At 49.2% G+C, this 277,747-nt stretch overlaps 3 protein-coding genes and 14 long non-coding RNA genes across 47 annotated transcripts; 12 read left to right on the top strand and 5 right to left on the bottom strand.

Annotated features, from left to right (window-relative positions):
- The first annotated feature begins 30,355 nt into the window (after window positions 1-30,355).
- LOC120384380 lies at window positions 30,356-34,392 on the top strand. 7 transcript variants are annotated; one of them, XR_005588797.1, is made up of 9 exons: window positions 30,359-30,373; window positions 31,289-31,379; window positions 31,589-31,653; window positions 31,754-32,394; window positions 32,663-32,752; window positions 32,962-33,035; window positions 33,271-33,386; window positions 33,675-33,817; window positions 34,041-34,392. It is a non-coding gene; the product is annotated as an uncharacterized LOC120384380 (long non-coding RNA). The 7 variants fall into 7 exon arrangements; XR_005588798.1 differs by lacking the exon at window positions 30,359-30,373 and adding an exon at window positions 30,433-30,922 and having other exon boundaries at window positions 31,289-31,653; window positions 31,754-31,833; window positions 32,222-32,394; XR_005588796.1 differs by lacking the exon at window positions 30,359-30,373 and adding an exon at window positions 30,437-30,922.
- A 4,998-nt stretch (window positions 34,393-39,390) lies between these two features.
- LOC120384406 lies at window positions 39,391-42,259 on the bottom strand. 2 transcript variants are annotated; one of them, XR_005588862.1, is made up of 2 exons: window positions 42,092-42,259; window positions 39,391-40,432 (listed from the first exon to the last, which is right to left on the bottom strand). It is a non-coding gene; the product is annotated as an uncharacterized LOC120384406 (long non-coding RNA). The 2 variants fall into 2 exon arrangements; XR_005588863.1 differs by lacking the exon at window positions 42,092-42,259 and adding an exon at window positions 41,742-42,031.
- Window positions 42,260-51,469: 9,210 nt separating this feature from the next.
- Window positions 51,470-53,043, top strand: LOC120384389. Its single transcript, XR_005588823.1, has 3 exons — window positions 51,470-51,808; window positions 52,173-52,537; window positions 52,638-53,043. It is a non-coding gene; the product is annotated as an uncharacterized LOC120384389 (long non-coding RNA).
- An 82-nt stretch (window positions 53,044-53,125) lies between these two features.
- On the top strand, window positions 53,126-55,276 carry LOC120384379. Of its 2 annotated transcripts, none has more exons than XR_005588790.1 (6): window positions 53,126-53,276; window positions 53,545-53,634; window positions 53,844-53,917; window positions 54,153-54,268; window positions 54,557-54,699; window positions 54,923-55,276. It is a non-coding gene; the product is annotated as an uncharacterized LOC120384379 (long non-coding RNA). The 2 variants fall into 2 exon arrangements; XR_005588791.1 differs by having other exon boundaries at window positions 54,557-54,713.
- Window positions 55,277-71,074: 15,798 nt separating this feature from the next.
- On the top strand, window positions 71,075-98,927 carry LOC120384660. The gene is made up of 5 exons (XM_039503642.1): window positions 71,075-71,267; window positions 72,736-72,826; window positions 80,475-80,807; window positions 89,542-89,665; window positions 98,747-98,927. Exons 1-5 carry the CDS (start codon window positions 71,265-71,267, stop codon window positions 98,925-98,927), a joined length of 732 nt encoding a protein of 243 aa, XP_039359576.1. The 5' UTR covers window positions 71,075-71,264.
- Window positions 98,928-107,374: 8,447 nt separating this feature from the next.
- On the top strand, window positions 107,375-188,637 carry LOC120384377. 9 transcript variants are annotated; one of them, XR_005588777.1, is made up of 9 exons: window positions 126,175-126,364; window positions 126,711-127,075; window positions 127,176-127,255; window positions 127,644-127,816; window positions 128,089-128,178; window positions 128,387-128,460; window positions 128,696-128,811; window positions 129,100-129,242; window positions 129,466-129,821. It is a non-coding gene; the product is annotated as an uncharacterized LOC120384377 (long non-coding RNA). The 9 variants fall into 9 exon arrangements; XR_005588778.1 differs by lacking the exons at window positions 126,175-126,364; window positions 126,711-127,075 and adding exons at window positions 107,375-107,575; window positions 107,934-108,297 and having other exon boundaries at window positions 127,176-127,816; XR_005588776.1 differs by lacking the exon at window positions 126,175-126,364 and adding an exon at window positions 125,940-125,954 and having other exon boundaries at window positions 126,759-127,075; window positions 127,176-127,816.
- Window positions 108,483-109,950, top strand: LOC120384388. Its single transcript, XR_005588822.1, has 4 exons — window positions 108,483-109,035; window positions 109,307-109,396; window positions 109,607-109,680; window positions 109,914-109,950. It is a non-coding gene; the product is annotated as an uncharacterized LOC120384388 (long non-coding RNA).
- LOC120384393 lies at window positions 109,967-110,974 on the top strand. The gene is made up of 3 exons (XR_005588835.1): window positions 109,967-110,028; window positions 110,316-110,458; window positions 110,682-110,974. It is a non-coding gene; the product is annotated as an uncharacterized LOC120384393 (long non-coding RNA).
- Window positions 116,000-118,436, bottom strand: LOC120384396. 2 transcript variants are annotated; one of them, XR_005588843.1, is made up of 2 exons: window positions 118,312-118,436; window positions 116,000-117,049 (listed from the first exon to the last, which is right to left on the bottom strand). It is a non-coding gene; the product is annotated as an uncharacterized LOC120384396 (long non-coding RNA). The 2 variants fall into 2 exon arrangements; XR_005588842.1 differs by having other exon boundaries at window positions 116,000-117,124; window positions 118,312-118,406.
- LOC120384409 lies at window positions 138,183-140,578 on the bottom strand. The gene is made up of 5 exons (XR_005588867.1): window positions 140,094-140,578; window positions 139,278-139,344; window positions 138,683-139,032; window positions 138,488-138,574; window positions 138,183-138,209 (listed from the first exon to the last, which is right to left on the bottom strand). It is a non-coding gene; the product is annotated as an uncharacterized LOC120384409 (long non-coding RNA).
- LOC120384369 lies at window positions 145,873-174,311 on the top strand. 2 transcript variants are annotated; one of them, XM_039503039.1, is made up of 7 exons: window positions 145,873-145,989; window positions 147,334-147,424; window positions 153,459-153,791; window positions 162,537-162,660; window positions 164,895-165,115; window positions 165,392-165,721; window positions 174,234-174,311. In XM_039503039.1, the coding sequence occupies exons 1-7, from the start codon at window positions 145,987-145,989 to the stop codon at window positions 174,254-174,256; spliced, it is 1,125 nt and encodes a 374-aa protein (XP_039358973.1). In that variant the 5' UTR covers window positions 145,873-145,986; the 3' UTR covers window positions 174,257-174,311. The 2 variants fall into 2 exon arrangements, with proteins under 2 accessions (XP_039358973.1, XP_039358974.1); XM_039503040.1 differs by lacking the exon at window positions 147,334-147,424.
- A 6,990-nt stretch (window positions 188,638-195,627) lies between the features above and the next one.
- LOC120384384 lies at window positions 195,628-197,498 on the top strand. The gene is made up of 5 exons (XR_005588817.1): window positions 195,628-195,869; window positions 196,057-196,130; window positions 196,365-196,480; window positions 196,781-196,923; window positions 197,147-197,498. It is a non-coding gene; the product is annotated as an uncharacterized LOC120384384 (long non-coding RNA).
- A 5,047-nt stretch (window positions 197,499-202,545) lies between these two features.
- LOC120384400 lies at window positions 202,546-204,857 on the bottom strand. The gene is made up of 2 exons (XR_005588852.1): window positions 204,725-204,857; window positions 202,546-203,537 (listed from the first exon to the last, which is right to left on the bottom strand). It is a non-coding gene; the product is annotated as an uncharacterized LOC120384400 (long non-coding RNA).
- An 8,867-nt stretch (window positions 204,858-213,724) lies between these two features.
- Window positions 213,725-271,653, top strand: LOC120384378. 11 transcript variants are annotated; one of them, XR_005588789.1, is made up of 9 exons: window positions 214,129-214,287; window positions 214,646-215,010; window positions 215,111-215,190; window positions 215,579-215,751; window positions 216,020-216,109; window positions 216,319-216,392; window positions 216,625-216,740; window positions 217,029-217,171; window positions 217,395-217,746. It is a non-coding gene; the product is annotated as an uncharacterized LOC120384378 (long non-coding RNA). The 11 variants fall into 11 exon arrangements; XR_005588782.1 differs by lacking the exon at window positions 214,129-214,287 and adding an exon at window positions 213,725-213,739 and having other exon boundaries at window positions 215,111-215,751; XR_005588781.1 differs by lacking the exon at window positions 214,129-214,287 and adding an exon at window positions 213,862-213,876 and having other exon boundaries at window positions 215,111-215,751.
- Window positions 216,266-225,067, bottom strand: LOC120384401. Of its 2 annotated transcripts, none has more exons than XR_005588853.1 (3): window positions 224,948-225,067; window positions 223,205-223,638; window positions 216,266-216,697 (listed from the first exon to the last, which is right to left on the bottom strand). It is a non-coding gene; the product is annotated as an uncharacterized LOC120384401 (long non-coding RNA). The 2 variants fall into 2 exon arrangements; XR_005588854.1 differs by lacking the exon at window positions 216,266-216,697 and adding an exon at window positions 221,676-222,529.
- Window positions 233,716-262,221, top strand: LOC120384368 (polymeric immunoglobulin receptor-like). Of its 2 annotated transcripts, XM_039503037.1 has the most exons (7): window positions 233,716-233,803; window positions 235,342-235,432; window positions 247,258-247,587; window positions 253,932-254,261; window positions 259,125-259,436; window positions 260,630-260,743; window positions 261,172-262,221. In XM_039503037.1, exons 1-7 carry the CDS (start codon window positions 233,801-233,803, stop codon window positions 261,192-261,194), a joined length of 1,203 nt encoding a protein of 400 aa, XP_039358971.1. In that variant the 5' UTR covers window positions 233,716-233,800; the 3' UTR covers window positions 261,195-262,221. The 2 variants fall into 2 exon arrangements, with proteins under 2 accessions (XP_039358971.1, XP_039358972.1); XM_039503038.1 differs by lacking the exon at window positions 253,932-254,261.
- On the top strand, window positions 267,913-269,269 carry LOC120384392. Its single transcript, XR_005588834.1, has 3 exons — window positions 267,913-268,160; window positions 268,547-268,909; window positions 269,010-269,269. It is a non-coding gene; the product is annotated as an uncharacterized LOC120384392 (long non-coding RNA).
- Window positions 271,654-277,747: the final 6,094 nt, after the last annotated feature.

The raw sequence follows: 277,747 nt of genomic DNA, 5'->3' as shown, positions 1-277,747 counted from the left end.
GGATTTCCAAAAGCTCCAGTGCGAGTTTTAGATACAACTCTCAGTGAAAGCCAGGGGAGCTGGGCACCTCGCTAAATTATATCCCTTTGCCATCCTCAGTCTAAGGCCCAAGGTCTGTACATTGACTGTACATTGGGTCAGAGCCTTCATGGAGTCAGAACTGATGAGGATCTGGGTCCATAACATTTAAACAGGATTTTGTAAACAAGACACTTTCTAAATGCTCTCGGTCAGAGGTGCCTGTGACCATTGTCTTGGATCTACTGGTGTGGCAGGATTTTTTGGCTTCCAAGGTCTCACATGAGCTATGATCTGCCAACCTTTAGAAGTAACACAGAGTCAAATGAAAATGAACACGCTGCAAGTGTGTGGAGATCTTTCTGCATATCCAGGTGATTGTCTAAAACAGGGGTGGGCAAACTATGGCCACATCTGGCCTGTCAGAACTTTTAATCCGGCCCTCAATCCTGGCCTTCTGCACCCCAAACCCCTCATCCACAACTCTGCCACAGAGCCTGCACCGCCAGCCAGAGCCCTCAACCTCCCTGCACTCCGGCCATAGGCACCGACTCTATGGGTGCTCCGGGGCTGGAGCACCCATGGAAAAAAATGGCAGCTCCCCATGGCCCTGCCTCCCGTTCCAGCTCACCTCTGCCTCCTCCTTCTCCCCCCCTCGCAGTGCTTGCGCCATGAAACAGCTGATTTGCGGGGCAGGGAGGGAGGGGGGAAGAGGCACACTGGGGATGAGACGGGGCTGGGGCAGGGATTTGGGGAAGGGATCCAATAGGGGCAGGGAGGGGGCAGAGTTAGGGTGGGGCCAGGGGTGGGGATGGGGTTGGGGTTGGAATGGTGGCGGGGCCAGGGGCGGGGAAAGGGGTAGGGGGTTCAGGCACCCACCGGCACTGGAGAAAGTTGGCGCCTCTGACTCTGGCCCCAGCCCCGATCCCCCTCCCACCCTCCAAACCCCTCAGTCCCAGCCCAGAGCACGCCCCTGCAACCAAGCCCCAATTTCATGAGCATTCATGGCTCACCGTACAATTTCTATACCCACTGGGGCCCTCAGGCTAAAAAGTTTGCCCAACCCGCTCTAAAAGAAAGTCCCCTTTCCAGCATGAGCCCTCACCTTTAGCACCCGCCTTACGCTCACTCCAGTCCTGCTTTAAATCCTTCCTGGCATTATAATTCTAAGAGACCCCCAGCGCCCCTAGTCCCAGCACCCCTGCACATGGCCTCTCTTCACAGGGTATAAAAGGAGCAGGCTGTGGGCAGATAGTCACGTCTGAGAACATCCTCATTCCACAGCACGTTAATGAGGCAGAGACTGTTCAGAGCTGGGCTCAGCACTCATTGCCAGCGAAGAACAAACACCTTTACTGAAGTGTGTGTAGCATTGATCCTAAATGAGTGTGCCAGGAGGTGGTGCTCTTTGCACTGACTGTCTGCTTGGCCACGTACCGGTGGGCGAGGTCGTATCTGGACCAGCTTCTGCTGGTGAGAGAGACGAGCTTTCCAGCTGCACCGAGCTCTTCCTCAGGCCTGGGCAAGGTACTGCGAGTGCCACAGCGAAATACAGGATCAAACCGATAGTTTAGCAGGAGCAGTTAGCACAGATTCTAAGGGACCAGTCAGTTGTCTTATTGGACCAACTTCGACTGCTGAGAGAGCGGGACGGTTCCCCCGGAACACGCGCTGAAGCAGAGCTCTGTGTAGTTCTAACGCTTGTCTCTCACCAACAGAATTTAGTCCAATAAAAGATAAGACCTCACCCGCCTTGTCTCACTGATATCCTGGGACCCACGTGGCTACAGCAACGCTGCGTACGCGTGTGGGCAGAGACGTCACGTGTGTGTAGCACGCCGGTGAAAGGGGAGCACATTGCTGCTGCAGCTGGGTAGGAGGAACTCGGCGGCTGCAGAGCAGCTCTTGCAGTAAGGCAGGCTCAAGATCTCCTGTCCCGTTACACGTGCAGCGCCCTGCACTGGGAGGGCGTTAAGCACAGATCCTCAAAGGTATTTAGGCACCTAATGCCCAGAGAAATCAATGGGAGTTAGGCACCTACAACCTGTGAGGCTCTGGGCCTGAATGCTTGAGAGCAGGCTTTGTCCGTCTGGCACAGGTTCTGCTTTGCACTGACACCGGTGCAGTGATATTACCACTGTAATTAAGGCTGGTTGGCTATTCGCGTTCTCTCTCTTACCGACATAGCTTAGGCTGTGACCGTGGAGCCATTTTGTTCCTTATCCAGCAATTTTATGAAACTTGACTGACGTTATTTGTTCAATTGCACTTTTCTTTGTTAGAGAACAGACGTCAACGGGCTCTGAGTGCTAAATTGCTAATATTTCCTGTATGCAAATAAACATTAAAAAAACCCTATTGGGTTAGTGTTCTGATCAGCAGATACAGTAGTAGAAGTAAAAAGAAGAAATGTTTGTGATTTCCCCTAAAGGCTTCGTTCAAGCAGTAATCTATTGGGAGTAGGAGGATGAGGCTACAGGCCTCAGAGGGGACTTCAGCGGGATCCACCCCCCCAGGACCATGTTTTGCAAATGCCTAGGGCAAGTTGGCACCAGGGGCGGCAGGTTTGTGTGATTTTTGGTGGTGCCCAGAACGGATTCAAGTCCCACCCCCTCCACCCCCACCCCTGCCTTGTAAGCTGATATATATTAAACATTAAAATAATGTAAAAATGTGAGGGCTGTGGGGATGATGGGTTTGGGGTGTGGGAGGGGCTCAGGGGTAGGGCAGAGGGTTGGGTGCGTGGGTGAGGGCTGCGGGGTGGGGCTGAGGATGAGGGGTTCATGGTGCAGGAGGGGGGTCAGGGCTGAGGCAGAGGGTTGGGGTGTGTGGGGGGGTGAGAGCTCTGCGGGGGTGCGGGCTCTGGGATGGGGCAGCGCTAGGCATGAGGAGTTTGGGGTGCAGGCAGGCTGCCACCAGCTGGGGAAAGAGAGGAGGACACTCACCTCACACCACTGTCACTGCACGTGTTCCTAGGGCCCCTGTCAGGTCCAGGAAGCCCCCTCGAATCCTCTGTGGGGGTGTGGGCAGGGGTTTGCCATCATGTGTGTGCCTCTTCCCCTACTGCTGCCCCTCACTGTAGCCTCACTGGGGATGGGGGAGAACATAAGAACATAAGAAAGGCCGTACCGGGTCAGACCAAAGGTCCATCTAGCCCAGTATCTGTCTACCGACAGTGGCCAACGCCAGGTGCCCCTGAGGGAGTGAACCTAACAGGCAATGATCAAGTGATCTCTCTCCTGCCATCCATCTCCATCCTCTGACGAACAGAGGCTAGGGACACCATTCTTACCCATCCTGGCTAATAGCCATTTATGGACTTAGCCTCCATGAATTTATCCAGTCCCCTTTTAAACATTGTTATAGTCCTAGCCTTCACAACCTCCTCAGGTAACCTCCTCCTTCAGGGGGCTGTACCTTGCCCAGCGTGGGGCAGGAGCGGTGATTGCAGGTGGGGGCCCCCGGTGCTGGTGGAGGGTCCCGCCGGAAAAGGGAAGGGTCTGTCTGAGGCAGAAGGGCAGGGGCAGGGTCATCCTGGGTCAGCCTGCCCTAGCACTAGTGGTTGGGGGGCGCTAGGACCCTGCAGCGGCAGTTGATGCCGGGAGCTGGCAGAGTGGAGGGTGGGGGGCAGGAGCAGCTGCTAATGGAGGGACAAAACTGACTCAGAGGTGATGCTCAGCGTGAAGATGCAGCCAGGGCTGAAGCTTAGATATAGACTTTAGGGCGATGTCTAATTAGCCCTCTCTGAGCAGCCGCCGCTACTTGTCAGGCTCCTGTTCCTGTACCGACGACGGCCCAAAAGGAGATGGAACAAAAGCAGAGCTCAGGGGCAGGGGAAACCGACTCCTGGAGTTTTGGTAAATGGATTCAAATATCTGAGCAAACACCCTGGAATTATAGATCTTTCTCCTGATCCTCCAAGCCTCAGACCTGGATACACAACAGGTGAAATCCTGACCTCATTGAAGTCTGTTGGAATTTTTGCCTGGCACTGGCTCCACAACATTTGTGAGGGTAAAGTGGCTCCGGACAAGTCAGGTTTATAAACTCTGTACAGACAGCCGGATCCCACCCATGTGCACACTGGCCCTGGTTCCCAGCATGCAAGGGAAATCAGGGATGCCATATCTGGATGCATCTTGGCACAGCAGGGAGGCAAAGGATGACATCTGCCTGTGCCAAGGGGACATCGTCACACCCATCCAGCTGCTGGAAAAGCTCCCGAGGGAACATTGGCACATACCCAGGGGCTACAGAGCTTTGGGAGCGTGTTCATTCCTGTGACAATTCACACATTAAAGAGTTTTAACAGGGCAATTCCACTGGGTTAACACCTTTTTAGGCTGTGGAGGATGGTGGTTGAGTTGTAATACAGTCATTGTGCGATTCCTTTTTCTTATCTGTCCACACATCTCTTATCAGCAGTACTCCGTCACTCTTAGCTACATTTGGTTTGGGGAAGTGGTGGGTGCGGACATGCACCCATTTTTTTTAACTATTCTTTGTCGGCAGTGCTAAGTGCGCTTAGTGATTATTACAGAGCACTAGTCGCTACTAAGTCTGAAACTGGTCAAGGTTGGGAAGTGGGAGCTTGGAAGGGCCTTTTAATCACAGGGTGGTGGCAGCTGCCTGTATTGGTACTTGAATCGCGTTCATATTTTTGCACATCAACCAAGCCGCAAAGACATTTATCTGTGTTGTGAGTTCCGCTACATTTGGAGGTAGCTGGGGGTGGGTGGGGGGGGGGCTGTAAGCACATCACACTAGCTACACTTTCCCCATCCTTGGGACTTTGTATACTCCCTAACCCATGTGGGGAGGGGGTGCGTGTGGGACAGACAGAAAAGCATTTGCAGTAAGATACAGTATTGCCAACCCCAAATATTCAACAATCATGAGTCCATCAAAACTCATGAGATTGGCTTTAAAACTATGTGATTATGTAAAAGTTAGTACATTTTGTGTTGTTTTTATTTGCCTTCTTCTTTTTTGAGTCTTTAGGGTGCACTGGGGTCACATGAGGGCCAGAAACTTATTTTTTCTTTAAGAATGAAGGCTGAACTCAACACAGATCCTCTTGACTCCAGAAGCCGGGGCTGTAAGGAAAACATCATTCCAGTGCACGTGCTGTGAATTCTGGGCCCCAATCCTGAGCCTGAAAAAATCTTATATTCATCATGGCTAGGAAGGAGGGACCTCACACAGGTGAAGGAAATGATAATATTGAATAAAAGGACTAACTGGAATGTGTAAGGTTTTGGGTGCCAGTGGAGGGTGTGGTCCTGAGAGTCCTGCAGACCCTTCCCAGTCAGGGGCAGCAAGTTAGCAGATGGACCCCAAACTTGTTTGGCCGCCCGTTCTATCAGTCTCTCCATTAGGGAATGCCCCCTCCCCTATACCAGCACTCCCAGCTATCTTCGAGACACCACTGACTTCCTGAGGAAACGACAATCCTTTGGTGATCTTCCAGAAAACACCATTCTGGCCACTATAGATGTGGAAGCCTCTAAACGAACATTCCACACAAAGTTGGACTACAAGCCATCAGGAACAGCATCCCGGATACCATCATGGCAAACCTGGTGGCTGAACTTTGTGACTCTGTCCTACCCACAACTATTTCAGATTTGGGGACAATGTATACCTTCAAGTCAGCGGGACTGCTATGGGTACCCGCATGGCCCCACAGTATGCCAACATTTTTATGGCTGACTTAGAACAACGCTTCCTTAGCTCTCGTCCCCTAACGCCCCCTACTCTACTTGCACTACATTGATGACATCTTCATCATCTGGACCCATGGGAAGGAGGCCCTTAAGGAATACCAACAAGATTTCAATGATTTCCACCCTACCATCAACCTCAGCCTGGACCAGTCCACACAAGAGATCCACTTCCTAGACATTAGAGTGCTAAATAAGCGATGGTCACATAAACACCACCCTATACCGGAAACCTACTGACCGCTATTCTTACCTACATGCCTCCAGCTTTCATCCAGACCACATCACATGATCCATTGTCTACAGCCAAGCTCTAAGATACAACTGAATTTGCTCCAATCCCTCAGACAGAGACAAACACCTACAGAATCTCTATCAAGTGTTTTTAAAACTGCAATACCTACCTGGTGAAGTGAAGAAACAGATTGACAGAGCCAGAAGGGTACCAAGACGTCACCTACTACAAGACAGGCTCAACAAAGAAAGTAACAGAATGCCACTAGCCATCACCTTCAGCCAGCATCTCCAGCGCATCATCAAGGATCTACAACCCATCCTGAAGGATGATCCCTCACTCTCACAGACCTTGGGAGACAGGCCAGTAGTCACCTACAGACAGCCCCCCAACCTGAAGCAAATACTCATCAGCAACTACACACCACACAACAAAAACACTAACCCAAGAACCAAACCCTGCTACCAACCCCGGTGCCAACTCCGTCCACATACCTATTCAAGGGACACCATCACTGCTCCTGATTCCTTCTGTCCATGCCAATAACCAGGTGCTACAGAGTCCTGCTCCGTCTGCCTCTGCTGTCTCTGGGGTGCCACTCCTGCCCTTCTAGCAGAATGGTTTCCCTCCAGGAAGCCGAAGGTCCTGCCATTTCAAAGACAAGGGTAGCATTATATAGTTTTTTTCTGTGGAAAAAAACAAGAAATCTTCCCCCTTATCATAATTTGCTGAAGGAGGCCAGAATATTGATACATTCCAGGAATGTGACTGTTAGACCATCCTTGGTTCCCAGATACCTTTTGCAGCCCACGAGGAAGGAGCAGAGGCTACTGGTAGTAAGATACGTGTACTAAGGTTTTTAAAAATTTAGAATTTTCATAGACTCTCAGAAGGCCGGGGAGGGGCAGTTCATTCCAGGGGCAATGCTACCAGCTCACAATTTCTTCCTTAAAGGCCGGCCAACATTTGGAGAACATAGAGGTTGTCAAGGTACGAGCATGGAACAGGGACATGGCTTCCCAATCCGGTGGAGGAGATCCGGCACTCTGTGCCAGAGAGATGTTTCTGCAAATGGTCACCCCTCTACATGTCACTGAATGGAGGGGTTTGATCAGCTGTGAGGGTGATTAAGCAGATATGTACTGCCCTTGACCATCAAGACCCAGCTTCAGCTTCTGCTACACCACAAATTGGTTGAAATGTGCTCACAGGCCTGGGAGGCAATTCGACTGGAAATTGACTATATTCTCACCAAGCACATGGAGTTGCCCTGCAAAGGAAAATGTGAACTATGACCACCACCTGCCCCAGCATCACCAGAAAATCCTCTCTCTGTGCCTGCCTAACACCAGGGACAAGCACAGGGAAAGAAAGAGACACTGCTCCTTTATACGGTTCCCTGGAGATTCAGAGCAGCACCACAAGCCCCTCACCTCTCCCGAGCAAAGGGACATCGCACTGTGTTTATCCAACTGCCAGACTGGCTTCCCTACGCACCCTCATTTCCGAACTTGTGCAGCATGGCTCAGTGCGGGGAGAAGCCAGACCCCAGGGACAGGGGTAGGAGAATTTTGAAATCTTCCAGGGGAGAGCGGACTGCTGGGACTAACTTTTTCTCAGATAACTAGTGTCCCCTTCCCCTCCCTGGACTAACCCCCAGACTCCAACCCTGTTCTGTGCAGCCCCTCTTTGTAAGCGGGTAGTGAGATTGGAGTGAGGGGAAGAAGAGCAGCACTGAAACTGAAGGGACAAAGAAAACAGCTATTACACAAACAACTGTACGTTTTCTACAATGGTCCCACTCTCAACGGGAACTCTTCTAACCCCGCCCAGTCTGTGCAGCCCCAGGTCTGTCACTGCCAGCGTGCCGGCTGAGAAATGCCCAGACGGGGGGCACAAAGTCGGGGAGGATGGTGTGCTCCAGCCACACACCGATCAGCAGCACCCACGCGTGGTCGGTAGCCAGGTGGCTGCTCTTGGAGCAGGATCCAGGTTCACCGGTACTGATCAAAGAGCGCAGCGGAAAGCTGTTCTGATGTGGTCAGCGCAGTTCATGTCTACTGGTGAAAACGGGGGACACGACCCTTTACAGATTGGGGAAGGACCAGGCAGAAAAGGATTCAGAGCATTGTGGGCCTGGGAGCTGGAGGACAATTGAAACTTGAGACCTGGTATAGTCCCTTTTCCCCTGTCCATGCTGCCAGTTGGCATGGAAACGGGGCCAGGCCACCGCCGGAGGCATGTACACCGCACCCCTCAGGAGGCCTAGCTCCCTCGCTCTCTGTTTGCCTGAAGACACTTGGTTCTGGGGGGATAATGGGGGATGATTGCACAACCACTCGCCTAGACACAGAATACAGCCACTAGTGTAGATCTCGCCTTAGTCTGGCTGAAGGACCATGAGATTTCCTTTTGCCCAGTTGCATTGCCTTCCTCTTGGCAGGTGTGACGTACTTCCTTGCCTCCTCATGCCAGCTGAGACCTGTTGCATTGCTCACATCTAGACATGTATGGCCCACGGTGTTGCCTTCTTCCCAAACACGATCACCAGGGACATTCCTTATCACACCAGGTACAGCTGCTCTCCTCCTCCCTTCACAGGTGTGACCCCGTGCTCTGCTTACCCTCCACTGGGGCATTGCTTATTACCAATGGACGCTGCACTGCTCTTCTGGTTAAGTAAAACACACTCTTCTTTTTCAACTTAGATTGCCAGGTGTGGGTCATTTCCTGTGCAGAGTTAAGTGGCATCATTTTGTATGAAGGGACATCGCATCTGTGCACCTGGGTCTGCCATCTCCTGGATGTGGCAGCATGTATCAGGCATCGGGGATTTTCATTCTTAATCACAGATTTAATACTGCGGCTACCAAGGCCTTCCATATGCAGGCAGCATGTCAGTATGAGGGACTGATGGGCCAACAGCAGAACTGCCCAGCCAAACCCTTCCTGATCTGTGGGGGCTCAGATAAAACAGGACTCAGGTGTGACCCATGGCTGGGTTTGGGTTTAGTTTTGCAGAGGGGAATAGAACCTGATGAGATTTTCCAAAGCAAAGTTAAAACAGCCCCTCCATTTTGCTCACTCTTTGTACTACAACCCCACAGCACCACTCTTTGGGAATGACCCCTGTATTTTACATGGTATATTTGTTATTCTGGACCCCGATCCACGCCCCCTCTGAGAGGATACAACTGGAATAGAAATTACTCAAAGGCAGATTCAAGGCCATGGACGTTGCTGGTGTGATACTTTCAAACTCTGAGAAGGCCGGGTTAGTGTAGAGTTTGATAGAGAAGAGAGGAAGTTTTAAAAATTAATTCAACAGGAATATTTTTAAATTCACTGTGTGATCTGGGAACGTTCAATGTGACAGAATAGGGAAGTGGGCAGGGGATACTGGCAGGAAACTCACACGTGGAACAAAGAAACAGCAGATAAAAATACCATCGAGCAGAGGACCGTTCCCAAGAGACAGCGCGGAAAGGGGATGGGGAGAGAGAGTGCAGCAATGGATCTGGGGTTACCTCAGCCAATGAGCTGCAAGAACTAAGAGCACCGTCTATTTTAGCAGCAGATCTGACACCTCCTCAATTAGGGTCCCTGGCAGGGAAAGGTTCTCTAAGGAACATGAGAGCCCAGCTGGAAAGGCTCTCTCTGCTTTGGCCACTTCTCCTGTCTCCGTGGATGGGTGAGTTTGTGGGGTTTGACTCTTTCAGAGAAGCGAGTGTTTCGGGGGAAGGAGGGAGGAACTGTAACAAATCTTTCTGTGGAATTAAAGGGCGTAGAGAGGTAACAACTGTGTTATTGGTTTTGATCTGAGAATCATCATTGAAAATCAATTTACAGCATTTTCTTCTTATGCCAGGTGTGCACTAGAAACTCCTGCCGGCACAGCACTGTCATTGAGAGGTGTGATTTTTATAGACTCATAGACTTTAAGATCAGAAAGGACCATTATGATCTTCTAGTCTGACCTCCTGCACAACGCAGGCCACAGAATCTCACCCACCCACTCCTGTAACAAACCCCTAACCTATGTCTGAGTTATTGAAGTCCTCAAATTGTGGTTTGAAGACCTCAAGCTGCAGAGAATCCTCCAGCAAGTGACCCGTGCCCCATGCTGCAGAGGAAGGCGAAAAACCTCCAGGGCCTCTGCCAATCTGCCCTGGAGGAAAATTCCTTCCCGACCCCAAATATGGCGATCAGTTAAACCCTGAGCATGTGGGCAAGACTCACCAGCCAGCACCCAGGAAAGAATTCTCTGTAGTAACTCAGATCCCACCCCATCTTACATCCCATCACAGACCACTGGGCATACTTACTTGCTGACAATCAAAGATCAATTGCCAAATCAATTGCCAAAATTAGGCTATCCCATCATACCATCCCCTCCATTAACTTATCAAGCTTAGTCTTAAAGCCAGATATGTCTTTTGTCCCCACTACTCCCCTTGGAAGTCTGTTCCAGAACTTCACTCCACTTATGATGTTCTGCATCAGCAAAAGCCCCAGTGTAGATGCTCTACCAGCCGGAAAGTGCTGTGGCCAGGGTAGCTTATTGTGCTGAAGGAGCTGGTGGACGCGGTCCTAGCAAGAGCACCATTCCCCTGCTCTGAGCTGTGTGTCCTCGAGGAGGGTTTGCCGGTGTAGTTAGAGTAGCAAAGCTTTTCTAGCACAGACCAGGTCATAGTTTAGAAAACAATGGACTGATCTGAATTCACGGCTGGCAGAACTCCACTGCCGTCTATGGGAACAAATCAGTGGAGATGTTGGCCGCTGTGTCAGCAAAGCTGGTAAAGAAGCTGTTTTACGATTGCCCTAGATTCTGCCCCCCCTGCTCATGCTGAGTAGCCCCATTGTGAACGATTCCACCTTGCCCCAGCCCCCTTTTGCAGCTAACTGCAGGGTTCCCATCCCACTTCCCCTGCCAGCGCCCTAAGGCGGGTCTGTGACGTTATTGATATAAATTGGGACCATATAGAACATGGGTTGCAACCAAGGTCCTGTAGTGGCACCAAATCTTAGGTAAAGGGGGTCATATAAGGTGTCTAAGACCAGGTTATGGGTTGCTGATTATGATTATGCTGTCTGTGTGCATGTATCATTTGAGTTGAAGTTATGTATATTGGCTCTATACTGTCTGTATTTCAAGTTGGTGATGTGCTTCTGGGTAATATCCCAGACAAGTTGGTGTTAGCTCTGCTTAGCCTGCTTGATGGCCCATTAAGGACTATCAGCTACACAATTGACCCATGGAGAGGAGGCAAACATGCCTTGTGACTCAGCGAAGTATGCAGGGACTGGCCCATGTGACTCCAGACTCCATTTCGCTGTAATTTTCCACAGTAAGGACAAAGAGGTTCTTACACCTGGAAAAGCCTATATAAGGCTGATGCATCATCTCCATCTTGTCTTCAATCCTGCTTCTTACCTCTGGAGGGACTTTGCTACAACCTGAAGCTCTGCACAAAGGACTGAATGACCCATCCCAGCGGGGGATGTTCCAGAGACTTGATTTGAACCTGCAGTTTATGCCATCACTGCTGCAAGCCTGAATTAAGAACTTTGCCATTGCTGTATGTAATTGATTCCATTTAACCAATTCTAGCTCTCATCTCTACCTTTTTCCCTTTACGAATAAACCTTTAGATTTTAGATTCTAAAGGACTGGCAACAGCGTGATTTGTGGGTAAGATCTGATGTGTATATTGACCTGGGTCTGGGGCTTGGTCCTTTGGGATCAAGATAACCTTTTTCTTTTATTGGGGTGTTGGTTTTCATAACCATTCATCCCCAGGACGAGTGTACTGGTGGTGATACTGGGAGACTGGAATGTCTAAGGAAATTGCTTGTGTGACTTGCGGTTAGCCAGTGGGGTGAAACCGAAGTCCTTTTTGTCTGGCTGGTTTGGCTTGCCTTAGAGGTGGAAAAACCCCAGCCTTGGGCTGTGACTGCCCTGTTTGAGCAATTGGTCCTGATTTGGCACTCTCAGTTGGGTCCCGCCAGAACCGCATCGTCACAGGGTCCCAAAACTTTTCCCATCACACCCCCTTACCCATAATGGAACGTGTCTGGGCCCTCTCCAGGAACCTTGGTTGGGAGCTGCAGTTGGGAGTGGAGAGCCGAGCTGCAGTCGGGGCCGGGAGCTGAGGCCGGGGTCGGAGCTGCGTCTGGGAGTGGAGCTATGGCTGTGGCTGGGGCTGGGGCTGGGTGTGGAGCTATGGCTGTGGCTGGGGCTGCAGCCAGGAACAGGGCTGGGAGTTGGGGGCAGGAGTTGGGGGCTGAAACCGCGGCTGTGGCTGGGGATGAGGCTGCCCCATTTTTTGCAGTTCACCCTAATTGAGTGACCACAGCTGGCTCCCCACTGGGACCCCGGTCACAGTGGCGTAGTCCTGCCTGAATACACATTACCACAGGTTAATTGGGTTTTTGGATTAGAACCACACGCTTGTCAAAAAATTTTTTTTTGATATTGAAGAGTTTAAGGGTTAAAAATCAGTTTCGATTTGCAAATATCTAGAATATAGTATGGTGATAAATAACAGTCAGCATAGATTTGTCAAGAGCAAATCATGTCAAACCAACCCAATAGCTTTCTTTGACAGGTTAGCGAGCATTGTGAGTAGGGGAGAAACAGTAGATGTGGTATATCTGGACTTTAGTAAGGCTTTTGATATTGTCTCGCATGACCTTCTCATAAACAAACCAGGGAAATACAACCTAGATGAAGCTACTATAAGGCGGGTGCATCACTGATTGGAAATCCATTCCCAGAGAGTAGTTATTATCAGGTTTCAGTGTACCAGCCATGTTCGTCTGTATCCGCAAAAAGAACAGGAGTACTTGTGGCACCTTAGAGACTAACAAATTTATTTGAGCATAAGCTTTCACGGGCTACAGCCCACTTCATCAGATGCATAGAATGGAACATATAGTGAGGAGAGTATGAAAAGGTGGACGTTGTCCTACCAACTCTAAGAGACTAATTAAGAGAAAAAACTTTTGTAGTGATAATCAAGATGGCCCATTACAGACCGTTTGACAAGAGGTGTGAGGATACTTAACATGGGGAAATAGATTCAATGTGTGTAATGGCTCAGCCATTCCCAGTCTCTATTCAAGCCTAAGTTGATAGTGTCTAATTTGCATATTAATTCAAGTTTAGCAGTTTCTCGTTGGAGTCTGTTTTTGAAGCTTTTCTGTTGCAAAATTTCCACCTTTAAATCTGTTACTGAATGGCCAGAGAGGTTGAAGTGTTCTCCTACTGGTTTATGAATATTATGATTCCTGATGTCAGATTTATGTCCTTTTATTCTTTTGCATAGAGACTGTCCGGTTTGGCCAATGTACATGGCAGAGGGGCATTGCTGGCACATGATGGCATATATCACGTTGGTAGATGTGCAGGTGAACGAGCCCCTGATGCTGTGGCTGATGTGATTAGGTCCTATGATTGTGTCACTTGAATAGATATGTGGACAGAGTTGGCATCAGGCTTTGTCGCAAGGATAGGTTCCTGGGTTAGTGTTTTTGTTGTGTGGTGGGTGGTTGCTGGTGAGTATTTGCTTCAGGTTGGGGGGCTGTCTGTAAGCAAGTACAGGTCTGTCTCCCAAGATCTGGGAGAGTGAGGGATCATCCTTCAGGATGGGTTGTAGATCTTTGATGATGCGCTGGAGAGGTTTTAGTTGGGGGCTGAAGGTAACGGCTAGTGGCGTTCTGTTATTTTCTTTGTTGGGCCTGTCTTGTAGTAGGTGACTTCTGGGTACTCTTCTGGCTCAGTCAATCTGTTTTTTCACTTCAGCAGGTGGGTATTGTAGTTTTAAGAATGCTTGATAGTCTCTAAGGTGCCACACGAAGTCTAAGGGTTAGGCTACACCAGATGTTGCTGCACCAATGTAGCGTGTGTGGTGAAGATGCTCTATGCCACTGGGAGAGTGCTCTCCCATTGGCACAATAAATACACCTCCATTAGAGGCAGCAGCTGTGTCTGTGGGAGAAGCTCTTCCGCCGACATAGCGCTGTCCAAACTGGTGCTTAGGTCGGTAAGTGGTAGTGTGTACAAGCCCTAAGAGTTATGTCAACAGTTACCTTTATCAACCAAATTTGTCATCAAAAAACTATATCAAGTTTGTTTGTCTGGGATTAAAGTCAGACTAACCAGCTGATAGTTTTCCAGGTCACCCCATTTACCCTTTTAAAATACTGGCACAACATTAGCTTTTGTTCCTGTCCTCTGGAACATCCCCATTGTGCCAAGAGTTATTAAAAACAAAATGGTTCTGCAGGCTCCTCAGACAATTCTTTTAATGTTCTTGGGTGCAAGTTATCCAGTCCCGCGGAATTAAAAAAAAGTTTACCCGAAACATTGCTAGTTTACATCCTGCCTAGTTACTGATGGAATAGAAGGCATTTCATCAGCACTGTAAGGCAGAAATACATCGTCCTGCTCTTTGTTCTGTAGAGTGTTGTGCTGGTTAGCAGCACTGCTTAATTATAAATAATAATAATATTGGGGGCAGGCAGTGTGGTCTAGTGCACAGGCGGGGGCAGCACTTGCAGGGGCTATAACCACCCCAAAATTTGTCTTAGCCCTGTTATAGCAGCTGCCACTCTGCAGCTGCCCAGCTCTGAAGGCAGAGTGGAGAGAGCAGAGGCTGCTGGGAGGGCCCCCAGCTCCAGCAGCAGCGGAGAAATACACCTGGGCAGGGGACTGGGGTGCCCGAGAACAGCCCCTGATCCCTATCCCCACACGCCAGGGCGCAGCACCCAGGGCAGGTGGTAGATCCAGGGCTCCCCACAGCAGCCCAGACTGACCCACTCCAGCCCAGGCTCCTGGGCCCCACCCCTGTGGTTGCTGCTCCCTGAGGGATCTGCCGGCCCTGGAGCCAGGTTCCCCTGCCAGGGCAGCTCTTACTGGCTGTCAGCAGCCAACACCTTCACTGCCCAGTCCCGGCCTCCAACTTGGCCATGGAGAGGGGCTACGAAGAGGGGTGGGTCCTTGTGGCAATGGGGGGCTCAGCCCCCCAATTTTCTGTCTGGCCCATCTCAGCCCCCTACTGGGAAGAGACTGGTGGGGCCCCTGTGCCTAGACAATAAGGAAACTCCCCCTCTACAGCATCTCTTGTTCTTCTCCCACTCTGAGCCAGTGAGCTCCTCAGGGCAGGGACTGGCTCTGACAGTACGTACCGGGCCTGACACACGGGGCTGGACTAGTGGCTGAGGACTGGAGGTGCAATGGGAATAACTATAAATAACAACAATGAGGATCATTGTCTTCCTTTCATCTCAGACTTTCATCACATCATTTTCCTTTTTGTCTATTTTACTTCCCCTTTCCTTAGGCCCCTACCTCTTTCTATCCCTCTCCCCTGCTTTGCACACAGTCACTTTCTTTCTCTCCCATCCTCTCTTTTCCACTCCCAGCTCTCTCTTTCCCTCAGACTTCTGATTCTGCCACCTTCCTTTTGTCTCCTGTCTCCCATCTCTGTCTCCCTTCTTTGACACCCCCACCCCCAGTCTTTGGTTGGCACATTGTTGTTGAGATTTGCCTCCCTGGAGCAGACACTCCACCGTGGGACCTACAGGCCCAATTCCCTGCATCTGGGCTTCTCTCTAGACGCCTAGGAGCCACCCAGTGCTCTCAGGCTGGCACTTAGGGAGAGGCCCCTGGAGCCCGTACGGCAGGCTGGAGCCAGTGGGGCAGGCCGGCTAACAGTGCCAGCAGGGCCTGTGCAAACTGCCCAGTCTGAGCCCTCCCCACTCACCGCTCTGAACTTCATACTGTGACCTTCAGCTGGGAGTTCCTGCTCGTGCACTTTTAGAGAAATGGAAACATTCTGCAGCGGATCATTTGCAAACAATTTTGTTTGATTTAATTCTTCCTCTTGTTGCAATAACTTAAAGAGTGACACTGAACTTTGTGTTTCAGGAGCTGCAGAAAATACTGCTGCTGTCTTTGTGGTGAATCAGACACCCCCTTCTATCCGTGCAATGGAAGGGTCAGAGTTCACCATCAAGTGTACATTCAAGACAAGCAATAATTCAACCAAGTGGTTTGCTGAATGGTATAAAACCAGAAATTATGTCACAGAAAAGGTGTCCAATGGAACAGATCGAATCAGATTATCAGAAGATACAGAAAAGAGGTCTCTTTCGCTCACCGTGAAGAAACCCAATGTCACTGATTCTGGAACCTACGTATGTTGGGTTGGGAACAGGGATGGGATATCTCCTGGGAAGGGAACCCAAGTGACCATTGATGGTAAATACCAGCATTTCCTTCTCTGTTCTACAAAACCCTTCGGGGGAGCTCAGGACACTGGCCTGGTTCCAGGGAGCTGGGGCAGGTGGTGCTGGGGGAGATGGAGCAGCACAAAGTGTAAAGGGCAGAGCTATGGGCAAAACTGGGGACTTGAGAGACAAGGTGGGTGAGGGAATATCTTCTATTGGACCAACTTCTCTTGGTGAGAGCGAGAGAGACAAGCTTTCAAGCTTCCACAGAGCTCTTCTTCAGCTCCTGGAAACTTGGGTCTGGTCTACACTACAGACCTATGTCACCATAACTACATTGCTCAGGGGTGTGAAAAATCCACGTCTGAGCAACATAGTTAGTTACACCAACTGAACCTCCTGTGTAGACAGTGGTGCAGCTGGGCTGATGCAGTGTTTTAAGTAGAGACGTGCCCTTACTCCGACTGTTACAGGCAATGTAGTACAAGGTAGAATGGCTGGTTTAGCATAAGTAAACACCTATTTCAAGGGACCATTCAAGGCAGGGTGGCCCGTTAACACTTCTGCAGTCATAGGACAAAAAGACGGAGTTAGGGGGTTACAGATTGTTGTAATAAGCCATAAATCCAGTGTCTCTGTTCAGCCCATGATTTTTAGAGTCTAGCAGAGTTATGAATTTAAGCTCCCAGGCTCGTCTTTTGAAAGCGTTGTGCAGGCTTCCTTTGAGAACCGCTCTGTACTTGACCTGTGAGACGTGTTCCCCACAGGAGACAGGGCGGTTTTGTCTTTTATCATTTTCCTATGTGAGTTCATTCAAGAGCACAGTGATTGTCTGGTTTCACCCACATCATTGTTATTGGGGCATTTAGTGCGCTGGGTGAGGTACCCCACAGGTTGTGATAGGCTTGTGTAGGATCCATGGATTTTGAAAGGTGAATTGTGGGGGGTGTTGATCATTGTAGCAGTGGATCTATGTCTGCAGATTTTGCATCTGTTTTTCTGGCACGATCTGGTGCTGCTTTGAGTTGGTGTGTCCTGGTCTGTGGGGAGCTTGCATCTCATGATGCCCTTGGAGTGGCTGGGGGGTTGTTTGAAGGTCAGAAGTGGGGGTTCAGGAAAGACTTGTTTTAGGATGTGGTCCCCATCGAGTATGGGTCATAGCTGTTTGATGATACCCCGTAGGGGTTCCAGTGTAGTGTGGTAGGTAGCAATTGATGTGCGGTCAGAGGAGGTTTTATTTCTGTATTCAAGCATGTTTTCTCAGGGTATTTGGACAGGCCACTCCATGATGCAATCTACTTCTCTAGTAGAATGTCCTTGTTTGGTGCAGGTGGTTTTGACTGCATTAAGGTGTGTATCCCAGACTGCCTCCTAGGAGCGTATTCTGAGCTATCTGAATGCCTGGGTGCTGGCTGGTGAGTCTTGCCCACATGCTCAGGGTTTAACTGATTGCCATATTTGGGGTCGGGAAGGAATTTTCCTCCAGAGCAGATTGGCACAGGCCCTGGGGGTTTTTCGCCTTCCTCTGCAGCGTGGGGCATGGGTCACTTGCTGGAGGATTCTCTGCACCTTGAAGTCTTTAAACCACGATTTGAGGACTTCAATGGCTCAGACACAGGTTTGATACAGGAGTGAGTGGGTGAGATTCTGTAGCCTGCGTTGTGCAGAAGGTCAGACTAGATGATCATAATGGTCCCTTCTGACCTTGAAGTCTATGATTACAGCTATCTTAGTTGTTTGGGGTGGTTACTGAGTTTATGAAGAGAGGTGTGTGATCTGTGGGTTTTTTGTCAAGGGTAGTTTGTAGGGTTCCATTGTTGAAGCAGATGGTGGTGTCCAGGAAGTTGATGCTAGTGTGGGAGTGTTCCCCAGAGAGTTTAATGGATGGGTGGTGGTTGTTGAAGTTGTGGTGGAAATCTGTGTGGTAGTTTAAGCATTGTATTGTGCTGTGGTGCTGGGAGTACGTCTCACAGACCTGAGGAAGAGCTCTATGGAGCTCAAAAGCTCATCCCTCTTACCAACAGAAGTTGGTCCAATAATAGATATTATCTCACCCGCCTTGTCTCTCTAATATGCGGGAACTGACACAGCTACAGTGCACTCAATGTGATGGCGTTTCTCTTTGCCTGAGACACAATAATTTGGAACACCACAGCCCATCACTTCCAAAATTTCAGGGAGTATTGAAGGCATCACTGGGCAGAACTCTGTTGATATTGGGGAAATCAGAAAACCCAAAGGGGGAAAGTGGGGGAGACATGGAGTGCCTGCTCCCTGTTTAGCAGAGTAACAGCTTGGAGCAAAGCCAGCTCTGTAACTGTCTAAATCAAAGAACCAGTTTGTGGCACCAATTAACACTTTCCAGTAGAAAAACATTCCTCTCTCATCACTGCTCCTTCCCCCAGTAGAGTGTAACATGCTGACACTCTGGATGTCCCAGGCAGAAAGAGGAGAACTAATAACAGTGGGGAAGGGAGGAGGGGAAGGCACACAGAGCCCCTGGCATGGGGAGGATGGGGGACCTGGTCTGGGGACAATGCTGGAATGAGGGTACAGCCAAAGCCCTGAGCATGCAGGGAGAATGGGGGATCCTGGAATGGTGGAAAGGGAGAGAATTAGGGCACAGAGAGCTCCTGGCTTGGGGCAGAATTGGGGACTGTAGCATGGGGGGGGGGTTTGAAATGGGACACACACAGCGCTCCTGGCACAAGGGTGGGGGTTAGGGAGTCCCTGAAATGGAGGGGGATGGGAGGTGGCACCCAAGGACCTTGTGGGGACAGAGGGATGCAAAGAGTCCCTGGTGCATGCAATATGCTTGACCCACCGAATCAACAAGACGTGGGCATCCCTCTAGTTTAGCCCCCGAAGAGTCCAACCCAAACCCACAACGGGTTGAGCAGAGTCACGATGAAGTTGTTTGCTCAGTAATAGGTTATTATTAAGTTTTGCTTTGCAATAGTGCTCAGAGATTCAAACAACATTGGGCCCACTATGCTAGGCCCTGTACACTAGAGCTGGTGGTTTCAGTTTGTGAGACGTTTCGTTATTTCAGAATTGGCTTCATTCCAAACCCAGACGGACAAGGACTGCACCCGGGCCAGGGACCCGAGGGCTTCCAGAGTCCCAGAGGCCAGTTACCAGCTGCCTGCTCAGGAGCAGAGCAGCCTGGGGAGTCACTGGCCCAGGCCTCTAGGAGCCCTGGGATCTCCAGCCCGGGGCAGTCTGCATGGCGGAGCTACCCCAGAGCTGCACCCCTGGGAGCTGGTCCTGGAACTTCCAGGCTTTCAGCTCCATGGCAGGGACACTGGAAGCGCCGGGAGCCCTGGCTCGGACAGGGAGCCTAGGAGACAGCAAGAGCCCCTAGAGACCTGGCTCTGCTGCAGAGTGGGGAGCCCATCCGCCCTGAGACTTGACTCCCCGAGCTGGGGCTCACGGGACATAAAAATGGCCAGACTGGGTGAGACCACACAGGGTTTTAGGCGCTTCAATCCAACATCTGGGGGCCATGGAGATCCTCAAAACCCCTGCTCAGCTGCCGCCTGGCCCTGGAGCTGCTGAAGTTTCCAGCAGTAAAACCAGCGCTAAAGACTTGCTGACACTCTCTCGCTATGCTGTAAGCACAGCCCTGCCCAGAACAACGGTTGCACCTGATCCTCACTCCTCTGCCATTGCCAGCAGAAGTGCCTCATGTCTCAGAACTGCCCATTCCACGTCCTTCAGTGAATCCCATTTTTCTGTAACGAAGGAGAATTGGCCACCCTCTCTCTTGCCCTGCATTGGGCTGGTGGAGGGAAATAGGTCTCAAGAAGGTTTTGAATGTGAGGAATTTGGCAGGCGTGTCAGGTGTACACAAGGTTTGGGTAAGAAGTCACATTGTTGGAGGAGGTTTGTCTAGACTGCAGCTTCTGGGGTTACCTGCTCACTAAACAGAGCAGAAAAGTCTTGACATGCACGAAAGAGCTCTCTATGGGGCCAAACGAAAGAACATCAGATTAAACTCTTAACAAGCAGGGGAAACTAAACAGCAGAGCTGGAGAGATTCATTTTGTACATCTGCCCTTGTCTGCTGGCACATGGAACAATTTCTCAATGAAGGTGCCATCATCTGTGTTTCTTTTTCTGCAGAAATTACCGACCTGATGGTGAATCAAACCCCAACCAGTGTCAGTGATTTAGAAGGCTCAGAACTTACCATGAATTGTACATTCAAGACAGTCAATAACCATTGCACCATGTATGTGCGATGGTATAACTATGGGACCGAGGGACTAAAGCAAGAGCTGGTGAAGGAGAGTGAGGTGATCACAACGCTGCATTTGGCCAATGGGTTTGCCTCTCTCACTTTGAAGAATGTGAATTCATCTAATACAGGAACCTACGTGTGTGAGGTGGGGATCACAGCAAGGAACCTGTCTGTGACAGGAGCTGGAACCCAGGTGACCATCAGTAAGTGTCAGCAGCCTCATACGTGCTTCCTACTATGAGATCCAGATACTATCAGCTTCCTACAGAGCGATGGAGAAGGAGCAGGGAAAGCCATGCTGAGAGCAGTGCTTAGTCTGTGCCAGGCCTTGCCAGGCTTGGCAATCCATAGCCCTGGCACTCCTGGGCAGGGCATAAAGGCATCTGGAGCAACACTTGGTGCACCTGAGAATCTGTTCCTCCTTTCTACATATCATATATATTCAATCATAAATGAACTGGCTTATAAGGTGACCCCCACCCCCAAGATGGATAAGTAAAAATGGAAAAAAATTATAACCCGTTCATAAGCCGACCCTATAATTCAGGGGTCAGCAAACTTTGGCTCCCAGGCCATCAGGATGAGCCACTGGTGGTCCGAGATGGTTTGTTTACCTTGAGCATCCGCAGGCACGGAGGTAACCTAAGTAAACAGAGTGTCCCAGAGCGCCAGCTGCTTACCCTGATGGGCCGGGACAGCAACTTGTGAGGAAATTTTTTTTTGGGGGGGGAGCTAGAAGTTGGGGGAGTAACCCCTGTGACCACCACCCACATGACCCACCCCTAACCCAGGACCCCCACGCTCTCCCCATCCCATCCCTTCCCACCTTATCTGGGGAGGATGTCTCTGACCTGGCTGATGCTGCTCCGGCAGGCTGGGCAGCACGGCTGCAGCCTGCTCCGGTGGGCCAGACCGGGTGGTGCGGCCGCAGCATGTTCCAGCGGCTGGGCCAGGTGGCATGGCCGCAGCGTGCTCCAGGGGGACGGGGGGGGGGGGCACGGCTGCAGCCTGCTCTGGGGGGTGAGGCCAAGCAGCACGACTGCAGCCTGCCAGCCCCGGAGCTGCAGCTGCTTCGGAGGCTGGGGGGAGAGCAGCGTGGCCAGAAGCGGAGAGACTCTGGCCCCGTCTCTGCCCTTCTGGCTCTGCTACCTCTCCTTGCTCCCTCTGTTGGGGGGAGGGGCTGTGTCCCACTTCTCCCTCTCTATACCTGTTCCTAAGCTGACCCCCTTCTCTGGTGCTTCCCTTTTTACTAAAAAAATTCGGCTTATGAACGAGTATATACGCTAGGTTCTTTTACTGCCCTTATCAGCATAGTATCTGAGGCCCAGATTTGCAAAGGTATTTAAGCATTGCTCCACTCAGCACTGGAAGGCCTAAGTGACTTAGGAGCCTCTCTCACTGGCAGTCAATGGGGCACTAAATCACTTTTGAAAATGAAATGTAGGCTGCTAAGTCACGTAGACTTTGCTCCACTCAGCACTGCAATGTGGAAATACCTTTAAAAATCTGGGCTTGAGCAGCTTCCAGCCATGTATCAAGCCAGGTGACTAACACCTGCCAGGTGTGGTCCATTCTCTCTCTCATCCTCTCCCAAGAGGGGGAAGTGTGTGTGCAGTGGAGCATTTAGAGTAGGTTTTTAAAATGCATTTAACTGACACCCACAGCTGAATCTGACGCTTGTGTAAATACAACAAAGAATCCTGTGGCACCTTATAGACTAACAGACGTTTTGCAGCATGAGCTTTCGTGGGTGAATACCCACTTCTTCTTGCATCCGAAGAAGTGGGTATTCACCCACGAAAGCTCATGCTGCAAAACGTCTGTTAGTCTATAAGGTGCCACAGGATTCTTAATCTGGATCTGTAAAAGCAACAAACACGGCTACCCCTCTGTGTAAATACAGAAGTTCAGCAGTTGTCAACAGAATTACTGTTTTGTGGAGGAGGTGAAGGTTCTAGTTAGTGCTGCAATCTGGTGCCAGTTCCAAGCATTGGGAAGTAGTGCGGCACCTCAGCACTGCTGCCTGCTGACTGGGGTAAATGCTGATTTTGTAATGGCGACCACTGGCAAGGAGCTTTAGGTAATTTGTAGATTTGGAATCCCCCTGTTATTCTTGCTCTGGGTAAGGATTCTGTCCAGGTCTCTAGTGTCTTGCTCAGCTAGCGATTCCCTACTCCTGCGGCAGAGTCAGCGGGCTGGCTGGCCTCATGGGAAAGTTCCCCTAGGCAGAGGGCTGAACCCAGCCCGATGACCCCACAGGTCCCAGCAGCTGGCAGATGAAGAGGAACCTGATGGCAAAAAGGGAGGCCAAGGAAACTGCCTGTGACACAGAAGGGGATGGGAAATTAAGGGATGGGGAGAAACAGTTTTTCATCTTTAAACTGTCCCTGCCACCCCTTTATTTATCCATCAGCCTCTGTCCCTCCTTTAGAGGCAAATCTGCCCCTCTCTCTGTCCCTGCATCCCACACTGACAGGTTTTTCTTGATTTTAGATAAAAGGAGAAATGCCTCCCACGTTGTTTTCATCATCCGGATGGTTCTCGGGGCCCTTGTTATAATCTTGGCTGTGATTATTATTACAGAGTGTGTGATCTCAGAAAAGAGGGGTGAGTGAAATGTCTGCACTGCAGTCACTATGCAGAGTCAGCCACAGAGCTTGAGTTACACACAAGGTCCTTCTGCCTTTTCCTTCTGGGCAACTTCCCCGTCCCAGTGCGTTGAAATTGAAAAGCTGCTTCAGACCCGGCTGGGACTGTTTTCTTGGCCTGTCTGTTCTAGTTTGTGTCAAACATTAAATCCGGGCATCTCAGAATTAGAAGCACAGAGTTTCGGTTCCTGAAGGCCTTTACCTCTCAGGTCTCCCTTTCACAGCACCGATGATCATTTCCTATCGCTGTGTCTGTCCAACGTGCCCTGTTTATTTCTGGCTGGCTGGCATGCACGGAGCTAGTGCAGCACTTGGACAAGTGCGATGCACGTACTGCAGGAGTATTCTTTAGGTTCTAACTTACTGAGTCTGATTTTTCCCCACAGCTGCTGTCAATCGGACAATATGAGGATCAGCTGTTACAGCGTACACCTGGAGATGGAGCTCTCAGACACCTGGTACCCAGGCATTCCCCCAACACTGTGTTGAGCATCCTGCCTGCCAGATTCTGCACCTGCAAATAAACCTTGAGCTGAATGGAAGTTCACAGGTGTTCAGAATAAAGAAACTCTGACACCCCTCTTTGAGGCAGCAGAACCTGGTGACTGCTGATGGCTTAGGTAGTCTCAGTGGCATCTGAGCCATAGGAAAATATGAGATGAACATTTCTGTTACCTAAAGATTCCCCTTTGTGCTACCTAACAATCATTTTAGAGGCTCATGGAAACCTTGAAGTGAAGATGCTCAGAACAAGGGCCAAAAACTCGTCCCTATAATTGGTTCAGCTGTTTGTCGGTCAAAGAGGAAATGGAAACATCTGCTGGGAATTGCTGTCTGTGGGTTCAGACGGCCCCCTTGCTGAAGTCAACTGGTGTACAGTTAACCACATGCTTAAACGTTTGCAGGATTGAAGCCTCTATAAAGGACCATGTTTTTATAACTGGTTTTGTTAATTGTTTACACATGCTGCTCAATTAGTTAGATTGTCTTACACCCGAGGCTAAGGCTATGCACTTCCAAAGTGTTTTAATATAATTCTCATAACTCGGGCTATTCTTGATGTCCCTATAAATACACAGTCCTTTTTTGAATCTTTCTGTGCTCTTCCTCACACTGATTTCTTGTGGCAGTGAGTTCCACAGTTTAATCACACATTAGGTTAGAGTTTTCTTTTATCAGTTTGAATTTCCCACCTTCTAATTGAGTTGAATCTCCCCTTGTTCTCATGTTGCATGACAGAGAGAACAGAACTTTCCAATCTACCTTCTCTAGACCGGTTAGTATTTTACGTGTCCCCTCCTGTTCAATCACCTTTCTAAGGTAAACGATCCCAGTCTTCTCCATTTCTTTTCTTAGCAGAGTTTTTCAATGACCTTCATCTCCCTCATCGCTATTCTCTGAACCCCACAATATTCTTTTTCAGAGCAGGTGATCCAGACTGAAATTGATATTCCAGATGAGGCTGTAGCATGGATGTATATAGGAGCATTATAATTTTTTTTCTATTATTCACCATCCCATTGTTTCTGCATCCTAACCAGAAAGATTTCTGCTACTTCAGTGTTTGAGGATGGAACTCGGCTGTTCTCAGTGGTGGCAGATGACAGAACAAGGAGCAATGGTCTCAAGTTGCAGTGGGGGAGGTCTAGGTTGGATATTAGGAAACACTATTTCACTAGGAGGGTGGTGAAGCACTGGAATGGGTTCCCTAGGGAGGTGGGGGAATCTCCATAATTAGACTTTTGTAAGACCCAGCTTGACAAAGCCCTGGCTGGGATGATTTAGTTGGGGTTGGTCCTGCTTTGAGCAGGGGGTTGGACTAGACACCTCCTGAGGTCTCTTCCAACTCTTATATTCGATGATTCTAAGTGGCTTCACAGATGCCAGGTCCCATGGCACAAGGATTCTATTAACTTGTATTCTGTACAAATATTGGGCCAGATCCTGCTCCCATTAATCTCAACCCCTCCCCCACCCAGACAAAAAAATTCTCCAAGGTTACCACGGCTATGACCAGGTCCCTGTGTATCCCCTGCTTCTATAGTCACAGACTCCAGCCCCTGCCCGTGCCTTGCTGCAGAACTGTGCTCCAGCCTCTAAGTTTCCACTAAAAAAGCATCACCCCATTCCCCCCTTCATCCTGAATTCAGGAAAACATGACTGAAGCAGCTGAGGGATTTCCAACCTGCTACCCCTGAGCACTGCAGAATCCAGGGACCCTGTCACAGAGTTTAGATGCAACAGGCCATGGGGTAACAAGGGTGCTGGCTTAGCCCGAGGCTGCTTATCATTTGAGAATGTAACCAGTTATTTTCCTCCCTTCCCAAGTTTGACTCCTTGCATTCCGGGGCACTGCTCATCTACCCACGGGGTGCGGCACTGTGCTTGTTCAACAGAGCAACACTTTCCTTTATGGGTCAGTCAGCGAATATGCAAAACTTACTCTGTCTGAGGGGGACCAGCTTTGTCTGGGCACCTGTAACTTATCGCCTGGACGCGGCGGCAGGCAGCTCACTTCAGGGGATCTGTGATCATAACTGCAGATTTCATACTGCCGCGGCCAGCTCCTTCTGGAGAGTGCAGGCAGCACGTCAGCACTGGGTACAGAGAGGCCAAACCCAGAACCAGCACATCCAGCACCATCCCATCCCCCTCATGAGCTTTGGGTGGGCAGATAAAATGGGACGAAGAGCCCAGCCAATGCTGAGTTTACAAAACAGACATTAAACTAATGAGACTTTTGAAAACCTAAACTAGGGCTGTGCATCATTTTGATCTTCTTTAGCATTAAAATCTCCCCCCCCCCACTGTACCTGTGAGCAGTGTGCTTCATCTTTACCCACACGCCCTGGGACACAAGTTGCATGGGGGCTACTCATAACGTGGGGGAGAGAATCAGGACCCTGCGCAGGGATGGCCTGATCCCATGAAGCTTTGGGAAGGCTAGGTTCATGCAGGATCCCACCGAGAAGAAAGGAAGCTTTAGAAGTTGAGCAGCAAAAGTTTTTGCTCTGCCCCGTGATTTGGGTTCAACATTTCACAGTGTTCAGAGCCCTGCCGAGAGAAACTGGAAGTGGGCGCAGGATGCTGTAAAAGGCAACAGGAAACCGAGCTGCAGAAGACAGAATCAGCCTGTAGAAATCCCCAAAGAGAAGAATTAGCAAGACACAGCCCTGCTGGGGGAGTGCGGAGAGAGCGGGGCTCAGCCTGGGGTTACTTTACTCCTGAGAACAACCAACAACATCTGCTCAGTCACAGTTTGGGCAACTGCACCTAGACTTCAGTGGCCAGCAAGGGCACCTGTTCCCAGGCTGCCAGCTCCCCAGTGTCACCTCTTGGGCGGAGACTGCAGCCCTCTCCCCGCTGACCAGGGTAGTTCCAGGCTGTGCAATTTCCTGCCTTCGCTATATTTCCCACCACAGACAGGTTGGCCAAGGAGACCTGCTCGCCTCCTTTCAGGGCCGGCTCCAGGCCCCAGCTCAGCAAGCAGGTGCTTGGGGCGGCCAAGGGGAAGGGGCGGCATGTCGGGCTCTTTGGCAGCGGGTCCCTCGGTCCCTCTCCGAGGGAAGGACCTGCCGCCAAATTGCCGCCAAAGAAGAAAGTGGCGCAGCTGAGCTGCCCAAGTGCCACCGATTGTGATCGCGGCTTCCCCCGCCCCCCACCCCACACATCCCCTCCCCCGCCGCTTGGGGCGGCAAAAAGCCCTGCTCCTTTCAGAGGAAGTTAATAGGTGTAATTGCTACACTTATAAGGTACCATGCAGCACTGCCTGTGGGTGAGACCCTATACCCCATGTTCACCATTTCTATAGGGTTCTGATATATTTTGTACAAAGTATTCCTTGTGAGAGATCAGTTGAAAACTCAATCTGCTGAGCATAATTGTCCTGTTAAAATGTGTGCATCGGTATTGGCTATGGCATTGTACAACTTTGAGCCAGTTTAAAACCAGGCTATTTCTCCAAAACCCCTTTGTCTATTAGCCCCTAGAGAATCCAGTTTGAAGTAGTACATGTGCGCGTCTCTGAGGGGGGAGAGTTCAAAGGGCTGATGACAGAGGGATACATTAACATCCCCTGTCCCTACTGCAGAAGGTACGTGCAATGCCCCAGTAACACACAGAGGGAGAGGGGAGAGTGTGAGGGAGATTGTCACAGAAACAATGGTTTGTCTGCAAGTTTCTAGCACATACCCAGGCTCTCTGAGCCACTCGAGTTCCCGCTCTGGGTCCTGCACAGGGACTGGGTCACTTTTTCAAAATGCAGAGACTGTTTCAGTCTGAATGATCCATTTTAGTGTGAGGAAACCAACAAAGAACAAAGGTAAAGCATCCCGGCGGGAATCACAACGTGTGAATCAGTAACTACAGGCATTTGAACTCACGCCCAGGGAAGGCAGCGGCAGAGAGATTAAGGGGGCCACTGCTTTTCTTTTAAGGTGCAAAGGACGGATGACAGCCTTGCAGGTACGTACACCGCAGGCTGCAAGTGACACTGACTAAAACCATTGTTTGAGTTCATCCTGCAGCCAGCTGGGAAAGGGTGCAGCTCATGGGAGCTAGTGCTGGTCCTCCCCATGAATGGGAAGGAGCTCAAACAGGATGAAGTGAGAGGCCCAGTCCCTAGAGTCACGGGATTACATGCGAATCTCTGCTTTTGTTTACAAAAAACGGTTTCTAGCCCTCATGGTTGCAGAGGAAAGCTTGAAAATGTGACCCCCCCTCCCGCAAAGGGTCAAAAACATGAAGACAAATCTCATGATTTTGGGGAGGTGGATTCGTCATTTTTTTTTTAAACCAAGGGTTGGAAATAGTGTCCTTCCCTGTGATGCTCAGATTTCAACCTCTCCTCCTAGAATGGATAGCTCACCTGCCCCCACCCCCGCACCTTTGGAGAGGGTCTGGTACTTCCCCTCCATCCCAAGGAAGCCTGTTCACCCTTTCCTCTCCTTGCTGTCTCCATCAGGATTCAGACATTACAGACCTCATGTTAAATCAGAGCCCAGCCAAGATCAGGGATTCGGAAGGGTCAGATCTCACCAGGGAGTGGAGATTCAGGACCCTGGAAAACCCAAACCCCAGAGATGTGGAATGGCACAAACATAATGGAACTGGAGGAAAAGGAGCTGATGAGTGAAAGGGGCTTAGGTCACAGCTGCTCAGTATTTGGAAGAGGGTTTCACATCTCTGAAGAAAGCAAACAACTGACCCAGGAACCTATGTGTGTGAGGGGGGATCACAGCAAGGAACCTGTCTGGGACAGGAACTGGAACCCAAGGGACCATCCCTGGGCAATGCCAGCAATTTGCTACCTGCCCAGTGTTGTAAGCCCCAGGTAACAAGGGACTTAGAGGGCGAGTCCACTGAGCACCATGTCAGAGCTCAGCCTCTGCACCTTTCTAGTCTCCCTGAGCTCCAGCTGCCTCTGAGAACGGGAGAAGAGCTAAGTTGCTAAGAGCCGCAGGCTGCAGTTCAACCGTTACAGGCTAACACCTGTCACAAGTGCTAGAATCAGAATCTGTTACCGTTCTGAATGTGTTTTATTCTTTTCTTTGAGAGTTTAAATTGAGTTATTTTTATTTTTTCCTCCTTTAATCCACCCCTTCCTTTGACCAGTCTTCCCTCTTCCTTTCTGGAGTTTGTTCATGCAACAGTCATCAGGTCTTCCAGTGACTCATTGCTTTTCTGCATGAAGGATTTTGGTAATGATATAAATATGCCCCATGCATCACCCTCAGTGTCCAATATTTCCATACATTGGTCATAAGGAACACTGGGGCACATCCTGAACTAGTAGAAGTGGTGTTTTGCTAACTTCTGTCTTCTTTCCTGCTAATGTTTTATGGAATTATATTTCTGAGGGAGATAATCTGAGACCATTGAGAGATGTCTTTCCCTCTCCCTTCCCTGCAGTTCTAGCTCTCATTAATCTCCCCTCTACAACATGGCTAAACAACTATTTCATCTACACTTCCTGTGGACACGTCTCTACTTCTCACAGACATTGTCCTTACACCATCACAGACTGAACCCAAACCACCCAGTGAAGTACAAACTGTTGCAGTGGAATTAGTTTGCAGCTCTGACTCTTTGCTCACTGGCAAACTCTATAAGCCCAACCTCCTGAAAGCTTCAGGCCAGCAGGGTTGGGGCTTGATGCTGAGTGGAGGGTAAGAGTGTCTCCACATGGGAGTTGCTCCTGCCCTGGGGGTCAGAGTGAACAACAGATCAGGGAGTTCAAGGCAACTCAAGTTACAGGGGTGGGGTGGTCACTCACAAACAAGGCTGGAGAGGCCCTAACACTACAGCAGAACAGAAGGGGAGATCATTTGGGTCTTGGTTTTGCAAACTCATCTGCTGGGAAAACCGAGGCCAAACCTGGGGTGGTTTGGATATGGAGGTTGTAGCAGAAGGAGTCTGAAACACAGAGCCTGGTACTAGATGAGGCCTGAACCAAACATCAGCCAGAGTCAGGCCCTGCTTACAACGCCACTGTCCAGTACATGAACTTGGTAAGGATGGGGCAGGTGTTGCTAAAACAGACACTCCTAATAAATACTTGGCACTAGCTTATCACTAAACACAGGCCAGAAGGGTAGTACGAGAATACCCTGCTACAGCGTTATAGAATAAATACACTCCCCGGAGATGGTACAGGGACACACTGACCCCTCCTACGGTTCGAACCAACAGGTCCAGGGTGTAGGGTGGTAACTAAGCACGTGAGAGGGGCAATACACAACTTGTTTGTATCAGGGTATAAGAGGGGTCACAGAAGGTACATCTGGCCAAGGGGGCAGTGGAAAGTCCCGCTGCTGACTGAGCTGGTCCATTCTCATGGGCGTACATGTCCTAGTGTCCATGCAGAGTCTAGGGGGTGCTGGTACAAGTGCTTTGTCAACAACAAACCTGGCCAAGCGCCGAATGAGTCTGTTGTCTTTTGGGCAGTTTGACTGAGGGCTGCAGGGCCAGCTGCCATGAAATGCAGCCAACAGGGTTAGTCCTGAGAGAGGCTGGGCACCTGCAGCTAGGGTGACCAGACAGCAAGTGAGAAAAATCAGGACAGGGTGTGTGTGTGTGTGTGTGGGGGGGGGGGTAATAGGAGCCAATATAAGAAAAAGACCCAACAATCAGGCCATCTGGTCACCCCACCTGCAGCTCCCACTGGTTTCAGAGGGAGATGCAGGAGCTCAGCACTGCTCAGAATTGGCCCATTGTGATGGAAGTGGAACATTCCACCGTAGGCGTGGTGACCTAGACAGAGAGGTGGAGACAGGTGAGTAGGGTGACTAGACATCAAGTGTGAAGAATCGGACAGGGGGTGGCGGTGGGGGGTAAATAGGAGCCTATATAAGAAAAAGACCCAAAAATCAGGATTGTCCCAATTTTATAGGGATATCGGGTTACCCTATAGGTGAGGGCTGCATAAGAGAAAGGAGCCATTCATGACCCTGGAATTCACTGTCACAAACAGCCCCAGCTGGTGACTCCAGATCTGGAGTGTAATTTGACTCATTTGAGAGTTTAGAGGCAGCAAGAGCCTTCCCGCTACAGCTCCCTTGGAGGGGGAGGGGCATGAGACAGGTCACTTTGCCCAAATGACAAGGTGGTGATGACCCGCAACTCTGTTGTGATGCAGTGATTGTTGGGTCAGTCCCCAGGGGCTGCAGCATTTCACACCAGGCTGTCGCCCAGAGCACATGGCTGCTGCCTGTGGGTCTGAGTACAGAGACCAGGGTGATGGAGCAGGGCCTTCTGGGACCAACCTGCTTCCATTGCTAAAAAAGGGAACGTGAGACACAGAAGGATGAAGGAAAGTATTCTTGTAAGGAAGAAGGAAACAAGGCGGGGAGGGAGGGATGAAGTATTGATAAGGAGAGGGTGTGGGGGGGAGGGGGAGGAGAAAACCAAAGAACTTAGTGAGAAACACCAGGGAAGTAAGGGGAATGGGAGAAGAGAGGAAAAAAAAAGAGAGAAGAGAAAGGAGAAGCACAGAAATGGATGGGGGTAAAAACCCAGACGGATTTCTTTAGCATCAGGTAGGATCGCAATTGCCTTTGTCAGGATAAGCTCAAAGCAGCCAGTTGTAACTACCAGGGGTTAACAATGCAGGTATTTGTACAACTCAAAAAGGAAAGTTTACAACTGGCCTTAGCTGAGAGCTGGCATCAGCTTGGTTTTTACCTTTCAGGTCCAACTGCAACGTAATCTCTGCTTTCTGTTGATTTGATCACTGCAGCTTGTCTGTCAGAAGTAGTAAGACAACCTGTTCCTATCAAGAGGTAAGGAATGCACCTTCTCCTAGCAATGGAGTGGAAACTAACCAATCTCAGTGTACTTTCAGGTGAAGAAAGTGAACCTATCCTTTGCTGTCAAAGGCTACAAGCAGTTTCATAAGAATAAAGCAAGATACATAACCAAAGCTTCTGAGAGGTTACAGAAGTATTGACTTGCTCTAGCCAAAAATAAGGAAACCATTTATACCTACAAGATTAACAATACAGCTGATTGTATGGAGAGAAAGAGAAACTAATCCAGCAATTCATCACGCAGAAGGTGTGCATTTATATTCCCTATTACAAAATGAATCCAATGACAATTCATTTACATTTGTTGCCTGACAAAAATATGGTCTGTCAAACATTGATCTTTGCAGGAGGTCATATTTCGAGATGCAAGGATGACACATGGCTGTCGTTTACAGGAAGGAATTAGCTGATCCATCCTTTTAAGGAGGTAAGAAATATGGGAATGGTGTATTGTAATAGTCAATGGTTCTGGTCATCCATTCAGGTGGAAGGAAGGTAACTGATGAAATCTTCCTCTCTAAAGAGCACAAGAAGTTGCTGTACTGAATAAAGCAATAAAAATGGGAGCTACCTGTTCAGATGAAAGCAAAGTAGTTAGTAATTCTAACCAATGATGATGATCTCTGCTCCTTTTTCCTTCCCAGAGAAGGCCATTGGTTGTTCCTACAAGGATGTAACAGGGAAGTTATTTCAAAGAACAAGTGCAACTAACCAGAGTGTGAAGATGAGCATTGAGCCTGTTCTTGCATTTGCAGAGAGGAGTTGTCCAGCTGATTCTATTTGTGCCTAATTGATCATTGTTGCTTATTTTTCAGATGTCAAGAAATAAGCGGAACTGATCATTTCTATCAAGAGGTAAGGAACGCACCTCCTCACAGCATGGAGGCAGGAATGAAAGGCTCTGTTTCTATTTTCAGGTGAAAGGAAGGTCTTACGATTCAAGGGAGGATGAGAGGCTGCTGAATTTAAGAAAAAAGAAGTCAGACAGGTAACAATACTTGGCCAGAGGGAAGAGCATTTTACTTCTAGTTCAGAAAAAGGCAAGCAGCCATTTATAAGCTTCAGGTTTTAACCAGTGTAGCTAGCTGTACCGCTAAGAATCAAAGCCTTGCGGTGGAACATGACTGACAAGTAGGTGAGCACTGAAAGGTCTCTAGAAGCCTAATGATCTGGATGCTAAGGAACCTTCTCCACTGATGACTCTTCATAGCTGGTAATAAGTAGTAATAAATAATTCTGTCAAACACTGATTGCAGGTTTTGCTCTTCTGAGATATGAAGAGACCAGGTGGTCATTCCTACCAGGGAGAAGTGAGGCTTAGTGGCATGGCTGTCCTGGGCAAGGAGGTAAGAAATACCAGTCTCCAAACATCCATGTGTACATTAAGTGGTGTGGATTTTGCTTTCAGGGAGAAAAACTGTGGAAGACCTTACTTGTCATGGGGAGAGTGTCAAAAGCAGACACAAGATAAAGCAATATGGACTTGCCAACTGCTCAATCCATTGAGGACTCCAGTGACAAAATGCTTTTTTTTTATTCCCTTGAAATAACACAGACAAAAAAGCCACTTCAAATAGTTCAGCTAGTCGCAAATCTGAATCAAGTCAGCAGAACATCACAGACATGGAGGTAAGCATTTAAGTTTCCCTGGTTCTAAATGAATCTGGTGCTAAAGCAACACTTGCAGACCAAATAAATAGGCCACATTGCATCTCCAGATGCAAGGAGACCAGAGGGCTGTTGTGTTCTAGAAGGGACTAATACAAATCTGACTAGCTGAACCAGGCATATCAGTTGGTAAGAAAAAAAAAAAGCACCTTTCTTTAACATTCAAGTGGAAATTAATAGATCCTCATACTTTCAGATGAGAGAAATGCAGATGAGTTGAACGTTGAGGGTGTGAAATCTTCAGGAAGTTGCTAGAAGATCTGGGATATCTACAGAAAGGAAACAAGCAAAACTCGCCACTGTTACCAAGAGGTAAGGAACTCACCTCATAATGGAGAAATTGATGGATCTGGTTTCCCTTCAGGTGAAAGAAGTGCAGCTGATCTGATCTCCTGGGGATTGAGGATTATAAGCAGTCATATTACTGCAGAACAAACAAATGCATGTTGCCAGACCTGCAAAAAGCTGCCTTCCTTGACTAGAATGGGAAGAAAATCACTTATCACCTTCAACTTTCAAACCCACAATGCAGCAGACCATCACTGACAAGGAGGTGAGCATTTAGGATTCTCTTATTACCAATTGGATTTGTCTTTTCAGGAGGAGAGTTACAGATGCTCAGGATTTGAGTACAAAGGAATAGGAATGGAGCTGAACAGATCCAACACCTGAAAAGATGATTGGATCTCAAAATATGAAAGACCCTTCATTCAATAAAGCAACAGGATTGGCTCTGAGGAGAGGTAAGCAGCATTTGGTAAGTCTAAGAAATGAGCATAGCAATTTTGTAGTGCTGATTGTAACTTATGTTGTGCCAAAGGGTTTGTTACAGCTGATCAGACATCTCAGGAGCTAAGAGGATGTGAGGGGGATGGCAGATGTCAGGGGATTCATCTTTATTAGGAGGTGGTGAACCTGCTTGTCACTTCTGAGTGACATCAGTGGCTTTGGTTTTGCTTGATGAAGGAAAGAGCCAGCGTGGACAATATTCAAGACACAATGTTCAAAAGTTGCTGCTGGGATGGAAGTAAAGAAGAAAGCCCTGGAGACAGGTTAGTGCTGGGACACAGACACTATCCTGGAGGGGCCTGGGACAGGGTATGTAACCATAGCAACCAGCGGGTCCTTTCCCCACTGTGGTCCTGGCTCGCATGCACAGGGTGAAACCGATCGCCATGTTTGGGGTCAGGAAGGAATTTTCCTCCAGGGCAGATTGGCCAGAGACCCTGGAGGTTTTTCGCCTTCCTCTGGGGCATCGAGCAGGGACCAGCCCTTAGGACCATTTACGAACAGACATAATAAAATCCATCAAAGAGAACTTGTCTCCCTTTGTTTTTTGAATTTTCTATAAACCCGTCCTGTGCCCCTCGGCCATGCCCATGCTCCCAGCCCCGCAGCAGGGCAGAGTCCCTCCCAGGTGCACTGCTCCCCCATCTGTGCCAGCATGGCCCCCATGTCACTGTCCCACTCCAGCAGGGACCCAGCACAGGAGGGACCAGCCCACCGTCCCAGAGAGGGAAAAGCCGTGTGCACGGCCCCCAGGGATGGGGAGGGGACATGGCCAGGTGCTCCGGTCGAGGGGAAAGCAGGAAGCACAGCGGCACTGTTACCATGTTCCTCTCCCAGGATGCCCCGAGGGGCCAGGCCAAGGCTTTTGGTCGGCCACATCCAAGCGCTCTGCCCCGCTGCTCCGGACCTAAGATCCCCTCAAAGATGGCTCTGAAAGGGGCAGTCAGTGACCCCAGAGCAACTGTTCCACTGGCATGGTGGGGCCACCGCTCCCTGGGCACCTGAACTGGGCTCACAGGCTAGCAGCGAATAGTCCCCCAGGGTGGGTTCTGCTCTGGCTGCCCCTCGCTCCAGAGGGGCCATCAGGCATCCAGGAAGCTCTTGCCTTCAGCTGTCCTCTGCAGTCTGCTCCAGCTGTGCCCTCCTCTCTTCTAACCCGCCCTCCAAGTCTGGCACCTCTCAGGGCGGTGCCGGGTTGGCCTGCAAGAGCTCATTCCCCCTGTATTGCCCAGCATGGGGTCCATAGATCTCATTACAGACATTCTGGGAAATCAGGTCTCCATGATCTGCCTCAGGGGACTGGGAGCACGACCAGGGGACACAGGACAGGGTCAGTATTAGCAGCACAGGGCTGGAGGGGATGAGAAGAGGGAGAGGGGCCAGTAACATGTTACTTCTGCATCCACTTCCTGGCCCTCCCCAATCAGCTTCCCAGCCGCACGCTGAACCTAAACCACAGGGCAATGCCCAAAACGTTGTTGTGGGGTCTCAAACCTCTATAAACCCAGCCGCCTGAAAGCCACCGGGGCCCGATTCTCCCTGCAGGGAGACAGCATCTCCAAGGTGAAGACAATACAAGTGACTCGTACCTTGGAAAGGCAGTTCGGGAGAATGCGATATCCTGTGCAAAGATACCACGTGAACTGGTGTCACTCACAAACAGTGGTGCAGGAGGGGACCCAACACCAGAGAAGAACAAAATGGGGAAGGTCGTGGTCTTGGTTTTGCAACAATCTCCTCATATCAGCTTCTATTTGGCAAAACGAACACAAACCAAGGGTTGGGGGAGGAAGGTCAGATCAGGGGTTTATTTTCTTGTAACCCTTCCCCCCACAAGATCATGGAGAGGGGTGGAGGGATGGTTCCGGCCCATCCCAGCCTGGCCTGAACACTGCACCACGGTCTGTACACACCCTGCCTAGGAGGAGCAGGCTGCAGGGGTATAAAACCACCAGTTAAATCCCCAGATCCCAACATGTGACATATTCTGCAGTGCTGGTGATCACAGCCCCACCTACAACAAAGTCTGCTGTCTGCCTTCATGGAGAAGGGCAGAGCTTAACTGTGCATCCGGCTTCCACACACACTGCATCCCCAGGCGTCAGCCAGGGTCAAATACCAGACACCAGAGAGTGGGGCTGATGGCACCAAGGCACAGGACAGACAGAGGCTGGGCACCCGCAGCTCCCACTGGTTCCATGTGGCCAGTGACAGAGGGACAGAGACACATGGGTCGGGGGAGTGATGAAGAGACCACGGCAGGGGAGGGGAGATCAGACTGAAGGCAGCGTCTCTCACAGCCTAGGGATACATGAGACTCCTTCCAAAGAAGGAAGCAGGAACCGTTGCATGGCCAGGCTTCTCCCCAGCTTGCCAAGGGCTCACTGCCACACCCAGGCTCTGACACACTTTAGTCCCAAACTAGAACTAATCAAGCCAGTTTCTCAGCTCACTTTCTGCATCTCAGGGGACTCTGGCAGATGCTTCCTGCCATTTCCTACCCCATCCTCCTCACAGCCCCTCCCTCTCGGAAATTGCCCTCTGGCCCTGAGAGCCCCAGGTGCTGCCTGGCCCCCTTCATTCGTCCAACAGGGGTGCGGGACCTACTTCAATTCCTGGTGCCAGCCACCGAGTGACACACACCCCCCTTCAGAAAAACCTGCCTTTCCCTTATGTGAGGGGCCCTCTCTGGACTGCTCTCACTGCCAATCCAGAACAGACTCCATGGTCACATATAGTCATGTTCCCCAAGTGCCCCACACTCCTTAATGCCAGGCAGTCTATAGAATTTCATCTTCTCCAGGTTTTCCAGGTCTCCGCATAGTGTCTCTAACTCTCCCTAAAGCTCCTGACCATCAGGATCTGGCCACCCCTCTCCTCCCCAGTGGCCTGATGTTCTGCTGACAGCTGCTCCTTCTGTCACTGAACCATCAGTAACCCCATCCTGCAGCCTCCAGTCATTCTGGGGCATCTCCAGTCCTCAGGATGGGAACCATAAAACAGGTGTCCCATTTCCTGTTCTGCAGAGGATCACGGCTTTCACCGTGGCCCTGGAGGTTCCACCTGGGTCCCCATACACCCTCCTCCCTACAGAGCCCTGAGCTCTGCCTCGATCAGGGAGCCCCTTTTCATGAGACCTGAATAAACTTCACAAGTATTAAGCAGGGTCCTCTGGAGACAGGACAGAACTGGTTTTTCCAGAGACATTATTTTGGAAATTCAACTAATAGCCATTTTTATTGGGCAGTCACTGCTCCTTCCTGAATTTAGCACAGGGAAAGCCCATCACTTCTGCCTCTCCCCCCACAAGAGGTACCACCAGCAGCAGCTACAAATGCCATTTGCGCTGCAAAGTCCTCCAGGGTCTCTGCTCCACAGCCTGATTGTTGCTAAAACTCCCCTCCTGCATGGGCTGTGTCAGCCTCCCTTCAATAGCTTCTGGGGGGAGTCACATCACTCTGACTGGCCAACCTTAGAGCCCACGTCAGTTAACCCCTGGCCTGTGATTGCTGCTGGGATGTAACAGCCACACAGGAGGGGAGCAGTTTCCAGGTTCAAAGTGGTGACACTTCAGCCCATAACGTCACTGGGCATTTAATAGCCATTGTCTTTGACCACAGGCAGAATTGTTGCTGGCAGATCACTGCCTCCCATGACTGACACTGGAACCAGTCTCCTGCATCTTAAGATACTGATAAGTTACTGGAGATACAATGTCCTTTTCTCCCATCAGCCTTAACACTGTCCATTTCCCAGCCTGTTACCTAGGATTAACTGCACTTTCCTACATCACTGGGGCATTGTGAGCAGAACAGAATAGGGTTTGTGACCTGGGACAAGGTTTTTCTTGCTTGTATTTCACTCTTGAAATAGCAGATTTTTCCTACCCTGGTTTTGGCAGAGCACTTTGGAGGACTGAAGAATCAGAGTAGGACAGTCTGTAGCCTCAAGTGGTATTTAGGCCCTGAACTCCTGTTGAAATCACTGGGAATTAGGAGTCTAAATATCTTGGTGGATCTGGTCCAGTGACCTCACAATAGACCAAGCACCAAGCTGCAAGTGGTCCAGTGCTCAAATGAGGCAGGAGAGAACCCTGATCTCCAGTGGAGCTGGTCAAACTTTGCTCAAAAATTTCCTGATGAAAGTAATTTTGGAAACAATGTCAGTGAGGTGTTGCATTTTAAATGATTTGCAGGAGGGCCAAAAATTCAGTTTTTGAAAACTGAAAAAATTTAGGGGACTTTTTAAATAAAAACCCCAAAGAATTCACAGAAAATCATTTATTCCTTTAAAAGTTTGTGGAAAATATTTAATATTTTCTGACCAGGTCTAGCCCCAAAGTCCCTGTACAATTTTCTTTCAGCCTCTATGCACCAATCCAGCCATTGTAACAGAATCTAACTTGCCCAGTTCAGGTGTAGCTGTGTTGGTCCCAGGAGAAGACACAGACAAGATTCTGAGGTAATCTCTTTTACTGGACCAAGTTCCAATGGTGGAAGAGACAAGCTTTTGAGCTTCTTGTGACCTGAGGAGCTCTGTGGAGCTTGAAAGCCAGGAAACCTGGTTCAGTAAGAGATTACCTGCCTCACCCACCTTGTCTGTGTTTTACGAGTGTCAGTCACCATGGTACTGGTAGCAGAGCTCACAGCTCCCAGCCCAGGCATTGTGTGAGCCTGGCAGCCGGACACGCAGATGTTATGTGACTCATTGCCACCATCCATTGGTGAAGAGGGGAAAGAGCAGCCAACAGCTGCTCCACCAGCTGTTTACCCAGAACACCATAGACAGAAACTGCTCAGAGAAGGAACTCTGCCGCCCTCTGTCAGCAAACAGGGGACGTACAGCTTGAGAACTCATTGCCCAAGCTTTCTACCTGAAACCCTCCATGACATTTTGGGTCCTCACCAGGACTGTACACGAGCCCCAAGTTGGTCAGATAATGGACTGAACGGAGAGAACAAGACTGAGGGGAACAAGGCTCCTACCTGGTGGCAAGAACTCCGCTCAGGGGTCCTCTCACCCTCTCCACAGAGGGCTTTGCCAAGAGGGGGCACGGAGGAGACTTCCCAGCAAGAGGCGGCATTGAGGGGGATCTTGGCTGAAGCTGCAGTGGAGGGAAGTGAACTCTGATGAGGGGCCCCGACACAGCACCCGTACAGCTGAGATCACTGTAGTGGGGATAGGTGGGGGAGGGGCTCACAAGAATTGACAAGACCCTTCCCTGAGGGAATCCTGGAAGCTGGAAGTTTCTGCTTTGGTTCTCCCCAAAAACTGAACTTCCTTGAAATCGCTCTCCAGTCTCCAAGGTGCCACAAGTGCTTCTGTTCTCTCCAGGGAAGTTCTCACGTGCAAGGGCCATGCAGCCGAGATCACAGCTTGACCAGCCACTGAAGACTCCTTAAGGCAGCTTGGTGGGTCACTGCTCTTCCCAGCAGCGACTCCAGCTATTGTAAAGAAGCCCTTCTTACTGCAGAGCTGTCATCCTGAGCCTGCAGGCAGACACAGCTCAGAGATGTGAACTGCTCAGTGCATCTTAACAGAAGTTTTAATTCTGCACCAAATTGAGAATGTCTACATTAACTATTTCATTGCTGAGCATTTTAACAGCCAGTGTTTTTATCTTACAAGTGGGAACAAGTGAGAAAATTCCCCAATTTTCATTTGCATTTTTAGTACTCAACTGTGCTGGACAATCACAATTAAAAAATTGAGAAACAGCATAAAAACAGTAAAATGCAACAGCACAAGGGATACTGTACTGATCTTATTAATCATTAACATAATTAAAGCCATCCCCTGTTAAAACAGCCATAGCTACTGCAAGCTCCTCAGCTTGCAGCATTTCAAAGCTCACTCCCATTTCCCCATCAAGACATTTCACACAGAACATTGCTTGTTTGAAAAAGTTGCCTTTTTGTCAGAGTGTCCACTTAAAAATGTGTCAAACAGAAAGAACAAAAACAGTTTTCCGCAGAGTTTTTTGTGTGGAAAAATTCCCAGCATCACCAGTGACTGCCTGGTGGGCCAGGGTGACTTCGACCACCACAGGATTTATTTGGGGGGAGGGGGGTCAGGGGAAAGAGAGTGGCACGGAAGCCAGAGAACGGAGCAATTCTTTTAGACAGGACTGCAGTAGTATTTAATCATCATCACCCCTCCCCCCCACACTTATTGTCCCATTTTCCCATCAGGTCACCAAGCTTCCCCAAAGTCAGTATGTTCTTTTCCAAGGGGTGACTTGGCCAGACACTGATCTGATGCTGTCTTTAGTACAGCTCCTGCCACTCTGCTAATACCGTCTGTAGCCCTTCAGCACAGTTTTTGCTTCCAGCAGTGGTGTGAGCGGGGTCTGACATAGGACCCAGCACCAGCAGCCTCTGAGAACCATGCCCTACTTCTCATGTTCGGGGTAGTCTACTGTCTACAGCTGCTGGGGATGTTGGTGGGGTTTTTGCTGCCTTGCACTCATACGATGCTCACTAGGTCACATCCAGCCAACTCTCCACAGGGGTCCTGCTGCAATATTCCCTTGTTTATAGCTTTCCCATTGGCTGTAAGGAAAGAAAAATCTGGGCAGGAACACAATGGGGAATTGGTGACACAGCAACAACTAGGAGAAGAACGGGTAGAGGCTGCCTCTGAACCTTTATGGGAACAGGCAGAGAACATTACTGAGCAGGCAGGACAAATGGCAGTGGGATTTGGACATGATCTAACCTACCTCCCACCATGATACCCTGCCCCTAGATAAGTGCCTGACTCAACCTCCCTCTCCACCTCCATAGCACCTGCAGTCATGTGATCCTGGCTGACTGCCCCATCCAGTCCCCTAGTCAGACTTTGCCACCGTTCCCAGCTGCAGGTCATTCTGACAGCAGCTCATCCCTTGGTTAACACAAACACCCCCCATGTGCATTGGGCTGAGAGGAGTGTCCATGCTTCTGTCTGACCTGTGATCAGCGAGGCTGTGGGTGAAATCCCAGCACTATGGGAGTCAATGGCAACGTCCCACTGAGTTCAGTGGGGCTAGAACTTTACCCTGTGCTCCTTCCCCATCACAGCTGGGCACATTCACCCAGCTTTCCTCTGAGTGGGTCTGAGGGGCAGGGCTGGGTTTGACTGCAGTAGGGTCTGATGGGGGTGACAGAGACCCAGGGGAAATGCCACCCCTCTGCATTACAGTGCAGGGCACAACTCAGCTTGTGTGTGAACAGTGAGGAGCTAAACCCTGCTCTCAGGGGCGGCTCTACAAAGTAGGCTGCCCCAAGCAGCGCGGAGCGCTGCGCCGCCCTTCCCCAGTCCCGCGGCGGGTCCCCTCTTCCCGCGGCTCCGGCTTCCTGGGGAGGGCGGCATTTGCTCGATGGAGCTCCGCCGGCATGCCTGCGGTTCAGGTCCACCGAGCCCGGACGAGCGGACCTGCGCAGTCATGCCTGCGGGAGCTCAACCGAACCGCGGGAAGACGGGACCCGCCGCAGGCATGACCGCGGCAGGTCCGCTTGTCCGGGCTCCGTGGACCTGCCGCAGGCATGCCGGCATGCGGAGCTCCACCGAGCCAAATGACGCCTCCCAGGATGCCGCCCTGGCGGCGCGCCGCTGGTGCCTAGAGCCGCCCCTGCCTGCTCTGCAAGTTTACCTGGGGCACAGGGCTTGGCCCAGCTCTCTGCACCATGGGGCATTTGACCTGGTGGGGAGCTTGTCAATATCCCTTTACTACAGGTGTTTTTAGAAGACTCCTTCCTACAGTATCTGAATCAGACTTTGCTTCTTTGTTACCACCTGGAACTGATTAGAAACAGCCAGGGAGCAGGGCAGAAGGGGAGACAACCAGAGACCAGCAAGGGAAAGAGGGAAGGGAAAGTATAACAGGGGGGCACCCACCTCTCATGAGCACCCCCTGGTCAAGTGTGTCTGCAGGTTTCAAATAGCATCAGGCCAGACCCCAAGGAAGTCCTCCCTCCCTGGAGGGAATCATTTTAACCCACTGGGTCTCTTCTGGCCCCAGCTAGGCCTCTTAGCAGTTCTGTTCCTCTTCTGGGGGGGAAGGGGTGTCAATCACAGTTTAATTGCAAGCCTCATTCCCCAGTGGTCTATGGGAAGGGAGGGGACCCAGGCCCACCTACTACTCCAGGTCCCACCCCTGGGTTCCTAACAACAGCAGCCACACACCACAGAAACTTTCCTGGGCCACTTCTCCACAGCCCCAGCCTTCACCAGTACTTCACCCTTACCTCAGGGATCTTCTAGGTTCAGACCCAGTAGCTAGCCAGCAGCTCTTCCTCACTGCCAGCCAGCACTGAGTTGTCTATAGTGCAGCCATTCCCTTTGGCCAGTCAAGATCCCCTCTACACTCCTCTAACTGTAGCAAGAAACAGACTGACACTGCAGCTGAAACTCCTTTTATATGGCCCTCCTGAGCACTGATTGGCTGCTTACTGCAGCCATTCCCTGATTGGTCACACCCTGTATGGTCTCTCTAGGCTGCTCAGAAGACTTAGCTCCGCTGCTCCTTTCCTGGGATGGATGTGGCAGGACCCTGAGGCCTGCAGCAGGGGGCCTCTGGGCCCAGTCCGCCCCATTGCAGGAAGTAAATGGAGAGAAAAGATAGCAAAGACAGCAGAAAAAAGAAAAACACAAAAGACAAGAAAAGATCTGATGGAAATAGCCCCAAAAAAGGGGGTTGGAAGAGGAAATAGAATAAATACAGGGAGAGAAACCAAGGGAAACAAGTTGGGAGAGCTGTGATGATTGCAAGGGGTGGGTGAGGGTGACGCACTGCTCATGGAGGGAAGGTCCCATGTGCAGGGAGATGGGGAAGGGTCATGTGTATGGGGGAGGGGAGAACAGCTTTTTTTTAAGGAAGCACAGAGGCAATGATGAAAGGTGACAGATTTCACTTTCTATTGTTTTTTATTGTCTGTTTCTAAGTGGCTCTAAGGCCTGGTCCCTGCTCGATGCCCCAGAGGAAGGCGAAAAACATCCAGGCAGGGCTGGCTCTGGCTTTTTTGCCACCCCAAGCAAAAAAAAAAAAGAAGTGTGTGTGTGTGGGGGGGGGAGGAGCAGAGCAGCAAAGCAGGAGGGGAAAAAACCAACCAAACAAAAAAACCTGTGCCACGGCCGGAGCAGTGGAGGGGAGGGACCTGCAGCGCAGCTGGAGTGCCAAAGCAGGGAAAGAAAACAAAACAAAACAAAAAAACCTGGGGCATGGCCGGAGCGGCAAAGCAGGAGGGGGGAAAAAAAAACAAAACAAAAGAAAAACCTGTGGCGGGGCTGGAGCAGCAAAGCGGGGGTAGGGAGGAGGGACCTGCAGCACAGCCGGAGTGGCAAAGCAGGGAAAGAAAACAAAACAAAAAACCTGGGGCATGGCCGGAGCGGCAAATCAGGGGGGAAAAACAACAAAAAAAAACCCTGCCGGGCAGCCGGAGCCAAGGTGCAGGGGGACTCCCTGTGCTGCACCCAGTCTAGCGGGGAGGAAGGGGAGGGAGCCGGGGGGCAGCCAGGGCTTCAGCAGGGCGCTTGTCCCGCGGTCCCGATCACTGTGCCGCCTGCCGGGAGGGCTCCACTCCACTCCAGTCGGCGGAGAGGGAAGAACAGGGGCTGCCCTGCCCAGTTTGCTGCAGGGCGCTCCCCTCCTCCGCACTGCCTCCCCCTACAGGGCGGCCGGAGCGGCAAACCAAAAAAACCCAAAAACCAAAAAAAAATGGCCGTGCTGCCCTAGGATTGGGCGGAATGCTGCCCCATAGAATATTCCGCCCCAAGCACCAGCTTGCTCAGCTGGTGCCTGGAGCCGGCCCTGCCTCCAGGGTCTCTGGCCAATCTGCCCTGGAGGAAAATTCCTTCCTGACCCCAACCATGGTGATCAGTTTGGCCCTGTGCATGCGAGCAAGGACCAGGATGGGAAAGGACCCACTGGTCGCTATGGTTACACACCTGCCCCAGTCACACCCTGAGATACAGTCTGTGTCCCACTATTTGCCAGTCTCCAGTGCTTTCCTCTGAGAAGGTACAACTCACGTCCTTGCTTCCATCCTGGCAGACAGAACCAGCTGCTCTCCTTCCCCCAGCAGGTGAACAGATCCAAATTTGAATCCCCCAACAGCCCTGTCAAGGTGAATGCTATTTCTTCACCAGTTCTGCCAGCAGCAGCATCGTTTCCCTACTGGCTGCTCTGACCAGCTGCACTGCTTTATCCTTGGTGGGTCCAACAGGCTCTTTCTCCATAGACAGGTATCAATCAGCCCCTTCATTAACACACAGACACAACCAGATAGTGCTGACCTGTGACAGTCACAACCAGCTCCACTGATCAGTCTGGCCAGACACAACCTCTTACATAGGGTGACCAGGCAGCAAGTGTGAAAAATCGAGATGGGGGTGGAGGGCAATAGGAGCCTCTATAAGAAAAAGACCCCAAAATCGTGACTGTCCTTATAAAATCGGGACATCTGGTCACCCTAATAGCAGATGAAATTCAATGTTGGCAAATGCAAAGTAATGCACATTGGAAAATATAATCCCAACTCTAAATACAAAATGATGGGGTCTAAATTAGCTGTTACCACTCAAGAAAGAGATCGTGGAGTCATTGTGGATAGTTCTCTGAAAACATCCATTCAGTGTGCAGCAGCAATCCAAAAAGCTAACAGAATATTGGGAATTATTAAGAAAGGGATAGATAATAAGACAGAAAATATCATATTGCCTCACTCTAAATGTGGATGGTCTGTCCACATCTTGAATACTGTGTGCATTTGGTCACGCCAGCTCAAAAAAGACATATTAGATTTGGAAAGGGCAACAGAAATGATTAGGGGTATGGAACACCTTCCCCATGAGGAGAGATTAAAAAGACTGGGACTTTTCAGCTTGGGGGGTTGAAAATCATGAACATTGAATAAGGAAATGTTATTTATTTCTTCAGATAACATAGGAACTAGGGGCCATCCAATGAAATTAATAGGCAGCAGATTTAAAACAAACAAAACAAAGTATTGCTTCATAGTCAACCTGTGGAACTCTGTGCCAGAGGATGTTGTGAAGGCCAAAACTATACCAAGGTTCAAAAAAGAACTAGAGAAGTTCCTGGAGGACAGGTCCATCAATGGCTATTAGCCAGGGTGGGCAGGGATGCAACCCCATGTTCTGCATGGCCCCAGCCTCTGTTTGCCAGAAGCTGGGAGTGGGTGACAGGGGATGGATCACTGGGTCACCTGTTCTGTTCATTCCCTCTGGGGCACCTGGCATTGATCACTGTTGGAGGACAGGACACTGGGCTAGATGGAACCTTTGGTTTGACCCAGTGTGGCTGTTTTTATATAGAATCCAGGTGTAGCTGCCCCCACTAGATTCCACTCCCCTCCCAGAGCTGAGATAGAGCCCAGGAGTCCTGACGGGGTCGCTCACTCCACAGAGTTAATAACAAAGTACGAACATACATTAAAATTTTAAACCTAACCTGTCTCCCTTAAGTGACTTGCCACAAGATGTCATAACATGTTAGTATTAGAGCTGAGTGGGTCTAATATTTATTTCATTTCCTTTCTTTTATATAGGAATTAGAGTGCCTAAGTAGCCCCTGGAATCACAATTCAAGTTGCCCCCACCTACCAAAATCTGAAATGGTGCCCCTGCTGGCTAGGTGGAGAGAAGGGCCCTGCAGCATGCAAGGCAGGTTTCCTGGGATGACTAATTGAATCTATTTCCCCATGTTAAGTATCGTCACATCTTCTATGGGCCATCTTGATTATCACTTCAAAAGTTTTTTTAGTCCTGCTGATGATAGCTCATCTCAAGTGATTGGCCTCTCCCTGGTTAGCCAATGACGTAATGTCAGGCTCAGTTGTCTAGTCGCATCCCAAGACTTTCAATGGCAAACCCTCCGAGACAACTGCAAACCATCGAAACCAGTTGGCAGTAAAAAAGGAACCTTGCAACAGACAAGGGATCATCCTGCCTGGGAATAGAAACAAAAGACTTTTTCAGTGTAACACTGAAGGGGAGAGGCCCCCTGAATCAATTCATTGAGGAACATCTTCCTGAATGGGGGTGTTTCATGAACGTTTGGAGCCTGCTTCCTGTGACACTAGCAAATTCTGCAACAGACTGAACTTGGGGGTGGGGGTGGGGGTTATTTTGCCGGCTAGGAAAGGGAACTATTGATAAATGTGGCCCCAGCCTGGGGTTACTTTACTCCTGAGAACAACCAACAACATCTGCACAGTCACAGTTTGGGCAACTGCACCTAGACTTCAGTGGCCAGCAAGGGCACCTGTTCCCAGGCTGCCAGCTCCCCAGTGTCACCTCTTGGGCGGAGACTGCAGCCCTCTCCCCTCTGACCAGGGTAGTTCCAGGCTGTGCAATTTCCTGCCTTCACTATATTTCCCACCACAGACAGGTTGGCCAAGGAGACCTGCTCGCCTCCTTTCAGGGTAGGCTTCAGGCCCCAGCTCAGCAAGCAGGTGCTTGGGGCGGCCAAGGGGAAGGGGCGGGATGTCGGGCTCTTCGGCAGCGGGTCCTTCGGTCCCTCTCCGAGGGAAGGACCTGCCGCCAAATTGCCGCCAAAGAAGAAAGCGGCGCGGCTGAGCTGCCCAAGTGCCACCGATTGTGATCGCGGCTTCCCCCACCCCCGCCGCTTGGGGTGGCAAAAAGCCCTGCTCCTTTCAGAGGACGTTAATAGGTGTAATTGCTACACTTATAAGTTACTATGCACCACTGCCTGTGTGTGAAACCCTATACCCCATGTTCACCACGTTTATGGGGTTCTGATATTTTGTACAAAGTGTGCCTTGTGAGGGATCAGTTGAAAACTCCAATCTGCTGAGCATAATTGTCCTGTTAAAATGTGTGCGTCGGTATTGGCTACGGCATTGTACAACTTGTGCTTTATGTTTGTTACTGAAACATGTTGTAATTCTGGGGAACGCCCACAGACTAGCTCCCCAGTGTCAACAAAGGACTGACCACAGCTGTTAGAATACGATGAGCTATTGAAGCAACCATTTGCCAGCAGTAGGGACTGTAAACAAAAGATTTGCAGATCATCCCTCACGTACAAAGACAGTGTGAACAAAAGATTGACAGTTCACCTGGAAGATGCTTCAAATCTCCCATAAACCACAGGCTGATTGTCTCCTCCCCTTGCTGGGGTGCAGGTCATCCTCACAGAAAGGAGGAGGGTATAAAATAAGAGGCAATGGCTTCCCCACATCCTGGCCTCCCCATCTCAACACATGGTGGCAAGAGTGTGTGAAAGACAAAGAACCATCATTGAAGTGTGTGTGGGAGGAGGTGGGGGAGGAAGGAGTCTTGGCTGGAAAGCCTGCCAGTCAGTATGGCCTGTGGAAAGTTTCGGGGAGAGAGAGCTTATTCAGCTTGGTAACGTTTAGGAGTTAGGATACAACCACAATCTTTTCTTTTCTAACCAGTGCTGACTTTTATGCCTCTCTCACTTAAAATCTCTCGCTGGTTAATAAGCTTGTTTCATTGTTTTTCTAAGCCAGTTGGCTTTGGGCTGGAGTGTTCGGGGGATCTCTACACCCGTTAAAGGCTGGGGCATGTTCATCACCCCTTGGTGGAACGACGGATGTTTAATGAGTTGACACCCTTCGCAGGTGTTGGGGCCCTGAGCAGTACACGATGCACAGCTCTGGGGTGCAAGGCTGGGACAGGGATATGCGGGTGCCGCCCTGTGTCTATTTATGACTAGCTGGGTGTAGCATTTGTGGATTCAGCTGGGCCTCACTTTGGATGCTGGTGGGTGAGAGTGAACCGAGCCTGGAGGGGTTCACTGTTCACTAGCAAAGCGCTGTCAAAGGTCTCAAGGCTAGTGAGCAACGGGGACACCGCTTGTGGCCTAGGGGGTGTCATACTACGCAAGTCTATTTCTTCTTACATAAAAACACTCCAGGGAAAACCCCATTAAAAACAAAGAAAGAACCAACACAGGTGGTAATGAGCTTCCCAGCGATCCCCCAACCCTAACATGGGCTCTGGCCCCACCCCAGGGATTTCTTTGTTCATCACAGCTTCAGGTCTGGACAAGCCCCCTGTCCTTCCCACCCTTCCCCCGGGGCTGGGGCCCTCTGTGAATCCGGGGTCCTGCCCATTGCCTGGAAGAAGGCCCTGAGCCAGTTTAAAACCAGGCTATTTCTCCAAAAACTCTTTGTCTATTAGCCCCTGGAGAATCCAGTTTGAAGTAGTATCTGTGCAGCTCTCCGAGGGGGGAGAGTTCAAAGGGCTGATGACAGAGGGATACATTAACATCCTCTGTCCCTACTGCAGAAGGTACGTGCAATGCCCCAGTAACACACAGAGGGAGAGGGGAGAGTGTGAGGGAAATTGTTACAGAAACAATGTTTTGTCTGCAAGTTTCTAGCACATACCCAGGCTCTCTGAGCCACTCCAGTTCCCGCTCTGGGTCCTGCACACTGGACTGGGTCACTTTTTCAAAACCCAGAGAGTGTTTCACTCTGAATGATCCATTTTACTTTGAGGAAACCAACAGCGAACAAAGGTAAAGCATCCTGGCGGGAATCACAATGTGTGAATCAGTAACTACAGGCATTTGAACTGACGCCCAGGGAAGGCAGCGGCAGAGAGATTAAGGGGGGCACTGCTTTTCTTTTAAGGTGCAAAGGATGGATGACAGCCTTGCAGGTACGTACACCTCAGGCTGCAAGTGAAACTGACTAAAACCATTGTTTGAGTTCATCCTGCAGCCAGCTGGGACAGGGTGCAGCTCACGGGAGCTAGTGCTGGTCCTCCCCATGAATGGGAAGGAGCTCAAACAGGATGAAGTGAGAGGCCCAGTCCCTAGAGTCACAGGATTACATGCAAATCTCTGCTTTTGTTTACAAAAAACGGTTTCTAGCCCTCCTGGTTGCATGATTTTGGGGAGGTGGATTCATCATTTTTTTTAAATCAAGGGTTGGCAATAGTGTCCTTCCCTGTGATGCTCAGATTTCAACCTCTCTTCCTAGAATGGATAGCTCACCTGCCCCTACCCCCGCACCTTTGGAGAGGGTCTGGTACTTCCCCTCCATCCCAAGGAAGCCTGTTCACCCTTTCCTCTCCTTGCTGTCTCCGTCAGGATTCAGACATTACAGACCTCATGTTAAATCAGAGCCCAGCCAAGATCAGGGATTCGGAAGGGTCAGATCTCACCAGGGAGTGGAGATTCAGGACCCTGGAAAACCCAAACACCAGAGACGTGGAATGGCACAAACATAATGGAACTGGAGGAAAAGGAGCTGATGAGTGAAAGGGACTTAAGACACAGCTGTTCAGTATTTGGAAGAGGGTTTCACATCTCTGAAGAAAGCAAACAACTGACCCAGGAACCTACGTGTGTGAGGGGGGATCACAGCAAGGAACCTGTCTGGGACAGGAACTGGAACCCAAGGGACCATCCCTGGGCAATGCCAGCAATTTGCTACCTGCCCAGTGTTGTAAGCCCCAGGTAACAAGGGACTTAGAGGGCGAGTCCACTGAGCACCATGTCAGAGCTCAGCCTCTGCACCTTTCTCGTCTCCCTGAGCTCCAGCTGCCTCTGAGAACGGGAGAAGAGCTAAGATGCTAAGAGCTGCTGGCTGCAGTTCAACCGTTACAGGCTGACACCTGACACAAGTGCTAGAATCAGAATCTGTTACCGTTCTGAATGTGTTTTATTCTTTTCTTTATGAGTTTAAATTGAGTTATTTTTATTTTTTCCTCCTTTAATCCACCCCTTCCTTTGACCAGTCTTCCCTCTTCCTTTCTGGAGTTTGTTCATGCAACAGTCATCAGGTCTTCCAGTGACTCATTGCTTTTCTGCATGAAGGATTTTGGTAACGATATAAATATGCCCCATGCATCAACCTCAGTGTCCAATATTTCCATAAATTGGTCATAAGGAACATTGGGGCACATCCTGAACTAGTAGAAGTGGTGTTTTGCTAACTTCTGTCTTCTTTCCTGCTAATGTTTTATGGAATTATGTTTCTGAGGGAGATAATCTGAGACCATGGAGAGATCTGTCTTTCCCTCTCCCTTCCCTTCAGTTCTAGCTCTCATTAACCTCCCCTCTACAACATGGCTAAACAACTATTTCATCTACACTTCCTGTGGACACGTCTCTACTTCTCACAGACATTGTTCTTACACCATCACAGACTGAACCCAAACCACCCAGTGAAGTACAAATTGTTGCAGTGGAATTAGTTTGCAGCTCTGACTCTTTGCTCACTGGCAAACTCTATAAGCCCAACCTCCTGAAAGCTTCAGGCCAGCAGGGTTGGGGCTTGATGCTAACTGGAGGGCAAGAATGTCTCCACGTGGGAGTTGCTCCTGCCCTGGGGGTCAGGGTGAACAACAGATCAGGGAGTTCAAGGCAACTCAAGTTACAGGGGTGGGGTGGTGGGGGGGTGACTCACAAACAAGGCTGGAGAGGCCCTAACACTACAGCAGAACAGAAGGGGAGATGGTTCAGGTCTTGGTTTTACAAACTCATCTGCTGGGAAAACCAAGGCCAAACCTGGGGGGGGTTGGATATGGAGGTTGTAGCAGAAGGAGCCTGAAACACAGAGCCTGGTACTAGATGAGGCCTGAACCAAACATCAGCCAGAGTCAGGCCCTGCTTACAACTTCACTGTCCAGTACATGAACTTGGTAAGGATGGGGCAGGTGTTGCTAAAACAGAGACACTCCTAATAAATACTAGGCACTAGCTAGTCACTAAACACAGTCCAGAAGGGTAGTACGAGAATACCCTGCTACAGCGTTATAGAATAAATACACTCCCCGGAGATGGTACAGGGACACACTGACCCCTCCTACGGTTCGAACCAACAGGTCCAGGGTGTAGGGTGGTAACTAAGCACGTGAGAGGGGTGATACACAACTTGTTTGTATCAGGGTATAAAGAGGGGTCACAGAAGGTACATCTGGCCAAGGGGGCAGTGGAAAGTCCCGCTGCTGACTGAGCTGGTCCATTCTCATGGGCGAACATGTCCTAGTGTCCATGCAGAGTCTAGGGGGTGCTAGTACAAGTGCTTTGTCAACAACAAACCTGGCCAAGCGCCGAATGAGTCTGTTGTCTTTTGGGCAGTTTGACTGAGGGCTGCAGGGCCAGCTGCCATGAAATGCAGCCAACAGGGTTAGTCCTGAGAGAGGCTGGGCACCTGCAGCTAGGGTGACCAGACAGCAAGTGACAAAAATCAGGACAGGGTGTGTGTGGGGGGTGGGTAATAGGAGCCAATATAAGAAAAAGACCCAACAATCAGGACATCTGGTCACCCCACCTGCAGCTCCCACTGGTTTCAGAGGGAGATGCAGGAGCTCAGCACTGCTCAGAACTGGCCCATTGTGATGGAAGTGGAACATTCCACCGTAGGCGTGGTGACCTAGACAGAGAGGTGGAGACAGGTGAGTAGGGTGACCAGACAGCAAGTGTGAAGAATCGGACAGGGGGTGGCAGTGGGGGGTAAATAGGAGCCTATATAAGAAAAAGACCCAAAAATCAGGATTGTCCCAATTTTATAGGGATATTGGGTCACCCTATAGGTGAGGGCTGCATAAGAGAAAGGAGCTATTCATGACCCTGGAATTCACTGTCACAAACAGCCCCAGCTGGTGACTCCAGATCTGGAGTGTAATTTGACTCATTTGAGAGTTTAGAAGCAGCCAGAGCCTTCCCGCTACAGCTCCCTTGGAGGGGGAGGGGCATGAGACAGGTCACTTTGCTCAAATGACAAGGTGGTGATGACCCGCAACTCTGTTGTGATGCAGAGATTGTTGGGTCAGCCCCCAGGGGCTGCAGCATTTCACACCAGGCTGTCGCCCAGAGCACATGGCTGCTGCCTGTGGGTCTGAGTATAGGGACCAGGGTGATGGAGCAGGGCCTTTGGGACCAACCTGCTTCCATTGCTAAAGAAGGGAACGTGAGACACAGAAGGATGAAGGAAAGTATTCTTGTAAGGAAGAAGGAAACAAGGCGGGGAGGGAGGGATGAAGTATTGATAAGGAGAGGGTGTGTGTGGGTGCGGGGGGGGAGAAAACCAAAGAAGTTAGTGAGAAACACCAGGGAAGTAAGGGGAATGGGAGAAGAGAGGAAAAAGAGAGAAGAGAAAGGAGAAGCACAGAAATGGATGGGGGTAAAAACCTAGACGGATTTCTTTAGCATCAGGTAGGATCGCAATTGCCTTTGTCAGGATAAGCTCAAAGCAGCCAGTTGTAACTACCAGGGGTTAACAATGCAGGTATTTGTACAACTCAAAAAGGAAAGTTTACAACTGGCCTTAGCTGAGAGCTGGCATCAGCTTGGTTTTTACCTTTCAGGTCCAACTGCAACGTAATCTCTTCTTTCTGTTGATTTGATCACTGCAGCTTGTCTGTCAGAAGTAGTAAGAGAACCTGTTCCTATCAAGAGGTAAGGAATGCACCTTCTCCTAGCAATGGAGTGGAAACTAACCAATCTCAGTGTACTTTCAGGTGAAGAAAGTGAACCTATCCTTTGCTGTCAAAGGCTACAAGCAGTTTCATAAGATTAAAGCAAGATACATAACCAAAGCTTCTGAGAGGTTACAGAAGTATTGACTTGCTCTAGCCAAAAATAAGGAAACCACTTATACCTACCAGATTAACAATACAGCTGATTGTATGGAGAGAAAGAGAAACCAATCCAGCAATTCATCACGCAGAAGGTGTGCATTTATATTCCCTATTACAAAATGAATCCAATGACAATTCATTTACATTTGTTGCCTGACAAAAATATGGTCTGTCAAACATTGATCTTTGCAGGAGGTCATATTTCGAGATGCAAGGATGACACATGGCTGTCGTTTACAGGAAGGAATTAGCTGATCCATCCTTTTAAGGAGGTAAGAAATATGGGAATGGTGTATTGTAATAGTCAATGGTTCTGGTCATCCATTCAGGTGGAAGGAAGGTAACTGATGAAATCTTCCTCTCTAAAGAGCACAAGAAGTTGCTGTACTGAATAAAGCAATAAAAATGGGAGCTACCTGTTCAGATGAAAGCAAAGTAGTTAGTAATTCTAACCAATGATGATGATCTCTGCTCCTTTTTCCTTCCCAGAGAAGGCCATTGGTTGTTCCTACAAGGATGTAACAGGGAAGTTATTTCAAAGAACAAGTGCAACTAACCAGAGTGTGAAGATGAGCATTGAGCCTGTTCTTGCATTTGCAGAGAGGAGTTGTCCAGCTGATTCTATTTGTGCCTAATTGATCATTGTTGCTTATTTTTCAGATGTCAAGAAATAAGGAACTGATCATTTCTATCAAGAGGTAAGGAACGCACCTCCTCACAGCATGGAGGCAGGAATGAAAGGCTCTGTTTCTATTTTCAGGTGAAAGGAAGGTCTTACCATTCAAGGGAGGATGAGAGGCTGCTGAATTTAAGAAAAAAGAAGTCAGACAGGTAACAATACTTGGCCAGAGGGAAGAGCATTTTACTTCTAGTTCAGAAAAAGGCAAGCAGCCATTTATAAGCTTCAGGTTTTAACCAGTGTAGCTAGCTGTACCGCTAAGAATCAAAGCCTTGCGGTGGAACATGACTGACAAGTAGGTGAGCACTGAAAGGTCTCTAGAAGCCTAATGATCTGGATGCTAAGGAACCTTCTCCACTGATGACTCTTCATAGCTGGTAATAAGTAGTAATAAATAATTCTGTCAAACATTGATTGCAGGTTTTGCTCTTCTGAGATATGAAGAGACCAGGTGGTCATTCCTACCAGGGAGAAGTGAGGCTTAGTGGCATGGCTGTCCTGGGCAAGGAGGTAAGAAATACCAGTCTCCAAACATCCATGTGTACATTAAGTGGTGTGGATTTTGCTTTCAGGGAGAAAAACTGTGGAAGACCTTACTTGTCATGGGGAGAGTGTCAAAAGCAGACACAAGATAAAGCAATATGGACTTGCCAACTGCTCAATCCATTGAGGACTCCAGTGACAAAATGCTTTTTTTTTATTCCCTTGAAATAACACAGACAAAAAAGCCACTTCAAATAGTTCAGCTAGTCGCAAATCTGAATCAAGTCAGCAGAACATCACAGACATGGAGGTAAGCATTTAAGTTTCCCTGGTTCTAAATGAATCTGGTGCTAAAGCAACACTTGCAGACCAAATAAATAGGCCACATTGCATCTGGAGATGCAAGGAGACCAGAGGGCTGTTGTGTTCTAGAAGGGACTAATGCAAATCTGACTAGCTGAACCAGGCATATCAGTTGGTAAGAAAAAAAAAAAGCAACTTTCTTTAACATTCAAGTGGAAATTAATAGATCCTCATACTTTCAGATGAGAGAAATGCAGATGAGTTGAACGTTGAGGGTGTGAAATCTTCAGGACGTTGCTAGAAGATCTGGGATATCTACAGAAAGGAAACAAGCAAAACTCGTCACTGTTACCAAGAGGTAAGGAACTCACCTCATAATGGAGAAATTGATGGATCTGGTTTCCCTTCAGGTGAAAGAAATGCAGCTGATCTGATCTCCTGGGGATTGAGGATTATAAGCAGTCATATTACTGCAGAACAAACAAATGCATGTTGCCAGACCTGCAAAAAGCTGCCTTCCTTGACTAGAATGGGAAGACAATCACTTATCACCTTCAAGTTTCAAACCCACAATGCAGCAGACCATCACTGACAAGGAGGTGAGCATTTAGGATTCTCTTATTACCAAATGGATTTGTCTTTTCAGGAGGAGAGTTACAGATGCTCAGGATTTGAGTACAAAGGAATAGGAATGGAGCTGAACAGATCCAACACCTGAAAAGACGATTGGATCTCAAAATATGAAAGACCCTTCATTCAATAAAGCAACAGGATTGGCTCTGAGGAGAGGTAAGCAGCATTTGGTAAGTCTAAGAAATGAGCATAGCAATTTTGTAGTGCTGATTGTAACTTATGTTGTGCCAAAGGGTTTGTTACAGCTGATCAGACATCTCAGGAGCTAAGAGGATGTGAGGGGGATGGCATATGTCAGGTGATTCGTCTTTATTAGGAGGTGGTGAACCTGCTTGTCACTTCTGAGTGACATCAGTGGCTTTGGTTTTGCTTGATGAAGGAAAGAGCCAGCGTGGACAATATTCAAGACAGAATGTTCAAAAGTTGCTGCTGGGATGGAAGTAAAGAAGAAAGCCCTGGAGACGGGTTAGTGCTGGGACACAGACACTATCCTGGAGGGGCCTGGGACAGGGTATGTAACCATAGCGACCAGCGGGTCCTTTCCCCACTGTGGTCCTGGCTCGCATGCACAGGGTGAAACCGATCGCCATGTTTGGGGTCAGGAAGGAATTTTCCTCCAGGGCAGATTGGCCAGAGACCCTGGAGGTTTTTCGCCTTCCTCTGGGGCATCGAGCAGGGACCAGCCCTTAGGGCCATTTACGAACAGACATAATAAAATCAGAGAGAACTTGTCTCCCTTTGTTTTTTGAATTTTCTATAAACCCGTCCTGTGCCCCTCGGCCATGCCCATGCTCCCAGCCCCGCAGCTGGGCAGAGTCCCTCCCAGGTGCACTGCTCCCCCATCTGTGCCAGCATGGCCCCCATGTCACTGTCCCACTCCAGCAGGGACCCAGCACAGGAGGGACCAGCCCACCGTCCCAGAGAGGGAAAAGCCGTGTGCACGGCCCCCAGGGATGGGGAGGGGACATGGCCAGGTGCACCGGTCGAGGGGAAAGCAGGAAGCACAGCGGCACTGTTACCATGTTACTCTCCCAGGATGCCCCGAGGGGCCAGGCCAAGGCTTTTGGTCGGCCACATCCAAGCGCTCTGCCCCGCTGCTCCGGACCTAAGATCCCCTCAAAGATGGCTCTGAAAGGGGCAGTCAGTGACCCCAGAGCAACTGTTCCACTGGCATGGTGGGGCCACCGCTCCCTGGGCACCTGAACTGGACTCACAGGCTAGCAGCGAATAGTCCCCCAGGGTGGGTTCTGCTCTGGCTGCCCCTCGCTCCAGAGGGGCCATCAGGCATCCAGGAAGCTCTTGCCTTCAGCTGTCCTCTGCAGTCTGCTCCAGCTGTGCCCTCCTCTCTTCTAACCCACCCTCCAAGTCTGGGACCTCTCAGGGCGGTGCTGGGTTGGGCTGCAAGAGCTCATTCCCCCTGTATTGCCCAGCATGGGGTCCATAGATCTCATTACAGGCATTCTGGGAAATCAGATCTCCATGATCTGCCTCAGGGGACTGGGAGCACGACCAGGGGACACAGGACAGGGTCAGTATTAGCAGCACGTGGCTGGAGGGGATGAGAAGAGGGAGAGGGGCCAGTAACATGTTACTTCTGCATCCACTTCCTGCCCCTCCCCAATCAGCTTCCCAGCCGCACGCTGAACCTAAACCACAGGGCAATGCCCAAAACGTTGTTGTGGGTTCTCAAACCTCTATAAACCCAGCCGCCTGAAAGCCACCGGGGCCCGATTCTCCCTGCAGGGAGACAGCATCTCCAAGGTGAAGACAATATAAGTGACTCGTACCTTGGGAAGGCAGTTGGGGAGAATGCGATATCCTGTGCAAAGATACCACGTGAACTGGTGTCACTCACAAACAGTGGTGCAGGAAGGGACCTAACACCAGAGAAGAACAAAATGGGGAAGGTCGTGGTCTTGGTTTTGCAACAATCTCCTCATTTCAGCTTCTATTTGGCAAAACGAACACAAACCAAGGGTTGGGGGAGGAAGGTCAGATCAAGATTTTATTTTCTTGTAACCCTTCCCCCCACAAGATCATGGAGAGGGGTGGAGGGATGGTTCCGGCCCATCTCAGCCTGGCCTGAACACTGCACCATGGTCTGTACACACCCTGCCTAGGAGGAGCAGGCTGCAGGGGTATAAAACCACCAGTTAAATCCCCAGATCCCAACATGTGACATATTCTGCAGTGCTGGTGATCACAGCCCCACCTACAACAAAGTCTGCTGCCTCCCTTCATGGAGAAGGGCAGAGCTTAACTGTGCATCCGGCTTCCACACACACTGCATCCCCAGGCGTCAGCCAGGGTCAAATACCAGACACCAGAGAGTGGGGCTGATGGCACCAAGGCACAGGACAGACAGAGGCTGGGCACCCGCAGCTCCCACTGGTTCCATGTGGCCAGTGACAGAGGGACAGAGACACATGGGTCGGGGGAGTGATGAAGAGACCCCGGCAGGGGAGGGGAGATCAGACTGAAGGCAGCGTCTCTCACAGCCTAGGGATACATGAGACTCCTTCCAAAGAAGGAAGCAGGAACCGTTGCATGGCCGGGCTTCTCCCCAGCTTGCCAAGGGCTCACTGCCACACCCAGGCTCTGACACACTTTAGTCCCAAACTAGAACTAATCAAGCCAGTTTCTCAGCTCACTTTCTGCATCTCAGGGGACTCTGGCAGATGCTTCCTGCCATTTCCTACCCTATCCTCCTCACAGCCCCTCCCTCTCGGGAATTGCCCTCTGGCCCTGAGAGCCCCAGGTGCTGCCTGGCCCCCTTCATTCGTCCAACAGGGGTGTGGGACCTACTGGTGCCAGCCACCGAGTGACATACACCCCCCTTCAGAAAAACCTGCCTTTCCCTTATGTGAGGGGCCCTCTCTGGACTGCTCTCACTGCCAATCCAGAACAGACTCCATGGTCACATATAGCCATGTCCCCAAGTGCCCCACACTCCTTAATGCCAGGCAGTCTATAGAATTTCATCTTCTCCAGGGTTTCCAGGTCTCCGCACAGTGTCTCTAACTCCCTAAAGCTCCTGACCATCAGGATCTGGCCACCCTCTCCTCCCCAGTGGCCTGATGTTCTGCCGACAGCTGCTCCTTCTGTCACTGAACCATCAGTAACCCCATCCTGCAGCCTCCAGTCATTCTGGGGCATCTCCAGTCCTCAGGACGGGAACCATAAAACAGGTGTCCCATTTCCTGTTCTGCAGAGGATCACGGCTTTCACCGTGGCCCTGGAGGTTCTACCTGGGTCCCCATACACCCTCCTCCCTACAGAGCCCTGAGCTCTGCCTCGATCAGGGAGCCCCTTTTCATGAGCCCTGAATAAACTTCAGACGTATTAAGCAGGGTCCTCTGGAGACAGGACAGAACTGGTTTTTCAGAGACATTATTTTGGAAATTCAACTAATAGCCCTTTTTATTGGCCAGTCACTGCTGCTTCCTGAATTCAGCACAGGGAAAGCCCATCACTTCTGCCTCTCCCCCCACAAGAGGTACCACCAGCAGCAGCCACAAATGTCATTTGTGCTGCAAAGTCCTCCAGGGTCTCTGCTCCACAGCCTGCTTGTTGCTAAAACTCCCCTCCTGCATGGGCTGTGTCAGCCTCCCTTCAATAGCTTCTGGGGAGAGTCACATCACTCTCTGACTGGCCAACCTTAGAGCCCAAGTCAGTTAACCCCTGGCCTGTGATTGCTGCTGGGATGTAACAACCACAGGGGAGGGGAGCAGTTTCCAGGTTCAAAGTGGTGACACTTCAGCCCATAACATCACTGGGCATTTAATAGCCATTGTCTTTGACCACAGGCAGAATTGTTGCTGGCAGATCACTGCCTCCCATGACTGACACTGGAACCAGTCTCCTGCATTTTAAGATACTGATAAGTTACTGGAGATACAATGTCCTTTTCTCCCATCAGCCTTAACACTGTCCATTTCCCAGCCTGTTACCTAGGATTAACTGCACTGTCCTACATCGCTGGGGCATTGTGAGCTCACTTGAAAAGGGAACAGAATAGGGTTTGTGACCTGGGACAAGGTTTTCTTGCTTGTATTTCACTCTTGAAATAGCAGATTTTTCCTACCCTGGTTTTGGCAGAGCATTTTGGAGGACTGAAGAATCAGAGTGGGACAGTCTGTAGCCTCAAGAGGTATTTAGGCCCTGAACTCCTGTGGAAATTACTGGGAATTAGGAGTCTAAATATCTTGGTGGATCTGGTCCTGTGACCTCACAATAGACCAAGCACCAAGCTGCAAGTGGTCCAGTGCTCAAATGAGGCAGGAGAGAATCCTGATCTCCAGTGGAGCTGGTCAAACTTTTAGGGACTTTTTAAATAAAAACCCCCAAAGAATTCACAGAAAATCATTTATTCCTTTAAAAGTTTGTGGAAAATATTTAATATTTTCTGACCAGGTCTAGCCCCAAAGTCCCTGTACAATTTTCTTTCAGCCTCTATGTACCAATCCAGCCACTGTAACAGAATCTAACTTGCCCAGTTCAGGAGAGTTGTAGCTGTGTTGGTCCCAGGAGGAGGCACAGAAAATGCGTGAGGTAATCTCTTTTACTGAACCAAGTTCTGATGGTGGAAGAGACAAGCTTTTGAGCTTCTTGTGACCTGAGGAGCTCTGTGGCGCCTGAAAGCAGGAAACCTGGTTCAGTAAGAGATTACCTGCTTCACCCACCTTGTCTGTGTTTTACGAGTGTCAGTCACCATGGTACTGGAACTCTGGAGCTGGTAGCAGAGCTCACAGCTACCAGCCCAGGCAATGTGTGAGCCTGGCAGCCTGAACCACAGATGTTACATGGCTCATTGCCACCATCCATTGGTGAACAGGGGAAAGAGCAGCAGACAGGGGAAGTACAGCTGGAGAACTCATTGCCCAAGCTTTCTACCTGAAACCCTCCATGACCTTTTGGGTCCTCAGCAGGACTGTACACGAGCCCCAAGTTGGTCAGATAATGTCACTGAACGGAGAGAACAAGACTGAGGGGAACAAGGCTCCTACCTGGAGGCAAGAACTCCGCTCAGGGGTCCTGTCACCCTCTCCACAGAGGGCTTTGCAAAGAGGGGGCACGGAGGAGACTTCCCAACAAGAGGCAACATTGAGGGGGGTCTTGGCTGAAGCTGCAGTGGAGGGAAGTGAACTCTGGTGAGGGGCCCCGACACAGCACCCGTACAGCTGAGATCACTATAGTGGGGATAGGTGGGGGAAGGGCTCACAAGAATTGACAAGACCCTTCCCTGAGGGAAGCCTGGAAGCTGGAAGTTTCTGCTTTGGTTCTCCCCAAAATGATCTTCCTTGAAATCGCTCTCCAGTCTCCAAGGTGCCACAAGTGCTCCTGTTCTCTCCAGGGAAGTTCACGTGCAAGGGCCATGCAGCCGAGATCACAGCTTGACCAGCCACTGAAGACTCCTTAAGGCAGCTCAGTGGGTCACTTCTCTTCCCAGCAGGGTCTCCAGCTATTGTAAAGAAGCCCTTCTTACTGCAGAGCTGTCATCCTGAGCCTGCAGGCAGAAACAGCTCAGAGATGTGAACTGCTCAGTGCATCTTAACAGAAGTGTTAATTCTGTACCAAATTGAGAATGTCTACATTAACTATTTCATTGCTGAGCATTTTAACAGCCAACCAGTGTTTTTATCTCACAAGTGAGAAAATTCCCCAATTTTAGTTTGCATTTTTAGTACTAAACTGTGCTGGACAATCACAATTAAAAAATTGAGAAACAGCATAAAAAAAGTAAAATGCAACAGCACAAGGGATACTGTACTGATCTTATTAATCATTGACATAATTAAAGCCATCCCCTGTTAAAACATAGCCATAGCTACTGCAAGCTCCTCAGCTTGCAGCATTTCAAAGCTCACTCCCATTTCCCCATCAAGACATTTCATACAGAACATTGCTTGTTTGAAAAAGTTTCCTTTTTGTCAGAGTGTCCACTTAAAAAATGTGTCAAACAGAAAGAACAAAAACAGTTTTCCCGCAGAGTTTTTTGTGTGGAAAAATTCCCAGCATCACCAGTGACTGCCTGGTGGGCCAGGGTGACTTTGACCACCACAGGATTTATTTTTGGGGGGAGGGAGGGCAGGGGGAAGAGTGTGGCACGGAAACCAGAGAACAGAGCAATTCTTTTAGACAGGACCGCAATAGTATTTAATCATCATCATCATCACCACCCCACCCCAGTACTTATTGTCTATTTCCTCATGAGGTCACCAAGCTTCCCCAAATTCAGCATGTTCTTTTCCAAGGGGTGACTTGGCCAGACACTGATGTGATGCTGTCTTTAGTACAGCTCCTGCCACTCTGCTAGTACCATCTGTAGCTCTTTAGCACGGCTTTTGCTTCCAGCAGTGGTGTGAGTGGGGTCTGACATAGGCCCTAGACCTCTCCCTCCACCAGCAGCCTCTGAGAAGGTCGGTGGTTAACTGGAGCCACAGGACCATGCCCTACTTCTCATGTTTGGGGTAGTCTATTGTCTACAGCTGCTGGGGATGTTGGTGGGGTTTTTGCTGCCTTGCACTCATACGATGCTCACTCGGTCACATCCAGCCAACTCTCCACAGGGGTCCTGCTGCAATATTCCCTTGTTTATAACTTTCCCATTGGCTGTACGGAAAGGAAAATCTGGGCAGGAAGACAATGGCGAATTGGTGACACAGAAACAATTAGGAGAAGAATGGGTAGAGGCTGCCTGTGAACCTTTATGGGAACAGGCAGAGAACATTAGTGAGCAGGCAGGACAAATGGCAGTGGGATTTGGACATGATCTAACCTACCTCCCACCATGATACCTCGCCCCTAGATAAGCACCTTACTCAGCCTCCCTCTCCACCTCCATAGAGAGTCTCTCCAAGCACCTGCAGTCATGTGATCCTGGCTGACTCCCCCATCCAGTCCCCTAGTCAGACTTTGCCGGCGTTCCCAGCTGCAGGTCATAGCAGTTCATCTCTTGGTTAACACAAACACCCCCCATGTGCATTGAACTGAGAGGAGTGTCCATGCTTCTGTCTGATCTGTGAGCAACGAGGCTGTGGGTGAAATCCCAGCACTATGGGAGTCAATGGCAACGTCCCCACTGACTTCAGTGGGGCTAGAACTTTACCCTGTGCTCCTTCCCCATCACAGCTGGGAACATTCACCCAGCTTTCCTCTGAGTGGGTCTGAGGGGCAGGGTTGGTTTGACTGCAGTAGGGTCTGATGGGGGTGACAGAGACCCAGGGGAAATGCCACCCCTCTGCATTACAGTGCAGGGCACAACTCAGCCTGTGTGTGAGCAGTGGGGAGCTAAACCCTGGTCTGCAAGTTCACCTGGGGCACAGGGCTTGGGCCAGCTCTCTGCACCATGGGGCATTTCACTTGATGGGGAGCTTGTCAATATCCCTTTACTACAGGTGTTTTTAGAAGACTGCTTCCTACAGTATCTGAATCAGACTTTGCTTGTTTGTTAACACTTGGAGCTGATTAGAAACAGCCAGGGAGCAGGGCAGGAGATTGGGAAGCTTTGGGCCAAAAAGGTGGGGGCAACCAGAGACCAGCAAGGGAAAGAGGGAAGGGAAAGTATAACAGGGGGGCACCCACCTCTCATGAGCACCCCCTGGTCAAGTGTGTCTGCAGATTTCAAATAGTATCAGACCACACCCCCAGGAAGTCCTCCCTCCCTGGAGGGAATCATTTTAACCCACTGGGTCTCTTCTGGCCCCAGGTGGGACTCGTAGCCGTTCTGTTCCCCCTTGGGGGGGGGGGGTGTCTCAATCACAGTTCAACTGTAAGCCCAGTTCCCCAGTGGCCTATGGGAGGGGAGAGGACCCAGGACCACCCACTACTCCAGGTCCCACCCCAGGGATCCTAAGAACAGCAGCCACACACCACAGATACTTCTCTGGGCCACTTCCCCACAGCCCCAGCCTTCACCAGTACTTCACCCTTACCTCAGGGCTCTTCTACATTCAGACCCAGTAGCTAGCCAGGAGCTCTTCCTCAGTGACCAACAGCACTGAGTTGTCCATGGTGCAGCCATTCCCTTTGGCCAGCCAAGAGCCCCTCTACACTCCTCTAGCTTCAGCCAGGAACAGACTGACACTGCAGCTGAAACTCCTTTTATATGGCCATCCTGCACCCTGATTGGCTGCTTTCTGCAGCCTTTCCCTGATTGGTCGTGTCCTGTACAGTCTCTCTAGGCTGCTTGGAAGACTTAGCTCCACTGCTCCTTTCCTGGGACGGATGTGGCAGGACCCTGAGGCCTCCAGCAGGGGCCCTCTGGGCCTAGTCCACCCCATTGCAAAAAGTAAATGGAGAGAAAAGATAGAAAAGACAGCAAAAAAAAGAAAAACACAAAAACAAGAAAATATCTGATGGAAATAGCCCCAGGAAAGGGGGGATGGAAGAGGAAATAGAATAAATACAGGGAGAGAAAACAAGGGAGACAAGTGGGGAGAGCTGCAGGGATTGCAGGGGGTGGGGGAGGGTGACACACTGCCCATGGAGGGAAGGTCCCGTGTGCAGAGAGATGGGGAAGGGTCATGTGTACGGGGGAGGGGAGAACAGCTGTTTTTTAAAGAAGCACAGAGGCAATGATGAAAGGTGACAGATTTCACTTTCTATTATTTTGTATTGTCTGTTTCTAAATGGCCCTAAGGGCTGGTCCCTGCTCGATGCCCCAGAGGAAGGCGAAAAGCCTCCAGGGTCTCTGGCCAATCTGCCCTGGAGGAAAATTCCTTCCTGACGCAACCATGGTGATCAGTCTGACTCTGTGCGTGCGAGCAAGGACCAGGGTGGGAAAGGACCCACTGGTCGCTATGGTTACACATCCTGCCCCAGTCACACCCTGAGGTACAGTCTGTGTCCCACTATTTGCCAGTCTCCAGTGCTTTCCTCTGAGAAGGTACAACTCACTTCCTTGCTTCCATCCTGGCAGACGGAACCAGCTGCTCTCCTTCCCCCAGCAGGTGAACAGATCCGAATTTGAATCCCCCAACAGCCCTGTCAAGGTGAATGCTATTTCTTCACCAGTTCTGCCAGCAGCAGCATCGTTTCCCTACTGGCTGCTCTGACCAGCTGCACTGCTTTATCCTTGGTGGGTCCAACAGGCTCTTCCTCCATAGACAGGTATCAATCAGCCCCTTCATTAACACACAGACACAACCAGATAGTGCTGACCTGTGACAGTCACAACCAGCTCCACTGATCAGTCCGGACAGACACAACCTCTTACACTGCTTTCCTCTTCCCCTGCACTAACTTCTCCTTCCAGTTCCTCTCTCTCTATTCACAACCAGCTCCTTTGTGTCTCTCAAGCCTTCCTGTCTGGGAAGATCAGCTCAGCTGCATTTCTTCCACCTGAAAGACTGACCAGACCCATTATTGTCACTTGAACTCTCTGAGAATGTGTATTTCTCACCTCAAGAAAGGGGATGATCAGTGTCCATAACTGCTTCTTGAAAAGCACAGCCCCCTGCTCTCCTGACATCTGGAGAAGTGCGATGTGCTGTAACGATCAATATCTGACAGATTTGTTTGGTGTCTGGAGGGCTCTTCACTGAAATGATCATTTTTCATTTAATTTAGGTGGCAAAATGGAACCTTAGATGCTCACCTCCGTGCTGGGAACGGTCTGAGTGTGGCTGTGTTTCTAGAGATGCAACCAGCTGCATTGTTTAACACTTCCTGGGGATAAGTGGCTACTCTCCTTTTCCATGAATAGACTCACAGGATGCTTCTCTTACATCTCTGCATACATATTTTTTTTCTCTCTCAAGTTGGCAGCATTCCCTCTTGACATATAACATAGGCTCCGAAAGAAAAAACAAAGTCTTTGATTTGCACTGGGATGCTATACGCAGGTACTGTATATTCCTTACCTCCTGATAAAGAGGAATCCCTGTTGTCTGCTATGGTCCTCAACTCTTCACGTATCTTGGGATGTGTCATCAGCTGTAACAATCAGTTTTTGACACAGCATTACTTATAGTCAATCTTGGGGTGTCCTACAGTTTTATGGTGCTTTCCCCAACCTTATTCCCTTGGCAAATAACCAATATAGAAATATTCACTGAGGCTGTGGGGAGCTGACCAGAGATACAGTCACCTGCAATCTTCCAAACAGATTTCATAGGTTCCTGAACTATTCCTTATCTACAAGGAAAAATACTTTCTTCACTTCACAACAGGTCACTCACCTGGCCAGTCAGGTTGCTCGCACAGTATTCCTCTCCTGGCATGCAAGATGAATTTCATTTCTTCCATCTGAAAGAATAACCAGATCCCGGAACTTAACCTTGAAAGTCACGAGAAGGTGAGTTCTTTACCTCTTGGCAGCAGTGCTTAATTTCACTTTTTTCCTTTCAGTGAGAACCGTCACAGCTCTTCTAGGAGCTTCCTCAAGTTTTTTTATATCCTCAGTGTTCAGATGCGCCTCTCCCAGGGGCGGCTCTAGGCCCCAGCAGGCCAAGCGCGTGCTTGGGGCGGCAAGCCGTGGGGGGCGCTCTGCCGGCACCGCGAAGGCGGCAGGCAGGCTGCCCTCAGCGGCTTCCCTGTGGAGGGTCCGCTGGTCCCGCGGCTTCGGACCCTCCGCAAGCAAACCACCGGAGGCAGCCTGTCTGCCGTGCTTGGGGTGGCAAAATCCATAGAGCCGCCCCTGGCCTCTCCCATCGGAAGGTAGGAGAGGATCCATTCGTTTCCACTTGACTGGTACAGATCAGCTTCATTAATTCCTGCTAGAGCACCACAGCCTCTGCTCTCCTATCAGGAGAGGTACGATCTGCTGCTGGAATGATCAATACTTGGTATTTATTCCTGATAGGGTTTGCAACTGCTGCTTTGGCACAAGGTTTATTTGGTAAGAAGAGAAACTTGAAACTCACCTCCTTGGTCCATGATCTGCAGGGATGTTTACAGCTGGAAAGTGCAACTGGCTGCACTGTCTCAGGGGGCTGCTCTCCATTCCCAGGACTATAGCTGCAGAATGCTCTTCTGTCCCCTCTGTGTATTCAGCAGGTGGCCAGGCACATTGCGTTAGCAAAGTCTGCACCTGCTTCTCACATTCTTCCCTTGACAAGTGAAGCAGCAGCAGTTCTTCTACCTGCAAGTTAATAAGGTCCATTAATATCCACGTGGGTGCTCTGAGCCTGGGCATTTCTTACTTCCTTCCCAGGACAGTTGCTTTCACTTATTTCCTCCTGGCATGGGTGGTCCCCTGGTCCCCTCACATCTTGAATGATGATCACCTGTAAACATCAATGTTTCAGAGAATTTTTATTTGTTTTTCTAGCTATGCAGAGCCATCAGTCAAAATGTGCTTCATTTGGCTTCCAGAGGCTCTTCTCTGCTCACCTCCTTGTCAATGATTTTCCATTGCCTGGCTGTGATTTTCAGAGGTGCAACCAGCTACATTGTTTAATAAATGATGCAGAATTGGCTTTTTCCCAAACTGGAGTCATAAGATGCTTTTCTTGCATCTGCACTGGTATCATTTCCTGCCTGACTGCATTCTTAAGTTCAGCCATGTCTTGGAATCTTCCTTCCTTGAGAGGTAACAACCTCCCTCTCCCCTGACATCATTAAACCAGTAACACCCAGGGACACTCCCTCTGCATGCAAACCATTGGAAAACCAAGGAAAACACAAGAAAATCCCCCACTTCATCACAGTAAGCACTGCCTTTCTTTCACCTGAAGGTAGAAACAGATTCACTGATTTCCACTCCTGTGCCAGGAGAAGGTGCATCCATCGCCTCTCGGTGGATATGATCTGTTTCATTCATTTTTTTCTTGACTGGGTCAAATCTCTTTGTGAGCTTCAGATAAACAATACACTGCAATGGTCAAATCAGGAGAAAATAAAAATATGATCAGTTGCACAGTAATCCCTTGCAAGTAGAGAGCTCTCAGCTATGGCCAGTCACACCATTTCCTTTTGAAATGTACAAACATCAGCCTCCCGCAAGGATCAGTTTTATCTCCAACACTGTTCAACTTATATTCGAATGACCTACCATTGCTGGATCTCGCAAGTTTGTCTATGCGGACGACATATGCCTCGGCACTCAGTCACACGCCTTTGACATATCTGAGAGTGTTCGGAACACAAACATGGTGGCTACTCCAGGTAAAAGATAGGAAACAAACAGTAGGAATAGGATAGGAAACAAACAGATAGGAAACAATAAGATAAGATATAGGAATATATAGGATATAAGATAAGATAACAATAAGATAAGATAGGAAACAAACAGCAGGAATAAATGTAGTATCCCCCAGGGGTCTGTACTGGGACCAGTGCTGATTAACATATTCATAAATGATCTGGAAATGGGGGTAACATTTGCAGGCGATACAAAACTACTCAAGATAGTTAAGTCCAAAGCTGATTTCAAAGAGTTACAAAGGGCTCTCACAAAACTGGGTGACTGGGCTACACAATGGCAGATGAAATTCAATGTTGACAAATGCAAAGTAATGCACATTAGAAAACATAATCCCAACTCTAAATACAAAACGATGGGGTCTAAATTAGCTGTTACCACTCAAGAAAGAGATTGTGGAGTCATTGTGGATAGTTCTCTGAAAACATCCACTCAATGTGCAGCAGCAGGCAAAAAAGCTAACAAGATATTGGGAATTATTAAGAAAGGGATCGATAATAAGACAGAAAATACCATATTGCCTCAATCTCCATGGTCTGCCCATATCTTGAATACTGTGTGCATTTGGGTATGGAACACCTTCCCCATGAGGAGAGATTAAAAAACTAGGACTTTTCAGCTTTGAAAAGGGACAACTAGGGGGGTTGAAAATCATGAACATTGAATAAGGAAATGTTATTTATTTCTTCAGATAACATAGGAACTAGGGGCCACCCAATGAAATTAATGGGCAGCAGATTTAAAACAAAGTATTGCTTCATAGTCAACCTGTGGAACTCCTTGCCAGAGGATGTTGTGAAGGCCAAAACTATACCAAGGTTCAAAAAGGAACTAGAGAAGTTCCTGGAGGACAGGTCCATCAATGGCTATTAGTCAGAGTGGGAAGGATGCAACCCCATGTTCTTCATGGCCCTAGCCTCTGTTTGCCAGAAGCTGGGAGTGGGCAACAGGGGATGGATCACTTGATGATTCCCTGTTCTGTTCATTCCCTCTGAGGCACCTGGCACTGGCCACTGTCGGAAGACAGGGCACTGGGCTAGATGGACCCTTGGTCTGACCCAGTCTGGCCGTTCTTATACAGAACCCAGATGTAGACGCCCCCACTTGTAACCCACTAGACCCCACTCCCCTCCCAGAGCTGAGATAGAGCCCAGGAGTCCTGACGGGGTCGCTCGCTCCACGGAGTTAGTAACAAAGTAAGAACAAACATTAAAATTTTAACCCTAACCTGTCTCCCTTAAGTGACTTGCCACAAGATGTCATAACACGTAAGTATTAGAGCTGAGTGGGTCTAATATTTATTTCATTTCCTTTCTCTTATATAGGAATTAGAGTGCCTAAGTAGCCCTCACCTACCAAACCCGGAAATGGTGCCCCTGCTGGCTTGGTGGAGAGAAGAGCCCTGCAGCATGCAAGGCAGGTTTCCTGGGATGACTGTGGAGGCAGAGATGCTCTGGCCCCTGTAGAGATGCTGCACAGAGCAGCAGGAAGGCTGTCTTTGGGTTCAGGCCCTAGGTCCCAGGAGCTGTGGGTTCCGTTCCCAGCACTGTGACTGGACAGGTGCTGTGGCTAATGTTCCTGTGTGCTCCATAGGGCAGGGCCGTCCCTCGCTCTGCGGCTGTAGCTGTGGTGACAGAGGCGTTCAGTTATTGCAAAGGGAGGTCAGAGTGAGGTTGTGAAGCAGCCTTCTGTGTGGAGGTGGAACTTGGAAGGCAAAGCTGTGACCTCTACCTTCTTCTTCAGCAACAATTGTTAGGGACAGAACAGAGAGAAATTAGGTCTGGTTGATGCTTATTTTAATGTATAGAATCCCACACTCCATGTGCATTTGATGCCACCAAATTACTGGGCATTAACACAGCCTCTCAGGACAGCCCCGTTGGTGTATATTTACTCCACTCAAAGGTACAATTCTACCCCAAACTTTTTGCAAATGGAAGATGGTTAGAGTCTGGCACACAAATCTAGGTTTGAATTACATTGGCCAAGTGGCTCATAGTTTTTACTGGTCTTCACTGCAGGTTCCTCCTTCTGTCTGGTATTCATCCTTCTGGAGCCAAAGGCAATTCTTTGGAATCAGAACTGTGTGTAGCTAAGGGTGTTCTTATTTTGCTTTTGGTTGGAAGTGGGCAGAGTAATTCCTGGGGAAAAACATCCCTCCAGGACTATTTCACCTGGAAGCAGGACAGAACAAAAGACTCCAACAGAGCACAGAGCAATCCTAGATGAGACAGAGACAATGGGACCTACTTGTGAAGGTTTAATGACAGAGAAGAGAGGAAATTGGAAAACTTGGGGGAATGTATTCACTGTCCTACCATGAACCCTTCATTCTAATGGCTGTGGGAAGTGGGAGAAAAGGACACCCACGTATCCCATTCCTCACAAGTACAAGCCGATAGTTATCCAACCCATCCTTAAAATGAACACCCTGTAATTAGCCCAATATCAGACAGTGCGTTCCATTCTGGGAGAGTAAGACGTGCGTCTGACGAAGTGGGGATTCACCCACGAAAGCTCATGCTCCAATACGTCTGTTAGTCTATAAGGTGCCACAGGACTCTTTGCTGCTTTTACATATCCAGACTAACACGGCTACCCCTCTGGTACTTGACCCCATTCTGGGAGAGAGCTCTGTTAAGTCAGCGTCTGACTAGGCTCCAGTCTCCTAGAGTAATAACACCTGGTTCCTATACAGTGTTTTCCATCAGAAGATCTCCAGGTGCTGTGCAAAGGAGCTCAGTGTCCTTATTCCCATTTTACAGATTCAGCAACTGAAGCACAGGGAGAGGAAGAGGCTGTTGGAGGGCTCCCCCTTCCCCCTCTCCCCGGGTTCCAGCTGTTAGAGCACTTTCCCTTCCCCCTCTCCCCGGGTTCCAGCTGTTAGAGCACTTTCCCTTCACCCTCTCCCTGGGTTCTTGTCACGCAGACAGGAAGCTGAAGAGCAGAAAGCAGAAGAGCAGAAAGCAGAAGAGCTGGCAACATGATGTTTATTGGGGTTAGTTCCAAGCAAACATATCCAGAGCTCTACATGCCGGCAGAGTCTGTTCCCCAGTGCTCTGCTCCCAGCTCCGACGCCGCAGAGTGTATACCCCGCGTCCCCCTTCCCGGCTCCGACGCCGCAGAGTGTATACCCCGCGTCCCCCTTCCCGGCCCCGACGTCGCAGAGTGTTCACCCCGCGTCCCCCTTCCCGGCTCCGACGCCGCAGAGTGTTCACCCCGCGTTCCCCTTCCCGGCTCCAACGCCGCAGAGCCTTTATCCCGCGTCCCCCTTCCCGGCTCCAACGCCGCAGAGCGTTTACCCCGCGGCCCCCTTCCCGGCTCCAACGCCACAGAGCCTTTATCCCGATTCCCTTTCCCCGCTCCGACGCCGCAGAGCGTTTACCCCGCGTCCCCCTTCCCAGCTCCAAGACAACTGCAAACCATCAAAACCAGTTGGCAGTAAAAAAAAGAAACCTTGCAACAGACAAGGGATCATCCTGCCTGGGAATAGAAACAAAAGACTTTTTCAGTGTAACACTGAAGGGGAGAGGCCCCCTGAATCCATTCACTGAGGAAACATCTTGCTCAATGGGGGTGTTTCATGAACGTTTGGAGCTTGGTTCCTGTGACACTAGCGAATTCTGCAACAGACTGAACTTGGAGGGTGCGGGGGGGGGGGGGGTATTTTGCCAGCTAGGAAAGGGAACTATTGATAAGTGTGGCCCTAGTCTGCATTTTATGATTTTGTTTTGTACTGTAACCACTGGTTTCAACCGCTCTCTTGTTTCTAGTGGACTCTGTATTCTCTCTTAAATAAACCTTCTCTTGTTTCACTACAGGTGCTGTGTGGTTCACAGGAGCAATGATTTAAGGTGAAACTGGTAAAGTGGGATATGTTGCTCCTTTGGGGTCAGAGGCTCTGGGTTTTCTGGGAGTAGCAGCATCAGGGGCTGGATATCACAGGGGATTGCTTCAAGGGAACTGGGGTGCACCTGGGAGGCAGACAGGGCCGGCCTAACCCTAGGAGAGTGCTTGAGTGGCTGACGGGGTGGGGGGGTTAGGGAGCTGACCCCAGCCATCATGACAATGCTCCCTCTGGCTACAGGGTGACTCACAGTCCTGGGTACCCCAAGAAAATCACAGGCAGCTAAACCCCAGACTTAAGCGCCAGGTTCAATTCCTCCATTTGCTTGCGGGGGAGAAAGGATTTGCACAGGGGTCTCCCACCTCTCAGGACAGGTTTCCTAACCACTGGGCTAAGGGATAGTCTGATGGAGGAGCCCTCGGTTTCAGTTGTCATATGCTGGATCAATACCAAATCATTGGAGCAGGGGGACTGGGCCCTGGATTTCCCACCTCCCAGGCCAGTCTCTACCCACCAGGCTTCACTGTCACGCTCTGTCTGGCACAATGACTCCTCAAGCTTTGAACAGTCTGCGTGGGGGGAGGAATAGGGAAGGGATGCAGTGAGGTTCTGCACGCTGAGAAGGAAGTGGTGCTAGACACAGCCAAGCAGAGGGACGGATTAAGTCGTCTCCGGTCCAGAGATTGAGCGAGAGGGGAGGAGAGTGGAGGCTGGCAGGTCGCACTGGAGATGGTAGGTCTAGCACCTTCTTCTACCCGGGGACGTGGCTGGCTTCACCTGCGCAGTGTTTAGGGAGGAGTGAGGCAGGCAGAGGAGCTGCTGCTCACAAGGGAGAGCTACCAGCTGGCTCCTTAGCGACAGCCCCCACCCTCCGCCCCAGACACCTCTGAGTGTGGGGACAGGGGACAGTGCCAGGAACAGAGACCCCGAATGGCCCCCAGAGCAGGACCCTGCACGGGCAACAGGGACGATGTCCTGACAGTGCCCCACAGACCCCCACAGAAGGAAACTCCAGGTGGTGAGGGGGGTTGAGTTCTCTCCTGTGCTCAACTCTCCAAGATTAATTGAAATGAGACCACCCAGCTTCAACCAGCAGAGCCCCCTGCCCAGCCCTGAGCTGTCAGGGGAGCCCCCCCCACTGCCCAGCCCTGAGCTGTCAGGGGACCCCCCCCCCCACTGCCCAGCCCTGAGCTGTCAGGGGAGCCCCCTCCCCCGCACTGCCCAGCCCTGAGCTGTCAGGGGAGCCCCCACCCCACTACCCAGCCCTGAGCTGTCAGGGGAGCCCCCACCCCACTACCCAGCCCTGAGCTGAGGCGAGTCCCCTCATGCACCCACACCCAGCCCTGAGCTGCCCAGGGAGAACCCCCGACCACACTGCCCAGCACTGAATGGCCAAGGAGAACCCCCCGTTGCCCAGCCCCGAGTGGCCAGGGAGAGAAGCTCTCCCCACCCCCCAGCCCAGCCCTGAGCGGATAAGGGGAGCCCCCCCTCCCACTGCTGTGCAATTGGGCTTTCACCCAGTCACCTGGGCTGGGAGGATCTCTCTCCCCCAGGCACCCATGAATATCCCCTGCACATCAGTTCCAGAGCCTGACCTGGGAAGCAGAGCTAAAGGTTAAAAACTGCATGGGGGGGGGCTCTTCCCCGCTTTCCCCTTCCTTTCTGCCGTCCCTCCAGAGCTCCTACACTACAGGTGGCTGGGACAGCCGGGCTTTGTGGGGTCACTGGGAAGAGAATAGCAGCAACCCCAGCATGAGGATTGGTTGGGAAAGTGGAGATGGGCTACCAGAGATGGGCTCATTCAGAGCCTCCCTGCCAGCCAAAAAACAGCATGGAGCCTCTCCGGCCTGGGAGGCTGCCTGGGGAGCCAGCCAGCCACCCCCGGGAAGCTGAGACCCGGCTGAGAGGAGCAGCCAGCACTGCAGCCCTTGCCACACCACCACCCTAGTGTAACCGGTTCAGAGCCCCCCTCCGTTCCCCCAGATCTCTGGGCAAGGCTGGGCTCAGCCCCTGTTGGGAAGATGCCAGAGGGTTCTGCTCTGTGTTTTACACCCACGCGCTGCCACTCACAGCCCTGGTCTTGTCTGTGTCAGCCAGGTGTGTCCAACAGTGTCTGGTTCAGCTCAGTGTGTCCAATATGCCTGGACCTGCCTGCTGGGAAGCACAGAGGGGTTTATGGACATGTTTTTCTGACCCCCAGGGCAGCGCCGGAGGACTCTGCTCCAGTCCAAGGGCTTGGGGATGTGGCTGGAATGTCATCCGACTCCTGTGCTTTGCCTTCATTAACTGGGGTGAGCCTTCCTGCAGCTCTGGTGGCCTGCCGCTGACCCTGCCAGGGGTCACAGACGTATCCCTGAGAAAGCCTTGGGAGGGGAGTGGTGTTGTGGCACCATCAGTTACTCCTGCTCCGTCCAGGCCAGGGGCTGGTGAACTCCTCTGCACAGGCATGGTCCAGGCCAGGTCTCTCCTCTGCAAGTGCTTCCCTGGGCCTGCTGACTGCACTGGGAATGTCTGGATCTAGGGGTGAAAGTAACTTAAAGGACTTACCGGTACGCCAGAGTCCTCAGCTGTGGGTGTGGCCTCAATCAGAAGAGGTGGGGCCTTTAAATACCCGGGCCCTTTAAATCAAAATTTAAAGGCCCCGGGGCTCCAGCTGTGAGGCAGTTTATCTCAAAGTGTTTTGGCTTCAGGGGTTTTAAAGAAAACATTGCACTGAATTTTTGTTTTATCCTGGGAAAAGTGTGTTTCTTCACATTTCTCATCATCAAAACTTAGTTTTGGCTTAATCTTTCCCCAAAATTTCCCCTTTGCACAGATAAGCAATAGCCCAATAAGCAAAAATTTTGGAAAATTCTGAGCAACTGAAAAGCCAAGGGTTAGAATGGAAACCTTTAGGCATCCTTAACTGTAGGTGTCCCTGCTGTGACTATTATCAATTTGCCTCCCAGTCGGGCCTAAAGGTTCCAGCTGGGACTCTGTCTAAGGCCTGGTCTACACTGGGGGGGGGTTCGATCTAAGGTACGCAACTTCAGCTACATGAATAGCGTAGCTGAAGTCGAGGTACCTTAGTTCGAAGTACTTACCCGTCCTCATGGCACGGGACCGAAGTCCGTGGCTCCCCCGTCGACTCCGCCACCGCCGTTCGCAGTGGTGGAGTTCCGGAGTCGACGGGAGCGCGTTCGGAGTTCGATATATCGCATCTAGATGAGACGCGATATATCGAACTCCGAGAAATCGATGGCTACCCGCCGATATGGCGGGTAGTGAAGACATACCCTAACTGGACAGTCTGGGAAGGCCAGGTTAGTGGAATGTGAGTATCCCTACACCTTACCTGTTACCAGTGTGGAGAACTGTGACAGTGAAGGAAATGTTCCTGTGTATGTTAAGGATAATGACTTGCCTATGAAGGGAGCTATCCCAATCTCCAAGCAATGGTCCGTGAACAGCCATGTTTGCTGGGACAAGGGAAAGGATATCCCAAGCCGTTTGTCTGTTAAAGGGGACTGTTTCTCCAGCTCTTTTCTGTTTGTAGAGCAGACAGAAGAAGTCTTTGAAGTCTGTAAAAAGTCAGTAGTTCTGCCTAGTAGGGGCAAAAAGGAATTGTTTCCATGGACTCTTAATGGGCCATTGTTAATAGTAAACAGTCTCTCTTCTGAGGAAAGTGTGTTGGTGCCTAGTGGCCAAAGTGTTTCAAATGAAGATAATATCAGAGGGGTAGCCGTGTTAGTCTGGATCTGTAAAAGCAGCAAAGAATCCTGTGGCACCTTATAAACTAACAGACGTTTTGCAGCATGAGCTTTCGTGCGTGAATGCCCACTTTGTTGGATGCATCCGACGAAGTGGGTATTCACCCACGAAAGCTCATGCTGCAAAACGTCTGTTAGTCTATAAGGTGCCACAGGATTCTTTGCTGCTTTTACAAATGAAGATGAATCCACTGAATTTGCTTTGAAAAAATCCATGGTCGGGAGCTTTGAGGAGATTTCAGGTGGAATAAAAATTGTTAGAGAGTTTAAACAGCCCTATAAGCTTAACCAACTTGTCGGGGAGACAATGGTGTTGGGACAGGAGTGTCTCCAGGCTTGTCATCCAGGTTGATTCTTTGAGTAAACAGTCTGTATCTCTGGTTCAGAGGGAAGACTGGACAGCTGAATCTGCAGAGCAGGAGGACAATTGTGCAGTGAATCTCTCGAGAATATAGGGATGGCAGGCAAACTCTGAACTCTAGATATTTTGGATATGACTTATAGTCTCTTAGTGGACTTGATATCGATTCCCTGTAGAAGCAGAGGCTGGTAATGGAAGGAGAAAAGAACCTTGAGTCCACCTGTGCAAAGGAAACAAAGCAGAATTGCTGTATTTTACACACATTTTGCACAGTATAATTGACTGCACAAGGTACAGCAGAATAATGGCCTGTGTTCCTGGCTTTCATAGATTTTAAGGCCAGGCAGGGATCATTTGAACATCTACACTGACCTTCTGCATAACACAAGACACAGAGTCTCGCTTAGTAATTCCTGCATAAAGCCCAGAACTTCTTTGAGCTAAATAACATTAGAAGCAAGAAGATGACCAAGGACAGGGTAGGCCCGTTATTCAATGGGGCAGGGAGGGTGGGGAACAGTAACAGAAAGTGTGGAAATGGTAGATGTGCTAAATGGTTAGTAGTGATTGGACGTCTCACAAAGTGAATGCCAGTGAAAATGAGGAAGGATTTGAGGCTAAAATAGGGAAAGAACAAGTTAAAAATTACTTAGATAAGTTAGATGTCTTCAAGTCACCAGGGTCTGATGAAACACATCCTAGAATACTCAAGGACCTGACTGGGGAGGTACCTGAGCCATTGGTAATTATCTTCAAAAAGTCATGGAAGAGGGGAGGGATTCCAGAGGACTGGAAAAGGGCAAATCTAGTGCCCATCTATAAAAAGGGAAATAAGGACAACTTGGGGAATTACAGGCCAATCAGCTTAACTTCAGTTCCCAGAAAGATAATGGAGCAAATAATTAAGCAATCAATTTGCAAATACCTAGAAGATAATAAGGTGATAAGTAACAGTCTGCGTAGATTTGCCAAGAACAAATCATGTCAAACCCACCTAATAGCTTTCTTTGACAGGTTAGCGAGACTTGTGAATAGGGGAGAAGCAGTAGATGTGGTATATCTGGACTTTAGTAAGGCTTTTGATATTGTCTCGCATGACCTTCTCATAAACAAACTAGGGAAATACAACCTAGATGAAGCTACTAGAAGGCTGTCATAAACAGTTAGTAAAGGGTCTAGTGACCACAGATGCATCTGAACGTGGGGTAGGAGCAGTTCTCATGCAGGAAGGATCAGATCACAACTTCCATCCTGTCATGTTTCTCAGCAAGAAACTGTCTGAGAGGGAAAGCCACTGGTCAATCAGTCAAAAAAAAATGTTACGCCATTGTGTATGCCCTGAAAAAGCTACGCCCATACGTTTGGGGACAGCGGTTCCAGCTACAAACCGACCATGCTGCGCTAAAGTGGCTTCATACTAACAAGGAAAACAACAAGAAACTTCTCCGATGGAGTTTAGCTCTCCAAAATTTTGATTTTGAAAATTCACCACATTTCAGGAGCTTCCAACAAGGTTGCTGATGCACTCTCTCATGAAAGTTTCCCAGAATCAAATGGTTAACAACTGTTCTTGAAATGTAAAAAATCTCGTTGGTTACATACTTAGTAGTATCTGTAACAGTGCATGTGTTTTTAATATGTTTACTTTAAAGTTCTAGAAGGAAATCACCGCCAATGTGGGTTCCCCACTGTCTGCGATTTGGGGGGCGTGTCATACACAGTAAAGGGTTAAGGTCTCTTTTACCTGTACTGGGTTAACAAGCAGTACCTGATGACCACCTGACCAGAGGACCAATCAGGGACAAGATAATTTCAAATCTCTGTGGAGGGAAGTTTTTTTCTGTGTTCTTTGTTTTGAGAGAGTCTCTCTTGGGAGTTAAGGGAGTCCAGACATCTTAATCAAGTCCTCCCAGGTTTCTGCAGTATTTTTCATCTATTCAGTCTAGTGAGTATTAGAAAGGCGAACTAGTATTTTTTTAATTTTATTTCTGTATTGGCAATTGTGTGTTTTGCTAAAGGAATCTCTTTATTTCTATTGCTGTACTTTGCTTTTACTGAGAAAGAAAGGGGGAGGGGGAGTTCTCTCCAGGTTTATAATTTAGACTCTGTTGATTGTTCTATCCTGGTATTACAGAGATAGTGTACTTCCTTTTGTTCTTTCTAATAAATTCTTTCTTTTCTTTGGACTTGGTTAATTCCTTCTCTTGTGGAAATTCAAGGGAAGGGAAGGGGGGAAGAGTGAGTTCCTCCTGGGTTTGATTCACAAGTTGAATTGGTGTGTATCTCTCCCAAGTGGCTAGGGGAGAGGGAGGGGGGAAGTGGGCTGCTTCCCTTTGTGCTAAGATTCAAGGTGGTTGGATCTGTGTTTCCCAGGGAAAGTTCAGGGGAACAGGGAGTGTGCTAGACACTTAAAAACCTAGATGGTGGCAGCGTAGTAGATCTAAACTAGAATTTTAGTTTAGAGGAGTCCATGCAGGTCCCCATCTTGGAACCCAACAGCTCCAAGTGGGGGAGGAGACCTATGACAAAGGCGGTTGCATAACTGATTGGAAAACCATTCCCAGAGAGTAGTTATTATCAATGGTTCATAGTCAAGGTGCCAGGGCATTTCGAGTGGGCTTCCACAGGGATCAGTTCTGTTCAATATCTTCAACAATGATTTAAATAATGGCATAGAGAGTACACTTATACAGTTTGCAGATGATACCAAGCTCGGAGGGGTTGCACATGCTTTGGAGACTAGGATCAAAATTCAAACTGATGTGGACAAACTGGAGAAATAGGATGAAATTCAGTAGGGACACATAGGAAGGAACAATCAGTTTCACACTTACAAAATGGGACATGACTGCCTAGGAAGGAGCACTGCAGAAAGGGATCTGGGGGTCATAGTGGACCACAAGCTAAATATGAGTCAAGAGTGCAACACTGTTGCAAAAAAAAAAAAAAGCGCAAATATTCCAGGATGTATTTGCAGGTGTGTTGTAAGCAAGACACGAGAAGTCATTCTTCCGCTCTACTCTGCGCTGATTAGGCCTCAACTGGAGTATTGTGTCCAGTTCTGAGTGCCACATTTCAGGAAAGATGTGGACAAATTGGAGAAAGTCCAGAGAAGAGCAACAAAAAATGATTAAAGGTCTAGAAAACATGACCTATGAGGGAAGATTGAAAAATATTGGCTTTGTTTAGTTTGGACAAGAGAAGACTGAGAGGGGACATGATAACAGTTTTCAAGTACATACAAGATTGTTACAAGGAGGAGGAAGAAAAATTGTTCTCCTTAACCTCCAAGGATAGAACAAAAAGCAATGGGCTTAAATTGCAGCAAGGGCAGTTTAGGTTGGATATTGGAAAAAGTTCCTAACTGTCAGGGTGGTTGAGCACTGGGATAAATTGCCTGGGGAGGTTGTGGAATCTCCATCACTGGGGATTTTTAAGAGCAGGTTGGACAAGCACCTGCCAGGGCTGGTCTGGTTATTACTTAGTCCTGCCTTGAGGGCAGAGCACTGGAGTAGGTGACCTATTCTATTGAAGTCCCTTCCAGTCCTACACTTTGATGATTCTATACCATTCAATACAGATGTACTTACCCCTGCCATGAGAGCAGGGGACTGGACTAGGTCCTTTCCAGTCCTACAAGTCTATATTCTATGTTGATTAAAAACCAGCACCATACAAAATCAGAATATCAGAGGCCTTACAGAAGTCTAAGGGTTAGTCTACACTAGACGTTGCTGTGCCAGTGTCGCGTGTGTGGTGAAGATGCTCTATGCCGACAGGAGAGCACCCTCCCATTGGCACAATAAATACACCTCCATGAGAGGCAGCAGCTGTGTCTGTGGGAGAAGCTCTTCCCCCGACATAGCGCTGTCCACATTGGTGCTTAGGTCGGTGTAACTTGCATCGCTCCAGGGGGTGGCTTAGTCACCTCGAGCAACATAAGTTATACCAATATAAGTGGTAGTGTGTACAAGCCCTAAGTGTATCATGTCAGTTACCTTCATCAACCAAATTCATCATCAAAAAATATATCAGGTTTGTTTGCCTGGGATTAAAGTCAGATTTACCAGCTGATAGTTTTCCAGGTCACCGTTTACCCTTTTAAAATACTGGCACAACATTAGCTTTTGTTCCTGTTCTCTGGAACATCCCCATTGTGCCAAGAGTTATTAAAAACTAAATGGTTCATCAAGCTCCTCAGCCAATTCGTTTATATGCTTTTGGGTGCAAGTTATCCAGTCCCGCAGAATAAAAAAAGGTTACCTGTAACATTGCTACTTTACATCCTGCCTATACTGATGGAATAGAAAGTATTTCATCCCCTGCACTCATGGAATAAGATAGGAATACATCGTCCTGCTATTTCTTCTATAGAGTGTTGTGCTCGTTAGCAGCACTGCTTAATTATAAATAATAATAATATTGGGGGCAGGCAGTGTGGTCTAGTGCACAGGCGGGGGCAGCGCTTGCAGGGGCTCTAACCACCCCAAAATTTGCCTTAGCCCTGTTGTAGCAGCTGCCATTCTCCAGCTGCCCAGCTCTGAAGGCAGAGTGGAGAGAGCAGAGGCTGCTGGGAGGGCCCCCAGCTCCAGCAGTGGAGAAATACACCTGGGCAGAGGACTGGGGTGCCCGAGAACAGCCCCTGATCCCTATCCCCACGCGCCAGGGCGCAGCACCCAGGGCAGGTGGTAGATCCAGGGCTCCCCACAGCAGCCCAGACTGACCCACTCCAGCCCAGGCTCCTGGGCCCCACCCCTGTGGTTGCTGCTCCCTGAGGGATCTGCCGGCCCTGGAGCCAGGTTCCCCTGCCAGGGCAGCTCTTAGTGGCTGTCAGCAGCCAACACCTTCACTGCCCAGTCCCGGCGTACGACTTGGCCATGGAGAGGGGCTACAAAGAGGGGTGGAGCCTTGTGGCAATGGGGGGGCTCAGCCCCCCAATTTTCTGTCTGTCCCATCTCAGCCCCCCTACTGGGAAGAGACTGGTGGGGCCCCTGTGCCTAGGGAATAAGGAAACTCCCCCTCTACAGCATCTCTTGTTCTTCTCCCACTCTGAGCCAGTGAGCTCCTCAGGGCAGGGACGGGCTCTGACAGTACGTACCGGGCCTGACACACGGGGCTGGACTAGTGGCTGAGGAGTGGAGGTGCAATGGGAATAACTATAAATAACAACAACGAGGATCATTGTCTTCCTTTCATCTCAGACTTTCATCACATCTTTTTCACTGTCTATTTTACTTCCCCTTCCTTAGGCCCCTACATCTTTCTATCCCTCTCCCCTGCTCTGCACACAGTCACTTTCTCTCTCCCGTCCTCTCTTTTCCACTCCCAGCTCTCCCTTTCCCTCAGTCTTCTCCCCCTCCATCTTCCTTTTGTCTCCTGTCTCCCATCTTTGAAACCCCCGCCCAAGTCTCTGTTTGGCCCATTGCTGTTGAGATTTGCCTCCCTGGAGCAGACACTCCACCGTGGGGCCTGCAGGCCCAATTCCCTGCATCTGGGCTTCTCTCTAGCCCCCTAGGAGCCACCCAGTGCTCTCTGGCTGGCACTTAGGGAGAGGCCCCATGGAGCCCGTATGGCAGGCTGGAGCCAGTGGGGCAGGCTGGCTAACAGGGCCAGCAGGGTCTGTGCAAACCGCCTAGTCTGAGCCCTCCCCACTCATCACTCTGAACTTCATGCCGTGACCTTCAGCAGGGAGTTCCTGCTCGTGCACTTGGCTTCCTTGTAGAGAAATGGAAACATTCTGCAGTGGATCATTTGCAAACAATTTTGTTTGATTTAATTCTTCCTCTTTTGCAATAATGTCAAATACTGACACTGAACTTTGTGTTTCAGGAGCTGCAGAAAATACTGCTGCTGTCATTGTGGTGAATCAGACAACCCCTTCTATCTGTGCAATGGAAGGGTCAGAGTTCACCATCGAGTGTACATTCAACACAAGCAATAATTCAACCAAGTGGTTTGCTGAATGGTATAAAACCAAAAACAATGTAACAGCCAAGGTGAACAATGGAACAGATCGAATCATATTATCAGCAGATAAAGAAAAGAGGTCTCTTTCCCTCACTGTGAAGAAAGCCGACGTCACTGATTCTGGAACCTACGTATGTTGGGTTGGGAGCAAAGATGGGACATATCCTGGGACTGGAACCCAAGTGACCATTGATGGTAAATACCAGCATTTCCTTCTCTGTTCTACAAAACCCTCCGGGGGAGCTCAGGACACTGGCCTGGCTCCAGGGAGCTGGGGCAGGTGGTGCTGGGGGAGGTGGAGCAGCACAAAGCGTAAAGGGCAGAGCTGTGGGCAAAACTGGGGGACATTCTGGGGTTCGTACAATGGTCTTGATCCTGCATTGCACTGATTTCTGTGGGGGTTTGGCTGCACAAGGAATGCAGGGTCAAGCCCCAGATATTCAAAAACTGTTTTGAGATGGGGGGAGAGGAGAGGTTTCTAACTGGCTGATCCTGGGAGACCTTCACTCTAGTTGATGGCATCTCTCTTTGTCTGTAATGCAATAACTTTTGCACACGACTTGCAATCACTTCCAAAATTTCAGGAAATATCATAGTCATCAGTGGGCAGAACTCTACTGATATTGAGGAAATCTGAAAACCCAAAGGGAAGTAGTGGGGGACACATGGAACCCCTGCTCTCTGTTTAGCAGACCAACAGCTTCCAGCAAAGCCACCTCTGTAACTGTCTAGATCAAAGAACCACTTGCTGTAGAGTGACCAGATAGCAAGTGTGAAAAATCGGGATCGGAGGTAATAGGCGCCTGTATAAAAACAAAGACCAGAAAATTGTGACTGTCCCTATAAAGTCCAGACATCTGGTCACCCTAAATTGATGGCACCAATTAACTCTTTCCAGTAGAACAACATTCCTGTCTCATCTCTGTTCATCCCTCCCACCCCCATGGAGTGTCCTGAATGATTTATCTCCCAGTCAGAAAGAGAAGAAATAATAATGGTGGAGGAAGGTCCGAAGGGCAGTCACAGAGCCCCTGTCATCGGGGTTGGGAATGGGTGACTCTGGAATGGGGGTACGGATGGAATGGGGGTGCACACAAACTCCTGGCGTGGGGGGGGAGAAAGGGGGAACCTGGGAAGGAGGTAAGGGGGGGTGGGGGTGCACACAGAGCACAGTGAACATTTAGTTGAATTGGTAATAGATTCGGTGAAACCTTTTGCTTCAGAGCCTTGGCTTTTCCCAACTAATCTAAGTTTTCCCAGAAAATTTGCCAGCAGCTCCACTGTACGTAGTGAGAGTCCATGTGCCAAAGAATTTACCATCGAAATAGACAACAGACAAAGGGTGGGAGACATGGGCAGAGGTACTAACAGTAGATTGGGAAGTGAGAGAGATTAAAGGCTACATCCACAAAGGGATTTAGGCCCTAGTCCATCCGTTAGGTGCCACTGTGATCCTCAAAGCTCCTGCTCAGCTGCCAACTAGCCTGGGGGTACTTAGGTTTCCACTGGTAAAGTCTGTGCTAAAGAATTGTTGAAACACTCTCACTATCCCAGGGGTTCTCAAACTGGGGGATGGGACCCCTCAGGGGGTCATGAGGTCATTATATGGGGGGTCACAAGCTGTCAGCCTCCAACCCAAACCCTGCTTGCCTCCAGCATTTATAATGGTGTTTAATATATTAAACAGTGTGTTTAACTTATTGTGGGGGGTCCACACTCAGAGGCTTGTGATGTGAAAGGGGTCACCAGAAAAAAGTTTGAGACCCACTGAGCTATCCTATAAGCAGAGCCCTGCCCAAAACAGCCATTGCATCGTGATCCTCACCCAGTGTTTCCTACCTGATTTCCATGGACAGACCAGCAGGGTGGGGAAGGACAGAGACTTTGACCTTTAAAATATTAATACAATCAGTGCAGAAACACAGTAAAAACAGGAAAATAAATTACAGATTCATAACTAACTGCCTATCCCAGACAGTACAAAGTGCATTTCCAATAGCCCGCCAATTAATAAATTGGTCCAAATTGCTAAGAAGTGTATATTATCTAACCTCCCAATAAAGGCATAAAACCACTAAAAATCTAAAAACCCGAAGAATATTGGCAACCCCAGTATCATCATCTACTTTTTAAAATGGCCATCTTTGCTTGACCCAAAATAAAGTTTGCAAGGCATATCACCGATCTACTTGTGAACCTGAACTTAACAGTAAAAATAAATATCGTAGGAGAAAAAAAAATCAATGGCCGATAACTGAAAAATACCCTAATACAGATAATGGCTGCAACCTGGAACAAGAAAGATACATGAGAAACAGTTTCCTCCGTGATACAATAAGGACGTGACTCATCCTCTTTGCAATTGGAGGCTTGTGGCCAGTTCACCAGGCTGGATGGATACAGTATATGACTAGAAGTTGTCTTCTCCATACCATATTGGGATAAATCAACAAGCATTCGAAAATGACGAATCTTTACCATGGTCATATACGATGACTTATGTCCCGAGCTATTAAAACTAAATTCAGAAGACTTGCTGAAGGTAAGAAAACTCCCAGGCTTGTCAATCCCAACCCACAGCAGGAGCAACACACAAGAAAAGAGGAACATTAGTGTAATGAGGAACGGCTCACTCAAGGAGGCACCTAACAGATGGGCAGTCCCACCCCTAGGAAGGGCTGATTCCACCTCTGACAAAAACTGAGAAACCCAGTGAACTGAATGAAAACTGAATGAAAACTGAGCTCGGCAGCCAAGGTATCCATGAGACCCATCTCAAATTAGCTGCCTGATTGCGTACTTCCGGTTCCAAAGGAGGTATGTGGTTGATGGTTGATGGTCAGTTCATAACTCAGGTGTCCATAACCCTGAGGTTCTACTGTACCTGAATGCAGGAGACAAACATGGGCCCAAAACCAAAAGCACAAAGGATATGAAACAAATATATATGATCTACACGATCAAAAGCCTTCTCTCGATCAAGGGAAATCAACCCAATATGCAAATCATACATTTGAGGCTGAAATTACATCCGGCAATAGGAAAAGGCTATCAAAAATGGACTTGCTGGGGATGCAATAGGTCTGATAATGGTGCATGACCAAACCAATCATAGTTTTCATTTATTTGTCAAGGGCTTTGAAAAAAGTTTATGGTCTAAGCAAAGCAGGGTCACAGATCCACAATTATTCCACCTCCACAAGGTCCCCCATCCTAGGCAACAGGGTAAGAACCACGCGATGACAACTGAGTGGCAGTATCTTCTCTTTGATGCTCTCCTGAAACACCTGGAGTAAGTCAGGCCCAAGAAGGGTTCAAAAGGCCTTATAAAATTAAACAAGCAAACCATCAATACCAGGGGTCTTCCCTGGGGCAAAGCCATTTAGGGAAGAAGTCAATTGTGAGAGTGTCAGATTGTGCTCAAGTCTGTCCACATCCAAGATTGAGATCCTAGGAAGAGCCTTAAGGAACCATCAAGTCTCCGATGGACACTGGTTTTGCTGCATACAGGTCTGAGAAAAAATTCACAGCAAAGTCCCTAATCCCCACAGGATCTGAAAGCTCTCTGCCCGTTGATGTCTTGAGGCAGCCAATCATCTTCTGCGCCACATGTTCCTTTTCCAGACTGAAGAAAAACTGAGCAGGTGCATCCACTTGAGAAAGGCCCTGAAATCGGGCTCCTTACCAGTGCGCCCTGAACTTTGCTATCAAACAGGTCCCACAAGAGCTGATTTTTATGTTTCAAGCTCTCTTGTGACCCAGCATCATTACTGCCACAAAAGACTTTTTTCAATTCCATGGTCCCCAACTCAAACTCCTCCATACGCCGGCAAAGGCCCAGGGTTGTCTGCTGCATGTTTTGCTGACAAAAATATTTAAATATTAATTTTACCCACCTCCCGCCATTGTCACAAGGAGGGGAAACATTCTGAGAGGCAAGAGAGAGAGTTTATTGGCTGTGGTTGTTGAAGTTGGGGTGGAAATCTGTGCAGGAGTTTAAGCGTTGCAGTTTGCTGTGATGTTGGAAGTACCTCTCCCAGACCCGAGGACGAGCTCTATGGAGCTCAAAAGCTCATCTCTCTCACCAACAGAAGTTGGTCCAATAATAGATATTATCTCACCCCTCTTGTCTCTAATATCCTGGGACTGACACAGCTACAGTGCACTGAACTTGATGGCATGTCTCTTTGTCTGTGACACAATAATTTGGAACACCACAGCGCATCAATTCCAAAATTTCAGGGAGTATTGAAGGCATCACTGGGCAGAACTCTGTTGATATTGAGGAAATCAGAAAACCCAAATGGGAAAGTGGGGGAGACATGGAGTGCCTGCTCCCTGTTTAGCAGAGTAACAGCTTGGAACAAAGCCAGCTTTGCAACTGTCTAAATCAAAGAACCAGTTTGTGGCACCAATTAACACTTTCCAGTAGAAAAACATTCCTCTCTCATCACTGCTCCTTTCCCCAGTAGAGTGTAACATGCTGACACTCTGGATGTCCCGGCAGAAAGAGGAGAACTAATATCAGTGGGGAAGGGAGGAGGGGAAGGCTCACAGAGCCCCTGGCATGGGGAGGATGGGGGACCTGGTCTGGGGATAATGCTGGAATGAGGGTACAGCCAAAGCCCTGAGCATGCAGGGAGAATGGGGGGCCCTGGAATGGTGGAAAGGGAGAGAATTAGGGCACAGAGAGCTCCTGGCTTGTGGCAGAATTGGAGACTGTAGCATGGGGTGGGGAGAAATGGGACACACACAGCGCTCCTGGCACAAGGGTGGGGGCTAGAGAGTCCCTGAAATAGAGGGGGGTGGGAGGGTGGCACTCAGGGACCTTGTTGGTGACAGAGGGATGCAAAGAGTCCCTAGTGCATGCAATGTGCTTGGCCTACAGAAGCAAAATAACGCGGGCATCCCTCTAGTTTAGCCCCCGAAGAGTCCAACCCAAACTCACAATGGGTTGAGCAGAGTCAGGATGAAGTTGTTGGCTCAGTAATAGGTTATTATTTTAGTGTTTGCTTTGCAATGCTGCTCAGAGGCCTCAACCAACATGTCAGGCCCACTGCGCTAGGCCCTGTACACTAGAGCTGGTGGTTTCAGTTTGTGAGACGTTTCATTATTTCAGAACTGGCTTCATTCCAAGCCAAGACAGATAAGAACTGCACCAGGGCCAAGGACCCGAGGGCTTCCAGAGTCCCAGAGGCCAGTTACCAGCTGCCTGCTCAGGAGCAGAGCAGCCTGGGGAGTCACTGGCCCAGGCCTCTAGGAGCCATGGGATCTCCAGCCTGGGGCAGTCTGCATGGCGGAGCTACCCCAGAGCTGCACCCCTGGGAGCTGGTCCTGGAACTTCCAGGCTCTCAGCTCCATGGCAGGGACACTGGAAGCGCCGGGAGCCCTGGCTCAGACAGGGAGCCTAGCAGACAGCAAGAGCCCCTAGAGACCTGGCTCTGCCCGAGACTCGACTCCCGACTCCCCGAGCTGGGGCTCGCGGGACATAAGAACGGCTGCACTGGGTCAGACCAAGGGTCCAGCTAGCCCAGTATCCTGTCTTCTGACAGTGGCCAATGCCAGGTGCTCCAGAGGGAATGAACAGAACAGGCAATCATCCAGTGATCCATCCCAAGTCACCCATTCCCAGCTTCTGGCATCCCCATCCCCGCCCATCCTGGCTAATAGCCACTGATGGACCCATCCTCCAGGCACTTTAGTTCTTTTTTTAACCCTGTGGCTCTTGGAACACCAACAGAAACCTGTGTGTGTTTTGATGAAAGTGGAGTCAAATCTGTAGCAGATTTGGTGAATCAGTTCTCTTCAGCGCATTGGCATTTTCAGTCTAAGCTAAGTTTTGCCAGAACATTTGCAATCAGCTCTACTGTCAGGGCCGTAGCAACAAAGAACGTGGCCTCCTCCGAACATATGTCCGGGGCCCCTTACAATGCAGAAACTGGAATGCGGTATTTATTTTATACAATATACAGGGTTCATATTATGTATACATAGGCCTACAGTGTACATGTATTCCGTATTTACGCAAAGCGCTTCTTTCGAGCCTTGTTCTCCGCAAATTGGTTAATCAATGCGTCATAGTCCAGAGATCTGGCAATCCTGTTTTCAATTGAGATAACTGCAAGCGCAGAAAGCCTGTCATCTGTCATGGTTGAGCGCAGGATATTCTTGATCAGTTTCATTCTGCTGAAGCTCCTTTCAACACCGGCGACAGTAACTGGTGTGGTCAGAAGAATTCTGATGCAAATGCAAAGATTCGGATATATCTCCTGAAGGCTGTTCTTGTATATGTACATTAAAAAATTGTTTGCCGTGACAAGTCCTCTCTCTTTCTCGATGACATAAATAAAACGATTCAATTCCATTATGAGTTCGTTGGCATCAATGTCTCCCATTTTTCTTTCAAAATTTTTGCTGTGATTCTCCAGTTCATTTTCTCTGTGACACTGCTTCAGGCTGTTAGCGTTGTACAGAAATCCAAACAACTTATACCACTCCACAAGTTGGTCAAATCACGACGAAACAGAAGATATGGCCTGATCAGTGAGAACAAGAAAGAACTGCGATTTGAATTTTTCTTTGGCAGAAAGACGACTCGAATCATCAGCACATTCATAATCAAACATTCTCTTCTTACGTCGCACCCTGGTTTCTGGAAACACCTGCTCAATACCCATATGCTCTGCTATTTCACGTGCATTTGTGACCACAGAGTTATATCCTGTATTTCAATAGTCTTCCAAAAACTTCATTGTAGCACCGACTTCTGCCTGCAGTACGTCAATTGACACATCTGGTGACTGAATTAATTTGCTGGTTTTATTGACGTGAAATAGTATATCGTACCACGTGTACACAGTCAGAACAAAAGGCCACGTAGTAACATGGTCTAAAAGCGCACCGGCTTCTGTTGCTGTATTGCCATCTTTCTTTTCGAGCGCATATTCTCGCAAAGATGACAAAGCATTGCACAATTCTTCAAGGTGATCACGCAATGGCTTCACAGCATCAATTCTCGACTCCCAACGAGTGTCCGATAACCCTTTAACAGATATTGGCATATGTTCTTGAAGTATATCCCAAGGTGAAGGTGACGAAGAAAAGATAATGTATATTCTGTTAATCAGACCGAAAAAGTCAACGGCATATTTCGATGACTTTGCCGCGTCTGAGATCACAAGATTCCAAGTGTGAGCTCCACATGGTACATACAAGGCATGGTCATTTATTTCTAGCATGCGGGCTTGAACTCCTTTATTCTTTCCTCTCATATTTGCGCCGTTATCATAAGCTTGGCCTCTCATGTCAGCAATGTCTATTCCTAAGTTGTTTGCCTTTTCAAGAAACGCTTCCAATAAGCCCTCGCCAGTTGTATCATGAACATTAAGAAAACCAACAAACGCTTCACGAATATTGACACCATCTTCACCGTTGCATTCAACAAAGCGTAACACCACAGACATCTGTTCTTCATGTGACACGTCGGGAGTACAGTCCAAAATAACTGAATAATATTTTGCTTTTTTAAGCTGCGCTATGTTGGCCTCTTGAATGTTACTGGCAACAAGTTGAATCAGCTCGTTTTGGATCTGTGGACTGAGGTACTGAACATGTGTCTCTGCCTTCTTAATCCTCTGTAAAAGTTCGCTGAGGACAGTATCATACTTTGCAAGCAATTCAAACAGTCCCAAAAAGTTGCCATTCAAAGGATCGCCGAGCTTTTCATTACTTCCTCGAAATGCCAAGTTTCTTTAGGACAAGAAAATAACAACATCAACCATGTGTTTGACAACATTTCTCCAGAAATCTCTTTCTTTCAGAAAAGCCTGCAATTTGAGTTGGTCAATAGATGTACGGTTTACTATGCCTGACCGAAGGTCAAACCATTTCACCATACAGTCTTGATGACCTTTGCCTGTTTCATGCTGCTGAAGTCTTTTTGACAGTGCTTTCCAAGCAGATGTTCCACGACGTAGCGGTATGTCACCAGTGCCAAATAATTTACAACGAAAACAAAAAATGGTATCTTTCTGAACTGAGTACATTAACCATGAACATCTTATTTTCTCGCCATTTGCCATGATTCGATAGAAATGAGTACTTGTGAACCTCCGTCTTTCCTCGTTAAATGGAAATTCGTAACTTTCATTCTGCTGCGGTGGGCCACGTGCAACAATGTCACACACTTGCCTGTCCGATATTATAGACAGCCAATCTCCTGGATCATCAGTCAGTGGTTCAGATTCAGATACTTCTTTCCCAGCAGCAGTTGGAATATCTGTCACAGTTTGTTTGGTAGAACAACTGGCTTCACCTTCGACCTCACTTGAAGCACTTCTGGATACTTCTGGATACGATTCGTTGCTGCTAGTGCTGTCCATTTCATGTGCCTGTACCTGTACGTTGGATTGCAGCGCAAAATACGTTGACAACTTTGGAATTTTCTCAAGTTCCTTCTTGGCATCTTTTGCTGCCTTTCGTTTACTAGCTCCGCTCTTATACGTTCTCTTAGACATCACAAAGCACGCTTCTGCGTTGGAAACGATAAAAAATTAAACAACTAAATTAATAACATTTATCCGCCAACCGCCATTATGAACGCAAATACACATTCTTTGAATGGATCCAACTAAAATTCGAAACTGACCGACAGACAACTGATGTAGCCAATAGCATTATGATGTATCATAATGACTTCACGGTTTTGTCAGTAAAACCGACATGGATTGTGCAATAGCGTCAATAAATGTCACTTACCTAGTTATACCTTACATTTTTTTTGCCACTTTTAGGGGCCCCCTTCCTTGCGGGGCCCCCTCCAGTCGGAGGGTACGGAGGTCGCGCACTACATCTCTGCGTGTAGCTTTCATTGCATCCAGAGCACGAACTGATACTTACGTTTAATTTTTAATTGTTTTTTTTGCCTTAGGACAACCCAAAGCACCTGTGAAGTGCAAAAAATTATGCACTGAATTTTCACGAAAAGAAATACCCCAGAAACTGTTGAAGACCTATAGGAAGACAGAACCATCATGTCCCAAAGCCGCTATCATGTAAGTACTTTTCTACCATGTGGTCCTCTTTTCAGAATCGATTAATTTAATTTGCAACTCTGAGAATAAATGGGCCAAAATCCTGCACAGATCCTCGTTTTGGTGCAAAACACATTCTGGAACCTGCCCACAGGCCCCAGCTGAACTCAGGGCTCCATTGTTCTAGGTGATGTACACACACATAGTGAGCCAGGCCCTGCCCTGAAACAGTTCACAAGCTAAATACACAAGACAGACAATGGGCAGAAGAAAGGAAAGATTATGAGGACTGTTTTACAGATGGGGGACCAACGGAGATGAAGGCCTTGTCCACACGTACAGTGCTGCTGCAACACCACTGGAGCGCTTCGTGAAGATGCTACCTACGCTATGTCGACAGGAGAGCTTCTCCCCCTCCTGGAGAGGTGGTAGCTATGTCGGCGGGAGAAGCCCTCCCGTTGACAGTGCTGTCTACACCAGGAGTTAACGTCCGTATCACTGAGTCGCTCAGGGCTGTGGATTTTCCCTGAGCGATGTAGTTGTAGTGAGATGAATGGGTAGCACGTAGACCAAGCCTAAGTGTTTTGGCCAAGGTTCTACAGGAAGCCTGAGGCAGAATCAGGACCTGAAGAGTAGGCCTCTGCCGTAAGCACAAGTCCAGCCTTCCACTCTGGGAGCCCCTGGGAACTCATTAATTCATTTTAAACAAACCTGACAATTGCTACATGTGGTTTCAATTTATAAACACTTTACACAGTTACCAGAAATTCAGCCCCTGAGAAAAGTCTGGGGAAATATTTCAACCTTTTTAATAGTTTACTTAGCCTGGGCCAAATTCAGCCCTGGTTTTAAGTGGGTGCAACTCTCCAAATTTGTTACAGATTTGGGGCCAGATCCTCAGCTGATGTGAACTGGCATAGCTCTACTAACATGGGCCAGACCAGAGCATGATTGAGTGGCTCGGGTTCCAGGCTGGGAGTCATGAGTTGAGCTGCTTAGAAAGTATTTTTGCTCTCAGCCCTGCCCCCCAGGGAAAATATGCATTTTTGGATGAAAAATTGAAAATCAGAAATTTTTGGCAAAAGCTTTTCAGCTGAAAATATGAAATTCTTGATTTAAAAATGATACCTTAGTGCCTCATGGTAACTGTAGTTTGAGTGCTTCAAGCTCCCATTTTTCTCAATAGCCTGGGCTCCCTGGACGGACTACAGCTCCCATGTTGCACTATGGTCTCCCCCTCTTGATGCAACACATCATAGAAGTCCCTGGTTGTAGTGCCTCATGGGAGATGTAGTCTAGCTGGGGAACCCAGTCCCAAAGGGTGGAGAGAGGGGGAATGAGGCAGTCAGGATACAATTCCCATGAGGCACCATGGCAGAATTTCCAGATCACAGCTTTTCCATTTCGGTTTCCAGCTGAAAAATTTGGGCATTCTTTTTTGGGGGTTTTTTTTGTTTGTTTGTTTTGTTTTTTCTGGACAAAAAGTCAAACATTTCCCGGGAACGCAGACACTTTTTCTTAAAAATTGCATTGAGTCAAAAACCTACCAGCTCTAGTCAGGAAAGCTGAGTTCTGTTCCCCGTCTGGCAGTGACCTGCCTCTTTCCCCTCCCACTGTTGATCTGCTCTGTCTATTTAGACTGTAAACGTTTTGGGCCAGGGACTTGTCTCTAGTTATGTTCACGTTGCACAACAGAGCCCTGAGCTCAGTAGGGGCCCGAGGGTCTGTCTTCCTGCTTCCCAGCACCTCCTACCTGGTGTTTGTCCCCCTCCACAGGCCTTTCCCACTGGGCTTGGCCAGGGCCTCTCCCAGGCCTCCCTGCCTAGAGACATTTCCTCACTTTCTCCTGCTTCTTGAGCTTCTCCCCTGCTGGCTCAGAACCCTGCCGGACCCGTCTCACTCGCTGCAGTGTCCACACACATGGCCACAATTTCCCGGGCTTGCCCCCTTCTCAGCACCTTCCTGCTTCTTTTGTACTGGAAGCACCTGACTCCTCTCCGGTGAGACTTATCCTGTAATCAGGGCAGGAGCACCGCCAGCTTTTTTACTGCCCTAGGCGACGGAAGGTCCCACCCCTGAAATGCCGCCCCCGACAGAGGCAGCGGAAGGTCCGGCCACTGCGGTTGCCGCCCCCCAAATGTTAGCGGCCTAGGCGACCGCCTAGGTCACCTAATGGGTTGCGCCAGCCCTGAATCAGGGTTAGCTCAGCCCAGGCTCTCCAGCCCATGGGGCAGGCACCCTGTTGCAGATGGGTACAGCAAAGGCAGTATATGGTAGTGGCTAGAGCAGGAGACTAGGAATTAGGAGGTTTTCGTTTTATTTCTGTCTGTCACAGACTGCCTGTATGACCTGAGGCAAGTCATTTAGTCTCCCTGTGCCTCCATCTGTAAAATGGAGATAATTTTTCCTCTCCTAGCTTCTGTCTGTCTTATTAGACTTTAAACTCCTCGGGGCAGGGACTGACTCTCTACGTGTATGTACAGCACCTAGCACAAGATCAGGGTGTGCCTGGTGAATGCTATGATGCCCGGCATGCCAGTATTCACCCATGATAGTTCTGAGTCACAGCTGGAAATGCCAGCATAGGGCAGGTTTAATGCATGAACAGAAACGAGATGATTTGTTTCTACAGACGAATTTGAGTTTGTTTCCAGACACATCGGTCTGAGGACAATTTGTCTGTAACTCTAAAACAAGAGAAATGGAGTTGGGGTCTCAATGCGCAGTTCCTTTGTCTCCTCTGTTCTACTGGAGCAGCTGACAGAGTGCGCAAACCTCAAAGATCCAAGGACCCGAATCCCATCCCGCACTCCAGGCTCAGTAACTGTCCTCCAGCATCTTTCCAACATCAGCCAGTTTTGATTTCCTCATTGCCATCAGGGGCGGCTCTAGGATTTGCGCCGCCCCAAGCAGGGCGGCTCACCGCGGTGGGCGCTCTGCCGGTCACCAGTCCCGCGGCTCCAGTGGTCCTCCTGCAGGCACCGTGGGACCAGCGGACCCTCCGCAGGCACGCCTGCAGAGGGTCCACCGGAGCCGCCTGCCGCCCTCCCGCGGGACGCCGCCCCAAGCGCGCGCTTGGCGCGCTGGGGTCTGGAGCCGGCCCTGATTGCCATTCACCCCCTTGTTCTCTAATGCGCCTCTGTGACTATATTGAGCTCGAGTTTCCCTCTCACCCACATCTAAGTGTCTAATGCAGGAATCCACAAATTTATCTGAGCGTCACCATAACCATAGATAACACCATTAACATTATGGTAGGTTTTTCTCTTTTTGAGAGCACGTGAGATGCGAGCTCAGGAGAGAGGGACAAAGCTTGAAAGATTTGGTGTATCGCTTCACACTCTGGATGCTCATCTGAGTATTATCCAAACTGATCTGAACTTTTATGAGGTTGCCTTCAGTCTCTGCGGCTTATAGTTCCCCCTCACTGCCCCCGCACCCCTGCAGGCCCTAGAGCCTGGACCACAGCTCGAGCCCGAAACTCTACACAGCAGTGAAACCGCCCCGCAGCCGCAGCCCTGAGAGCCCGAGTCGGCTGGCATGGGCCAGCTGCGGGTTTTTCTTTGCCGTGTCAACATACCCTTAGTCCTCTTCCTTCTTCCCTTTCTCCAAGTACACTCAGCTCCCTTGGCTAATCTCTTGGGATGGGTTTGGTGACAGCCCCCCCTTTCTAAACCTCTCCTCCCATCTGGATCCTCACATACACACCTGTCTTTTCCCTCTCTTTCCTCCACATCCCTCCTTTCCCTGCCCTGCCCATGTTCTCATGCTCTGAGGGGCTTTGCCATATCAGTTTGCCATGGGGCACATTACACACCTCTAACTCCAGAAAAATCATGGCGATCGGGGGAGGTCCCGGATGACTGGAAAAAAGCTAATGTAGCTTTAAAAAAGGGAAGAAGGAAGATCCAGGGAACTACAGGCCAGTCAGTCTCACCTCAGTCCCTGGAAAAATCATGGAACAGGTCCTCAAGGAATCAATCCTGAACCACTTAAAGGAGGGGAAAGTGATCAGGAACAGTCAGCATGGATTCACCAAGGGCAAGTCATGCCTGACTAACCTAATTGCCTTCTATGATGAGATAACCGGCTCGGTGGATGAGGGGAAAGCAGTGGATGTGCTATTACTGGACTTTAGCAAAGCTTTTGACACAGTCTCCCACAGTATTCTTGCCAGCAAGTTAAAGAAGTCTGGGCTGGATGAATGGATGGTAAGGTGGATAGAAAACTGGCTAGATGGTCGGGCTCAACGGGTACTGATCAATGGTTCCATGTCTAGTTGGCAGCCGGTATCAAGTGGAGTGCCCCAAGGGTCGGTGCTGGGGCTGGTTTTGTTCAATATCTTCATTAACGATCTGGAGGATGGTGTGGACTGCACCCTTAGCAAGTTTGCAGATGACACTAAACTGGGAGGAGTGGTTGATACGCTGGAGGGTAGGGATAGGATACAGAGGGACCTAGACAAATTAGAGGATTGGGCCAAAATAAATATGATGAGGTTCAACAAGGACAAATGCAGAGTCCTGCATTTAGGACGGAAGAATCCCATGCACTGCTATAGACTAGGGACGGAATGGCTGGGCAGCAGTTCTGCAGAAAGGGACCTAGGGGTTACGGTGGACGAAAAGCTGGATATGAGTCAACAGTGTGCCCTTGTTGCCAAGAAGGCTAATGGCATTTTGGGTTGTATAAGTAGGGACATTTCCAGCAGATCGAGGGAGGTGATCATTCCCCTCTACTCAGCACTGGTGAGGCCTCATTTGGAGTACTGTGTCCAGTTTTGGGCCACACACTACAAGAAGGATGTGGATAAATTGGAGCGAGTCCAGCGGAGGGCCACAAAAATGATTAGGGGGCTGGAGCACATGACTTATGAGGAGAGGCTGAGGGAACTGGGATTGTTTTGTCTGCAGAAGAGAAGAATGAGGGGGGATTTGATAGCTGCTTTCAACTACCTGAAAGGGGGTTCCAAAGGGGATGGATCTAGACTGTTCTCTGTGGTAGAAGATGATAGAACGAGGAGTAATGGTCTCAAGTTGCAGAGGGGGAGGTTTAGGTTGGCTATTAGGAAACACTATTTCACTAGGAGGGTGGTGAAGCACTGGAATGGGTTACCTAGGGAGGTGGTGGAATCTCCTTCCTTAGAGGTTTTTAAGGTCAGGCTTGACAAAGCCCTGGCTGGGATGATTTAGTTGGGGATTGGTCCTGCTTTGAGCAGGGGGTTGGACTAGATGACCTCCTGAGGTCCCTTCCAACCCTGAGATTCTATGATTCTATGATTCAGAGAAACCCCAAGTCAGCAGCTGATCCCAAGACACCAGCAGAGACTGTCAAACTGAATGATGGATTTTGTTGGGTAGCAGGAAAAGTAGGAAGGGCTTCTCGGGAAGAACAGGCCTTAGATCAAGTGTGAAGGTTTCTTGTCTGAACTGATCCAATCCTCCCAAAGGTTCAGGGTAAGCAACTAGAACCAGTTTAGGTCAGGTCTGTTCAGTGCTATGAAGGAGAGACATCATCAAAAGGCTCATCCCAGCAGATGGCTGGAAGAATTCTACAGCCCATACAGAGCCTGCCATGGCACTTTGCCTCATCTTCTGTGGGGTCCTGCCTATGGCTTTGTATCAAAAGGCTTCATACGAAGAGATGTTTGAAGATGATGTTTAGGAAGCTGTAATGTTCCTGCTTTTAGTCAATGGCCAGAATTATTTCTGGGAAACACAGAAACCGGAGAGCATCAGTTAACTTCTTAATACCCACTTGGGGATATTTTAATGGCCAAGCTTTACAAAGGGGCCTGAAATGCTGGAAAAAAACCAACTGTTTCTTTAAATACTTCACCTTGCTGCAGAAACATGTCAATCAGCTGAAGTCACTTGTGTTTCTCTCTCTCTCCAGCTGTTGACCTGTTGGTGACTCAGAGCCCTGCCTTTGTCAATGAAGAGGAAGGGAAACCGCTGACCATAGAATGTAGATTCAGGGCCCTGGAGAAACTCAGCACCACATACTCTGTTAAATGGTATAAAAACGGGTCTGATGAACATGAGCAGGAGCTGAAAAATAAAGCAGGCTCAGTCACAACAATTCTAGATTTCTCAGTGGGCCTGGCTTCTCTGACCTTGACTAAAACCAGCATGAATGATTCTGGGTTCTACAGATGTGACTTTGGTAAAAATGGCCGCGGGAATGGAACGAGAGTGACGATCCATGATAAACAGCAGCATTATCTTCTCTGATCTGCATTGTCAGGATAAAAAGAACAGGAGCACTTGTGTCACCTTAGAGACTAACAAATTTATTTGAGCATAAGCTTTCGTGGGCTACAGCCCACTTCTTCGGATGCATGGAATGGAACATATATTGAGGAGATATATATATACACATACAGAGAGCACAAAAAGGTGGGAGTTGTCTTACCAATGCTGAGAGGCCAATTAAGTAAGGAAAAAAAACTTTTGAAGTGATAATCAAGATAGCCCAGTACAGACAGTTTGATAAGAAGTCTGACAATACTTACAAGGGGAGATAGATTCAATGTTTGTAATGGCTCAGCTATGCCCAGTCCCTATTTAAACCTAAGGTGATTGTATCTAGTTTGCATATCAATTCCAGCTCAGCAGTTTCTCCTTGGAGTCTGTTTTTGAAGCTTTTCTGTGGCAAAATTGCCACCCGCAGGTCTGTCATTGAATGACCAGAAAGGTTAAAGTTCTCCTACAGGTTTTTGAATGTTATGATTCCTGATGTCAGACTTGTGTCCATTCATTCTTTTGCGAAGAGACTGTCCAGTTTGGCCAATGTACATGGCAAAGGGGCATTGCTGGCACATGATGGCATATATCACATTGGTAGATGTGCAGGTGAATGAGCCCCTGATGGTATGGCCGATGTGATTAGGTCCTGTGATGATGTCACTTGAATAGATATGTGGACAGTGTTGGCATTGGGCTTTGTTGCAATGGTAGGTTCCTGGGTTAGTGTTTTTGTTCAGTGATGTGTGGTTGCTGGTGAGTATTTGCTTCAGGTTGGGGGGTTGTCTGTAAGCGAGGACAGGTCTGTCCCCCAAGATCTGTGAGACTGAGGGATCATCTTTCAGGATAGGTTGTAGATCTTTGAGGCTGCGCTGGAGAGGTTTTAGTTGGGGGCTGAAGGTGACAGCTAGTGGTGTTCTGTTATTTTCTTTGTTGGGCCTGTCTTGTAGTAGGTGACTTCTGGGTACCCTTCTGGCTCTGTCAATCTGTTTTTTCACTTCAGCAGGTGGGTACTGTAGTTTTAAGAATGCTTGATAGAGATCTTGTAGGTGCTTGTCTCTGTCTGAGGGATTGGAGCAAATGCGGTTGTATCTTAGAGCTTGGCTGTAGACAATGGATCGTGTGGTGTGTCCTGGACGGAAGTTGGAGGCATGTAGGTAAGTATAGCGGTCATGGTCACCACTGACTCACACTTCCCACATGGTAACTGAAACCCCACAGCTATTTCCTAGTCTAGGACAGGGAGATGCAGTGTTATCTCAGAGATAGGCTGTGTGTAAATTATGGAGTGTTGTTGTAGCCATGTGGGTCCCTGGATATTAGAGAAACAAGGTGGGTGAGTGTGTGTTCCAGGTCACATAAAAGGAGTGGTGAAGGTGGGTCCTCCAAGCTGCCTAGAAAGGCTGCAGGGAAGCAGCCAATCAGAGCCCAGCAGGCTCAGTGAAAAGGAACTGCTGGGCCTGAGCAGGTCTGTTCCTGGCAGGGACCAGAGGAGTAAGTAACTTCAGCCCGGAGATAAGCGTGAAGAGGAAGGGACTACCTGGGAAGCAGCCCAGGGAACAGCAGCAGTCAACAGAATTACTGTTTTGTGGAGGAGGTGAAGGTTCTAGTCAGTGCTGCAATCTGGTGCCAGTTCCAAGCATTGGGAAGCAGTGCGGCGTCTCAACACTGCCATGTGCTGACTGAGGTAAATGCTGATTTTATAATGGCGACCACTGGCAAGGAGCTTTAGATCATTTGTACATTCAGAATCCTCCTGTTATTCTATTGTTATGTTAAGAGATACAAACCTTGTAGGGGTTCTGGTTTCCTTCCTCCCCTACTGAGACAGTCCCTGCCCAGTGACAGATCCATCCCCCTAGGCTAAGTATAGAGTCACATTTATCCTTTTGGTTTGGCAGGTGCAGGAAACCATAGATAGGGTCAGTTAGGGGAGCGTTACTCTTGGTAAGGGCTCTATCCAGGTCTCTAGTGTCTTGCTCTGCTAGGGATTCCCTACTCCTGTGGCAGAGTCAGCGGGCTGGCTGGCCTCATGGGAAGGTTCCCCTAGGCAGAGGGCTGAACCCAGCCCGATGACCCCACAGGTCCCAGCAGCTGGCAGATGAAGAGGAACCTGCTGGCAAAAAGGGAGGCCAAGGAAACTGCCTGTGACACAGAAGGGGGTGGAATATTAAGGGGGGGAGAAACAGTTTTTCATCTTTAAACTGTCCCTGCCACCCCTTTATTTATCCATCAGTCTCTGTCCCTCCTTTAGAGGCAAATCTGTCCCTCTCGATCCCTGCATCCCACACTGACAGGTTTTTCTTGATTTCATATAAAAGGAGAAATGCCTCCCACGTTGTTTTCATCATCCGGATGGTTCTCGGGGCCCTTTTTATAATCTTGGCTGTGATTATTATTACAGAGTGCGTGGTTTCAGAAAAGAGGGGTGAGTGAAATGTCTGCAATGCAGTCACTGTGCAGAGTCAGCCACAGAGCTTGAGTTACACACGAGGTCCTTCTGCCTTTTCCTTCTGGGCAACTTCCCAGTCCCAGTGCATTGAAATTGAGAAGCTGCTTCAGACCCGGCTGGGACTGTTTTCTTGGCCTGTCTGTTCTAGTTTGTGTCTAACATTAAATCCGGGCATCTCAGAATTAGAAGCACAGAGTTTTGGTTCCTGAAGGCCTTTACCTCTCAGGTCTCCCTTTCACAGCACCGATGATCATTTCCTATCACTGCGTCTGTCCAACGTGCCCTGTTTATTTCTGGCTGGCTGGCATGCACGGAGCTAGTGCAGCACTTGGACAAGTGCGATGCACGTACTGCAGGAGTATTCTTTAGCTTCTAACTTACTGAGTCTGATTTTTTTCCCCACAGCTGCTGTCAGTCGGACAATATGAGGATCAGCTGTTACAGCATACACCTGGAGATGGAGCTCTCAGACACCTGTTACCCCGGCATTCCCCCCAAGCACCGTGCTGACCATCCTGCCTGCCAGATTCTGTACCTGCAAATAAACCTTGAACTGAATGGAAGGAGGAGGGAGGATGCTGGATAACTGGAAAGGAGTTCACGGGTGTTCATATTAAAAGACTCCTCCTGACACCCTCTTTGAGGCAGCAGAACCCGGTGATCGCTGATGGCTTAGGCAGTCTCAGTGGCATCTGAGCCATAGGAAAATATGAGATGAACATTTCTGTCACCTACAGATTCCCCATTGTGCTACCTAGCAATCACTTTAGAGCAGGAGTGGGCAAACTGGCCTGCGGGCCAGATCCGGCCCATCCGGGCTTTCAATCCAGCCTGCAGGATTGCCAGCCCCGTGGTGCAGCGGGGTTAAGGCAGGCTTCCTGCCTGCCCTGGCCCCGCACCACTCCCAGAAGCAGCCGGCACCATGACTCTGCAGTCTCTTGGGGAGTGGGAGGAGGGGGCAGAGGGCTCCATGCACTGCCCTCACCTGCAGGCACCACCCTCCCAGCTTCCATTGGCTGTGGTTCCCCCATTCCCAGCCAATGGGACCTTTGGGGGTGGTACCCACAGGAGAGCAGCGTGTGGCAGAGCTGCCTGCCCCACCCCACCCCAGGAGCCAGTGCTGGACATGTTGGCCACTACCACTTCTGGTAGCGTGGAGCCAGGGCAGGCAGGGAGCCTGCCTTAGCCCTGCTGTGCGCTGCTGCCACACCGGAGCCACTTGAAGTAAGCAGCCAGGCCAGAGCCTGCATCTTGGACCCCTCCTGCACCCCAAATCCCTGCTCTGAGCCCCCTGCTGCACCCTACACTCCTTCCTGCATCCCAACCCCATACCCCAATCCTACATTTATGGCCCTGCATACAATTTCCCCACCCAGATGTGGCCCTTGGGACAAAAAGTTTTCCTACCCCTGCTTTAGAGGCTCGTGGAACCCTTAAAGTGAAGATGCTCAGAAGACGAGCCAAAACCTCTTCCCTATCGTCATAAATAAACAGATCAGGGTTAAGATCTCTTTTACCTGGAAAGGGTTAACAAGCTCAGTAACCTGAGAAACACCTGACCAGAGGACCAATCAAGGGACAGGATAATTTCAAATATCTGTGGAGGGAAGCCTTTGTCTGTGTTCCTTGTTGGCTCTGCGTTCTCTTTTTGGATCTAAGAGAGGCCAGACATGTCTCCAAGTTCTCCTGGAGTAGTTCCTACTATCCAATAGTGAGTATTAATTAGAAAGGCGGATTAGTCTTATAATTTGATTTCTACATTTGCAATTGTGTGTTTTGCTATAGAATTTCTTTAATTCTGTACTGTTATTGCTTTTACTGAGAAAGAAAGGAGGGGGGATTCTCTCCAGAGATGGATAAGTTTAGACCCTGTATTTTTGCATCCTGGTAATACAGAGACAGTTACTTTCTTTTTGTTCTTTTAATAAAATCTTTTCTGTTAAGGACTTGGTTGATCTTTCCTTGGGTGAATTCTCAGGGAAAGGGGAGGAGGACGGCATCCCTCTGTAGTTGGATCCCAGTATCTCTCCTAGGAAAAGGGAGGGGGGAGGAAGCAGGGGGAAATGGTTTATTTCTCCTGGGTATAAGAACTCCATGGATTTGGGGCTCTTGGGATCCCCAAGGATTTTGGGGAAGGACTGTGTGCCACTACACGTACATTATTGGGTGGTGGCAGCTTTTACCAGATCTAAACTAGGATTTTTAGTTTAGAGGAGTCCATGCAGGTCCCCATTTTGGAACCCAACAGCTCTAAGTGGGGGTGAGACCTATGACACCTATAATTGGTTCAGCTGCTTGTCAGTCAAAGAGGCAATGGAAACATCTGCTGGAAATTGCTGTTCCGTGGGTTCAGATGGCCCCCTTGCTGAAGTCAACCAGCGCACAGTTAACCACATGCTTAAGCGTTTGCAGGATTGAAGCCTCTATAAAGGACCACCTTTTTATAACTGGTTTTGTTACTTGTTTTACACATGCTGCTCTAGTAGTTAGATTGTCTTATACCCGAGGCTAAGGCTATGCACTTCCAAAGTGTCTTAATACAGTTCTGATAACTCGGGTTATTTGTGATGTCCCTATAAATACACAGTCCTTTTTTAAATCTTTATGCTCTTGCCTGCACTGATTTCTTGTGGCAGTGAGTTCCACAGTTTAATCACACATTAGGTTCCACTGTTTAGAGTATCAGAGGGGTAGCCGTGTTAGTCTGGTTCTGTAGAAGCAGCAAAGAATCCTGTGGCACCTTATAGACTAACAGATGTTTTGCAGCATGAGCTTTCGTGGGTGAATACCCACTTCTTCGGATGCAAGCAGACTGCTTGCATCCGAAAAGTAATTCTTACAATCATGCTGCATACAAACATCTGTTATATAGATATGCCACAGGATTCTTTACTGTTTAGAGTGTTTCCTTTTATCAGTTTGAATTTCCCACCTTCTAATTTAGTTGAATCTCCTCTTGTTCTTGTTGCATGACAGGGAGAACAGAACTTTCCAATCTACTTTCTCTAGACCGGTTAGGATTTTACACATCCCCTCCTGTTCAATCACCTTTCTAAGGTGAACAATCCCAGTCTTCTCCATTTCTTTTCCTAGTAGAGTTTAATGACCTTGATCTCCCTCATCGCTATTCTCTGAACCCCACAATATCCTTTTTGAGAACAGATGATCCAGACTGAAAATGATATTCCAGATGAGACTGCACCATGGATGTACATAAAGGATATATATATATATATATAGGTATTATTCACCATCCCATTCTTTCTGCATCCTAACCAGAAAGATTTCTGCTGTGCTGGTTCAGTGTTTGAACAGTGTCTGCACAGATGTCAGGGTCCATGGCACAAGGATTGTATTAACTTGTACTCTGTACAAATATTGGGCTAGATCCTGCTCCCATTAATCTCAACCCCTCCTGCACCCAGACAAAAAAAAATCTCCAAGGTCACGGCTATGACCAGGTCCCTGTGTATTCCCTGCTTCTATAGTCACAGACTCCAGCTCCTACCCTCGTCTTGCTGCAGAACTGTGCTCCAGCCTCTACATTTCCACTAGAAAGCATCACCCCATTCTCCCTTCACCTGAATTCAGTAAAACATGACTGAAGCAGCTGAGGATTTCAACCTGCTACCCCTGAGCACTGCAGAATCCAGGGACCCTGTCACAGCGTTTAGATGCATCAGGCCATGGGGTAACAAGGGTCCCAGGTTAGCCTGAGGCTGCTTATCACTGAGAATATAACCAAATATTTTCTCCTTTCCCAAGTTTGACTCCTTGCATTCCAGGGCACTGCTCATCTACCCATGGGGATGCGGTGCTGTGCTTGTTAAATAGAGCAAACTCTTTCCTTTATGGGTCAGTCAGCGAATATGCAAAACTTACTCTGTCTGAGGGGGACCAGCTTTGTCTGGGCACCTGTAACTTATCGCCTGGACGCGGCGGCAGGCAGCTCACTTCAGGGGATCTGTGATCATAACTGCAGATTTCATACTGCGGCGGCCAGCTCCTTCTGGAGAGTGCAGGCAGCACGTCAGCACTGGGTACAGAGAGGCCAAACCCAGAACCAGCACATCCAGCACCATCCCATCCCCCTCATGAGCTTTGGGTGGGCAGATAAAATGGGACGAAGAGCCCAGCCAATGCTGAGTTTACAAAACAGACATTAAACTAATGAGACTTTTGAAAACCTAAACTAGGGCTGTGCATCATTTTGATCTTCTTTAGCATTAAAATCTCCCCCCCCCCACTGTACCTGTGAGCAGTGTGCTTCATCTTTACCCACACGCCCTGGGACACAAGTTGCATGGGGGCTACTCATAACGTGGGGGAGAGAATCAGGACCCTGCGCAGGGATGGCCTGATCCCATGAAGCTTTGGGAAGGCTAGGTTCATGCAGGATCCCACCGAGAAGAAAGGAAGCTTTAGAAGTTGAGCAGCAAAAGTTTTTGCTCTGCCCCGTGATTTGGGTTCAACATTTCACAGTGTTCAGAGCCCTGCCGAGAGAAACTGGAAGTGGGCGCAGGATGCTGTAAAAGGCAACAGGAAACCGAGCTGCAGAAGACAGAATCAGCCTGTAGAAATCCCCAAAGAGAAGAATTAGCAAGACACAGCCCTGCTGGGGGAGTGCGGAGAGAGCGGGGCTCAGCCTGGGGTTACTTTACTCCTGAGAACAACCAACAACATCTGCTCAGTCACAGTTTGGGCAACTGCACCTAGACTTCAGTGGCCAGCAAGGGCACCTGTTCCCAGGCTGCCAGCTCCCCAGTGTCACCTCTTGGGCGGAGACTGCAGCCCTCTCCCCGCTGACCAGGGTAGTTCCAGGCTGTGCAATTTCCTGCCTTCGCTATATTTCCCACCACAGACAGGTTGGCCAAGGAGACCTGCTCGCCTCCTTTCAGGGCCGGCTCCAGGCCCCAGCTCAGCAAGCAGGTGCTTGGGGCGGCCAAGGGGAAGGGGCGGCATGTCGGGCTCTTTGGCAGCGGGTCCCTCGGTCCCTCTCCGAGGGAAGGACCTGCCGCCAAATTGCCGCCAAAGAAGAAAGTGGCGCAGCTGAGCTGCCCAAGTGCCACCGATTGTGATCGCGGCTTCCCCCGCCCCCCGCCCCACACATCCCCTCCCCCGCCGCTTGGGGCGGCAAAAAGCCCTGCTCCTTTCAGAGGGTTAATAGGTGTAGTGCTACACTTATAGGTACCATGCAGCACTGCCTGTGGGTGAACCCCTATACCCCATGTTCACCATTTCTATGGGGTTCTGATATATTTTCAAAGTATTCCTTTGGCAGAGATCAGTTGAAAACTCAATCTGCTGAGCATAATTGTCCTGTTAAAATGTGTGCTGAAATGCTGGCTATGGCATTGTACAACTTTGAGCCAGTTTAAAACCAGGCTATTTCTCCAAAATCCCTTTGTCTATTAGCCCCTGGAGAATCCAGTTTGAAGTAGTATCTGTGCAGCTCTCCGAGAGGGAGAGTTCAAAGGGCTGATGAAGAGGAAATGAATTAACATCCCCTGTCCCTACTGCAGAAGGTACGTGCAATGCCCCAGTAACACACAGAGGGAGAGGAGAGGAGGTAGATTGTCACAGAAACAATGGTTTGTCTGCAAGTTTCTAGCACATGCCCAGGCTCTCTGAGCCACTCAGTTCCCGCTCTGGGTCCACAGGACTGCGTCACTTTTCAAAATGCAGAGAGTGGTTCAGTCTGAATGATCCATTTTAGTGTGAGGAAACCAACAACGAACAAAGGTAAAGCATCCGGAGAATCACAACGTGTGAATCAGTAACTACAGGCATTTGAACTAATCGCCCAGGAAGGCAGCGGCAGAGAGATTAAGGGGGCCACTGCTTTTCTTTTAAGGTGCAAAGGACGGATGACAGCCTTGCAGGTACGTACACCTCAGGCTGCAAGTGAAACTAACTAAAACCATTGTTTGAGTTCATCCTGCAGCCAGCTGGGACAGGGTGCAGCTCACGGGAGCTAGTGCGGGTCCTCCCCATGAGTGGGAAGGAGCTCAAACAGGATGAAGTGAGAGGCCCAGCCCCTAGAGTCATGGGATTACATGCGAATCTCTGCTTTTGTTTACAAAAAACAGTTTCTAGCCCTCATGGTTGCAGAGGAAAGCTTGAAAATGTGACCCCTCGCAAAGGGTCAAAAACATGAAGACAAATCTCATGATTTTGGGGAGGTGGATTCGTCATTTTTTTTTTTAAATCAAGGGTTGGCAATAGTGTGCTTCCCTGTGATGCTCAGATTTCAACCTCCCTTCCTAGAATGGATAGCTCACCTGCCCCCACCTCTGGAGAGGGTCTGGTACTTCCCCTCCATCCCAAGGAAGCCTGTTCCCCCTTTCCTCTCCTTGCTGTCTCAGTCAGGATTCAGACATTACAGACCTCATGTTAAATCAGAGCCCAGCCAAGATCAGGGATTCGGAAGGGTCAGATCTCACCAGGGAGTGGAGATTCAGGACCCTGGAAAACCCAAACACCAGAGACGTGGAATGGCACAAACATAATGGAACTGGAGGAAAAGGAGCTGATGAGTGAAAGGGACTTAGGTCACAGCTAGTCGGTAGTTGGAAGAGGGTTTCACATCTCTGAAGAAAGCAAACAACTGACCCAGAAACCTACGTGTGTGAGGGGGGAATCACAGCAAGGAACCTGTCTGGGACAGGAACTGGAACCCAAGGGACCATCCCTGGGCAATGCCAGCAATTTGCTACCTGCCCAGTGTTGTAAGCCCCAGGTAACAAGGGACTTAGAGGGTGAGTCCACTGAGCACCATGTCAGAGCTCAGCCTCTGCACCTTTCTAGTCTCCCTGAGCTCCAGCTGCCTCTGAGAACGGGAGAGGAGCTGGAGGTGCTAAGAGCTGCTGGCTGCAGTTCAACCGTTACAGGCTGACACCTGACAAGTGCGAGAAGCAAAATCTGGTACCGTTCTGAATGAGTTTTATTGTTTTCCTTGAGAGTTTAAATTGAGTTATTTTTATTTTTCCTCCTTTTATCCACCCCTTCCTTTGTCCAGTCTTTCCTCTTCCTTTCCGCAGTTCGTTCATGCAACAGTCATCAGGTCTTCCAGTGACTCATGGCTTTTCTGCATGAAGGATTTTGGTAACAATATAAATATGCCCCATGCATCAACCTCAGTGTCCAATATTTCCATAAATCGGTCATAAGGAACACTGGGGCACATCCTGAACTAGAAGAAGTGGTGTTCTGCTAACTTCTGTCTTCTTTCCTGCTTATGTTTTATGGAATTATGTTTCTGAGGGAGATAATCTGAGACCATTGAGAGATCTGTCTTTCGCTCTCCCTTCCCTGCAGTTCTAGCTCTCATTAACTTCCACTCTACAACATGGCTAAACAACTATTTCATCTCCACTTCCTGTGGACACGTCTCTACTTCTCACAGACATTGTCCTTACACCATCACAGACTGAACCCAAACCACCCAGTGAAGTACAAAAACTGTTGCAGTGGAATTAGTTTGCAGCTCTGACTCTTTGCTCACTGGCAAACTCTATGAACCCAACCTCCTGAAAACTTCAGGCCAGCAGGGTTGGGGCTTGATGCTAACTCGAGGGCAAGAATAACTCCACGTGGGAGTTGTTCCTGCCCTGGGGGTCAGGGTGAACAACAGATCAGGGAGTTCAAGGCAACTCAAGTTACAGGGGTGGTGAGGGGGTCACTCACAAACAAGGCTGGAGAGGCCCTAACACTACAGCAGAACAGAAGGGGAGATGGTTCAGGTCTTGGTTTTGCAAACTCATCTGCTGGGAAAAGCAAGGCCAAACCTGGGGTGGTTTGGATATGGGGGTTGTAGCAGAAAGAGCCTGAAACACAGAGCCTGGTACTAGATGAGGCCTGAACCAAACATCAGCCAGAGTCAGGCCCTGCTTACAATGCCACTGTCCAGTACATGAACTTGGTAAGGATGGGGCAGGTGTTGCTAAAACAGACACTCCTAATAACTACTAGGCACCAGCTAGTCACTAAACACAGTCCAGAAGGGTAGTACGAGAATATCTCGCTACAGAGTTATAGAATAAATACACTCCCCGGAGATGGTACAGGGACACACTGACCCCTCCTAGGGTCAGAACCAACAGGTCCAGGGTGTAGGGTGGTAACTAAGCACGTGAGAGGGGCAATACACAACTTGTTTGTATCAGGGTATAAAAGAGGGGTCACAGAAGGTACATCTGGCCAAGGGGGCAGTGGAAAGTCCCACTGCTGACTGAGCTGGTCCATTCTCATGGGCGTACATCTCCTAGTGTCCATGCAGAGTCTAGGGGGTGCTGGTACAAGTGCTTTGTCAACAACAAACCTGGCCAAGCGCCGAATGAGTCTGTTGTCTTTTGGGCAGTTTGACTGAGGGCTGCAGGGCCAGCTGCCATGAAATGCAGCCAACAGGGTTAGTCCTGAGAGAGGCTGGGCACCTGCAGCTAGGGTGACCAGACAGCAAGTGAGAAAAATCAGGACAGGGTGTGTGTGTGTGTGGGGAGGGGGTGGGTAATAGGAGCCAATATAAGGAAAAGACCCAACAATCAGGACATCTGGTCACCCCACCTGCAGCTCCCACTGGTTTCAGAGGGAGATGCAGGAGCTCAGCACTGCTCAGAATTGGCCCATTGTGATGGAAGTGGAACATTCCACCGTAGGCGTGGTGACCTAGACAGAGAGGTGGAGACAGGTGAGTAGGGTGACCAGACATCAAGAGTGAAGAATTGGACAGGGGGTGGCGGTGGGGGGTAAATAGGAGCCTATATAAGAAAAGACCCAAAAATCAGGATTGTCCCAATTTTATAGGGATATCGGGTCACCCTATAGGTGAGGGCTGCGTAAGAGAAAGGAGCTATTCATGACCCTGGAATTCACTGTCACAAACAGCCCCAGCTGGTGACTCCAGATCTGGAGTGTAATTTGACTCATTTGAGAGTTTAGAGGCAGCAAGAGCCTTCCCGCTACAGCTCCCTTGGAGGGGGAGGGGCATGAGACAGGTCACTTTGCCCAAATGACAAGGTGGTGATGACCCGCAACTCTGTTGTGATGCAGAGATTGTTGGGTCAGCCCCCAGGGGCTGCAGCATTTCACACCAGGCTGTCGCCCAGAGCACATGGCTGCTGCCTGTGGGTCTGAGTACAGGGACCAGGGTGATGGAGCAGGGTCTTCTGGGACCAACCTGCTTCCATTGCTAAAGAAGGGAACGTGAGACACAGAAGGATGAAGGAAAGTATTCTTGTAAGGAGGAAGGAAACAAGGCGGGGAGGGAGGGATGAAGTACTGATAAGGAGAGGGTGTGTGGGCAGGGAGAAAACCAAAGAAGTTAGTGAGAAACACCAGGGAAGTAAGGGGAATGGGAGAAGAGAGGAAAAAAAGAGAGAAGAGAAAGGAGAAGCACAGAAATGGATGGGGGTAAAAACCCAGACGGATTTCTTTAGCATCAGGTAGGATCGCAATTGCCTTTGTCAGGATAAGCTCAAAGCAGCCAGTTGTAACTACCAGGGGTTAACAATGCAGGTATTTGTACAACTCAAAAAGGAAAGTTTACAACTGGCCTTAGCTGAGAGCTGGCATCAGCTTGGTTTTTACCTTTCAGGTCCAACTGCAACGTAATCTCTTCTTTCTGTTGATTTGATCACTGCAGCTTGTCTGTCAGAAGTAGTAAGAGAACCTGTTCCTATCCAGAGGTAAGGAATGCACCTTCTCCTAGCAATGGAGTGGAAACTAACCAATCTCAGTGTACTTTCAGGTGAAGAAAGTGAATCTAGCCTTTGCTGTCAAGGCTACAAGCAGTTTCATAAGAATAAAGCAAGATACATAACCAAAGCTTCTGAGAGGTTACAGAAGTATTGACTTGCTCTAGCCAAGAATAAGGAAACCACTTATACCTACCAGATTAACAATACAGCTGATTGTGTGGAGAGAAAGAGAAACCAATCCAGCAATTCATCACGCAGAAGGTGTGCATTTATATTCCTATTACAAAATGAATCCAATGACAATTCATTTACATTTGTTGCCTGACAAAAATATGGTCTGTCAAACATTGATCTTTGCAGAAGGTCATATTTCAAGATGCAAGGATGACACATGGCTGTAGTTTACAGGAAGGAATTAGCTGATCCATCCTTTTAAGGAGGTAAGAAATATGGGAATGGTGTATTGTAATAGTCAATGGTTCTGGTCATCCATTCAGGTGGAAGGAAGGTAACTGATGAAATCTTCATCTCTAAAGAGCACAAGAAGTTGCTGTACTGAATAAAGCAATAAAAATGGGAGCTACCTGTTCAGATGAAAGCAAAGTAGTTAGTAATTCTAACCAATGATGATGATCTCTGCTCCTTTTTCCTTCCCAGAGAAGGCCATTGGTTATTCCTACAAGGATGTAACAGGGAAGTTATTTCAAAGAACAAGTGCAACTAACCAGAGTGTGAAGATGAGCATTAAGCCTGCTCTTCCATTTGCAGAGAGGAGTTGTCCAGCTGATTCTATTTGTGCCTAATTGATCATTGTTGCTTATTTTTCAGATGTCAAGAAATAAGCGGAACTGATCATTTCTATCAAGAGGTAAGGAACGCACCTCCTCACAGCATGGAGGCAGGAATGAAAGGCTCTGTTTCTATTTTCAGGTGAAAGGAAGGTCTTACCATTCAAGGGAGGATGAGATGCTGCTGAATTTAAGAAAAAAAGGCAGACAGGTAACAATACTTGGCCAGAGGGAAGAGCATTTTACTTCTAGTTCAGAAAAAGGCAAGCAAGCAGCCATTTATAAGCTTCAGGTTTTAACCAGTGTAGCTAGCTGTACCGCTAAGAATCAAAGCCTTATGTGGAACATGACTGACAAGTAGGTGAGCACTGAAAGGTCTCTAGAAGCCTAATGATCTGGATGCTAAGGAACCTTCTCCACTGATGACTCTTCATAGCTGGTAATAAGTAGTAATAAATAATTCTGTCAAACATTGGTTGCAGGTTTTGCTCTTCTGAGATATGAAGAGACCAGGTGGTCATTCCTACCAGGGAGAAGTGAGGCTTAGTGGCATGGCTGTCCTGGGCAAGGAGGTAAGAAATACCAGTCTCCAAACATCCATGTGTACATTAAGTGGTGTGGATTTTGCTTTCAGGGAGAAAAACTGTGGAAGACCTTACTTGTCATGGGGAGAGTGTCAAAAGCAGACACAGGATAAAGCAATATGGACTTGCCAACTGCTCAATCCATTGAGGACTCCAGTGACAAAATGCTTTTTTTTTTATTCCCTTGAAATAACACAGACAAAAAAGCCACTTCAAATAGTTCAGCTAGTCGCAAATCTGAATCAAGTCAGCAGAACATCACAGACATGGAGGTAAGCATTTAAATTTCCCTGGTTCTAAATGAATCTGGTGCTAAAGCAACACTTGCAGACCAAATAAATAGGCCACATTGCATCTCCAGATGCAAGGAGACCAGAGGGCTGTTGTGTTCTAGAAGGGATTAATGCAAATCTGACTAGCTGAACCAGGCATATCAGTTGGTAAGAAAAAAAAAGCACCTTTCTTTAACATTCAAGTGGAAATTAATAGATCCTCATACTTTCAGATCAGAGAAATGCAGATGATTTGAACGTTGAGGTGTGAAATCTTCAGGAAGTTGCTAGAAGATCTGGGATATCTACAGAAAGGAAACAAGCAAAACTCGTCACTGTTACCAAGAGGTAAGGAACTCACCTCATAATGGAGAAATTGATGGATCTGGTTTCCATTCAGGTGAAAGAAATGCAGCTGATCTGATCTCCTGGGGATTGAGGAATATAAGCAGTCATATTACTGCAGAACAAACAAATGCATGTTGCCAGACCTGCAAAAGTTGCCTTCCTTGACTAGAATGGGAAGACAATCACTTATCACCTTCAAGTTTCAAACCCACAATTCAGCAGACCATCACTGACAAGGAGGTGAGCATTTAGGATTCTCTTATTACCAAATGGATTTGTCTTTTCAGGAGGAGAGTTACAGATGCTCAGGATTTGAGTACAAAGGAATAGGAATGGAGCTGAACAGATCCAACACCTGAAAAGACGATTGGATCTCAAAATATGAAAGATCCTTCATTCAATAAAGCAACAGGATTGGCTCTGAGGAGAGGTAAGCAGCATTTGGTAAGTCTAAGAAATGAGCATAGCAATTTTGTAGCGCTGATTGTAACTTATGTTGTGCCAAAGGGTTTGTTACAGCTGATCACACATCTCAGGAGCTAAGAGGATGTGAGGGGGATGGCAGATGTCAGGGGATTCATCTTTATTAGGAGGTGGTGAACCTGCTTGTCACTTCTGAGTGACATCAGTGGCTTTGGTTTTGCTTGATGAAGGAAAGAGCCAGCGTGGACAATATTCAAGACACAATGTTCAAAGGTTGCTGCTGGGATGGAAGTAAAGAAGAAAGCCCTGGAGACAGGTTAGTGCTGGGACACAGACACTATCCTGGAGGGCCTGGGACAGGGTATGTAACCATAGCGACCAGCGGGTCCTTTCCCCACTGTGGTCCTGGCTCGCATGCACAGGGTGAAACCGATCGCCATGTTTGGGGTCAGGAAGGAATTTTCCTCCAGGGCAGATTGGCCAGAGACCCTGGAGGTTTTTCGCCTTCCTCTGGGGCATCGAGCAGGACCAGCCCTTAGGACCATTTACGAACAGACATAATAAAATCCATCAAAGAGAACTTGTCTCCCTTTGTTTTTTGAATTTTCTATAAACCCGTCCTGTTCCTCGGCCATGCCCATGCTCCCAGCCCCGCAGCAGGGCAGAGTCCCTCCCAGGTGCACTGCTCCCCATCTGTGCCAGCATGGCCCCCATGTCACTGTCCCACTCCAGCAGGGACCCAGCACAGGAGGGACCAGCCCACCGTCCCAGAGAGGGAAAAGCCGTGTGCACGGCCCCCCAGGGATGGGGAGGGGACATGGCCAGGTGCACCGGTCGAGGGGAAAGCAGGAAGCACAGCGGCACTGTTACCATGTTCCTCTCCCAGGATGCCCGAGGCCAGGCCAAGGCTTTTGGTCGGCCACATCCAAGCGCTCTGCCCGCTGCTCCGGACCTAAGATCCTCAAAGATGGCTCTGAAAGGGGCAGTCAGTGACCCCAGAGCAACTGTTCCACTGGCATGGTGGGGCCACCACTCCCTGGGCACCTGAACTGGGCTCACAGGCTAGCAGCGAATAGTTCCCCAGGGTGGGTTCTGCTCTGGCTGCCCCTCGCTCCAGAGGGGCCATCAGGCATCCAGGAAGCTCTTGCCTTCAGCTGTCCTCTGCAGTCTGCTCCAGAAGTGCCCTCCTCTCTTCTAACCCCCCCTCCAAGTCTGGCACCTCTCAGGGTGGTGCCGGGTTGGGCTGCAAGAGCTCATTCCGCTGTATTGCCCAGCATGGGGTCCATAGATCTCATTGCAGGCATTCTGGGAAATCAGATCTCCATGATCTGCCTCAGGGGACTGGGAGCACGACCAGGGGACACAGCACAGGGTCAGTATTAGCAGCACGTGGCTGGAGGGGATGAGAAGAGGGAGAGGGGCCAGCAACATGTTACTTCTGCATCCACTTCCTGGCCCTCCCCAATCAGCTTCCCAGCCGCACTCTGAACCTAAACCACAGGGCAATGCCCAAAACGTTGTTGTGGGGTCTCAAACCCCTATAAACCGAGCCGCCTGAAAGCCACCGGGGCCCGATTCTCCCTGCAGGGAGACAGCATCTCCAAGGTGAAGACAATACAAGTGGCTCGTACCTTGGGAAGACGGTTGGGGGAGAATGATATCCTGTGCAAAGATACCACGTGAACTGGTGTCACTCACAAACAGTGGTGCAGGAGGGGACCTAACCAGAGAAGAACAAAATGGGGAAGGTCGTGGTCTTGGTTTTGCAACAATCTCCTCATTTCAGCTTCTATTTGGCAAAACGAACACAAACCAAGGGTTGGGGGAGGAAGGTCAGATCAAGATTTTATTTTCTTGTAACCCTTCCCCCCACAAGATCATGGAGAGGGGTGGAGGAATGGTTCCGGCCCATCCCAGCCTGGCCTGAACACTGCACCATGGTCTGTACACACCCTGCCTAGGAGGAGCAGCCTGCAGGGGTATAAAACCACCAGTTAAATCCCCAGATCCCGACATGTGACATATTCTGCAGTGCTGGTGATCACAGCCCCACCTACAACAAAGTCTGCTGCCTCCCTTCATGGAGAAGGGCAGAGCTTAACTGTGCATCCGGCTTCCACACACACTGCATCCCCAGGCGTCAGCCAGGGTCAAATACCAGACACCAGAGAATGGGGCTGAAGGCACCAAGGCACAGGACAGACAGAGGCTGGGCACCCGCAGCTCCCACTGGTTCCATGTGGCCAGTGACAGAGGGACAGAGACACATGGGTCAGGGGAGTGATGAAGAGACCCGGCAGGAGGGAGATCAGACTGAAGGCAGCGTCTCTCACAGCCTAGGGATACATGAGACTCCTTCCAAAGAAGGAAGCAGGAACCGTTGCATGGCCGGGCTTCTCCCCAGCTTGCCAAGGGCTCACTGCCACACCCAGGCTCTGACACACTTTAGTCCCAAACTAGAACTAATCAAGCCAGTTTCTCAGCTCACTTTCTGCATCTCAGGGGACTCTGGCAGATGCTTTCTGCCATTTCCTACCCTATCCTCCTCACAGCCCCTCCCTCTCGGGAATTGCCCTCTGGCCCTGAGAGCACCAGGTGCTGCCTGGCCCCCTTCATTCGTCCAACAGGGGTGTGGGACCTACTGGTGCCAGCCACCAAGTGACATACACCCCCCTTCAGAAAAACCTGCCTTTCCCTCATGTGAGGGGCCCTCTCTGGACTGCTCTCACTGCCAATCCAGAACAGACTCCATGGTCACATATAGCCATGTTCCCCAAGTGCCCCACACTCCTTAATGCCAGGCAGTCTATAGAATTTCATCTTCTCCAGGGTTTCCAGGTCTCCGCACAGTGTCTCTAACTCTCCCTAAAGCTCCTGACCATCAGGATCTGGCCACCCCTCTCCTCCCCAGTGGCCTGATGTTCTGCTGACAGCTGCTCCTTCTGTCACTGAACCATCAGTAACCCCATCCTGCAGCCTCCAGTCATTCTGGGGCATCTCCAGTCCTCAGGACGGAACCATAAAACAGGTGTCCCATTTCCTGTTCTGCAGAGGATCACGGCTTTCACCGTGGCCCTGGAGGTTCCACCTGGGTCCCCATACACCTCCTCCCTACAGAGCCCTGAGCTCTGCCTCGATCAGGAGCCCCTTTTCATGAGACCTGAATAAACTTCACAAGTATTAAGCAGGGTCCTCTGGAGACAGGACAGAACTGTTTTTTCCAGAGACATTATTTTGGAAATTCAACTAATAGCCGTTTTTATTGGGCAGTCACTGCTCCTTCCTGAATTTAGCACAGGGAAAGCCCATCACTTCTGCCTCTCCCCCCACAAGAGGTACCACCAGCAGCAGCCACAAATGTCATTTGTGCTGCAAAGTCCTCCAGGGTCTCTGCTCCACAGCCTGATTGTTGCTAAAACTCCCCTCCTGCATGGGCTGTGTCAGCCTCCCTTCAATAGCTTCTGGGGGGAGTCACATCACTCTGACTGGCCAACCTTAGAGCCCAAGTCAGTTAACCCCTGGCCTGTGATTGCTGCTGGGATGTAACAGCCACACGGGAGGAGCAGTTTCAGGTTCAAAGTGGTGACACTTCAGCCCATAACGTCACTGGGCATTTAATAGCCATTGTCTTTGACCACAGGCAGAATTGTTGCTGGCAGATCACTGCCTCCCATGACTGACACTGGAACCAGTCTCCTGCATCTTAAGATACTGATAAGTTACTGGAGATACAATGTCCTTTTCTCCCATCAGCCTTAACACTGTCCATTTCCCAGCCTGTTACCTAGGATTAACTGCACTGTCCTACATCACTGGGGCATTGTGAGCAGAACAGAATAGGGTTTGTGACCTGGGACAAGGTTTTTCTTGCTTGTATTTCACTCTTGAAATAGCAGATTTTTCCTACCCTGGTTTTGGCAGAGCACTTTGGAGGACTGAAGAATCAGAGTAGGACAGTCTGTATCCTCAAGAAGTATTTAGGCCCTGGACTCCTGTGGAAAATCCTGGAATTAGGAATCTAAATATCTTGGTGGATCTGGTCCAGTGACCTCACAATAGACCAAGCACCAAGCTGCAAGTGGTCCAGTGCTCAAATGAGGCAGGAGAGAACCCTGATCTCCAGTGGAGCTGGTCAAACTTTGCTCAAAAATTTCCTGATGAAAGTAATTTTGGAAACAATGTCAGTGAGGTGTTGCATTTTAAATGATTTGCAGGAGGGCCAAAAATTCAGTTTTTGAAAACTGAAAAAGTTTAGGGGACTTTTTAAATAAAAACCCCAAAGAATTCACAGAAAATCATTTATTCCTTTAAAAGTTTGTGGAAAATATTTAATATTTTCTGACCAGGTCTAGCCCCAAAGTCCCTGTACAATTTTCTTTCAGCCTCTATGCACCAATCCAGCCATTGTAACAGAATCTAACTTGCCCAGTTCAGGAGAGGTGTAGCTGTGTTGGTCCCAGGAGAAGACACAGACAAGATTCTGAGGTAATCTCTTTTACTGGACCAAGTTCCAATGGCGGAAGAGACAAGCTTTTGAGCTTCTTGTGACCTGAGGAGCTCTGTGGAGCTTGAAAGCCAGGAAACCTGGTTCAGTAAGAGATTACCTGCTTCACCCACCTTGTCTGTGTTTTACGAGTGTCAGTCACCAGGGCACTGGTAGCAGAGCTCACAGCTCCCAGCCCAGGCAATGTGTGAGCCTGGTAGCCTGACACGCAGATGTTACGTGGCTCATCGCCACCATCCATTGGTGAAGAGGGGAAAGAGCAGCCAACAGCTGCTCCACCAGCTGTTTACCCAGAACTCCATAGACAGAAACTGCTCAGAGAAGGATCTCTGCCGCCCTCTGTCAGCAAACAGGGGACGTACAGCTGGAGAACTCATTGCCCAAGCTTTCTACCTGAAACCCTCCATGACATTTTGGGTCCTCACCAGGACTGTACACGAGCCCCAAGTTGGTCAGACAATGGACTGAACGGAGAGAACAAGACTGAGGGAAACAAGGCTCCTACCTGGTGGCAAGAACTCCGCTCAGGGGTCCTCTCACCCTCTCCACAGAGGGCTTTGCAAAGAGGGGGCACTGAGGAGACTTCCCAGCAAGAGGCGGCATTGAGGGGGATCTTGGCTGAAGCTGCAGTGGAGGGAAGTGAACTCTGATGAGGGGCCCCGACACAGCACCCGTACAGCTGAGATCACTATAGCGGGGATAGGTGGGGGAGGGGCTCACACGAATTGACAAGACCCTTCCCTGAGGGAAGCCTGGAAGCTGGAAGTTTCTGCTTTGGTTCTCCCCAAAAACTGAACTTCCTTGAAATCGCTCTCCAGTCTCCAAGGTGCCACAAGTGCTTCTGTTCTCCAGGAAGTTCTCACGTGCAAGGGCCATGCAGCCGAGATCACAGCTTGACCAGCCACTGAAGACTCCTTAAGGCAGCTTGGTGGGTCACTGCTCTTCCCAGCAGCGACTCCAGCTATTGTAAAGAAGCCCTTCTTACTGCAGAGCTGTCATCCTGAGCCTGCAGGCAGACACAGCTCAGAGATGTGAACTGCTCAGTGCATCTTAACAGAAGTTTTAATTCTGCACCAAATTGAGAATGTCTACATTAACTATTTCATTGCTGAGCATTTTAACAGCCAGTGTTTTTATCTTACAAGTGGGAACAAGTGAGAAAATTCCCCAATTTTCATTTGCATTTTTAGTACTCAACTGTGCTGGACAATCACAATTAAAAAATTGAGAAACAGCATAAAAACAGTAAAATGCAACAGCACAAGGGATACTGTACTGATCTTATTAATCATTGACATAATTAAAGCCATCCCCTGTTAAAACACAGCCATAGCTACTGCAAGCTCCTCAGCTTGCAGCATTTCAAAGCTCACTCACATTTCCCCATCAAGACATTTCACACAGAACATTGCTTGTTTGAAAAAGTTGCCTTTTTGTCAGAGTGTCCAGTTAAAAATGTATCAAACAGAAAGAACAAAAACAGTTTTCCGCAGAGTTTTTTGTGTGGAAAAATTCCCAGCATCACCAGTGACTGCCTGGTGGGCCAGGGTGACTTCGACCACCACAGGATTTATTTGGGGGGAGACGGGGGGGCAGGGGAAAGAGAGTGGCACGGAAGCCAGAGAACGGAGCAATTCTTTTAGACAGGACTGCAGTAGTATTTAATCATCATCACCCCTCCCACCCCCCACACTTATTGTCCCATTTTCCCATCAGATCACCAAGCTTCCCCAAAGTCAGTATGTTCTTTTCCAAGGGGTGACTTGGCCAGACACTGATCTGATGCTGTCTTTAGTACAGCTCCTGCCACTCTGCTAATACCGTCTGTAGCCCTTCAGCACAGTTTTTGCTTCCAGCAGTGGTGTGAGCGGGGTCTGACATAGGACCCAGCACCAGCAGCCTCTGAGAACCATGCCCTACTTCTCATGTTCGGGGTAGTCTATTGTCTACAGCTGCTGGGGATGTTGGTGGGGTTTTTGCTGCCTTGCACTCATACGATGCTCACTAGGTCACATCCAGCCAACTCTCCACAGGGGTCCTGCTGCAATATTCCCTTGTTTATAGCTTTCCCATTGGCTGTAAGGAAAGAAAAATCTGGGCAGGAAGACAATGGGGAATTGGTGACACAGCAACAACTAGGAGAAGAACGGGTAGAGGCTGCCTCTGAACCTTTATGGGAACAGGCAGAGAACATTACTGAGCAGGCAGGACAAATGGCAGTGGGATTTGGACATGATCTAACCTACCTCCCACCATGATACCCTGCCCCTAGATAAGTGCCTGACTCAACCTCCCTCTCCACCTCCATAGCACCTGCAGTCATGTGATCCTGGCTGACTGCCCCATCCAGTCCCCTAGTCAGACTTTGCCGGCGTTCCCAGCTGCAGGTCAGTCCGACAGCAGCTCATCCCTTGGTTAACACAAACACACCCCATGTGCATTGGGCTGAGAGGAGTGTCCATGCTTCTGTCTGACCTGTGATCAGCGAGGCTGTGGGTGAAATCCCAGCACTATGGGAGTCAATGGCAACGTCCCACTGAGTTCAGTGGGGCTAGAACTTTACCCTGTGCTCCTTCCCCATCACAGCTGGGCACAGTCACCCAGCTTTCCTCTGAGTGGGTCTGAGGGGCAGGGCTGGGTTTGACTGCAGTAGGGTCTGATGGGGGTGACAGAGACCCAGGGGAAATGCCACCTCTCTGCATTACAGTGCAGGGCACAACTCAGCTTGTGTGTGAACAGTGAGGAGCTAAACCCTGGTCTGCAAGTTTACCTGGGGCACAGGGCTTGGCCCAGCTCTCTGCACCATGGGGCATTTCACCTGTGGGGAGCTTGTCAATATCCCTTTACTACAGGGGTTTTTAGAAGACTCCTTCCTACAGTATCTGAATCAGACTTTGCTTCTTTGTTACCACCTGGAGCTGATTAGAAACAGCCAGGGAGCAGGGCAGAAGGGGAGACAACCAGAGACCAGCAAGGGAAAGAGGGAAGGGAAAGTATAACAGGGGGGCACCCACCTCTCATGAGCACCCCCTGGTCAAGTGTGTCTGCAGGTTTCAAATAGCATCAGGCCAGACCCCAAGGAAGTCCTCCCTCCTGAGGAATCATTTTAACCCACTGGGTCTCTTCTGGCCCCAGCTAGGCCTCTTAGCAGTTCTGTTCCTCTTCTGGGGAAGGGTGTCAATCACAGTTTAATTGCAAGCCTCATTCCCAGTGGCCTATGGGAAGGGAGGGGACCCAGGCCCACCTACTACTCCAGGTCCCACCCCTGGGTTCCTAACAACAGCAGCCACACACCACAGAAACTTTCCTGGGCCACTTCTCCACAGCCCCAGCCGTCACCAGTACTTCACCCTTACCTCAGGGGTCTTCTAGGTTCAGACCCAGTAGCTAGCCAGCAGCTCTTCCTCACTGCCAGCCAGCACTGAGTTGTCTATAGTGCAGCCATTCCCTTTAGCCAGTCAAGATCCCCTCTACACTTCTCTAACTGTAGCAAGAAACAGACTGACACTGCAGCTGAAACTCCTTTTATATGGCCCTCCTGAGCACTGATTGGCTGCTTACTGCAGCCATTCCTGATTGGTCACACCCTGTACGGTCTCTCTAGGCTGCTCGGAAGACTTAGCTCCGCTGCTCCTTTCCTGGGATGGATGTGGCAGGACCTGAGGCCTGCAGCAGAGGGCCTCTGGGCCCAGTCCGCCCCATTGCAGGAAGTAAATGGAGAGAAAAGATAGCAAAGACAGCAGAAAAAAGAAAAACACAAAAGACGAGAAAAGATCTGATGGAAATAGCCCCAAAAAAGGGGGTTGGAAGAGGAAATAGAATAAATACAGGAGAGAAACGAAGGGAAACAAGTGGGGAGAGCTGTGATGATTGCAAGGGGTGGGGGAGGGTGACGCACTGCTCATGGAGGGAAGGTCCCATGTGCAGGGAGATGGGGAAGGGTCATGTGTATGGGGGAGGGGAGAACAGCTTTTTTAAAGAAGCACAGAGGCAATGATGAAAGGTGACAGATTTCACTTTCTATTGTTTTTATTGTCTGTTTCTAAGTGGCTCTAAGAGCTGGTCCCTGCTCGATGCCCCAGAGGAAGGCGAAAAACCTCCAGGCAGGGCCAGCTCTGGCTTTTGCCACCCCAGCAAAAAAAAAAAAAAGTGTGTGTGTGGGGAGGAGCAGAGCAGCAAAGCAGGAGGGAAAACCAACCAAACAAAAAAACCTGTGCCACGGCCGGAGCAGTGGAGGGGAGGGACCTGCAGCGCAGCTGGAGTGCCAAAGCAGGGAAAGAAAACAAAACAAAACAAAAAAACCTGGGGCATGGCCGGAGCGGCAAAGCAGGAGGGGGAAAAAAAAACAAAACAAAAGAAAAACCTGTGGCGTGGCTGGAGCAGCAAAGCGGGGGTAGGGAGGAGGGACCTGCAGCACAGCCGGAGTGGCAAAGCAGGGAAAGAAAACAAAACAAAAAACCTGGGGCATGGCTGGAGCGGCAAATCAGGGGGGAAAAACAACAAAAAAAAAACCCTGCCGGGCAGCTGGAGCCAGGGTGCAGGGGGACTCCCTGTGCTGCACCCAGTCTAGCGGGGAGGAAGGGGAGGGAGTCGGGGGGCAGCCAGGGCTTCAGCAGGGCGCTTGTCCCGCGGTCCCGATCACTGTGCCGCCTGCCGGGAGGGCTCCACTCCACTCCAGTCGGCGGAGAGGGAAGAACAGGGGCTGCCCTGCCCAGTTTGCTGCAGGGCGCTCCTCCTCGCACTGCCACCCCTACAGGGCGCCGGAGCGGCAAACCAAAAACCCCAAAAAAAAATGGCCGTGCTGCCCTAGGATTGGGCGGAATGCTGCCCCATAAAATATTCCGCCCCAAGCACCAGCTTGCTCAGCTGGTGCCTGGAGCCGGCCCTGCCTCCAGGGTCTCTGGCCAATCTGCCCTGGAGGAAAATTCCTTCCTGACCCCAACCATGGCGATCAGTTTGGCCCTGTGCATGCGAGCAAGGACCAGGATGGGAAAGGACCCACTGGTCGCTATGGTTACACACCTGCCCCAGTCACACCCTGAGATACAGTCTGTGTCCCACTATTTGCCAGTCTCCAGTGCTTTCCTCTGAGAAGGTACAACTCACTTCCTTGCTTCCATCCTGGCAGACAGAACCAGCTGCTCTCCTTCCCCCAGCAGGTGAACAGATCCGAATTTGAATCCCCCAACAGCCCTGTCAAGGTGAATGCTATTTCTTCACCAGTTCTGCCAGCAGCAGCATCATTTCCCTACTGGCTGCTCTGACCAGCTGCACTGCTTTATCCTTGGTGGGTCCAACAGGCTCTTCCTCCATAGACAGGTATCAATCAGCCCCTTCATTAACACACAGACACAACCAGATAGTGCTGACCTGTGACAGTCACAACCAGCTCCACTGATCAGTCCGGCCAGACACAACCTCTTACATAGGGTGACCAGGCAGCAAGTGTGAAAAATCGAGATGGGGGTGGAGGGCAATAGGAGCCTCTATAAGAAAAAGACCCCAAAATCGTGACTGTCCTTATAAAATCGGGACATCTGGTCACCCTAATAGCAGATGAAATTCAATGTTGACAAATGCAAAGTAATGCACATTGGAAAATATAATCCCAACTCTAAATACAAAACGATGGGGTCTAAATTAGCTGTTACCACTCAAGAAAGAGATCGTGGAGTCATTGTGGATAGTTCTCTGAAAACATCCATTCAGTGTGCAGCAGCAATCCAAAAAGCTAACAGAATATTGGGAATTATTAAGAAAGGGATAGATAATAAGACAGAAAATATCATATTGCCTCACTCTAAATGTGGATGGTCTGTCCACATCTTGAATACTGTGTGCATTTGGTCACGCCAGCTCAAAAAAGACATATTAGATTTGGAAAGGGCAACAGAAATGATTAGGGGTATGGAACACCTTCCCCATGAGGAGAGATTAAAAAGACTGGGACTTTTCAGCTTGGGGGGTTGAAAATCATGAACATTGAATAAGGAAATGTTATTTATTTCTTCAGATAACATAGGAACTAGGGGCCACCCAATGAAATTAATAGGCAGCAGATTTAAAACAAACAAAACAAAGTATTGCTTCATAGTCAACCTGTGGAACTCTTTGCCAGAGGATGTTGTGAAGGCCAAAACTATACCAAGGTTCAAAAAAGAACTAGAGAAGTTCCTGGAGGACAGGTCCATCAATGGCTATTAGCCAGGGTGGGCAGGGATGCAACCCCATGTTCTGCATGGCCCCAGCCTCTGTTTGCCAGAAGCTGGGAGTGGGTGACAGGGGATGGATCACTGGGTCACCTGTTCTGTTCATTCCCTCTGGGGCACCTGGCATTGATCACTGTTGGAGGACAGGACACTGGGCTAGATGGAACCTTTGGTTTGACCCAGTGTGGCCGTTTTTATATAGAATCCAGGTGTAGCTGCCCCCACTAGATTCCACTCCCCTCCCAGAGCTGAGATAGAGCCCAGGAGTCCTGACGGGGTCGCTCACTCCACAGAGTTAATAACAAAGTACGAACATACATTAAAATTTTAAACCTAACCTGTCTCCCTTAAGTGACTTGCCACAATATGTCATAACATGTTAGTATTAGAGCTGAGTGGGTCTAATATTTATTTCATTTCCTTTCTTTTATATAGGAATTAGAGTGCCTAAGTTGCCTCTGGAATCAAAATCCAAGTGGCCCCCACCTACCAAACTCTGAAATGGTGCCCCTGCTGGCTAGGTGGAGAGAAGGGCCCTGCAGCATGCAAGGCAGGTTTCCTGGGATGACTAATTGAATCTATTTCCCCATGTTAAGTATCCTCACATCTTCTATGGGCCATCTTGATTATCACTTCAAAAGTTTTTTTAGTCCTGCTGATGATAGCTCATCTCAAGTGATTGGCCTCTCCCTGGTTAGCCAATGACGTAATGTCAGGCTCAGTTGTCTAGTCGCATCCCAAGACTTTCAATGGCAAACCCTCCGAGACAACTGCAAACCATCGAAACCAGTTGGCAGTAAAAAAGGAACCTTGCAACAGACAAGAGATCATCCTGCCTGGGAATAGAAACAAAAGACTTTTTCAGTGTAACACTGAAGGGGAGAGGCCCCCTGAATCAATTCATTGAGGAACATCTTCCTGAATGGGGGTGTTTCATGAACGTTTGGAGCCTGCTTCCTGTGACACTAGCAAATTCTGCAACAGACTGAACTTGGGGGTGGGGTGGGGTTATTTTGCCGGCTAGAAAGGGAACTATTGATAAATGTGGCCCCAGCCTGGGGTTACTTTACTCCTGAGAACAACCAACAACATCTGCACAGTCACAGTTTGGGCAACTGCACCTAGACTTCAGTGGCCAGCAAGGGCACCTGTTCCCAGGCTGCCAGCTCCCCAGTGTCACCTCTTGGGCGGAGACTGCAGCCCTCTCCCCGCTGACCAGGGTAGTTCCAGGCTGTGCAATTTCCTGCCTTCACTATATTTCCCACCACAGACAGGTTGGCCAAGGAGACCTGCTCGCCTCCTTTCAGGGCCGGCTTCAGGCCCCAGCTCAGCAAGCAGGTGCTTGGGGCGGCCAAGGGGAAGGGGCGGCACGTCGGGCTCTTCGGCAGCGGGTCCCTCGGTCCCTCTCCGAGGGAAGGACCTGCCGCCAAATTGCCGCCAAAGAAGAAAGCGGCGCGGCTGAGCTGCCCAAGTGCCACCGATTGTGATCGCGGCTTCCCCCACCCCCACCCCCGCCGCTTGGGGTGGCAAAAAGCCCTGCTCCTTTCAGAGGACGTTAATAGGTGTAATTGCTACACTTATAAGGTACTATGCACCACTGCCTGTGTGTGAGACCCTATACCCCATGTTCACCACTTTTATAGGGTTCTGATATTTTGTACAAAGTGTGCCTTGTGAGAGATCAGTTGAAAACTCCAATCTGCTGAGCATAATTGTACTGTTAAAATGTGTGCGTCGGTATTGGCTACGGCATTGTACAACTTGTGCTTTATGTTTGTTACTGAAACATGTTGTAATTCTGGGGAACACCCACAGACTAGCTCCCAGTGTCAACAAAGGACTGACCACAGCTGTTAGAAAACGATGAGCTATTTGCCAGCAATAGGGACTGTAAACAAAAGATTTGCAGATCATCCCTCACATACAAAGACAGTGTGAACAAAAGATTGACAGTTCACCTGGAAGATGCTTCAAATCTCCCATAAACCACAGGCTGATTGTCTCCTCCCCTTGCTGGGGTGCAGGTCATCCTCACAGAAAGGAGGAGGGTATAAAATAAGAGGCAATGGCTTCCCCACATCCTGGCCTCCCCATCTCAACACATGGTGGCAAGAGTGTGTGAAAGACAAAGAACCATCATTGAAGTGTGTGTGGGAGGAGGTGGGGGAGGAAGGAGTCTTGGCTGGAAAGCCTCCCAGTCAGTATGGCCTGTGGAAAGTTTCGGGGAGAGAGAGCTTATTCAGCTTGGTTACGTTTAGGAGTTAGGATACAACCACAATCTTTTCTTTTCTAACCAGTGCTGACTTTTATGCCTCTCTCACTTAAAATCTCTTGCTGGTTAATAAGCTTGTTTCATTGTTTTTCTAAGCCAGTTGGCTTTGGGCTGGAGTGTTCGGGGGATCTCTACGCCCGTTAAAGGCTGGGGCATGTTCATCACCCCTTGGTGGAACGACGGATGTTTAATGAGTTGACACCCTTCGCAGGTGTTGGGGCCCTGAGCAGTACACGATGCACAGCTCTGGGGTGCAAGGCTGGGACAGGGATATGCGGGTGCCGCCCTGTGTCTATTTATGACTAGCTGGGCGTAGCATTTGTGGATTCAGCTTGGCCTCACTTTGGATGCTGGTGGGTGAGAGTGAACCGAGCCTGGAGGGGTTCACTGTTCACTAGCAAAGCGCTGTCAAAGGTCTCAAGGCTAGTGAGCAACGGGGACACCGCTTGTGGCCTAGGGGGTGTCATACTACGCAAGTCTATTTCTTCTTACATAAAAACACTCCAGGGAAAACCCCATTAAAAACAAAGAAAGAACCAACACAGGTGGTAATGAGCTTCCCAGCGATCACCCAACCCTAACATGGGCTCTGGCCCCACCCCAGGGATTTCTTTGTTCATCACAGCTTCAGGTCTGGACAAGCCCTCTGTCCTTCCCACCCTTCCCCCGGGGCTGGGGCCCTCTGTGAATCCGGGGTCCTGCCCATTGCCTGGAAGAAGGCCCTGAGCCAGTTTAAAACCAGGCTATTTCTCCAAAACCCCTTTGTCTATTAGCCCCTGGAGAATCCAGTTTGAAGTAGTATGTGTGCAGCTCTCCGAGGGGGGAGAGTTCAAAGGGCTGATGACAGAGGGATACATTAACATCCTCTGTCCCTACTGCAGAAGGTACGTGCAATGCCCCAGTAACACACAGAGGGAGAGGGGAGAGTGTGAGGGAGATTGTTACAGAAACAATGTTTTGTCTGCAAGTTTCTAGCACATACCCAGGCTCTCTGAGCCACTCGAGTTCCCGCTCTGGGTCCTGCACAGGGACTGGGTCACTTTTTCAAAACCCAGAGAGTGTTTCACTCTGAATGATCCATTTTACTTTGAGGAAACCAACAGCGAACAAAGGTAAAGCATGCCGGCGGGAATCACAACGTGTGAATCAGTAACTACAGGCATTTGAACTGACGCCCAGGGAAGGCAGCGGCAGAGAGATTAAGGGGGCCACTGCTTTTCTTTTAAGGTGCAAAGGATGGATGACAGCCTTGCAGGTACGTACACCTCAGGCTGCAAGTGAAACTGACTAAAACCATTGTTTGAGTTCATCCTGCAGCCAGCTGGGACAGGGTGCAGCTCACGGGAGCTAGTGCTAGAGCTCAAACAGGATGAAGTGAGAGGCCCAGTCCCTAGAGTCACAGGATTACATGCAAATCTCTGCTTTTGTTTACAAAAAACGGTTTCTAGCCCTCCTGGTTGCATGATTTTGGGGAGGTGGATTCATCATTTTTTTTAAATCAAGGGTTGGCAATAGTGTCCTTCCCTGTGATGCTCAGATTTCAACCTCTCTTCCTAGAATGGATAGCTCACCTGCCCCTACCCCCGCACCTTTGGAGAGGGTCTGGTACTTCCCCTCCATCCCAAGGAAGCCTGTTCACCCTTTCCTCTCCTTGCTGTCTCCGTCAGGATTCAGACATTACAGACCTCATGTTAAATCAGAGCCCAGCCAAGATCAGGGATTCGGAAGGGTCAGATCTCACCAGGGAGTGGAGATTCAGGACCCTGGAAAACCCAAACACCAGAGACGTGGAATGGCACAAACATAATGGAACTGGAGGAAAAGGAGCTGATGAGTGAAAGGGACTTAAGACACAGCTGTTCAGTATTTGGAAGAGGGTTTCACATCTCTGAAGAAAACCAAGGCCAAACCTGGTGGGGGGTTGGATATGGAGGTTGTAGCAGAAGGAGCCTGAAACACAGAGCCTGGTACTAGATGAGGCCTGAACCAAACATCAGCCAGAGTCAGGCCCTGCTTACAATGCCACTGTCCAGTACATGAACTTGGTAAGGATGGGGCAGGTGTTGCTAAAACAGAGACACTCCTAATAAATACTAGGCACTAGCTAGTCACTAAACACAGTCCAGAAGGGTAGTACGAGAATACCCTGCTACAGCGTTATAGAATAAATACACTCCCCGGAGATGGTACAGGGACACACTGACCCCTCCTACGGTTCGAACCAACAGGTCCAGGGTGTAGGGTGGTAACTAAGCACGTGAGAGGGGTGATACACAACTTGTTTGTATCAGGGTATAAAGAGGGGTCACAGAAGGTACATCTGGCCAAGGGGGCAGTGGAAAGTCCCGCTGCTGACTGAGCTGGTCCATTCTCATGGGCATACATGTCCTAGTGTCCATGCAGAGTCTAGGGGGTGCTAGTACAAGTGCTTTGTCAACAACAAACCTGGCCAAGCGCCGAAAAAGACCCAAAAATCAGGATTGTCCCAATTTTATAGGGATATTGGGTCACCCTATAGGTGAGGGCTGCATAAGAGAAAGGAGCTATTCATGACCCTGGAATTCACTGTCACAAACAGCCCCAGCTGGTGACTCCAGATCTGGAGTGTAATTTGACTCATTTGAGAGTTTAGAAGCAGCCAGAGCCTTCCCGCTACAGCTCCCTTGGAGGGGGAGGGGCATGAGACAGGTCACTTTGCTCAAATGACAAGGTGGTGATGACCCGCAACTCTGTTGTGATGCAGAGATTGTTGGGTCAGCCCCCAGGGGCTGCAGCATTTCACACCAGGCTGTCGCCCAGAGCACATGGCTGCTGCCTGTGGGTCTGAGTATAGGGACCAGGGTGATGGAGCAGGGCCTTTGGGACCAACCTGCTTCCATTGCTAAAGAAGGGAACGTGAGACACAGAAGGATGAAGGAAAGTATTCTTGTAAGGAAGAAGGAAACAAGGCGGGGAGGGAGGGATGAAGTATTGATAAGGAGAGGGTGTGTGTGGGTGCGGGGGGGGAGAAAACCAAAGAAGTTAGTGAGAAACACCAGGGAAGTAAGGGGAATGGGAGAAGAGAAAGGAGAAGCACAGAAATGGATGGGGGTAAAAACCCAGACGGATTTCTTTAGCATCAGGTAGGATCGCAATTGCCTTTGTCAGGATAAGCTCAAAGCAGCCAGTTGTAACTACCAGGGGTTAACAATGCAGGTATTTGTACAACTCAAAAAGGAAAGTTTACAACTGGCCTTAGCTGAGAGCTGGCATCAGCTTGGTTTTTACCTTTCAGGTCCAACTGCAACGTAATCTCTTCTTTCTGTTGATTTGATCACTGCAGCTTGTCTGTCAGAAGTAGTAAGAGAACCTGTTCCTATCAAGAGGTAAGGAATGCACCTTCTCCTAGCAATGGAGTGGAAACTAACCAATCTCAGTGTACTTTCAGGTGAAGAAAGTGAACCTATCCTTTGCTGTCAAAGGCTACAAGCAGTTTCATAAGAATAAAGCAAGATACATAACCAAAGCTTCTGAGAGGTTACAGAAGTATTGACTTGCTCTAGCCAAAAATAAGGAAACCACTTATACCTACCAGATTAACAATACAGCTGATTGTATGGAGAGAAAGAGAAACCAATCCAGCAATTCATCACGCAGAAGGTGTGCATTTATATTCCCTATTACAAAATGAATCCAATGACAATTCATTTACATTTGTTGCCTGACAAAAATATGGTCTGTCAAACATTGATCTTTCCAGGAGGTCATATTTCAAGATGCAAGGATGACACATGGCTGTAGTTTACAGGAAGGAATTAGCGGATCCATCCTTTTAAGGAGGTAAGAAATATGGGAATGGTGTATTGTAATAGTCAATGGTTCTGGTCATCCATTCAGGTGGAAGGAAGGTAACTGATGAAATCTTCCTCTCTAAAGAGCACAAGAAGTTGCTGTACTGAATAAAGCAATAAAAATGGGAGCTACCTGTTCAGATGAAAGCAGAGTAGTTAGTAATTCTAACCAATGATGATGATCTCTGCTCCTTTTTCCTTCCCAGAGAAGGCCATTGGTTGTTCCTACAAGGATGTAACAGGGAAGTTATTTCAAAGAACAAGTGCAACTAACCAGAGTGTGAAGATGAGCATTGAGCCTGTTCTTGCATTTGCAGAGAGGAGTTGTCCAGCTGATTCTATTTGTGCCTAATTGATCATTGTTGCTTATTTTTCAGATGTCAAGAAATAAGCGGAACTGATCATTTCTATCAAGAGGTAAGGAACGCACCTCCTCACAGCATGGAGGCAGGAATGAAAGGCTCTGTTTCTATTTTCAGGTGAAAGGAAGGTCTTACCACTCAAGGGAGGATGAGAGGCTGCTGAATTTAAGAAAAAAGAAGTCAGACAGGTAACAATACTTGGCCAGAGGGAAGAGCATTTTACTTCTAGTTCAGAAAAAGGCAAGCAAGCAGCCATTTATAAGCTTCAGGTTTTAACCAGTGTAGCTAGCTGTACCGCTAAGAATCAAAGCCTTGTGGTGGAACATGACTGACAAGTAGGTGAGCACTGAAAGGTCTCTAGAAGCCTAATGATCTGGATGCTAAGGAACCTTCTGCACTGATGACTCTTCATAGCTGGTAATAAGTAGTAATAAATAATTCTGTCAAACATTGATTGCAGGTTTTGCTCTTCTGAGATATGAAGAGACCAGGTGGTCATTCCTACCAGGGAGAAGTGAGGCTTAGTGGCATGGCTGTCCTGGGCAAGGAGGTAAGAAATACCACTCTCCAAACATCCATGTGTACATTAAGTGGTGTGGATTTTGCTTTCAGGGAGAAAAACTGTGGAAGACCTTACTTGTCATGGGGAGAGTGTCAAAAGCAGACACAAGATAAAGCAATATGGACTTGCCAACTGCTCAATCCATTGAGGACTCCAGTGACAAAATGTTTTTTTTTATTCCCTTGAAATAACACAGACAAAAAAGCCACTTCAAATAGTTCAGCTAGTCGCAAATCTGAATCAAGTCAGCAGAACATCACAGACATGGAGGTAAGCATTTAAGTTTCCCTGATTCTAAATGAATCTGGTGCTAAAGCAACACTTGCAGACCAAATAAATAGGCCACATTGCATCTGGAGATGCAAGGAGACCAGAGGGCTGTTGTGTTCTAGAAGGGACTAATGCAAATCTGACTAGCTGAACCAGGCATATCAGTTGGTAAGAAAAAAAAAAAGCAACTTTCTTTAACATTCAAGTGGAAATTAATAGATCCTCATACTTTCAGATGAGAGAAATGCAGATGAGTTGAACGTTGAGGGTGTGAAATCTTCAGGACGTTGCTAGAAGATCTGGGATATCTACAGAAAGGAAACAAGCAAAACTCGTCACTGTTACCAAGAGGTAAGGAACTCACCTCATAATGGAGAAATTGATGGATCTGGTTTCCCTTCAGGTGAAAGAAATGCAGCTGATCTGATCTCCTGGGGATTGAGGATTATAAGCAGTCATATTACTGCAGAACAAACAAATGCATGTTGCCAGACCTGCAAAAAGCTGCCTTCCTTGACTAGAATGGGAAGACAATCACTTATCACCTTCAAGTTTCAAACCCACAATGCAGCAGACCATCACTGACAAGGAGGTGAGCATTTAGGATTCTCTTATTACCAAATGGATTTGTCTTTTCAGGAGGAGAGTTACAGATGCTCAGGATTTGAGTACAAAGGAATAGGAATGGAGCTGAACAGATCCAACACCTGAAAAGACGATTGGATCTCAAAATATGAAAGACCCTTCATTCAATAAAGCAACAGGATTGGCTCTGAGGAGAGGTAAGCAGCATTTGGTAAGTCTAAGAAATGAGCATAGCAATTTTGTAGTGCTGATTGTAACTTATGTTGTGCCAAAGGGTTTGTTACAGCTGATCAGACATCTCAGGAGCTAAGAGGATGTGAGGGGGATGGCAGATGTCAGGGGATTCGTCTTTATTAGGAGGTGGTGAACCTGCTTGTCACTTCTGAGTGACATCAGTGGCTTTGGTTTTGCTTGATGAAGGAAAGAGCCAGCGTGGACAATATTCAAGACAGAATGTTCAAAAGTTGCTGCTGGGATGGAAGTAAAGAAGTAAGCCCTGGAGACGGGTTAGTGCTGGGACACAGACACTATCCTGGAGGGGCCTGGGACAGGGTATGTAACCATAGCGACCAGCGGGTCCTTTCCCCACTGTGGTCCTGGCTCGCATGCACAGGGTGAAACCGATCGCCATGTTTGGGGTCAGGAAGGAATTTTCCTCCAGGGCAGATTGGCCAGAGACCCTGGAGGTTTTTCGCCTTCCTCTGGGGCATCGAGCAGGGACCAGCCCTTAGGGCCATTTACGAACAGACATAATAAAATCCATCAAAGAGAACTTGTCTCCCTTTGTTTTTTGAATTTTCTATAAACCCGTCCAGTGCCCCTCGGCCATGCCCATGCTCCCAGCCCCGCAGCAGGGCAGAGTCCCTCCCAGGTGCACTGCTCCCCCATCGGTGCCAGCATGGCCCCCATGTCACTGTCCCACTCCAGCAGGGACCCAGCACAAGAGGGACCAGCCCACCGTCCCAGAGAGGGAAAAGCCGTGTGCACGGCCCCCAGGGATGGGGAGGGGACATGGCCAGGTGCACCGGTCGAGGGGAAAGCAGGAAGCACAGCGACACTGTTACCATGTTCCTCTCCCAGGATGCCCCGAGGGGCCAGGCCAAGGCTTTTGGTCGGCCACATCCAAGCGCTCTGCCCCGCTGCTCCGGACCTAAGAGCCCCTCAAAGAGCGGCTCTGAAAGGGGCAGTCAATGACCCCAGAGCAACTGTTCCACTGGCATGGTGGGGCCACCGCTCCCTGGGCACCTGAACTGGGCTCACAGGCTAGCAGCGAATAGTCCCCCAGGGTGGGTTCTGCTCTGGCTGCTCCTCGCTCCAGAGGGGCCATCAGGCATCCAGGAAGCTCTTGCCTTCAGCTGTCCTCTGCAGTCTGCTCCAGCTGTGCCCTCTTCTCTTCTAACCCCCCCTCCAAGTCTGGCACCTCTCAGGGCGGTGCTGGGTTGGGCTGCAAGAGCTCATTCCCCCTGTATTGCCCAGCATGGGGTCCATAGATCTCATTACAGGCATTCTGGGAAATCAGGTCTCCATGATCTGCCTCAGGGGACTGGGAGCACGACCAGGGGACACAGGACAGGGTCAGTATTAGCAGCACAGGGCTGGAGGGGATGAGAAGAGGGAGAGGGGCCAGTAACATGTTACTTCTGCATCCACTTCCTGCCCCTCCCCAATCAGCTTCCCAGCCGCACGCTGAACCTAAACCACAGGGCAATGCCCAAAATGTTGTTGTGGGGTCTCACACCTCTATAAACCCAGCCGCCTGAAAGCCACCGGGGCCCGATTCTCCCTGCAGGGAGACAGCATCTCCAAGGTGAAGACAATATAAGTGACTCGTACCTTGGGAAGGCAGTTGGCGAGAATGCGATATCCTGTGCAAAGATACCACGTGAACTGGTGTCACTCACAAACAGTGGTGCAGGAAGGGACCTAACACCAGAGAAGAACAAAATGGGGAAGGTCGTGGTCTTGGTTTTGCAACAATCTCCTCATTTCAGCTTCTATTTGGCAAAACGAACACAAACCAAGGGTTGGGGGAGGAAGGTCAGATCAGGGGTTTATTTTCTTGTAACCCTTCCCCCCACAAGATCATGGAGAGGGGTGGAGGGATGGTTCCGGCCCATCCCAGCCTGGCCTGAACACTGCACCACGGTCTGTACACACCCTGCCTAGGAGGAGCAGGCTGCAGGGGTATAAAACCACCAGTTAAATCCCCAGATCCCAACATGTGACATATTCTGCAGTGCTGGTGATCACAGCCCCACCTACAACAAAGTCTGCTGCCTCCCTTCATGGAGAAGGGCAGAGCTTAACTGTGCATCCGGCTTCCACACACACTGCATCCCCAGGCGTCAGCCAGGGTCAAATACCAGACACCAGAGAGTGGGGCTGATGGCACCAAGGCACAGGACAGACAGAGGCTGGGCACCCGCAGCTCCCACTGGTTCCATGTGGCCAGTGACAGAGGGACAGAGACACATGGGTCGGGGGAGTGATGAAGAGACCCCGGCAGGGGAGGGGAGATCAGACTGAAAGCAGCGTCTCTCACAGCCTAGGGATACATGAGACTCCTTCCAAAGAAGGAAGCAGGAACCGTTGCATGGCCGGGCTTCTCCCCAGCTTGCCAAGGGCTCACTACCACACCCAGGCTCTGACACACTTTAGTCCCAAACTAGAACTAATCAAGCCAGTTTCTCAGCTCACTTTCTGCATCTCAGGGGACTCTGGCAGATGCTTCCTGCCATTTCCTACCCTATCCTCCTCACAGCCCCTCCCTCTCGGGAATTGCCCTCTGGCCCTGAGAGCCCCAGGTGCTGCCTGGCCCCCTTCATTCGTCCAACAGGGGTGTGGGACCTACTGGTGCCAGCCACCGAGTGACATACACCCCCCTTCAGAAAAACCTGCCTTTCCCTTATGTGAGGGGCCCTCTCTGGACTGCTCTCACTGCCAATCCAGAACAGACTCCATGGTCACATATAGTCATGTTCCCCAAGTGCCCCACACTCCTTAATGCCAGGCAGTCTATAGAATTTCATCTTCTCCAGGGTTTCCAGGTCTCCGCACAGTGTCTCTAACTCTCCCTAAAGCTCCTGACCATCAGGATCTGGCCACCCCTCTCCTCCCCAGTGGCCTGATGTTCTGCCGACAGCTGCTCCTTCTGTCACTGAACCATCAGTAACCCCATCCTGGAGCCTCCAGTCATTCTGGGGCATCTCCAGTCCTCAGGACGGGAACCATAAAACAGGTGTCCCATTTCCTGTTCTGCAGAGGATCACGGCTTTCACCGTGGCCCTGGAGGTTCTACCTGGGTCCCCATACACCCTCCTCCCTACAGAGCCCTGAGCTCTGCCTCGATCAGGGAGCCCCTTTTCATGAGCCCTGAATAAACTTCAGACGTATTAAGCAGGGTCCTCTGGAGACAGGACAGAACTGGTTTTTCAGAGACATTATTTTGGAAATTCAACTAATAGCCCTTTTTATTGGCCAGTCACTGCTGCTTCCTGAATTCAGCACAGGGAAAGCCCATCACTTCTGCCTCTCCCCCCACAAGAGGTACCACCAGCAGCAGCCACAAATGTCATTTGTGCTGCAAAGTCCTCCAGGGTCTCTGCTCCACAGCCTGCTTGTTGCTAAAACTCCCCTCCTGCATAGGCTGTGTCAGCCTCCCTTCAATAGCTTCTGGGGGGAGTCACATCACTCTCTGACTGGCCAACCTTAGAGCCCAAGTCAGTTAACCCCTGGCCTGTGATTGCTGCTGGGATGTAACAACCACAGGGGAGGGGAGCAGTTTCCAGGTTCAAAGTGGTGACACTTCAGCCCATAACATCACTGGGCATTTAATAGCCATTGTCTTTGACCACAGGCAGAATTGTTGCTGGCAGATCACTGCCTCCCATGACTGACACTGGAACCAGTCTCCTGCATTTTAAGATACTGATAAGTTACTGGAGCTACAATGTCCTTTTCTCCCATCAGCCTTAACACTGTCCATTTCCCAGCCTGTTAACTAGGATTAACTGCACTGTCCTACATCGCTGGGGCATTGTGAGCTCACTTGAAAAGGGAAGAATAGGGTTTGTGACCTGGGACAAGGTTTTCTTGCTTGTATTTCACTCTTGAAATAGCAGATTTTTCCTACCCTGGTTTTGGCAGAGCACTTTGGAGGACTGAAGAATCAGAGTGGGACAGTCTGTAGCCTCAAGAGGTATTTAGGCCCTGAACTCCTGTGGAAATTACTGGGAATTAGGAGTCTAAATATCTTGGTGGATCTGGTCCTGTGACCTCACAATAGACCAAGCACCAAGCTGCAAGTGGTCCAGTGCTCAAATGAGGCAGGAGAGAACCCTGATCTCCAGTGGAGCTGGTCAAACTTTTAGGGACTTTTTAAATAAAAACCCCCAAAGAATTCACAGAAAATCATTTATTCCTTTAAAAGTTTGTGGAAAATATTTAATATTTTCTGACCAGGTCTAGCCCCAAAGTCCCTGTACAATTTTCTTTCAGCCTCTATGTACCAATCCAGCCACTGTAACAGAATCTAACTTGCCCAGTTCAGGAGAGTTGTAGCTGTGTTGGTCCCAGGAGGAGGCACAGAAGATGCGTGAGGTAATCTCTTTTACTGAACCAAGTTCTGATGGTGGAAGAGACAAACTTTTGAGCTTCTTGTGACCTGAGGAGCTCTGTGGCGCCTGAAAGCAGGAAACCTGGTTCAGTAAGAGATTACCTGCTTCACCCACCTTGTCTGTGTTTTACGAGTGTCAGTCACCATGGTACTGGAACTGTGGAGCTGGTAGCAGAGCTCACAGCTACCAGCCCAGGCAATGTGTGAACCTGGCAGCCTGAACCACAGATGTTACATGGCTCATTGCCACCATCCATTGGTGAACAGGGGAAAGAGCAGCAGACAGGGGAAGTACAGCTGGAGAACTCACTGCCCAAGCTTTCTACCTGAAACCCTCCATGACCTTTTGGGTCCTCAGCAGGACTGTACACGAGCCCCAAGTTGGTCAGATAATGTCACTGAACGGAGAGAACAAGACTGAGGGGAACAAGGCTCCTACCTGGAGGCAAGAACTCCGCTCAGGGGTCCTGTCACCCTCTCCACAGAGGGCTTTGCAAAGAGGGGGCACGGAGGAGACTTCCCAGCAAGAGGCGGCATTGAGGGGGATCTTGGCTGAAGCTGCAGTGGAGGGAAGTGAACTCTGGTGAGGGGCCCCGACACAGCACCCGTACAGCTGAGATCACTATAGCGGGGATAGGTGGGGGAAGGGCTCACAAGAATTGACAAGACCCTTCCCTGAGGGAAGCCTGGAAGCTGTAAGTTTCTGCTTTGGTTCTCCCCAAAATGAACTTCCTTGAAATCGCTCTCCAGTCTCCAAGGTGCCACAAGTGCTTCTGTTCTCTCCAGGGAAGTTCACGTGCAAGGGCCACGCAGCCGAGATCACAGCTTGACCAGCCACTGAAGACTCCTTAAGGCAGCTCAGTGGGTCACTTCTCTTCCCAGCAGGGTCTCCAGCTATTGTAAAGAAGCCCTTCTTACTGCAGAGCTGTCATCCTGAGCCTGCAGGCAGAAACAGCTCAGAGATGTGAACTGCTCAGTGCATCTTAACAGAAGTGTTAATTCTGTACCAAATTGAGAATGTCTACATTAACTATTTCATTGCTGAGCATTTTAACAGCCAACCAGTGTTTTTATCTCACAAGTGAGAAAATTCCCCAATTTTAGTTTGCATTTTTAGTACTAAACTGTGCTGGACAATCACAATTAAAAAATTGAGAAACAGCATAAAAAAAGTAAAATGCAACAGCACAAGGGATACTGTACTGATCTTATTAATCATTGACATAATTAAAGCCATCCCCTGTTAAAACATAGACATAGCTACTGCAAGCTCCTCAGCTTGCAGCATTTCAAAGCTCACTCCCATTTCCCCATCAAGACATTTCATACAGAACATTGCTTGTTTGAAAAAGTTTCCTTTTTGTCAGAGTGTCCACTTAAAAAATGTGTCAAACAGAAAGAACAAAAACAGTTTTCCCGCAGAGTTTTTTGTGTGGAAAAATTCCCAGCATCACCAGTGACTGCCTGGTGGGCCAGGGTGACTTTGACCACCACAGGATTTATTTTTGGGGGGAGGGAGGGCAGGGGGAAGAGTGTGGCACGGAAACGAGAGAACAGAGCAATTCTTTTAGACAGGACTGCAGTAGTATTTAATCATCATCATCACCCCCCCCCCCCAGTACTTATTGTCCAATTTCCTCATGAGGTCACCAAGCTTCCCCAAAGTCAGCATGTTCTTTTCCAAGGGGTGACTTGGCCAGACACTGATGTGATGCTGTCTTTAGTACAGCTCCTGCCACTCTGCTAGTACCATCTGTAGCTCTTTAGCACGGCTTTTGCTTCCAGCAGTGGTGTGAGTGGGGTCTGACATAGGCCCTAGACCTCTCCCTCCACCAGCAGCCTCTGAGAAGGTCGGTGGTTAACTGGAGCCACAGGACCATGCCCTACTTCTCATGTTCGGGGTAGTCTATTGTCTACAGCTGCTGGGGATGTTGGTGGGGTTTTTGCTGCCTTGCACTCATACGATGCTCACTCGGTCACATCCAGCCAACTCTCCACAGGGGTCCTGCTGCAATATTCCCTTGTTTATAACTTTCCCATTGGCTGTACGGAAAGGAAAATCTGGGCAGGAAGACAATGGCGAATTGGTGACACAGAAACAATTAGGAGAAGAATGGGTAGAGGCTGCCTGTGAACCTTTATGGGAACAGGCAGAGAACATTAGTGAGCAGGCAGGACAAATGGCAGTGGGATTTGGACATGATCTAACCTACCTCCCACCATGATACCTCGCCCCTAGATAAGCACCTTACTCAGCCTCCCTCTCCACTTCCATAGAGAGTCTCTCCAAGCACCTGCAGTCATGTGATCCTGGCTGACTCACCCATCCAGTCCCCTAGTCAGACTTTGCCGGCATTCCCAGCTGCAGGTCATTCCGACAGCAGCTCATCTCTTGGTTAACACAAACACCCCCCATGTGCATTGAACTGAGAGGAGTGTCCATGCTTCTGTTTGACCTGTGATCAGCGAGGCTGTGGGTGAAATCCCAGCACTATGGGAGTCAATGGCAACGTCCCCACTGACTTCAGTGGGGCTAGAACTTTACCCTGTGCTCCTTCCCCATCACAGCTGGGCACATTCACCCAGCTTTCCTCTGAGTGGGTCTGAGGGGCAGGGCTGGGTTTGACTGCAGTAGGGTCTGATGGGGGTGACAGAGACCCAGGGGAAATGCCACCCCTCTGCATTACAGCGCAGGGCACAACTCAGCCTGTGTGTGAGCAGTGGGGAGCTAAACCCTGGTTTGCAAGTTCACCTGGGGCACAGGGCTTGGCCCAGCTCTCTGCACCATGGGGCATTTCACTTGATGGGGAGCTTGTCAATATCCCTTTATTACAGGGGTTTTTAGAAGACCCCTTCCTACAGTATCTGAATCAGACTTTGCTTGTTTGTTAACACTTGGAGCTGATTAGAAACAGCCAGGGAGCAGGGCAGGAGATTGGGAAGCTTTGGGCCAAAAGGGGGGGGCAACCAGAGACCAGCAAGGGAAAGAGGGAAGGGAAAGTATAACAGGGGGGGGCCACCCACCTCTCATGAGCACCCCCTGGTCAAGTGTGTCTGCAGATTTCAAATAGTATCAGACCACACCCCCAGGAAGTCCTCCCTCCCTGGAGGGAATCATTTTAACTCACTGGGTCTCTTCTGGCCCCAGGTGGGACTCTTAGCCATTCTGTTCCCCCTTGGGGGGGGGTGTCTCAATCACAGTTCAACTGTAAGCCCAGTTCCCCAGTGGCCTATGGGAGGGGAGAGGACCCAGGACCACCCACTACTCCAGGTCCCACCCCAGCGATCCTAAGAACAGCAGCCACACACCACAGATACTTCTCTGGGCCACTTCCCCACAGCCCCAGCCTTCACCAGTACTTCACCCTTACCTCAGGGCTCTTCTACATTCAGACCCAATAGCTAGCCAGGAGCTCTTCCTCGGTGACCACCAGCACTGAGTTGTCCATGGTGCAGCCATTCCCTTTGGCCAGCCAAGAGCCCCTCTACACTCCTCTAGCTTCAGCCAGGAACAGACTGACACTGCAGCTGAAACTCCTTTTATATGGCCCTCCTGTGCCCTGATTGGCTGCTTTCTGCAGCCTTTCCCTGATTGGTCGTGTCCTGTACAGTCTCTCTAGGCTGCTTGGAAGACTTAGCTCCACTGCTCCTTTCCTGGGACGGATGTGGCAGGACCCTGAGGCCTCCAGCAGGGGCCCTCTGGGCCTAGTCCACCCCATTGCAAAAAGTAAATGGAGAGAAAAGACAGCAAAAAAAAGAAAAACACAAAAACAAGAAAATATCTGATGGAAATAGCCCCAAAAAGTGGGGATGGAAGAGGAAATAGAATAAATAGAGGGAGAGAAACCAAGGGAGACAAGTGGGGAGAGCTGCAGTGATTGCAGGGGGTGGGGGAGGGTGACGCTGCCCATGGCGGGAAGGTCCCGTGTCCAGAGAGATGGGGAAGGGTTGTGCGTATGGGGGAGGGGGAGGGCAGATTTTTTTTAAAGAAGCACAGAGGCAGTGACGAAAGGGGACAGATTCACTTTCTATTATTTCTTATTGTCTGTTTCTAAATGACCCTAAGGGCTGGTCCCTGCTCGATGCCCCAGAGGAAGGTGAAAAACCTCCAGGGTCTCTGGCCAATCTGCCCTGGAGGAAAATTCCTTCCTGACGCAACCATGGTGATCAGTCTGACTCTGTGCGTGCGAGCAAGGACCAGGGTGGGAAAGGACCCACTGGTCGCTATGGTGACACATCCTGCCCCAGTCACACCCTGAGGTACAGTCTGTGTCCCACTATTTGCCAGTCTTCAGTGCTTTCCTCTGAGAAGGTACAACTCACTTCCTTGCTTCCATCCTGGCAGACGGAACCAGCTGCTCTCCTTCCCCAGCAGGTGAACAGATCCGAATTTGAATCCCCCAACAGCCCTGTCAAGGTGAATGCTATTTCTTCACCAGTTCTGCCAGCAGCAGCATCGTTTCCCTACTGGCTGCTCTGACCAGCTGCACTGCTTTATCCTTGGTGGGTCCAGCAGGCTCTTCCTCCATAGACAGGTATCAATCAGCCCCTTCATTAACACACAGACACAACCAGATAGTGCTGACCTGTGACAGTCACAACCAGCTCCACTGATCAGTCCAGACAGACACAACCTCTTACACTGCTTTCCTCTTCCCCTGCACTAACTTCTCCTTCCAGTTCCTCTCTCTCTATTCACAACCAGCTCCTTTGTGTCTCTCAAGCCTTCCTGTCTGGGAAGATCAGCTCAGCTGCATTTCTTCCACCTGAAAGGCTGACCAGACCCATTATTGTCACTTGAACTCTCTGAGAATGTGTATTTCTCACCTCACGAAAGGGGATGATCAGTGTCCATAACTGCTTCTTGAAAAGCACAGCCCCCTGCTCTCCTGACATCTGGACAAGTGCGATGTGCTGTAACGATCAATATGTGACAGATTTGTTTGGTGTCTGGAGGGCTCTTCACTGAAATGATCATTTTTCATTTAATTTAGGTGGCAAAATGGAACCTTAGATGCTCACCTCCGTGCCGGGAACGGTCTGAGTGTGGCTGTGTTTGTAGAGATGCAACCAGCTGCATTGTTTAACACTTCCTGGGGATAAGTGGCTACTCTCCTTTTCCATGAATAGATTCACAGGATGCTTCTCTTACATCTCAGCAGCTCTGGTTACATACATTGCTTTGTTCTCAATTAGTTGGCAGCATTCCCCTCTTGACATATAACATAGGCTCCGAAAGAAAAAACAAAGTCTTTGATTTGCACTGGGATGCTATAAACAGGTACTGTATATTCCTTACCTCCTGATAAAGAGGAATCCCTGTTGTCTGCTATGGTCCTCAACTCTTCACGTATCTTGGGATGTGTCATCAGCTGTAACAATCAGTTTTTGACACAGCATTACTTATAGTCAATCTTGGGGTGTCCTACAGTTTTATGGTGCTTTCCCCAACCTTATTCCCTTGGCAAATAACCAATATAGAAATATTCACTGAGGCTGTGGGGAGCTGACCAGAGATACAGTCACCTGCAATCTTCCAAACAGATTTCATAGGTTCCTGAACTATTCCTTATCTACAAGGAAAAATACTTTCTTCACTTCACAACGGGTCACTCACCTGGCCAGTCAGGTTGCTCGCACAGTATTCCTCTCCTGGCATGCAAGATGAATTTCATTTCTTGCATCTGAAAGAATAACCAGATCCAGGAACTTAACCTTGAAAGTCAAGAGAAGGTGAGTTCTTTACCTCTTGGCAGCAGTGCTTAATTTCACTTTTTTCCTTTCAGTAAGAACCATCACAGCTCTTCTAGGAGCTTCCTCAAGTTTTTTATATCCTCAGTGTTCAGATGCGCCTCTCCCAGGGGCGGCTCCAGGCCCCAGCAGGCCAAGCGCGTGCTTGGGGCGGCAAGCCGCGGGGGGTGCTCTGCTGGCGCCATGAAGGCGGCAGGCAGGCTGCCCTCGGCAGCTTGCCTGCGGAGGATCCACTGGTCCCGTGGCTTTGGAGGCAGCCTGCCTGCCATGCTTGGGGCAGCAAAATCCCTAGAGCTGCCCCTGGCCTCTCCCATCGGAAGGTAAGAGAGGATCCATTCATTTCCACTTGACTGGTACAGAAATGGACAGATCAGCTTCATTAATTCCTTCTAGAGCACCACAGCCTCTGCACTCCTATCAGGAGAGGTACGATCTGCTGGTGGAACGATCAATATTTGGTATATATTCCTGATTGGGTTTGCAACTGCTGCTTTGGCACAAGATTCATTTGGTAATAAGAGGTTTCAGAGTTGCAGCCGTGTTAGTCTGTATCCGCAAAAAAAACAGGAGTACTTGTGGCACCTTAAAGACCAACAAATTTATTTAAGCATGAGCTTTCGTGAGCTACAGCTCACTTCTTCGGATGCATAGAATGGAACACCAAGAGAAACTTGAAACTCACCTCCTTGGCCCATGATCTGCAGGGATGTTTACAGCTGGAAAGTGCAACTGGCTGCACTGTCTCAGGGGGCTGCTCTCCATTCCCAGGACTATAGCTGCAGAATGCTCTTCTGTCCCCTCTGTGGATTCAGCAGGTGGCCAGGCACATTGCGTTAGCAAAGTCTGCACCTGCTTCTCACATTCTTCCCTTGGCAAGTGAAGCAGCAGCAGTTCTTCTACCTGCAAGTTAATAAGGTCCATTAATATCCACGTGGGTGCTCTGAGCCTGGGCATTTCTTACCTCTTCCCCAGGACAGTCGCTTTCACTCATTTCCTCCTGGCATGGGTGGTCACCTGGTCCCCTCACATCTTGAATGATGATCACCTGCAAACATCAATGTTTCAGAGAATTTTTATTTGTTTTTCTAGCTATGCAGAGCCATCAGTCAAAATGTGCTTCATTTGGCTTCCAGAGGCTCTTCTCTGCTCACCTCCTTGTCAGTGATTTTCCATTGCCTGGCTGTGATTTTCAGAGGTGCAACCAGCTACATTGTTTAATAAATGATGCAGAATTGGCTTTTTCCCAAACTGGAGTCATAAGATGCTTTTCTTGCATCTGCACGGGTATCATTTCCTGCCTGACTGCATTCTTAAGTTCAGCCATGTCTTGGAATCTTCCTTCCTTGAGAGGTAACAACCTCCCTCTCCCCTGACATCATTAAACCAGTAACACCCAGGGACACTCCCTCTGCATGCAAACCATTGGAAAACCAAGGAAAACACAAGAAAATCCCCCACTTCATCACAGTAAGCACTGCCTTTCTTTCACCTGAAGGTAGAAACAGATTCACTGATTTCCACTCCTGTGCCAGGAGAAGGTGCATCCATCGCCTCTCGGTGGATATGATCTGTTTCATTCATTTTTTTCTTGACTGGGTCAAATCTCTTTGTGAGCTTCAGATAAACAATACACTGCAATGGTCAAATCAGGAGAAAATAAAAATATGATCAGTTGCACAGTAATCCCATGCAAGGAGAGAGCTCTCAGTTATGGCCAGTCACACCATTTCCTTTTGAAATGTACAAACATCAGCCTCCCGCAAGGATCAGTTTTATCTCCAACACTGTTCAACTTATATTCGAATGACCTACCATTGCTGGATCTCGCAAGTTTGTCTATGCGGACGACATATGCCTCGGCACGCCTTTGACATATCTGAGAGTGTTTGGAACATAAACATGGTGGCTACTCCAGGTGGCTACTCCAGGTAAAGGACAGGAAACAAACAGTAGGAATAGGATAGGAAACAAACAAATAGGAAACAATAAGATAAGATATAGGAATATATAGGATATATAAGATAAGATATAGGAATATATAGGATATAAGATAAGATAACAATAAGATAAGATAGGAAACAAACAGCAGGAATAAATGTAGTATCCCCCAGGGGTCTGTACTGGGACCAGTGCTGATTAACATATTCATAAATGATCTGGAAATGGGGGTAACATTTGCAGGCGATACAAAACTACTCAAGATAGTTAAGTCCAAAGCTGACTTCAAAGAGTTACAAAGGGCTCTCACAAAACTGGGTGACTGGGCTACACAATGGCAGATGAAATTCAATGTTGACAAATGCAAAGTAACGCACATTGGAAAACACAATCCCAACTCTAAATACAAAACGATGGGGTCTAAATTAGCTGTTACCACTCAAGAAAGAGATCGTGGAATCACTGTGGATAGTTCTCTGAAAACATCCACTCAATGTGCAGCAGCAATCAAAAAAGCTAACAGAATATTGGGAATTATTAAGAAAGGGATAGATAATAAAACAGAAAATATCATATTGCCTCAATCTAAATCCATGGTCTGCCCACATCTTGAATACTGTGTGCATTTGGTCACGCCAGCTCAAAAAAGACATATTAGATTTGGAAAGGGCAACAAAAATGATTAGGGGTATGGAACACCTTCCCCATGAGGAGAGATTAAAAAGACTGGGACTTTTCAGCTTGGAAAAGGGACAACTAGGGGGGTTGAAAATCATGAACATTGAATAAGGAAATGTTATTTATTTCTTCAGATAACATAGGAACTAGGGGCCACCCAATGAAATTAATAGGCAGCAGATTTAAAACAAAGTATTGCTTCATAGTCAACCTGTGGAACTCCTTACCAGAGGATGTTGTGAAGGCCAAAACTATAACAAGGTTCAAAAAGGAACTAGATGAGTTCCTGGAGGACAGGTCCATCAATGGCTATTAGCCAGGGTGGGCAGGGATGCAACCCCATGTTCTGCATGGCCCCAGCCTCTGTTTGCCAGAAGCTGGGAGTGGGCGACAGGAGATGGATCACTGGGTCACCTGTTCTGTTCATTCCCTCTGAGGCACCTGGCACTGGCCACTGTCGGAATACAGGACACTGGGCTAGATGGACCCTTGGTCTGACCCAGTCTGGCCGTTCTTATATAGAACCCAGATGTAGACGCCCCCACTTGTAACTCACTAGACCCCACTCCCCTACCAGAGCTGAGATAGAGCCCAGGAGTCCTGACGGGGTCACTCGCTCCACAGAGTTAATAACAAAGTAAGAAGAAACATTAAAATTTTAACCCTAACCTGTCTCCCTTAAGTGACTTGCCACAAGATGTCATAACACGTAAGTATTAGAGCTGAGTGGGTCTAATATTTATTTCATTTCCTTTCTTTTATATAGGAATTAGAGTGCCTAAGTAGTCCCTGGAATCACAATTCAAGTTGCCCTCACCTACCAAAACCGGAAATGGCGCCCCTGCTGGCTAGGTGGAGAGAAGGGCACTGCAGCAAGCAAGGCAGGTTTCCTGGGATGACTGTGGAGGCATGGATGGTCTGGCCCCTGTAGAGATGCTGCACAGAGCAGCAGGAAGGCTGTCTTTGGGTTCAGGCCCTAGGTCCCAGGAGCTGTGGGTTCCGTTCCCAGCACTGTGACTGGACAGGTGCTGTGGCTAATGCTCCTGTGTGTTCCATGGGACAGGGCCGTCCCTCGCTCTGCAGCTGTAGCTGCGGTGACAGAGGCCTTCAGTTATTGCAAAGGGAGGTCAGAGTGAGGTTGCGAAGCAGTTTTCTGTGTGGAGGTGGAACTTGGAAAGCAAAGCTGTGACCTCTACCTTCTTCTTCAGCAACAATTGTTAGGGACAGAACAGAGAGAAATTAGGTCTGGTTGATGCTTATTTTAATATATAGAATCCAACACTCCATGTACATTTGATGCCACCTAATTATTGGGCATTAACACAGCCTCTCAGGCCAGCCCCGTTGGTGTATATTTACTCCACTCAAAGGTACAATTCTACCCCAAACATTTTGCAAATGGAAGATGGTTAGAGTCTGGCACACAAATCTAGGTTTGATTTACATTGGCCAAGTGGCTCATAGTTTTTACTGGTCTGCACTGCAGGTTCCTCCTTCTGTCTGGTATTCATCCTTCTGGAGCCAAAGGCAATTCTTTGGAATCAGAACTGTGTGTAGCTAAGGGTGTTCTTATTTTGCTTTTGGTTGGAAGTGGGCAGAGTAATTCCTGGGGAAAAACATCCCTCCAGGACTATTTCACCTGGAAGCAGGACAGAACAAAAGATTCCAACAGAGCACAGAGCAATCCTAGATGAGACAGAGACAATGGGACCTACTTGTGAAGGTTTAATGAGAGAGAAGAGAGGAAAGTAGAAAACTTGGGGGAATGTACTCACTGTCCTGCCATGAACCCTTCATTCTAATGGCTGTGGGAAGGGGGAGAAAAGGACTCCCACGTATCCCATTCCTTACAAGTACAAGCCAATAGTTATCCAACCCATCCTTAAAATGAACACCCTGTAATTAGCCCAATATCAGACAGTGCGTTCCATTCTGGGAGAGTAAGACGTGCGTCTGACGAAGTGGGGATTCACCCACGAAAGCTCATGCTCCAATATGTCTGTTCGTCTATAAGGTGCCACAGGACTCTTTGCTGCTTTTACAGAACCAGACTAACACAGCTCCTGCTCTGGTACTTGACCCCATTCTGGGAGAGAGCTCTGTTAAGTCAGCGTCTGACTAGGCTCCAGTCTGCTAGAGTAATAACACCTGGTTCCTATACAGTGTTTTCCATCAGAAGATCTCCAGGTGCTGTGCAAAGGAGCTCAGTGTCCTTATTCCCATTTTACAGATTCAGCAACTGAAGCACAGGGAGAGGAAGAGGCTGTTAGAGCACTTTCCCTTCCCCCTCTCCCCGGGTTCCAGCTGTTAGAGCACTTTCCCTTCCCCCTCTCCCCGGGTTCCAGCTGTTAGAGCACTTTCCCTTCCCCCTCTCCCCGGGTTCCAGCTGTTAGAGCACTTTCCCTTCCCCATCTCCCCGGGTTCTTGTCACGCAGACAGGAAGCAGAAGTGCTGGCAACGTGATGTTTATTGGGGTTAGTTCCAAGCAAACATATCCAGAGCTCTACACGCCGGCAGAGTCTGTTCCCCAGTGCTCTGCTCCCAGCTCTGATGCCGCAGAGCGTTTACCCTGCATCCCCCTTCCCGGCCCCGACGTTGCAGAGCCTTTATCCCGCATCCCCCTTCCTGGCTCCGATGCCGCAGAGCGTTCACTCCATGCCCCCCTTCCCGGCTCCGACGTCGCAGAGCGTTCACCCCGTGTCCCCCTTCCCGGCTCCGACGTCGCAGAGCGTTCACACCACGTCCCCCTTCCCGGCTCCGACGCCACAGAGCCTTTACCCCGTGTCCCCCTTCCCAGCTCCAAGACAACTGCAAATCATGAAAACCAATTGGCAGTAAAAAAAAGGAACCTTCCAACAGACAAGGGATCATCCTGCCTAGGAATAGAAACTAAAGATGTTTTCAGTGTAACACTGAAGGGGAGAGGCCCCCTGAATCCATTCACTGAGGAAACATCTTGCTCAATGGGGGTGTTTTATGAACGTTTGGAGCCTGGTTCCTGCGACACTAGCGAATTCTGCAACAGACTGAACGTCGGGGGTGCTGGGGGTGTGTGTGTTATTTTGCCAGCTAGGAAAGGGAACTATTGTTAAGTGTGGCCCTAGTCTGCATTTTATGATTTTGTTTTGTATTGTAACCACTGGTTTCAACTGCTCTCTTGTTTCTTGTGGACTCTGTAGTCTCTCTTAAATAAACCTTCTCTTGTTTCACTGCAAGTGCTGTGTGGTTCACAGGAGCAATGATTTAAGGTGAAACTGGTAAAGTGGGATATGTTGCTCCTTTGGGGTCAGAGGCTGTGGGTTTTCTGGGAGTAGCAGCATCAGGGGCTGGATATCACAGGGGATTGCTTCAAGGGGACTGGGGTGCACCTGTGAGGCAGACAGGGCCAGCCTAACCCTAGGAGAGTGCTTGAGTGGCTGACGGGCTGGGGGGGTTAGGGAGCTGACCCCAGCCATAACGACAATGCTCCCTCTGGCTACAGGGGACTCACAGTCCTGGGTGTCCTAAGAAAATCACAGGCAGCTAAACCCCAGACTTAAGTTCAATTCCTCCATTTGCTTGCGGGGGAGAAAGGATTTGCACAGGGGTCTCCCACCTCCCAGGACAGGTTTCCTAACCACTGGGCTAAGGGATAGTCTGATGGAGGAGCCCTCAGTTTCATCTGTCGTATGCTGGATCAATACCAAATCACTGGAGCAGGGGGACTGGGCCCTGGATTTCCCACCTCCCAGGTCAGTCCCTACCCACCAGGCTTCACAGTCACGCTCTCTCTGGCCCAATGACTCCTCAAGCTGTGACTCGGTGTGGGGGGAGGAATACGGAAGGGATGCAGTGAGGTTCTGCACGCTGAGAAGGAAGTGCTGCAAGACACAACCAAGCAGAGGGACGGTTTAAGTCGTCTCTGGTCCAGAGATTGAGCGAGAGGGGAGGAGAGTGGAGGCTGGCAGGTCGCACTGGAGATGGTAGGTCTAGCACCTTCTTCTACCCGGGGACGTGGCTGGCTTCACCTGCGCAGTGTTTAGGGAGGAGTGAGGCAGGCAGAGGAGCTGCTGCTCACAAGGGAGAGCTACCTGCTGGCTCCTTAGCGACAGCCCCCACCCTCCGCCCCAGACACCTCTGAGTGTGGGGACAGGGAACAGTGCCAGGAATAGAGACCCCAAATGGCCCCCAGAGCAGGACCCTGCCTGGGAAACAGGGATGATGCCCTGACAGTGCCCCACAGACCCCTGCAGAAGGAAACTCCAGGTGGCGAGGGGCGTAGAGTTCTCTCCTGTGCTCAATTCTCCAAAATTAATTGATATGAGACCACCCAGCTTCAACCAGCAGAGCCCCCTGCCCAGCCCTGAGGAGTCAGGGGAGCCCCCCCACCCAGCCCTGAGCTGCCCAGGGAGAACCCCCCACCACACTGCCCAGCCCTGAATGGCCAAGGGGAGCCCCCCATTCCCCAGCCCCGAGTGGCCAGGGAGAGAACCCCTCCGCACCCCCCAGCCCAGCCCTGAGCGGATAAGGAGAGCCCCCACTCCCACTGCTGTGCAATTGGGCTTTCACCCAGTCACCTGGGCTGGGAAGCTCTCTCTCCCCCACCACACCATGAATATCCCCTGCACATCAGCTCCAGAGCCTGACCTGGGAAGCAGAGCTAAAGGTTAAAAACTGCATGGGGGGGGCTGTTCCCCGCTTTCCCCTTCCCTTCCTTTCTGCCGTCCCTCCAGAGCTCCTACACTAATGACTTTACTGAATGCTGCCAATGGCTCCCTGGGCCCCCCAATTCCAGCCAGGTGGCTGGGACAGCCAGGCTTTGTGGGGTCACTGGGAAGAGAATAGCATGAGGACTGGTCGGGAAAGTGGAAATGGTCTACCAGAGACGGCCTCATTCAAAGCCTCCCTGCCAGCCAAAAGACAGCATGGAGCCTCTCCAGCCTGGGAGGCTGCCTGGGGAGCCAGCCAGCCACCCCCGGGAAGCTGAGACCCGGCTGAGAGGAGCAGCCAGCACTGCAGCCCTTGTCACACCACCACCCTAGCGTAACCGGTTCAGAGCCCCCCTTCGTTCCCCCAGATCTCTGGGCAAGGCTGGGCTCAGCTCCTGTTGGGAAGATGCCAGAGGGTTCTGCACTGTGTTTTACACCCACGCGCTGCCTCTCACAGCCCCGGTCTATAGACTCAGGTTGAGGAACTAATCAGAGATAGTGTCTGTGTCAGCCGGGTGTGTCCAACAGGGTCTGGTTCAGCTCAGTGTGTGCAATATGCCTGGAGCTGCCTGCTGGGAAGCACAGAGGGGTTTATGGACATGTTTTTCTGACCCCCAGGGCAGCGCCGGAGGACTCTGCTCCAGTCCAAGGGCTTGGGGATGTGGCTGGAATGGCGCCCGACTCCTGTGCTTTGCCGCCATTAGCTGGGGTAAGACTTCCTGCAGCTCTGGTGGCCTGCCGCTGACCCTGCCAGGGGAGAATTCACAGACGTATCCCTGAGAAAGCCCTGGGAGGGGAGTGGTGTTGTGGCACCATCAGTTACTCCTGCTCCGCCCAGGCCAAGGGCCGATGAACTCCTCTGCACAGGCATGGTCCAGGCCAGGTCTCTCCTCTGCAAGTGCCTCCCTGGGCCTGCTGACTGCACTGGGAATGTCTGGATCTAGGGGTGAAAGTAACTTAAAGGACTTACCGGTACACCAGAGTCCTCAGCTGGGGGTGTGGCCTCAACCAGAAGAGGCGGGGACTTTAAATACCCAGGCCCTTTAAATCAAAATTTAAAGGCCCCGGAGCTCAAGCTGTGGCTGGGAGCCCTGAGTCCTTTATATCACCCCCGGAGCTACCAGCTGCAGAGGCAGTTTATCTCGAAGTGTTTTGGCTTCAGGGGTTTTAAAGAAAACATTGCACTGAATTTTTGTTTTATCCTGGGAAAAGTGTGTTTCTTCACATTTCTCATCATCAAAACTTAATCTTTCCCCAAAATTTCACCTTTGCACAGATAAGCAATAGCCCAATAAGCAAAAACGTTGGAAAATTCTGAGCAACTGAAAAACCAAGGTTTAGAATGGAAACCTTTAGGCATCCTTAATAGTCAGAGCAGGGACACCTACAGTTATCAATTTGCCTCCCAGTCGGGCCTAAAGGTTCCAGTTGGGACTCTGTCTAACTGGACAGTCTGGGAAGACCAGGTTAGTGGAATGTGAGTAACCCTGTACCTTACCTGTTACCAGTGTGGAGAATTGTGACATTGAAGGAAATGTTCCTGTGACTGTTAGAGGTAATGACTTGCCTGTGAAGGGAGCTACCCCAATCTCCAAGCAATGGTCCGTGAACAGCCATGTGTGCTGGGACAAGGGAAAGGATATCCCAAGCCGTTTGTCTGTTAAAGGGGACTGTTTCTCCAGCTCTTTTCTGTTTGTAGAGCAGACAGAAGAAGTCTTTGAAGTCTGTAAAAAGTCAGTAGTTTGCCTAGTAAGGGCAAAAAGGAATTGTTTCCATGGACTCTTAATGGGCCATTGTTAATAGTAAACAGTCTCTCTTCTGAGGAAAGTGTGTTGGTGCCTAGTGGCCAAAGTGTTTCAAATGAAGATAGTATCAGAGGGGTAGCCGTGTTAGTCTGGATCTGTAAAAGCAGCAAGGACGAAGTGGGTATTCACCCACGAAAGCTCATGCTGCAAAACGTCTGTTAGTCCATAAGGTGCCACAGGATTCTTTGCTGCTTTTACGAATGAAGATGAATCCACTGAATTTGCTTTGAAAAAATCCATGGTGGGGAGCTTTGAGGAGATTTCAGGTGGAATAAAAATTGTTAGGGAGTTTAAACAGCCCTATAAGCTTAACCAGCTTGTCGGGGAGACAATGGTGTTGGGACAGGAGTGTCTCCAGGTTGATTCTTTGAGTAAACAGTCTGTATCTCTGGTTCAGAGGGAAGACTGAACAGCTGAATCTGCAGAGCAGGAGGACAATTGTGCAGTGAATCTCTTGAGAATATAGGGATGGCAGGTAAACTCTGAACTCTAGATATTTTGCATATGACTTATAGTCTCTTAGTGGACTTGATATTGATTCCCTGTAGAAGCAGAGGCTGGTAATGGAAGGAGAAAAGAACCCTGAGTCTAACATGCTAGTGAAAATGGATGGTCTCTCGTTAAGACTGTGCACCTGACCGCCCCTTCCCTCCTCCACCTGCATCTTGTGTCATCACTTGCACCTGTGCAAAGGAAAGAAAGCAGAATTGCTGTATTTTACACATTTTGCACAGTATAATTGACTGCACAAGGTACAGCAGAATAATGGCCTGTGTTTCTGGCTTTCATAGATTTTAAGGCCAGGCAGAGATCATTATGAACATCTACACTGACCTTCTGCATAACACAGGACACAGAATCTCGCTTAGTAATTCCTGCATCAAGCCCAGAACTTCTTTGAGCTAAATCACATTAGAAGCAAGAAGATGACCAAGGACAGGGTAGGCCCATTATTCAATGAGGTGGGGGGAGGAGGGGGGAGGGAACAGTAACAGAAAGTGTGGAAATGGCAGAAGTGAAATGACTTTTTTGTTTCAGTTTTCACCAAAAAGGTTAGTGTTGATTGGAGATCTCACAAAAGTGAATGCCAGTGAAAATGAGGAAGGATCTGAGGCTAAAATAGGGAAAGAACAAGTTAAAAATTACTTAGATAAGTTGATGTCTTCAAGTCACCAGGGTCTGATGAAATACATCCTAGAATACTCAAGGACCTGACTGGGGAGGTACCTGAGCTATTGGTGATTATCTTCAAAAAGTCATGGAAGACGGGAGAGATTCCAGAGGACTGGAAAAGAGCAAATCTAGTGCCCATCTATAAAAAGAGAAATAAGGACAACTTGGGGAATTACAGGCCAGTCAGCTTAACTTCAGTTCCCAGAAAGATAATGGAGCAAATAATTAAGCAATCAATTTGCAAATACCTAGAAGATAATAAGGTGATAAGTAACAGTCAGTGTGGATTTGTCAAGAACAAATCATGTCAAACCAACCTAATAGCTTTCTTTGACAGGTTAGCAAGACTTGTGAATAGGGAGAAGCAGTAGATGTGGTATATCTGGACTTTAGTAAGGCTTTTGATATTGTCTCGCATGACCTTCTCGTAAACAAACTAGGGAAATACAACCTAGATGAAGCTACTAGAAGGCGGGTGCATAACTGATTGGAAATCCATTCCCAGAGAGTAGTTATTATCAGTGGTTCATAGTCAAGGTGCCAGGGCATATCGAGTGGGGTTCCACAGGGATCAGTTCTGTTCAATATCTTCAACAATGATTTAAATAGTGGCATAGAGAGTACACTTATACAGTTTGCAGATGATACCAAGCTCGGAAGGGTTGCACATGCTTTGGAGAATAGGATCAAAATTCAAACTGATGTGGACAAACTGGAGAAATAGGATGAAATTCAGTAGGGACATGTAGGAAGGAACAATCAGTTTCACACTTACAAAATGGGAAATGACTGCCTAGGAAGGAGCACTGCAGAAAGGGATCTGGGGGTCATAGTGGACCACAAGCTAAATATGAGTCAACAGTGCAACACTGTTGCAAAAAAAAAAAAAAGCGCAAATATTCCAGGATGTATTTGCAGGTGTCTTGTAAGCAAGACATAAGAAGGAATTCTTCCGCTCTACTCTGCGCTGATTAGGCCTCAACTGGAGTATTGTGTCCAGTTCTGAGTGCCACATTTCAGGAAAGATGTGGACAAATTGGAGAAAGTCCAGTGAAGAGCAACAAAAAATGATTAAAGGTTTAGAAAATATGACCTATGAGGGAAGATTGAAAAATATTGGGTTTGTTTAGTTTGGACAAGAGAAGACTGAGGGGGGATATGATAACAGTTTTCAAGTACATACAAGATTGTTACAAGGAGGAGGAAGAAAAATTGTTCTCCTTAACCTCCAAGGATAGAACAAGAAGCAATGGGCTTAAATTGCAGCAAGGGCAGTTTAGGTTGGATATTAGGAAAAAGTTCCTAACTGTCAGGGTGGTTAAGCACTGGGATAAATTGCCTAGGGAGGTTGTGGAATCTCCATCACTGAGGATTTTTAAGAGCAGGTTGGACAAGCACCTGTCAGGGCTGGTCTGGTTATTACTTAGTCCTGCCTTGAGGGCAGAGCACTGGAGTAGGTGACCTATTCTATTGAAGTCCCTTCCAGTCCTGTGCTTCGATGATTCTATACCATTCAATACAGATGTACTTAGCCCTGCCATGAGAGCAGGGGACTGGACTAGGTCCTTTCCAATCCTACAAGTCTATATTCTATGTTGATTAAAAACCAGCACCATACAAAATCAGAATATCAGAGGCCTTACAGAAGTCTAAGGGTTAGTCTACACTAGACGTTGCTGCACCAGTGTCGCATGTCTGGTGAAGATGCTCTATGCCGACGGGAGAGCGCTCTCCCATTGGCACAATAAATACACCTCCATGAGAGGCAGCAGCTGTGTCTGTGGGAGAAGCTGACATAGCGCTGTCCACATTGGTGCTTAGGTCGGTGTAACTTGCATCGCTCCAGGGGGTGGCTTAGTCACCTCGAGCAACATAAGTTATACCAATATAAGTGGTAGTGTGTACAAGCCCTAAGTGTATCATGTCAGTTACCTTCATCAACCAAATTCATCATCAAAAAATATATCAGGTTTGTTTGTCTGGGATTAAAGTCAGATTTACCAGCTGATAGTTTTCCAGGTCACCGTTTAGCCTTTTAAAATACTGGCACAACATTAGCTTTTGTTCCTGATCCCTGGAACATCCCCATTGTGCCAAGAGTTATTAAAAACTAAATGGTTCATCAAGCTCCTCAGTCAATTCGTTTATATGCTTTTGGGTGCAAGTTATCCAGTCCCGCAGAATAAAAAAAGTTTACCTGTAACATTGCTACTTTACATCCTGCCTATACTGCTGCAATAGAAAGTATTTCATCCCCTGCACTCATGGAATAAGATAGGAATACATCGTCCTGCTCTTTCTTCTGTAGAGTGTTGTGCTGGTTAGCAGCACTGCTTAATAATAAATAATAATAATATTGGGGGCAGGCAGTATGGTCTAGTGCACAGGCGGGGGCAGCACTTGCAGGGGCTCTAATCACCCCAAAATTTGCCTTACTCCTGTTGTAGCAGCTGCCACTCTCCAGCTGCCCAGCTCTAAAGGCAGAGTGGAGAGAGCAGAGGCTGCTGGGAGGGCCCCCAGCTCCAGCAGCAGCAGAGAAATACACCTGGGCAGGGGACTGGGGTGCCCGAGAACAGCCCCTGATCCCTATCCCCACACCCCAGGGCGCAGCACCCAGGGCAGGTGGTAGATCCAGGGCTCCCCACAGCAGCCCAGACTGACCCACTCCAGCCCAGGCTCCTGGGCCCCACCCCTGTGGTTGCTGCTCCCCGAGGGATCTGCCGGCCCTGGAGCCAGGTTCCCCTGCCAGGGCAGCTCTTACTGGCTGTCAGCAGCCAACACCTTCACTGCCCAGTCCCGGCCTCCAACTTGGCCATGGAGAGGGTCTACAAAGAGGGGTGGAGTCTTGTGGCAATGGGGGGCTCAGCCCCCCAATTTTCTGTCTGGCCCATCTCAGCCCCCCTACTGGGAAGAGACTGGTGGGGCCCCTGTGCCTAGGGAATAAGGAAACTCCCCCTCTACAGCATCTCTTGTTCTTCTCCCACTCTGAGCCAGTGAGCTCCTCAGGGCAGGGACTGGCTCTGACAGTACGTACCGGGCCTGACACACGGGGCTGGACTAGTGGCTGAGGAGTGGAGGTGCAATGGGAATAAGTATAAATAACAACAACGATGATCATTGTCTTCCTTTCATCTCAGACTTTCATCACATCTTTTTCATTGTCTATTTTACTTCCCCTTCCTTAGGCCCCTACATCTTTCTATCCCTCTCCCCTGCTCTGCACACAGTCACTTTCTCTCTCCCGTCCTCTCTTTTCCACTCCCAGCTCTCTCTTTCCCTCAGTCTTCTCCCCCTCCATCTTCCTTTTGTCTCCTGTCTCCCATCTTTGAAACCCCCGCCCAAGTCTTTGGTTGGCCCATTGTTGTTGAGATTTGCCTCCCTGGAGCAGACACTCCACCGTGGGGCCTGCAGGCCCAATTCCCTGCATCTGGGCTTCTCTCTATCCCCCTAGGAGCCACCCAGTGCTCTCAGGCTGGCACTTAGGGAGAGGCCCCATGGAGCCCGTATGGCAGGCTGGAGCCAGTGGGGCAGGCCGGCTAACAGGGCCAGCAGGGCCTGTGCAAACCGCCTAGTCTGAGCCCTCCCCACTCATCACTCTGAACTTCATGCCGTGACCTTCAGCAGGGAGTTCCTGCTCGTGCACTTGGCTTCCTTGTAGAGAAATGGAAACATTCTGCAGTGGATCATTTGCAAACAATTTTGTTTGATTTAATTCTTCCTCTTTTGCAATAATGTCAAATACTGACACTGAACTTTGTGTTTCAGGAGCTGCAGAAAATACTGCTGCTGTCATTGTGGTGAATCAGACAACCCCTTCTATCCATGCAATGGAAGGGTCAGAGTTCACCATCGAGTGTACATTCAACACAAGCAATAATTCAATCAAGTGGTTTGCTGAATGGTATAAAACCAAAAACAATGTAACAGCCAAGGTGAACAATGGAACAGATCGAATCATATTATCAGCAGATATAGAAAAGAGGTCTCTTTCCCTCACTGTGAAGAAAGCCGACGTCACTAATTCTGGAACCTACGTATGTTGGGTTGGGAGCAAAGATGGGACATATCCTGGGACTGGAACCCAAGTGACCATTGATGGTAAATACCAGCATTTCCTTCTCTGTTCTACAAAACCCTCCAGGGGAGCTCAGGACACTGGCCTGGCTCCAGGGAGCTGGGGCAGGTGGTGCTGGGGGAGGTGGAGCAGCACAAAGCGTAAAGGGCAGAGCTGTGGGCAAAACTGGGGGACATTCTGGGGTACGTACAATGGTCCTGATCCTGCATTGCACTGATTTCTGTGGGGGTTTGGCTGCACAAGGAATGCAGGGTCAAGCCCCAGATATTCAAAAACTGTTTTGAGATGGGGGGAGAGGAGAGGTTTCTAACTGGCTGATCCTGGGAGACCTTCACTCAAGTTGATGGCATCTCTCTTTGTCTGTAATGCAATAACTTTTGCACACGACTTGCAATCGCTTCCAAAATTTCAGGAAATATCATAGTCATCAGTGGGCAGAACTCTACTGATATTGAGGAAATCTGAAAACCCAAAGGGAAGTAGTGGGGGACACATGGAACCCCTGCTCTCTGTTTAGCAGACCAACAGCTTCCAGCAAAGCCACCTCTGTAACTGTCTAGATCAAAGAACCAGTTGATGTAGAGTGACCAGATAGCAAGTGTGAAAAATCGGGATGGGAGGTAATAGGCGCCTGTATAAAAACAAAGACCAGAAAATTGGGACTGTCCCTATAAAGTCCAGACATCTGGTCACCCTAAATTGATGATACCAATTAACTCTTTCCAGTAGAACAACATTCCTGTCTCATCTCTGTTCATCCCCACCACCCCCATGGAGTGTCCTGAATGATTTATCTCCCAGTCAGAAAGAGGAGAAATAATAATGGTGGAGGAAGGTCCGAAGGGCAGTCACAGAGCCCCTGTCATTGGGGTTGGGAATGGGTGACTCTGGAATGGGGGTACAGATGGAATGGGGGTGCACACAAAACTCCTGGCATGGGGGGGGGGAGAAAGGGGGAACGTGGGAAGGAGGTAAGGGGGGGTTGGGGTGCACACAGAGCACAGTGAACATTTAGTTGAATTGGTAATAGATTCGGTGAAACCTTTTGCTTCAGAGCCTTGGCTTTTCCCAACAAATCTAAGTTGTCCCAGAAAATTTGCCAGCAGCTCCACTGTACGTAGTGAGAGTCCATGTGCCAAAGAATTTACCATCGAAATAGACAACAGACAAAGGGTGGGAGACATGGGCAGAGGTACTAACAGTAGATTGGGAAGTGAGAGAGATTAAAGGCTACATCCACAAAGGGATTTAGGCCCTAGTCCATCCGTTAGGTGCCACTGTGATCCTCAAAGCTCCTGCTCAGCTGCCAACTAGCCTGGGGGTACTTAGGTTTCCACTGGTAAAATCTGTGCTAAAGAATTGTTGAAACACTCTCACTATCCCAGGGGTTCTCAAACTGGGGATGGGACCTCAGGGGGTCATGAGGTCATTATATGGGGGGTCACAAGCTGTCAGCCTCCAACCCAAACCCTGCTTGCCTCCAGCATTTATAATGGTGTTTAATATATTAAACAGTGTGTTTAACTTATTGTGGGGGGTCCACACTCAGAGGCTTGTGATGTGAAAGGGGTCACCAGAAAAAAGTTTGAGACCCACTGAGCTATCCTATAAGCAGAGCCCTGCCCAAAACAGCCATTGCATCGTGATCCTCACCCAGTGTTTCCTACCCGATTTCCATGGACAGACCAGCAGGGTGGGGAAGGACAGAGACTTTGACCTTTAAAATATTAATACAATCAGTGCAGAAACACAGTAAAAACAGGAAAATAAATTACAGATTCAAAACTAACTGCCTATCCCAGACAGTACAAAGTGCATTTCCAATAGCCCGCCAATTAATAAATTGGTCCAAATTGCTAAGAAGTGTATATTATCTAACCTCCCAATAAAGGCATAAAACCACTAAAAATCTAAAAACCCGAAGAATATTGGCAACCCCAGTATCATCATCTACTTTTTAAAATGGCCATCTTTGCTTGACCCAAAATAAAGTTTGCAAGGCATATCACCGATCTACTTGTGAACCTGAACTTAACAGTAAAAATAAATATCGTAGGAGAAAAAAAAATCAATGGCTGATAACTGAAAAATACCCTAATACAGATAATGGCTGCAACCTGGAACAAGAAAGATACATGAGAAACAGTTTCCTCCGTGATACAATAAGGACGTGACTCATCCTCTTTGCAATTGGAGGCTTGTGGCCAGTTCACCAGGCTGGATGGATACAGTATATGACTAGAAGTTGTCTTCTCCATACCATATTGGGATAAATCAACAAGCATTCGAAAATGACGAATCTTTACCATGGTCATATACGATGACTTATGTCCCGAGCTATTAAAACTAAATTCAGAAGACTTGCTGAAGGTAAGAAAACTCGCAGGCTTGTCAATCCCAACCCACAGCAGGAGCAACACACAAGAAAAGAGGAACATTAGTGTAATGAGGAACGGCTCACTCAAGGAGGCACCTAACAGATGGGCAGTCCCACCCCTAGGAAGGGCTGATTCCACCTCTGACAAAAACTGAGAAACCCAGTGAACTGAATGAAAACTGAATGAAAACTGAGCTCGGCAGCCAAGGTATCCATGAGACCCATCTCAAATTAGCTGCCTGATTGCATACTTCCGGTTCCAAAGGAGGTATGTGGTTGATGGTTGATGGTCAGTTCATAACTCAGGTGTCCATAACCCTGAGGTTCTACTGTACCTGAATGCAGGAGACAAACATGGGCCCAAAACCAAAAGCACAAAGGATATGAAACAAATATCTATGATCTACACGATCAAAAGCCTTCTCTCGATCAAGGGAAATCAACCCAATATGCAAATCATACATTTGAGGCTGAAATTACATCCGGCAATAGGAAAAGGCTATCAAAAATGGACTTGCTGGGGATGCAATAGGTCTGATAAGGGTGCATGACTAAACCAATCATAGTTTTCATTTATTTGTCAAGGGCTTTGAAAAAAGTTTATGGTCTAAGCAAAGCAGGGTCACAGATCCACAATTATTCCACCTCCACAAGGTCCCCCTTCCTAGGCAACAGGGTAAGAACCACGCGATGACAACTGAGTGGCAGTATCTTCTCTTTGATGCTCTCCTGAAACACCTGGAGTAAGTCAGGCCCAAGAAGGGTTCAAAAGGCCTTATAAAATTAAACAAGCAAACCATCAATACCAGGGGTCTTCCCTGGGGCAAAGCCATTTAGGGAAGAAGTCAATTGTGAGAGTGTCAGATTGTGCTCAAGTCTCTCCACATCCAAGATTGAGATCCTAGGAAGAGCCTTAAGGAACCATCAAGTCTCCGATGGACACTGGTTTTGCTGCATATAGGTCTGAGAAAAAATTCACAGCAAAGTCCCTAATCCCCACAGGATCTGAAAGCTCTCTGCCCGTTGATGTCTTGAGGCAGCCAATCATCTTCTGCGCCACATGTTCCTTTTCCAGACTGAAGAAAAACTGAGTAGGTGCATCCACTTGAGAAAGGCCCTGCAATCGGGCTCCTTACCAGTGCGCCCTGAACTTTGCTATCAAACTGGTCCCACAAGAGCTGATTTTTATGTTTCAAGCTCTCTTGTGACCCAGCATCATTACTGCCACAAAACACTTTTTTCAATTCCATGATCCCCAACTCAAACTCCTCCATATGCCGGCAAAGGCCCAGGGTTGTCTGCTGCATGTTTTGCTGACAAAAATATTTAAATATTAATTTTACCCACCTCCTGCCATTGTCACAAGGAGGGGAAACATTCTGAGAGGCAAGAGAGCGAGTTTATTGGCTGCGGTTGTTGAAGTTGGGGTGGAAATCTGTGCAGGAGTTTAAGCTTTGCAGTTTGCTGTGATATTGGAAGTACTCTCCAGACCGAGGATCTAGCTCTATGGAGCTCAAAAGCTCATCTCTCTCATCAACTGAAGTTGGTCCAATAATAGATATTATCTCACCCCTCTTGTCTCTAATATCCTGGGACTGACACAGCTACAGTGCACTGAACTTGATGGCATTTCTCTTTGTCTGTGACACAATAATTTGGAACACCACAGCCCATCAATTCCAAAATTTCAGGGAGTATTGAAGGCATCACTAGGCAGAACTCTTTTGATATTGGGGAAATCAGAAAACCCAAAGGGGAAAAATGGGGGAGACATGGAGTGCCTGCTCCCTGTTTAGCAGAGTAACAGCTTGGAACAAAGCCAGCTTTGCAACTGTCTAAATCAAAGAACCAGTTTGTGGCACCAATTAACACTTTCCAGTAGAAAAACATTCCTCTCTCATCTCTGCTCCTTCCCCCAGTAGAGTGTAACATGCTGACACTCTGGATGTCCTGGCAGAAAGAGGAGAACTAATAACAGTGGGGAAGGGAGGAGGGGAAGGCTCACAGAGCCCCTGGCACGGGGAGGATGGGGGACCTGGTCTGGGGATAATGCTGGAATGAGGGTACAGCCAAAGCCCTGAGCATGCAGGGAGAATGGGGGGCCCTGGAATGGTGGAAAGGGAGAGAATTAGGGCACAGAGAACTCCTGGCTTGGGGCAGAATTGGAGACTGTAGCATGGGGGTGAGGAGAAATGGGACACACACAGCGCTCCTGGCACAAGGGTGGGGGCTAGAGAGTCCCTGAAATAGAGGGGGGTGGGAGGGTGGCACTCAGGGACCTTGTTGGTGACAGAGGGATGCAAAGAGTCCCTAGTGCATGCAATGTGCTTGACCCACAGAAGCAAAATAACGTGGGCATCCCTCTAGTTTAGCCCCCGAAGAGTCCAACCCAAACCCACAACGGGTTGAGCAGAGTCAGGATGAAGTTGTTGGCTCAGTAATAGGTTATTATTGAGTGTTTCCTTTGCAATGCTGCTCAGAGGCCTCAACCAACATGTCAGGCCCACTGCGCTAGGCCCTGCACACTAGAGCTGGTGGTTTCAGTTTGTGAGACGTTTCATTATTTCAGAACTGGCTTCATTCCAAACCCAGACAGATAAGAACTGCACCAGGGCCAAGGACCCGAGGGCTTCCAGAGTCCCAGAGGCCAGTTACCAGCTGCCTGCTCAGGAGCAGAGCAGCCTGGGGAGTCACTGGCCCAGGCCTCTAGGAGCCCTGGGATCTCCAGCCCGGGGCAGTCTGCATGGCGGAGCTACCCCAGAGCTGCACCCCTGGGAGCTGGTCCTGGAACTTCCAGGCTTTCAGCTCCATGGCAGGGACACTGGAAGCGCCGGGAGCCCTGGCTCGGACAGGGAGCCTAGCAGACAGCAAGAGCCCCTAGAGACCTGGCTCTGCCCGAGACTCGACTCCCGACTCCCCGAGCTGGGGCTCGCGGGACATAAGAACATAAGAACGGCCGCACTGGGTCAGACCAAGGGTCCAGCTAGCCCAGTATCCTGTCTTCTGACAGTGGCCAGTGCCAGGTGCTCCAGAGGGAATGAACAGAACAGGCAATCATCCAGTGATCCATCCCAAGTCACCCATTCCCAGCTTCTGGCATCCCCATCCCCGCCCATCCTGGCTAATAGCCATTGATGGACCCATCCTCCAGGCACTTTAGTTCTTTTTTTAACCCTGTGGCTCTTGGAACACCAACAGAAACCTGTGTGTGTTTTGATGAAAGTGGAGTCAAATCTGTAGCAGATTTGGTGAATCAGTTCTCTTCAGCGCATTGGCATTTTCAGTCTAAGCTAAGTTTTGCCAGAACATTTGCAATCAGCTCTACTGTCAGGGCCGTAGCAACAAAGAACGTGGCCTCCTCCGAACATATGTCCGGGGCCCCTTACAATGCAGAAACTGGAATGCGGTATTTATTTTATACAATATACAGGGTTCATATTATGTATACATAGGCCTACAGTGTACATGTATTCCATATTTACGCAAAGCGCTTCTTTCGAGCCTTGTTCTCCGCAAATTGATTAATCAATGTGTCATAGTCCAGAGATCTGGCAATCTTGTTTTCGATTGAGATAACTGCAAGCGCAGAAAGCCTGTCATCTGTCATGGTTGAGCGCAGGATATTCTTGATCAGTTTCATTCTGCTGAAGCTCCTTTCAGCACCGGCGACAGTAACTGATGTGGTCAGAAGAATTCTGATGCAAATGCAAATATTCGGATATATCTCCTGAAGGCTGTTCTTGTATATGTACCTTAAAAAATTGTTTGCCGTGACAAGTCCTCTCTTTTTCTCGATGACATAAATAAAACGATTCAATTCGATTATGAGTTTGTTGGCATCAATGTCTCCCATTTTTCTTTCAAAATTTTTGCAGTGATTCTCCAGCTCATTTTCTCTGTGACACTGCTTCAGGCTGTTAGCATTGTACAGAAATCCAAACAACTTATACCACTCCACGAGTTGGTCAAATCGCAACGAAACAGAAGATATGGCCTGATCAGTGAGAACAAGAAAGAACTGCGATTTGAATTTTTCTGCAGCAGAAAGACGACTCGAATCATCAGCACATTCGTAATCAAACATTCTCTTCTTACGTCGCACCCTGGTTTCTGGAAACACCTGCTCAATACCCATATGCTCTGCTATTTCACGTGCATTTGTGACCACAGAGTTATATCCTGTATTTCAATAGTCTTCCAAAAACTTCATTGTAGCACCAATTTCTGCCTGCAGTACGTCAATTGACACATCTGGTGACTGAATTAATTTGCTGGTTTTATTGACGTGAAATAGTATATCGTACCACGTGTACACAGTCAGAACAAAAGGCCACGTAGTAACATGGTCTAAAAGTGCACCGGCTTCTGTTGCTGTATTGCCATCTTTCTTTTCGAGCGCATATTCTCGCAAAGATGACAAAGCATTGCACAATTCTTCAAGGTGATCACGCAATGGCTTCACAGCATCAATTCTCAACTCCCAACGAGTGTCCGATAACCCTTTAACAGATATTGGCATATGTTCTTGAAGCATATCCCAACGTGAAGGTGACGAAGAAAAGATAATGTATATTCTGTTAATCAGACCGAAAAAGTCAACGGCATATTTCGATGACTTTGCCGCGTCTGAGATCACAAGATTCCAAGTGTGAGCTCCACATGGTACATACAAGGCACGGTCATTTATTTCTAGCATGCGGGCTTGAACTCCTTTATTCTTTCCTCTCATATTTGCACCGTTATCATAAGCTTGGCCTCTCATGTCAGCAATGTCTATTCCTAAGTTGTTTGCCTTTTCAAGAAACGCTTCCAATAAGCCCTCGCCAGTTGTATCATGAACATTAAGAAAACCAACAAACGCTTCACGAATATTGACACCATCTTCACCGTTGCATTCAACAAAGCCTAACAGCACAGACATCTGTTCTTCATGTGACATGTCGGGAGTACAGTCCAAAATAACTGAATAATATTTTGCTTTTTTAAGCTGCGCTATGTTGGCCTCTTGAATGTTACTGGCAACAAGTTGAATCAGCTCGTTTTGGATCTGTGGACTGAGGTACTGAACATGTGTCTCTGCCTTCTTAATCCTCTGTAAAAGTTCGCTGAGGACAGTATCATACTTTGCAAGCAATTCAAACAGTCCCAAAAAGTTGCCATTCAAAGGATCGCCGAGCTTTTCATTACTTCCTCGAAATGCCAAGTTTCTTTCGGACAAGAAAATAACGACATCAACCATGCGTTTGACAACATTTCTCCAGAAATCTCTTTCTTTCAGAAAAGCCTGCAATTCGAGTTGGTCAATAGATGTACGGTTTACTATGCCTGACCGAAGGTCAAACCATTTCACCATACAGTCTTGATGACCTTTGCCTGTTTCATGCTGCTGAAATCTTTTTGACAGTGCTTTCCAAGCAGATGTTCCACGACGTAGCGGTATGTCACCAGTGCCAAATAATTTACAACGAAAACAAAAAATGGTATCTTTCTGAACTGAGTACATTAACCATGAACGTCTTATTTTCTCGCCATTTGCCATGGTTCGATAGAAATGAGTACTCGTGAACCTCTGTCTTTCCTCGTTAAATGGAAATTCGTAACTTTCATTTTGCTGCGGTGGGCCACATGCAACAATGTCACACACTTGCCTGTCCGATATTATAGACGGCCAATCTCCTGGATCATCAGTCAGTGGTTCAGATTCAGATACTTCTTTCCCGGCAGCAGCTGGAATATCTGTCACAGTTTGTTTGGTAGAACAACTGGCTTCACCTTCGACCTCACTTGAAGCACTTCTGGATACTTCTGGATACGATTCGTTGCTGCTAGCGCTGTCCATTTCATGTGCCTGTACCTGTACGTTGGATTGCAGTGCAAAATATGTTGACAACTTTGGAATTTTCTCAAGTTCCTTCTCGGCATCTTTTGCTGCCTTTCGTTTACTAGCTCTGCTCTTATACGTTCTCTTAGACATCACAAAGCACGCTTCTGCGTTGGAAACGAATCGTTTCAAACGATAAAAAATTAAACAACTAAATTAATAACATTTATCCACCAACCGCCATTATGAACGCAAATACACATTCTTTGAATGGGTCCAACTAAAATTTGAAACTGACCGACAGACAACTGATGTAGCCAATAGCATTATGATGTATCATAATGACTTCACGGTTTTGTCAGTAAAACCGACATGGATTGTGCAATAGCGTCAATAAATGTCACTTACCTAGTTATACCTTACATTTTTTTTGCCACTTTTAGGGGCCCCCTTTCTTGCGGGGCCCCCTCCGGTCGGAGGGCGCTCGCTACACCTCTGCGTGCAGCTTTCATTGCATCCAGAGCACGAACTGATACCTACGTTTAATTTTTAATTTTTTTTTTGCCTTAGGACAACCCAAAGCACCTGTGAAGTGCAAAAAATTATGCACTGAATTTTCACGAAAAGAAATACCCCAGAAACTGTTGAAGACCTATAGGAAGACAGAACCATCATGTCCCAAAGCCGCTATCATGTAAGTACTTTTCTACCATGTGGTCCTCTTTTCAGAATCGATTAATTTAATTTGCAACTCTGAGAATAAATGGGCCAAAATCCTGCACAGATCCTCGTTTTGGTGCAAAACACATCCTGGAAACTGCCCACAGGCCCCAGCTGAACTCAGGGCTCCATTGTTCTAGGTGATGTACACACACATAGTGAGCCAGGCCCTGCCCTGAAACAGTTCACAAGCTAAATACACAAGACAGACAATGGGCAGAAGAAAGGAAAGATTATGAGGACTGTTTTACAGATGGGGGACCAACGGAGATGAAGGCCTTGTCCACACGTACAGTGCTGCTGCAGCACCACTGGAGCGCTTCGTGAAGATGCTACCTACGCTACGTCGACAGAAGAGCTTCTCCCCCTCCTGGAGAGGTGGTTGCTATGTCGGCGGGAGAAGCCCTCCCATCGACAGTGCTGTCTACACCAGGAGTTAATGTCCGTATCACTGAGTCGCTCAGGGCTGTGGATTTTCCCTGAGCGATGTAGTTATAGTGAGATGAATGGGTAGCGCGTAGACCAAGCCTAAGTGTTTTGGCCAAGGTTCTACAGGAAGCCTGAGGCAGAATCAGGACCTGAAGAGTAGGCCTCTGCCGTAAGCACAAGTCCAGCCTTCCACTCTGGGAGCCCCTGGGAACTCATTAATTCATTTTAAACAAACCTGACAATTGCTACATGTGGTTTCAATTTATAAACACTTTACACAGTTACCAGAAATTCAGCCCCGGAGAAAAGGCTGGGGAAATATTTCAACCTTTTTAATAGTTTACTTAGCGTGGGCCAAATTCAGCCCTGGTTTTAAGTGGGTGCAACTCTCCAAATTTGTTACAGATTTGGGGCCAGATCCTCAGCTGATGTGAACTGGCATAGCTCTACTAACATGGGCGAGACCAGAGCATGATTGAGTGGCTCGGGTTCCAGGCTGGGAGTCATGAGTTGAGCTGCTTAGAAAGTATTTTTGCTCTCAGCCCTGCCCCCCAGGGAAAATGTGGATTTTTGGATGAAAAATTGAAAATCAGAAATTTTTGGCAAAAACTTTTCAGCTGAAAATATGAAATTCTTGATTTAAAAATGATACCTTGGTGCCTCATGGTAACTGTAGTTTGGGTGCTTCAAGCTCCCATTTTTCTCAATAGCCTGGGCTCCCTGGATGGACTACATCTCCCATGTTGCACTATGGTCTCCCCCTCTTGATGCAACACATCATAGAAGTCCCTGGTAGTAGTGCCTCATGGGAGATGTAGTCTAGCTGGGGAACCCAGTCCCAAAGGGTGGAGAGAGGGGGAATGATGCAGTCAGGATACAACTCCCATGAGGCACCAAGGCAGAATTTCCAGATCACAGCTTTTCCATTTCGGTTTCCAGCTGAAAAATTTGGGCATTCTTTTTTGTTTTTTTTTGTTTGTTTGTTTGTTTTGTTTTTTCTGGACAAAAAGTCAAACATTTCCCGGGAACGCAGACACTTTATCTTAAAAATTGCATTGAGTCAAAAACCTACCAGCTCTAGTCAGGAAAGCTGAGTTCTGTTCCCCGTCTGGCAGTGACCTGCCTCTTTCCCCTCCCACTGTTGATCTGCTCTGTCTATTTAGACTGTAAACATTTTGGCCAGGGACTTGTCTCTAGTTATGTTCACGTTGCACAACAGAGCCCTGAGCTCAGTAGGGGCCTGTAGGTGCTAAATAATAAATAACAATCTGGCGTCAGAGAGGCACAAACATGGAACCCCATGATGCCATATTTGCAGCCACTTTACAGAGCAGAATTGTACTTTCAGTGTTAGTCTGGCCCTGCTCCCACTGCAGTGGGTGGAAAAATTCCCTTCGGTTTCAGTGGGAACAGGATCCGACCCTATATGTGATTACACAGTCAGCCCCTCTTAACTTCATTACAGCATCCTCAGGTGAAAATCGGGTCAACTGCCCCATTTCAAAATAGTTACTTTAACAATGAACAGGAAAAAGAAAGTCAGGAAATTATTCATCACATCAGATCCTGACTCAAACACCAGCTGATTATATCTCTATCTCCTGCACACCAGAACATGGCTATATTTAACTTTCAGAAGTCATTGGGAAAATGGAATGTCTCGAGCTTCTGCCAAGGTAGCATGAGCTTCCTTACGGCTGCTTTTACCCAGGCTTTGCATATTTATCAGCTCTTCCGTTCTGTTTCTTGTGATTGTTACTGTTTCTGGTCTCTCTTCAGATTTGTCACTAAGAAGAATAGAGAGTTCTGTGCAGATCCAGAGGAGAACTGGGTGAAGGAAGCAGTCCGACAGCTAAACCAAGCAAGTGCCCCTCTGAATCCGCCACTTTCAAGCACCGTCACTTCTGCAGTTGTGCAAGAAGGGGCAGGCGTTTTTCACAGAGTAGTTGGCGATGCTGGCTCTAAACGTTTGCTTGCCCATGTTGCATGCACACCCGTTGGTACGTTCAATGCCTGCCTGCATGCCCAGACTGAACATTTGGGGTGGGGTGGGGATGGTTTGCTGGTCTTGCCAGGCATCATAAAGCTATGAGTGGAACTAAGTGAAAGCATCACTTTAACCTCTGAGAAGCAGGGGATGTTAAATGGCCAGGCTGGGAAAAGAACACAAAATACTGGAGGGGGAGACATTTCTTTTAATACATCCCCAGTCACCAGCCATTGCCACTGAAATTCTCCTGCATCAAGGTGCAATCGTCTCTGTTTCTCTCCTGCAGAAATTCCCAAGCTGATGGTGAATCAGACCCCAGCCAATATCCAGGAGTCAGAAGGATCAAATCTCACCATGGAGTGTAGATTCACGGAATTGAAAAACCACAGGACCTTGTATGTGAAATGGTATAAACATAATGGAACTGGGGGAACGAAGAAGGAGCTGGTGAGCGAAAGAGGCGGGGGCTCAGCAGCCCTGGATTTGGAAAAGGGTTTTGCTTCATTCACTCTGAAGAACGTGAATGTAACCGATACAGGAACCTACATGTGTGAGGTGGGGAGCACAGCTTGGAACTTGTCTGTGTCAGGAGCCGGAACCCAAGTGACCATCACTCGTAAGTACCAGAATTTTCCTATCTGATCTTCATGCTGTGAGAGACAGCGAATGGCAGCCTAAAGGACAGAGAATGAACGACTGTTGCTGGCAAAAGCGAGTCTGAATTCTCAGGTGTGTACAGTATAGAACCCATAAAAATATGGGCTCCAGCCTGTGAGGAACTGAAGGTAACATAGTTCAAAGTACCCAAGTGATTTAGGAGCTTCCAAGTTTCAGAGGGGACTTAGGCCCTCAGGGGCAGATTTTTAAAGGCATTTTGGCACCAAAAGTTGTAATTGGGATTTTCAAAGGCATCTCAGCACCTAACTCCCATTGAAATCAGTCACTTTTGCCAAGAGGACTTAGGCTCCTAAGTCACACAGCAAGGGCTGGGTATGTGTAGTTTGGAAAAGAGAAGATTAAGATGGGAGACATGACAGTGCTCTTCAAATCCTTGAAAGGCTGCCATAAAAACGATGGAGAAAAGTTGTTCTCTCTTGCCACAGGGGGCAGGACAAGAGGCAATGGGTTCAAACTACAGCACAGCAGATTTAGATTAAATCTCAGGAAAAACTTCTTAACTGTGAGAATGGAACAGACGCCTGGGGAGGTTGTGGAAGCTCCTTCACTGGAGGTTTTCCAAAGGAGGCTGGAGAGCATCTGTCTTGGATGGTTTAGTGGTTCTCAAACTGTGGGACGGGACCCCAAAGTGAGTCACAACCCCATTTTAATGGGGTCGCTAGGGCTGGCTAAGACTTGCTGGGATCACCATTCTCCCTACTGGCAATGGGGTGAGCACGTGCTGCTGGGAAAGCGGAGCGGTGATACATATTGCGTGTATTGTTCTGATGATTTTTGGTGCAAGTGGCAGATGCTCAATTGACACCCTGCGACTGAGAACAGGAGAGTGTAACATGAGCGGTTCTCAAGCACCAACTTGTGGCCAGAGGTCGCTTTTCAGCACCTTGCCTGTTTTTCCCTCTTCAGGGCCCTTTAACAACTCACTCAGTTTAAAGGTCGTTCAAACCATCACCTCCTGCAGTCCAGTAAATCGAGTCCCCAGGGGCATCTTGGCCCTCCAGGCCCCAGTGCAGCGTCTCGCTCCAGATAATCCAAAACAACACGGCCCTACCTCCCCGAGGGTCTGTCTTCCTGCTTCCCAGCACCTCCTACCTGGTGTTTGTCCTCCACAGGCCTTTCCCACTGGGCTTGGCAGTCTCTCCCCTGCTTGGCCAGGGCCTCTCCCAGGCCTCCCTGCCTGGAGACATTTCCTCACTTTCTCCAGCTCCTTGAGCTTCTCCCCTGCTGGCTCAGAACCCTGCAGGACCCGTCTCACTCGCTGCAGTGTCCACACACATGGCCACAATTTCCCGGGCTTGCCCCCTTCTCAGCAACTTCCTGCTTCTTTTGTACTGGAAGCACCTGACTCCTCTCCGGTGAGACTTATCCTGTAATCAGGGCAGGAGCGCCGCCAGCTTTTTTACTGCCCTAGGTGGCGGAAGGTCCCACCCCTGAAATGCCGCCCCCGACAGAGGCAGCGGAAGGTCCGGCCACTGCGGTTGCCGCCCCCCAAATGTTAGCGGCCTAGGCGACCACCTAGGTCACCTAATGGGTTGCGCCAGCCCTGAATCAGGGTTAGCTTAGCCCAGGCTCTCCAGCCCATGGGGCAGGCACCCTGTTGCAGATGGGTACAGCAAAGGCAGTATATGGTAGTGGCTAGAGCAGGAGACTAGGAATTAGGAGGTTTTCGTTTTATTTCTGTCTGTCACAGACTGCCTGTATGACCTGAGGCAAGTCATTTAGTCTCCCTGTGCCTCCATCTGTAAAATGGAGATAATTTTTCCTCTCCTAGCTTCTGTCTGTCTTATTAGACTTTAAACTCCTCGGGGCAGGGACTGACTCTCTACGTGTATGTACAGCACCTAGCACAAGATCAGGGTGTGCCTGGTGAATGCTATGATGCCCGGCATGCCAGTATTCACCCATGATAGTTCTGAGTCACAGCTGGAAATGCCAGCATAGGGCAGGTTTAATGCATGAACAGAAACGAGATGATTTGTTTCTACAGACGAATTTGAGTTTGTTTCCAGACACATCGGTCTGAGGACAATTTGTCTGTAACTCTAAAACAAGAGAAATGGAGTTGGGGTCTCAATGCGCAGTTCCTTTGTCTCCTCTGTTCTACTGGAGCAGCTGACAGAGTGCGCAAACCTCAAAGATCCAAGGACCCGAATCCCATCCCGCACTCCAGGCTCAGTAACTGTCCTCCAGCATCTTTCCAACATCAGCCAGTTTTGATTTCCTCATTGCCATCAGGGGCGGCTCTAGGATTTGCGCCGCCCCAAGCAGGGCGGCTCACCGCGGTGGGCGCTCTGCCGGTCACCAGTCCCGCGGCTCCAGTGGTCCTCCTGCAGGCACCGTGGGACCAGCGGACCTCCGCAGGCACGCCTGCAGAGGGTCCACCGGAGCCGCCTGCCGCCCTCCCGCGGGACGCCGCCCCAAGCGCGCGCTTGGCGCGCTGGGGTCTGGAGCCGGCCCTGATTGCCATTCACCCCCTTGTGCTCTAATGCGCCTCTGTGACTATATTGAGCTCGAGTTTCCCTCTCACCCACATCTAAGTGTCTAATGCAGGAATCCACAAATTTATCTGAGCGTCACCATAACCATAGATAACACCATTAACATTATGGTAGGTTTTTCTCTTTTTGAGAGCACGTGAGATGCGAGCTCAGGAGAGAGGGACAAAGCTTGAAAGATTTGGTGTATCGCTTCACACTCTGGATGCTCATCTGAGTATTATCCAAACTGATCTGAACTTTTATGAGGTTGCCTTCAGTCTCTGCGGCTTATAGTTCCCCCTCACTGCCCCCACCCCTGCAGGCCCTAGAGCCTGGACCACAGCTCGAGCCGAAACTCTACACAGCAGTGAAACCGCCCGCAGCCGCAGCCCTGAGAGCCCGAGTCGGCTGGCATGGGCCAGCTGCGGGTTTTTCTTTGCCGTGTCAACATACCCTTAGTCCTCTTCCTTCTTCCCTTTCTCCAAGTACACTCAGCTCCCTTGGCTAATCTCTTGGGATGGGTTTGGTGACAGCCCCCCCTTTCTAAACCTCTCCTCCCATCTGGATCCTCACATACACACCTGTCTTTTCCCTCTCTTTCCTTCACATCCCTCCTTTCCCTGCCCTGCCCATGTTCTCATGCTCTGAGGGGCTTTGCCATATCAGTTTGCCATGGGGCACATTACACACCTCTAACTCCAGAAAAATCATGGCGATCGGGGGAGGTCCCGGATGACTGGAAAAAAGCTAATGTAGCTTTAAAAAAGGGAAGAAGGAAGATCCAGGGAACTACAGGCCAGTCAGTCTCACCTCAGTCCCTGGAAAAATCACGGAACAGGTCCTCAAGGAATCAATCCTGAACCACTTAAAGGAGGGGAAAGTGATCAGGAACAGTCAGCATGGATTCACCAAGGGCAAGTCATGCCTGACTAACCTAATTGCCTTCTATGATGAGATAACCGGCTCGGTGGATGAAGGGAAAGCAGTGGATGTGCTATTACTGGACTTTAGCAAAGCTTTTGATACAGTCTCCCACAGTATTCTTGCCAGCAAGTTAAAGAAGACTGGGCTGGATGAATGGATGGTAAGGTGGATAGAAAATTGGCTAGATGGTCGGGCTCAACGGGTACTGATCAATGGTTCCATGTCTAGTTGGCAGCCGGTATCAAGTGGAGTGCCCCAAGGGTCGGTGCTGGGTCCGGTTTTGTTCAATATCTTCATTAACGATCTGGAGGATGGTGTGGACTGCACCCTTAGCAAGTTTGCAGATGACACTAAACTGGGAGGAGTGGTTGATACGCTGGAGGGTAGGGATAGGATACAGAGGGACCTAGACAAATTAGAGGATTGGGCCAAAAGAAATATGATGAGGTTCAACAAGGACAAATGCAGAGTCCTGCATTTAGGACGGAAGAATCCCATGCACTGCTATAGACTAGGGACGGAATGACTGGGCAGCAGTTCTGCAGAAAGGGACCTAGGGGTTACGGTGGACGAAAAGCTGGATATGAGTCAACAGTGTGCCCTTGTTGCCAAGAAGGCTAATGGCATTTTGGGTTGTATAAGTAGGGGCATTTCCAGCAGATCGAGGGAGGTGATCATTCCCCTCTACTCAGCACTGGTGAGGCCTCATTTGGAGTACTGTGTCCAGTTTTGGGCCACACACTACAAGAAGGATGTGGATAAATTGGAGAGAGTCCAGCGGAGGGCCACAAAAATGATTAGGGGGCTGGAGCACATGACTTATGAGGAGAGGCTGAGGGAACTGGGATTGTTTTGTCTGCAGAAGAGAAGAATGAGGGGGGATTTGATAGCTGCTTTCAACTACCTGAAAGGGGGTTCCAAAGGGGATGGATCTAGACTGTTCTCAGTGGTAGAAGATGATAGAACAAGGAGTAATGGTCTCAAGTTGCAGAGGGGGAGGTTTAGGTTGGATATTAGGAAACACTATTTCACTAGGAGGGTGGTGAAGCACTGGAATGGGTTACCTAGGGAGGTGGTGGAATCTCCTTCCTTAGAGGTTTTTAAGGTCAGGCTTGACAAAGCCCTGGCTGGGATGATTTAGTTGGGGATTGGTCCTGCTTTGAGCGGGGGGTTGGACTAGATGACCTCCTGAGGTCCCTTCCAACCCTGAGATTCTATGATTCTATGATTCAGAGAAACCCCAAGTCAGCAGCTGATCCCAAGACACCAACAGAGACTGTCAAACTGAATGATGGATTTTGTTGGGTAGCAGGAAAAGTGGGAAGGGCTTCTCGGGAAGAACAGGCCTTAGATCAAGTGTGAAGGTTTCTTGTCTGAACTGATCCAATCCTCCCAAAGGTTCAGGGTAAGCAACTAGAACCAGTTTAGGTCAGGTCTGTTCAGTGCTATGAAGGAGAGACATCATCAAAAGGCTCATCCCAGCAGATGGCTGGAAGAATTCTACAGCCCATACAGAGCCTGCCATGGCACTTTGCCTCATCTTCTGTGGGGTCCTGCCTATGGCTTTGTATCAAAAGGCTTCATACGAAGAGATGTTTGAAGATGATGTTTAGGAAGCTGTAATGTTCCTGCTTTTAGTCAATGGCCAGAATTATTTCTGGGAAACACAGAAACCGGAGAGCATCAGTTAACTTCTTAACACCCACTTGGGGATATTTTAATGGCCAAGCTTTACAAAGGGGCCTGAAATGCTGGAAAAAAACCAACTGTTTCTTTAAATACTTCACCTTGCTGCAGAAACATGTCAATCAGCTGAAGTCACTTGTGTTTCTCTCTCTCTCCAGCTGTTGACCTGTTGGTGACTCAGAGCCCTGCCTTTGTCAATGAAGAGGAAGGGAAACCGCTGACCATAGAATGTAGATTCAGGGCCCTGGAGAAACTCAGCACCACATACTCTGTTAAATGGTATAAAAACGGGTCTGATGAACATGAGCAGGAGCTGAAAAATAAAGCAGGCTCAGTCACAACAATTCTAGATTTCTCAGTGGGCCTGGCTTCTCTGACCTTGACTAAAACCAGCATGAATGATTCTGGGTTCTACAGATGTGACTTTGGTAAAAATGGCATGGGAATGGAACGAGAGTGATGATCCATGATAAACAGCAGCATTATCTTCTCTGATCTGCATTGTCAGGATAAAAAGAACAGGAGCACTTGTGTCACCTTAGAGACTAACAAATTTATTTGAGCATAAGCTTTCGTGGGCTACAGCCCACTTCTTCGGATGCATGGAATGGAACATATATTGAGGAGATATATATATACACATACAGAGAGCACAAAAAGGTGGGAGTTGTCTTACCAATGCTGAGAGGCCAATTAAGTAAGGAAAAAAAACTTTTGAAGTGATAATCAAGATAGCCCAGTACAGACAGTTTGATAAGAAGTCTGACAATACTTACAAGGGGAGATAGATTCAATGTTTGTAATGGCTCAGCTATGCCCAGTCCCTATTTAAACCTAAGGTGATTGTATCTAGTTTGCATATCAATTCCAGCTCAGCAGTTTCTCCTTGGAGTCTGTTTTTGAAGCTTTTCTGTGGCAAAATTGCCACCCGCAGGTCTGTCATTGAATGACCAGAAAGGTTAAAGTTCTCCTACAGGTTCTTGAATGTTATGATTCCTGATGTCAGACTTGTGTCCATTCATTCTTTTGCGAAGAGACTGTCCAGTTTGGCCAATGTACATGGCAAAGGGGCATTGCTGGCACATGATGGCATATATCACATTGGTAGATGTGCAGGTGAATGAGCCCCTGATGGTATGGCCGATGTGATTAGGTCCTGTGATGATGTCACTTGAATAGATATGTGGACAGTGTTGGCATTGGGCTTTGTTGCAATGGTAGGTTCCTGGGTTAGTGTTTTTGTTCAGTGATGTGTGGTTGCTGGTGAGTATTTGCTTCAGGTTGGGGGGTTGTCTGTAAGCGAGGACAGGTCTGTCCCCCAAGATCTGTGAGACTGAGGGATCATCTTTCAGGATAGGTTGTAGATCTTTGAGGCTGCGCTGGAGAGGTTTTAGTTGGGGGCTGAAGGTGACAGCTAGTGGTGTTCTGTTATTTTCTTTGTTGGGCCTGTCTTGTAGTAGGTGACTTCTGGGTACCCTTCTGGCTCTGTCAATCTGTTTTTCACTTCAGCAGGTGGGTACTGTAGTTTTAAGAATGCTTGATAGAGATCTTGTAGGTGCTTGTCTCTGTCTGAGGGATTGGAGCAAATGCGGTTGTATCTTAGAGCTTGGCTGTAGACAATGGATCGTGTGGTGTGTCCTGGACGGAAGTTGGAGGCATGTAGGTAAGTATAGCGGTCATGGTCACCACTGACTCACACTTCCCACATGGTAACTGAAACCCCACAGCTATTTCCTAGTCTAGGACAGGGAGATGCAGTGTTATCTCAGAGATAGGCTGGCTGTAAATTACGGACTGTTGTTGTAGCCATGTGGGTCCCTGGATATTAGAGAAACAAGGTGGGTGAGTGTGTGTTCCAGGTCACATAAAAGGAGTGGTGAAGGTGGGTCCTCCAAGCTGCCTAGAAAGGCTGCAGGGAAGCAGCCAATCAGAGCCCAGCAGGCTCAGTGAAAAGGAACTGCTGGGCCTGAGCAGGTCTGTTCCTGGCAGGGACCAGAGGAGTAAGTAACTTCAGCCCGGAGATAAGCGTGAAGAGGAAGGGACTACCTGGGAAGCAGCCCAGGGAACAGCAGCAGTCAACAGAATTACTGTTTTGTGGAGGAGGTGAAGGTTCTAGTCAGTGCTGCAATCTGGTGCCAGTTCCAAGCATCGGGAAGCAGTGCGGCATCTCAACACTGCCGTGTGCTGACTGGGGTAAATGCTGATTTTGTAATGGCGACCACTGGCAAGGAGCTTTAGATCATTTGTACATTCAGAATCCTCCTGTTATTCTATTGTTATGTTAAGAGATACAAACCTTGTAGGGGTTCTGGTTTCCTTCCTCCCCTACTGAGACAGTCCCTGCCCAGTGACAGATCCATCCCCCTAGGCTAAGTATAGAGTCACATTTATCCTTTTGGATTGGCAGGTGCAGGAAACCATAGATAGGGTCAGTTAGGGGAGCGTTGCTCTTGGTAAGGGCTCTATCCAGGTCTCTAGTGTCTTGCTCTGCTAGGGATTCCCTACTCCTGTGGCAGAGTCAGCGGGCTGGCTGGCCTCATGGGAAGGTTCCCCTAGGCAGAGGGCTGAACCCAGCCCGATGACCCCACAGGTCCCAGCAGCTGGCAGATGAAGAGGAACCTGATGGCAAAAAGGGAGGCCAAGGAAACTGCCTGTGACACAGAAGGGGGTGGAATATTAAGGGGGGGAGAAACAGTTTTTCATCTTTAAACTGTCCCTGCCACCCCTTTATTTATCCATCAGTCTCTGTCCCTCCTTTAGAGGCAAATCTGTCCCTCTCGATCCCTGCATCCCACACTGACAGGTTTTTCTTGATTTCATATAAAAGGAGAAATGCCTCCCACGTTGTTTTCATCATCCGGATGGTTCTCGGGGCCCTTGTTATAATCTTGGCTGTGATTATTATTACAGAGTGCGTGGTTTCAGAAAAGAGGGGTGAGTGAAATGTCTGCAATGCAGTCACTGTGCAGAGTCAGCCACAGAGCTTGAGTTACACACGAGGTCCTTCTGCCTTTTCCTTCTGGGCAACTTCCCAGTCCCAGTGCATTGAAATTGAGAAGCTGCTTCAGACCCGGCTGGGACTGTTTTCTTGGCCTGTCTGTTCTAGTTTGTGTCTAACATTAAATCCGGGCATCTCAGAATTAGAAGCACAGAGTTTCGGTTCCTGAAGGCCTTTACCTCTCAGGTCTCCCTTTCACAGCACCGATGATCATTTCCTATCACTGCGTCTGTCCAACGTGCCCTGTTTATTTCTGGCTGGCTGGCATGCATGGAGCTAGTGCAGCACTTGGACAAGTGCGATGCACGTACTGCAGGAGTATTCTTTAGCTTCTAACTTACTGAGTCTGATTTTTTTCCCCACAGCTGCTGTCAGTCGGACAATATGAGGATCAGCTGTTACAGCGTACACCTGGAGATGGAGCTCTCAGACACCTGTTACCCGGCATTCCCCCCAAGCACCGTGCTGACCATCCTGCCTGCCAGATTCTGTACCTGCAAATAAACCTTGAACTGAATGGAAGGGAGGGGAGGGGATGCTGGATAACTGGAAAGGGAGTTCACGGGTGTTCATATTAAAAAGACTCCTCCCTGACACCCCTCTTTGAGGCAGCAGAACCTGGTGATCGCTGATGGCTTAGGCAGTCTCAGTGGCATCTGAGCCATAGGAAAATATGAGATGAACATTTCTGTCACCTACAGATTCCCCATTGTGCTACCTAGCAATCACTTTAGAGCAGGAGTGGGCAAACTGGCCTGCGGGCCAGATCCGGCCCATCCGGGCTTTCAATCCAGCCTGCAGGATTGCCAGCCCCATGGCACAGTGGGGCTAAGGCAGGCTTCCTGCCTGCCCTGGCCCCACACCACTCCCAGAAGCAGCCGACACCACGTCCCTGTGGTCTTTGGGAGAAGGGGGCAGAGGGCTCCATCCGCTGCCCTCGCCTGCAGGCACCACCCTCCCAGCTTCCATTGGCTGTGGTTCCCCCATTCCCAGCCAATGGGACCTTTGGGGGTGGTACCCACAGGTGAGAGCAGCGTGTGGCAGAGCTGCCTGCCCCCACCCCACCCCCAGGAGCCAGTGCTGGACATGTTGGCCACTTCTGGGAGCGGCACGGAGCCAGGGCAGGCAGGGAGCCTGCCTTAGCCCTGCTGTGCGCTGCTGCCACACTGGAGCCACTTGAAGTAAGCAGCCAGGCCAGAGCCTGCATCTTGGACCCCTCCTGCACCCCAAATCCCTGCTCTGAGCCCCCTGCTGCACCCTACACTCCTTCCTGCATCCCAACCCCATACCCCAATCCTACATTTATGGCCCTGCATACAATTTCCCCACCCAGATGTGGCCCTTGGGACAAAAAGTTTTCCTACCCCTGCTTTAGAGGCTCGTGGAACCCTTAAAGTGAAGATGCTCAGAAGACGAGCCAAAACCTCTTCCCTATTGTCATAAATAAACAGATCAGGGTTAAGGTCTCTTTTACCTGGAAAGGGTTAACAAGCTCAGTAACCTGAGAAACATCTGACCAGAGGACCAATCAAGGGACAGGATAATTTCAAATCTCTGTGGAGGGAAGCCTTTGTCTGTGTTCCTTGTTGGCTCTGCGTTCTCTTTTTGGATCTAAGAGAGGCCAGACATGTCTCCAAGTTCTCCTGGAGTAGTTCCTACTATCCAATAGTGAGTATTAATTAGAAAGGCGGATTAGTCTTATAATTTGATTTCTACATTTGCAATTGTGTGTTTTGCTATAGAATTTCTTTAATTCTGTACTGTTATTGCTTTTACTGAGAAAGAAAGGAGGGGGGATTCTCTCCAGAGATGGATAAGTTTAGACTCTGTATTTTTGCATCCTGGTAATACAGAGACAGTTACTTTCTTTTTGTTCTTTTAATAAAATCTTTTCTGTTAAGGACTTGGTTGATCTTTCCTTGGGTGAATTCTCAGGGAAAGGGGAGGAGGGAGGAGGACGGCATCCCTCTGTAGTTGGATCCCAGTATCTCTCCTAGGAAAAGGGAGGGGGGAGGAAGCAGGGGGGAATGGTTTATTTCTCCTGGGTATAAGAACTCCATGGATTTGGGGCTCTTGGGATCCCCAAGGATTTTGGGGAAGGACTGTGTGCCACTACACGTACATTATTGGGTGGTGGCAGCTTTTACCAGATCTAAACTAGGATTTTTAGTTTAGAGGAGTCCATGCAGGTCCCCATTTTGGAACCCAACAGCTCTAAGTGGGGGTGAGACCTATGACACCTATAATTGGTTCAGCTGCTTGTCAGTCAAAGAGGCAATGGAAACATCTGCTGGAAATTGCTGTTCCGTGGGTTCAGATGGCCCCCTTGCTGAAGTCAACCAGCGCACAGTTAACCACATGCTTAAGCGTTTGCAGGATTGAAGCCTCTATAAAGGACCACCTTTTTATAACTGGTTTTGTTACTTGTTTTACACATGCTGCTCTAGTAGTTAGATTGTCTTATACCCGAGGCTAAGGCTATGCACTTCCAAAGTGTCTTAATACAGTTCTGATAACTCGGGTTATTTGTGATGTCCCTATAAATACACAGTCCTTTTTTAAATCTTTATGCTCTTGCCTGCACTGATTTCTTGTGGCAGTGAGTTCCACAGTTTAATCACACATTAGGTTCCACTGTTTAGAGTGTTTCCTTTTATCAGTTTGAATTTCCCACCTTCTAATTTAGTTGAATCTCCTCTTGTTCTTGTTGCATGACAGGGAGAACAGAACTTTCCAATCTACTTTCTCTAGACCGGTTAGTATTTTACACATCCCCTCCTGTTCAATCACCTTTCTAAGGTGAACAATCCCAGTCTTCTCCATTTCTTTTCCTAGTAGAGTTTAATGACCTTGATCTCCCTCATCGCTATTCTCTGAACCCCACAATATCCTTTTTGAGAACAGATGATCCAGACTGAAAATGATATTCCAGATGAGACTGCACCATGGATGTACATAAAGGATAGATATATATATATATAGGTATTATTCACCATCCCATTCTTTCTGCATCCTAACCAGAAAGATTTCTGCTGTGCTGGTTCAGTGTTTGAACAGTGGCTTCACAGATGTCAGGTCCCATGGCACAAGGATTGTATTAACTTGTACTCTGTACAAATATTGGGCTAGATCCTGCTCCCATTAATCTCAACCCCTCCTGCACCCAGACAAAAAAAAAATCTCCAAGGTCACGGCTATGACCAGGTCCCTGTGTATTCCCTGCTTCTATAGTCACAGACTCCAGCTCCTACCCTCGTCTTGCTGCAGAACTGTGCTCCAGCCTCTACATTTCCACTAGAAAGCATCACCCCATTCTCCCCTTCACCCTGAATTCAGTAAAACATGACTGAAGCAGCTGAGGGATTTCCAACCTGCTACCCCTGAGCACTGCAGAATCCAGGGACCCTGTCACAGCGTTTAGATGCATCAGGCCATGGGGTAACAAGGGTCCCGGGTTAGCCTGAGGCTGCTTATCACTGAGAATATAACCAAATATTTTTCTCCTTTCCCAAGTTTGACTCCTTGCATTCCAGGGGCACTGCTCATCTACCCATGGGGATGCGGTGCTGTGCTTGTTAAATAGAGCAAACTCTTTCCTTTATCCTGAAGGACAATCCCTCACTCTCACAGACCTTGGGAGACAGGCCAGTTCTCACTTACAGACAGCCCCTGAACCTGAAGCAACTACTCACCAGCAACTACACATCACACAGCAAAAACACTAACCCAGAAACTAAACCCTGCAATAAACCCTGGTGCCAACTCTGTCCACATATCTATTCAAGGGATACAATCATAGGACCTAACCACATCAGCCATAGCATCAGGGGCTCATTCACCTGCACATCTACTAACGTGATATATGCCATCATGTGCCAGCAATGCCCCTCTGCCATGTACATTGGCCAAACCAGACAATCTCTACGCAAAGAATAAATGGACACAAATCTGACATCAAGCATTATAGCATTCAAAAACCAGTTGGAGAACACTTCAACCTCTCTGGACACTCAGACGTAAGTGGCAATTCTTTAACAAAAAACTTCAAAAACTGACTCCAACACGAAACTACAGAACTGGACTTAATTGGCAAACTGGACACCATCAAATGAGACCTGAATAAAGACGGACTACTAGAGCAGCAAGGGGAACTAATTTCCCCTTGCTGCTACTCACACCTTGTCAACTGTTTGAAATGTGCCACCTTGATTCCATTGAATTCATTATCACTACAAAAGTGATTTTCCTCTCTTCTTGTCAACTGTTGAGAATAGCCCACTTCCACCTTAATTGAATTCGCTCATTAGCACTGACCCCTCCCATGGTAAGGCAACTCCTGTCTTTTCATGGGCTGTGTATTTATACCTGCCTCTGTATGTTCCACTCCATGCATCTGATGAAGTGGGTTTTAGCCCACAAAAGCTTATGCCCAAATAAATTGGTTAGTATAAGGCAGGGGTGGGCAAACTTTTTGGCCGAGGGCCACATTGGGGTTGCAAAACTATGTGGAGGGCCGGGTAGGGAAGGCTGTGCCTCTCCGAACAGCCTGCCCCCTGCCCCCTAACTGCCCCCAACCCATCCAACCCCCTGCTCCTTGTCCCCTGACTGCCCCCTCCCTGGACCCCCCCACTCCAACCACCTCCCTGGGACCCCAACCCCTATGCAAACCCTCTGCTCCCTGTCCCCTGACTGCCCCGAACCTTATCCACACACCCCCGTCCCCTGACAGGCCCTCCAGTACTCCCACACTTATCCAATCCCCTGTCCCCTGACTGCCCCCTGGGCCCCTCTGCCCCTTATCCAACCCTCTGGCCCTGGGCCCCCACTCGACCGGAGCCAGACACGCTGCCCTGCTAATCCACATGAGCGCTGCCCGTGCAGCAGGCTGAGGCTCCGGGGGGGAGGGGAGAAGGCAGGGGAGGGGCTGGGGGTTAGCATCCCCAGACGGGAGCTCAGGGGCTGCTCAGGACGGGCCCGCGGGTCGCAGGTTACCCACCCCTGGTCTGAGGTGCCAGAAGGACTCCTCATTGTCTTTCCTTTATGGGTCAATAAGCTAATATGCAAAGCTTAGTCTGTCTGAGGGGGACCAGCTTTGTCTGGGCACCTGTCACTTATTGCCTGGACATGCGGCGGCAGGCAGCTCACTTCAGGGGATCTGTGATCATAACTGCAGATTTCATACTGCCGCGGCCAGCTCCTTCTGGAGAGTGCAGGCAGCACTTCAGCACTGGGGACAGAGAGACCAAACCCAGAACCAGCACATCCAGCCCCAGCCCCCATGAGCTTTGGGTGAGCAGATAAAATGGGACGAAGAGCCCAGCCAACGCTGAGTTTACAAAACAGACACTAAACTGATGAGAAACTGGAAGTGGGCGCAGGATGCTGTGAAAGGCAACAGGAAACCGAGCTGCAGAAGACAGAATCAGCCTGTAGAAATCCCCAAAGAGAAGAATTAGCAAGACACAGCCCTGCTGGGGGAGTGCGGAGAGAGTGGGGCTCAGCCTGGGGTTACTTTACTCCTGAGAACAACCAACAACATCTGCTCAGTCACAGTTTGGGCAACTGCACCTAGACTTCAGTGGCCAGCAAGGGCACCTGTTCCCAGGCTGCCAGCTTCCCAGTGTCACCTCTTGGGCGGAGACTGCAGCCCTCTCCCCTCTGACCAGGGTAGTTCCAGGCTGTGCAATTTCCTGCCTTCGCTATATTTCCCACCACAGACAGGTTCGCCAAGGAGACCTGCTCGCCTCCTTTCAGGGCCGGCTTCAGGCCCCAGCTCAGCAAGCAGTCTCTCGGTCCCTCTCCGAGGGAAGGACCTGCCGCCAAATTGCCGCCAAAGAAGAAAGCGGCGCGACTGAGCTGCTGAAGTGCCACCGATTGTGATCGCGGCTTCCCCAGCCGCTTGGGGCGGCAAAAAGCCCTGCTCCTTTCAGAGGACGTTAGTAGGTGTAATTGCTACATGTACAAGGTACCATGCAGCACTGCCTGTGTGTGAGACCCTATACCCCATGTTCACCACTTTTATAGGGTTCTGATATATTTTGTACAAAGTGTGCCTTGTGAGGGATCAGTTGAAAACTCATAATGTGCTGAGCATAATTCTCCTGTTAAAATGTGAGCGTCGGTATTGGCTATGGCATTGTACAACTTGTGCTATATGTTTGTTACTGAAACATGTTGTCAGTCTGGGGAACGCCCACAGACTAGCTCCCAGTGTCAACAAAGGACTGACCACAGGTGTTAGAAAACAATGAGCTATTGAAGCAACCATTTGCCAGCAGTAGGGACTGTAAACAAAAGATTTGCAGATCATCCCTCACGTACAAAGACAGTGTGAACAAAAGATTTACAGTTCACCTGGAAGATGCTTCAAATCTCCCATAAACCCCAGGCTGATTGTCTCCTCCCCTTGCTGGGGTGCAGGTCATCCTCACCGAAAGGAGGAGGGTATAAAATAAGAGGCAATGGCTTCCCCACATCCTGGCCTCCCCATCTCAACACATGGTGGCAGGAGTGTGTGAAAGACAAAGAACCATCATTGAAGTGTGTGTGGGAGGCTGTGGCGGGAGGAAGGGGTCTTGGCTGCAAAGCCTCCCAGTCAGTACGGCCTGCGGAAAGTTTCGGGGAGAGAGAGACCTTTTTGCTTTCAAATCTTATTCAGCTTGGTAACGTTTAGGAGTTAGGATACAACCACAATCTTTTCTTTTCTAACCAGTGCTGACTTTTATGCCTCTCTCACTTAAAATCTCTTGCTGGTTAATAAGCTTGTTTCATTGTTTATCTAGGCCAGTTGGCTTTGGGCTGGAGTGTTCGGGGGATCTCTACGCACGTTAAAGGCTGGGGCATGTTCATCACCCCTTGGTGGAACGACGGATGTTTAATGAGTTGACACCCTTCGCGGGTGTTGGGGTCCTGAGCAGTACACGATGCACAGCTCTGGGGTGCAAGGCTGGGACAGGGATATGCGGGTGCCGCTCTGTGTCTATTTATGACTAGCTGGGTGTAGCATTCGTGGATTCAGCTGGGCCTGACTTTGGATGCTGGTTGCTGAGCGTGAACCGAGCCTGGATGGGTTCACTGTTCACTAGCAAAGCGCTGTCAAAGATCTCCCGGCTAGTGAGCGACAGGGACACCGCTTGTGCCCTGGGGGGGAGGGGTGTCATACTACGCAAGTCTATTTCTTCTTAAATCAAAACACTCCAGGGAAAACCCCATTAAAAACAATGAAAGAACCAACACAGGTGGTAATGAGCTTCCCAGAGATCCCCCAACCCTAACATGGGCTCTGGCCGCACCCCAGGGATTTCTTTGTTCATCACAGCTTCAGGTCTGGACAAGCCCCCTGTCCTTCCCACCCTTCCCCCGGGGCTGGGGCCCTCTGTGGATCCGGGGTCCTGCCCATTGCCTGGAAGAAGGCCCTGAGCCAGTTTAAAACCAGGCTATTTCTCCAAAATCCCTTTGTCTATTAGCCCCTGGAGAATCCAGTTTGAAGTAGTATCTGTGCAGCTCTCCGAGGGGGGAAGAGTTCAAAGGGCTGATGACAGAGGAAATGAATTAACATCCCCTGTCCCTACTGCAGAAGGTACGTGCAATGCCCCAGTAACACACAGAGGGAGAGGGGAGAGCGTGAGGTAGATTGTCACAGAAACAATGGTTTGTCTGCAAGTTTCTAGCACATACCCAGGCTCTCTGAGCCACTCGAGTTCCCGCTCTGGGTCCTGCACAGGGACTGCGTCACTTTTTCAAAATGCAGAGAGTGGTTCAGTCTGAATGATCCATTTTAGTGTGAGGAAACCAACAACGAACAAAGGTAAAGCATCCCAGAGGGAATCACAACGTGTGAATCAGTAACTACAGGCATTTGAACTAACGCCCAGGGAAGGCAGCGGCAGAGAGATTAAGGGGGCCACTGCTTTTCTTTTAAGGTGCAAAGGACGGATGACAGCCTTGCAGGTACGTACACCTCAGGCTGCAAGTGAAACTAACTAAAACCATTGTTTGAGTTCATCCTGCAGCCAGCTGGGACAGGGTGCAGCTCACGGGAGCTAGTGCGGGTCCTCCCCATGAGTGGGAAGGAGCTCAAACAGGATGAAGTGAGAGGCCCAGCCCCTAGAGTCATGGGATTACATGCGAATCTCTGCTTTTGTTTACAAAAAACAGTTTCTAGCCCTCATGGTTGCAGAGGAAAGCTTGAAAATGTGACCCCTCGCAAAGGGTCAAAAACATGAAGACAAATCTCATGATTTTGGGGAGGTGGATTCGTCATTTTTTTTTTTAAATCAAGGGTTGGCAATAGTGTGCTTCCCTGTGATGCTCAGATTTCAACCTCCCTTCCTAGAATGGATAGCTCACCTGCCCCCACCTCTGGAGAGGGTCTGGTACTTCCCCTCCATCCCAAGGAAGCCTGTTCCCCCTTTCCTCTCCTTGCTGTCTCAGTCAGGATTCAGACATTACAGACCTCATGTTAAATCAGAGCCCAGCCAAGATCAGGGATTCGGAAGGGTCAGATCTCACCAGGGAGTGGAGATTCAGGACCCTGGAAAACCCAAACACCAGAGACGTGGAATGGCACAAACATAATGGAACTGGAGGAAAAGGAGCTGATGAGTGAAAGGGACTTAGGTCACAGCTAGTCGGTAGTTGGAAGAGGGTTTCACATCTCTGAAGAAAGCAAACAACTGACCCAGAAACCTACGTGTGTGAGGGGGGAATCACAGCAAGGAACCTGTCTGGGACAGGAACTGGAACCCAAGGGACCATCCCTGGGCAATGCCAGCAATTTGCTACCTGCCCAGTGTTGTAAGCCCCAGGTAACAAGGGACTTAGAGGGTGAGTCCACTGAGCACCATGTCAGAGCTCAGCCTCTGCACCTTTCTAGTCTCCCTGAGCTCCAGCTGCCTCTGAGAACGGGAGAGGAGCTAAGGTGCTAAGAGCTGCTGGCTGCAGTTCAACCGTTACAGGCTGACACCTGACAAGTGCGAGAAGCAAAATCTGGTACCGTTCTGAATGAGTTTTATTGTTGTTTTCCTTGAGAGTTTAAATTGAGTTATTTTTATTTTTTCCTCCTTTTATCCACCCCTTCCTTTGTCCAGTCTTTCCTCTTCCTTTCCGCAGTTCGTTCATGCAACAGTCATCAGGTCTTCCAGTGACTCATGGCTTTTCTGCATGAAGGATTTTGGTAACAATATAAATATGCCCCATGCATCAACCTCAGTGTCCAATATTTCCATAAATCGGTCATAAGGAACACTGGGGCACATCCTGAACTAGAAGAAGTGGTGTTCTGCTAACTTCTGTCTTCTTTCCTGCTTATGTTTTATGGAATTATGTTTCTGAGGGAGATAATCTGAGACCATTGAGAGATCTGTCTTTCCCTCTCCCTTCCCTGCAGTTCTAGCTCTCATTAACCTCCACTCTACAACATGGCTAAACAACTATTTCATCTCCACTTCCTGTGGACACGTCTCTACTTCTCACAGACATTGTCCTTACACCATCACAGACTGAACCCAAACCACCCAGTGAAGTACAAAAACTGTTGCAGTGGAATTAGTTTGCAGCTCTGACTCTTTGCTCACTGGCAAACTCTATGAACCCAACCTTCTGAAAGCTTCAGGCCAGCAGGGTTGGGGCTTGATGCTAACTGGAGGGCAAGAATGTCTCCACGTGGGAGTTGTTCCTGCCCTGGGGGTCAGGGTGAACAACAGATCAGGGAGTTCAAGGCAACTCAAGTTACAGGGGTGGTGAGGGGGTCACTCACAAACAAGGCTGGAGAGGCCCTAACACTACAGCAGAACAGAAGGGGAGATGGTTCAGGTCTTCGTTTTGCAAACTCATCTGCTGGGAAAACCAAGGCCAAACCTGGGGTGGTTTGGATATGGGGGTTGTAGCAGAAAGAGCCTGAAACACAGAGCCTGGTACTAGATGAGGCCTGAACCAAACATCAGCCAGAGTCAGGCCCTGCTTACAATGCCACTGTCCAGTACATGAACTTGGTAAGGATGGGGCAGGTGTTGCTAAAACAGACACTCCTAATAACTACTAGGCACCAGCTAGTCACTAAACACAGTCCAGAAGGGTAGTACGAGAATATCTCGCTACAGAGTTATAGAATAAATACACTCCCCGGAGATGGTACAGGGACACACTGACCCCTCCTAGGGTCAGAACCAACAGGTCCAGGGTGTAGGGTGGTAACTAAGCACGTGAGAGGGGCAATACACAACTTGTTTGTATCAGGGTATAAAAGAGGGGTCACAGAAGGTACATCTGGCCAAGGGGGCAGTGGAAAGTCCCACTGCTGACTGAGCTGGCCCATTCTCATAGGCGTACATCTCCTAGTGTCCATGCAGAGTCTAGGGGGTGCTGGTACAAGTGCTTTGTCAACAACAAACCTGGCCAAGCGCCGAATGAGTCTGTTGTCTTTTGGGCAGTTTGACTGAGGGCTGCAGGGCCAGCTGCCATGAAATGCAGCCAACAGGGTTAGTCCTGAGAGAGGCTGGGCACCTGCAGCTAAGGTGACCAGACAGCAAGTGACAAAAATCAGGACAGGGTGTGTGTGTGTGGGGGGGGTGGTGTGGGTAATAGGAGCCAATATAAGGAAAAGACCCAACAATCAGGACATCTGGTCACCCCACCTGCAGCTCCCACTGGTTTCAGAGGGAGATGCAGGAGCTCAGCACTGCTGAGAACTGGCCCATTGTGATGGAAGTGGAACATTCCACCGTAGGCGTGGTGACCTAGACAGAGAGGTGGAGACAGGTGAGTAGGGTGACTAGACATCAAGTGTGAAGAATCGGACAGGGGGTGGCGGTGGGGGGGGTAAATAGGAGCCTATATAAGAAAAGACCCAAAAATCAGGATTGTCCCAATTTTATAGGGATATCGGGTCACCCTATAGGTGAGGGCTGCATAAGAGAAAGGAGCCGTTCATGACCCTGGAATTCACTGTCACAAACAGCCCCAGCTGGTGACTCCAGATCTGGAGTGTAATTTGACTCATTTGAGAGTTTAGAGGCAGCAAGAGCCTTCCCGCTACAGCTCCCTTGGAGGGGGAGGGGCATGAGACAGGTCACTTTGCTCAAATGACAAGGTGGTGATGACCCGCAACTCTGTTGTGATGCAGTGATTGTTGGGTCAGCCCCCAGGGGATGCAGCATTTCACACCAGGGTGTCGCCCAGAGCACATGGCTGCTGCCTGTGGGTCTGAGTACAGAGACCAGGGTGAGGGAGCAGGGCCTTCTGGGACCAACCTGCTTCCATTGCTAAAGAAGGGAACGTGAGACACAGAAGGATGAAGGAAAGTATTCTTGTAAGGAGGAAGGAAACAAGGCGGGGAGGGAGGGATGAAGTATTGATAAGGAGAGGGTGTGTGGGCAGGGAGAAAACCAAAGAAGTTAGTGAGAAACACCAGGGAAGTAAGGGGAATGGGAGAAGAGAGGAAAAAAAGAGAGAAGAGAAAGGAGAAGCACAGAAATGGATGGGGGTAAAAACCCAGACGATTTCTTTAGCATCAGGTAGGATCGCAATTGCCTTTGTCAGGATAAGCTCAAAGCAGCCAGTTGTAACTACCAGGGGTTAACAATGCAGGTATTTGTACAACTCAAAAAGGAAAGTTTACAACTGGCCTTAGCTGAGAGCTGGCATCAGCTTGGTTTTTACCTTTCAGGTCCAACTGCAACGTAATCTCTTCTTTCTGTTGATTTGATCACTGCAGCTTGTCTGTCAGAAGTAGTAAGAGAACCTGTTCCTATCCAGAGGTAAGGAATGCACCTTCTCCTAGCAATGGAGTGGAAACTAACCAATCTCAGTGTACTTTCAGGTGAAGAAAGTGAATCTAGCCTTTGCTGTCAAAGGCTACAAGCAGTTTCATAAGAATAAAGCAAGATACATAACCAAAGCTTCTGAGAGGTTACAGAAGTATTGACTTGCTCTAGCCAAGAATAAGGAAACCACTTATACCTACCAGATTAACAATACAGCTGATTGTGTGGAGAGAAAGAGAAACCAATCCAGCAATTCATCACGCAGAAGGTGTGCATTTATATTCCCTATTACAAAATGAATCCAATGACAATTCATTTACATTTGTTGCCTGACAAAAATATGGTCTGTCAAACATTGATCTTTGCAGAAGGTCATATTTCAAGATGCAAGGATGACACATGGCTGTAGTTTACAGGAAGGAATTAGCTGATCCATCCTTTTAAGGAGGTAAGAAATATGGGAATGGTGTATTGTAATAGTCAATGGTTCTGGTCATCCATTCAGGTGGAAGGAAGGTAACTGATGAAATCTTCATCTCTCTAAAGAGCACAAGAAGTTGCTGTACTGAATAAAGCAATAAAAATGGGAGCTACCTGTTCAGATGAAAGCAAAGTAGTTAGTAATTCTAACCAATGATGATGATCTCTGCTCCTTTTTCCTTCCCAGAGAAGGTCATTGGTTATTCCTACAAGGATGTAACAGGGAAGTTATTTCAAAGAACAAGTGCAACTAACCAGAGTGTGAAGATGAGCATTGAGCCTGCTCTTCCATTTGCAGAGAGGAGTTGTCCAGCTGATTCTATTTGTGCCTAATTGATCATTGTTGCTTATTTTTCAGATGTCAAGAAATAAGCGGAACTGATCATTTCTATCAAGAGGTAAGGAACGCACCTCCTCACAGCATGGAGGCAGGAATGAAAGGCTCTGTTTCTATTTTCAGGTGAAAGGAAGGTCTTACCACTCAAGGGAGGATGAGAGGCTGCTGAATTTAAGAAAAAAGAAGTCAGACAGGTAACAATACTTGGCCAGAGGGAAGAGCATTTTACTTCTAGTTCAGAAAAAGGCAAGCAAGCAGCCATTTATAAGCTTCAGGTTTTACCCAGCGTAGCTGGCTGTACCGCTAAGAATCAAAGCCTTGCGGTGGAACATGACTGACAAGTAGGTGAGCACTGAAAGGTCTCTAGAAGCCTAATGATCTGGATGCTAAGGAACCTTCTCCACTGATGACTCTTCATAGCTGGTAATAAGTAGTAATAAATAATTCTGTCAAACATTGGTTGCAGGTTTTGCTCTTCTGAGATATGAAGAGACCAGGTGGTCATTCCTACCAGGGAGAAGTGAGGCTTAGTGGCATGGCTGTCCTGGGCAAGGAGGTAAGAAATACCAGTCTCCAAACATCCATGTGTACATTAAGTGGTGTGGATTTTGCTTTCAGGGAGAAAAACTGTGGAAGACCTTACTTGTCATGGGGAGAGTGTCAAAAGCAGACACAAGATAAAGCAATATGGACTTGCCAACTGCTCAATCCATTGAGGACTCCAGTGACAAAATGCTTTTTTATTCCTTGAAATAACACAGACAAAAAAGCCACTTCAAATAGTTCAGCTAGTCGCAAATCTGAATCAAGTCAGCAGAACATCACAGACATGGAGGTAAGCATTTAAATTTCCCTGGTTCTAAATGAATCTGGTGCTAAAGCAACACTTGCAGACCAAATAAATAGGCCACATTGCATCTCCAGATGCAAGGAGACCAGAGGGCTGTTGTGTTCTAGAAGGGATTAATGCAAATCTGACTAGCTGAACCAGGCATATCAGTTGGTAAGAAAAAAAAAGCACCTTTCTTTAACATTCAAGTGGAAATTAATAGATCCTCATACTTTCAGATCAGAGAAATGCAGATGATTTGAACGTTGAGGGTGTGAAATCTTCAGGAAGTTGCTAGAAGATCTGGGATATCTACAGAAAGGAAACAAGCAAAACTCGTCACTGTTACCAAGAGGTAAGGAACTCACCTCATAATGGAGAAATTGATGGATCTGGTTTCCATTCAGGTGAAAGAAATGCAGCTGATCTGATCTCCTGGGGATTGAGGATTATAAGCAGTCATATTACTGCAGAACAAACAAATGCATGTTGCCAGACCTGCAAAAAGTTGCCTTCCTTGACTAGAATGGGAAGACAATCACTTATCACCTTCAAGTTTCAAACCCACAATTCAGCAGACCATCACTGACAAGGAGGTGAGCATTTAGGATTCTCTTATTACCAAATGGATTTGTCTTTTCAGGAGGAGAGTTACAGATGCTCAGGATTTGAGTACAAAGGAATAGGAATGGAGCTGAACAGATCCAACACCTGAAAAGACGATTGGATCTCAAAATATGAAAGATCCTTCATTCAATAAAGCAACAGGATTGGCTCTGAGGAGAGGTAAGCAGCATTTGGTAAGTCTAAGAAATGAGCATAGCAATTTTGTAGCGCTGATTGTAACTTATGTTGTGCCAAAGGGTTTGTTACAGCTGATCACACATCTCAGGAGCTAAGAGGATGTGAGGGGGATGTCAGATGTCAGGGGATTCATCTTTATTAGGAGGTGGTGAACCTGCTTGTCACTTCTGAGTGACATCAGTGGCTTTGGTTTTGCTTGATGAAGGAAAGAGCCAGCGTGGACAATATTCAAGACACAATGTTCAAAGGTTGCTGCTGGGATGGAAGTAAAGAAGAAAGCCCTGGAGACAGGTTAGTGCTGGGACACAGACACTATCCTGGAGGGGCCTGGGACAGGGTATGTAACCATAGCAACCAGCGGGTCCTTTCCCCACTGTGGTCCTGGCTCGCATGCACAGGGTGAAACCGATCGCCATGTTTGGGGTCAGGAAGGAATTTTCCTCCAGGGCAGATTGGCCAGAGACCCTGGAGGTTTTTCGCCTTCCTCTGGGGCATCGAGCAGGGACCAGCCCTTAGGACCATTTACGAACAGACATAATAAAATCCATCAAAGAGAACTTGTCTCCCTTTGTTTTTTGAATTTTCTATAAACCCGTCCTGTGCCCCTCGGCCATGCCCATGCTCCCAGCCCCGCAGCAGGGCAGAGTCCCTCCCAGGTGCACTGCTCCCCCATCTGTGCCAGCATGGCCCCCATGTCACTGTCCCACTCCAGCAGGGACCCAGCACAGGAGGGACCAGCCCACCGTCCCAGAGAGGGAAAAGCCGTGTGCACGGCCCCCCAGGGATGGGGAGGGGACATGGCCAGGTGCACCGGTCGAGGGGAAAGCAGGAAGCACAGCGGCACTGTTACCATGTTCCTCTCCCAGGATGCCCCGAGGGGCCAGGCCAAGGCTTTTGGTCGGCCACATCCAAGCGCTCTGCCCCGCTGCTCCGGACCTAAGATCCCCTCAAAGATGGCTCTGAAAGGGGCAGTCAGTGACCCCAGAGCAACTGTTCCACTGGCATGGTGGGGCCACCACTCCCTGGGCACCTGAACTGGGCTCACAGGCTAGCAGCGAATAGTTCCCCAGGGTGGGTTCTGCTCTGGCTGCCCCTCGCTCCAGAGGGGCCATCAGGCATCCAGGAAGCTCTTGCCTTCAGCTGTCCTCTGCAGTCTGCTCCAGAAGTGCCCTCCTCTCTTCTAACCCCCCCTCCAAGTCTGGCACCTCTCAGGGTGGTGCCGGGTTGGGCTGCAAGAGCTCATTCCGCTGTATTGCCCAGCATGGGGTCCATAGATCTCATTGCAGGCATTCTGGGAAATCAGATCTCCATGATCTGCCTCAGGGGACTGGGAGCACGACCAGGGGACACAGGACAGGGTCAGTATTAGCAGCACGTGGCTGGAGGGGATGAGAAGAGGGAGAGGGGCCAGCAACATGTTACTTCTGCATCCACTTCCTGGCCCTCCCCAATCAGCTTCCCAGCCGCACTCTGAACCTAAACCACAGGGCAATGCCCAAAACGTTGTTGTGGGGTCTCAACCTCTATAAACCCAGCCGCCTGAAAGCCACCGGGGCCCGATTCTCCCTGCAGGGAGACAGCATCTCCAAGGTGAAGACAATACAAGTGGCTCGTACCTTGGGAAGACGGTTGGGGGAGAATGATATCCTGTGCAAAGATACCACGTGAACTGGTGTCACTCACAAACAGTGGTGCAGGAGGGGACCTAACCAGAGAAGAACAAAATGGGGAAGGTCGTGGTCTTGGTTTTGCAACAATCTCCTCATTTCAGCTTCTATTTGGCAAAACGAACACAAACCAAGGGTTGGGGGAGGAAGGTCAGATCAAGATTTTATTTTCTTGTAACCCTTCCCCCCACAAGATCATGGAGAGGGGTGGAGGGATGGTTCCGGCCCATCCCAGCCTGGCCTGAACACTGCACCATGGTCTGTACACACCCTGCCTAGGAGGAGCAGCCTGCAGGGGTATAAAACCACCAGTTAAATCCCCAGATCCCAACATGTGACATATTCTGCAGTGCTGGTGATCACAGCCCCACCTACAACAAAGTCTGCTGCCTCCCTTCATGGAGAAGGGCAGAGCTTAACTGTGCATCCGGCTTCCACACACACTGCATCCCCAGGCGTCAGCCAGGGTCAAATACCAGACACCAGAGAATGGGGCTGAAGGCACCAAGGCACAGGACAGACAGAGGCTGGGCACCCGCAGCTCCCACTGGTTCCATGTGGCCAGTGACAGAGGGACAGAGACACATGGGTCGGGGGAGTGATGAAGAGACCCCGGCAGGGGAGGGGAGATCAAACTGAAGGCAGCGTCTCTCACAGCCTAGGGATACATGAGACTCCTTCCAAAGAAGGAAGCAGGAACCGTTGCATGGCCGGGCTTCTCCCCAGCTTGCCAAGGGCTCACTGCCACACCCAGGCTCTGATACACTTTAGTCCCAAACTAGAACTAATCAAGCCAGTTTCTCAGCTCACTTTCTGCATCTCAGGGGACTCTGGCAGATGCTTTCTGCCATTTCCTACCCTATCCTCCTCACAGCCCCTCCCTCTCGGGAATTGCCCTCTGGCCCTGAGAGCACCAGGTGCTGCCTGGCCCCCTTCATTCGTCCAACAGGGGTGTGGGACCTACTGGTGCCAGCCACCGAGTGACATACACCCCCCTTCAGAAAAACCTGCCTTTCCCTTATGTGAGGGGCCCTCTCTGGACTGCTCTCACTGCCAATCCAGAACAGACTCCATGGTCACATATAGTCATGTTCCCCAAGTGCCCCACACTCCTTAATGCCAGGCAGTCTATAGAATTTCATCTTCTCCAGGGTTTCCAGGTCTCCGCACAGTGTCTCTAACTCTCCCTAAAGCTCCTGACCATCAGGATCTGGCCACCCCTCTCCTCCCCAGTGGCCTGATGTTCTGCTGACAGCTGCTCCTTCTGTCACTGAACCATCAGTAACCCCATCCTGCAGCCTCCAGTCATTCTGGGGCATCTCCAGTCCTCAGGACGGGAACCATAAAACAGGTGTCCCATTTCCTGTTCTGCAGAGGATCACGGCTTTCACCGTGGCCCTGGAGGTTCCACCTGGGTCCCCATACACCCTCCTCCCTACAGAGCCCTGAGCTCTGCCTCGATCAGGGAGCCCCTTTTCATGAGACCTGAATAAACTTCACAAGTATTAAGCAGGGTCCTCTGGAGACAGGACAGAACTGTTTTTTCCAGAGACATTATTTTGGAAATTCAACTAATAGCCGTTTTTATTGGGCAGTCACTGCTCCTTCCTGAATTTAGCACAGGGAAAGCCCATCACTTCTGCCTCTCCCCCCACAAGAGGTACCACCAGCAGCAGCTACAAATGCCATTTGTGCTGCAAAGTCCTCCAGGGTCTCTGCTCCACAGCCTGATTGTTGCTAAAACTCCCCTCCTGCATGGGCTGTGTCAGCCTCCCTTCAATAGCTTCTGGGGGGAGTCACATCACTCTGACTGGCCAACCTTAGAGCCCAAGTCAGTTAACCCCTGGCCTGTGATTGCTGCTGGGATGTAACAGCCACACGGGAGGGGAGCAGTTTCCAGGTTCAAAGTGGTGACACTTCAGCCCATAACGTCACTGGGCATTTAATAGCCATTGTCTTTGACCACAGGCAGAATTGTTGCTGGCAGATCACTGCCTCCCATGACTGACACTGGAACCAGTCTCCTGCATCTTAAGATACTGATAAGTTACTGGAGATACAATGTCCTTTTCTCCCATCAGCCTTAACACTGTCCATTTCCCAGCCTGTTACCTAGGATTAACTGCACTGTCCTACATCACTGGGGCATTGTGAGCAGAACAGAATAGGGTTTGTGACCTGGGACAAGGTTTTTCTTGCTTGTATTTCACTCTTGAAATAGCAGATTTTTCCTACCCTGGTTTTGGCAGAGCACTTTGGAGGACTGAAGAATCAGAGTAGGACAGTCTGTATCCTCAAGAAGTATTTAGGCCCTGGACTCCTGTGGAAATCCCTGGGAATTAGGAGTCTAAATATCTTGGTGGATCTGGTCCAGTGACCTCACAATAGACCAAGCACCAAGCTGCAAGTGGTCCAGTGCTCAAATGAGGCAGGAGAGAACCCTGATCTCCAGTGGAGCTGGTCAAACTTTGCTCAAAAATTTCCTGATGAAAGTAATTTTGGAAACAATGTCAGTGAGGTGTTGCATTTTAAATGATTTGCAGGAGGGCCAAAAATTCAGTTTTTGAAAACTGAAAAAGTTTAGGGGACTTTTTAAATAAAAACCCCAAAGAATTCACAGAAAATCATTTATTCCTTTAAAAGTTTGTGGAAAATATTTAATATTTTCTGACCAGGTCTAGCCCCAAAGTCCCTGTACAATTTTCTTTCAGCCTCTATGCACCAATCCAGCCATTGTAACAGAATCTAACTTGCCCAGTTCAGGAGAGGTGTAGCTGTGTTGGTCCCAGGAGAAGACACAGACAAGATTCTGAGGTAATCTCTTTTACTGGACCAAGTTCTGATGGTGGAAGAGACAAGCTTTTGAGCTTCTTGTGACCTGAGGAGCTCTGTGGAGCTTGAAAGCCAGGAAACCTGGTTCAGTAAGAGATTACCTGCTTCACCCACCTTGTCTGTGTTTTACGAGTGTCAGTCACCAGGGCACTGGTAGCAGAGCTCACAGCTCCCAGCCCAGGCAATGTGTGAGCCTGGTAGCCTGACACGCAGATGTTACGTGGCTCATCGCCACCATCCATTGGTGAAGAGGGGAAAGAGCAGCCAACAGCTGCTCCACCAGCTGTTTACCCAGAACACCATAGACAGAAACTGCTCAGAGAAGGAACTCTGCCGCCCTCTGTCAGCAAACAGGGGACGTACAGCTGGAGAACTCATTGCCCAAGCTTTCTACCTGAAACCCTCCATGACATTTTGGGTCCTCACCAGGACTGTACACGAGCCCCAAGTTGGTCAGACAATGGACTGAACGGAGAGAACAAGACTGAGGGAAACAAGGCTCCTACCTGGTGGCAAGAACTCCGCTCAGGGGTCCTCTCACCCTCTCCACAGAGGGCTTTGCAAAGAGGGGGCACTGAGGAGACTTCCCAGCAAGAGGCGGCATTGAGGGGGATCTTGGCTGAAGCTGCAGTGGAGGGAAGTGAACTCTGATGAGGGGCCCCGACACAGCACCCGTACAGCTGAGATCACTATAGCGGGGATAGGTGGGGGAGGGGCTCACACGAATTGACAAGACCCTTCCCTGAGGGAATCCTGGAAGCTGGAAGTTTCTGCTTTGGTTCTCCCCAAAAACTGAACTTCCTTGAAATCGCTCTCCAGTCTCCAAGGTGCCACAAGTGCTTCTGTTCTCTCCAGGGAAGTTCTCACGTGCAAGGGCCATGCAGCCGAGATCACAGCTTGACCAGCCACTGAAGACTCCTTAAGGCAGCTTGGTGGGTCACTGCTCTTCCCAGCAGCGACTCCAGCTATTGTAAAGAAGCCCTTCTTACTGCAGAGCTGTCATCCTGAGCCTGCAGGCAGACACAGCTCAGAGATGTGAACTGCTCAGTGCATCTTAACAGAAGTTTTAATTCTGCACCAAATTGAGAATGTCTACATTAACTATTTCATTGCTGAGCATTTTAACAGCCAGTGTTTTTATCTTACAAGTGGGAACAAGTGAGAAAATTCCCCAATTTTCATTTGCATTTTTAGTACTCAACTGTGCTGGACAATCACAATTAAAAAATTGAGAAACAGCATAAAAACAGTAAAATGCAACAGCACAAGGGATACTGTACTGATCTTATTAATCATTGACATAATTAAAGCCATCCCCCGTTAAAACACAGCCATAGCTACTGCAAGCTCCTCAGCTTGCAGCATTTCAAAGCTCACTCACATTTCCCCATCAAGACATTTCACACAGAACATTGCTTGTTTGAAAAAGTTGCCTTTTTGTCAGAGTGTCCAGTTAAAAATGTATCAAACAGAAAGAACAAAAACAGTTTTCCGCAGAGTTTTTTGTGTGGAAAAATTCCCAGCATCACCAGTGACTGCCTGGTGGGCCAGGGTGACTTCGACCACCACAGGATTTATTTGGGGGGAGAGGGGGGGGCAGGGGAAAGAGAGTGGCACGGAAGCCAGAGAACGGAGCAATTCTTTTAGACAGGACTGCAGTAGTATTTAATCATCATCACCCCCCCCACACACACACTTATTGTCCCATTTTCCCATCAGGTCACCAAGCTTCCCCAAAGTCAGTATGTTTTTTTCCAAGGGGTGACTTGGCCAGACACTGATCTGATGCTGTCTTTAGTACAGCTCCTGCCACTCTGCTAATACTGTCTGTAGCCCTTCAGCACAGTTTTTGCTTCCAGCAGTGGTGTGAGCGGGGTCTGACATAGGACCCAGCACCAGCAGCCTCTGAGAACCATGCCCTACTTCTCATGTTCGGGGTAATCTATTGTCTACAGCTGCTGGGGATGTTGGTGGGGTTTTTGCTGCCTTGCACTCATACGATGCTCACTAGGTCACATCCAGCCAACTCTCCACAGGGGTCCTGCTGCAATATTCCCTTGTTTATAGCTTTCCCATTGGCTGTAAGGAAAGAAAAATCTGGGCAGGAAGACAATGGGGAATTGGTGACACAGCAACAACTAGGAGAAGAACGGGTAGAGGCTGCCTCTGAACCTTTATGGGAACAGGCAGAGAACATTACTGAGCAGGCAGGACAAATGGCAGTGGGATTTGGACATGATCTAACCTACCTCCCACCATGATACCCTGCCTCTAGATAAGTGCCTGACTCAACCTCCCTCTCCACCTCCATAGCACCTGCAGTCATGTGATCCTGGCTGACTGCCCCATCCAGTCCCCTAGTCAGACTTTGCCGGCGTTCCCAGCTGCAGGTCAGTCCGACAGCAGCTCATCCCTTGGTTAACACAAACACACCCCATGTGCATTGGGCTGAGAGGAGTGTCCATGCTTCTGTCTGACCTGTGATCAGCGAGGCTGTGGGTGAAATCCCAGCACTATGGGAGTCAATGGCAACGTCCCACTGAGTTCAGTGGGGCTAGAACTTTACCCTGTGCTCCTTCCCCATCACAGCTGGGCACAGTCACCCAGCTTTCCTCTGAGTGGGTCTGAGGGACAGGGCTGGGTTTGACTGCAGTAGGGTCTGAGGGGGGTGACAGAGACCCAGGGGAAATGCCACCTCTCTGCATTACAGTGCAGGGCACAACTCAGCCTGTGTGTGAGCAGTGAGGAGCTAAACCCTGGTCTGCAAGTTTACCTGGGGCACAGGGCTTGGCCCAGCTCTCTGCACCATGGGGCATTTCACCTGTGGGGAGCTTGTCAATATCCCCTTACTACAGGGGTTTTTAGAAGACTCCTTCCTACAGTATCTGAATCAGACTTTGCTTCTTTGTTACCACCTGGAGCTGATTAGAAACAGCCAGGGAGCAGGGCAGGAGTTGGGAAGCTTTGGGCCAGAAGGGGAGACAACCAGAGACCAGCAAGGGAAAGAGGGAAGGGAAAGTATAACAGGGGGGCACCGCTAAGAATCAAAGCCTTGCGGTGGAACATGACTGACAAGTAGGTGAGCACTGAAAGGTCTCTAGAAGCCTAATGATCTGGATGCTAAGGAACCTTCTCCACTGATGACTCTTCATAGCTGGTAATAAGTAGTAATAACTAATTCTGTCAAACATTGATTGCAGGTTTTGCTCTTCTGAGATATGAAGAGACCAGGTGGTCATTCCTACCAGGGAGAAATGAGGCTTAGTGGCATGGCTGTCCTAGGCAAGGAGGTAATAAATACCAGTCTCCAAACATCCATGTGTACATTAAGTGGTGTGGATTTTGCTTTCAGGGAGAAAAACTGGCTAGAGTGTCAAAAGCAGACACAAGATAAAGCAATATGGACTTGCCAACTGCTCAATCCATTGAGGACTCCAGTGACAAAATGCTTTTTTTTATTCCCTTGAAATAACACAGACAAAAAAGCCACTTCAAATAGTTCAGCTAGTCGCAAATCTGAATCAAGTCAGCAGAACATCACAGACATGGAGGTAAGCATTTAAGTTTCCCTGGTTCTAAATGAATCTGGTGCTAAAGCAACACTTCCAGACCAAATAAATAGGCCACATTGCATCTCCAGATGCAAGGAGACCAGAGGGGTGTTGTGTTCTAGAAGGGACTAATGCAAATCTGACTAGCTGAACCAGGCATATCAGTTGGTAAGAAAAAAAAAAGCACCTTTCTTTAACATTCAAGTGGAAATTAATAGATCCTCATACTTTCAGATGAGAGAAATGCAGATGAGTTGAACGTTGAGGGTGTGAAATCTTCAGGAAGTTGCTAGAAGATCTGGGATATCTACAGAAAGGAAACAAACAAAACTCGTCACTGTTACCAAGAGGTAAGGAACTCACCTCATAATGGAGAAATTGATGGATCTGGTTTCCCTTCAGGTGAAAGAAATGCAGCTGATCTGATCTCCTGGGAATTGAGGATTATAAGCAGTCATATTACTGCAGAACAAACAAATGCATGTTGCCAGACCTGCAAAAAGTTGCCTTCCTTGACTAGAATGGGAAGACAATCACTTATCACCTTCAAGTTTCAAACCCACAATTCAGCAGACCATCACTGACAAGGAGATGAGCATTTAGGATTCTCTTATTACCAAATGGATTACCAAATGGATTTGTCTTTTCAGGAGGAGAGTTACAGATGCTCAGGATTTGAGTACAAAGGAATAGGAATGGAGCTGAACAGATCCAACACCTGAAAAGACGATTGGATCTCAAAATATGAAAGACCCTTCATTCAATAAAGCAACAGGATTGGCTCTGAGGAGAGGTAAGCAGCATTTGGTAAGTCTAAGAAATGAGCATAGCAATTTTGTAGTGCTGATTGTAACTTATGTTGTGCCAAAGGGTTTGTTACAGCTGATCACACATCTCAGGAGCTAAGAGGATGTGAGGGGGATGGCAGATGTCAGGGGATTCGTCTTTATTAGGAGGTGGTGAACCTGCTTGTCATTTCTGAGTGACATCAGTGGCTTTGGTTTTGCTTGATGAAGGAAAGAGCCAGCGTGGACAATATTCAAGACACAATGTTCAAAGGTTGCTGCTGGGATGGAAGCAAAGAAGAAAGCCCTGGAGACAGGTTAGTGCTGGGACACAGACACTATCCTGGAGGGGCCTGGGACAGGGTATGTAACCATAGCAACCAGCGGGTCCTTTCCCCACTGTGGTCCTGGCTCGCATGCACAGGGTGAAACCGATCGCCATGTTTGGGGTCAGGAAGGAATTTTCCTCCAGGGCAGATTGGCCAGAGACCCTGGAGGTTTTTCGCCTTCCTCTGGGGCATCGAGCAGTGACCAGCCCTTAGGACCATTTACGAACAGACATAATAAAATCCATCAAAGAGAACTTGTCTCCCTTTGTTTTTTGAATTTTCTATAAACCCATCCTGTGCCCCTCGGCCATGCCCATGCTCCCAGCCCCGCAGCAGGGCAGAGTCCCTCCCAGGTGCACTGCTCCCCCATCGGTGCCAGCATGGCCCCCATGTCACTCTCCCACTCCATCAGGGACCCAGCACAGGAGGGACCAGCCCATCGTCCCAGAGAGGGAAAAGCCGTGTGCACGGCCCCCAGGGATGGGGAGGGGACATGGCCAGGTGCACCGGTCGAGGGGAAAGCAGGAAGCACAGCGGCACTGTTACCATGTTCCTCTCCCAGGATGCCCCGAGGGGCCAGGCCAAAGCTTTTGGTCGGCCACATCCAAGCGCTCTGCCCCGCTGCTCCGGACCTAAGATCCCCTCAAAGAGCAGCTCTGAAAGGGGCAGTCAGTGACCCCAGAGCAACTGTTCCACTGGCATGGTGGGGCCACCACTCCCTGGGCACCTGAACTGGGCTCACAGGCTAGCAGCGAATAGTCCCCCAGGGTGGGTTCTGCTCTGGCTGCCCCTCGCTCCAGAGGGGCCATCAGGCATCCAGGAAGCTCTTGCCTTCAGCTGTCCTCCGCAGTCTGCTCCAGCTGTGCCCTCCTCTCTTCTAACCCACCCTCCAAGTCTGGCACCTCTCAGGGTGGTGCCGGGTTGGGCTGCAAGAGCTCATTCCCCCTGTATTGCCCAGCATGGGGTCCATAGATCTCATTACAGGCATTCTGGGAAATCAGGTCTCCATGATCTGCCTCAGGGGACTGGGAGCACGACCAGGGGACACAGGACAGGGTCAGTATTAGCAGCACGTGGCTGGAGGGGATGAGAAGAGGGAGAGGGGCCAGCAACATGTTACTTCTGCATCCACTTCCTGGCCCTCCCCAATCAGCTTCCCAGCCGCACTCTGAACCTAAACCACAGGGCAATGCCCAAAATGTTGTTGTGGGGTCTCAAACCTCTATAAACCCAGCCGCCTGAAAGTTGGGGAGAATGCGATATCCTGTGCAAAGATACCACGTGAACTGGTGTCACTCACAAACAGTGGTGCAGGAGGGGACCTAACACCAGAGAAGAACAAAATGGGGAAGGTCGTGGTCTTGGTTTTGCAACAATCTCCTCATTTCAGCTTCTATTTGGCAAAACGAACACAAACCAAGGGTAGTGGGGAGGAAGGTCAGATCAAGATTTTATTTTCTTGTAACCCTTCCCCCCACAAGATCATGGAGAGGGGTGGAGGGATGGTTCCGGCCCATCTCAGCCTGGCCTGAACACTGCACCATGGTCTGTACACACCCTGCCTAGGAGGAGCAGGCTGCAGGGGTATAAAACCACCACTTAAATCCCCAGATCCCAACATGTGACATATTCTGCAGTGCTGGTGATCACAGCCCCACCTACAACAAAGTCTGCTGCCTCCCTTCATGGAGAAGGGCAGAGCTTAACTGTGCATCCGGCTTCCACACACACTGCATCCCCAGGCGTCAGCCAGGGTCAAATATCAGACACCAGAGAGTGGGGCTGATGGCACCAAGGCACAGGACAGACAGAGGCTGGGCACCCGCAGCTCCCACTGGTTCCATGTGGCCAGTGACAGAGGGACAGAGACACATGAGTCGGGGGAGTGATGAAGAGACCCCGGCAGGGGAGGGGAGATCAGACTGAAGGCAGCGTCTCTCACAGCCTAGGGATACATGAGACTCCTTCCAAAGAAGGAAGCAGGAACCGTTGCATGGCCGGGCTTCTCCCCAGCTTGCCAAGGGCTCACTGCCACACCCAGGCTCTGACACACTTTAGTCCCAAACTAGAACTAATCAAGCCAGTTTCTCAGCTCACTTTCTGCATCTCAGGGGACTCTGGCAGATGCTTCCTGCCATTTCCTACCCTATCCTCCTCACAGCTCCTCCCTCTTGGGAATTGCCCTCTGGCCCGGAGAGACCCAGGTGCTGCCTGGCCCCCTTCATTCGTCCAACAGGGGTGTGGGACCTACTGGTGCCAGCCACCGAGTGACATACACCCCCCTTCAGAAAAACCTGCCTTTCCCTTATGTGAGGGGCCCTCTCTGGACTGCTCTCACTGCCAATCCAGAACAGACTCCATGGTCACATATAGCCATGTTCCCCAAGTGCCCCACACTCCTTAATGCCAGGCAGTCTATAGAATTTCATCTTCTCCAGGGTTTCCAGGTCTCCGCACAGTGTCTGTAGCTCTGCCTAAAGCTCCTGACCATCAGGATCTGACCACCCCTCTCCTCCCCAGTGGCCTGATGTTCTGCCAACAGCTGCTCCTTCTGTCACTGAACCATCAGTAACCCCATCCTGGAGCCTCCAGTCATTCTGGGGCATCTCCAGTCCTCAGGATGGGAACCATAAAACAGGTGTCCCATTTCCTGTTCTGCAGAGGATCACGGCTTTCACCTTGGCCCTGGAGACTCCACCCGGGTCCCCATACCCCCTCCTCCCTACAGAGCCCTGAGCTCCGTCTGGGTCAGGGAGCCCCTTTTCTTGAGCCCTGAATAAACTTCACAAGTATTAAGCAGGGTCCTCTGGAGAGAGGACAGAACTGGTTTTTCCAGAGACATTTTGGAAATTCAACTAATAGCCATTTTTATTGGGCAGTCACTGCTCCTTCCTGAATTCAGCACAGGGAAAGCCCATCACTTCTGCCTCTCCCCCCACAAGAGGTACCACCAGCAGCAGCCACAAATGTCATTTGTGCTGCAAAGTCCTCCAGGGTCTCTGCTCCACAGCCTGATTGTTGCTAAAACTCCCCTCCTGCATGGGCTGTGTCAGCCTCCCTTCAATAGCTTCTGGGGGGAGTCACATCACTCTGACTGGCCAACCTTAGAGCCCAAGTCAGTTAACCCCTGGCCTGTGATTGCTGCTGGGATGTAACAGCCACACGGGAGGGGAGCAGTTTCCAGGTTCAAAGTGGTGACACTTCAGCCCATAACGTCACTGGGCATTTAATAGCCATTGTCTTTGACCACAGGCAGAATTGTTGCTGGCAGATCACTGCCTCCCATGACTGACACTGGAACCAGTCTCCTGCATCTTAAGATACTGATAAGTTACTGGAGATCAATGTCCTTTTCTCCCATCAGCCTTAACACTGTCCATTTCCCAGCCTGTTACCTAGGATTAACTGCACTGTCCTACATCACTGGGGCATTGTGAGCAGAATAGAATAGGGTTTGTGACCTGGGACAAGGTTTTTCTTGCTTGTATTTCACTCTTGAAATAGCAGATTTTTCCTACCCTGATTTTGGCAGAGCACTTTGGAGGACTGAAGAATCAGAGTAGGACAGTCTGTAGCCTCAAGAGGTATTTAGGCCCTGAACTCCTGTGGAAATCACTGGGAATTAGGAGTCTAAATATCTTGGTGGATCTGGTCCAGTGACCTCACAATAGACCAAGCACCAAGCTGCAAGTGGTCCAGTGCTCAAATGAGGCAGGAGAGAACCCTGATCTCCAGTGGAGCTGGTCAAACTTTGCTCAAAAATTTCCTGATGAAAGTAATTTTGGAAACAATGTCAGTGAGGTGTTGCATTTTAAATGATTTGCAGGAGGGCCAAAAATTCAGTTTTTGAAAACTGAAAAAGTTTAGGGGACTTTTTAAATAAAAACCCCAAAGAATTCACAGAAAATCATTTATTCCTTTAAAAGTTTGTGGAAAATATTTAATATTTTCTGACCAGGTCTAGCCCCAAAGTCCCTGTACAATTTTCTTTCAGCCTCTATGCACCAATCCAGCCATTGTAACAGAATCTAACTTGCCCAGTTCAGGAGAGGTGTAGCTGTGTTGGTCCCAGGAGAAGACACAGACAAGATTCTGAGGTAATCTCTTTTACTGGACCAAGTTCTGATGGTGGAAGAGACAAGCTTTTGAGCTTCTTGTGACCTGAGGAGCTCTGTGGCGTCTGAAAGCAGCAAACCTGGTTCAGTAAGAGATTACCTGCCTCACCCACCTTGTCTGTGTTTTACGAGTGTCAGTCACCATGGCACTGGAACTCTGGAGCTGGTAGCAGAGCTCACAGCTCACAGCCCAGGCATTGTGTGAGCCTGGCAGCCTGACACGCAGATGTTATGTGGCTCATTGCCACCATCCATTGGTGAAGAGGGGAAAGAGCAGCCAACAGCTGCTCCACCAGCTGTTTACCCAGAACACCATAGACAGAAACTGCTCAGAGAAGGAACTCTGCCGCCCTCTGTCAGCAAACAGGGGACGTACAGCTGGAGAACTCATTGCCCAAGCTTTCTACCTGAAACCCTCCCTGACATTTTGGGTCCTCACCAGGACTGTACACGAGCCCCAAGTTGGTCACATAATGGACTGAACGGAGAGAACAAGACTGAGGGGAACAAGGCTCCTACCTGGTGGCAAGAACTCCGCTCAGGGGTCCTCTCACCCTCTCCACAGAGGGCTTTGCCAAGAGGGGGCACGGAGGAGACTTCCCAGCAAGAGGCGGCATTGAGGGGGGTCTTGGCTGAAGCTGCAGTGGAGGGAAGTGAACTCTGATGAGGGGCCCCGACACAGCACCCGTACAGCTGAGATCACTCTAGCGGGGATAGGTGGGGGAGGGGCTCACAAGAATTGACAAGACCCTTCCCTGAGGGAAGCCTGGAAGCTGGAAGTTTCTGCTTTGGTTCTCCCCAAAATGAACTTCCTTGAAATCGCTCTCCAGTCTCCAAGGTGCCACAAGTGCTTCTGTTCTCTCCAGGGAAGTTCTCACGTGCAAGGGCCACGCAGCCGAGATCACAGCTTGACCAGCCACTGAAGACTCCTTAAGGCAGCTTGGTGGGTCACTGCTCTTCCCAGCAGCGACTCCAGCTATTGTAAAGAAGCCCTTCTTACTGCAGAGCTGTCATCCTGAGCCTGCAGGCAGACACAGCTCAGAGATGTGAACTGCTCAGTGCATCTTAACAGAAGTTTTAATTCTGCACCAAATTGAGAATGTCTACGTTAACTATTTCATTGCTGAGCATTTTAACAGCCAGTGTTTTTATCTTACAAGTGGGAACAAGTGAGAAAATTCCCCAATTTTCATTTGCATTTTTAGTACTCAACTGTGCTGGACAATCACAATTAAAAAATTGAGAAACAGCATAAAAACAGTAAAATGCAACAGCACAAGGGATACTGTACTGATCTTATTAATCATTGACATAATTAAAGCCATCCCCTGTTAAAACAGCCATAGCTACTGCAAGCTCCTCAGCTTGCAGCATTTCAAAGCTCACTCACATTTCCCCATCAAGACATTTCACACAGAACATTGCTTGTTTGAAAAAGTTGCCTTTTTGTCAGAGTGTCCACTTAAAAATGTGTCAAACAGAAAGAACAAAAACAGTTTTCCGCAGAGTTTTTTGTGTGGAAAAATTCCCAGCATCACCAGTGACTGCCTGGTGGGCCAGGGTGACTTCGACCACCACAGGATTTATTTGGGGGGGGGGGGGGCAGGGGAAAGAGAGTGGCATGGAAGCCAGAGAACGGAGCAATTCTTTTAGACAGGACTGCAGTAGTATTTAATCATCATCACCCCTCCCCCCCACACACTTATTGTCCCATTTTCCCATCAGGTCACCAAGCTTCCCCAAAGTCAGTATGTTCTTTTCCAAGGGGTGACTTGGCCAGACACTGATCTGATGCTGTCTTTAGTACAGCTCCTGCCACTCTGCTACTACCGTCTGTAGCCCTTCAGCACAGTTTTTGCTTCCAGCAGTGGTGTGAGCGGGGTCTGACATAGGACCCAGCACCAGCAGCCTCTGAGAACCATGCCCTACTTCTCATGTTCGGGGTAGTCTATTGTCTACAGCTGCTGGGGATGTTGGTGGGGTTTTTGCTGCCTTGCACTCATACGATGCTCACTAGGTCACATCCAGCCAACTCTCCACAGGGGTCCTGCTGCAATATTCCCTTGTTTATAGCTTTCCCCTTGGCTGTAAGGAAAGAAAAATCTGGGCAGGAAGACAATGGGGAATTGGTGACACAGCAACAACTAGGAGAAGAACGGGTAGAGGCTGCCTCTGAACCTTTATGGGAACAGGCAGAGAACATTACTGAGCAGGCAGGACAAATGGCAGTGGGATTTGGACATGATCTAACCTACCTCCCACCATGATACCCTGCCCCTAGATAAGTGCCTGACTCAACCTCCCTCTCCACCTCCATAGCACCTGCAGTCATGTGATCCTGGCTGACTGCCCCATCCAGTCCCCTAGTCAGACTTTGCCGGCGTTCCCAGCTGCAGGTCATTCCGACAGCAGCTCATCCCTTGGTTAACACAAATGTGCATTGGGCTGAGAGGAGTGTCCATGCTTCTGTCTGACCTGTGATCAGCGAGGCTGTGGGTGAAATCCCAGCACTATGGGAGTCAATGGCAACGTCCCACTGAGTTCAGTGGGGCTAGAACTTTACCCTGTGCTCCTTCCCCATCACAGCTGGGCACATTCACCCAGCTTTCCTCTGAGTGGGTCTGAGGGGCAGGGCTGGGTTTGACTGCAGTAGGGTCTGATGGGGGTGACAGAGACCCAGGGGAAATGCCACCTCTCTGCATTACAGTGCAGGGCACAACTCAGCTTGTGTGTGAACAGTGAGGAGCTAAACCCTGCTCTGCAAGTTTACCTGGGGCACAGGGCTTGGCCCAGCTCTCTGCACCATGGGGCATTTCACCTGGTGGGGAGCTTGTCAATATCCCTTTACTACAGGTGTTTTTAGAAGACTCCTTCCTACAGTATCTGAATCAGACTTTGCTTCTTTGTTACCACCTGGAACTGATTAGAAACAGCTAGGGAGCAGGGCAGAAGGGGAGACAACCAGAGACCAGCAAGGGAAAGAGGGAAGGGAAAGTATAACAGGGGGGCACCCACCTCTCATGAGCACCCCCTGGTCAAGTGTGTCTGCAGGTTTCAAATAGCATCAGGCCAGACCCCAAGGAAGTCCTCCCTCCCTGGAGGGAATCATTTTAACCCACTGGGTCTCTTCTGGCCCCAGCTAGGCCTCTTAGCAGTTCTGTTCCTCTTCTGGGGGGGCAGAGGTGTCAATCACAGTTTAATTGCAAGCCTCATTCCCCAGTGGTCTATGGGAAGGGAGGGGACCCAGGCCCACCTACTACTCCAGATCCCACCCCTGGGTTCCTAACAACAGCAGCCACACACCACAGAAACTTTCCTGGGCCACTTCTCCACAGCCCCAGCCTTCACCAGTACTTCACCCTTACCTCAGGGGTCTTCTAGGTTCAGACCCAGTAGCTAGCCAGCAGCTCTTCCTCACTGCCAGCCAGCACTGAGTTGTCTATAGTGCAGCCATTCCCTTTGGCCAGTCAAGATCCCCTCTACACTCCTCTAACTGTAGCAAGAAACAGACTGACACTGCAGCTGAAACTCCTTTTATATGCCCCTCCTGAGCACTGATTGGCTGCTTACTGCAGCCATTCCCTGATTGGTCACACCCTGTATGGTCTCTCTAGGCTGCTCAGAAGACTTAGCTCCGCCGCTCCTTTCCTGGGATGGATGTGGCAGGACCCTGAGGCCTGCAGCAGGGGGCCTCTGGGCCCAGTCCGCCCCATTGCAGGAAGTAAATGGAGAGAAAAGATAGCAAAGACAGCAGAAAAAAGAAAAACATAAAAGACGAGAAAAGATCTGATGGAAATAGCCCCAAAAAAGGGGGTTGGAAGAGGAAATAGAATAAATACAGGGAGAGAAACCAAGGGAAACAAGTTGGGAGAGCTGTGATGATTGCAAGGGGTGGGGGAGGGTGACCCACTGCTCATGGAGGGAAGGTCCCATGTGCAGAGAGATGGGGAAGGGTCATGTGTATGGGGGAGGGGAGAACAGCTTTTTTTTAAAGAAGCACAGAGGCAATGATGAAAGGTGACAGATTTCACTTTCTATTGTTTTTTATTGTCTGTTTCTAAGTGGCTCTAAGGGCTGGTCCCTGCTCGATGCCCCAGAGGAAGGCGAAAAACATCCAGGCAGGGCTGGCTCTGGCTTTTTTGCCACCCCAAGCAAAAAAAAAAAAGAAGTGTGTGTGGGGGGGCGGGGAGGAGCAGTGGAGGGGAGGGACCTGCAGCGCAGCTGGAGTGCCAAAGCAGGGAAAGAAAACAAAACAAAACAAAACAAAAAAACCTGGGGCATGGCCGGAGCGGCAAAGCAGGAGGGGGAAAAAAAAAAAACAAAAGAAAAACCTGTGGCGGGGCTGGAGCAGCAAAGCGGGGGTAGGGAGGAGGGACCTGCAGCACAGCCGGAGTGGCAAAGCAGGGAAAGAAAACAAAACAAAAAACCTGGGGCATGGCCGGAGCGGCAAATCAGGGGGGAAAAACAACAAAAAAAAACCCTGCCGGGCAGCCGGAGCCAGGGTGCAGGGGGACTCCCTGTGCTGCACCCAGTCTAGCGGGGAGGAAGGGGAGGGAGCCGGGGGGCAGCCAGGGCTTCAGCAGGGCGCTTGTCCCGCGGTCCCGATCACTGTGCCGCCTGCCGGGAGGGCTCCACTCCACTCCAGTCGGCGGAGAGGGAAGAACAGGGGCTGCCCTGCCCAGTTTGCTGCAGGGCGCTCCCCTCCTCCGCACTGCCACCCCCTACAGGGCGGCCGGAGCGGCAAACCAAAAAAACCCAAAAACGAAAAAAAAAATGGCCGTGCTGCCCTAGGATTGGGCGGAATGCTGCCCCATAGAATATTCCGCCCCAAGCACCAGCTTGCTCCAGCTTGCTGGAGCCGGCCCTGCCTCCAGGGTCTCTGGCCAATCTGCCCTGGAGGAAAATTCCTTCCTGACCCCAACCATGGCGATCAGTTTGGCCCTGTGCATGCGAGCAAGGACCAGGATGGGAAAGGACCCACTGGTCGCTATGGTTACACACCTGCCCCAGTCACACCCTGAGATACAGTCTGTGTCCCACTATTTGCCAATCTCCAGTGCTTTCCTCTGAGAAGGTACAACTCACGTCCTTGCTTCCATCCTGGCAGACAGAACCAGCTGCTCTCCTTCCCCCAGCAGGTGAACAGATCCGAATTTGAATCCCCCAACAGCCCTGTCAAGGTGAATGCTATTTCTTCACCAGTTCTGCCAGCAGCAGCATCGTTTCCCTACTGGCTGCTCTGACCAGCTGCACTGCTTTATCCTTGGTGGGTCCAACAGGCTCTTCCTCCATAGACAGGTATCAATCAGCCCCTTCATTAACACACAGACACAACCAGATAGTGCTGACCTGTGACAGTCACAACCAGCTCCACTGATCAGTCCGGCCAGACACAACCTCTTACATAGGGTGACCAGGCAGCAAGTGTGAAAAATCGAGATGGGGGTGGAGGGCAATAGGAGCCTCTATAAGAAAAAGACCCCAAAATCGTGACTGTCCTTATAAAATCGGGACATCTGGTCACCCTAATAGCAGATGAAATTCAATGTTGGCAAATGCAAAGTAATGCACATTGGAAAATATAATCCCAACTCTAAATACAAAACGATGGGGTCTAAATTAGCTGTTACCACTCAAGAAAGAGATCGTGGAGTCATTGTGGATAGTTCTCTGAAAACATCCATTCAGTGTGCAGCAGCAATCCAAAAAGCTAACAGAATATTGGGAATTATTAAGAAAGGGATAGATAATAAGACAGAAAATATCATATTGCCTCACTCTAAATGTGGATGGTCTGTCCACATCTTGAATACTGTGTGCATTTGGTCACGCCAGCTCAAAAAAGACATATTAGATTTGGAAAGGGCAACAGAAATGATTAGGGGTATGGAACACCTTCCCCATGAGGAAAGATTAAAAAGACTGGGACTTTTCAGCTTGGGGGGTTGAAAATCATGAACATTGAATAAGGAAATGTTATTTATTTCTTCAGATAACATAGGAACTAGGGGCCACCCAATGAAATTAATAGGCAGCAGATTTAAAACAAACAAAACAAAGTATTGCTTCATAGTCAACCTGTGGAACTCTGTGCCAGAGGATGTTGTGAAGGCCAAAACTATACCAAGGTTCAAAAAAGAACTAGAGAAGTTCCTGGAGGACAGGTCCATCAATGGCTATTAGCCAGGGTGGGCAGGATGCAACCCCATGTTCTGCATGGCCCCAGCCTCTGTTTGCCAGAAGCTGGGAGTGGGTGACAGGGGATGGATCACTGGGTCACCTGTTCTGTTCATTCCTCTGGGGCACCTGGCATTGATCACTGTTGGAGGACAGGACACTGGGCTAGATGGAACCTTTGGTTTGACCCAGTGTGGCCGTTTTTATATAGAATCCAGGTGTAGCTGCCCCCACTAGATTCCACTCCCCTCCCAGAGCTGAGATAGAGCCCAGGAGTCCTGACGGGGTCGCTCACTCCACAGAGTTAATAACAAAGTACGAACATACATTAAAATTTTAAACCTAACCTGTCTCCTTAAGTGACTTGCCACAAGATGTCATAACATGTTAGTATTAGAGCTGAGTGGGTCTAATATTTATTTCATTTCCTTTCTTTTATATAGGAATTAGAGTGCCTAAGTAGCCTCTGGAATCACAATTCAAGTTGCCCCCACCTACCAAAATCTGAAATGGTGCCCCTGCTGGCTAGGTGGAGAGAAGGGCCCTGCAGCATGCAAGGCAGGTTTCCTGGGATGACTAATTGAATCTATTTCCCCATGTTAAGTATCGTCACATCTTCTATGGGCCATCTTGATTATCACTTCAAAAGTTTTTTTAGTCCTGCTGATGATAGCTCATCTCAAGTGATTGGCCTCTCCCTGGTTAGCCAATGACGTAATGTCAGGCTCAGTTGTCTAGTCGCATCCCAAGACTTTCAATGGCAAACCCTCTGAGACAACTGCAAACCATCGAAACCAGTTGGCAGTAAAAAAGGAACCTTGCAACAGACAAGGGATCATCCTACCTGGGAATAGAAACAAAAGACTTTTTCAGTGTAACACTGAAGGGGAGAGGCCCCCTGAATCAATTCATTGAGGAACATCTTCCTGAATGGGGGTGTTTCATGAACATTTGGAGCCTGCTTCCTGTGACACTAGCAAATTCTGCAACAGACTGAACTTGGGGGTGGGGGTTATTTTGCCGGCTAGGAAAGGGAACTATTGATAAATGTGGCCCCAGCCTGGGGTTACTTTACTCCTGAGAACAACCAACAACATCTGCACAGTCACAGTTTGGGCAACTGCACCTAGACTTCAGTGGCCAGCAAGGGCACCTGTTCCCAGGCTGCCAGCTCCCCAGTGTCACCTCTTGGGCGGAGACTGCAGCCCTCTCCCCTCTGACCAGGGTAGTTCCAGGCTGTGCAATTTCCTGCCTTCACTATATTTCCCACCACAGACAGGTTGGCCAAGGAGACCTGCTCGCCTCCTTTCAGGGTAGGCTTCAGGCCCCAGCTCAGCAAGCAGGTGCTTGGGGCGGCCATGGGGAAGGGGCGGCATGTCGGGCTCTTCGGCAGCGGGTCCCTTGGTCCCTCTCCGAGGGAAGGACCTGCCGCCAAATTGCCGCCAAAGAAGAAAGCGGCGCGGCTGAGCTGCCCAAGTGCCACCGATTGTGATCGCGGCTTCCCCCGCCGCTTGGGGTGGCAAAAAGCCCTGCTCCTTTCAGAGGACGTTAATAGGTGTAATTGCTAGACTTCTGAGTTACTATGCACCACTGCCTGTGGGTGAGACCCTATACCCCATGTTCACCACGTTTATAGGGTTCTGATATTTTGTACAAAGTGTGCCTTGTGAGGGATCAGTTGAAAACTCCAATCTGCTGAGCATAATTGTCCTGTTAAAATGTGAGCGTCGGTATTGGCTACGGCATTGTACAACTTGTGCTTTATGTTTGTTACTGAAACATGTTGTAATTCTGGGGAACACCCACAGACTAGCTCCCCAGTGTCAACAAAGGACTGACCACAGCTGTTAGAAAACGATTACCTATTTGCCAGCAGTAGGGACTGTAAACAAAAGATTTGCAGATCATCCCTCACATACAAAGACAGTGTGAACAAAAGATTGACAGTTCACCTGGAAGATGCTTCAAATCTCCCATAAACCACAGGCTGATTGTCTCCTCCCCTTGCTGGGGTGCAGGTCATCCTCACAGAAAGGAGGAGGGTATAAAATAAGAGGCAATGGCTTCCCCACATCCTGGCCTCCCCATCTCAACACATGGTGGCAAGAGTGTGTGAAAGACAAAGAACCATCATTGAAGTGTGTGTGGGAGGAGGTGGGGGAGGAAGGAGTCTTGGCTGGAAAGCCTCCCAGTCAGTATGGCCTGTGGAAAGTTTCGGGGAGAGAGAGCTTATTCAGCTTGGTAACGTTTAGGAGTTAGGATACAACCACAATCTTTTCTTTTCTAACCAGTGCTGACTTTTATGCCTCTCTCACTTAAAATCTCTTGCTGGTTAATAAGCTTGTTTCATTGTTTATCTAGGCCAGTTGGCTTTGGGCTGGAGTGTTCAGGGGATCTCTACGCCCGTTAAAGGCTGGGGCATGTTCATCACCCCTTGGTGGAACGACGGATGTTTAATGAGTTGACACCCTTCGCGGGTGTTGGGGCCCTGAGCAGTACACGATGCACAGCTCTGGGGTGCAAGGCTGGGACAGGGATATGCGGGTGCCGCCCTGTGTCTATTTATGAGTAGCTGGGCGTATTTGTGGATTCAGCTGGGCCTCACTTTGGATGCTGGTGGGTGAGAGTGAACCGAGCCTGGAGGGGTTCACTGTTCACTAGCAAAGCGCTGTCAAAGGTCTATTTCTTCTTACATAAAAACACTCCAGGGAAAACCCCATTAAAAACAATGAAAGAACCAACACAGGTGGTAATGAGCTTCCCAGCGATCACCCAACCCTAACATGGGCTCTGGCCCCACCCCAGGGATTTCTTTGTTCATCACAGCTTCAGGTCTGGACAAGCCCCCTGTCCTTCCCACCCTTCCCCCGGGGCTGGGGGCCCTCTGTGAATCCGGGGTCCTGCCCATTGCCTGGAAGAAGGCCCTGAGCCAGTTTAAAACCAGGCTATTTCTCCAAAAACTCTTTGTCTATTAGCCCCTGGAGAATCCAGTTTGAAGTAGTATCTGTGCAGCTCTCTGAGGGGGGAGAGTTCAAAGGGCTGATGACAGAGGGATACATTAACATCCTCTGTCCCTACTGCAGAAGGTACGTGCAATGCGCCAGTAACACACAGAGGGAGAGGGGAGAGTGCGAGGGAAATTGTTACAGAAACAATGTTTTGTCTGCAAGTTTCTAGCACATACCCAGGCTCTCTGAGCCACTCGAGTTCCCGCTCTGGGTCCTGCACACTGGACTGGGTCACTTTTTCAAAACCCAGAGAGTGTTTCACTCTGAATGATCCATTTTACTTTGAGGAAACCAACAGCGAACAAAGGTAAAGCATCCCGGCGGGAATCACAACGTGTGAATCAGTAACTACAGGCATTTGAACTGATGCCCAGGGAAGGCAGCGGCAGAGAGATTAAGGGGGCCACTGCTTTTCTTTTAAGGTGTAAAGGATGGATGACAGCCTTGCAGGTACGTACACCTCAGGCTGCAAGTGAAACTAACTAAAACCATTGTTTGAGTTCATCCTGCAGCCAGCTGGGACAGGGTGCAGCTCACGGGAGCTAGTGCTGGTCCTCCCCATGAATGGGAAGGAGCTCAAACAGGATGAAGTGAGAGGCCCAGTCCCTAGAGTCACAGGATTACATGCAAATCTGTGCTTTTGTTTACAAAAAACGGTTTCTAGCCCTCCTGGTTGCATGATTTTGGGGAGGTGGATTCATCATTTTTTTTTAAATCAAGGGTTGGCAATAGTGTCCTTCCCTGTGATGCTCAGATTTCAACCTCTCTTCCTAGAATGGATAGCTCACCTGCCCCTACCCCCGCACCTTTGGAGAGGGTCTGGTACTTCCCCTCCATCCCAAGGAAGCCTGTTCACCCTTTCCTCTCCTTGCTGTCTCCGTCAGGATTCAGACATTACAGACCTCATGTTAAATCAGAGCCCAGCCAAGATCAGGGATTCGGAAGGGTCAGATCTCACCAGGGAGTGGAGATTCAGGACCCTGGAAAACCCAAACACCAGAGACGTGGAATGGCACAAACATAATGGAACTGGAGAAAAAGGAGCTGATGAGTGAAAGGGACTTAAGACACAGCTGTTCAGTATTTGGAAGAGGGTTTCACATCTCTGAAGAAAGCAAACAACTGACCCAGAAACCTACGTGTGTGAGGGGGGGATCACAGCAAGGAACCTGTCTGGGACAGGAACTGGAACCCAAGGGACCATCCCTGGGCAATGCCAGCAATTTGCTACCTGCCCAGTGTTGTAAGCCCCAGGTAACAAGGGACTTAGAGGGTGAGTCCACTGAGCACCATGTCAGAGCTCAGCCTCTGCACCTTTCTCATCTCCCTGAGCTCCAGCTGCCTCTGAGAACGGGAGAAGAGCTAAGATGTTAAGAGCTGCTGGCTGCAGTTCAACCGTTACAGGCTGACACCTGACACAAGTGCTAGAATCAGAATCTGTTACCGTTCTGAATGTGTTTTATTCTTTTCTTTATGAGTTTAAATTGAGTTATTTTTATTTTTTCCTCCTTTAATCCACCCCTTCCTTTGACCAGTCTTCCCTCTTCCTTTCTGGAGTTTGTTCATGCAACAGTCATCAGGTCTTCCAGTGACTCATTGCTTTTCTGCATGAAGGATTTTGGTAACGATATAAATATGCCCCATGCATCAACCTCAGTGTCCAATATTTCCATAAATCGGTCATAAGGAACATTGGGGCACATCCTGAAATAGTAGAAGTGGTGTTCTGCTAACTTCTGTCTTCTGTCCTGCTTATGTTTTATGGAATTATGTTTCTGAGGGAGATAATCTGAGACCATTGAGAGATTTGTCTTTCCCTCTCCCTTCCCTTCAGTTCTAGCTCTCATTAACCTCCCCTCTACAACATGGCTAAACAACTATTTCATCTACACTTCCCGTGGACACGTCTCTACTTCTCACAGACATTGTTCTTACACCATCACAGACTGAACCCAAACCACCCAGTGAAGTACAAATTGTTGCATTGGAATTAGTTTGCAGCTTTGACTCTTTGCTCACTGGCAAACTCTATAAGCCCAACCTCCTGAAAGCTTCAGGCCAGCAGGGTTGGGGCTTGATGCTAACTGGAGGGCAAGAATGTCTCCACGTGGGAGTTGCTCCTGCCCTGGGGGTCAGGGTGAACAACAGATCAGGGAGTTCAAGGCAACTCAAGTTACAGGGGTGGGGTGGTGGGGGGGTCACTCACAAACAAGGCTGCAGAGCCCCTAACACTACAGCAGAACAGAAGGGGAGATGGTTCAGGTCTTGGTTTTACAAACTCATCTGCTGGGAAAACCAAGGCCAAACCTAGGGTGGTTTGGATATGGAGGTTGTAGCAGAAGGAGCCTGAAACACAGAGCCTGGTACTAGATGAGGCCTGAACCAAACATCAGCCAGAGTCAGGCCCTGCTTACAACATCACTGTCCAGTACATGAACTTGGTAAGGATGGGGCAGGTGTTGCTAAAACAGAGACACTCCTAATAAATACTAGGCACTAGCTAGTCACTAAACACAGTCCAGAAGGGTAGTACGAGAATATCTCGCTACAGAGTTATAGAATAAATACACTCCCCGGAGATGGTACAGGGACACACTGACCCCTCCTAGGGTCAGAACCAACAGGTCCAGGGTGTAGGGTGGTAACTAAGCACGTGAGAGGGGTGATACACAACTTGTTTGTATCAGGGTATAAAGAGGGGTCACAGAAGGTACATCTGGCCAAGGGGGCAGTGGAAAGTCCCGCTGCTGACTGAGCTGGTCCATTCTCATGGGCGTACATGTCCTAGTGTCCATGCAGAGTCTAGGGGGTGCTAGTACAAGTGCTTTGTCAACAACAAAACTGGCCAAGCGCCGAATGAGTCTGTTGTCTTTTGGGCAGTTTGACTGAGGGCTGCAGGGCCAGCTGCCATGAAATGCAGCCAACAGGGTTAGTCCTGAGAGAGGCTGGGCACCTGCAGCTAGGATGACCAGACAGCAAGTGACAAAAATCAGGACAGGGTGTGTGTGTGGGGTGGGTAATAGGAGCCAATATAAGAAAAAGACCCAACAATCAGGACATCTGGTCACCCCACCTGCAGCTCCCACTGGTTTCAGAGGGAGATGCAGGAGCTCAGCACTGCTGAGAACTGGCCCATTGTGATGGAAGTGGAACATTCCACCGTAGGCGTGGTGACCTAGACAGAGGTGGAGACAGGTGAGTAGGGTGACTAGACATCAAGTGTGAAGAATCGGACAGGGGGTGGCAGTGGGGGGTAAATAGGAGCCTATATAAGAAAAGACCCAAAAATCAGGATTGTCCCAATTTTATAGGGATATCGGGTCACCCTATAGGTGAGGGCTGCATAAGAGAAAGGAGCTATTCATGACCCTGGAATTCACTGTCACAAACAGCCCCAGCTGGTGACTCCAGATCTGGAGTGTAATTTGACTCATTTGAGAGTTTAGAGGCAGCCAGAGCCTTCCCTCTACAGCTCCCTTGGAGGGGGAGGGGCATGAGACAGGTCACTTTGCTCAAATGACAAGGTGGTGATGACCCGCAACTCTGTTGTGATGCAGAGATTGTTGGGTCAGCCCCCAGGGGATGCAGCATTTCACACCAGGCTGTCGCCCAGAGCACATGGCTGCTGCCTGTGGGTCTGAGTACAGGGACCAGGGTGATGGAGCAGGGTCTTCTGGGACCAACCTGCTTCCATTGCTAAAGAAGGGAACGTGAGACACAGAAGGATGAAGGAAAGTATTCTTGTAAGGAAGAAGGAAACAAGGCGGGGAGGGAGGGATGAAGTATTGATAAGGAGAGGTTGTGTGGTGGGGGAGAAAACCAAAGAAGTTAGTGAGAAACACCAGGGAAGTAAGGGGAATGGGAGAAGAGAGGAAAAAAGAGAGAAGAGAAAGGAGAAGCACAGAAATGGATGGGGGTAAAAACCCCAGACGGATTTCTTTAGCATCAGGTAGGATCGCAATTGCCTTTGTCAGGATAAGCTCAAAGCAGCCAGTTGTAACTACCAGGGGTTAACAATGCAGGTATTTGTACAACTCAAAAAGGAAAGTTTACAACTGGCCTTAGCTGAGAGCTGGCATCAGCTTGGTTTTTACCTTTCAGGTCCAACTGCAACGTAATCTCTTCTTTCTGTTGCTTTGATCACTGCAGCTTGTCTGTCAGAAGTAGTAAGAGAACCTGTTCCTATCAAGAGGTAAGGAATGCACCTTCTCCTAGCAATGGAGTGGAAACTAACCAATCTCAGTGTACTTTCAGGTGAAGAAAGTGAACCTATCCTTTGCTGTCAAAGGCTACAAGCAGTTTCATAAGAATAAAGCAAGATACATAACCAAAGCTTCTGAGAGGTTACAGAAGTATTGACTTGCTCTAGCCAAGAATAAGGAAACCACTTATACCTACCAGATTAACAATACAGCTGATTGTATGGAGAGAAAGAGAAACTAATCCAGCAATTCATCACGCAGAAGGTGTGCATTTATATTCCCTATTACAAAATGAATCCAATGACAATTCATTTACATTTGTTGCCTGACAAAAATATGGTCTGTCAAACATTGATCTTTGCAGGAGGTCATATTTCAAGATGCAAGGATGACACATGGCTGTAGTTTACAGGAAGGAATTAGCTGATCCATCCTTTTAAGGAGGTAAGAAATATGGGAATGGTGTATTGTAATAGTCAATGGTTCTGGCCATCCATTCAGGTGGAAGGAAGGTAACTGATGAAATCTTCCTCTCTAAAGAGCACAAGAAGTTGCTGTACTGAATAAAGCAATAAAAATGGGAGCTACCTGTTCAGATGAAAGCAAAGTAGTTAGTAATTCTACCCAATGATGATGATCTCTGCTCCTTTTTCCTTCCCAGAGAAGGCCATTGGTTGTTCCTACAAGGATGTAACAGGGAAGTTATTTCAAAGAACAAGTGCAACTAACCAGAGTGTGAAGATGAGCATTGAGCCTGTTCTTGCATTTGCAGAGAGGAGTTGTCCAGCTGATTCTATTTGTGCCTAATTGATCATTGTTGCTTATTTTTCAGATGTCAAGAAATAAGCGGAACTGATCATTTCTATCAAGAGGTAAGGAACGCACCTCCTCACAGCATGGAGGCAGGAATGAAAGGCTCTGTTTCTATTTTCAGGTGAAAGGAAGGTCTTACGATTCAAGGGAGGATGAGAGGCTGCTGAATTTAAGAAAAAAGAAGTCAGACAGGTAACAATACTTGGCCAGAGGGAAGAGCATTTTACTTCTAGTTCAGAAAAAGGCAAGCAGCCATTTATAAGCTTCAGGTTTTAACCAGTGTAGCTAGCTGTACCGCTAAGAATCAAAGCCTTGCGGTGGAACATGACTGACAAGTAGGTGAGCACTGAAAGGTCTCTAGAAGCCTAATGATCTGGATGCTAAGGAACCTTCTCCACTGATGACTCTTCATAGCTGGTAATAAGTAGTAATAAATAATTCTGTCAAACATTGATTGCAGGTTTTGCTCTTCTGAGATATGAAGAGACCAGGTGGTCATTCCTACCAGGGAGAAGTGAGGCTTAGTGGCATGGCTGTCCTGGGCAAGGAGGTAAGAAATACCAGTCTCCAAACATCCATGTGTACATGAAGTGGTGTGGATTTTGCTTTCAGGGAGAAAAACTGTGGAAGACCTTACTTGTCATGGGGAGAGTGTCAAAAGCAGACACAAGATAAAGCAATATGGACTTGCCAACTGCTCAATCCATTGAGGACTCCAGTGACAAAATGCTTTTTTTTTATTCCCTTGAAATAACACAGACAAAAAAGCCACTTCAAATAGTTCAGCTAGTCGCAAATCTGAATCAAGTCAGCAGAACATCACAGACATGGAGGTAAGCATTTAAGTTTCCCTGGTTCTAAATGAATCTGGTGCTAAAGCAACACTTGCAGACCAAATAAATAGGCCACATTGCATCTCCAGATGCAAGGAGACCAGAGGGCTGTTGTGTTCTAGAAGGGATTAATGCAAATCTGACTAGCTGAACCAGGCATATCAGTTGGTAAGAAAAAAAAGCACCTTTCTTTAACATTCAAGTGGAAATTAATAGATCCTCATACTTTCAGATGAGAGAAATGCAGATGAGTTGAACGTTGAGGGTGTGAAATCTTCAGGAAGTTGCTAGAAGATCTGGGATATCTACAGAAAGGAAACAAACAAAACTCGTCACTGTTACCAAGAGGTAAGGAACTCACCTCATAATGGAGAAATTGATGGATCTGGTTTCCCTTCAGGTGAAAGAAATGCAGCTGATCTGATCTCCTGGGAATTGAGGATTATAAGCAGTCATATTACTGCAGAACAAACAAATGCATGTTGCCAGACCTGCAAAAAGTTGCCTTCCTTGACTAGAATGGGAAGACACTCACTTATCACCTTCAAGTTTCAAACCCACAATGCAGCAGACCATCACTGACAAGGAGATGAGCATTTAGGATTCTCTTATTACCAAATGGATTTGTCTTTTCAGGAGGAGAGTTACAGATGCTCAGGATTTGAGTACAAAGGAATAGGAATGGAGCTGAACAGATCCAACACCTGAAAAGACGATTGGATCTCAAAATATGAAAGACCCTTCATTCAATAAAGCAACAGGATTGGCTCTGAGGAGAGGTAAGCAGCATTTGGTAAGTCTAAGAAATGAGCATAGCAATTTTGTAGTGCTGATTGTAACTTATGTTGTGCCAAAGGGTTTGTTACAGCTGATCACACATCTCAGGAGCTAAGAGGATGTGAGGGGGATGGCAGATGTCAGGGGATTCGTCTTTATTAGGAGGTGGTGAACCTGCTTGTCACTTCTGAGTGACATCAGTGGCTTTGGTTTTGCTTGATGAAGGAAAGAGCCAGCGTGGACAATATTCAAGACACAATGTTCAAAGGTTGCTGCTGGGATGGAAGTAAAGAAGAAAGCCCTGGAGACGGGTTAGTGCTGGGACACAGACACTATCCTGGAGGGGCCTGGGACAGGGTATGTAACCATAGCGACCAGCGGGTCCTTTCCCCACTGTGGTCCTGGCTCGCATGCACAGGGTGAAACCGATCGCCATGTTTGGGGTCAGGAAGGAATTTTCCTCCAGGGCAGATTGGCCAGAGACCCTGGAGGTTTTTCGCCTTCCTCTGGGGCATCGAGCAGGGACCAGCCCTTAGGACCATTTACGAACAGACATAATAAAATCCATCAAAGAGAACTTGTCTCCCTTTGTTTTTTGAATTTTCTATAAACCCGTCCTATTCCCCTCTGCCATGCCCATGCTCCCAGCCCCGCAGCAGGGCAGAGTCCCTCCCAGGTGCACTGCTCCCCCATCGGTGCCAGCATGGCCCCCATGTCACTGTCCCACTCCAGCAGGGACCCAGCACAGGAGGGACCCGCCCACCGTCCCAGAGAGGGAAAAGCCGTGTGCACGGCCCCCAGGGATGGGGAGGGGACATGGCCAGGTGCACCGGTCGAGGGGAAAGCAGGAAGCACAGCGGCACTGTTACCATGTTCCTCTCCCAGGATGCCCCGAGGGGCCAGGCCAAGGCTTTTGGTCGGCCACATCCAAGCGCTCTGCCCCGCTGCTCCGGACCTAAGATCCCCTCAAAGATGGCTCTGAAAGGGGCAGTCAGTGACCCCAGAGCAACTGTTCCACTGGCATGGTGGGGCCACCACTCCCTGGGCACCTGAACTGGGCTCACAGGCTAGCAGCGAATAGTCCCCCAGGGTGGGTTCTGCTCTGGCTGCCCCTCGCTCCAGAGGGGGCCATCAGGCATCCAGGAAGCTCTTGCCTTCAGCTGTCCTCTGCAGTCTGCTCCAGCTGTGCCCTCTTCTCTTCTAACCCGCCCTCCAAGTCTGGGACCTCTCAGGGTGGTGCCGGGTTGGCCTGCAAGAGCTCATTCCCCCTGTATTGCCCAGCATGGGATCCATAGATCTCATTGCAGACATTCTGGGAAATCAGATCTCCATGATCTGCCTCAGGGGACTGGGAGCACGACCAGGGGACACAGGACAGGGTCAGTATTAGCAGCATGTGGCTGGAGGGGATGAGAAGAGGGAGAGGGGCCAATAACATGTTACTTCTGCATCCACTTCCTGGCCCTCCCCAATCAGCTTCCCAGCCGCACGCTGAACCTAAACCACAGGGCAATGCCCAAAACGTTGTTGTGGGGTCTCAAACCTCTATAAACCCAGCCGCCTGAAAGCCACCGGGGCCCGATTCTCCCTGCAGGGAGACAGCATCTCCAAGCTGAAGACAATATAAGTGACTCGTACCTTGGGAAGGCAGTTGGGGAGAATGCGATATCCTGTGCAAAGCTACCACGTGAACTGGTGTCACTCACAAACAGAGGTGCAGGAAGGGACCTAACACCAGAGAAGAACAAAATGGGGAAGGTCGTGGTCTTGGTTTTGCAACAATCTCCTCTTTTCAGCTTCTATTTGGCAAAACGAACACAAACCAAGGGTTGGGGGAGGAAGGTCAGATCAAGATTTTATTTTCTTGTAACCCTTCCCCCCAGAAGATCATGGAGAGGGGTGGAGGGATGGTTCCGGCCCATCCCAGCCTGGCCTGAACACTGCACCACGGTCTGTACACACCCTGCCTAGGAGGAGCAGGCTGCAGGGGTATAAAACCACCAGTTAAATCCCCAGATCCCAACATGTGACATATTCTGCAGTGCTGGTGATCACAGCCCCACCTACAACAAAGTCTGCTGTCTCCCTTCATGGAGAAGGGCAGAGCTTAACTGTGCATCCGGCTTCCACACACACTGCATCCCCAGGCGTCAGCCAGGGTCAAATACCAGACACCAGAGAGTGGGGCTGATGGCACCAAGGCACAGGACAGACAGAGGCTGGGCACCCGCAGCTCCCACTGGTTCCATGTGGCCAGTGACAGAGGGACAGAGACACATGAGTCGGGGGAGTGATGAAGAGACCCCGGCAGGGGAGGGGAGATCAGACTGAAGGCAGCATCTCTCACAGCCTAGGGATACATGAGACTCCTTCCAAAGAAGGAAGCAGGAACCGTTGCATGGCCGGGCTTCTCCCCAGCTTGCCAAGGGCTCACTGCCACACCCAGGCTCTGACACACTTTAGTCCCAAACTAGAACTAATCAAGCCAGTTTCTCAGCTCACTTTCTGCATCTCAGGGGACTCTGGCAGATGCTTCCTGCCATTTCCTTCCCCATCCTCCTCACAGCCCCTCCCTCTCGGGAATTGCCCTCTGGCCCTGAGAGCCCCAGGTGCTGCCTGGCCCCCTTCATTCGTCCAACAGGGGTGTGGGACCTACTGGTGCCAGCCACCGCGTGACACACACCCCCCTTCAGAAAAACCTGCCTTTCCCTTATGTGAGGGGCCCTCTCTGGACTGCTCTCACTGCCAATCCAGAACAGACTCCATGGTCACATATAGCCATGTTCCCCAAGTGCCCCACACTCCTTAATGCCAGGCAGTCTATAGAATTTCATCTTCTCCAGGGTTTCCAGGTCTCCGCACAGTGTCTCTAACTCTCCCTAAAGCTCCTGACCATCAGGATCTGGCCACCCCTCTCCTCCCCAGTGGCCTGATGTTCTGCCGACAGCTGCTCCTTCTGTCACTGAACCATCAGTAACCCCATCCTGCAGCCTCCAGTCATTCTGGGGCATCTCCAGTCCTCAGGACGGGAACCATAAAACAGGTGTCCCATTTCCTGTTCTGCAGAGGATCACGGCTTTCACCGTGGCCCTGGAGGTTCTACCTGGGTCCCCATACACCCTCCTCCCTACAGAGCCCTGAGCTCCGTCTGGGTCAGGGAGCCCCTTTTCATGAGCCCTGAATAAACTTCAGACGTATTAAGCAGGGTCCTCTGGAGACAGGACAGAACTGGTTTTTCAGAGACATTATTTTGGAAATTCAACTAATAGCCCTTTTTATTGGCCAGTCACTGCTGCTTCCTGAATTCAGCACAGGGAAAGCCCATCACTTCTGCCTCTCCCCCCACAAGAGGTACCACCAGCAGCAGCCACAAATGTCATTTGTGCTGCAAAGTCCTCCAGGGTCTCTGCTCCACAGCCTGCTTATTGCTAAAACTCCCCTCCTGCATGGGCTGTGTCAGCCTCCCTTCAATAGCTTCTGGGGGGAGTCACATCACTTTCTGACTGGCCAACCTTAGAGCCCAAGTCAGTTAACCCCTGGCCTGTGATTGCTGCTGGGATGTAACAACCACAGGGGAGGGGAGCAGTTTCCAGGTTCAAAGTGGTGACACTTCAGCCCATAACATCACTGGGCATTTAATAGCCATTGTCTTTGACCACAGGCAGAATTGTTGCTGGCAGATCACTGCCTCCCATGACTGACACTGGAACCAGTCTCCTGCATTTTAAGATACTGATAAGTTACTGGAGATACAATGTCCTTTTCTCCCATCAGCCTTAACACTGTCCATTTCCCAGCCTGTTACCTAGGATTAACTGCACTGTCCTACATCGCTGGGGCATTGTGAGCTCACTTGAAAAGGGAACAGAATAGGGTTTGTGACCTGGGACAAGGTTTTTCTTGCTTGTATTTCACTCTTGAAATAGCAGATTTTTCCTACCCTGGTTTTGGCAGAGCATTTTGGAGGACTGAAGAATCAGAGTGGGACAGTCTGTAGCCTCAAGAGGTATTTAGGCCCTGAACTCCTGTGGAAATTACTGGGAATTAGGAGTCTAAATATCTTGGTGGATCTGGTCCTGTGACCTCACAATAGACCAAGCACCAAGCTGCAAGTGGTCCAGTGCTCAAATGAGGCAGGAGAGAACTCTGATCTCCAGTGGAGCTGGTCAAACTTTTAGGGACTTTTTAAATAAAAACCCCAAAGAATTCACAGAAAATCATGTATTCCTTTAAAAGTTTGTGGAAAATATTTAATATTTTCTGACCAGGTCTAGCCCCAAAGTCCCTGTACAATTTTCTTTCAGCCTCTATGTACCAATCCAGCCACTGTAACAGAATCTAACTTGCCCAGTTCAGGAGAGTTGTAGCTGTGTTGGTCCCAGGAGGAGGCACAGAAGATGCGTGAGGTAATCTCTTTTACTGAACCAAGTTCTGATGGTGGAAGAGACAAGCTTTTGAGCTTCTTGTGACCTGAGGAGCTCTGTGGCGCCTGAAAGCAGGAAACCTGGTTCAGTAAGAGATTACCTGCTTCACCCACCTTGTCTGTGTTTTACGAGTGTCAGTCACCATGGTACTGGAACTCTGGAGCTGGTAGCAGAGCTCACAGCTACCAGCCCAGGCAATGTGTGAGCCTGGCAGCCTGATCCACAGATGTTACATGGCTCATTGCCACCATCCATTGGTGAACAGGGGAAAGAGCAGCGGACAGGGGAAGTACAGCTGGAGAACTCACTGCCCAAGCTTTCTACCTGAAACCCTCCATGACCTTTTGGGTCCTCACCAGGACTGTACACGAGCCCCAAGTTGGTCAGATAATGTCACTGAACGGAGAGAACAAGACTGAGGGGAACAAGGTCCTACCTGGAGGCAAGAACTCCGCTCAGGGGTCCTGTCACCCTCTCCACAGAGGGCTTTGCAAAGAGGGGGCACGGAGGAGACTTCCCAACAAGAGGCAACATTGAGGGGGGTCTTGGCTGAAGCTGCAGTGGAGGGAAGTGAACTCTGGTGAGAGGCCCCGACACAGCACCCGTACAGCTGAGATCACTATAGCGGGGATAGGTGGGGGAAGGGCTCACACGAATTGACAAGACCCTTCCCTGAGGGAAGCCTGGAAGCTGGAAGTTTCTGCTTTGGTTCTCCCCAAAATGATCTTCCTTGAAATCGCTCTCCAGTCTCCAAGGTGCCACAAGTGCTCCTGTTCTCTCCAGGGAAGTTCACGTGCAAGGGCCATGCAGCCGAGATCACAGCTTGACCAGCCACTGAAGACTCCTTAAGGCAGCTCAGTGGGTCACTTCTCTTCCCAGCAGGGTCTCCAGCTATTGTAAAGAAGCCCTTCTTACTGCAGAGCTGTCATCCTGAGCCTGCAGGCAGAAACAGCTCAGAGATGTGAACTGCTCAGTGCATCTTAACAGAAGTGTTAATTCTGTACCAAATTGAGAATGTCTACATTAACTATTTCATTGCTGAGCATTTTAACAGCCAACCAGTGTTTTTAATCTCACAAGTGAGAAAATTCCCCAATTTTAGTACTAAACTGTGCTGGACAATCACAATTAAAAAATTGAGAAACAGCATAAAAAAAGTAAAATGCAACAGCACAAGGGATACTGTACTGATCTTATTAATCATTGACATAATTAAAGCCATCCCCTGTTAAAACATAGCCATAGCTACTGCAAGCTCCTCAGCTTGCAGCATTTCAAAGCTCACTCCCATTTCCCCATCAAGACATTTCATACAGAACATTGCTTGTTTGAAAAAGTTTCCTTTTTGTCAGAGTGTCCACTTAAATGTGTCAAACAGAAAGAACAAAAACAGTTTTCCCGCAGAGTTTTTTGTGTGGAAAAATTCCCAGCATCACCAGTGACTGCCTGGTGGGCCAGGGTGACTTTGACCACCACAGGATTTATTTTTGGGGGGAGGGAGGGCAGGGGGAAGAGTGTGGCACAGAAACCAGAGAACAGAGCAATTCTTTTAGACAGGACTGCAGTAGTATTTAATCATCATCATCATCACCCCCCCCCCCCAGTACTTACTGTCTATTTCCTCATGAGGTCACCAAGCTTCCCCAAAGTCAGCATGTTCTTTTCCAAGGGGTGACTTGGCCAGACACTGATGTGATGCTGTCTTTAGTACAGTTCCTGCCACTCTGCTAGTACCATCTGTAGCTCTTTAGCACGGCTTTTGCTTCCAGCAGTGGTGTGAGTGGGGTCTGACATAGGCCCCAGACCTCTCCCTCCACCAGCAGCCTCTGAGAAGGTCGGTGGTTAACTAGAGCCACAGGACCATGCCCTACTTCTCATGTTTGGGGTAGTCTATTGTCTACAGCTGCTGGGGATGTTGGTGGGGTTTTTGCTGCCTTGCACTCATACGATGCTCACTCGGTCACATCCAGCCAACTCTCCACAGGGGTCCTGCTGCAATATTCCCTTGTTTATAACTTTCCCATTGGCTGTACGGAAAGGAAAATCTGGGCAGGAAGACAATGGCGAATTGGTGACACAGAAACAATTAGGAGAAGAATGGGTAGAGGCTGCCTGTGAACCTTTATGGGAACAGGCAGAGAACATTAGTGAGCAGGCAGGACAAATGGCAGTGGGATTTGGACATGATCTAACCTACCTCCCACCATGATACCTCGCCCCTAGATAAGCACCTTACTCAGCCTCCCTCTCCACCTCCATAGAGAGTCTCTCCAAGCACCTGCAGTCATGTGATCCTGGCTGACTCCCCCATCCAGTCCCCTAGTCAGACTTTGCCGGCATTCCCAGCTGCAGGTCATTCCGACAGCAGCTCATCTCTCGGTTAACACAAACACCCCCCATGTGCATTGAACTGAGAGGAGTGTCCATGCTTCTGTTTGACCTGTGATCAGCGAGGCTGTGGGTGAAATCCCAGCACTATGGGAGTCAATGGCAACGTCCCCACTGACTTCAGTGGGGCTAGAACTTTACCCTGTGCTCCTTCCCCATCACAGCTGGGAACAATCACCCAGCTTTCCTCTGAGTGGGTCTGAGGGGCAGAGCTGGGTTTGACTGCAGTAGGGTCTGATGGGGGTGACAGAGACCCAGGGGAAATGCCACCCCTCTGCATTACAGTGCAGGGCACAACTCAGCCTGTGTGTGAGCAGTGGGGAGCTAAACCCTGGTTTGCAAGTTCACCTGGGGCACAGGGCTTGGCCCAGCTCTCTGCACCATGGGGCATTTCACCTGGTGGGGAGCTTGTCAATATCCCTTTACTACAGGTGTTTTTAGAAGACTCCTTCCTACAGTATCTGAATCAGACTTTGCTTGTTTGTTAACACTTGGAGCTGATTAGAAACAGCCAGGGAGCAGGGCAGGAGATTGGGAAGCTTTGGGCCAAAAGGGGGGGGCAACCAGAGACCAGCAAGGGAAAGAGGGAAGGGAAAGTATAACAGGGGGGCCACCCACCTCTCATGAGCACCCCCTGGTCAAGTGTGTCTGCAGATTTCAAATAGTATCAGACCACACCCCCAGGAAGTCCTCCCTCCCTGGAGGGAATCATTTTAACCCACTGGGTCTCTTCTGGCCCCAGGTGGGACTCGTAGCCGTTCTGTTCCCCCTTGGGGGGGGGGTGTCTCAATCACAGTTCAACTGTAAGCCCAGTTCCCCAGTGGCCTATGGGAGGGGAGAGGACCCAGGACCACCCACTACTCCAGGTCCCACCCCAGGGATCCTAAGAACAGCAGCCACACACCACAGATACTTCTCTGGGCCACTTCCCCACAGCCCCAGCCTTCACCAGTACTTCACCCTTACCTCAGGGCTCTTCTACATTCAGACCCAGTAGCTAGCCAGGAGCTCTTCCTCAGTGACCACCAGCACTGAGTTGTCCATGGTGCAGCCATTCCCTTTGGCCAGCCAAGAGCCCCTCTAGCTTCAGCCAGGAACAGACTGACACTGCAGCTGAAACTCCTTTTATATGGCCCTCCTGCGCCCTGATTGGCTGCTTTCTGCAGCCTTTCCCTGATTGGTCGTGTCCTGTACAGTCTCTCTAGGCTGCTTGGAAGACTTAGCTCCACTGCTCCTTTCCTGGGACGGATGTGGCAGGACCCTGAGGCCTCCAGCAGGGGCCCTCTGGGCCTAGTCCACCCCATTGCAAAAAGTAAATGGAGAGAAAAGATAGAAAAGACAGCAAAAAAAAGAAAAACACAAAAACAAGAAAATATCTGATGGAAATAGCCCCAGGAAAGGGGGGATGGAAGAGGAAATAGAATAAATACAGGGAGAGAAAACAAGGGAGACAAGTGGGGAGAGCTGCAGGGATTGCAGGGGGTGGGGGAGGGTGACACTCTGCTCATGGAGGGAAGGTCCCGTGTGCAGAGAGATGGGGAAGGGTCATGTGTATGGGGGAGGGGAGAACAGCTTTTTTTAAAGAAGCACAGAGGCAATGATGAAAGGTGACAGATTTCACTTTCTATTATTTTGTATTGTCTGTTTCTAAATGGCCCTAAGGGCTGGTCCCTGCTCGATGCCCCAGAGGAAGGCGAAAAGCCTCCAGGGTCTCTGGCCAATCTGCCCTGGAGGAAAATTCCTTCCTGACGCAACCATGGTGATCAGTCTGACTCTGTGCGTGCGAGCAAGGACCAGGATGGGAAAGGACCCACTGGTCGCTATGGTTACACATCCTGCCCCAGTCACACCCTGAGATACAGTCTGTGTCCCACTATTTGCCAGTCTCCAGTGCTTTCCTCTGCGAAGGTACAACTCACTTCCTTGCTTCCATCCTGGCAGACGGAACCAGCTGCTCTCCTTCCCCCAGCAGGTGAACAGATCCGAATTTGAATCCCCCAACAGCCCTGTCAAGGTGAATGCTATTTCTTCACCAGTTCTGCCAGCAGCAGCATCGTTTCCCTACTGGCTGCTCTGACCAGCTGCACTGCTTTATCCTTGGTGGGTCCAACAGGCTCTTCCTCCATAGACAGGTATCAATCAGCCCCTTCATTAACACACAGACACAACCAGATAGTGCTGACCTGTGACAGTCACAACCAGCTCCACTGATCAGTCCGGACAGACACAACCTCTTACAGGGCTTTCCTCTTCCCCTGCACTAACTTCTCCTTCCAGTTCCTCTCTCTCTATTCACAACCAGCTCCTTTGTGTCTCTCAAGCCTTCCTGTCTGGGAAGATCAGCTCAGCTGCATTTCTTCCACCTGAAAGACTGACCAGACCCATTATTGTCACTTGAACTCTCTGAGAATGTGTATTTCTCACCTCACGAAAGGGGATGATCAGTGTCCATAACTGCTTCTTGAAAAGCACAGCCCCCTGCTCTCCTGACATCTGGAGAAGTGCGATGTGCTGTAACGATCAATATGTGACAGATTTGTTTGGTGTCTGGAGGGCTCTTCACTGAAATGATCATTTTTCATTTAATTTAGGTGGCAAAATGGAACCTTAGATGCTCACCTCCGTGCCGGGAACGGTCTGAGTGTGGCTGTGTTTCTAGAGATGCAACCAGCTGCATTGTTTAACACTTCCTGGGGATAAGTGGCTACTCTCCTTTTCCATGAATAGACTCACAGGATGCTTCTCTTACATCATATAACATAGGCTCCGAAAGAAAAAACAAAGTCTTTGATTTGCACTGGGATGCTATACGCAGGTACTGTATATTCCTTACCTCCTGATAAAGAGGAATCCCTGTTGTCTGCTATGGTCCTCAACTCTTCACGTATCTTGGGATGTGTCATCAGCTGTAACAATCAGTTTTTGACACAGCATTACTTATAGTCAATCTTGGGGTGTCCTACAGTTTTATGGTGCTTTCCCCAACCTTATTCCCTTGGCAAATAACCAATATAGAAATATTCACTGAGGCTGTGGGGAGCTGACCAGAGATACAGTTACCTGCAATCTTCCAAACAGATTTCATAGGTTCCTGAACTATTCCTTATCTACAAGGAAAAATACTTTCTTCACTTCACAACGGGTCACTCACCTGGCCAGTCAGGTTGCTCGCACAGTATTCCTCTCCTGGCATGCAAGATGAATTTCATTTCTTCCATCTGAAAGAATAACCAGATCCAGGAACTTAACCTTGAAAGTCAAGAGAAGGTGAGTTCTTTACCTCTTGGCAGCAGTGATTAATTTCACTTTTTTCCTTTCAGTGAGAACCGTCACAGCTCTTCTAGGATCTTCCTCAAGTTTTTTATATCCTCAGTGTTCAGATGCGCCTCTCCCAGGGGCGGCTCCAGGCCCCAGCAGGCCAAGCGCGTGCTTGGGGCGGCAAGCCGTGGGGGGCGGTCTGCTGGCGCCATGAAGGCGGCAGGCAGGCTGCCCTCGGCAGCTTGCCTGCGGAGGATCCACTGGTCCCGTGGCTTTGGAGGCAGCCTGCCTGCCATGCTTGGGGCAGCAAAATCCCTAGAGCTGCCCCTGGCCTCTCCCATCGGAAAGTAAGAGAGGATCCATTCATTTCCACTTGACTGGTACAGAATGGACAGATCAGCTTCATTAATTCCTTCTAGAGCACCACAGCCTCTGCTCTCCTATCAGGAGAGGTACGATCTGCTGGTGGAACGATCAATATTTGGTATATATTCCTGATTGGGTTTGCAACTGCTGCTTTGGCACAAGATTCATTTGGTAATAAGAGGTTTCAGAGTAGCAGCCGTGTTAGTCTGTATCCGCAAAAAAAACAGGAGTACTTGTGGCACCTTAAAGACTAACAAATTTATTTAAGCATGAGCTTTCGTGAGCTACAGCTCACTTCTTCGGATGCATAGAAAGGAACACCAAGAGAAACTTGAAACTCACCTCCTTGGCCCATGATCTGCAGGGATGTTTACAGCTGGAAAGTGCAACTGGCTGCACTGTCTCAGGCGGCTGCTCTCCATTCCCAGGACTATAGCTGCAGAATGCTCTTCTGTCCCCTCTGTGGATTCAACAGGTGGCCAGGCACATTGCGTTAGCAAAGTCTGCACCTGCTTCTCACATTCTTCCCTTGGCAAGTGAAGCAGCAGCAGTTCTTCTACCTGCAAGTTAATAAGGTCCATTAATATCCACGTGGGTGCTCTGAGCCTGGGCATTTCTTACTTCTTCCCCAGGACAGTCTCTTTCACTCATTTCCTCCTGGCATGGGTGGTTACCTGGTCCCCTCACATCTTGAATGATGATCACCTGAAAACATCAATGTTTCAGAGAATTTTTATTTGTTTTTCTAGCTATGCAGAGCCATCAGTCAAAATATGCTTCATTTGGCTCTTCTCTGCTCACCTCCTTGTCAGTGATTTTCCATTGCCTGGCTGTGATTTTCAGAGGTGCAACCAGCTACATTGTTTAATAAATGATGCAGAATTGGCTTTTTCCCAAACAGGAGTCATAAGATGCTTTTCTTGCATCTGCACGGGTATCATTTCCTGCCTGACTGCATTCTTAAGTTCAGCCATGTCTTGGAATCTTCCTCCCTTGAGAGGTAACAACCTCCCTCTCCCCTGACATCATTAAACCAGTAACACCCAGGGACACTCCCTCTGCATGCAAACCATTGGAAAACCAAGGAAAACACAAGAAAATCCCCCACTTCATCACAGTAAGCACTGCCTTTCTTTCACCTGAAAGTAGAAACAGATTCACTGATTTCCACTCCCGTGCCAGGAGAAGGTACATCCATCGCCTCTCGGTGGATATGATCTGTTCCATTCATTTTGTCTTGACTGGGTCAAATCTCTTTGTGAGCTTCAGATAAACAATACACTGCAATGGTCAAATCAGGAGAAAATAAAAATATGATCAGTTGCACAGTAATCCCTTGCAAGTAGAGAGCTCTCAGCTATGGCCAGTCACACCATTTCCTTTTGAAATGTACAAACATCAGCCTCCCGCAAGGATCAGTTTTATCTCCAACACTGTTCAACTTATATTCGAATGACCTACCATTGCTGGATCTCGCAAGTTTGTCTATGCGGATGACATATGCCTCGGCACGCCTTTGACATATCTGAGAGTGTTCGGAACACAAACATGGTGGCTACTCCAGGTAAAAGATAGGAAAAAAACAGTAGGAATAGGATAGGAAACAAACAGCTAGGAAACAATAATATAAGATATAGGAATATATAGGATATATAAGATAAGATAACAATAAGATAAGATAGGAAACAAACAGCAGGAATAAATGTAGTATCGCCCAGGGGTCTGTACTGGGACCAGTGCTGATTAACATATTCATAAATGATCTGGAAATGGGGGTAACATTTGCAGGCGATACAAAACTACTCAAGATAGTTAAGTCCAAAGCTGACTTCAAAGAGTTACAAAGGGCTCTCACAAAACTGGGTGACTGGGCTACACAATGGCAGATGAAATTCAATGTTGACAAATGCAAAGTAATGCACATTGGAAAACATAATCCCAACTCTAAATACAAAATGATGGGGTCTAAATTAGCTGTTACCACTCAAGAAAGAGATTGTGGAGTCATTGTGGATAGTTCTCTGAAAACATCCACTCAATGTGCAGCAGCAGGCAAAAAAGCTAACAAGATATTGGGAATTATTAAGAAAGGGATCGATAATAAGACAGAAAATACCATATTGCCTCAATCTCCATGGTCTGCCCACATCTTGAATACTGTGTGCATTTGGTCACGCCAGCTCAAAAAAGACATATTAGATTTGGAAAGGGCAACAGAAATGCTTAGGGGTATGGAACACCTTCCCCATGAGGAGAGATTAAAAAGACTGGGACTTTTCAGCTTGGAAAAGGGACAACTAGGGGGGTTGAAAATCATGAACATTGAATAAGGAAATGTTATTTATTTCTTCAGATAACATAGGAACTAGGGGCCACCCAATGAAATTAATGGGCAGCAGATTTAAAACAAAGTATTGCTTCATAGTCATCCTGTGGAACTCCTTGCCAGAGGATGTTGTGAAGGCCAAAACTATACCAAGGTTCAAAAAGGAACTAGAGAAGTTCCTGGAGGACAGGTCCATCAATGGCTATTAGTCAGAGTGGGAAGGATGCAACCCCATGTTCTGCATGGCCCTAGCCTCTGTTTGCCAGAAGCTGGGAGTGGGCAACAGGGGATGGATCACTTGATGATTCCCTGTACTGTTCATTCCCTCTGAGGCACCTGGCACTGACCCAGTCTGGCCGTTCTTATACAGAACCCAGATGTAGATACCCCCACTAGACCCCACTCCCCTCCCAGAGCTGAGATAGAGCCCAGGAGTCCTGATGGGGTCACTCGCTCCACAGAGTTAGTAACAAAGTAAGAACAAACATTAAAATTTTAACCCTAACCTGTCTCCCTTAAGTGACTTGCCACAAGATGTCATAACACCGGAAATGGCGCCCCTGCTGGCTAGGTGGAGAGAAGGGCCCTGCAGCATGCAAGGCAGGTTTCCTGGGGTGACTGTGGAGGCAGAGAAGATCTGGCCCCTGTAGAGATGCTGCACAGAGCAGCAGGAAGGCTGTCTTTGGGTTCAGGCCCTAGGTCCCAGGAGCTGTGGGTTCAGTTCCCAGCACTGTGACTGGACAGGTGCTGTGGCTAATGCTCCTGTGTGCTCCATGGGGCAGGGCCGTCCCTCGCTCTGCGGCTGTAGCTGCGGTGACAGAGGCCTTCAGTTATTGCAAAGGGAGGTCAGAGTGAGGTTGCGAAGCAGCTTTCTGTGTGGAGGTGGAACTTGGAAAGCAAAGCTGTGACCTCTACCTTCTTCTTCAGCAACAATTGTTAGGGACAGAACAGAGAGAAATTAGGTCTGGTTGATGCTTATTTTAATGTATAGAATCCCACACTCCATGTGCATTTGATGCCACCAAATTACTGGGCATTAACACAGCCTCTCAGGACAGCCCCGTTGGTGTATATTTACTCCACTCAAAGGTACAATTTTACCCCAAACATTTTGCAAATGGAAGATGGTTAGAGTCTGGCACACAAATCTAGGTTTGATTTACATTGGCCAAGTGGCTCATAGTTTTTACTGGTCTGCACTGCAGGTTCCTCCTTCTGTCTGGTATTCATCCTTCTGGAGCCAAAGGCAATTCTTTGGAATCAGCACTGTGTGGAGCTAAGGGTGTTCTTATTTTGATTTTGGTTGGAAGTGGGCAGAGTAATTCCTGGGGAAAAACATCCCTCCAGGACTATTTCACCTGGAAGCAGGACAGAACAAAAGACTCCAACAGAGCACAGAGCAATCCTAGATGAGACAGAGACAATGGGACCTACTTGTGAAGGTTTAATGAGAGAGAAGAGAGGAAATTGGAAAACTTGGGGGAATGTATTCACTGTCCTACCATGAACCCTTCATTCTAATGGCTGTGGGAAGTGGGAGAAAAGGACACCCACGTATCCCATTCCTCACAAGTACAAGCCAATCGTTATCCAACCCATCCTTAAAATGAACACCCTGTAATTAGCCCAATACCAGACAGTGCGTTCCATTCTGGGAGAGTAAGACGTGCGTCTGACGAAGTGGGGATTCACCCACGAAAGCTCATGCTCCAATATGTCTGCTAGTCTATAAGGTGCCACAGGACTCTTTGCTGCTTTTACAGATCCAGACTAACACAGCTCCCGCTCTGGTACTTGACCCCATTCTGGGAGAGAGCTCTGTTAAGTCAGCGTCTGACTAGGCTCCAGTCTCCTAGAGTAATAACACCTGGTTCCTATACAGTGTTTTCCATCAGAAGATCTCCAGGTGCTGTGCAAAGGAGCTCAGTGTCCTTATTCCCATTTCACAGATTCAGCAACTGAAGCACAGGGAGAGGAAGAGGCTGTTGGATGGCTCCCCCTTCCCCCTCTCCCCGGGTTCCAGCTGTTAGAGCACTTTCCCTTCCCCCTCTCCCCGGGTTCCAGCTGTTAGAGCACTTTCTCTTCCCCATCTCCCCGGGTTCTTGTCACGCAGACAGGAAGCAGAAGAGCAGAAAGCAGAAGAGCTGGCAACATGATGTTTATTGGGGTTAGTTCCAAGCAAACATATCCAGAGCTCTACATGCCGGCAGAGTCTGTTCCCCAGTGCTCTGCTCCCAGCTCTGACGCCGCAGAGTGTATACCCCGCGTCCCCCTTCCCAGCTCCGACGCCGCAGAGCGTTCACCCCGCGTCCCCCTTCCCGGCTCCGACGCCGCAGAGCCTTTATCCCGCGTCCCCCTTCCCAGCTCCGACGCCGCAGAGCCTTTATCCCGCGTCCCCCTTCCCGGCCCCGACGCCGCAGAGCCTTTATCCCGCGCCCCCCTTCCTGGCTCCGACGCCGCAGAGCCTTTATCCCGCGTCCCCCTTCCCGGCCCCGACGTCGCAGAGCCTTTATCCCGCGCCCCCCTTCCTGGCTCCGACGCCGCAGAGCCTTTACCCCGCGGCCCCCTTCCCGGCTCCAACGCCACAGAGCCTTTACCCCGATTCCCTTTCCCCGCTCCGACGCCGCAGAGCGTTTACCCCGCGGCCCCCTTCCCGCCTCCGACGCCACAGAGCCTTTACCCCGCGTCCCCCTTCCCAGCTCCAAAACAACTGCAAACCATCAAAACCAGTTGGCAGTAAAAAAAAGAAACCTTGCAACAGACAAGGGATCATCCTGCCTGGGAATAGAAACAAAAGACGTTTTCAGTGTAACACTGAAGGGGAGAGGCCCCCTGAATCCATTCACTGAGGAAACATCTTGCTCAATGGGGGTGTTTCATGAACGTTTGGAGCTTGGTTCCTGTGACACTAGCGAATTCTGCAACAGACTGAACTTGGAGGGTGCGGGGGGGAGAGGGGGTATTTTGCCAGCTAGGAAAGGGAACTATTGATAAGTGTGGCCCTAGTCTGCATTTTATGATTTTGTTTTGTATTGTAACCACTGGTTTCAACTGCTCTCTTGTTTCTTGTGGACTCTGTATTCTCTCTTAAATAAACCTTCTCTTGTTTCACTACAGGTGCTGTGTGGTTCACAGGAGCAATGATTTAAGGTGAAACTGGTAAAGTGGGATATGTTACTCCTTTGGGGTCAGAGGCTCTGGGTTTTCTGGGAGTAGCAGCATCAGGGGCTGGATATCACAGGGGATTGCTTCAAGGGAACTGGGGTGCACCTGGGAGGCAGACAGGGCCGGCCTAACCCTAGGAGAGTGCTTGAGTGGCTGACGGGCTGGGGGGGTTAGGGAGCTGACCCCAGCCATCATGACAATGCTCCCTCTGGCTACAGGGTGACTCACAGTCCTGGGTACCCCAAGAAAATCACAGGCAGCTAAACCCCAGACTTAAACGCCAGGTTCAATTCCTCCATTTGCTTGCGGGGGAGAAAGGATTTGCACAGGGGTCTCCCACCTCTCAGGACAGGTTTCCTAACCACTGGGCTAAGGGATAGTCTGATGGAGGAGCCCTCGGTTTCAGTTGTCGTATGCTGGATCAATACCAAATCATTGGAGCAGGGGGACTGGGCCCTGGATTTCCCACCTCCCAGGTCAGTCTCTACCCACCAGGCTTCACTGTCACACTCTCTCTGGCCCAATGACTCCTCAAGCTGTGACTCGGTGTGGGGGGAGGAATAGGGAGGGGATGCAGTGAGGTTCTGCACGCTGAGAAGGAAGTGCTGCAAGACACAGCCAAGCAGAGGGACGGTTTAAGTCGTCTCCGGTCCAGAGATTGAGCGAGAGGGGAGGAGAGTGGAGGCTGGCAGGTCGCACTGGAGATGGTAGGTCTAGCACCTTCTTCTACTCGGGGACATGGCTGGCTTCACCTGCGCAGTGTTTAGGGAGGAGTGAGGCAGGCAGAGGAGCTGCTGCTCACAAGGGAGAGCTTCCAGCTGGCTCCTTAGCGACAGCCCCCACCCTCCGCCCCAGACACCTCTGAGTGTGGGGACAGGGGACAGTGCCAGGAACAGAGACCCCAAATGGCCCCCAGAGCAGGACCCTGCCTGGGCAACAGGGACGATGCCCTGACAGTGCCCCACAGACCCCCACAGAAGGAAACTCCAGGTGGTGAGGGGGGTTGAGTTCTCTCCTGTGCTCAACTGACTAAGATTAATTGAAATGAGACCACCCAGCTTCAACCAGCAGAGCCCCACAGCTCAGCGCTGAGCTGTCAGGGGACCCCCCCCACTGCACTTCCCTGAGCTGTCATGGGTCCCCCCCCCCACTGCCCAGCCCTGAGGTATCAGGGGAGACCCCCCACTGCCCAGCCCTGTGGTGTCTGGGGAGCCCCCCCCCCCTGCCCAGCCCTGAGCTGTCCGGGGAGCCCCCTCCCCCCCCCTGCCCAGCCCTGAGCTGTCAGGGGACCCCCCCCCACTGCCCAGCCCTGAGCTGTCAGGGGAGCCCCCACCCCACTACCCAGCCCTGAGCTGAGGCGAGCCCCCTCATGCACCCACACCCAGCCCTGAGCTGCCCAGGGAGAACCCCCCACCACACTGCCCAGCCCTGAATGGCCAAGGAGAACCCCCCATTGCCCAGCCCCGAGTGGCCAGGGAGAGAAGCTCTCCCCACCCCCCAGCCAGCCCTGAGCAGATAAGGGGAGCCCCCCCTCCCACTGCTGTGCAATTGGGCTTTCACCCAGTCCCCTGGGCTGGGAGGATCTCTCTCCCCCAGGCACCCATGAATATCCCCTGCACATCAGTTCCAGAGCCTGACCTGGGAAGCAGAGCTAAAGGTTAAAAACTGCATGGGGGGGGGGGCTCTTCCCCGCTTTCCCCTTCCTTTCTGCCGTCCCTCCAGAGCTCCTACACTACAGGTGGCTGGGACAGCCGGGCTTTGTGGGGTCACTGGGAAGAGAATAGCAGCAACCCCAGCATGAGGATTGGTTGGGAAAGTGGAGATGGGCTACCAGAGATGGGCTCATTCAGAGCCTCCCTGCCAGCCAAAAAACAGCATGGAGCCTCTCCGGCCTGGGAGGCTGCCTGGGGAGCCAGCCAGCCACCCCCGGGAAGCTGAGACCTGGCTGAGAGGAGCAGCCAGCACTGCAGCCCTTGCCACACCACCACCCTAGCGTAACCGGTTCAGAGCCCCGCTCCGTTCCCCCAGATCTCTGGGCAAGGCTGGGCTCAGCCCCTGTTGGGAAGATGCCAGAGGGTTCTGCACTGTGTTTTACACCCACGCGCTGCGTCTCACAGCCCTGGTCTTGTCTGTGTCAGCCAGGTGTGTCCAACAGGGTCTGGTTCAGGACAGTGTGTTCAATATGCCTGGAGCTGGCTGCTGGGAAGCACAGAGGGGTTTATGGACATGTTTTTCTGACCCCCAGGGCAGCGCCGGAGGACTCTGCTCCAGTCCAAGGGCTTGGGGATGTGGCTGGAATGTCATCCGACTCCTGTGCTTTGCCTTCATTAACTGGGGTGAGCCTTCCTGCAGCTCTGGTGGCCTGCCGCTGACCCTGCCAGGGGTCACAGACGTATCCCTGAGAAAGCCTTGGGAGGGGAGTGGTGTTGTGGCACCATCAGTTACTCCTGCTCCGTCCAGGCCAGGGGCTGGTGAACTCCTCTGCACAGGCATGGTCCAGGCCAGGTCTCTCCTCTGCAAGTGCCTCCCTGGGCCTGCTGACTGCACTGGGAATGTCTGGATCTAGGGGTGAAAGTAACTTAAAGGACTTACCGGTACGCCAGAGTCCTCAGCTGTGGGTGTGGCCTCAATCAGAAGAGGCGGGGCCTTTAAATACCCGGGCCCTTTAAATCAAAATTTAAAGGCCCCGGGGCTCCAGCTGTGAGGCAGTTTATCTCGAAGTGTTTTGGCTTCAGGGGTTTTAAAGAAAACATTGCACTGAATTTTTGTTTTATCCTGGGAAAAGTGTGTTTCTTCACATTTCTCATCATCAAAACTTAGTTTTGGCTTAATCTTTCCCCTTTGCACAGATAAGCAATAGCCCAATAAGCAAAAATTTTGGAAAATTCTGAGCAACTGAAAAGCCAAGGGTTAGAATGGAAACCTTTAGGCATCCTTAACTGTAGGTGTCCCTGCTGTGACTATTATCAATTTGCCTCCCAGTCGGGCCTAAAGGTTCCAGTTGGGACTCTGTCTAAGGCCTGGTCTACACTGGGGGGGGGGGGGGGTTCGATCTAAGGTACGCAACTTCAGCTACATGAATAGCGTAGCTGAAGTCGAGGTACCTTAGTTCGAAGTACTTACCCGTCCTCATGGCACGGGACCGAAGTCCGTGGCTCCCCCGTCGACTCCGCCACCGCCGTTCGCAGTGGTGGAGTTCCGGAGTCGACGGGAGCGCGTTCGGAGTTCGATATATCGCATCTAGATGAGACGCGATATATCGAACTCCGAGAAATCGATGGCTACCCGCCGATATGGCGGGTAGTGAAGACATACCCTAACTGGACAGTCTGGGAAGGCCAGGTTAGTGGAATGTGAGTATCCCTACACCTTACCTGTTACCAGTGTGGAGAACTGTGACAGTGAAGGAAATGTTCCTGTGTATGTTAAGGATAATGACTTGCCTATGAAGGGAGCTATCCCAATCTCCAAGCAATGGTCCGTGAACAGCCATGTTTGCTGGGACAAGGGAAAGGATATCCCAAGCCGTTTGTCTGTTAAAGGGGACTGTTTCTCCAGCTCTTTTCTGTTTGTAGAGCAGACAGAAGAAGTCTTTGAAGTCTGTAAAAAGTCAGTAGTTCTGCCTAGTAGGGGCAAAAAGGAATTGTTTCCATGGACTCTTAATGGGCCATTGTTAATAGTAAACAGTCTCTCTTCTGAGGAAAGTGTGTTGGTGCCTAGTGGCCAAAGTGTTTCAAATGAAGATAATATCAGAGGGGTAGCCGTGTTAGTCTGGATCTGTAAAAGCAGCAAAGAATCCTGTGGCACCTTATAAACTAACAGACGTTTTGCAGCATGAGCTTTCGTGGGTGAACACCCACTTTGTCGGATGCATCCGACAGTGGGTATTCACCCACAACTCATGCTGCAAAACGTCTGTTAGTCTATAAGGTGCCACAGGATTCTTTGCTGCTTTTACAAATGAAGATGAATCCACTGAATTTGCTTTGAAAAAATCCATGGTCGGGAGCTTTGAGGAGATTTCAGGTGGAATAAAAATTGTTAGAGAGTTTAAACAGCCCTATAAGCTTAACCAACTTGTCGGGGAGACAATGGTGTTGGGACAGGAGTGTCTCCAGGCTTGTCATCCAGGTTGATTCTTTGAGTAAACAGTCTGTATCTCTGGTTCAGAGGGAAGACTGGACAGCTGAATCTGCAGAGCAGGAGGACAATTGTGCAGTGAATCTCTCGAGAATATAGGGATGGCAGGCAAACTCTGAACTCTAGATATTTTGGATATGACTTATAGTCTCTTAGTGGACTTGATATCGATTCCCTGTAGAAGCAGAGGCTGGTAATGAAAGGAGAAAAGAACCTTGAGTCCACCTGTGCAAAGGAAACAAAGCAGAATTGCTGTATTTTACACACATTTTGCACAGTATAATTGACTGCACAAGGTACAGCAGAATAATGGCCTGTGTTCCTGGCTTTCATAGATTTTAAGGCCAGGCAGGGATCATTTGAACATCTACACTGACCTTCTGCATAACACAAGACACAGAGTCTCGCTTAGTAATTCCTGCATAAAGCCCAGAACTTCTTTGAGCTAAATAACATTAGAAGCAAGAAGATGACCAAGGACAGGGTAGGCCCGTTATTCAATGGGGCAGGGAGGGTGGGGAACAGTAACAGAAAGTGTGGAAATGGTAGATGTGCTAAATGGTTAGTAGTGATTGGACGTCTCACAAAGTGAATGCCAGTGAGGGTACGTCTACACTACGGGACTATTCCGAATTTGCATAAACCGGTTTTGTAAAACAGATTTTATAAAATCGAGTGCGCGCGGCCACACTAAACACATTAAATCGGTGGTGTGCGTCCATGGTCCGAGGCTAGCGTCGATTTCTGGAGCGTTGCACTGTGGGTAGCTATCCCGTAGCTATCCCATAGTTCCCGCAGCCTCCCCCGCCCCTTGGCATTTCCGGGTTGAGATCCCAGTGCCTGATGGGGCAAAAATCATTGTCGCGGGTGGTTCTGGGTACAGCCTCACCCCTCCCTCCCTCCCTGACAGCGGCAGACAACCGTTTTGCGCCTTTTTTGCTTTGCTAGGTGAACCGTGCAGACGCCATAGCACAGCAAGCATGGACCCTGCTCAGCTCCATACCGCAATCGTGGATGTTTTAAACACCTCGCGCACTCTCGTGCAGTATATGCTGAACCAGGACCTTCGAACCGAGGCGAGTAAGAGGCGGATACGGCAGCGCGGCGATGACAGTGATGAGGACGTAGACACAGAATTCTCTCAAACCGCGGGCCCCTGCGCTTTGGAGATCCTGATGGTAATGGGGCAGATTCTATCCATTGAACGCCGATTTTGGGCCCGGGAACAAGCACTGACTGGTGGGACCGCATTGTGTTGCAGGTGTGGACGATTCCCAGTGGCTGCGAAACTTTCGCATGCGTAAGGGCACTTTCATGGAACTTTGTGACTTGCTTGCCCCTGCCCTGAAACGCCATAATACCAAGATGAGAGCAGCCCTCACAGTAGAGAAGCGAGTGGCGATAGCCCTGTGGAAGCTTGCAACGCCAGACAGCTACCGGTCAGTCGGGAATCAATTTGGAGTTGGAAAATCTACTGCGGGGCTGTGATGCAAGTAGCCAAAGCAATCACTAAGCTGCTGCTACAAAGGTTGTGACTCTGGGAAACGTGCAGGCCATAGTGGATGGCTTTGCTGCAATGGGATTCCCTAACTGTGGGGGGGCGATAGATGGAACCCATATCCCTATCTTGGCACCGCAGCACCAGGGCACCCAGTACGTAAACCGGAAGGGGTACTTTTCAATGGTGCTGCAAGCACTGGTGGATCACAAGGGACGTTTCACAAACATCCACGTGGGATGGCCAGGGAGGGTTCATGACGCTCGCGTATTCAGAAGCACTACTCTGTTTAAACGCGGCTGCAGCAAGGGACTTACTTCCCAGACCAGAAAATAACAGTTGGGGATGTTGAAATGCCTGTCGTTATCCTGGGGACCCAGCCTACCCTTGATGCCATGGCTCATGAAGCCATACACAGGCAGCCTGGACAGTGGTCAGGATCTGTTCAATTACAGGCTGAGCAAGTGCAGAATGGTGGTGGAATGTGCATTTGGCCGTTTAAAGGCTCGCTGGCGCACATTACTGACTCGCTCAGACCTCAGCCAAACCAATGTCCCCTATGTTATTGCTGCTTGCTGTATTCTCCATAATCTCTGTGAGAGTAAGGGGGAGACCTTTATGGCGGGGTGGGAGGCTGAGGCAAATCACCTGGCCGCTGATTACGCGCAGCCAGACACCAGGGAGATTAGAAGAGCACACCAGGAAGCGGTGCGCATCAGAGAAGCTTTGAAAACGAGCTTCATCAATGGCCAGGGTACAGTGTGACTGCTGTGTTTGTTGATGAACACCCAACCCCCTTGATTGACTCAGTCCCTGTAAGCAACTCCCCCTCCCCCTTTGAGTACAGCTTACTTATGCAAATAAAGTCACTTATATTTAAAAAGCATGAATTCTTTATTGATTCATTATAAAATGAGGGCGAGACGTAAGGGTGTGGTTTGGGAGGAGGAAAGGAGGGATGGAGAAGGCCATTAAAAAAAAATTCAGAGTAACGGCATCCTTCTGGTTGGGCTGTCCACGGGGGTGGAGTGGGTGGGTGCACGGAGCCTCCCCCCACGCGTTCTTACACGTCTGGGTGAGGAGGCTAAGGAACATGGTGAGGGGGGAGGATGGTTATACAGGGGCTGCAGCGGCACTCTGTGATCCTGCTGCCGTTCCTGAAGCTCCACAAGACGCCGGAGCATGTCAGTTTGATCACGCAGCAGCCCCAGAGTTGCATCCCGCCACCGCTGATCTTCCTGCCGCCACCGCTGATTTTCCTGCCGGTCTTCCTGTCGCCACCTCTCATCTCGGTTGTCCCTCCTGTCCTCACGTTCACTGGCCTCTTTCCTGTAATTTGAAACCACGTCCTTCCATTCATTCAGATGAGCTCTTTCATTGTGTGTAACTTCCATAATATCCGAGAACATCTCATCTCGCGTCTTCTTTTCCTCCGCCTTATCTGTGCTAGCCTTTGGGATGGAGGAGGGATGGTTGAAAAATTTGCAGCTGCATGAGGGAGATAAATATTTAGAAAGATACATTTTACAGAACAATGGTTATACTGTTTCACAGTGAACATCACTATTCACCTAGCACATGTGATTTCCCTACAAGGTCGCATTTTTCATCTTAATAGTGACCGCTTGCAGCTCTGGGTTTACAGATCTCACAGACACATCAGGTCCAGGCATCAGAATTCAGCTTGCATGCGGCCATGGTAAGCCACTGTCTCAGTGATTTACCCTCCCCCCAACGCATGTCTAATACCACGCTAGCTCCTGCTAATCAACAACCTTCCCCTCCCCACCCACGGTGACCAAACAGAAAAGATCATCGGCATTTCACTCCTCCCTCCCCGCCGCTACGTGCAGGAAAGTGTCTTTTTAAGCTGCTGCATTCCACGAAACCAGTAGAAAAATGGCCACCCCTTACTTAAATTCCTGATTTTTAACCAGGTTATCCTGAACGATATCACTTTGCTGAGGATAACAGAACAAGATAAAGAGCGGATGCTTCTTGAATGCCAGCAGTCCCCGGGACCATACGCTGCGATGCTTTGCCACGCAATGATACCTGATTACTTGCTACATGCATGGCATGGTAAAGTGTCCTACCATGGTGGGCGGAACAAGGATGCCTTGCCCAGAAACCTTCTGCAAAGGCTTCTGGAGTACCTACAGGAGCGCTTCATCGAGATGTCCCTGGAGGATTTCCTCTCAATCCCCGGACATGTTAACAAACTTTTCTAAGTAACTATACTGTCTGCGAATGCATCCCAAGTCCTCTGGGCAAATCAATCATTAAAAAAGGCTTGCTTAAAAAACACTGTTTGCTATTTGCAAAGGTACACTCACCAGAGCTCCCTTCCAGGGCGTCATTCTCTGGAATAGTTGCTTGTGAGGGCTGGGAGCAGGGTAATTCCGTCAGGGTGATAAAAAGCTCCTGGCTGCTGGGGTTCACGGAGTGCTGTGTGCTCTCTGCGAGGTCTTCCTCTTCTTCTTCCTCTTCATCTTCCCGTCTGCATAATCCTCAGACATGGCAGAGATTACAACCCCCACCTCGGAATCCACGGTCAGGGTGGGGTACTTGTGGCGCAGCCCCTAAAATGCGTGCAGCTCAGCATAGAAGCGGCATGTTTTTCGACCTGCCCGGACCTTCCGTTTGCTTCTTTGGTTTTCTGGTAGGCTTGTCTGAGCTCCTTAACTTTCACTCTGCACTGCACGGAGTCCCTGCTGTGGCCTTTATCCGTCATCGCCTTAGAAATTCTTTCAAATACCTTTTCATTTCGTCTTTTGGAACGCAGTTCTGTTAGCACTGAATCATCTCCCCATATAGCGATCAGATCCATTACCTCCCGAGCGGTCCATGCTGGGGCTCTTTTTCGATTCTCAGGAGACAGCATTGTTAACTGTGCTGATGAGCTGTGCGTGGTCACCTGTGATGATGAGCTCTCCACGCTGTCGAAGCAGGAAATGAATTTCAAAAGTTCGCGGGGCTTTTCCTGTCTACCTGGCCAGTGCATCCGAGTTGAGAATGCTGTCCAGAGCGGTCAGTGGTGCACTGTGGGATAGCTCCCGGAGGCCAATACCGTCGATTGCGGCCACACTAACCCTATTCCGATATGTTAATACCGATATTAGCGCTACTCCTCTCGTCGGGCAGGAGTACAGAAACCGATTTAAAGAGCCATTAAAATCGATATAAGGTGCCTCCTAGTGTGGACGGTTGTGGCGTTAAATTGGTTTTACGCTCCTAAAACCGATTTAAACGCCTAGTGTAGACCAGGCTTGAAAATGAGGAAGGATTTGAGGCTAAAATAGGGAAAGAACAAGTTAAAAATTACTTAGATAAGTTAGATGTCTTCAAGTCACCAGGGTCTGATGAAACACATCCTAGAATACTCAAGGACCTGACTGGGGAGGTACCTGAGCCATTGGTAATTATCTTCAAAAAGTCATGGAAGAGGGGAGGGATTCCAGAGGACTGGAAAAGGGCAAATCTAGTGCCCATCTATAAAAAGGGAAATAAGGACAACTTGGGGAATTACAGGCCAATCAGCTTAACTTCAGTTCCCAGAAAGATAATGGAGCAAATAATTAAGCAATCAATTTGCAAATACCTAGAAGATAATAAGGTGATAAGTAACAGTCTGCATGGATTTGCCAAGAACAAATCATGTCAAACCAACCTAATAGCTTTCTTTGACAGGTTAGCGAGACTTGTGAATAGGGGAGAAGCAGTAGATGTGGTATATCTGGACTTTAGTAAGGCTTTTGATATTGTCTCGCATGACCTTCTCATAAACAAACTAGGGAAATACAACCTAGATGAAGCTACTAGAAGGCTGTCATAAACAGTTAGTAAAGGGTCTAGTGACCACAGATGCATCTGAACGTGGGGTAGGAGCAGTTCTCATGCAGGAAGGATCGGATCACAACTTCCATCCTGTCATGTTTCTCAGCAAGAAACTGTCTGAGAGGGAAAGCCACTGGTCAATCAGTCAAAAAAAAAATGTTACGCCATTGTGTATGCCCTGAAAAAGCTACGCCCATACGTTTGGGGACAGCGGTTCCAGCTACAAACCGACCATACTGCGCTAAAGTGGCTTCATACTAACAAGGGAAACAACAAGAAACTTCTCCGATGGAGTTTAGCTCTCCAAAATTTTGATTTTGAAAATTCACCACATTTCAGGAGCTTCCAACAAGGTTGCTGATGCACTCTCTCGTGAAAGTTTCCCAGAATCAAATGGTTAACAACTGATCTTGAAATGTAAAAAATCTCATTGGTTACATACTTAGTAGTATCTGTAACAGTGCATGTGTTTTTAATATGTTTACTTTAAAGTTCTAGAAGGAAATCACCGCCAATGTGGGTTCCCCACTGTCTGCGATTTGGGGGGCGTGTCATACACAGTCAAGGGTTAAGGTCTCTTTTACCTGTACTGGGTTAACAAGCAGTACCTGATGACCACCTGACCAGAGGACCAATCAGGGACAAGATAATTTCAAATCTCTGTGGAGGGAAGTTTTTTTCGGTGTTCTTTGTTTTGAGAGAGTCTCTCTTGGGAGTTAAGGGAGTCCAGACATCTTAATCAAGTCCTCCCAGGTTTCTGCAGTATTTTTCATCTATTCAGTCTAGTGAGTATTAGAAAGGTGAACTAGTATTTTTTTTACTTTTATTTCTGTATTGGCAATTGTGTGTTTTGCTAAAGGAATCTCTTTATTTCTATTGCTGTACTTTGCTTTTACTGAGAAAGAAAGGGGGAGGGGGAGTTCTCTCCAGGTTTATAATTTAGACTCTGTTGATTGTTCTATCCTGGTATTACAGAGATAGTGTACTTCCTTTTGTTCTTTCTAATAAATTCTTTCTTTTCTTTGGACTTGGTTAATTCCTTCTCTTGTGGAAATTCAAGGGAAGGGGAGGGGGGAAGAGTGAGTTCCTCCTGGGTTTGATTCACGAGTTGAATCGGTGTGTATCTCTCCCAAGTGGCTAGGGGAGAGGGAGGGGGGAAGTGGGCTGCTTCCCTTTGTGCTAAGATTCAAGGTGGTTGGATCTGTGTTTCCCAGGGAAAGTTCAGGGGAACAGGGAGTGTGCTAGACACTTAAAAACCTAGCTGGTGGCAGCGTAGTAGATCTAAACTAGAATTTTAGTTTAGAAGAGTCCATGCAGGTCCCCATCTTGGAACTCAACAGCTCCAAGTGGGGGAGGAGACCTATGACAAAGACGGTTGCATAACTGATTGGAAAACCATTCCCAGAGAGTAGTTATTATCAATGGTTCATAGTCAAGGTGCCAGGGCATTTCGAGTGGGCTTCCACAGGGATCAGTTCTGTTCAATATCTGCAACAATGATTTAAATAGTGGCATAGAGAGTACACTTATACAGTTTGCAGATGATACCAAGCTTGGAGGGGTTGCACATGCTTTGGAGACTAGGATCAAAATTCAAACTGATGTGGACAAACTGGAGAAATAGGATGAAATTCAGTAAGGATACGTAGGAAGGAACAATCAGTTTCACACTTACAAAATGGGAAATGACTGCCTAGGAAGGAGCACTGCAGAAAGGGATCTGGGGGTCATAGTGGACCACAAGCTAAATATGAGTCAAGAGTGCAACACTGTTGCAAAAAAAAAAAGCGCAAATATTCCAGGATGTATTTGCAGGTGTGTTGTAAGCAAGACACGAGAAGTCATTCTTCTGCTCTACTCCACGCTGATTAGGCCTCAACTGGAGCATTGTGTCCAGTTCTGAGTGCCACATTTCAGGAAAGATGTGGACAAATTGGAGAAAGTCCAGAGAAGAGCAACAAAAATGATTAAAGGTTTAGAAAACATGATCTATGAGGAAAGATTGAAAAATATTGGGTTTGTTTAGTTTGGACAAGATAAGACCGAGGGGGGACATGATAACAGTTTTCAAGTACATACACGATTGTTACAAGGAGGAGGAAGAAAAATTGTTCTCCTTAACCTCCATGGATAGAACAAGAAGCAATGGGCTTAAATTGCGGCAAGGACAGTTTAGGTTGGATATTAGGAAAAAGTTCCTAACTGTCAGGGTGGTTAAGCACTGGGATAAATTGCCTGGGGAGGTTGTGGAATCTCCATCACTGGAGATTTTTAAGAGCAGGTTGGACAAGCACCTGCCAGGGCTGGTCTGGTTATTACTTAGTCCTGCCTTGAGGGCAGAGCACTGGAGTAGGTGACCTATTCTATTGAAGTCCCTTCCAGTCCTGTGCTTTGATGATTCTATACCATTCAATACAGATGTACTTAGCCCTGCCATGAGTGCAGGGGACTGGACTAGGTCCTTTCTAATCCTACAATTCTATATTCTATGTTGATTAAAAAACAGCACCATACAAAATCAGAATATCAGAGGCCTTAGAGAAGTCTAAGGGTTAGTCTACATCAGATGTTGCTGCACCAGTGTCGCATGTCTGGTGAAGATGCTCTATGCCGACGGGAGAGCGCTCTCCCATTGGCACAATAAATACACCTCCATGAGAGGCAGCAGCTGTGTCTGTGCGAGAAGCTCTTCTGCCGACATACCGCTGTCCACACTGGTGCTTAGGTCGGTGTAACTTGCATCGCTCCAGGGAGTGGCTTAGTCACCTTGAGCAACATATGTTATACCCCTATAAGTGTAGTGTGTACAAGCCCTAAATGTATTATGTTGACAGTTACCTTTATCAACCAAATTCATCATTAAAAAACTATATCAAGTTTGTTTGTCTGGGATTAAAGTCAGACTAACCAGCTGATAGTTTTCCAGATCACTCCGTTTACCCTTTTAAAATACTGGCACAAAATTAGCTTTTGTTCCTGTTCTCTGGAACATCCCCATTGTGCCAAGAGTTATTAAAAACGAAACGGTTCAGCAAGCTCCTCGGCCAATTCGTTTATATGCTTTTGGGTGCAAGTTATCCAGTCCTGCAGAATAAAAGAAGTTTACCTGTAACATTGCTAGTTTACATCCTGCCTATACTGATGGAATAGAAGGTATTTCATCAGCACTGTAAGACAGAAATACATCGTCCTGCTACTTCTTCTGTAGAGTGATGTGTGTGTTAGCAGCACTGCTTAGTAATAAATAATAATAATATTGGGGGCAGGCAGTGTGGTCTAGTGCACAGGCGGGGGCAGCACTTGCAGGGGCTATAACCACCCCAAAATTTGCCTTAGCCCTGTTGTAGCAGCTGCCACTCTCCAGCTGCCCAGCTCTGAAGGCAGAGTGGAGAGAGCAGAGGCTGCTGGGAGGGCCCCAGCTCCAGCAGCAGTGGAGAAATACACCTGGGCAGAGGACTGGGGTGCCCGAGAACAGCCCCTGATCCCTATCCTCACACGCCAGGGCGCAGCACCCAGGGCAGGTGGTAGAGCCAGGGCTCCCCACAGCAGCCCAGACTGACCCACTCCAGGCCAGGCTCCTGGGCCCCACCCCTGTGGTTGCTGCTCCCCGAGGAATCTGCCGGCCCTGGAGCCAGGTTCCCCTGCCAGGGCAGCTCTTACTGGCTGTCAGCAGCCAACACCTTCACTGCCCAGTCCCGGCCTCTGACTTGGCCATGGAGAGGGGCTACAAAGAGGGGTGGGGCCTTGTGGCAATGGGGGGCTCAGTCCCCCAATTTTCTGTCTGGCCCATCTCAGCCCCCCCTACTGGGAAGAGACTGGTGGGGCCCCTGTGCCTAGGGAATAAGGAAACTCCCCCTCTACAGCATCTCTTGTTCTTCTCCCACTCTGAGCCAGTGAGCTCCTCAGGGCAGGGACTGGCTCTGACAGTACGTACCGGGCCTGACACACGGGGCTGGACTAGTGGCTGAGGACTCTAGGTGCAATGGGGATAAGTATAAATAACAACAACGAGGATCAGCGTCTTTTCCTTCCATCTCGTACTTTCCTCACCTCATTTCCTTTTTTGTCTATTTTACTTCCCCTTTCTTTAGGCCCCTACAACTTTCAATCCCTCTCCCCTGCTTTGCACACAGTCACTTTCTCTCTCCCGTCCTCTTTTCCACTCCCAGCTCTCTCGTTCCCTCAGTCTTGTCCGCCTCCATCTTCCTTTTGTCTCCTGTCTCCCATCTCTATCTCCCTTCTTTGAAACCGCCCCCCCCCCCAGTCTTTGCTTGGCCCATTGCTGTTGAGATTTGCCTCCCTGGAGCAGACACTCCACCGTGGGGCCTGCAGGCCCAATTCCCTGCATCTGGGCTTCTCTCTAGACCCCTAGGAGCCACCCAGTGCTCTCTCGCTGGCACTTAGGGAGAGGCCCCTGGAGCCCGTACGGCAGGCTGGAGCCAGTGGGGCAGGCCGGCTAACAGGACCAGCAGGGCCTGTGCAAACTGCCCGGTCTGAGCCCTCCCCACTCACCGCTCTGAACTTCATGCCGTGACCTTCAGCAGGGAGTTCCTGCTCGTGCACTTGGCTTCCTTGTAGAGAAATGGAAACATTCTGCAGTGGATCATTTGCAAACAATTTTGTTTGATTTAATTCTTCCTCCTGTTGCAATAATTTCAGATAATGACACTGGACTTTGTGTTTCAGGAGCCGCAGAAAATACTGCTGCTGTCATTGTGGTGAATCAGACACCCCCTTCTATCTGTGCAATGGAAGGGTCAGAGTTCACCATCGAGTGTACATTCAACACAAGCAATAATTCAACCAGGTGGTTTGCTGAATGGAATAAAATCAGAAACAATGTAACAGCCAAGGTGAATGGAACAGATCGAATCATATTATCAGCAGATCCAGAAAAGAGGTCTCTTTCCCTCACTGTGAAGAAAGCCGACGTCACTGATTCTGGAACCTACGTATGTGGGGTTGGGAGCAAAGATGTGATATATCCTGGGACTGGAACCCAAGTGACCATCGATGGTAAATACCAGCATTTCCCTCTCTGTTCCACAAACCCCTCCGGGGGAGCTCAGGACACTGGCCTGGTTCCAGGGAGCTGGGGCAGGTGGTGCTGGAGGAAATGGAGCAGCACAAAGTGTAAAGGGCAGAGCTGTGGGCAAAACTGGGGGACATTCTGGGGTACGTACAATGGTCCTGATCCTGCATTGCACTGATTGCTGTGGGGGGTTTGGCTGCACAAGGAATGCAGGGTCAAGCCCCAGATATTCAAAAACTGTTTTGAGATGGGTGTGAGGGGAGGTTCCTAACTGGATGATCCTGTGAGACCTTCACTCTAGTTGATGGCATCTCTCTCTTTGTCTGTAATGCAATAACTTTTGCACACGACTTGCAATCACTTCGAAAATTTCAGGAAATATCATAGTCATCAGTGGGCAGAACTCTACTGATATTGGGGAAATCAGAAAACCCAAAGGGAAGTAGTGGGGGACACATGGAACCCCTGCTCTCTGTTTAGCAGACCAACAGCTTCCAGCAAAGCCACCTCTGTTACTGTCTGGATCAAAGAACCAGTTGATGTAGAGTGACCAGATAGCAAGTGTGAAAAATCGGGATGGGAGGTAATAGGCGCCTGTATAAAAACAAAACCTGGAAAACTGGGACTGTCCCTATAAAGTCCAGACATCTGGTCACCCTAAATTGATGGCACCAATTAACTCTTTCCAGTAGAACAACATTCCTGTCTCATCTCTGCTCATCCCCCCTCCCCCCCCGGAGTGTCCTGAATGATTTATCTCCCAGTCAGAAAGAGGAGAAATAATAATGGTGGAGGAAGGTCTGAAGGGCAGTCACAGAGCCCCTGTCATCGGGGTTGGGAATGGGTGACCCTGGAATGGGGGTACGGATGGAATGGGGGTGCACACAAACTCCTGGCATGGGGGGGAGAAAGGGGGAACCTGGGAAGGAGGTAAGGGGGGGTGGGGGTGCACACAGAGCACAGTGAACATTTAGTTGAATTGGTAATAGATTTGGTGAAACCTTTTGCTTCAGTGCCTTGGTTTTTCCCAACTAATCTAAGTTTTCCCAGAAAATTTGCCAGCAGCTCCACTGTACGTAGTGAGAGTCCCCATGCCAAAGAATTTACCATCGAAATAGACAACAGACAAAGGGTGGGAGACATGGGCAGAGGTACTAACAGTAGATTGGGAAGTGAGAGAGAGATTAAAGGCTACATCCACAAAGGGATTTAGGCCCTAGTCCATCCGTTAGGTGCCACTGTGATCCTCAAAGCTCCTGCTCAGCTGCCAACTATCCCTGGAGGTACTTAGGTTTCCACTGGTAAAATCTGTGCTAAAGAATTGTTGAAACACTCTCACTATCCCAGGGGTTCTCAAACTGGGGGATGGGACCCCTCAGGGGGTCATGAGGTCATTATATGGGGGGTCACAAGCTGTCAGCCTCCAACCCAAACCCTGCTTGCCTCCAGCATTTATAATGGTGTTTAATATATTAAACAGTGTGTTTAACTTATTGTGGGGGGTCCACACTCAGAGGCTTGTGATGTGAAAGGGGTCACCAGAAAAAAGTTTGAGACCCACTGAGCTATCCTATAAACAGAGCCCTGCCCAAAACAGCCATTGCATCGTGATCCTCACCCAGTGTTTCCTACCCGATTTCCATGGACAGACCAGCAGGGTGGGGAAGGACAGAGACTTTGACCTTTAAAATATTAATACAATCAGTGCAGAAACACAGTAAAAACAGGAAAATAAATTACATATTCAAAACTAACTGCCTATCCCAGACAGTACAAAGTGCATTTCCAATAGCCCGCCAATTAATAAATTGGTCCAAATTGCTAAGAAGTGTATATTATCTAACCTCCCAATAAAGGCATAAAACCACTAAAAATCTAAAAACCCGAAGAATATTGGCAACCCCGGTATCATCATCTACTTTTTAAAATGGCCATCTTTGCTTGACCCAAAATAAAGTTTGCAAGGCATATCACCGATCTACTTGTGAACCTGAACTTAACAGTAAAAATAAATATCGTAGGAGAAAAAAAAAATCAATGGCCAATAACTGAAAAATACCCTAATACAGATAATGGCTGCAACCTGGAACAAGAAAGATACATGAGAAACAGTTTCCTCCGTGATACAATAAGGACGTGACACGGATGCCTACAAGGTCAAATGATGCATAGACACATGTATGGCAATAGCCCTGTGAGGAATTCTCCATTGGAGGTCACTCATCCTCTTTGCAATTGGAGGCTTGTGGCCAGTTCACCAGGCTGGATGGATACAGTATACGACTAGAAGTTGTCTTCTCCATACCATATTGGGATAAATCAACAAGCATTTGAAAATGACGAATCTTTACCACGGGCATATACGATGACTTATGTCCCGAGCTATTAAAACTAAATTCAGAAGACTCGCTGAAGGTAAGAAAACTCCCAGGCTTGTCAATCCCAACCCACAGCAGGAGCAACACACAAGAAAAGAGGGACATTAGTGTAATGAGGAACGGCTCACTCAAGGAGGCACCTAACAGATGGGCAGTCCCACCCCTAGGAAGGGCTGATTCCACCTCTGACAAAAACTGAGAAACCCAGTGAACTGAATGAAAACTGAGCTCGGCAGCCAAGGTATCCATGAGACCCATCTCAAATTAGCTGCCTGATTGCGTACTTCCAGTTCCAAAGGAGGTATGTGGTTGATGGTCAGTTCATAACTCAGGTGTCCATAACCCTGAGGTTCTACTGTACCTGAATGCAGGAGACAAACATGGGCCCAAAACCAAAAGCACAAAGGATATGAAACAAATATCTATGATCTACATGATCAAAAGCCTTCTCTCGATCAAGGGAAATCAACCCAATATGCAAATCATACATTTGAGGCTGAAATTACATCCGGCAATAGGAAAAGGCTATCAAAAATGGACTTGCTGGGGATGCAATAGGTCTGATAAGGGTGCATGACCAAACCAATCATAGTTTTCATTTATTTGTCAAGGGCTTTGAAAAAAGTTTATGGTCTAAGCAAAGCAGGGTCACAGATCCACAATTATTCCACCTCCACAAGGTCCCCCTTCCTAGGCAACAGGGTAAGAACCACACGATGACAACTGAGTGGCGGTATCTTCTCTTTGATGCTCTCCTGAAACACCTGGAGTAAGTCAGGCCCAAGAAGGGTTCAAAAGGCCTTATAAAATTAAACAAGCAAACCATCAATACCAGGGGTCTTCCCTGGGGCAAAGCCATTTAGGGCAGAAGTCAATTGTGAGAGTGTCAGATTGTGCTCAAGTCTGTCCACATCCAAGATTGAGATCCTAGGAAGAGCCTTAAGGAACCATCAAGTCTCCGATGGACACTGGTTCTGCTGCATATAGGTCTGAGAAAAAATTCACAGCAAAGTCCCTAATCCCCACAGGATCTGAAAGCTCTCTGCCCGTTGATGTCTTGAGGCAGCCAATCATCTTCTGCGCCACATGTTCCTTTTCCAGACTGAAGAAAAACTGAGCAGGTGCATCCACTTGAGAAAGGCCCTGAAATCGGGCTCCTTACCAGTGCGCCCTGAACTTTGCTATCAAACAGGTCCCACAAGAGCTGATTTTTATGTTTCAAGCTCTCTTGTGACCCAGCATCATTACTACCACAAAAGGCTTTTTCAAGTTCCATGATCCACAACTCAAACTCCTCCATACTCCGGCAAAGGCCCAGGGTTGTCTGCTGCATGTTTTGCTGACAAAAATATTTAAATATTAATTTTACCCACCTCCCACCATTGTCACAAGGAGGGGAAACATTCTGAGAGGCAAGAGAGCGAGTTTATTGGCTGCGGTTGTTGAAGTTGGGGTGGAAATCTGTGCAGGAGTTTAAGCGTTGCAGTTTGCTGTGATGTTGGAAGTATGGAGCTCAAAAGCTCATCTCTCTCACCAACAGAAGTTGGTCCAATAATAGATATTATCTCACCCCTCTTGTCTCTAATATCCTGGGACTGACACAGCTACAGTGCACTGAACTTGATGGCATGTCTCTTTGTCTGTGACACAATAATTTGGAACACCACAGCCCATCACTTCCAAAATTTCAGGGAGTATTGAAGGCATCACTGGGCAGAACTCTGTTGATATTGGGGAAACCAGAAAACCCAAAGGGGAAAAGTGGGGGAGACATGGAGTGCCTGCTCCCTGTTTAGCAGAGTAACAGCTTGGAGCAAAGCACCTCTGTAACTGTCTAAATCAAAGAACCAGTTTGTGGCACCAATTAACACTTTCCAGTAGAAAAACATTCCTCTCTCATCACTGCTCCTTTCCCCAGTAGAGTGTAACATGCTGACACTCTGGATGTCCCGGCAGAAAGAGGAGAACTAATAACAGTGGGGAAGGGAGGAGGGGAAGGCACACAGAGCCCCTGGCATGGGGACCTGGTCTGGGGACAATGCTGGAATGAGGGTACAGCCAAAGCCCTGAGCATGCAGGGAGAATGGGGGGCCCTGGAATGGTGGAAAGGGAGAGAATTAGGGCACAGAGAGCTCCTGGCTTGGGGCAGAATTGGGGACTGTAGCATGGGGGTGAGGAGAAATGGGACACACACAGCGCTCCTGGCACAAGGGTGGGGGCTAGAGAGTCCCTGAAATAGAGGGGGGTGGGAGGGTGGCACTCAGGGACCTTGTTGGTGACAGAGGGATGCAAAGAGTCCCTAGTGCATGCAATGTGCTTGGCCTACAGAAGCAAAATAACGTGGGCATCCCTCTAGTTTAGCCCCTGAAGAGTCCAACCCAAACCCACAACGGGTTGAGCAGAGTCAGGATGAAGTTGTTTGCTCAGTAATAGGTTATTATTGAGTGTTTGCTTTGCAATGCTGCTCAGAGGCCTCAACCAACATGTCAGGCCCAATGCCCTAGGCCCTGTACACTAGAGCTGGTGGTTTCAGCTTGTGAGACGTTTCATTATTTCAGAACTGGCTTCATTCCAAACCCAGATGGACAAGGACTGCACCAGGGCCAGGGACCCGAGGGCTTCCAGAGTCCCAGAGGCCAGTTACCAGCTGCCTGCTCAGGAGCAGAGCAGCCTGGGGAGTCACTGGCCCAGGCCTCTAGGACCCCTGGGATCTCCAGCCCGGGGCAGTCTGCATGGCGGAGCTACCCCAGAGCTGCACCCCTGGGAGCTGGTCCTGGAACTTCCAGGCTTTCAGCTCCATGGCAGGGACACTGGAAGCGCCAGGAGCCCTGGCTCGGACAGGGAGCCTAGCAGACAGCAAGAGCCCCTAGACACCTGGCTCTGCCCTGAGATTCGACTCCCAACTCCCCAAGGTGGGGCTCGCGGGACAGAGGAACATAAGAACGGCCGCACTGGGTCAGACCAAGGGTCCAGCTAGCCCTGTATCCTGTCTTCTGACAGTGGCCAGTGCCAGGTGCCCCAGAGGGAATGAACAGAACAGACAATCATCCAGTGATCCATCCCAAGTCACCCATTCCCAGCTTCTGGCATCCCCATCCCCGCCCATCCTGGCTAATAGCCATTGATGGACCCATCCTCCAGGCACTTTAGTTCTTTTTTGAACCCTGTGGCTCTTGGACCTGTGTGCATTTTGATGAAAGTGGAGTCAAATCTGTAGTCGATTTGGTGAATCAGTTCTCTTCAGCACATTGGCATTTTCAGTCTAAGCTAAGTTTTGCCAGAACATTTGCAATCAGTTCTACTGTACATGGACATAGTGAGAGAGCCCCTGTGCCAAAGAACTAACATGCTAAATAGACAAGACAGATAAAAGGCAGGAGAACGGGCAGATGTCCTAACAGTAGATTGGGAAATGAGACAGAGATTAAAGGACTAAATCCACACTGGGCTTTAGGGGGAACGTTTCCATTTTAGATTCTTTACAACCAAATGTTTCACATGGCCTCAAATTAGTCTCTAAATGTTTGCTAGCCCAAGTTGCATGCACACCCATTGGTACGTTCAATGCCTGCCTGCGTGCCTGGAATCTGGAATTTGTGAGATATAACAGGGTAGTTAAACATGAATTCCTGTCTGATTTGTGGATGGGTGAAACCTGGGGCTGCGTCTTATGTCAGATCCGGTTCACTTAAGGAGGCAACTTCTCCAGACTGACCACTGGGGGTTGGGGGTGGTTTGCTGGTCTTGCCAGGCATCCTAAAGCTATGAGTGGAACTAAGTGAAAGCATCACTTTAACCTCTGATAAGCAGGGGGTGTTAAATGGCCAGGCTGGGAAAAGAACACAAAATACTGGAGGGGGAGACATTTCTTTTAATACATCCCCAGTCACCAGCCATTGCCACTGAAATTCTCCTGCATCAAGGTGCAATCGTCTGTTTCTCTCCTGCAGAAATTCCCAAGTTGATGGTGAATCAGACCCCAGCCAATATCCATGAGTCAGAAGGGTCAGATCTCACCATGGAGTGTACATTCACGGTATGGAATAAACACAAGATCTTGGATGTGAAATGGTATAAACATAACAGAACTGGGGCAACGAAAAAGGAGCTGATGAGTGAAAGAGGCGGGGGCTCCGCAGCCCTGGATTTGGAAAAGGGTTTTGCTTCGTTCACTCTGAAGAATGTGAATGTAACCGATGCAGGAACCTACATATGTGAGGTGGGGAGCACAGCTTGGAACTGGTCTGCGTCAGGAGCCGGAACCCAAGTGACCATCGCTCGTAAGTACCAGTATTTTCCTATCTGATCTTCATGGTGTGAGAGACAGCGAATGGCAGCCTAAAGGACAGAGAATAAACAACTGTTGCTGGCCAAAGCGGGTCTGAATTCTCAGGTGTGTACAGTATAGAAACCATAAAAATATGGGCTCCAGCCTGTGAGGAACTGAAGATAACATAGTTCACAGTACCTCAGTGATTTAGGGGCCTCCAATTTTCAGACGGGATTTAGGCACTGAGGGCCAGATTTTTAAAGGCATTTAGGCATCAAATTTTGTAGTTGGGATTTTCAAAAGCATCTCAGCACCTAACTCCCATTGAAATCAGTCACTTTTGCTAACAGGACTTAGGCTCCTAAGTCACGTAGGCACTTTTGAAAATTTCCCCCAAATGCCCCTGGAGAAAGGTGTTAAGAACTTCCCAGGAGTCAGGTCTGTCATAAGAACGTTAAGGAGGGTGATGAACCTAACTCAGCACTAAACCACGACTGCACTGGATGGGATAAGTAGCAGCCCCCAATGTCCATCTGCACCTGGAGCTAAACCGATGTTATGGCTAAAGAGTTGCTTCTTATTCTGTGAGAACATCTTCATCCATGCACAGAACACATCCCTGTATGGGAAGTATGTAGAAAAGCTGGAGATGATCCACAGGCGAGCGATAAAGATGATCAAAGGGAAGGAATGCAGTCACATGAGCAAAGGCTGGGTATGTGTAGTTTGGAAAAGAGAAGATTAAGGTGGGGGACACGATAGTGCTCTTCAAATCCTTGAAAGGCTGCCATAAAGAAGATGGAGAAAAGTTGCTCTCTCTTGCCACAGAGGGCAGCACAAGTGGCTGGGTTCAAACTACAGCACAGCAGATTTAGATTAAATCTCAGGAAAATCTTCCTAACTGTGAGAATGGAACAGACACCTTGGGAGGTTGTGGAAGCTCCTTCACTGGAGGGTTTCAAAAGGAGGCTGGAGAGCATCTGTCTTGGATGGTTTAGCAGTTCTCAAACTGTGGGACAGGACCCCAAAGTGCGTCACAACCCCATTTTAATGGGGTCCCTAGGGCTGCTGGGGCCTGGGGCTAAAGCCGAAGCCCGAGCCCCACTGCCTGGGGCCAAAACCCAAGGGCTTCAGTCCTGGGCAGCAGGGGTCAGGTTATGGGCCCTCTGCCTGGGGCTGAAGCCCTTGGTCTTTGGCTCCCCTCTACGCCCGGGCCAGAGGGGCTCGGACAGGCTCAGGCTTCGGTCCCCCCTCCTGGGGTCGTGTAGTAACTTTTGTTGTCAGAAGGGGGTCGCGGTGCAATGAAGTTTGAGACCCCCTGGTTTAGACACAACAAATCCTGCATCTTGGCAGAGGGAGACCAGCTGACCCTTGTGGCCCCATCTAACCCTGTGGCTCTAGGATTCTGTGCCTAGGGGGATCTGCAATATGCGGGCACGGCAATACGTACAGAGAGGTTCTGCTGTAACTCCTGACGGCCGTCCACCGAGCGGGTTCCAGCTCTACAGGATCCTTCCCATCTGCCAAGTGAAAAGGAAAAGCACATTTGAAAACTGCACACCCTGGTCACGATAGACCCAACATTTCTAATGCCGATTGCTGCCTCTGAGCTCACCATTCTCCCTACTGGCAATGGGGTGAGCACGTGCTGCTGGGAAAGCGGAGCGGTGATACATATTGCGTGTATTGTTCCGATGATTTTTGGTGCAAGTGGCAGATTTGCAATTGACACCCTGAGATTATGAACAGGAGAGTGTAACATGAGCGGTTCTCAAGCACCAACTTGTGGCCAGAGGCCACTTTTCAGCACCTTGCCTGTTTCCCCCTCTTCAGGGCCCTTTAACAACTCACTCAGTTTAAAGGTCGTTCAAACCATCACCTCCTGCAGTCCAGTAAATCGAGTCCCCAGGGGCATGTTGGCCCTCCAGGCCCCAGTGCTGCGTCTCGCTCCTGATAATCCAAAACAACACAAGCTCACCCAGTCTTCATCCCAGTTTCAGCGGGCACAGCCCTACCTCCCTGAGGGTCTGTCTTCCTGCTTCCCAGCACCTCCTACCTGGTGTGTGTCCCCCTCCACAGGCCTTTCCCACTGGCCTTGGCCAGGGCCTCTCCCAGGCCTCTCTGCCTAGAGAGATTTCCTCACTTTCTCCTGCTTCTTGAGCTTCTCCCCTGCTGGCTCAGAACCCTGCAGGACCCGTCTCACTCGCTGCAGTGTCCACACACATGGCCACAATTTCCTGGGCTTGCCCCCTTCTCAGCAACTTCCTGCTTCTTTTGTACTGGAAGCACCTGACTCCTCTCCGGTGGGACTTATCCTGTAATCGGGGTTGGCTCAGCCCAGGCTCTCCAGCCCATGGGGCAGGCACCCTGTTGCAGATGGGTACAGCAGAGGCAGTGCAGAAAGGCAGTATATGGTAGTGGTTAGAGCAGGAGACTACGAATTAGTCTGTGACAGTCAGAAATAAAACGAAAACCTGCCTGTATGACCTGAGGCAAGTCATTCAGTCTCCCTGTGCCTCCATCTGTAAAATGGAGATAATATTTCCTCTCCCAGCTTCTGTCTGTCTTGTCTATTTAGACTTTAAACTCCTCGGGGCAGGGACTGGCTCTCTACGTGTATGTACAGCACCTAGCACAAGATCAGGGTGAGCCTGGTGAATGCTACGATGCCCAGCATGCCAGTATTCACCCATGATAGTTCTGAGTCACAGCTGGCAGTGCCAACCTGGGGCAGGTTTAATGCATGAACAGAAACGAGATGATTTGTTAGTAGATGCAAATTCGAGTTTGTTTCCAGACACATCGGTCTGAGGACAATTTGCCTGCAACTCTAAAACAAGAGAAATGGAGTTGGGGTCTCAATGCGCAGTTCCTTTGTCTCCTCTGTTCTACTGGAGCAGCTGACAGAGTGCGCAAACCTCAGAGATCCAAGAACCCGAATCCCATCCCGCACTCCGGGCTCAGTAACTGTCCTCGAGCATCTTTCCAACGTCAGCCAGTTTTGGTTTCCTTGTTGCCATTCACCCCCTTGTGCTCTAACGCTCCTCAGTGACTATAGTGAGCTCGAGTTTCCCTCTCACCCACATCTAAGTGCCTAACACAGGAATCCACAAATTTCTCTGAGCGTCTCCATAACCATAGATAACACCACTGATATTATGGTAGGTTTTTCTCCTTTTGAGAGCGTGTGAGATGCGAGCTCAGGAGAGACGGACAAAGCCCGAAAGATTTGGCATATTCCTTCACACTCTGGATGCTTATCTGAGTATTATCCAAACTGATCTGAACTTTTATGAGGTTGCCTTCAGTCTGTGCGGCTTATAGTTCCCCTTCACTGCCCTCCCACCCTGCAGGGCCCTAGAGCCTGGACCACAGCTCGAGCCCGGAAGTCTACACAGCAATGAAACCGCTCACAGCCGCAGCCCCGAGAGCCCGAGTCGGCTGGCATGGGCCAGCTGTGGGTTTTTCTTTGCCGTGTCAACATACCCTTAGTCCTCTTCCTTCTTCCCTTTCTCCAAGTCCACTCAGCTCCCTTGGCTAATCTCTTGGGATGGGTTTGGTGACAGCCCCCCCTTTCTAAACCTCTCCTCCCATCTGGATCCTAACACACACCTGTCTTTTCCCTCTCTTTCCTCCACATCCCTCCTTTCCCTGCCCTGCCCATGTTCTCATGCTCTGAGGGGCTTTGCCATATCAGTTTGCCATGGGGCACATTGCACACCTCTAATGCCAGAGAAACCCCAAGTCAGCAGCTGATCCCAAGACATCAGCAGAGACTGTCAGACTGAATGATGGATTTTGTTGGGTAGCAGGAAAAGTGGGAAGAGCTTCTCTGGAAGAACAGGCCTTAGATCAAGTGTGAAGGTTTCTTGTCTGAACTGATCCAATCTTCCCAAAGGTTCAGGGTAAGCAACTAGAACCAGTTTAGGTCAGGTCTGTTCAGTGCTATGAAGGAGAGACATCATCAGAAGGCTCATCCCAGCAGATGGCTGGAAGAATTCTACAGCCCATACAGAGCCTGCCATGGCACTTTGCCTCATCTTCTGTGGGGTCCTGCCTATGGCTTTGTATAAAAAGGCTTCATACAAAGAGATGTTTGAAGATGATGTTTAGGAAGCTGTAATGTTCCTGCTTTTAGTCAATGGCCAGAATAGTTTCTGGGAAACACAGAAACCAGAGAGCATCAGTTAACTTCTTAACACCCACAGGGGCTATTTTAATGCAGGGCCGCCCAGAGGATTCCGGGGGCCCGGGGTCTTCAGCGGCGGGGGGCCCTTCCGTTCCGGGACCCGCCGCCGAAGTGCCCCGAAGACCCGCGGCGGGGGCCCCCCTGCCGCCGAATTACCGCGGCGGGACCCGCCGCGAAGTGCAGCCCGGTCTTCGGTAACGGCGGGGGCCCCGCCGCGGGTCTTCGGGGCATTTCGGCGGCGGGTCCCGGAAGGGAAGGGCCCCCGCCGCCGAATTACTGCCGAAGACCGAGCTGAACTTCGGCGGTGGGTCCCGCTCCGTCTTCGGCGGTAATTCGCCAGCGGGGGGTCCTTCCGCCCCAGAGCGGAAGGATCCCCCGCCGGCGAAGACCGGGAGCGGCAGAAGCTCCTGCGACCGGCCCCGCAAGAGTTTGCCGGGGCCCCTGGAGTGAGCGAGGGACCCTGCTCCAGGGGCCCCGAAAAACTCTGGTGGGGGCCCCCGTGGGGCGTGGGGCCTGGGGCAAATTGCCCCTCTTTCCCCCCCCTCTGGGCGGCCCTGTTTTAATGGCCAAGCTTTACAAAGGGGCCTGAAATGCTGGAAGAAAAAACTGTTTCTTTAAATACTTCAGTTGATTGACATGTTTCTGCAGCAAGGTGAAGTCTCTTGTGTTTCTCTCTCTCTGCAGCTGTTGACCTGCTAGTGACTCAGAGCCCTGCCTTTGTCAATGAAGAGGAAGGGAAACAGCTGACCATAGACTGTAGATTCAGGGCCCTGGAGAAACCCAGCACCAAGTATTCTGTTAAATGGTATAAAAACGGGACTGATGGACACGAGAAGGAGCTGAAAAACAAAACAGGCTCACTCACAACAACTCTAGATTTCTCAGCGGGCCTGGCTTCTCTCACATTGACTAATACCAGCATGAGTGATTCTGGGTTCTACAGATGTGACTTCGGTAAAAATGGCCGTGGGAATGGAACGAGAGTGACGATCCGTGGTAAATAGCAGCATTATCTTCTCTGATCTGCATTGTCAGGATAGTACACTGTGGTCACCACTGACTCACTTCCCACATGGTAACTGAAACCCCACAGCTACTTCCTAGTCTAGGACAGGGAGACACAGTGTTATCTCAGAGATAGGCTGTGTGTAAATTATGGAGTGTTGTTGTAGCTGTGAGGGTCCCTGGATATTAGAGATACAAGGTGGGTGAGTGTGTGTACCAGGCCCCATAAAAGGAGTGGTGAAGGTGGGTCCTCCAAGCTACCTAGAAAGGCTGCAGGGAAGCAGCCAATCAGAGCCCAGCAGGCTCAGTTAAAAGGAACTGCTGGGCCAGAGCAGGTCAGTTCCTGGCAGGGTCCAGAGGAGTAAGTAACTTCAGCCCTGAGATAAGTGTGAAGAGGAAGGGACTACCTGGGAAGCAGCCCAGGGAACAGCAGCAGTTGTCAACAGAATTACTGTTTTGTGGAGGAGGTGAAGGTTCTAGTCAGTGCTGCAATCTGGTGCCAGTTCCAAGCATGAGGAAGCAGTGTGGCGTCTCAACACTGCTGCCTGCTGACTGGGGTAAATGCTGATTTTGTAATGGCAACCATTGGCAAGGAGCTTTAGACAATTTGCACATTCAGAATCCTCCTGTTATTCTATTGTTACGTTCAGAGATACAAACCTTGTAGGGTTTCTGGTTTCCTTCCTCCCCTACTGAGCCAGTCCCTGCCCAGTGACAGATCCCTCCCCCTAGGCTAGGTATGGAGTCACAGTTATCCTTTTGGATTGGCAGGCGCAGGAAACCATAGATGGGGTCAGTTAGGGGAGCGTTGCTCTCGGTAAGGGCTCTGGCCAGGTCTCTAGTGTCTTGTTCTGCTAGGGATTCCCTACTCCTGCGGCAGAGTCAGCGGGCTGGCTGGCCTCATGGGAAGGTTCCCCCACACAGAGGGCTGAACCCAGCCCGGTGATCCCACAGCTCCCAGCAGCTGGCATAGGAAGAGGAACCTGCTGGCAAAAAGGGAGGCCAAGGAAACTGCCTGTGACACAGAAGGGGGTGGAATATTAAGGGGGGGGGGAGAAACAGTTTTTCATCTTTAAACTGTCTCTGCCGTCCCTTTATTTATCCAGTCTCTATCCCTCCTTTAGAGGCAAATCTGTCCCTCTCTGTCCCTGCATCCCACACTGACAGGTTTTTCTTGATTTCAGATAAAAGGAGAAATGCCTCCCGCGTTCTTTTCATCATCCGGATGGTTCTCGGGGCCCTTGTTATAATCTTGGCTGTGATTATTATTACAGAGTGTGTGATGTCAGAAAAGAGGGGTGAGTGAAATGTCTGCAATGCAGTCACTGTGCAGAGTCAGCCACAGAGCTTGAGTTACACACTAGGTCCTTCTGCCTTTTCCTTCTGGGCAACTTCCCCGTCCCAGTGCGTTGAAATTGAGAAGCTGTTTCAGACCCGGCTGGGACTGTTTCCTTGGCCTGTCCATTCTAGTTTGTGTCGAACATTAAATCTGGGCATCTCAGAATTAGAAGCACAGAGTTTAGCTTCCTGAAGGCCTTTACCTCTCAGGTCTCCCTTTCACAGCACCGATGATCATTTCCTATCACTGCGTCTGTCCAAAGTGCCCTGTTTATTTCTGGCTGGCTGGCATGCACGGAGCTAGTGCAACCACTTGGACAAGTGCGATGCACGTACTGCAGGAGTATTCTTTAGCTTCTAACTTACTGAGTCTGATTTTTCCCCACAGCTGCTGTCAGTCGGACAATATGAGGATCAGCTGTTACAGTGTACACCAGGAGATGGAGCTCTCAGACACCTGGTACCCAGGCGTTCCCCCCAACACCGTGTTGAGCATCCTGCCTGTCAGATTCTGCACCTGCAAATAAACCTTGAACTGAATGGAAGGGAGGGGAGGGGATGCTGGATAACTGGAAAGGGAGTTCATGTGTGTTCATATTAAAAAGACTCCTCCCTGACACCCCTCTTTGAGGCAGCAGAAGCCAGTGATCGCTGATGGCTTAGGCAGTCTCAGTGGCATCTGAGCCATAGGAAAATATGAGACGAACATTTCTGTCACCTACAGATTCCCCTTTGTGCTACCTAGCAATCGCTTTAGAGGTTCATGGAACCCTTGAAGTGAAGATGCTCAGAAGACGAGCCAAAAACTCTTCCCTATAATTGGTTCAGCTGCTTGTCAGTTAAAGAGGAAATGGAAACATCTGCTGGGAATTGCTGTCTGTGGGTTCAGATGGCCCCCTTGCTGAAGTCAACCAGCGCACAGTTAACCACATGCTTAAGCGTTTGCAGGATTGAAGCCTCTATAAAGGACCATGTTTTTATAACTGGTTTTGTTAATTGTTTTACACATGCTGCTCTAGTAGTTAGATTGTCTTAAACCCGAGGCTAAGGCTATGCACTTCCAAAGTGTTTTAATACAATTCTGATAACTCTGGCTATTCTTGATGTCCCTATAAATGCACAGTCCTTTTTTGAATCTTTCTGTGCTCTTGCTCACACTGATTTCTTGTGGCAGTGAGTTCCACTGTTTAATCACACATAGGTTAGAGTATTTCCTTTTATCAGTTTGAATTTCCCACCTTCTAATTGAGTTGAATCTCCCCTTGTTCTCATGTTGCATGACAGAGAGAACAGAACTTTCCAATCTACCTTCTCTAGATCGGTTAGTATTGTACATGTCCCCTCCTGTTCAAATCACCTTTCTCAGGTAAACAATCCCAGTCTTCTCCATTTCTCTTCTTAGTACAATTTTTCAATGACCTTGATCTCCCTCATCGCTATTCTCTGAACCCCACAATATTCTTTTTCAGAGCAGGCGATCCAGACTGAAATTGATATTCCAGATGAGGCTGCAGCATGGATGTATATAGGAGCATTATAATTTTTTTCTATTATTCACCATCCCATTCTTTCTGCATCCTAACCAGAAAGATTTCTGCCACTTCAGTGTTTGAGGATGGAGCTTGGTTGTTCTCAATGGTGACAGATCACAGAACAAGGAGCAATGGTCTCAAGTTGTAGTGGGGAAGGTCTAGATTGGATATTAGGAAACACTATTTCACTAGGAGGGTGGTGAAGCACTGGAATGGGTTACCAAGGGAGGCGGTAGAATCTCTAGCCTTAGAGGTTTTTAAGATCAGGATTGACAAAGCCCTGGCTGGGATGATTTAGTTGGGGTTGGTCCTGCTTTGAGCAGGGGGTGGGACTAGATGACTTCCTGAGGTCCCTTCCAACCCTAATATTCGATGATTCTAAGTGGCTTCACAGATGCCAGGTCCCATGGCACAAGGATTCTATTAACTTGTGCTCTGTACAAATATTGGGCCAGATCCTGCTCCCATTAATCTCAACTCCTCCCCCACCCAGACAAAAAATTTCTCCAAGGTTACCATGGCTATGACCAGGTCGCTGTGTATCCCCTGCTTCTATAGTCACAGACTCCACCCCTGCCCTCGCCTGGCTGCAGAACTGTGCTCCAGCCTCTAAGTTTCCACTAAAAAAGCATCTCCCCATTCCCCCCTTCATCCTGAATTCAGGAAAACATGACTGAAGCAGCTGAGGGAATTCCAACCTGCTACCCCTGAGCACTGCAGCATCCAGGGACTCTGTCACAGAGTTTAGATGCAGCAGGCCATGGGGTAACAAGGGTCCTGGCTTAGCCCGAGGCTGCTTATCACTTGAGACTGGAATCAGTTATTTTCCTCCCTTCCCAAGTTTGACCCCTTGCATTCCGGGGCACTGCTCATCTACCCACGGGGTGCGGCGCTGTGCTTGTTCAGCGGAGCAAACGCTTTCCTTTACGGGTCAGTCAGCGAATATGCAAAACTTAGTCTGTCTGAGGGGGACCAGCTTTGTCTGGGCACCTGTAATTTATCGCCTGGACGCGGTGGCAGGCAGCTCACTTCAGGGGATCTGTGATCATAACTGCAGATTTCATACTGCTGCGGCCAGCTCCTTCTGGAGAGTGCAGGCAGCACGTCAGCACTGGGGACAGAGAGGCCAAACCCAGAACCAGCACATCCAGCCCCACCCCCATGAGCTTTGGGTGGGCAGATAAAATGGGACGAAGAGCCCAGCCAATGCTGAGTTTACAAAACAGACATTAAACTGATGAGACTTTCGAAAACCTAAACTAGGGCTGTGCATCATTTTGATCTTCTTTAGCATTAAAATCTCCCCCCACACACACACTGTATCTGTGAGCAGTGCGCTTCATCTTTACCCACACGCCCTGGGACACAAGTTGCATGGGGGCTACTCGTAACGTGGGGGGAGAGAATCCGGGCCCTGCACAGGGATGGCCTGATCCTATGAAGCTTTGGGAAGGCTGGGTTGATGCAGGATCCCACCAAGAAGAAAGGAAGCTTTAGAAGTTGAGCAGCAAAAGTTTTTGCTCTGTCCTGTGATTTGGGTTCAATTTTTCACAGAGTTCAGACCCCTGCCGAGAGAAACTGGAAGTGGGCACAGGATGCTGTAAAGGGCAACAGGAAACCAAGCTGCAGAAGACAGAATTAGCCTGTAGAAATCCCCAAAGAGAAGAATTAGCAAGACACAGCCCTGCTTGGGGAGTGCGGAGAGAGCGGGGTGCCCCAGTAACACACAGAGGGAGAGGGGAGAGTGTGAGGGAGATTGTTACAGAAACAATGTTTTGTCTGCAAGTTTCTAGCACATACCAAGGCTCTCTGAGCCACTTGAGTTCCTGCTCTGGGTCCTGCACAGGGACTGGGTCACTTTTTCAAAACATAGAGAGTGTTTCAGTCTGAATGATCCATTTTAGTTTGAGGAAACCAACAACGAACAAAGGTAAAGCATCCCGGCGGGAATCACAACGTGTGAATCAGTAACTACAGGCATTTGAACTAAGGCCCAGGGAAGGCAGTGGCAGAGAGAGTAAGGGGGCCACTGCTTTTCTTTTAAGGTGCAAAGGACGGATGACAGCCTTGCAGGTACGTACACCTCAGGCTGCAAGTGAAACTAACTAAAACCATTGTTTGAGTTCATCCTGCAGCCAGCTGGGACAGGATGCAGCTCACGGGAGCTAGTGCTGGTCCTCCCCATGAATGGGAAGGAGCTCAAACAGGATGAAGTGAGAGGCCCAGCCCCTAGAGTCATGGGATTACATGCGAATCTCTGCTTTTGTTTACAAAAAATGGTTTCTAGCCCTCATGGTTGCAGAGGAAAGCTTGAAAATGTGACCCCCCCCCCCAAAGGGTCAAAAACATGAAGACAAATCTCATGATTTTAGGGAGGTGGATTCATGATTTTTTTTTTAAAACCAAGAGTTGGCAATAGTGTGCATCCCTGTGATGCTCAGATTTCAACTTCTGTTTCTAAAATGGACAGCTCACCCCCCCACACACACCGCCTTTGGAATGGGTCTGGTACTTTCCCTCCCTCCCAAGGAAGCCTGTTCACCCTTTCCTCTCCTTGCTGTCTCAGGTCAGGATTCAGGCATTACAGACCTCATGTTAAATCAGCACCTAGCCAAAGTCAGGGATTCGGAAGGGTCAGATCTCAGCAGGGAGTGGAGATTAAGGACCCTGGAAAACCCAAACCCCAGAGACATGGAATGGCACAAACATAATGGAACTGGAGGAAAAGGAGCTGATGAGTGAAAGGGGCTTAGGTCACAACTGCTCAGTATGTGGAAGAGGGTTTCACATCTCTGAAGAAAGCAAACAACTGACACAGGAACCTACCCACAGCAAGGAACCTGTCTGGGACAGGAACTGGAACCTAAGGGACCATCACTGGTCAATGCCAGCAATTTGCTACCTGTCCATTGTTGTAAGCACCAGTTAATAAGAGACTTAGAGGGTGAGTCCATTGAGCACCATGTCAGAGCTCAGCCTCTGCACCTGTCTAGTCTCCCTAAGCTGCCTCTGAGAATGGGAGAAGAGCTAAGATGCTAAGAGCTGCTGGCTGCAGTTCAACCGTTACAGGCTACCACCTGTCACAAGTGCTAGAACCAAAATCTGTTACAGGTCTGAGTGTGTTTTATTGTTGTTTTCCTTGAGAGTTTAAAAGGAGTTATTATTATTTTTTCCTCCTTTTATCCACCCCTTCCTTTGTCCAGTCTTCCCTCTTCCTTTCTGGAGTTTGTTCATGCAACAGTCATCAGGTTTTCCAGTGACTCATGGCTTTTCAGCAAGAAGGATTTTGGTAACGATATAAATATGCCCCATGCATCAACCTCAGTGTCCAATAGCAGGGAGGGATAGCTCAGTGGTTTGAGTATTAGCCTGCTGAACCCAGGGTTATGAGTTCAATCCTTGAAGAGGCCACTTAGGGATCTGGGACAAAAACTGGTCCTGCTAGTAAAGGCAGGGGGCTGGACTCAATGACCTTCCAAGGTCCCTTCCAGTTCTAGGAGATTGGTATATCTCTAATTATAATAAAATATTTCCATAAATTGGTCATAAGGAACATGAGGGCACATCCTGAAGTGGTGTTCTGCTAACTTCTATCTTCTTTCCTGATTATGTTTTATGGAATTATGTTTCTGAGTGAGATAATCTGAGACCATGGAGAGATCTGTCTCTCTCTCTCTCTCTCTCCCTTCCCTTCAGTTCTAGCTCTCATTAACCTCCCCTCTACAACATGGCTAAACAACTATTTCATCTTCACTGCCTATTGACACATCTCTACTTCTCACAGACATTGTCCTTACACCATCAGACTAAACCCAAACCACCCCGTGAAGTACAAATTGTTGCGGTGGAATTAGTTTGCAGCTCTGACTCTTTGCTCACTGGCAAACTCTATAAGCCCAACCTTCAGGCCAGCAGGGTTGGGGCTTGATGCTGAGTGGAGGGCAAGACTGTCTCCATGGGAGAGTTGCTCCTGTGCTGGGGATCAAGGTGAACAACAGATCAGGAAGTTCAAGGCAACTCAAGTTACAGGGATGGGGCGGGAGGGTCACTCACAAACAAGGCTGCAGAGGCCCTAACACTACTGCAGAACAGAAGGGGAGATGGTTCAGGTCTTGGTTTTACAAACTCATCTGCTGGGAAAACCAAGGCCAAACCTGGGGTGGTTTGGATATGGGGGTTGTAGCAGAAAGAGCCTGAAACACAGAGCCTGGTACCAGATGAGGCCTGAACCAAACATCAGCCAGAGTCAGGCCCTGCTTACAACGCCACTTTCCAGTACATGAACTTGGTAAAGATGGGGCAGGTGTTGCTAAAACAGAGACATTCCTAATAAATACTAGGCACCAGCTAGTCACTAAACACAGTCCAGAAGGGTAGTACGAGAATACCCTGCTACAGAGTTAAAGAATAAATACACTCCCCAAAGACGGTACAGGGACACACCGACCCCTCCTATGGTTCAAACCAACACGCCCGGCTGTAGGGTGGTAACTAAGCACGTGAGAGGGGTGATACACAACTTGTTTGTATCGGGTATAAAAGAGGGGTCACAGAAAGCACATCTGGCCAAGGGGGCAGTGGAAAGTCCCACTGCTGACTGAGCTGGTGCATTCTCATGGGCGAACATGTCCTAGTGTCCATGCTGAGTCTATGGGGTGCTGGTACAAGTGCTTTGTCAACAACAAACCTGGCCAAGCACCTTTGCCACCGAATGAGTCTGTTGTCTTTTGGGCAGTTTGACTGAGGTCTGCTGGGGCAGCTACCTGGCCAGAGCCAGGACAACATATGGGCCCACACAGCCAATAACAGGTGCCCTTTTGTCAGAGACCCCAGGGATCATGGAAGGGTGGAGTGATGGTTCTGGTATCTGCCCATCTCCAGCTAACACTGAAATCCCTGCCTGGACTCCCCTGCACAGGAGTTGCTGGCTGTCAGTCCCTGGGTGGGTCTGCAGCAATCAGCCTAGACCACAAGATGGAGGACAGCCCGGTGCCATGAAATGCAGCCAACAGGGTTAGTCCTGAGAGAGGCTGGGCACCTGCAGCTAGGGTGACCAGACAGCAAGTGAGAAAAATTGGGACAGGGTGTGTGGGGGAAATAGGAGCCTATATAAAAAAAAGACCCAGAAATCAGGACTTTCCCTATAAAAATCAGGACATCTGGTCACCCCACCTGCAGCTCCCACTGGTTTCAGAGGGAGATGCAGGAACTCAGCACTGCTCAGAATTGGCCCATTGTGATGGAAGTGGAACATTCCACCGTAGGCGTGGTGACCTAGACAGAGAGGTGGAGACAGGTGAGTAGGGTGACCAGACAGCAAGTGTGAAGAATCGGACACGGGGAGGAGGGGGTGGTAAATAGGAGCCTATATAAGAAAAAGACCCCAAAATCAGAATTGTCTCGATTTTATAGGGATATCGGGTCACCCTATAGGTGAGGGCTGCGTAAGGGAAAGGAGCCGTTCATGACCCTGGAATTCACTGTCACAAACAGCCCCAGCTGGTGACTGCAGATCTGGAGTGTAATTTGACTCATTTGAGAGTTTAGAGGCAGCCAGAGCCTTCCCCCTACAGCTCCCCTGGGGGGGGGGGGGAGGGGCATGAGACAGGTCACTTTGCCCAAATGACAAGTTGGTGATGACCCGGGACTCTGTTGTGATGCAGTGATTGTTGGGTCAGCCCCCAGGGGCTGCAGCATTTCACACCAGGCTGTCGCCTAGAGCACATGGCTGCTGCCTGTGGGTCTGAGTACAGGGACCAGGGTGATGGAGCAGGGCCTTTGGGACCAACCTGCTTCCATTGCTAAAGGGAACGTGAGACACAGAAGGATGAAGGAAAGTATTCTTGTAAGGAAGAAGGAAACAAGTCAGGGAGGGAGGGATGAAGTATTGATAAGGGAGGAGAGGGTGTATGTGTGGGGGAAAACCCAAAGAAGTTAATGAGAAACACCATGGAACTAAGGGGAATGGGAGGAGAGAGGAAAAAAAAAGAGGAGTGGGCAAAGAGGCTAGAAGAGAAGAGAAAGGAGAAGCACAGAAGTGGATGGGGGTAAGAACCCAGACGGATTTCTTTAGCATCATGTAGAATCCCAATTGCCTTTGTCAGGATATGCTCAAAGCAGCCAGTTGTAACTACTAAGGGTTAACAATGCAGGTATTTGTACAATTCAAAAAGGAAAGGTTACAACTGGCCATAGCTGAGAGCTGGTATCAGCTTGGTTCTTACCTTTCAGGTCCAACTGCAACGTGATCTCTTATTTCTGTTGATTTGATCACTGCCGCTTGTCTGTCAGAAGTAGTAAGAGATCCTGTTCATATCAAGAGGTAAGGAATGCACCTTCTCCTAGCAATGGAGTGGAAACTAACCAATCTGAGTGTACTTTCAGGTGAAGAAAGTGAACCTATCCTTTGCTGTCAAAGGCTACAAGCAGTTTCATAAGAATAAAGCAAGATACATAACCAAAGCTTCTGAGGTTACAGAAGTATTGACTTGCTCTAGCCAAGAATAAGGAAAGCACTTATACCTACTAGATTAACAGTACAGCTGATTGTATGGAGAGAAAGAGAAACTAATCCAGCAATTCATCACGCAGAAGGTGTGCATTTATATTGCCTATTACAAAATGAATCCAATGACAATTCATTTACATTTGTTGCCTGACAAAAATATGGTCTGTCAAACATTGATCTTTGCAGGTGGTCATATTTCAAGATGCAAGGATGACACATGGCTGTAGTTTACAGGAAGGAATTAGCGGATCCATCCTTTTAAGGAGGTAAGAAATATGGGAATGATGTATTGTAATAGTCAATGGTTCTGGTCATCCATTCAGGTGGAAGGAAGGTAACTGAGGAAATCTTCATCTCTCTAAAGAGCACAAGAAATTGCTGTACTGAATAAAGCACTAAAAATGGGAGCTACCTGTTCAGATGAAAGGAAAGTAATTGGAAATTCTAACCAATGATGATGATCTTTGTTCCTTTTTCCTTCCCAGAGAAGGCCATTGCTTGTTCCTACAAGGATGTAACAGGGAAGTTATTTCAAAGAACAAGTGCAACTAACCAGAGTGTGAAGATGAGCATTGAGCCTGCTCTTCCATTTGCAGAGAGGAGTTGTCCAGCTGATTCTAGTTGTGCCTAATTGATCATTGTTGCTTATTTTTCAGATGTCAAGAACTAAGTGGAACTGATCATTTCTATGAAGAGGTAAGGAACGCACCTCCTCACAGCACGGGGGCAGGACTTAAAGGCTCTGTTTCTATTTTCAGGGGAAATGAAGGTCTTACCATTCAAGGGAGGATGATAAGAGGCTGCTGAATTTAAGAAAAAAAGACAGGTAAGGATCCCTGGCCAGAGGAAAGAAAAGCTTCTTTTACTTTTACTTCTAGTTCAGAAAAAGGCAAGCAGCCATTTATAAGCTTTAGGTTTTAACCAGTGTAGCTGGCTGTACCGCTAAGAATCAAAGCCTTGCGGTGGAACATGACTGACAAGTAGGTGAGCACTGAAAGGTCTCTAGAAGCCTAATGATTTGGATGCTAAGGAACCTTCTCCATTGATGACTCTTCAATGCTGGCAATGAGTAATAATAAATAAATCTGTCAAACATTGATTGCAGGTTTTGCTCTTCTGAGATATGAAGAGACCAGGTGGTCATTCCTACTAGGGAGAAGTGAGGCTCAGTGGCATGGCTGTCCTGGGCAAGGAGGTAAGAAATACCAGTCTCCAAACATCCATGTGTACATTAAGTGGTGTGGATTTTGCTTTCAGGGAGAAAAACTGTGGATGACCTTACTTGTCATGGGGAGAGTGTCAAAAGCAGACACAAGATAAAGCAACATGGACTTGCCAACTGCTCAATCCATTGAGGACTCCAGTGACAAAATGTTTTTTTTTATTCCCTTGAAATAACAGACAAAAAAAGCCACTTCAAGTAGTTCAGCTAGTCGCAAATCTGAATCAAGTCAGCAGAACATCACAGAAATGGAGGTAAGCATTTAAATTTCCCTGGTTCTAAATGAATCTGGTGCTAAAGCAACACTTGCAGACCAAATAAATAGGCCACATTGCATCTCCAGATGGAAGGAGACCAGAGGGCTGTTGTATTCTAGAAGGGATTAATGCAAATCCCACTAGCTGAACCAGGCATATCAGTTGGTAAGAAAAAAAAAAGCACCTTTCTTTAACATTCAAGTGGAAATGAATAGATCCTCATACTTGCAGATGAGAGAAATGCAGATGAGTTGAACGTTGAGGGTGTGAAATCTTCAGGAAGTTGCTAGAAGATCTGGGATATCTACAGAAAGGAAACAAGCAAAACTCGTCACTGCTACCAAGAGGTAAGGAACTCACCTCATAATGGAGAAATTGATGGATCTGGTTTCCCTTCAGGTGAAAGAAATGGAGCTGATCTGATCTCCTGGGAGGATTATAAGCAGTCATATTACTGCAGAACAAACAAATGCATGTTGCCAGACCTGCAAAAAGTTGCCTTCCTTGACTAGAATGGGAAGACAATCACTTATCACCTTCAAGTTTCCAACCCACAATGCAGCAGACCATCACTGACAAGGAGGTGAGCATTTAGGATTCTCTTATTGCCAAATGGATTTGTCTTTTCAGGAGGAGAGTTACAGATGCTCAGGATTTGAGTACAAAGGAACAGGAATGGAGCTGAACAGATTCAACACCTGAAAGGACGATTGGATCTCAAAATATGAAAGTCCCTTCATTCAATAAAGCAACAGGATTGGCTCTGAGTAGAGGTAAGCAGCATTTGGTAAGTCTAAGAAATGAGCATAGCAATTTTATAGTGCTGATTGTAACTTATGTTGTGCCAAAGGGTTTGTTACAGCTGATCACACAACTCAGGAGCTAAGAGGCTGTGAGGGGGATGGCAGATGTCAGGGGATTCATCTTTATTAGGAGGTGGTGAACCTGCTTGTCACTTGAGTGACATCAGTGGCTTTGGTTTTTCTTTCAGATGAAGGAAACAGGCAGCGTGGACAATATTCAAGACACAATGTTCAAAAGTTGCTGCTGGGATGGAAGCAAAGAAGAAAGCCCTGGAGACGGGTTAGTGCTGGGACACAGGCACTATCCTGGAGGGGCCTGGGACAGGGTATGTAACCATAGCGACCAGTGGGTCCTTTCCCCACTGTGGTCCTGGCTCGCATGCACAGGGTGAAACCGATCGCCATGTTTGGGGTCAGGAAGGAATTTTCCTCCAGGGCAGATTGGCCAGAGACCCTGGAGGTTTTTCGCCTTCCTCTGGGGCATCGAGCAGGGACCAGCCCTTAGGGCTATTTAGGAACAGACATAATAAAATCAGAGAGAACTTGTCTCCCTTTGTTTTTTGAATTTTCTATAAACCCGTCCTGTGCCCCTCGGCCATGCCCATGCTCCCAGCCCCGCAGCAGGGCAGAGTCCCTCCCAGGTGCACTGCTCCCCCATCCGTGCCAGCATGGCCCCCATGTCACTGTCCCACTCCAGCAGGGACCCAGCACAGGAGGGACCAGCCCACCGTCCCAGAGAGGGAAAAGCCGTGTGCACGGCCCCCAGGGATGGGGAGGGGACATGGCCAGGTGCACCGGTCGAGGGGAAAGCAGGAAGCACAGCGGCACTGTCACCATGTTCCTCTTCCAGGATGCCCTGAGGGGCCAGGCCAAGGCCTTTGGTCGGCCACATCCAAGCGCTCTGCCCCGCTGCTCCGGACCTAAGAGCCCCTCAAAGAGCGGCTCTGAAAGGGGCAGTCAATGACCCCAGAGCAACACTTCCATTGGCATGGTGGGGCCACCGCTCCCTGGGCACCTGAACTGGGCTCACAGGCTAGCAGCGAATAGTCCCCCAGGGTGGGTTCTGCTCTGGCTGCCCCTCGCTCCAGAGGGGCCATCAGGCATCCAGGAAGCTCTTGCCTTCAGCTGTCCTCCGCAGTCTGCTCCAGCTGTGCCCTCCTCTCTTCTAACCCCCCCTCCAAGTCTGGCACCTCTCAGGGCGGTGCCGGGTTGGGCTGCAAGAGCTCATTCCCCCTGTATTGCCCAGCATGGGGTCCATAGATCTCATTGCAGACATTCTGGGAAATCAGATCTCCATGATCTGCCTCAGGGGACTGGGAGCACGACCAGGGGACACAGGACAGGGTCAGTATTAGCAGCACGTGGCTGGAGGGGATGAGAAGAGGGAGAGGGGCCAGCAACATGTTACTTCTGCATCCACTTCCTGCCCCTCCCCAATCAGCTTCCCAGCCGCAAACTGAACCTAAACCACAGGGCAATGCCCAAAACGTTGTTGTGGGGTCTCAAACCTCTATAAACCCAGCCGCCTGAAAGCCACCGGGGCCCGATTCTCCCTGCAGGGAGATAGCATCTCCAAGGTGAAGACCATACAAGTGGCTCGTACCTTGGGAAGGCAGTTGGGGGAAAATGCGATATCCTGTGCAAAGATACCACGTGAACTGGTGTCACTCACAAACAGTGGTGCAGGAGGGGACCTAACACCAGAGAAGAGCAAAATGGGGAAGGTTGTAGTCCTGGTTTTGCAACAATCTCCTCATTTCAGCTTCTATTTGGCAAAATGAACCCAAACCAAGGGTAGTGGGGAGGAAGGTCAGATCAGGGGTTTATTTTCTTGTAACCCTTCCCCACCCCACCCCTGCCACGAGATCATAGAGAGGTGGAGGGATGGTTCCGGCCCATCTCAGCCTGGCCTGAACACTGCACCACGGTCTGTACACACCCTGCCTAGGAGGAGCTGGCTGCAGGAGTATAAAACCACCAGTTAAAACCCCACATCCTAACATGTGACTGGTGATCACAGCCCCACCTACATGGAGAGGGGCAGAGCTTAACTGTGCATCCAGCTTCCACACACACACTGCATCCCCAAGCATTAGCCAGGGTCAAACACCAGACACCAGAGAGTGGGGCTGATGGCACAAAGACACAGGACAGACAGAGGCTGGGCACCTGCAGCTCCCACTGGTTCCATGTGGCCAGTGACAGAGGGAAAGAGACACATGAGTCGGGAGAGTGATGGAGACCCCGGCAGGGGAGGGGAGATCGGATTGAAGGCAGCATCTCTCACAGCCTAGGGCTACATGAGACTCCTTCGAAAGAAGGAAGCAGGAACCGTCGCACGGCCGGGCTTCTCCCCAGCTTGCCAAGGGCTCACTGCCACACCCAGGCTCTGACACAGGTTAGTCCCAAACTAGAACTAATCAAGATTGAGCTGAGAAACTCTTTCTGCATCTCAGGGGACTCTGGCAGATGCTTCCTGCCATTTCCTACCCCATCCTCCTCATAGCCCCTCCCTCTCAGGAATTGCCCTCTGGCTCTGAGAGCTCCAGGTGCTGCCTGGCCCCCTTCATTTGTCCAACAGGGGTGCGGGACCTACTTCAATTCCTGGTGCCAGCCACTGAGTGACATACACCCCCCTTCAGAAAAACCTGCCTTTCCATTACGTGTGAGGCCCCCTCTGGACTGCTCTCACCACCAATCCAGAACAGACTCCATATATCATAGTCCTATAGCCATGTTCCCCAAGTGCCCCACACTCCTGAATGCCAGTCAGTCTATAGAATTTCATCCTCTCCAGGGTTTCCAGGTCTCCGCACAGTGTCTCTAGCTCTCCCTAAAGCTCCTGACCATCAGGATCTGACCACCCCTCTCCTCCCCCGTGGCCTGATGTTCTGCCGACAGCTGCTCCTTCTGTCATTGAACCATCAGTAACTCTATCCTGCAGACTCCAGTCACTCAGGGGCATCTCCAGTCCTCAGGACGGGAACCATAAAACACGTGTCCCATTTCCTGTTCTGCAGAGGATCACGGCTTTCATCTTGGCCCTGGACGTTCCACCTGGGTCCCCATACACCCTCCTCCCTACAGAGCCCTGAGCTCTGCCTGGGTCAGGGAGCCCCTTTTCATGAGCCCTGAATAAACTTCACAAGTATTAAGCAGGGTCCTCCAGAGACAGGACAGAACTGGTTTTTCAGAGACATTTTGGAAATTCAACTAATAGCCCTTTTTATTGGCCAGTCACTGCTCCTTCCTGAATTCAGCACAGGGAAAGCCCATCACTTCTGCCTCTCCCCCCACAAGAGGTACCACCAGCAGCAGCTACAAATGTCATTTGTGCTGCAGAGTCCTCCAGGGTCTCTGCTCCACAGCCTGCTTGTTGCTAAAACTCCCCTCCTACTTGGGCTGTGTCAACCTCCCTTCAATAGCTTCTGGGGGGAGTCACATCACTCTCTGATTGGCCAACCTTAGAGCCCAAGTCAGTTAACCCCTGGCCTGTGATTGCTGCTGGGATGTAACAACCACAGGGGAGGGGAGCAGATTCCAGGTGGTGACACTTCAGCTCATAACATCACTGGGCATTTAATAGCCGTCACCTTTGACTACAGACAGAATTATTGCTGGCAGATCACTGCCTCCCATGACTGACACTGGAACCAGTCTCCTGCATCTTAAGATACTGATAAGTTACTGGAGATACAATGTCCTTTTCTCCCATCAGCCTTAACACTGTCCATTTCCCAGCCTGTTACCTAGGATTAACTGCACTGTCCTACATCGCTGGGGCATTGTGAGCTCACCTGAAGAGGGAACAGAATAGGGTTTGTGACCTGGGACAAGGTTTTTCTTGCTTGCATTTCACTCTTGAAATAGCAGATTTTTCCTAACCTGGTTTTGGCAGAGCACTTTAGAGGACTGAAGAATCGGAATGGGACAGTCTGTAGCCTCAAGAGGTATTTAGGCCCTGAACTCCTGTTGAAATCACTGGGAATTAGGAATCTAAATATCTTGGTGGATCTGGTCCAGTGACCTCACAATAGACCAAGCACCAAGCTGCAAGTGGTCCAGTGCTCAAATGAAGCAGGAGAGAACCCTGATCTCCAGTGGAGCTGGTCAAACTTTGTTCAAAAATTTTCTCATGAAAGTAATTTTGGAAACATGTCAGTGAGGTGTTGCATTTTAAATGACTTGCAGGAGAGCCAAAAAAATCAGTTTTCAAAAACTGAGAAGTTAAGGGACTTTTTAAATAAAACCCCAACGAATTCACAGAAAGTCATTTAAATATTTTCCACAAACTTTTAAAGGAATAACGTTTTCTGACCAGGTCTAGCCCCCAAGTCCCTGTACAATTTTCTTTCAGGCTGTCTGCACCAATCCAGCCACTGTAACAGAATCTAACTTACCCAGTTCAAGAGAGTTGTTGTAGCTGGGTTGGTCCCAGGAGACGACACAGAGAAGATGCGTGAGGTAATATCTTTTACTGGAGCAAGTTCCAATGGTGGAAGAGACAAGCTTTTGAGCTTCTTGTGACCTGAGGAGCTCTGTGGCGCCTGAAAGCAGGAAACCTGGTTCAGTAAGAGATTACCTGCCTCACCCACCTTGTCTGTGTTTTACGAGTGTCAGTCACCAGGGCACTGGAACTCTGGAGCTGGTAGCAGAGCTCACAGCTCCCAGCCCAGGCATTGTGTGAGCCTGGCAGCCTGAACCACAGATGTTATGTGGCTCATCGCCACCATCCACTGGTGAAGAGGGGAAAGAGCAGCCAACAGCTGCTCCACCAGCTGTTTTTCCAGAACTCCATAGACAGAAACTGCTCAGAGAAGGAACTCAAGCTGAGATCACAGCTTGACCAGCCACTGACTCCTTAAGGCAGCTTGGTGGGTCACTGCTCTTCCCAGCAGGGACTCCATCTATTGTAAAGAAGCCCTTCCTGCTGCAGAGCTGTCATCCTGAGCCTGCAGGCAGACACAGCTCAGAGATGTGAGCTGCTCAGTGTATCTTAACAGACGTGTTATTTCTGTACCAAATTGAGAATGTCTACATTAACTATTTCATTGCTGAGCATTTTAACAGCAAACCAGTGTTTTTATCTCACAAGTGGGAACAAGTGAGAAAATTCCCCAATTTTCATTTGCATTTTTAGTACTAAACTGTGCTGGACAATCACAATTAAAAAATTGAGAAACAGCATAAAAACAGTAAAATGCAACAGCACAAGGGATACTGTACTGATCTTATTACTCATTGACATAATAAAAGCCATCCCCTGTTAAAACATAGCCATAGCTACTGCAAGCTCCTCAGCTTGCAGCATTTCAAAGCTCACTCCCATTTCCCCATCAAGACATTTCATACAGAACATTGCTTGTTTGAAAAAGTTTCCTTTTTGTCAGAGTGTCCACTTAAAAAATGTGTCAAACAGAAAGAACAAAAACAGTTTTCCGCAGAGTTTTTTGTGTGGAAAAATTCCCAGCATCACCAGTGACTGCCTGGTGGGCCAGGGTGACTTTGACCACCACAGGATTTATTTTTGGGGGGAGGGAGGGCAGGGGGAAGAGTGTGGCATGGAAACCAGAGAACAGAGCAATTCTTTTAGACAGGACCGCAGTAGTATTTAATCATCATCATCACCACCACCACCCCCCCAGTACTTATTGTCCTATTTCCTCATGAGGTCACCAAGCTTCCCCAAAGTCAGCATGTTCTTTTCCAAGGGGTGACTTGGCCAGACACTGATCTGATGCTGTCTTTAGTACAGCTCCTGCCACTCTGCTAGTACCATCTGTAGCTCTTTAGCACGGCTTTTGCTTCCAGCAGTGGTGTGAGTGGGGTCTGACATAGGCCCTAGACCTCTCCCTCCACCAGCAGCCTCTGAGAAGGTCGGTGGTTAACTGGAGCCACAGGACCATGCCCTACTTCTCATGTTCGGGGTAGTCTATTGTCTACAGCTGCTGGGGATGTTGGTGGGGTTTTTGCTGCCTTGCACTCATACGATGCTCACTCGCTCACATCCAGCCAACTCTCCACAGGGGTCCTGCTGCAATATTCCCTTGTTTATAACTTTCCCATTGGCTGTACGGAAAGGAAAATCTGGGCAGGAAGACAATGGCAAATTGGTGACACAGAAATAACTAGGAGGAGAATGGGTAGAGGCTGCCTGTGAACCTTTATGGGAACAGGCAGAGAACATTAGTGAGGAAGCAGGACAAATAGCAGTGGGATTTGGACATGATCTAACCTACCTCCCACCATGATACCTCGCCCCTAGATAAGCACCTTACTCAGCCTCCCTCTCCACCTCCATAGAGAGTCTATCCAAGCACCTGCAGTCATGTGATCCTGGCTGACTCCCCCATCCAGTCCCCTAGTCAGACTTTGCCGGCGTTCCCAGCTGCAGGTCATTCCGACAGCAGCTAATCTCTTGGTTAACACAAACACCCCCCCATGTGCATTGGACTGAGAGGAGTGTCCATGCTTCTGTCTGACCTGTGACCAGCGAGGCTGTGGGTGAAACCCCAGCACTATGGGAGTCAATGGCAACATCCCCACTGAGTTCAGTGGGGCTAGAACTTTACCCTGTGCTCCTTCCCCATCACAGCTGGGAACATTCACCCAGCTTTCCTCTGAGTGGGTCTGAGGGGCAGG

The sequence above is a fragment of the Mauremys reevesii genome, linkage group 16 (assembly GCF_016161935.1).
Source record: "Mauremys reevesii isolate NIE-2019 linkage group 16, ASM1616193v1, whole genome shotgun sequence".
NCBI classification, from domain to species: Eukaryota; Metazoa; Chordata; order Testudines; family Geoemydidae; genus Mauremys; species Mauremys reevesii.
The sequence above is the reverse complement of the archived record's forward strand: the minus strand, read 5'-3'. Positions and strand labels throughout refer to the sequence as shown.

Bases quoted from the DNA above. Each gene is read 5' to 3' on its own strand.
- LOC120384660 (XM_039503642.1), top strand. The intron at 72,827-80,474 runs GTGAGCCTTCCT...TTTGTGTTTCAG, and splicing joins CTTTGCCTTCATTAACTGGG to GAGCTGCAGAAAATACTGCT. The intron at 89,666-98,746 runs GTAAGTACTTTT...TTTTCCCCACAG, and splicing joins TGTCCCAAAGCCGCTATCAT to CTGCTGTCAGTCGGACAATA.
- LOC120384369 (XM_039503039.1), top strand. The intron at 147,425-153,458 runs GTAAGACTTCCT...TTTGTGTTTCAG, and splicing joins CTTTGCCGCCATTAGCTGGG to GAGCTGCAGAAAATACTGCT. The intron at 165,116-165,391 runs GTACGTTCAATG...TCTCTCCTGCAG, and splicing joins TGTTGCATGCACACCCGTTG to AAATTCCCAAGCTGATGGTG.
- LOC120384368 (XM_039503037.1), top strand. The intron at 247,588-253,931 runs GTAAATACCAGC...TCTCTCCTGCAG, and splicing joins AACCCAAGTGACCATCGATG to AAATTCCCAAGTTGATGGTG. The intron at 259,437-260,629 runs GTAAATAGCAGC...TCTTGATTTCAG, and splicing joins AACGAGAGTGACGATCCGTG to ATAAAAGGAGAAATGCCTCC.